Source organism: Notolepis coatsorum (assembly GCF_963971535.1).
Source record: "Notolepis coatsorum genome assembly, chromosome: 9".
Taxonomy (NCBI): Eukaryota; Metazoa; Chordata; class Actinopteri; order Aulopiformes; family Paralepididae; genus Notolepis; species Notolepis coatsorum.
In genome coordinates this window covers 72,911,823-73,200,180 of record NC_140173.1, presented here as the reverse complement: position 1 = coordinate 73,200,180, position 288,358 = coordinate 72,911,823, and the positions used below count along the sequence as shown (strand labels likewise).

Genomic DNA, 288,358 nt, shown 5'->3' with positions numbered 1-288,358 from the left:
CATATACATTTGAATGTTTTAATATAGCGTGTATAGGAAAGAAACGCCAATCGATAATCTATCATATGCGTCAGGGCCTATAACTCGCGTTTTAGGAATTACTGCAGAAAACCTTAAAAACATACTTATATTCTCGACGGTATTAACACAACAATGTATGAATGAAAAAATATAACGTTCCCACATCCGGAACGATAGATACCCGATGTTGAATGGGCCATAGTAATGTCGATATAGCTATAATATTTAAAAAGCTATAGCCCTGCAAAGAAGGTAAACATCTCCATAGGGTTACAGCGCTGGCATACTGGGCATAAGGATGGGCATACTGCGTGTCAATCAAAGTAGTTCATGATGAAAAATGAACATTTCACCACAGTCAGGTGTTCTCAGGTTAGAACCTAACCGTTTTGTTTAGGTCCTAGTCTGGAGTTGTTCAAAATAACATGGCTCGGGCGGTCAGGTGGCGTAGCGGAGATTGTGCTCGTCACCAATGCAAGAGGCTGCGGTCTCGACTCCCGGAAAGTCAGCATTGCCTTGGCTCGGGCTGATCGCTATACTAACTCGTTTGGCTGAGTTAGGGGGAGGGGAGCTGTGGGTGGGTCCTGGGCGTTGTGGACAGCGACCCCTACAGTTAGGTCGGGGCGCCTGCTCAGCGAAGGTAGGATCTGGTGAGAGGTAGTGCGGCCTCCCACACGTTACACTCTCCCAGTGAGAATCTGCGCGGCCAGGCTGGCTGGCTGCACATGCGTCGGAGGAAAGCATGTGACAGTCTCCGGCCTCTCGGACCAACAGTAGGGGAAAGTGCGCAACAACCAGGAAGGGGGTTGGGAATTGGCATAACAACTAACAGTGGGATGGGAGAAAAATCGGAAAAAGAAGGAGGGGGAAAAAGATAATAAAAAAAATAATAATATTAAAATAACATGTCTCACTTTTGCGTTATCTTCATCAGATGGGGTCTAGAAAACGAGGACACTGCCAGAGAGTCGTACCTGATGGCGATGCAAGATCTCCATGCAGACTTCACCGTTGCAGCATCAGGGCTTATCATCAACCCAGAGCTGCCATGGACGCCATGATCGGTGCATCACCAGATGGCGTGGTGACCTGTGCTTGCCATGAGCCTGGCATGCTAAGTGTCCTTTCAGTGCAAAAGACCGCACTCTACATGAGTGTGCCAAAGACTCACGCTTCTGCTTGACTGTCACTGAGGAAGGTTTGATGAGCCTAAAGCTAGATCACAGTTACATGTTTCAAGTGCAGGCCCAAATGCGTGTAGCAGAGGTAACATACTGTGATTTTTTTTTATCCACTTTTTCTCCCATTTTTCTATATTTTTCTCCCATCCCAATTTCATATCATCCAATTCAACCCTCCCCTGTCACGAACGCTGTTTCTTGCCTCCCACAAGCCGGCTGCAATGTGGACTAAGTCATACATAGCACAAGTCCCCTCCGGTACTTGAGGTAACAGCAGTCGCATCTTTTCACCTGCGCAGCTCGATCTCTCAGTGTCGAGGAGTAACGCGTGGGAGGCTCACGCTGCCCCCGACACTTCCTGATTCTACTGCGCAGGCGCACCAACCGACCTGTAGGAGTCGCTGTCCACAACGCCCGATCCCCACCCATCAGTTTCCCACCCCCTAATACGGCCAATGTGTATTAGTATGAACGACCAGCTAAACTGAAAGCAATGTGGAGCGCTGGGCTCGAACAGGCGAGCCCAGCGTCTCCGCATTCGTGGCGAGCGCCTTGCCCACTACGCCACGTAGCCGCCCCTAACATACTGTGATTTTGTGGTGTCAAGAACTTTTTATACAGCGTATCCTGTTTGATGGCAAATTTTTTTATACTGGATATTTGAAGGTGGTTGACTTCATTAGAACAGGGATACTACCAGAGCTGTTTGGTAAATGGTTTACTGTGCCACGCCTCTCAGCCACTGCAACCTCTGAGAAGACAGTAAAGGGATGTTACTGTGGTAAGCCTACTGGTAACGCAGACAACCTCCTCTCTTGCACATCTGAGCAATGTGAGCGAAAACACTTCCACAAGTCTTGTCTGAAGCTGAGCAGGGTACCAAAGACTTGGAAATGTTTAGAGTGCAGGAAGCAAACAAACAAGAAATAAGCTCCACAGATAATAACATAGGCCCTGAGGGTATCTGCAGGTTTCAACAAGTTAATTGAGCCGATACCACAGAGTACCCTAGAATGGCTGATATTCCATACATTATTCCATATACAGCCATAGAAAAATCGATGTAATGTGCTATTTAATTCTAATTCGTCTAGTTTATTGATTGATTGAACATTTTATTAACAGATTGCAGAATGGGTACAATACAGTACGGTTCAATACACACAATTGTTAAGGGGATGCAGACCAGAGAAAGACTTTCGTCTTGTTTACATCAGGGTCCCCCATTTTCAATTCATCATAACATTTATGACATCAGATATACAGATATACAGTAGTTTATTTGTTTGGGGCCAGTTTCGAATTGCAGCCTCCCGTAGGTGCTCTTTGAGAGTGGTTTTGAAGGTGGGTAGTGATTCACATTCCTTTACAGCTTTGGGTAGGGCGTTCCACATTGTTGTGGCATAATTGCGAAACGTGTTTAGTCCCTTGTTTGAGCCGAATCTGGGTTGAACATGATTTGTGGATCTCCCTCTGGTGTTGTGGTCATGGTATTCACTGACCTTTGGGAAGTATTATGTACATGGGTACCTTAGTGGTGTAGTGTATCTTGTAGACCAGGCCCATTGCAAGTTGCTGTACTCTGTCGTACAGGTGGGTTCTAGGAGCAAGGTCAAACAGTAGTCCCACCAGTTTGTTTTGTGGTGATTGTATTGTGAACCGGAGTAACAGTTCATGTTGTGGCTGATCGGTGTACGTGCAAGTTAAAGATGATGTCCAAGTACATTTAAAAAAAATGCCTAGTAGTCTATATTTATTTTTATTGCAAAGTTGAATCTGTTCGTTTTACTGTTTCTATTTTTGATATTAGTAAAATTCTGAAAGAAAACTATTGTGTCTTTTGTCTTATGGTCATGTATTTGTGTACACATTCATCTGACATCACTGAATCATATATATTCAAATACCGATTGTGCAGAATATATATAGTCCAGAGTTTACATGAGTATTTAAACAACAATAAACCCAAAGAACCAAAACTGGAGAGAAAATGGCCTATACTTCAGGGTATTGAAGAGCTTATTATGCTAGATGGCAGAAAAGTTATGATTTCTAACCCGTACGTAGTTACTCTTTTTAATGGTAGGAGACATTACAAAATGGATGACGTACTGCTGGAGATGTTAAGGTCTATGCTTTTGTATTTAAAGTACACTCTATTACTGTTGGTTTATTTAAAGCCAGATACAATAAGTCCACAGGTTACAGTAAAGGTCACGTTTATTACCTTAAGAGGGAAGATTTCACATGGTAAGCAACTACTGCCTGTCTATTCTGTGGGCACCACAGATGGGCAAATATTACAAAGAGCACAGCAAAGGCTCACAGAGTCCCATTAGATGTTCCACTTGAGCACCACAGATTTCACAAATTATTTTATGACAAGGAGACGTCGAGAGGTTTTGTCTCTGACTTTTATCACCACTTACTTACGTCCTCATATAAAAATGTTCGGCTTCCATCAAGCAACCCAGATCACCAACAGATTAATCTTAACTTTGTTCATAGGACTTACCTGACCCCAGACGATTGCACTTAATGGGTCTCAGACCGGACTCTCTATGCTCCTTGTGTTCAAGCGATGCTATTGGCACATATATGCATATGTATTGGGAATGCCCTCCTGTCAAAACTTTCTGGGAAAATGTCACCACTCAATTAGCAGAATTTTTGTCTCTGACCATACCGATACTGCCTTCTGTATTGTTGTTGAATGATGTTTCTCAGTTATCGACCTCTGTACATGTAAAGAGACTCATTTTGGCGGGTCTTACGGCTGCCAAAAAGTTGATAGCGTCACGCTGGATTCAACCGGATAAAATGTGCCGGAAGGTATGGATTCTCACCTATCTCGATGTGATTTATCTAGAGATATCCACTGCACGAATTTTAGGTGTTAACGAAGCCAGCATAGCAATCTGGGTAGCTGTGGTGGATAAGATAAAGGAACGCAGATAAATTAGGAATTTCCTGATGCTGAATGAAGTAGTGGATGTATAGTCCAAGTGGGGGTCCTGAGGGGGGAGAGGGGGGGGGGGGGAAGAGCGAGCAAGAGCCCATGTATTGTATTTATTATTTTTATGTCTTTTAATCTTTTAATCTACTTTCATTCTGATTTAATTACTGGACTGTCATTATTGTTTTTTTATTTTTTTTATCTTTCTTCCCCTCCTTTTTCCCGATTTTTCTCCCATCCCACCCTTCCTGGTTGTTGCGTACTTTCCCCTACTGTTGGTCCGGGAGACCGGAGACTGTCAGATGCTTTCCTGCATGTGCAGCCTGGGGCAGGCCAACCTGGCCGCGGAGGTTCTCACCGGGGAGAGTGTAGCGTGTGGGAGGCCACACTATCTCTCCTTAGTTCCAACCCTTGCTGAGCAGGCGCCCCGACCGAACTGTAGGGGTCGCTGTCCACAACGCCCAGGACCCACCCTTCAGCTTTCCCACCCCCTGATACAGCCAATTGCATCAGTGTGAGAGGCCAGCCAAGCTGATAGCAACGCCGGGAGCTGGATTCGAACAGGCGAATCCAGTGGACTGTCATTATTGTTATTATTATTTCTGTTATTGTCCTGTGATTTATCGTTGATTATTACTGTTATTGTATTGTTTGTCTTGTTTTATGTAAAAAAAGGGAAAATAAAAAACATTTGGTCAAAAAAGAAGAAGAAAATAGCACAGCAAACTGTTACCATCTTGTCAAGGGAGGTAGGTTGTCCAGAGAGACAGCGGGATGGTGGTCTGAAGGATGGTGTATTTGTTCCTGACCAGGCCAATGACTCTTTCCACATGGATCCAACGGCAGCAAGTCCCCTTGTTGCTTCTAGTTCCAGTGGATGCAGTTGCTGCTTGCCTCTGGTGAATGCTGGGATTTTCAACTGTGCACAATACAGGCCTACCGTATCTTTGACATTGAAGCCTCTATCTGCAAGAATGACATCTCCTTGGCCCAGGAGTTCAAAACATTGAATCCCTATTGATTGATTGAAATGTTCAATTAACAGATTGCAGAATGGGTACAGTACAGTACAGCTCAATACACACAATTGTTAAGGGGATGCAGACCAGAGAAAGACTTTCGTCTTGTTTACATCAGAGTCCCCCATTTTCAATTCATCATAACATTTATGACATCAGATATACAGTACTGTTACATCCAGACATTTATGACATACAAGATATACAAATATACAGTAGTTTATTTGTTTGGGGCCAGTTTCGAATTGCAGCCTCCCGTAGGTGCTCTTTGAGAGTGGTTTTGAAGGTGGGTAGGGATTCACATTCCTTTACGGCTTTGGGTAGGGCGTTCCACATTGTTGTGGCATAATTGCGAAACGTGTTTAGTCCCTTGTTTGAGCCGAATCTGGGTTGAACATGATGAGATAATGAGTTGAAATGAATGAATACAAATCTGATCCAATCAGATAGGGATTACAAGTTTTGAACTCCTGGGCCCTGGTGATAATTTCTCAAGATATCCACAGTTTTCTGTGATGTGCTTGTCGCTTGTTTTGTAAGTGTTTCCCTGAGCTAAAAGATTAAAATAATAATTAACGTTAGATAAGTTGAGGACAAACGTAAACTTACCGGAGACAAAGTGTTGACTGCACAATCTAGAATTAGATGTTGGCTGCCAGTGGTCCCTTCTTCTGATTGAAGCCAACCATTTATTCCGCCGATCTAACTCCTTTTGGATAGAATACAATTGTAGTTCGGGGTTTCTCCAACGACTGTTGTTACAGCCAACTGCACAACATATCCGCATATTGTATGAACTTTAGTTTTGTGATTCACGCAATGATCTTCCTCCTTCTCTGGTAGTTGTGGGGCGCAGCAGTACCCGTTTCGGACACAAAAATGGTGGTGCTAAATCACTGTGACGTCACACGGCCCAGATGAATAGATTGTGGATGAATACGCACAGAAAGGTACACCATGCAAATGTTCATGCTTTATTTGTTTTAAACGAGACGATTTAGAAATGGGCAATGGGGAAATACATTGCGATTTCAAGCGAGGTGGACCGGCCGGAAACAACAATGACGTAACCACTACACCTCCCTATTATACCCCCATTAGTCCCTAAATATTCCTTATAAAAATAAAAGAAACACCAGCAACCTAAAAAACACAAAATACTAATATAGCCCCGGTACAACAGCATAATCAAAACATAATTATAACTGTGGCCCACATTAAACGTAGGCCATATACTAAAACAACAACCGCAAACAGGCCTCTTAGCTGAAACATTGTGGAAAAAGAAAGGCTAGCTTGAATGTAGTCCTGTGCACACAAGGTTAGCTTGATGTAACAGAGAGTAATGTAATTCACGCAAATGGCCGTGTTAAGTTATCTCCCATGGATACGTGCAGCACTCCAGCAATTGACCAGCTAGCTTAATTTAACAAAGAAAAAAGAATTAAATAAACATAGGGCCAGCTAAGCCTGTTGAAATAGCAAACAGTGTGTTACACATAACTGTTGTGTCTATTCGCATATGCCCAGTTAGCTTGAATGAGAACGTGAAGCATTTAGCAATTGTCCAGCTATCTTGGTTAAACAAACCAGGGTTAGCCTAGCCTGTTACGTTAGCACAAAGTGTCATTCAAAGTAATTGTTCAGCTAGCTAGTACATTTCAGCTAGTTTAACATAATCCTTCGCCATTGTTAGCGGCCATATCTGATGGTGTTCTTCTTCCTTAATTTTCACGAGAGCCTGGCTGGGTATAGCAAAGTTGGGCAGAGGCCCAACTTACACAACCGGGCCATAAGCCATAACGTATCGATATTCCCCTCTCTGAGCTAGCACTTCTGGCGTGAAGTCATCGAAAATGGCCACTTTACAGTCACCAAAGTGTAGTTGTCCTCTCCTGGAACGGGCTGACCCGATAATCAGCTCCTTTGTGCGTAGACTGTGAAGCCTTGCAACGATGGGTCCTAGTGCCCCCCATGTTACACTATGTTATATGTTAATAAAATTGCATTTATCTATAGTCCTAATTCTGTCACTGTTTGATGTCACAAAGAAGAGTGTATCCGAAAGCTGTCTACAACATTTGTAACAGGTGATGAAAAAGTAAACAAATAATTAATTGTATTAGACATTTGTTAATGATGAATAGGCTTCACTTCAGATGAGGGCACACAATAGCATCTGCAAATGATTTATAGATGTTTTATGAATGTCTTAACAAATCATTTGTTAAACATGAAAAGACAAGTCTGGTAATTGCTTTGTGTGTATTCATAAAAGTCCACAAATAAACAAACGATTAGACATTTGTTAATGATGAATGTCTTAACAAATCATGTGTTGAACATGAACAAATAAATGGAGGTACAATAGTCATTTTTTCCTATCCATTTTCCAAAGCATCTACAAATGTGTTACTACACATTAAACAACATTATTTAATGATGAACAAATCAAGTACAAACATTGTTGATAATGAGTTATAAATAATGTAGAACTAATTTGTAAATGTTATACAAATATAGTTATAAATGATTTAATAATCTGGGTTCGAGCCCAGCTCTCTGCATTGCTACCAGCTTGGCTGGTCGTTCATACTAACACAATTGGCAGTGTTAGGGGTGGGAAAGCTGGTGGGTGGGTCCTGGTCGATGTAAACAGCGACTCCTACAGTTCGGTCGGGGCGCCTGCTCAGCGAGGAAAGGATCTAAGGGGGGTAGTGTGATCCTTCCACACGTTACACCCTCTCAGTGAGAGTCCGCGCTGCCAGGTGAAAAGAAGCGGTTGATTGGCTACACATGTGTCGGAGGAAGCATGTGATAGCCTCCACTCTCCCAGACCGACTGTAGGGGGTATAGGTGCGCAGCGACCAAGAAGGGGATTGGGAATTGGCATAACGACTAACATTGGGATGGGAGAAAAACAGAGGAAAAAGGAGGGGGAAAAAGATCAAAAAACAAAACAAAAAAGATTTTATAATAATTTACATATTAATGGTTTGTTCATGATTAGTTAATTATCTACAAATACCTTATAAAGGTCTTATAACTCAGTGTTATTATAAAGTGTTACCAAAACGGTAATTTCATTTGTAAAAAGTGAAAGTCCAAACTTCTCAATTTCAACATTGTTATTTATTTAGAACATTTATGATCATGTTTTTAAAGGTTTAAATACCAACATTATCTGGCCATCCTCAGTAACTATTATCAAACTCCTCTGACCTCGTCTGGTCTTTCTAAAGACACAAGAGACGGCTCAGTAATATATACTGTATATATACATTTGTGGAAAAGGCTCCCTCTAGTATATTACACTACTTTATACTAAACATGTAAAGGTACTGAAATCTGGTACCAAATCAAATCAAATCAAATTTATTTATAGGGCCCGACAACACACGTTAATGTCCCCATGGGCCGTACAGGTCTTCTTTAAACAAGTCAAGAAGAAAACATAACAATAAGTCAAGAACAGAACAAGAACACCATAAGGTCCAAACATTTTTAGATGAATGCAAATAAATGAAAGAATGCAAGCACTCCCAGACATACCCCACGCGAAGGTAAGGAAAAACTCACTAAAACCTAACAATAGGGAAAAAAGCTCCACAGGCAGTGTGGAGGAGAGAAACCTTAGAAGGGCCATTCAAGGGGGGATCTCCCTTCTTAGATGTTGGTGATAGTAGTGTTGCAGACGGACAGTTGGTAAGCATGCACTCATGTGTGTGGTAAAACACAGATGAGTGCATGCAATAGCAACTGTACATTTTGAAAGATTAAAGATAGAGTTGATAGCGGATCTATTTGAGGCACAGGGGCGGCGCAAAGAGGGTCACGTCCTCCCCGTCTTAGTCACGGGACATTCAACACTCCGGTCGTTGCTCAGGGACAGCCGGAGACAGGGAGATAGGGGGTGGCGCAGAGAGGGTCGCGAACTCCCCGACATCATCGCGGGACATCCGGCACTCCGGTCACCACTACGAGACCTCCGGAGACAGGGGGGCACGCAGAGGGGGTCGCAATCTCCCAGCCTTCGTCACGGGACGTCCAACACTCCGGTCAACACTCCAGTACCGATTGATCTAGCGTGAATCGCTAGATTACCCATGTAATTCCGTCGGTACCCTTAAAAGTACAGAGTTCGGTACCCAACCCTGATACACAGTGAGGGTTGTTTTACACCTAAGGCCTCATGTCACTGAGCTGTTCGTATTGGTCCACGATGAGGCCTACCTGAAATAAACACAATAATAATAATAATAATATTACTGGCTCCCCATTTGAAAAAGAAAGGACTCATCCAAACTATTGTTTGAGACAATAACTGAGCCCCCACTCATCATGGTAGGACGGGTACTGAGGAGCTTAACCCTGCCCCGATGTCACACAAATCACCACACACACACACACACACACACACACACACACACACACACACACACACACACACACACACACACACACACACACACACACACACACACACACACACACACACACACACACACACACACACACACACACACACACACACACACACACACACACACACACACACACACACACACACACACACACACACGCTCTATGAGGTGGTGCTGCTTCACTGAGTTGAACCAGCTCTCTCTACCTGTGTGTGTGTGTGTGTGTGTGTGTGTGTGTGTGTGTGTGTGTGTGTGTGTGTGTGTGTGTGTGTGTGTGTGTATATGTGTGTATATGTGTGTATGCATGACGCAGGAGTGTGTATAAGAGACTTGTGTGTAGGAACACTATCTTTTAAGACAGTGAGGCTGCGCGGCCATACGTATTGCTCCACAGTGTGTAGGAATTAGCGTGTGACCATTGTGGCAAAACCACCTCCACCGTTCCCTTTTAATGTGTGCCAGTGGCCTCCCCTCCCCTCCCACACGTGTACATAAGCTTACCGCCGCGCAGGCGGGCCTATCCCGTCGGCACGGCAACCGCCGCTATCCCGGCTAACATCTGCCGTGCGACCCAGGGCCACTCAGAATGGGCCTTAATCCCCACAGCCATGTTGTGGGGGAAAACATTCTTTCCTTTAGCGCGAGCACACAAACAGAAGCAACAGCGCCGCTGGTAACCTGCAGGCAACAGGCCTCCGAAAAGGAACCGGAGCGCTATCGGCGCGGCCCCTCGGCGGCGCTGCGGCCCATTATGGCTGTGCAAAAGGGTGTGACCGCCAGGGTCGGCAGGAAGTTGCCATCGTCGGTCCAGTTGGATGGATTTGGGCTGTGTAGGTTAATAATGAAAGGTGCTGCCAGTGGTCTGGTGGCTGGGGCTCCTCTATCTGTTAATGTACAACAACAGCCCCTACGATAAAGAGACGCAAAACACCTTTGCCCCCGATGTGAGGCGCCATGCCGCGCGCCACGCCGCTGCCATTTCAACAGCCGTGGCATCATCCTCCAGTGAGTTTCAGAAAAGTACGTTTTTTTGTGTCAAAAGCAGAGATGATAGAATGTGGGCTTTTCATTGGGTATGCAGAAAGATTCTATTTTATTTTTTTTACTTGTGGCAGTTTGCTGCCCCCTAGCGCCGGGAAAAGGCACTCTGCTGAGCTTTTGACTGCCAAACCACAAAGAGAGTTCAAACAACTAATGGGAAATCATTGAAAACCGTCATAAAATGTCAAGTGAAGAAACAATGTCTCACCTCTGTGAACAAGCGATGCCGTGATCCAGCATATTAGTGTTTTCTGATAGAGATCTTCTGAGGCGGAGAGACGCAGAGGAAATGAAGACATTGCCCCCATCAATCAGTCCATCATCAACCAACGGCATGAAATATGTAGCCTATTTGTCTTAAATATGGAGCTTTGATTTCATCAAACCTATTTCACGGACCATTTCCCTGTGCAAACACTGCAGGGGGAGAGAGAGAGAGAGAGAGAGAGAGAGAGAGAGAGAGAGAGAGAGAGAGAGAGAGAGAGAGAGAGAGAGAGAGAGAGAGAAAGTGTGGGGCAGAGAGTGGGTTGAGGTTTGCTTGAAGAAACAAACATATCTGAAGAGGAGTCAATGTGTGCTATAGGAATTAATTGAATATTTCTGTGCGAGTGTGCCAAGGAGGTGTGTTTGTAGGAGCCTGTGTTCTGACTGAAGGCTCAGTTGTCTTGTTTTCCAGAGCAAGCTGACACTTGGCCCGAGTCAAACACCTCTCAGGTTTCCAGCACACAGAGGGATGGAGACAGAGCAGCACATCAAGGCAGATTGGAAACACTCGTACGCCTCTGGGCCTCGTCTTAAATGTGCCATGGTTACACAATCACAACAGCTCAAATGGAACTGCAGGCTATTTCTGGAGGCAACTCATTCATGAGAGCTCAACTCGGCAATGTGCAAAGGGTTATTTGGAGGATGTGTTCTGCTTACGCAAGGAGGCAAAGGGGATTTGGGGGGAAAAAGGCTTTCAATACAAGAACAATAGTCTTTGAAAGTCCATTGTTCGGAGTTTAGCTTGTTTAAATGGAAAGCTATATGAATGGTACAGAATTGAAATCATTTGGAATAAAGCCCGGACACGACTTTGTTGATACTACCAGTAGGACTAATAAAAACCCTACGGTATCGAATTGTAAGCAAAACCTGTTTGTGAAGACTTAAGTGTGTCTACAACAAAACCACCCACAAAAGCATTTACAAGAGCATTTCAGAGCTTACATACAACTGAGGATGGTCCAACTAAATAATCACAACCATACACTGACACCTAGTGTCCTCTTATGGATACTGCAGGTGACCAACAGTCACACAGGATGGGAACATCAGGCCATTCTAAACAATAGCGCCACTGTCTACACCACAATACGTTTGAATAAAAAATTAAAAAGGGACCTTAATCATTCTCCATATCTGATCCACAACCTCATCAGCTGATCTAAGAGCGCAACATGCCAGCAGAGAGCAGAGCGTGTTACATTGCTGAGATACAGATAGACGACACAGATGGCGTGGGATACTGTAGCCGATGATAGATAGCAATGACGATGATGTATGCGTGTGTGTGTCTGTGTGCATTGGCATGTGAACGTATGTGTGTCTGCCTATGACTCTGGGTGCATTGCGAAGGCTATTTGGTCTAGAGAGAGACAGATAAGGGATATAGAGAAGCCTGTATGTGTTGACTATCTCCCTGCTAGGCGCAGACTCACAGGGTCACTCGGCTGCACACTTCGGGGACAAGCGGAAGAAGTGGAGAGGATGGAGAGATAAAGGAGGAGGAGAGGAGGGAAAGGGGTGGAGACGAGGGAGTGGAACAGGGAGGTGAAGTCAGGAGAAGAGAACAGAGGAGGCCGGGTGGACAGAGAGAGAGAGAGAGAGGTCAGCGATGAAGAGATTAAGAAGAGCGGCAGTTAAGACAGACGTGCAACTCTTCATGCTGTCACACACTTATCAAGATTTTCTCATGGCATGCTGCAGGCGTTGCTGAGCTCAGAGACCGTGTACCGTGCATGAGTGCGTGTGTGTGAGAGAGAAAGAAGGAGAGTGTGTGTGTGTGTGTGTACGTGTGTACGCGTGTTCATGCGTGCGTGTGTGCGCAATTGTGTCTTTGTGAGTGTGTGAACAATCCCAGCTCCCATCTTCTCCGGGGGCTCCAGGTTTGCGATGAGTCGGTGGGACAAAACACCCACAATGGTGATTGTTTTCACAGCACATACACACACACACAGGATCAGGCCGGCATGGCAAACTGGCACCAGATATTATCTCGTGCACCGCTGTCGTTTTGGTTTTGTTATGATTTCCTTTTTACAAAGAAAGTATGCCTAATCCTCCCCCCCCCCCCCCCCCATGTCAACCCAGCTGGGGTGACTGCCAGAGACAAAAAAAATAAACACGCCAATCTCACTTGTCAAATAACAGTTATGGCACCGTGAGACTCTTTGAAATGTGCCCTGATGAAAAGTCATAACTGTCTGAGTCATCTTTTTTAATAAACCTTAACTCATTAAGTGCTGCAGGGCTCCGGCCGTCACCAGGCCTCTGAGCCTCTCTGAGCCCCTGGTCCACCCGAGGCGACAGCCTGCCCCTGGGCTTTATCTGTCACAGAAATAATAGTTGTTATAACCAATCAAATACACGTTGTCCTGTTGTTGTTTTTGTTGTTGTTGACCAATATAAATCACACATGACACACCCTATGACGTTTTTCCATATTACGTTAGTTCGTTTTTACTGCATTGTTTTTGCATTTGTATCCAAAAGAAAAACTATGTGTAGACGCATACAAACATAATCCTTCTCAATCATCACGTATGACTCACTAGAAGTGTATGGTGGCGTCTTTATCTGCAGAGACCCCTCCCTCTGCCTGCTCTTTCTTTCTTTCTATCTTTCTTTTTTGCTCTGGACTATTACTGGCTGTCAACCGTTAGGCAGCAAGTGCATGTTATTGTGTGATCCCCATGGGTAAACACACTGCTAGTGGGCAGTCTGTGGTTCTCTGCTCCCGTTTTCAAAAAGAAAATGGCGGGAGGGCGGCTGGGTAGCGCAGTGGACTAAGCCTACCACCGCAGAGACTCTGGGATCGAATCCAGCTGTCAGCGGTACCTCTGGCTTGGTCAGTCGTCCCTACTAACACAATTGGCAGTGTTAGCGGGTGGGAAGCCGGTGGGGTATGTGTCCTGGTCGTTGTAAACAGCGACTCCTACTGGTCGGTCGGAGCGCCTGTTCAGCAGGGAAGGGATCTGGGGGGGGGGGGGGGGGGGGTAGTGTAATCCTCCCACGCGTTACGTTCCCCCAGTGAGAGTCCTCGCTGTCAGGTGAAAAGAAGCAGCTGGCTGACTCCGCATGTATCGGAGGAGACATGTGATAGTCCCTATCAGTCCCTAGGCCGACAGTGGGGGGGAAATGCGCGCAATGACCAGGAAGGGAATTGGCATAACGACTAAATTGGGATGGGAGAAAAATACGGGGACAAAAGTGAGGACAAAAAATAGATAAAAAAAAAGAAAAGAAAATGGCGGCTCATTCGCTAGTCAACTGTCCCTATTTTTTTTATTTACCATATAGGATCTACAATGCCTAGTTTGAAAGTTTGATCAATCAATGTCAGATTCTGACATTTCAGTCTATAATATAATAAACACACATTGTTTGGGTGGCGCTCTGGTGACATATATACAGATATCTTATTTTTTTTCTTTTTTTTGGTCTTTTTCCCCCTCCATTTTTCCTCCGATTTTCTCCCATCCCAATGTTAGTCGTATGCCAATTCCCAGTCCCTTCCTGGTCGCTGCGCACTTACCCCCCACAGTCAGATCATCTGGGAGAGTGGAGGCTACCACGTGCTTCCTCCGACACACGTCCAGCCAATCACCGCTTCTTTTCACCTGGCAGCGCGGATTCTCATTGAGAGGGCGTAGCGTGTGGGAGGACCACACTATCCCCCTCACGTCCAATCCGCGCTTAGCAGGCGCCCCGACCGAACTGTAGGAGTCGCTGTTTACAACGACCCGGACCCACCCCGCCAGCTTCTCCCACCCTCTGATACAGCCAATTGTATCAGTGCAGACGGCCAGCCAAGCTGGTGACAACCCCGGAGCTGTGAGCTGGATTCGAACAGGCAAATCCAGCTCAGCTCCGGGGCTGGTGACGAACGCAATCTCCGCTCGGCCACCTAACCGCCTTATATACAGATATCTTGAGGTCAGAGGTCAAGGGACCCCTTTAAAAATGGTATACCATGGCCACGTGCCAAAGACAAAAGATATGTGCCATTTATTCATATTTTCAACATTAAAATATCAAGAAATATGTTATTTATGCTTTGCTCACTTTAATTACAGTCCCTCTGCGCCACTTTAGCAACTGACAACCACCTGTCACTTGACTGATGCCAGTGACAATGACCCAGAAAGCTAAGTTTATGCTAGTAAGCCTTTCTGTCAATAACTTTGCTTATGATTAAAGGAATGCGCCAACATCCAGAGAGTGAGACAAGAAGATAGATACCAGTTTCCTCTCTGTGCGTTCAGTAGAAAGCTATCTGGCTGCACGTTAGCCTAGCTTAGCACAATGAATGGAAGTGGACATGACCGGTTAGCCTTCGGGAGAGGTGTTAGTTGGACAATGCCTATAGTAGGCTAACCGGTCATGTCCGCTTCCATTCATTGTGCTACGCTAGGCTAACATGCAGCCAGAAATCTTTCTACTGAACGCTCAGAGAGGAAACTGGTATGTGGTATCCATCTTCTATTCTCTCTTTCTGGAGAAGATGGTAAATGTTAGGGTGTTCCTTTAACAAACGGTGAATATGATCAGACAGTGTGTTTGACAAAAAGCCTGGCTTGCTTGCCAGACATCTCATTGTCCACAAATCAATAACTTTTCATTCACATCAAAGTAGGCTGCATTGATTTTTGTGAGTTGAATTGCGAGGACGGGATGCATAACATTAGCTCCATCATCAGTGCTACTGACAGGGTCCACAGACAGCCTCTGTAAAACAGAGGAGTATGAAACGTTAAATGTTCCATGTAAAAAATAATAATAATAAAGACAAATGTGAAAATGATGAATGAAAGTCCCCTATCATTAGGCTCCTCAAATATCGTCATTCATAAACATACATGTATGTAATATTTTACAAAGTTGAATAATAACCAACCCCAACAGGGGATGCTGCTGCATATCTAATGCTCTGTAATTTTTTAGATGGCGAGATCCGCAGTTGGCACTGAGTGAGGCCACGACATGCAAGAGAATGAAAACGATGGTGATGTCGTTTTGAGCTAAACTTGCCTGGGAATAGTTAGGACACAGACGGCGTGTGCCATGATAAGTGAAGGGATTATTCAAAACCCAGAATAAATTGCCCGTCCGTCCACATACCAATCTGCTTTGAATGAATGAATGACCTTTATTTATATAGCACCCTTCACAGCACAAATGCACAGGGTGCTTTACACTACAGCTTAATATAAAAACACAATAAAACAAAATCAGAAATAAATGACAACAAACAAACAGCAGTTAAAAACAGTGAAACCAGATAGAAAAAGTAGAATAAAAGAATTTGGATAAAATCATGAGTCACTAATTAAAACAAAACTATAGAACAGTGAGGACAAGAAAAGGCGCCTATGCATGATCAAAGGCCTGTCTGAACAAATGTGTTTTTAGTTGTTTTTTTAAAAGAGTTTTCAGAGGGGGCAGTTCGCAGGTCCAGGGGGAGAGCGTTCCAGAGCCTTGGTGCTGTCACCTCGAAGGCTCGATCACCCCTTGTTTTTAGCCTGGACCTGGGGACCACCAGGAGGTGCTGATCGGCAGATCTGAGTGAGCGGGTGTTGGTGTAGGGATGGATGAGTTCCGTGATATAGATAGGGGCCTGACCGTGAAGTGCTCTGAAAGTGAAAGTGAGGACTTTGAAGTGAATTCTATAGTGTACCGGGAGCCAGTGCAGGGATACCAAAATGGGAGTGATGTGACATGATTTTTTTGACCTTGAGAGTAGCCTGGCTGCAGCATTTTGGACCATTTGTAGTTTATCTGTGGATGATTTGGTGAGACAGGTGAAATGTGAGTTGCAGTAGTCAAGCCTAGAGGAAATAAAAGCATGCACGGATAGTTCTAGTTCAGAGTGAGATATGATGGTGCGCAGTTTTGCAATGTTTCTGAGGTGAAAGAAGCAGGTGCGTGTGAGTGTTTTGACATGTTTGTCTAGGTTCATGGCCTGGTCAAAGACAACACCCAGGTTTCTCAGGTGGGGACGTATGTTGTCTTTAAGGGACCCCAAGTGAGTGACCACTCTAGCTGCAGTCTTTTTAGCTGCTACGATCAGCACCTCCGTTTTATTTGCATTTAACTGGAGGAAGTTACTCCCCATCCAGCTCTCAATGCCGAGCAGGCACTCCTGGAGAAGGCCGAGTTTCTCCAAGTTGTCGGGTTTAAAAGAGCAGAGTAGTTGTATGTCGTCTGCGTAGCAGTGATATTTAATGCCGGTGAATTTATTGATGAGGAGGCCTAGGGGAAGCATGTAAATGGCAAAGAGGAGTGGTCCTAGCACTGATCCCTGTGGTACCCCACATGAGAGGGGGGTGGGGTCAGATTTAAAAGGACCCACAGCCACAGAGAACGTTCTCTCCCTCAGATAAGAGGCAAACCAGTTTGCTAGCTCTTATCTTGTGAAATCTATTTAAGAATGTATCGCCCAAAAGAATAATACTGCGTGTGTAATTGAAGAATAAATATACATATACGCTCTGGATGATCACTGGCTCAAACAAGGGACTAAACACGTTTCGCAAATTATGCCACATCAATGTGGAACGCCCTACCTAAAGCTGTAAAGGAATGTGAATCACTACCCACTTTCAAAAACACTCTCAAAAAACACCTACGTGAGACTGCAATTCGAAACTGGCCCCTACAAATGTCCTAACCTAGTTGTACAGTAAATGACCAAGTAAGGCTTTGTCAGTATTCCAATGTACAGTGTAAAATGTGTGTGTGTCCCCTACCCAACCCCCCCCCCCCCCCCACCTCCAATGTACAGCCCTCACCCAACCCACCCAACCCCACCCCACCCATCCAACCTCCTCCAATGTACAGTTTCTACGCCAAATGTATATACACTCCTTTTCTGGACACTTTTGTATCACAAACAGTACTGTATTTGCAAATCTGATATGTCATAAATGTATAGATGTAGCAGTACTGTCTATCTGTATGTCATGTATGTCATATATGTTATGATGAATTGAAAATGGGGGACCCTGATGTAAACAAGACGAAAGTCTTTCTCTGGTCTGCATCCCCTTAACAATTGTATGTATTGAGCTGTACTGTACTGTACCCATTCTGCAATCTGTTAATAAACTTTTCAATCAATTCAATCAATCACTGAGTTACTTTGCTGTTGTGTGTCTGAGGTGTCCGTATGTTCTCAGTCTGTCTGTCTGCCTGGTTCTCTGTCTCCATTGTCCTGTCCATCTAAGGTTACATATATTGGTGCAAGGATTGTACATCCCATCCTTGCAATTCAACTCGCAACAATGAATGTACTTGAGGCTACGAGTCGACAGCTACCACACATATTTGATGTGATGATAAAAAGCTATTGATTTGAGGACCATGAGATGTCTGGCTAGGTTGGATAGCGGATGAATTTAGAACAGTGATTAATCTACATGTGCATTAAGCGGTTTTAACGCACACCTGTCGGCCAATCAGAAAAGAGTATTCACCCAGGCCGTGGTATAATACAGAGTCATGAGTTAGAGAATGGGACATTGTACATGGTTAGCTCTTGGGAGCTAAAGAGAATTTCACCAAAATGGTTATAAAAAATAAAAAAATAAAGTGCCAACCCCACCATTTGGTGAATGATGGATGTGAGGCGACAGGTGCATAATGCAGCGCAGAACACATTCAAATCAGTATAGAAAATAATGAACAATCCAGTAATTACAAGGATATATTATTATTATTATTATTATTATTATTATTATGAATAAGTATTATTGACAAACTCACCTCCTGAGATGGAATTACAATCCAACAACTGCTTCAGGCTCTGGCTGGCTTCCACTTTGAGCAACTGGACCAGGAGGAGGTGATCTGAGACCTAAATCCACAGAGCGATGGAGAAAAGGACACTTAATTTTCTCTCACTCACAAGTGGCATCATCCCCACCATCTGTAATAGAACGCAGTTAAATTTGACTTAAAGGGGCAGTTCACCAAAATAAAACAGTTTTCCACACATTCATTTAGTTTGACGGTTGGGAGTAAATTAGGTTGAATATGGCCACCAGTGTTGTGTTATTTACAGCTCAATGAGATGATAAGGTAGCAGTCCCTATAAGACAAGGTATTGCTATTAGGGATGGGTACCGAATTCGGTTCTTTTGAGGTACCGAACCGAAACACGTCGGTACTACCGAGTATCGATTCAAGTGAGATACCAAAAGATTTATTTTAATTTTTTTTAACTTTTTTCTTTTCATGTCAACGTTCACACGCACAATATATGCTTACCTAGGATTTGACTTGATTCAACAACAAAGCAGTTGGAGCAATGGCAAGCCGAAAACGGTCGAAATTGTAGTTATTTGAAGTTTGTATTTTTTTTTCACGACTGAGTAAATTAAAAAGTTTTAGACTAAAGTACCGAAAAAAGGTACCGTTGGGTACCGGTATCGATTCACAGGTACCAGTACCGTATCGGTTCAAATGTGAAAGGTACCCATCCCTAATTGCTATGTGTTCATTCATTACATATAATAGAGCTAAAATTAACACTTTAACGTCATTTAGACATCATTCCTAGCCATGCTCATTCTGCCAAAGACGCCGTAACTCGTCTTTGATGTCAATATTTCAAAAATCTGTGATCGAAATCATAATATATATAATATATAATATATAATATTATTTCTCCTCCGGGGACCTGAGATGTACAGCTGAGCTCCACTAAATTCTCTAGCGGTTCAAGAGCACCATCTGGTGGCCGATCGGCAGATCGCCAACAGGAAGTGACTCGTCAAACAGGAAGTGCTCATCCATATATCGTCCGGGCACTCGCGATCATTAGCAGGACTCTATCTCAACACACTGGATAATCAATCGCTTGCCCTAACTCAATAAACAACGTTATTTGGACGTATATAGTATTATACAACCTGGAAATGGTTAATCAGGATCAACATCCCATAATCGAAAACTGTCTACTCCACGCTGATCGTCCAACGGCGCAAGGAAGATACGGTGAGTTTAAACGCTATTTTCTAACGTATTCTATACTAACTGATCTGATGATCATATGACCCACACTAGATGAATGGTATAACGTTGCCCACGGAATTATAAATGCCCCCTCGCCCATCCGGTCAATATCAGATGATACGTAGTAACTTCTAGAAGTACCTCCAGTTGAAACTTTTCATCTGGCAACGATCGCTACCAAACTGTATTTGATCATCAATATAATGCATTTGGAGCTATAAATCAAGTTCTGGAGAAAGCTGCAGAAAACGATAAAAACATACTTATACTTTAGACCATATTTTAGTATGAATATGTGAATGAAAAAGTATATCGTTGCTACACCCTGAACAATGGATATAGGACATTGAATGGGCCATAATAATGGCAATTTAGCAATAGAATTTAAAAAGTTATAGCCCTGCAAAGAAGGGGAACTTCTCCATAGACAAATAGAGCTGGCTAGGGATGGTAAATTATGAATTTGAACCATGGCGATCAAAGTGTTAACACAACACGAGGCTTCAATGTTGTTGTTTTTGGATGTGTGTGAGATTGTGTGCAAAATAAATCAGTATTGTGTTTTGGTGAAGTGTCCCTTTAAGTTGTAGTAAGAGTAGGTCCTTACTTGTCTTGAAAATTACTTGAAAAATAGTAGAAATAACAAGTGCTCATTTACTTAGTTGCTTTACAACTTAATTCATGTTCCCAAATAGTTTCTCACAAGAATTAACTTGTTAATAGTTTTGGCACAGACTTTAATGTTTTGATGATGGGTCATCATTATTAGTCTATGGTTTGAGAATGGTCCCTTGTTAATCAGATCAATATAGCAGTATCATTTATGAAGGGTTGTGTTCAGAAAAACTAGCCTATGTTTTACTTTGAAATGACTAATCCCATATATTTTACAAATAAATAAAGTAAAAGTAAGAGTTAATTATTAACAAATTTCACCTGCGCTGGTTTCAGTTTACGTGGTGGCCACTGTAGTTTCTGCCTGCGTGAGTGGAATGGACCACAACAAGCGGACTGAAAGGTCCAACACTTATTTTGTACTACTAACATGAGTAAACACTAGAGCACCGTTTTTTCCGTTTTAATATTTCAGAATTCTGTATTTTGCTTTGTACGCTCATTTTACCATCAGAAATAGTGTCTAATAAGTGGGAATGAATAAATGTCCACAATTTAATAAGATATAACAGTCCATTTAATAGGGCTGTCTTAAATACTTCGAAGCTTCGTTCGATGGGCATGGGATTCGAATATGAAAATAAAATTATATATATATATATTTTTGCAAAATCAACTCTGCCTCTCTTTGTTAATTACAACAAGCAATGCTGTTTGTTATTTAAGATGAGGTCGGACTCGGCACTGACATATTTGTGTTCATTGTGCTGCTTTTATAAAGCCTCAAATGACGGCTTACAATATTTCATGAAAGCAAAGTGTTTTGTTTGTCTAAGATTTAAAAAGGTTTAAACTTTACAGCACTAACAAAGTTGAACAAAGTGCTGTACAAGTCCCACAACATAAAAGAAAGAAAAAGTATATTAAAAAAAAAAAAAAAAAAAATTGAATTTGAATTTTATAGTTGATTCCGTGATTCCGTCCGCGATTCCGTGATCGCGGATTCCATATGGCTCTAAACACCTTTGCCTGCCTGGTGTACAAATCAACAAGTGTATGTTACCGTTACTGCACTGGTTAAGTGAAAATTAAATACTGTGTCAAATGCAAATACTGTAATGTATTATTTTGTAGATGAAGGTCCGCAGATTGCAAATATTTTAATGTATTATTTGGTAGATGAATGTCCGCAGATTGCAAATACTGTAATGTATTATTTTGTAGATGAACATCTGCAGATTGCAAATATTGTTGTGTATTATTTCGTAGATGAATGTCCACATTTTGCTAGTAAGTCAGTAGCCAGCCTACTGCTATTCAGTGACCCAATGACGTGACACTTCATTCACCTTAGTGGCAAAGGGAAATATGTCAGCGGAGAAAGTTGAGGAGTATCACAGATTGTGTGGTGAAAAAGCTGCATCCCTTAGATGCACCAACATTTAGGTAAGCAAACATAAGAATAGAGCTAACCTAGCTACCAACCCACCACCATGACTTACACTAACAGTAACTTTATGTTATGTTTGTTGCCATTATAGTAACTTACAGTAAATGAAAATATAATAGTTTTATTGAAACATTAATAACAGAAACCAAATTAATTAATTAAAAAAAATATATATATTTTTTATTCTAATTTTATTTTCCCATTCGAATCCCATGCCCATCGAACGAAGCTTCGAAGCTTCGAAGTATTTAAGACAGCCCTACACAAGTCTGGCCTCTTTTGAAAGGAATCACTCTGAGTGCTATTGTCATAGAGTTACAGTCTACAGATGTTTGAACACACTGAAATAAAAGTTTTCTTTCATTTTCGTCTGAGGTTTGCAAAGAGATGCCTGCAGATCTATCTACTATATAGTTATTAGCTAAAAACACTGCTGGGCCATAGCCTGAGGTCTTACCTAGTACATGTCCAAAATCGATAACAATGTCACAGAAAATTTGTGTTTTACACATCTTTATGTAATGGTATTGAAGGATGTCTGTTTTTCAACGTATATAATGTATATATATCGGTGGGTGACAGCATTTACTCAGACGGATCTATAGATCTTAAAAGTAGCTGGCAGTCAGAGAGTGTGTGTCTCCAGTCGGACTGCAGATGAGGGCCTGTTATCAGCTGAGCTCTCAAGCCCAAAGATAACCAGCCAAGGTCATTATCTACAGCAGCGCTGGCATCACATAGCAGTGTAACAACAGAGGGGGGATAATATCAACATTGCCGTTGCTATAGTGATCTGGGTCAAATAGCTGTGGTCAAAGACAGCGCGTCACATAGTAACGAGGAGAGGGGGCAGGCCTGTTGTTAGGGGGAAGGTATGATGTGAGTTTCTTCCGGGTGTAAGTTAGATCTAGACACAAAACTGACGCGAGCAGATGTGGATCAGAGACTTTCATCCTTCCCCACCCTCGCTGGGTGGGGGAAGGGAATATGACACATCATCATTAGCTTCGGCTAACAGGAAAATGGTGGTTGGCTACGACAAGGCCCAGAACCATCGAACCATTGGAAGATTCAGATTCAGATTCAGACAACTTTATTGATCCCGCGTGGGGCAATTCATATTTGCAGCTTCACCAACAAGCAACAAAGACAAACAAACAACAAAACATCTCAACGACAGCACGGCCAATAAAAAGAGAAACACTCCATGCGATACACAATCCAGCAGTAAAAGTAAAAGTAAAAACAGACAACCAAGTGCAAAAGGCTACTTAAAATGACTACCGTCTGTGTTTAAAAGTCTGATAGCCGAGGGGACAAAAGATTTGGCGTAGCGGTTGGTCCTACTTGGTGGGATATCATAACGGCGGCTAGAAGGCAACAGTGAAAACCGCTGAGACAGAGCATGGAGGGGTTGATTAATGATGCTCGTCCCCTTCTTGACCACCTGGTCCATCCAGAGAGAACATAGGTCTCTCTGTTTTACTCCAATTATTTTGGAGCACACTTTCACTACGTACTGTAGGCTGTTCCTATCTTTAATGGACATGCCACTGAACCAGCAGATAAAAGAAAAAGTTAGGAGGCTTTCAATAAAATAACTATAAAAAGTGCTCAGGATCTTCACACTAACATTAAAAGAGTTCAGCTTTCTCAGCAGGTAGATCCTCTGCTGACCTTTTTTAACAATACTCTGTATTTAGGTTGAACTTCAGTTTACAGTCAAACACAGTTCCCAGGTATTTGTACGATTCAACAATCTGGACATCCTCGTCGTGAATTACACTAGCTACACTGGCTTGATGATCAGGGTTGTGTCTGAAGTCAATTATCATGTCCTTAGTCTTCGAGACATTGAGGTCCAAGTAATTCTCATCACACCAATTCACAAAGTCGTGAAGTACAGGTCCATGATCAGTTTCGGAGCGCTGCAGTAGGGATACCAGGACAGTGTCATCTGAAAACTTAACCAGATGCCTTTGGTCATGAAGCGATCTGCAGCTGTCCGTGTACATAATAAATAAAAAGGGGAGACAAAACGCAACCTTGGGGGGAGCCAGTGTTGGAAATCGACATGTTGGACATCTGCCCATTGACAACGACCTGCTGGACCCTCTCAGTGAGGAAATTTAAAATCAGCATGAGAAGCTGGTGTGGGAGACTAAAATAAGAGTCAAGCCTCTCAATTAAAATGTGGGGCTGCATTTTATTAAAAGCAGAGGAGAAATCTGCAAATAAAAGTCTAGCATGAGCTCCAGGTGTTTCCAGGTGTTTATACACAATGTCCAAGATGAAGAGCATAGCATCCTCCACCCCTTTACCTGGCTGATATGCGAATTGAAGAGGATCTAATTTAAATTTTAAAAACTTCTCAAAAACCTTCATTGCTAATGAGGTAAGCGCCACTGGTCTAAAGTCCTTCAATTCTTTTGAATCTTTTGACTTAGGGATGGGTATGATGGTTGACGTCTTCCATAATGTGGGGATCTGACCTAGATCTACTCACATCTGAAAGAGTCTAGAAAACACCCAACCAAGCTTGTAACTGAGGGGTACAATTCCCTGACTGTATTAATCAAGTATTAGTATCATTAAACTACTACCGTCTATGTACTACTGGCCACACCGTACAAAGGTATATCAGATGACAACACTTCCCACAATAACACGGTTTCCACACGAATACTCGTTTAGAATATTTATTACATAAAGAATATTATATTACATTACTTTGGTGCGCTTATAAGGCAAAGAATGTACGTCAGTAAATCAATATGGAATGTTAGGAATTAGATCTGGTATTCTGGGGAGGGGGGGGTGTACTACCGGTTGTAAGCCAGCAGGGGGAGGCAATGCTCTATGAAAGTCAATGGTCCACGGAGGCGATCTTACTCCCTGGAGCAGCGGGGAAAGGCAGCCTGGTCCCAGGGTGCGCGCCGCGTAGGTGAAAGCCGTGGAGCCTCTGGTACGACAGAGACGGGCTCGAGTGATGGTCTCACGGGCAGGTGTAGATCCCACAGTAGCAGTGGGGTAGGCGGTTCTCTGCTCCAGCAGCTTGGTCAAAGCAATGAAGAATAATAATCCTTGCCGGAAAGTGGCTCTGCTGGTCCGGTGTAGGTATCCTCCGGTGCGCGGTAGTGCACGGTTGAACTTGACGTTACTATCCTATTAGTACGCGGCAATAAATGCTCTATGTAGACGCACAATTACCCACTTCACGTGGTCTTTGACTCGTAATGAAGGTTTGCTAATAAATAGCGAACGATACGTTAAACAAACGTATTAGGATAACACGAGACTCTATCTTGGGGCGATGCGAGCCCTACTCTGCCCACGTTGCGTAGTGGGGAGAGACGTCACTTGGATAACTGGAACTGAACGAGACTGAACGGGACAAGGGACTAAGAGGAGTTCTACATTTCTTGCGCCCTATTTATGTGCACGGTGAACAAATAGTACCATTCGTATTTCGGTAGCCGTATTCCTACGCGGAACCGGGGCTAGTTGGGACATGTTCGTGTCGGTAGCTTTCAAGTCAGCTCTAGGGGTAAGTCACTGGCGCCTAGGGGATCGCTTCCAATAGGAGAACGAATATTATGGTCTGTCCTGTAGACTAAAGGGATATTCAGTGTATATGTACAAAGAATACACAAGGGATATCAAACGATATACAAATATTATACATGGGATCTCAGGCAATAAATATATATATTCGGTTTAATCTGACCCTTTGTAACAAAGCTGATCAGCACAGTGGTGCAGGGTGCGCCCGCATATCGAGTCTGGGCCAGCAGCTTTTCTTGGTTTAACCTTTTTGAATGATACTGTGACCCAATCTTGGGAAATAACCATTTCGTTTTGGGGTTCCAGGGACTCCATGCATGCAGATATATTCTCTAAAAAGTCAGAACTTTCAAAGCGGGAGAAGAAGGAATTAAAAGTGTTTGGCAAGTCAGTGCTATTTACTCCTCTAATAGTAGTGGATTTATTCCTCCCAGTATTAGTATCTGTGTTTATGGAAGCCATGTTCTTTATACCTTGCCATGCGGCTCTGAGGTCTCCACTGCTATATTGAGCTTCTATCTTGTCCTTATACATTTGTTTGGCCTTCTTAATAGCAATACAAACTTCTCTAGAAGCAGCCTTTTTCTCTAGGGCATTACCTGTACAATAGGCCAGTTTCTTTTTTATTGATAACTGCTTTTAACTCCTTGGTTATCCAAGATTTATTATTTGGATAAATAACAACCACTTTACTCTGGATAATGGAATCTACACAAAATGTGATGTACGAAGAGATAGTGTCACAAAGTTCATTAATGTTATCGCCGCATGCGGCAAAGAAACAGTCCCAGTCCGTACATTCGAAGCAGGCCTGAAGGGAGGAGATGCTGTCCTCCGACCAGCATTTCACTGGTTTCTCCACCCGCGGAAGCCACCTGAAAGTGGGTGTGTACATGGGAATCAGATACACACTGTTGTGGTAGGAAGATCCCAGGGAAGGCAGTGGTAGCGATTTGTAAGCACCGCTCACTGAGCCGTAACACAGGTCTATGATAGAGTTCCTCTGTGTGGTGGCACAGGTTACATACTGTTCATATGTCCTCAAAGTCGTGTTCAAGCGACAATGATTAAAATCACCAAGGATGAATTTTGGAGCCTCTGGGCTGATTGCGTCGAGTCGGTGCGTGACGTCAGCAATCAGCTTGGAAGCAGCTGATGCGTTTGCGCGAGGGTGAATGTAAACAATAGTAAAAAATAACTGTGGGAACTCCCGAGGCAAATAGAGGGGACGGAGTGAAACAGTCAAAAGTTCAATGTCAGGTGTGCAAATCTTCTCCCGAATCACGACAGTATTACAGTACCTCTGGTTGATGTAGCAGCACACACCACCTCCCCGTCGTTTGTTTGTGATCTCCGGTGATCGGTCCAAACGAAGCGGAGCGCCGAACCCACTAAGTGACAGGTCCTCGTCCCGATCACGGTCATTTAACCATGTTTCAGTGAAGGCCAGTAAACAGGTGTCCTTCACTTCATGTTTAAATTTGGCCCAGGCCTGCAGTTCATCCATCTTATTGCGGAGAGACTGTGCATTACAGAGCATGATTGAAGGAAGAGCTGGCAGCTTGCGGCGGTCTTGGAGGCTGTGTCTCCGACGAATCCCACCTCTTCTCCCTCTCTTCCGATTAGTGGTTCTGGCTTTGGTGACAGTTATGCGAAGCTCAGGTGGAATATCCTCCGGCCTAACGCTGTCCCTTGTCCGAAGTGACAGGAGAAACTCCTGGGTGAATGTAATCCTGCCGGGCGAGTTGCCATGGCAACCGTATGTGTTTACTCCGTTCTGTGGCTCCGTGCTCGTACAAGGACGGTGGAGCAAAAATAAAATAAGCACAAGCACAAACAGATCCACAAACGCCCTCATATTGTCCACAAACTGGGTGCTAAAACATGGAGAGAAAGAAACACATACACTACGAAACGCAAACAAACAAACTCAGACAACCGGCAGCTACACGCGTCGCACACAGAGGAGCGCCGCACACCGGAAGAGATGATGGAGAAGAGAATTAAGACTGAACAATGACAATACAGAACAGGGTTACATCTGATTACGAGGCTTTGTTTATGGAATAAACAACGTTTTTCCAAGAAAGGTATCACGTTGCCAGTGTCGAATTCTTATGATTACGGATTGCATATAAGGGGGATGACATTGATGTAGCCAGTATGAGAAGGTCGAGAGATAAACACAACGCAGAAACTACACGAACACAGATGAAGAGGTGATACTGGCTGATTATGGTCGAAATCTAACAGTATGCTTATGTGTTTTTCCAAAAAGGAGTGAGAGGAGTCAACACTACCTCAGTCCCCTCTCGCCCACTAATCTCTTGTTACATACACCACCCCCACCCCTTCTCACACATACACAAACCCTCAACCCCCAGAGAAGAGACGTTAATTATCTTACGTACGGTACGCTTTTACCGTTTCTCTGTCTCAGAAAACCAACTCAAGTAAGATGTCATTCTTTTCAGAATTTCATTTGCTACACAAACGTCAGTGGTGATTTGTCCGGTCATTGAGAGGGGAAACTGGAGGTGGTCACTGTTTCGAAACTGGCGCTCTTGGCTGTTTGGTCTTATAACCCAAGATTGAAAGCACGTAATAAGTTAAGCGGTTTGTCAATCAATCAAACTGCAGCCATTTTAGCTTTTTATGTGTTGGTTGAGAGACAATAACAGCATCGGCGCCAATGTTATCGTTAATATCGCCTAATCTATGTTTTAAATTATGGCTATGTGTCTAATCTGCCCATCGCTTATCAAAGAATCATTTTCCAGTCAGTGATGTCAAGGCAGATTGTTTTTTTATCGCTTCATTTCCGTTTGAGAGCATTTTGAAAAGCACCCGTTTGAGGTAAAAAACAGTCCATTCTGGGGCATTCTATGATAATCGTCTTTTACTGGAATATTCCAGAACGTTGATATTTGTCTGCCTATTTATAAATCGTTTTCAAATAAACGCTAGATGATCAATATTATATATACACGCACGCCCATTCGAGCCACGCACGGATAATCGCTGTGTTCATTTCCTCTTGGATTTTTTCAGTAAAACCGATAGAGGACATTTCACGAAACAGCTTATATCTTCATCAAAATGAGTCTGATTATCCTAACACCGATAACATAGATTCCTTACCTGACATCAGATGGTATCCAACTGGTATATTCCAATTCCTGACCACCATTCGAAAAAATCGATAAGTGTATAGATCCAACATGATACAGTAGATCACATGATTCCGCGGGGCTCAGAGCCCCCTGAATGAACTCTGGTACTCCGGCTGCATGGGTGGACTGGAAAATGTGGAGTACAGGATTTTTTTCCCCATCCATTTTCATTGAGTCCATTCCAAAATCCCTTATGTCATCTGGGAGACGATAGGGGGCGCTTTTTTCCACATCTGATCGCCGGCGGCACTCGGGTATACTAGGGTAGGCTCGCGTGATGCAATATGATTTCAGATTGCTAAAAATAAAAAGAAATCAGAGAAATCTCGTGAGTGGCTTTCAACGAGATATTAATAATTCCGAGAAAACTTGTGAGTGGCATAGAAAGTGTTAATATGGAACACAGGGGGGCTGAACTCAACACACAAGCGCACTAGTGTCCTTTGCTTGTTAAAGAGAAGGAAAATGTACATAGCTCTCAATAACGCATATATTGTCAGCTGACGTGGCAAGGTTGGCGAACCGCCAATATCATGTAATTTCCTCATCCTCTGCCAACAACAAAACTAAAGGAGTCGCTATAGTGATGAGACGCAATCTAGATATCAGGGTCTTAGGCATAATGGTCGGACACGGAGGGGAGGATAACAATGGCAAAGGTTGAATATTCTCACAGAAAAATAGCACTAATCGGCGGCTGGGTGGCGCAGTGGACATTGCGCTAGTCACCAACGCACGAGACATCGGTATCGAATACGGCTGTCGGCGTTGCCTCCGGCTTGGGCCGGCCGTCATACTAACTCAATTGGCAGAGTTAGCGGGTGGGAAGTCGATGGGTGGTAATCTGGACGTTGTAAACAGCTACTCCTACAGGTCGGTTGGGGCGCCTGCACAGCAGAGACAGGAAAATGGCGGGGCAGTGTGAGCCTCCTACACGTTACTCCTTGCCAAATGAAAGTCCGCGCTGGCAGGTGAAAAGATGCGACTGGCTGCCTACACATGTATCGGAGGGGACATGCGATGGGCTTCTATCCTCCCTACAACCGGCCAGTGGGGGGCACATGCAAGCAACATTCAAGACGGGAGGGGAGAATTGGCACGGCTAAATTGGGATGGGAGAAAAATAGAAAAAGAGGAGAAAAAGTGGATTAAAAAAAAAGTGAAGTAGTGGGTGGTGACTACAATGTGTGCTGGCACTCCAAGATGAATAAAATAGACATAGAATATACCTTACCTTAGCCAGAAGGTACTCCAAAAAGAATAATCCCAGTGATCCCATCGGCGATCACGATTACTCGTGTATGTGTATACTCGTGTATACGGGAAACTATAGGTTTAAGGCGAGAAAATCTCAGAGCGATTGCTCTGCAAGAACTCCTCCCCCTCAGAGCGAGTCAGGACAGACAGGGATCAGGACAGACACTGTCTAAACTAAACTAGTTCAAAAGGTAGGCGATATTGCCACCCTAGAGTTCTGTGGAATGCAGTGAAAGGCTTTGTTAGAAGCCATGTCACGCTTTTCACATCCTAGAAGGGCTAGAAAAACTATACACGGACCTATACGCCTCACTGCAGATTAACTACAATGAGCAGATAAATACACAACATATGATAGTTAAAAAATTTATAATTTCCATACATAGACAACACTGAGTTTTTATACATAGGACGAGGCAAAATTATTACTTTCATGGCTCCAGACCAAGCCACTTATTGGCAATGAAAATACGCTCAAATGATAAATTTTTGGATATCCACTCAATCAGGACACAAAAAGGAGCAGTCACCACTGACTCAAAAAAGATTAATGACACTTTTAGAGAATTTTATTCACAACTGTATAGCTCAGGTCAACTTTGATCATAAATTTTTTTAAACGTTTATTGATGGTCTCAAAATACCGAAATTATCAGAGGAAGAGGCTGGGGAATTGGGGAGACCAATCACTCTTGTAGAACTCAGAGAGACAATTGCTGAAATGCAGAGAGGTAAGGCACCGGGTTGGGATGGGATCCCGCCTGAGTTTTACTTAGCATTCTGGGACCAGTTGGGCCCATTGCTGTTCGAGATGATTCAACATGCTATTGAACAGGGGGGATTCTCGAAAAACGTTAACATGGCCTTGATCTCCTTGTTACTTAAAAAAAGACAAGGACCCCAATGACTGTGGCAGTTATAGGCCCCTAAGTCTTCTCGGGACGATTTTTGCCAAAATACTATCCCGTCGTCTGCAGAAGTATATGACGGAGCTGGTACACTGTGATCAGACTAATTTATTCAAGGTCGATTAGCCGCATATAATCTTAGGAGACTGTTACATGTAATTGACAACAGTAAGAACAATACAACTCCGACCACGGTTCTGTCTTTAGATACCATGAAGGCATTCGATAGACTAGAATGGTCATATCTTTGGACGGTACTGGAGGCCATAGGACTTGGAAAGGAATTTATACATATGATTAAGGTTCTCTATGCCTCACCGTCAGCAATGATAATGACAGGCAAATTATGCTTCACATTCTTCCTGGTGTCTAGATCTTCCAGACAGGGTTGTCCTCTGAGCCCCGGACTTTTCACGCTTTCCCTCGAACCATTAACCCAATATATTAGACAATCAGAAGAAATCGCCCCTATAATATTCAATGAGACACCACACAAAATTGCTCTGTATTTACTTATTGACTTACTAATTTTCATGGAAGATCCCTCCCAATCAGCCTCAAAGTTACTTAATATAATCGATGACTTCGGTAAATTATCGGGCTTCAAGATTAAGTGGCCCAAATCAGCTTGCCTACCTCTCAATGAGTTGGCCAAAGCGGTGCAACTACCGGCTGACATCCCCATAGTTGAACATTTTAAGTACTTGGGCATAGAGATCTTTCCCACACTGAATCAGACAACTAAATTTAACTTGACAGGCACATATAATAAAAATACATCAGGACCTGCATAGATGGTCAAGCCTTCCTAATTCGTTACAGGCCCGAGCATCCATAATTAAAATGAACATACTACCTAGGATACATTTTGTCACCTCAATGCTTCCCCTGCCTCCTCCAATAGACCACTGGCGTAAGACTCAAACTATGATATCCAAATTTATTTGGAATAATAAACGCCTGAGAATCAAAAGAACTACCACTCAACGTAGGAAACAGGATGGGGGCTTGGCAATCCCAGATTTTAAGTTATATTTCTGGTCCTTCTCACTGAGGCCCCTGATAAACTGGCTGGTCCCTGACATTGCTGTGTCTATTGTCTATTGTCTAATGTCTTTTGTGTTGTTTGTGGTGTTTTACTTTTTTACTTGGCATCTTGTATTTTGTATTTATTAGTTAAAGGGGCTATGTACTGCTATTCCTAGCACTATTTGGGCAACTTTACACAATTCCTGTGAGTCTATGTAACACATCTGTAAGGTTTATTCCAAAAATAATCATTGTTTTATATTTCTAATCAAGTACTCAAAACCAGCATTTTTCTGCCTCAAGATTTTAGGCTGTTATGGCCTGGCTCCGCCCATAAGCACTTTGAGTGACAGTCAGCCCACACAGCGACTGGTAGACAAAGAGAGATAGAGAGAGATAGAGAGAGGGGGGGTGGGAGAGAGAGAGAGAGAGGGGGGGGTGGGAGAGAGAGAGCGAGAGAGCTTCTTCCAGAGCGAAACCCGACACCTCTGCACACACTCCAGAGAGAGAGAGAGAGAGAGAGAGAGAGAGAGAGAGAGAGATTCTTCCAGAGAGAAACCCGACACCTCTGCACACTCGGAGGGAGGGAGAGAGAGAGAGAGAGACAGAGACAGAGAGAGGGAGGGGGGGGGGGGGGGGACCGCGGCAGCTTGTGGGCCTCCCTTCCTCCCCTCTCCCGTGTGCCGCGCTGATTTAGGACCACATACATTATGAAAGTAGCCCGAATCAGAATTGATCCGAGTCGTATATGAGCAAAAATTATCAGATTTGGGCCACTTTTGCCTGCAGTCTGAATGTAGCCTAAGAGTACAGAGTTGGTCTGAACCCAAAGCACCCACATACAACATTCTTAGTCGACTACACTCTATTTGTCCACTGATTAATTTCATCGATAAATCTGGTCCTGGGCAATTCCATGCAAATGTCAACCTCACCATGAAAAAACTTAAATAACATGATCATAACCAAACCAATTTCAAATGTATCATCAAGGTATATATTTTGAAGTACAAAATAGATTTTATCGTAATATTTATGAGAATGCATGTTTTTTCACACTACAGGAGGAGACACAATGATGTAAAAATTTATTTTTCGATTAACCTAATTGTATGACTTTCTGAATGGCCAGAATGGCTAAAAAAATCAACAGATATTTTTCTAACCTCACCTTTGGTCATGAAGGGCTGTTGTATCAATATGTAAATGAATGAATGAATGAATGAATGAATGAATGAATGAATGAAAACTTTATTAACAGATTGCAGAATGGGTACAGTACAGTACAGCTCAATACATACAATTGTTAAGGGGATGCAGACCAGAGAAAGACTTTCGTCTTGTTTACATCAGGGTCCTCCATTTTCAATTCATCGTAACATATATGACATACATGACATACAGATAGACAGTACTGCTACATCTATACATTTATGACATACCAGATTTGCAAATACAGTACTGTTTTTTTATACGAAAAGAGTCCAGAAAAAAAAGTATATACATTTGACTTAGAAACTGTACATTGGAGGAGGTTGGGTAGGTGGGGGGGACTGTACGTTTCGAGGTGGTTGGGTGGGGGGGGGTTGAATAGGAGTGGGGGGAGGTTGGGTAGGAGTGGCGGGGGAGGTTGGGTAGGAGGGGTGGGTGGGGGACACTGTACCACTGTACAAGCAAAACTGTACATTGGAATATTGACAAGACCATACTTGGTCATTTACTGTACATTGGAGGGGGTTGTGTTAGGACATTTACAGGGGCCAGTTTCGAATTGCAGTCTCCTGTAGGTGTTTTTTGAGAGTGTTTTTGAAAGTGGGTAGTGATTCACATTCCTTTACAGCTTTGGGTAGGGCGTTCCACATTGATGTGGCATAATTGCGAAACGTGTTTAGTCCCTTGTTTGAGCCGAATCTGGGTTTAACATGATTTGTGGAGCTCCCTCTGGTGTTGTGATCGTGGTATTCACTGACCTTTGGGAAGTATTTTGACATGTACATGGGTACCTTGGTCGTGTAGTGTATCTTGTAGACCAGGCCCATTGCAAGTTGCTGTACTCTGTCGTCTACTCTAAGCCATCCTAGGTTGTCAAAGTGGGCAGGGGTGAGGTGAGTTCTAGGAGTAAGGTCAAGCAGTAGTCTGACTCTGACCAGTTTGTTTTGAGATGTTTGTCATTTAGTTTTTAGCGCCTTTGAGGTGCTTTGGTACCATGAGGTGCAAGCATAGTCGTAGTACCCTTGAATGAGTGCTCCTGCCAGAGTCTTCAGGGTATTCTTGTTTACCAGTGAGGAGATCCGGTACAAGAATCGAGTTCGAATCAATTATGTACTTTGTGTCTTTCCATTGGCAGGTGAAGCATGCTGTTATAATGCCCCTTTATGGGACAGCGAATGTAACATCCATAATGTTTTCCAGGAAAAGTTGTCATAAAACATGCATCTGGAATGCAATGTCAACCAAACTTCCTAAACAAAGCTAACTTTTATAAAGATGACATATTAGCAACAATTAGTCATTCTGGTCTTATTTTTTGTATTCTTTACAAGTGTTATGGATGTTACCGTTATGGATGTTACATTGCAAGTGACGGATGTTACATTGCGAATGTGTGTTGTTAAGTCCGATTATGACCCCTTTGTTTGAAGTATAATTTACACATTTTAGTTACACTTAGAGATAAAGATGAGCCTGCAATAAGAAATGTTTTGACAAGGACGCGGGAAGGGGGGGTGCGGCAGGGGCTGCAGCACCCCCTGCTGGATGGGAGTGTAACTGCAACTGCAAGGTTGTTTTGGATTTTATTCCAAATTTGTAACCGAGGCTACTCATGTCACAGAGCGAAGCGGCACTGCAGATTTACCCTACTCTTGGAATTCATTCAGATCGTCATAGGGGCGCTGTCTCGATAATGCAGTGTTATTAACAGCGTGTAGCCGACGCATGAACCGGTTGGGATTCGAATCGGCCTGGAAGCGTCAACGCGGAACTGGAAATCCGTTGGTAAAAAAAATAGACACAGCGGCTGCGCCCTGCCTGGGATAGGTTTGGGACGCTGAATTCGCAGTAAAGGAATATATGAACAAGCCAGCAGAACTATCCGAGCCCCCGGGAGGGTGGTCGAAGACCTTTTGCATGTCGGCGATCATCAAGTCAAGTCAAGTCAAGTCAAGTCAAGTCAAGAGTTTTAATTGTCACGGCATACAGGTATACAATGAAATGCGGCTGGTCTTGCCCGCGACGATGTGCAATACAGTGGTACAACATATAATAGAATCCAATAAAATACAGTGGTACAACATATTAATAGAATCCAATAAAACAGTGCAATAAACAGGTACATGGTGTGCCATCTCGGTATCTGTACATTAGTATTTACAGAGCATACAGGACATGCTAGGTAGCTTTAGTAGTGCAATACACTGTTCCTGATGCTATACTACTTTAAGTGGCCTTTCCTCTGGCCATAAGTGTGCGTGTGTGCGGCATGAGTGTTAAAGTGGCTGCTAGTGTGTGAGCGTGCTCAGCGTGCGTGTCGTGTATGTGCTTGTGTGTGGATAGTTCAGTTTCTGTGTCTCTCAATGTTCATTGTTCAAGGCTCTGATGGCCTGGGGGAAGAAGCTTAGCCTAAGCCTCTCCGTCCTAGTAGCTGGAGTTCGCAGGCGTCTGCCTGACCTCAGCAGCTGGAACAGGCTGTTATTGGGGTGGTGGGGGTCTTTCATTATCCTGCAGGCTCTGGATTTGCACCTCTTGTTGTATAGAGCCTGCAGGGGAGCCTGTAGGGCCTTCTTGTCCTGTGCCGTGCTGTTCCCATACCAGGCAGTGATGTTTCCGGTCAAGATGCTCTCTACAGCTCCTGAGTAGAAGGACTGGAGTATCTTCCCCGATACTCTGAACTTCCTTAACTGTCTCAGGTGGTAGAGGCGCTGCTTCGCTTTCTTTACTACTGTGTCTATGTGTGTTGACCATGTCAGGTCCTCATGTATGCGGGGAACAAATTGCAGAGTGAGGGCGCAACAGCCAGGTGGGGTAAGCTGGGCTGTGATGTGTGCATCAGAACGGTTACATTGTTTGTCTCGCACGCTCAGAGCGCGGAGTTGGGCAGCGGTTTTGATTGAAAAGTTTGATTGAAAAGTTTATTAACAGATTGCAGAATGGGTACAGTACAGTACAGCTCAATACATACAATTGTTAAGGGGATGCAGACCAGAGAAAGACTTTCGTCTTGTTTACATCAGGGTCCCCCATTTTCAATTCATCATAGTATCCTCTAGTCAGTGAACGAGAGTGTTGGTTATGACCAGTGATGCCGGTAACGCGTTACTAAGTAACGCGTTATTGTAATCTGATTACTTTTCCCCGAAAATAGTAATCTAACGCGTTAATCTTTAAAAGCCAGTAATCTGATTGCAGTTACTTGTCCAAGTGGCTGTGCGTTACTATTTCGTTACTATCTCATCATAAATTCATAATGCAGGCGGAATGCAGTATTTTATTTCGTTTTCGACAGTCAAAAATACATTTTGAGCTGTTTTTCTTATTTGGGAGTGACGTAGTGTGTTGTGTTGGAAATATGTTGGATTTTAATTAAACCAGGAATCATAAAATACTTCTGATTTAAATCAAACAAAGGGGTCATAATCGGACTTAACAACACACATTTTTGATAGTGTTTTTTGTCTATTTCAGACGTGTGACATCCATAACGCAAAAATGTAACATCCATAACGGCACTTTTTTGTGATTCATTCCTTGAGGAAATGCCAGGTTTTCCTGAATGTGCTTTTTGGATACCTCAAACCCTTCCCTACAAAGTGATAGTAAACATGTTATTCTTTGAAAAAGATATTCACAGAGTTTTCATAATGACAGTGAGTCCAAAAAGCTTGTCAATTTCCGTAACATCCATAACGCTGTGTATTTTGTCACCTATCTCAAAATCCAAAAGGTCAAAACATTTCTTACTGCAGGCTCATCTTTATCTCAATAAGTGTAACTAAAATGTGTAAATTATACTTCCAATTCAAATCGATGCCTTGTCAATGTTAAGTTAAGTTTCCAATGTTCTCTCTGAATGTAACATCCATAACGCTGGAATTGCCAAATCATAGATTTGGAATAGATTTCCAAATCAAATGTATATAATAGGTATTATGTTTCATCATGAATGCATAAAAGGGGGGGGGGGGGATAGTTTTTCGATGCTTTGATCGTCACCAACGGCATACGTTCTGGAGTACGTTACACATGGTTGTTGCGATCGATGTGAAATCATGGTTGGATCAAGCAGGATCAGCAGGATTGATGTCATAATTATAGTCCTTACCTTCACTAGGAGGTACCCCAAAAAGAATATTCCAATTGTCTGATCGCGATTTCAAGTATTGGTGTCCATCTTCTCGCCAACATAATCCACCACAACACATGCATCGGTCACAAATATCTCAGTACAGTTATTCTGCTAGTTTTGTTGTTAGTATGCTAACTGTTACAAGCCTACTCATCAACATTTGGAAATTATTTGTATTATTTTGTTTACATAGCAAGATTCAGCAGAGGGACACTGAATGCAGCAAAGAGCAACTGAAGTATCAGTACAGAACATGAGGATCCATGTTCAAAGCTCTACAGCTTACGAACTAGTGCAGCTTGCCCAGCTAAAAACTGAGTTGGAGCAGGCATGATAGCTACTACCTCAGTGACTTTGTGGAGATAAACAATGTGTTGCAAAAACACAGCCCAGTGGTGTAGTCCAGTTATTTGCAGTGGGTATACAGTGATAATTCCCTCCTAGCCTCGTACTGCACCCATCACGGAGTGACACCCAATAAGCATCACTACACTCACTAACGCATACTACTTACTATTGGGGATGGGCGCAAGTACTCACCGTTTCAACTGAACTTGAGTAGTTTTTGGGAGTCCTCGATTTTTTTTTTTTTTTTTACATTTATTTGGTTACCACCAAATACGTCCCCCAAAAGTGCTTGTTTGTACCAATGAAAAAGAAAACTTGAAATCTCGCTCTGAATTCCCGTGAGGCCTGAGTTGTTGCAGGATGTCGGAAGATGTGGAGCATGGATAGTACATGTTACAGAAAAAAGTTGTTATCTAAAAGCGGTTCAGTGTTTGTAAAAACAGCGGTTCATGTTTGTGCATTTCCAAATTGCAAACAACATGTAGCCCACTTTGCGTGTGTCGGATCCATTGACTTGAAAACTGTTTAATTTCAACAAATACTGGGTAACTTGGGCGACTGCTGGAATGCCAAATAACAGGTTGAAACAACAAAGAGGAAACTGTGAGCTAAATAAGGCCATGGTTAGACTAGTGTTTTTGTGGTCGGTTTTTTTATACGTTTGAATACGTTTGCTGTCCCTATTAGATAGAAATGCCGTTTTGGCAGGAAACGTTTTGGCCCTACTGAAAACGCTAAATTGTGTTTCCGTTTTGGAATAACACTAAAAACTCGCAGACAACGTGTTGTGTAATCTGCGCGGAGCCGTTGTTGCTCAACGCCCATGCGCAGTAGATACCATCTGCGTGCCCTTCCGGTGACAACAGAGCTGTCCCAAATAGCTGCAGCTACCATGTGTTGTCAAGTTATTGGTATAAGGACCCCAGTCCAAGCTACAACAGTCTGCATTCCCTTAACAATTGTTTGTATTGAGCCGTATTGTATTGTACCCATTATGCAATATGTTAAATAAAGTTTACATCCATTCATTCTGCTAGCATTACCGATTGCATGAGCAGCTGGCTAATGTGAGCTAGCATTAGCTATCAGACCCCGTTAGCTCAAGCTCCTCTTTCAATCTTAACAAGCATTAAACAAAATGGCCCAGTCATCTATTCACCTTTGTTTAATACACACAGCGTTGTCTCTAATGTTATCTAGCTACTGATAGCTCCCGATATCATCAGTTTGGTGCTGGCTGGTTAACGTGAGCTAAATGTTAGCTTCTAGCCACAATGCTATACTGTTATAATGGCATATTCCTATCGCGTTAGCATGTAAGCTAACAAAATTAGCGCTGATGAGATTAAACTCCGCTCTTGGTGGTCAATTGTGTTGATGATAGTTTTGTTTCATCAACAAATGAGAGGCAGAAAACACAGTGAATGTATCTGTTTTGTTTATTGCACTTTTATTACACTTTGCTGAAAAATAAGTGCTGCATTGGCTAAATAGCCGAGGCATTTAAAGATGGCGGCGTGTTGACATTTCTTTGCAGGAAGTGTATTGGCACATTCAAGTTCTGATTGGTTGAAAATTGCCTTCATGTTCGCCACCTACTGCCACCTACTGCTTTGGCAGTGTACTACATCACTGTGCTCAGGTGACAAAACGAAAGTGTGACTCGCCTACCGGCTATGTTGCGACCTGGAAAAGCGACTCATCTGAAAACGAAATTCAGTCTAACCGCAGCCTAAGGGTGCGGTTACACCTTTCGTTTCATCTTCGTATTGTTGTCATATGCGTTTCGCCGCGACGTCGTGCGCCTCGAGTCACACTTTCGTTTTTTTTTCGTTTTTGTCACCCGAGCACACTGATGTAGTACACTGCCAAAGCAGTAGGTGGCAGTAGGTGGCAAACATGAAGGCAATTTCAACCAATCAGAACTTGAATGTGCCTGCAAAGCAAATGTCAACAAGGCGGCCACCATCTTTTGCCTAGTTACCCAATGCAGCAATTCTTTTTCAGCAAAGCCTAATAAAAGTGCAATAAACAAAACGGATACATTCACTGTGTGTTCTGCCTGTCATTTGTTGATGAAACAAAACTAACATCAACACAAGTGACCACCAAGAGCGGATGGTTTAGTCTAAAAAAAGATCGGTAGCATTGTTAGCTGCATGCTAACGTCAATGGAGTATGCCATTATAACAATATAGCATTGTGGCTAGAAGCTAACGTTAGCTCACGCTACTTAGCCAGCACCAAACTGATGATATCGCGAGCTATCAGTAGTTAGATAACATTAGAGACAACGCTGTGTGTATTAAACAAAGGTGAATAGATGACTGGGCCATTTTGTTTAATGCTTGTTAAGTTGAAAGAGGAGCTCTGAGCTAACAGGGTCTGAATCCTGATAGCTCACGTTAGCCAGCTGCTCATGCAATCGGTAATGCTAGCAGAATGAATGGATGTAAACTTTATTTAACATATTGCATATGGGTACAATACAATACGGCTCAATACAAACAATTGTTAAGGGAATGCAGACTGTTGTAGCTTGGACTGGGGTCCTTATAACAATAACTTGACAACACATGGTAGCTGAAGCTATTTGGGACACGGAGCTATGTCCCAAACACACACACACTGTTGTCACCGGAAGGGCACGCAGATGGTATCTACTGCGCATGGGCGTTTTCGCAACAACGGCTCATGCAGACTACACGCTGTTGTCGGCGCGTTTTTTAGCGTTTCTCCAAAACGCAAACACAATTTTGCGTTTCAGCCGTATCCACAAAAAAACGCCAAAAAACGCATGTCTGTGTAATAGGGACATGAAACGTATTCAAAAACGTATAAAAAAACGCCACAAATACACTAGTCTAACCATGGCCTAAGACTGTAGATCTCTTTACAGGACGTCGTAAAAACCCCCACCAGGATAACTGTTCTTCTGTGTAAACGGTACCACATTCCGGGGGTGCGAGCGTCGCATCTGAGTGCGTCTCTATAACAAAGAATATACTTGTCAACTTAAGAAAGGGTATATTGGAAGGTCATTAGGTTGGGAGGAGCAGATAACCATAGGTGTTTCTCTCTTCAAAATATATTACATATCTGGTGTAGACAACTGGGCATGGTGTAGAAATGTACAATCTAAGGAGACAACTGAGAAAGATAATCTGTGGTAACCTATATGCTTTAAATAGAGAGCTCAGTACTTTACAAAGGCTATTCTTAAGATATAGACTGAAAATAGGTTATCTACATCAATGCTTAGTATCAAACTGTAGCGTTAAATATAGAATACATGAATGAGTAGTTCCTGACAGGCAGTTTCACTCTTAGTGTGGGCATCTCTTCTGACTGTATACTCAGGGTAACAGACAATGGAGAATGTTAATGTACTCAGCACCAGAACAAAGACCAAAAGTCACACCTCAGTGTGACTAGCTTATAGTAGAGACAGCTGGTCTGACCAAGGCCCCCAACTTGCTCTGAAAATATCTTAAGAATCATAGTATTATTTATCACAACTATATCACATTAATCTAACTTATTAGATAAAAAGGGATATTTGAATGTCATTAGAATTTCAACGGTCTATGAAGATAATAGAACATGTTCTTCTACTTCTCTGTTAAAATGTTTATATATATAAGTATGGAAATCTTAGTATCCATAAGTTCAGTCTGGTAAATACAGGTTTTGTGTTATCTTATATAGAATGTCTGGTATTGAACTATAGGTAACAAATACATTGTTTTAATTCTGGATATATATAATTCATTACACTAAAGATACACCTTAGAAATGTTTTATTATTCAAATGGTACACAAGAAATTACTGACAAATCATCCTCTCGTGGGGGGAGAAGCCAGCAGAAGCCACAGACAGAAGACCCCTCAGGTGCAGACAACACGCCTATATATGGGCAGAGAGGATTTGGAGGAAGAACCCAGAAAAAGCACAACTCTTGTTCTGTTTTGAAGACATCTCATTGGTAGAGACAATGTTTTGGATGTAACTCTGATTGGCTGAAAGTAGTCTAACCCGTGATGTCATGCTTATTATAAAAGAGAAAAACAGTATTAAATCGGGAGGCCAGGTGGGAACCCTGCGCCTCCTCCGTCCCCATTCTTCAGATGACAATATGGCTATGTGTGAGTACTATTCTGCTTTGAATGTTTCTGTGAGGTCATTGTAATAGACCAGCGAATTGGAAACCATGTATTCATATTTGTTAAATGATTAATCCCTGTATGTGTGCAATCCTCTTCTCCGCTTGGGCCTCACAAAATAAAGCAATGGGTTAATTCAATATCTGTTGTGGACTATCAACTAATTTGGGGGGAAAGCCTATTTCACCATTCTTCTCTCCATTCAGCAAACTGTGTATACTGTAACTAACCCTAATATGTTTACATAAGTTACGACATGTGTTCATAGACTATTGATACGGACATGCCGTTCCATGAATGGAGAGACCTGCTGCAGACAAGAGTGGAGGTAATGTAATTATTACAAATGGACTCTTTTGACTTACAATACAATTTCCCTAAACAATTGCTTGAGCACTACTCAAGTAATTCATGAGAGTTCTCAATCTGGGAAAACTTTACTCATGCCCATCCCTAACTACTATACTGTACTAATGTACAATATGTTGTAGGAGACATTTTGTTGACTGCAAAGAGAATGCCTCTCTTTTTATTGCACACTCTACTAGGGCTGCACGATTCTTGCTCAAATGTGAATCACGATTTTTCTTATTTTTTCAATAAAAACATTTATTGCACTCTTTCTTAAACAGACAACATATATATCAAAGTGCTTGACTTAAACATAAGATATATGAAAGTGCTTGACTTAAACGTATAAGTCTCTTGTAACATACAAAATAACGCGAGTCTCTTTTCCTCTCTTGCGCCCGTGCGCGGGACACTCGCGTGCGTCGCAGCACTTTGCTCTCGTCAGTTAGCTCAGGGCGGCATTTGACAAACGCTCTGTCAAATGACCACTTTCGGTTCTGACCTTTGTCCCGACTCTAGCGTCACAATGTTATGAAGTGGATGGCCATTTTGGATAACACACTGTTTTTAGGGGTGGAGGAGATGATTGTGGATGGGCGGAGGCCGAGAGGGAGACCGAAGCAGACGTGGAGGGGATGTGTGGGAAATGATATGAGGGATCTGGAGATACATGAAGACATGGCACAAAATCGTGCCCAGTGGCATGGAGTCATCTCCCCGTCCATCCTCACTGTAGTGGGGTACAGTGCACATTACACAGTACACATTACAAAACATCTACAAAACTAATTTTCCGTGGGATTCTTTTTAAACTTTGGACTGTATGACTATAAGACTTCAGGCTATGGAACCGTTGTGTTGTCCAGCTCCTACCTCTCATCTGGAACCCAAAAACAGGAATCTGGCGACAAGTCAACACAAAAGTAAGAAAATATTGAATTAATAGCGTGTTTTGCTTTACATCGTGTAAGTGTGATTGATATTGCATCTGGGATTGTTCCGAAGCAAATAAGTCAACACGTGAATGCAGCGTGATGAGAATGCATAGGGGAATACGAGCAAGTGTTTTAATGCAACTGATCTCCATTTTGACGCAGATGCAAATACATCAGAATTGTCGTCATTTAGAAATGAGATCGTATACGTCTATGAATCGATTAATCGTGCAGCCCTACACTCTACCATTCACACCTGACAACAGGCACACTTCCTTGTTGCAGAGAAAGTCCAGTCATCACCCCGCTAGGGTGTATGGGTAACATAGTCCAGGAAAACCTACCAATAGACCACTGCAACACTTCCGGTATTTTCAGCTCATGGGAGATTGCGGGGGGAGAAAATGAATGAATGTTGAATGACGTAAGTGGTTGTAGCTACGGCTGTGGGGGTGCTGAAGACATGATCCAATATACTTTTTTATATGCATGCATGAGTCTCCTGAACACAGAGAGACCTACCCCAAGTCGATCGGCACTTTCGCGGCCGAGCTATAGTCGCTTTTCTGCCCCTACTCCCCAAACTCTGCATGCGCAGATTGCCCAGGGAGTCTCTCTGGATTGTCCAGAGACCACCCCTAGGCAATCTGCGCATGTGCTGGATCATGTCTTCAGCAATCAGCACCCCCACAGCCATAGCTACAACCACTTACGTCAAGGCTCTAATCAACATTCATTAATTTGACCCCCCCATGCTTTCCCATGAGCTCCATGTAACGTGGAAGACTGGAAGTGCAGTGGTCTATTAGGAGTAAGACATGGATGTCAACATAGGCTAGGTCAAAAAGAGGATATGGAGAGGGCTTCAGCGTTCTTGGTTTTGTTTTCGGTAGGTGCTCTTTGGATTAAATCCGGGGTAGGATTCGTTATAAAAAAGTTGAGATCCACGGCAGCTCTACAAGTTTTAAAATGCCTTTATTTTATGGCTCACATTATTTAGAGAATTTAAAATAAACCTCTCAGACAAGACCCTCGATGCTCCTTGTGTTTAAACGGTGCTCTTGGTACATTTATGCATATGTATTGGGAATGCCCTCCTGTTAAGATTTTCTGGGAAAAAGTAACCACTCAATTATCAGAATTTTTATCTCTGACCATACCTACACTGCCTTCTGTATTGTTGTTGAATGATGTTTCTCAGTTATCAACCTCTGTACATGTAAAGAGACTAATTTTGTCCGGTCTTATGGCTGCCAAAAAGTTGATAGCGTTATGCTGGATTCAACCGGATAAAATGTGCCGGAAGGTATGGGTTCTTACCTATCTCGATGTGATTTATCTAGAGATATCTACTGCACGAATTTTAGGTGTTAATGAAGCCAGCATAGCAGTCTGGGTAGCTGTGGTGGAGAAGATAAAGGGTAGCATATAAACTTGTAATTTTATGATGTTAAATGAAATAGTGGATGTATAGTCCAAGTGGGGGTCCTGAGGGGGGGTGGAGGGGGAGGGAAGGGGAAGGAAAGAGCGAGGAAGAGCGAGCAAGAGCACATGTATTGTATTTATTATTTTTATGTCTTTTAATCTACATTTATTTTGATTTAATTACTGGACTGTCATTATTGTTATTATTATTTCTGTCATTGTCCTGTGATTTATCATTGGTTATTACTGTTACTGTATTGTTTGTCTAGTTTCATGTTAAAAAAGGGAAAATAAAAAACATTTGTTCAAAAAGAAAGATTTTAAAATAAACCGACATGTTTCGGCCTACACAGGGCCTTCATCAGTAAGTAAGTAAGTAAACTTTATTTGTATAGCACCTTTCTCAGATAAAATCACGAAGTGCTTCACAGAAGTAAAACATAGCAACATAGAGATGAACGCACTACACATAAAACAATTCTGACACATCGTAAGCATAGGCATAGTTACAATTAAATAACTAAATATGAGTGCAACTAAAAACAAAACAACAATTATAAATAAATAAACAACGTATACAACCAGGAATTATTTAAAAGCCTGTCTGAATAAAAACGCTTTCAACTGTTCCTTAAAAGTAGATAGGGAGTCAAGTGAACGCATAGAAAGGGGGAGGGTGTTCCAAAGGGTAGGGGCAGGGAACAAAATTAACTTTTTGACTTACCAGCCATATGGCTGGTAGATTTTAAAAACTACCAGCCAGGCAGATTTTTTACCAGCCAAAAATTAAAAATAGCTTTTTAGTATATCGCCATGTGTTATTATTACTATATAATACTCTCATATGCTATTTTCAATTAATATCATAAACAACATAAGGAATATTAGCATAATTTTGAGTGGACTGGAGGAATGAGTCAGCGTTAATAGTTTTAAATGCAAATAATTTAATGAAACATAGAAGTGGGGTCGGGGACACACACACTGTTTCAACTCACCACCCCCGCATCATATTGTAGTCTAGTCGGTCTTCAAACTTCCACTCCTCTCGAAACCTTTTTATATTTGAATATCAACATTATCTGTGCATCCTCAGTAATCCTCAGTTTACTACAATATACTCCTCTCCTGAGTCCTGACTAGTGACTTCATCGTCTTTCCAAACGCACGCAAACACACAGAGAAAGGGAGAGTGCCCCCCCCCCCATTTCCCTTTCCCCAGTCCACACGGTCTGCTGTTCTCTATGGCTCTGCCGCTGATCAGGATTAGCTTGTTAGCTTACGCTAACATAACGTTCATTTCGGGCGATGTGGGCATAAAGGAATGGCGACGATGCAATGCATGTTAGATGCATTTGACCCGTTGTGAGAAGAAGAAAAAACCACAGACTTATTTCGGCTCGCAAAATAGGCGCACTGCTGTGTAGCTCTGCTCTCAGGGAACAAACTTAACTTTTTGACTTACCAGCCATTTGGCTGGTAGATTTTAAAAACTACCAGCCAGGCAGATTTTTTACCAGCCATTGGCGGTTGGCTGGTACTTATTTTGTTCCCTGGGTAGGGGCCATAAATTGGAAGGACCGGTCACCTTTTGTTATTAACCGGGTCCGTGGGACAACCAGGAGATTTTGGTGGGAGGACCTAAGTGCACGACTGGGGGAGTAGGGGCGCAGTAAATAAAAAAATGTACACAGGGGATCTACCTTGGAGGGCTTTAAAAGTTAAAACAAGAATTTTAAAATGGACACGATAATTAATGGGGAGCCAATGTAGAGTGGATAAAATAGGGGTGATGTGGGCACGCCTACTTGTCCCAGTTAAAAGCCTTGCCGCTGCGTTTTGAATGATTTGCAAGCGGTTTAGCACAGATTTATCCAGACAGGTAAAAATTGAATTGCAATAGTCCAGGCGTGATGAAATAAAAGCATGGATGATCATTTCCATTTCAGCTCTAGAAACAACAAATCTTAATTTGGCAATGTTTCTGAGCTGATAAAAACATGACCGTGTGAGCTGGTTGACATGGCTGTTAAAAGACAGAGAGTCATCAAAAATTACACCTAAGTTCCTCACATGAGGTTTGACACACTGACCCAAGGGTCCAATAGAATTTTTTATAATGGGGATGATGTGGTCGGGAGCAATAATGAGGGCTTCTGTCTTACTTGCATTAAGCTGAAGGAAATTATCAGCCATCCAGCTCTTGATGGCATCAATGCATTCATTAATAATGCAAAAACGATTACACTCACTGGGCTTAAAAGAACAATACAATTGGATGTCATCCGCATAAAATTGATAAAATATTCCATTAAAACGTTTAATAATCTGGCTTAGGGGAAACATATATAGGGAGAACAGCATTGGCCCTAGCACAGAACCCTGCGGAACCCCACAGGACAGTGGGGTAGAGTCCGACATGAACTGACCCACTGACACAGAAAAGCTTCTATCAGCTAGGTAAGATGAGAACCATCTCAGTGCTGACCCAGAGATCCCAAACACATCATTGAGCCTACGCACCATAACCACATGATCAACTGTGTCAAAGGCTGCGCTGAGGTCCAATAAAACTAATAGTGAGTGTTTACCATCATCTGCAGCCATTACAATGTCATTGGTAACCTTAAGAAGGGCTGTTTCGGTGGAATGAAATTTCCGAAAGCCTGATTGGAATGGGTCATGCAGATTATGGGTTTCTAGAACCATGAGAAGCTGCTCAGCCACAATTTTCTCCAGCACCTTGGTCAGCAGAGGTAGTTGGAGATTGGTCTATAATTCTCAGGAAGAGAGGGGTCTAGGTTAGCCTTTTTTAAAAGAGGTTGAACTATGGCATGTTTAAAAAGGCTAGGGACAGAACCTGATGCCAGAGAGCGGTTAATTATTGACAGAATTGTGGGACCAATTGAGTCAAGGACCTCTAAAATCAGGGATGAGGGAACAGCATCAAGGGGATTAAAAGAGGGTTTCGTTTTGTGCAGCACTATAGAAACCTGCTCTAAGGTGACTGGAGAGAACGAGTCTAGCAGCGTGAGAGGAGGAGAGACAGTGGTAGGAAGGCTGTCAGAAAGGGATGAGGGGCAGATGCCTGCTCTAACACCACTGACCTTATCCACAAAATAATTCAAAAAGTTATTACAGTCAGTATAAGAATATACAGGTACACATGGAGGCACAGGAGCAACAATAGTATTGATTGTTTCAAACAAAACCCTTGAGTTTCCCTTGTTGGATGATATTAGATTAGCAAAATATGCAGTTCTTGCATCCCTTATCATGTCATTAAACTGGATCAATAGCTCCTTGAGATGTAACCTGTGGACTTCAAGCTTGGAGGCTTTCCATAAACGCTCTGTCTTTCTACACTGACGTCTAAAACTGCGGATAGACTCATTGAACCAGGGAGTAGAATTGGTACGGGAGGCAGGTCTGGATTTAAAAGGAGCAACTATGTCCAAAATAGTGGAACATTGGTCATGAAAAGACTGCACAAGGGACTCTAACTCATTGCAATTGGACAGAACATCAGAGTCAAATAATGTTGAAAATGTATCTGCAGAGTTTTGCTTAATTATACGTCTGTGCGTCATCTGGTTATGAGGGAGCACATCAGAGTTAAAACAAACATCAAAAAGTATACACTTATGGTCACTCAGATGGAAATCCTGGAGGTTGACATTCTTAATGTTTAACCCATGTGAGAAAACTAAATCTAAAGTATGCCCGGCTACATGAGTAGGACCCGAAATATGCTGAACAAAATTAAAAGAGTCAGTAATCGCGAGAAAATCTGATGCGGCCTTTGATGTGACGTCATCAACATGAAAATTAAAATCACCGGTGACCAGCACGTTGTCCAGCTTAATCACTGATGTAAGTAACTCAGTATCAGGGTGTTGAAGGCTAGGTCACTGTGAATTAGTCTAAAGTTATTCATTGTCCTTTATTATTAATTGCGGGTGAGTGGCATATATATACTATATATATATTACTATTATTATATATAAGATCTATAATATGGATCTTTATTAATCCCTGTGGGAAAATTCTGGAGTCATATCAGCACAGAAGTGATTCAGATTCAGATTCAACAACTTTATTGATCCCCGTGGGGCAATTCATATTTGCAGCTTCACCACAAGCAACAAAGACAAACAAACAACAAAACATCTCAACGACAGCACGGAAAATAAAAAGAGAAACACTCCATGTGATACAATCCAGCAATAAAAGTAAAAACAGACAACCAAGTGCAAAAGGCTAATTAAAATGACTACTGTCTGTGTTTAAAAGTCTGATAGCCGAGGGGACAAAAGATTTGGCGTAGCGGTTGGTCCTACTTGGTGGGACGTCATAACGGCGGCCAGAAGGCAACAGTGAAAACCGCTGAGACAGAGCATTTTTGGGGTTGATTAATGATGCTCATCCCCTTCTTGACCACCTGGTCTGTCCAGAGAGAACATAGGTCTCTCTGTTTTACTCCAATTATTTTGGAGCACACTTTCACAATATACTGTAGGCTGTTCCTATCTTTAATAGACAGGCCACTGAACCAGCAGATAAAAGAAAAAGTTAGGAGGCTTTCAATAAAAGAACTATAAAAAGTGCTCAGGATCTTCGCACTAACATTAAAAGAGTTCCGCTTTCTTAGCAGGTAGATCCTCTGCTGACCTTTTTTAACAATAGACTCTGTATTTAGGTTGAACTTCAGTTTACAATCAAACACAGTTCCCAGGTATTTGTACGATTCAACAGTCTGGACGTCCTCATCGTGAATTACACTAGCTACACTGGCTTGATGATCGGTGTCTGAAGTCAATTATCATGTCCTTAGTCTTAGAGACATTGAGGTCCAAGTAATTCTCATCACACCAATTCACAAAGTCGTGAAGTACAGGTCCATGATCAGTTTTGGAGCGCTGAAGTAGGGATACCAGGATAGTGTCATCTGAAAACTTAACCAGATGCCTTTGGTCATGAAGCGATCTGCAGCTGTCCGTGTACATAATAAATAAAAGGGGAGACAAAACGAAACCTTGGGGGGAGCCAGTGTTGGAAATCGACATGTTGGACATCTGCCCATTGACAAAGACCTGCTGGACCCTCTCAGTGAGGAAATTTAAAATCAGCATGAGAAGCTGGTGTGGGAGACTAAAATGAGAGTCAAGCCTCTCAATTAAAATGTGGGGCTGCATTTTATTAAAAGCAGAGGAGAAATCTGCAAATAAAAGTCTAGCATGAGCTCCAGGTGTTTCCAGGTGTTTATACACAATGTCCAAGATGAAGAGCATAGCATCCTCCACCCCTTTACCTGGCTGATATGCGAAGTGGGAGATCTCCACAAAAACCTGTAGATTGTCCAGTTCAACTCCCACTATGGAGCTAGCCTTCCACACCAGCTTGTTCAGTTTGTTAGTGTCTCTTGAGTTGATGTTGAATGAATGAATGAATGAATGAATGAATGAAAACTTTATTTAACAGATTGCAGAATGGGTACAATACAGTACGAGTACGGCTCAATACACACAATTGTTAAGGGGATGCAGACCAGAGAAAGACGTTTGTCTTGTTTACATCAGGGTCCCCCATTTTCAATTCATAGTGACATTTATGACATACACAACATACATGACATTTATGGCATGTTAACCTCCCCCCATTTCCCCAGCAGACCATTGCAAAGAAATTACGCTGGCTACAGTGTGGTAAAACAACTGCAGCAGTCTATTGCCTACCTGAGGAAGAACAGCCTGCTCTGACCCATCCTGTTCTAGCCTAACATGACACTAGCTCCATCAGAAACAAATTAGGGCTGAACGATTAATCAAATTTAAAAATCGAAATCGCGATTTGAAATGATGCAATTAGCTAATCGCAAAAACAAAATAATTGCGAATCTTTATTTATTTTTTCTTCTTTTTAATTTATTTAACCAGGAAGTCCCATTGAGATACAATATCGGTTTGGGAGAGGGAGGTAAGGGGTTTTAGATTGTGTGTTGTGAAGTTTAGACTTCAGAGAGAGAGTAAAGTACAGATTTTTTTTTACCGTTGGGTACCGGTATCGATTCCCAGGTAAAAAGAAACATTTTCAAGACGCATTTTACAATAAACCTCTGTGGGGCTGGTTAAAAAAAATTATAACCACAAATTTAATTATTTCCCAAAATCGTGCAGCCCTAAAACAAATGAGACCCAGTTCTTTTGAAGCCACTCTTCACTGAAGCCTGCAGTGTCCAAACAGTCCAATAGAGCTTCCTCTAGTAGTCTATACCCTCTGCCCTTTGGCTTTCCAGCTCAACCAGCTCCAGAAACACAGATTCAGGAGTAGCAGTCACAAAGTTGCTATTCGATAGTGACTGGGAACTATTTGACCACTATCATTGATGCTGGGATTGAGTGAGTTTAGTGAAACAAAGTGCAGTCTCTCTTTCTTCATCTTTCTATTCTGTTCTTGAATGTACTGTGGCGATGGAGCCTCTCCCAGCTATTATGCTACCTGGCTACCCAGCATGCCATTCAGCGATGTAACAATTAGCAGGGGTCCACTCTCAATACACTACACAGTGTTGGTAAAAACAAGGGAAGATATAAATGTTCTAAGACAAAACGATAGTCGGATGAACTATTACATTTTTTATAATTGAATGACTATTCGAAAATTCGACTTAAGTCGTAACTTAATCTATAGAGGCTTTTACATTGACAATCATGGCAGATTTGTGGCTGAGAAATTTAGCCTCGTCAATGAGAATGGACAAGTTGCTTGAAGAAGACACAATGCTGTTGAAATTTTTTCTGCATCTCTTTTGCCATGTGTTCCATGATCTTTGTGAAACTGTATCTTGAGTGCACTGCAGACTAGTGCCCATGTTGACAGTGACACCATGTTGTTCCTGAAGCGTGTAGCAGAGTGGCCTAGATAAATGGGCTCTGTCCCTTTAAGACCTGCAGTCTAATAAACACCGCTGAGGGAGAGCAAGAGAGAAGTGGGAAGTGAGAGCATGTCAAATACAGAGAGAAGAAACTCGGATTCAGACAGAACAAAGCAGTATTCAGTGGCATAAGGTTTGGTCGATCTGAAAACCCTGAGTGACATTTGGTTGAAGTCGGGAAAAGAAGACACCTGTGCTGCTGAGGTGATTCTGGAGGGGGGTTGAATTAAGTTAACTTTTTTCACTCAAACTGGTGCACTGAATTGTCTCCTGTCTCTTCAAAACCTCAAACATTATGGAATGGATGTACATTGCTTTTTGCCAACCACCTGAATTACCCACGGTCTCCAGAGTCCCTGTTCTCCTGGCTTCCACTTCTACAAGCATTGTCCAATCTCGCCATAGCCACAAACTTGTTTATTGCCGTCTTTTGGAAGGTTTAATTGTGTTTTGTTTTATTGATTGTATTATGGAATATTTGACTGACTAATTAATAGATTTTTTTGTGATTAACTCATTAACTGAAATGTGATGTAATCTTTTTGGGCGATTAATACAGAATATCATTTGAACTGAACTACTGTTTGCCTGCTTCTTAAGTTAAGTCTCATTGACTAGCTTAATTAAGTTATCATTGGAATTGATTTTTAGTTTTTCTCATTATTTCATTGTGCAATTACATTATAACAAGCTCATTTTGTAGTAGATGTTATTATTAAGCTATCTGGTACATTTCACAGCAAGCTTTAATTTAGCTTATTGACAGGTTTAGGCAGTCTGGCACCTCAAATTACAATTTGTCCATAGTATTTGACTATATTGGGCTGGCCGTGCTACAAGCTCAATAAGATAGTCATAGTCAGTGAAAGGTTGGTTCATCTTAGCAAGATAGTGTGCTGTTCTGAATACAGCATCTGTCTCAGCTAACAGTCTCTGACGCACCTCTCACCATATGCCCAAGTAAATCCTGTCCACCCTTTTCCCTGAGGTCCTGAGCTATATGCTATGTGCCTTGGGGCTTGGACATCTCTTGATTGTTTCCGATTGGCCTATTAATGTTACCCAGAATAGCAAATAAAACACTGAACTTAATTCTAAGACTAGCTGTCAAGAGTAGTCAAGTCAGCAGACCATGGGAAATTATCTAGACCAGGGGGTTCTCAACCTTTCTGCTGCCAAGGCACCCCTGTGTTCAATAAAATATTCCAGGGCACCCCTACATACGATAAAGACTTTTCCGGTCCTGTCTTTTTTGCTACAATGATGACAAACGTGCTTGCTTTCAAAATAATGTTTATTTAAGAAACTGGGAAACACATTTGTGTGTATATGCAGGCTATATAATGCATTATTAAGAGGTGTTTCAGGTCTAAATGGCTTAGTACTGTTGACATTACACTGCTTGTAGTAGTAAATCAAATAGCATATTTCTTTAAATAAAATTACAGAAAATTATCACTAAAGTGCTATCTGTTGCAGCTGCACACTTTTCCATAAAAATAGCATATTTGGATAAGTGTGACCATTACTCAAAAACTGAAAATCATGTTTTTTTTTTTTTTAAATACAGAAAAGGATCACTAAAGTGCTATCTGTTGCAGCTGCACTGTTCTCCATAAAAATAGCATATTTGGATAAGTTTGACAATTTCTCAAAAACAGAAAATCATGTATTTTTTTTAAATACAGAAAAGGATCACCAAGTTACCATTTCTCAAAAAATATAAATAAATACAGAAAATAAGCACTCGTTCACTCAGTGGACATTTCTAGCTCAATGCGATATCTGCTGCTGCTGGCTAATAATACGGTCAATACGTGGGGAGATCTTTGACAAGGCAACACGCATGTCATCCTCAAGGCTCAACTTGGCCCTATATTTTGTTTTCAGAGCTGTCATGGATGAAAAGCCAGCTTCACACAGATATGTGGTGCTGAATGGTATCAACACCTTAACTGCTGCATCATGAGATACTTGGTACTCAGCACCACACTCTGAAACTAGCTCTCTAGGTGGTATCAGATGAGATTTCAATGAGTTCTTCCAAGAGTTTGGATGGAGATGTGTCAGGAAGCTTTGTCTCAATGTCTGTAAAGTTTTTTTTTTATCCAGAGTAACTTGGTGATCCTTTTCTGTGTTTTATTAAATAATGATTTTCAGATTTTGAGAAATGGTCAAACTTATCCAAATATGGTATTTTCATGGAAAACAGTGCAGCTGCAACAGATAGCACTTTAGTGATAATTTTCTGTAATCCAAAAAGATTTTTTTTCTTTTTTTTTAATCTCAAGGCACCCCTGTTGAGAACCGCTGATCTAGACTAAATGGTTACTGCTCATAGGTGTAGAAAATATAAGCCCACCTTAAGTCTAAATTTAAGCTATGTATGTCATTCCTTTGACAGCTTAGATTTGTGCCTCACTCTCTTGGAAAGCTTGATACAAGAAATCCTAAACTTTTGTCTGTGCCACTATCAAGTGACAGCTTCTGGACCTATTTCATTGACAATATAGAGAGTATGACTTTGTACTATGACCCAGGATGATTTTCCAGGGAAAAGGGTACAATCTAGAATCTATTCTCTAGTTCACAACTGTGAGATATTGGTCATGCTATAGATGGTTTCAAAGTGACAATAATAACATTAAAAAAGGACCTGGGTTTATTTCCTGTTGCAATGTTTGCTAATGCGATAGTTGACAGGAAACACATAAGGGTCCACTCCAATCATAGCAAGAGTAGAGTAGAGTTGTTCCAGTGACACTGTCTATAGGGTTACACTTACAGAGCAGGTTGCACACCACATTATACTACTGCACTAGTTTTAAACTGTGAAAAGGAAATAGAAATATAGATTTGAATTAAAACTACAGCTTAAAAATTATATTGCAAGCTATATTGCAATCACAATATATGCTACAATAATTACATTTGTCATTTGTCATTATATTTTGTCAATATTATTCAGACTTAATTTTGGTCATCAAATCCACCACTTGGGCCTAATATATTCTCTTTACAACATGCATTTAATGTGGACCAGTGTTAAACGGTTACATTTAGGCTTGGCCACATAAAGTGAGGCCATAGCTAGGGGACAATCGCCCAAGTAACATCATCTCCTGTGGCTTTGTTCAACTCATGTAATGATGCTGTAATGAGGCAATGCATTATTGACAACCAAGATCGGCTAACAATGGGCCCCTATCCGGGTCCTCTCCTCCCAAATGTAGAGAGAGGAGAGAGAGAACACTTGAGTGGTTTGAATGTAGATCACTGCAATTTTGTAAATTACAGGTCTAATTGATGTACATATTTTTGGAGGCACATTGATATGTCTGGACGTTATCACAATAATAAAAAAAAATCAGACATAATTTAAAGGGGACATGTTATCTTTTCAACAACTCTTTACAACTTCCTTGAATCTGTGGAACATGTTTACGTTTCTTTTTTGCAAAGACACTAGCCTAATTCTTTTTTTTAATTTATTTCCCAGCACCGGTATTGTATTGACCACGCCGTTTTGGTGGGTGTAATACACACCAAATTTGAAATTAATTGTTTCTTCTCAGTCGGTTTGGTTTTAGTCGACTAAGACTATTGGTCGATTAGTGAATTTCTATGATTGTTCCCATGCTGAATTCGTTTTCCTGAAAAATAATAACATCTGTGGTAAGTACTAGATTTATGCATGTGCACTATTAGAACGTATTTAGTTGAGGACAGCAGCACTAGCCAATAGCAACGGGCAATAATTCTGAACCGTTTGTATAAGGCTTGTTAATCTGAAGACTTCAAACCCTGGCCAAATGGCAAATCCATACAAAGACTAGACAAAACTACATTTCCATAATGTCCTCTTTTAGTTTTTGTCCACTGCCCACAATGCCAAAATTCCCCAGTCACTATTTCCACAGGTAAACATATTTAGCTAGCCACTGTCACAATTCACCAGAATTTGACTTGTAGCCCCCCTCCTAATGTACAGTCTCCTCCCCGACCCCACCGTATGTATTCTCTCCCCACCGTATGTATATTTCTCTCCCACCCACCCCCTCCTAATGTACAGTCCCCTCCCCATCTCCCTATCCCCCCCCCCTCACAGTAAGCTGTGGTGTTCCACAAGGAAGCATACTAGGTCCGCTACTGTTCCTAATTTATGCAAATGACATGTCGTCAGCTTGTGACTGCAACTTGTTCCTGTTTGCGGACGACTCAGCCCTGCTGGTCTCTGACAAGAACAAGTTACAGGTTGAAAAAACCCTCAGCTCAGAACTAGGCAAAATCTGCATATGGCTCGCTGATAACAAACTATCATTACACATGGGCAAAACAGAGTCCATTCTCTTCGGTTCAAATAACAAACTCAGCAAGACCGACGGCTTCTCAGTTACAGTGGGTGACAATATTGTCACAAGGAAAGAAGATATTACCTACCTGGGTTCCATCCTAGAGGCTAATCTTTTCTGTGACAAAATGGCATCCAATGTAATAAAAAAAGTCAACCAACGAACTCGATTCTTGTACCGGATCTCCTCACTGGTAAACAAGAATACCCTGAAGACTCTGGCAGGAGCACTCATTCAAGGGTACTACGACTATGCTTGCACCTCATGGTACCAAAGCACCTCAAAGGCGCTAAAAACTAAATTACAAACATCTCAAAACAAACTGGTCAGACTACTGCTTGACCTTACTCCTAGAACCCACCTCACCCCTGCCCACTTTGACAACCTAGGATGGCTTAGAGTAGACGACAGAGTACAGGAACTTGCAATGGGCCTGGTCTACAAGATACACTACACGACCAAGGTACCCATGTACATGTCAAAATACTTCCCAAAGGTCAGTGAATACCACGATCACAACACCAGAGGGAGCTCCACAAATCATGTTAAACCCAGATTCGGCTCAAACAAGGGACTAAACACGTTTCGCAATTATGCCACATCAATGTGGAACGCCCTACCCAAAGCTGTAAAGGAATGTGAATCACTATACCCACTTTCAAAAACACTCTAAAAAAACACCTACAGGAGACTGCAATTCGAAACTGGCCCCTACAAATGTCCTAACCTAGTTGTACAGTAAATGACCAAGTAAGGCTTTGTCAATATTCCAATGTACAGTGTAAAATGTGTGTGTCCCCCCTACCCAACCCCCCCCCCCCCCTCCAATGTACAGCCCTCACCCAACCCACCCAACCACACACATCCAACCTCCTCCAATGTACAGTTTCTACGCCAAATGTATATACACTCCTTTTCTGGACACTTTTGTATCACAAACAGTACTGTATTTGCAAATCTGATATGTCATAAATGTATAGATGTAGCAGTACTGTCTATCTGTATGTCATGTATGTCATATATGTTATGATGAATTGAAAATGGGGGACCCTGATGTAAACAAGACGAAAGTCTTTCTCTGGTCTGCATCCCCGTAACAATTGTATGTATTGAGCTGTACTGTACTGTACCCATTCTGCAATCTGTTAATAAACTTTTCAATCAATCAATCAAACCAATTCTGCAATCTGTTAATACACTTTTCAATCAATCAATCATATGAATGTGGTTCTTATTGTCCATACAACGCACATAATACTGAGAGCGGGTCCTGTGTGTGGGTGGGAAGAGACGGGGAGAAAGAAAAGCGAATTTGTTTACTCTTACCTTGTTTATTCCAGTGACGCTGGTTACAAATGTTGCTTTAGACTTATGCTTTTGTTTTTCTTTGTTGTACGAGTTAATAACACGAGACGAGATTTGCCAAGATGAACTATTGTAACTTCAGATAGCTCTTAGAACAAACAAATACAGTAGCCAAATGTATCTGGATATGGTTAATTACACAAACACCAACTGTTGTTGGTTTGTCGCTGTAAAGCTTCATCTCGGGCTAGCTAACTAGTAGCTACCATCCTTGGGGAAAGTACTGGGGTTGCTAAGCAACGGCAAGCGTCTCGAATATTCATGTCACCTCGTTCCCAGTTGTATCTCCTCAATATTCATGCTCTTCTTCTATATTCATATTGTTGACACTACAGGCCACATACCGAGGCTAGCCTGGCTGTCCAGAAATAACATTACACGTGTTTGTTCACTCGCATGCCCGTTAAACAACTTGTTTAGCTAGCTAACGTCAGTTTACAGAAAAACGTCGGAATAAATCTTTTTTTGCACTTCCGCGTTACATTAAACAGCATTTCCCAGGATCCTCTGACACGCCGTTCCGCGTAGCTAGGCTTGAACTACAAGTGTCGTGAATAGACCACTGTACTTCCGCGTTACATTAAACAGCATTTCCCAGGATCCTCTAGCACGCGTACCCGTGTTCTATATCTATGCGAGTACCGCCGTACCGCTCAGCTAGGCTGTGAACTACAAGTGTCGTGAATAGACCACTGCACTTCCGCGTTACATTAAACAGCATTTCCCAGGATCCTCAGCTAGGCGTGGACTACAAGTGTCGTGAATACACGTGCGATCTGACAAGTAGAGGGGGACATCTGACCCAGTTGCACCGAGAAGTGGGAGAACAGTCCAAGCTTTGAAAATGGTAAGTAACGTTGTCATTTGCCGGGCTATGGGGAACATTGTCAGTTTTTATTTTCTCAGTGCAGTTTGAAATGTTCCAAATGTTTTCGATAACGCCATTGTCAAATCTGATCGTGGGTAAAGTAAAGTTAAAACGAACTAATGGTTAGCTACTAGTAGTAGTAGGTTAGCCTGATGTTAGTTGACGTGTCGATTTCCTCTACCACCACTAACGTTAGACCGACCTATTCAATTTCAAGGCACGGATTAGAACACACTGTATGTTAACTAATCTAACTAACTAATGTATCACAGTCACGAAAGGGGCTACCCTGGCAATATGTGCCACATGTATGTTCCTCATGCAGTTTCATCTTACTTTAACTTTACTGGTCATACCATACTTTGTCTAATTCATTATTATTCATAATACTGAGTGACACTCCTAACACCATTCTTCAATACGTTTTCGGTGTGACATGCAAGGATAAAAACGGCTGAGTGGATTGTAAAGATGGCAAGTAACTTTATAAATATCCCTGCCTGTTATGTAATGTTGGAGATGTTTAGCCTTCAAGGTTCAGATAGTGCTCTATTTTGGAGTGTGTGGCTATTAATACCTTGAGTTAATTAATCCTAGGGGCATATATTCCACATGTGTGGTACTGCAGCTGGACTGTTATGTCATACTTGTTGTAATAATTATATTATTGTTAATAGTATTAACTTAATACCAACATTGGTGTCCTTTTGTCTTGCAGTCTGAACCCATTAGAGTTCTGGTGACTGGCGCTGCTGGGCAGATTGCCTATTCCCTCCTGTTCAGCATTGCCAAGGGAGATGTCTTCGGCAAAGAGCAGGTAAAGAAGAGCTTTGGCTTACTTGTGTAATTCATTCGCCCTGATCTCTAGTCATTGGGGAGTGTATTGGCAGTGTCTTAAAGCCACGACAAGGACAATTTTCAACAGTAATACTGTATATCGTATAAACAAATTGGACCATTGCTGAAACAATTGGTAGCCTAATTCTCATAATAAGACTAAATTTTTTTATTACAAACTCATTGCTTGCTGTTGCAGACGAGATTTAGCAATTTGTTCCCATTCCCCAGAAACGTCCCACATGGGATTTGTTTTGTAGAAGCTAGGAGAGGGTAAACAGCCCCTTCTAACCGTGAATGTGGAGTTATTTTGGTTGATGAAGCTTTGTTGGGAAAGGCTTCCTTTGGCGCTGATAAGCAGAACTCCTGTGGAACCAATCTGGTGGCACACAATATCAATACAAAATGTCTGTCTCATCAATTATTTTTACAATGATATTGATATTGAAATCTTACTAGTGGTGCCTTTTTTAAACACTGGACAACAAATAATTTCAGTTACTTCCAGTTTGTGCTATTTTATCTGTTTTAGTGGATCAAATAGCACATGTGATTTGTTCACAGACTTTTATCAAGCCTAGTTTGGTCCTTGGAACGGATCTATCGCAAACCACCCTCTTTTATTGATCCTCCAATCACAACTGTTGCTTTCCTCGCACAAATTTGTCAGAGGATAGGCTGGTAAAGCTATGCCTCCTAAAGTGTGAAAACGGGAAGTACAGGAAGTACCGGCTACAGGCTTTCCAGTTTCGACAAAACAATTATAGAAACGTGTGAAGTGCACAATATTTCTTCGTTTAAGCCACTGCAACGGCTTTGCCTGAATAATTTACTACATGACCGGGACGTTCTAGCTTGTTTGCAGACAGGATTCGGGAAAAGTTTGGTCCGTTTGGAGGCAGCTTCCAGGGGAAGTACATACACCGGAAATTCACACTTTCGGCCGTAGTGCTTTACTAGTCTTTATCTCACGGAGGAGATACAACTGGGAACAAGGTTAGTCAGAGGAGGAGGATCAAGAAAAGAGGGCAGGGTTTGAGATAGAGGTCAGTTTTAACGCCACCTGACCTCCATTTGGCCTGTGTCACAGTGTGTCGTTGACCCATGTGGCTTAGGCTGTCACGCTCTGCTCTCAGTCCATTGACACATCAACCTCCGCGATCATTCATGATATTATGTTTTCTCTACTTTTTGTACAGTTCAGTCATGTGTTTGTTTGGCCCTCATCCATCTTTTACCATTCACCCCTGTTGCCTCCCTCCCTCCCTCCGAACATCAGCCCCTCATTCTACTCCTCCTGGACATCACGCCCATGATGCCGGTCCTTGAGGGTGTCGTCATGGAGCTGCAGGACTGTGCCCTCCCACTTCTGAGAGGTAACATGATGCTCACCACTCATTAACCATATTCACACGGTGGCCATTTTGCTCTTATGTCATGCTCAGGTCGGATTCCTTTCTACCCTAGGGTGGGAACACGATGGAAAGGAAGCCAACCTCAGCATGACATAAGAGCAAAATGGCCACTGTGTGAATAAGGTCAACAGACCTTACAGAGAACCAAAGGTCATGTTGCCTCCACAACCAGACCTTAAATCATCTCATTGCCATCAGTGTACCAACTTGTACTGGACAGTAGACTACTACTACTCTTGGGCTTACTGTTGTTTCAAAAGCATGATGTTCCCCAGTGGCAGTCGGTCTTCAGGAGATACTTTGAGACGGAAAGCAATTGTACCCCAGGTCTTGTGAATAACATCGTTTGGCTAGGTAGCAGGACCTACCTAACGCTTTTGTCCATGTCATCCGTCACCTAAAATGACTAGAGCAAAACAACAGGTTTAGAGCACACATGCTTTGAGTGGAAGGAGACTGGATCCTGATTTCCAATGGGTTTCAGTCTTTGTCTCATTATTACAGTAACCAGTGTCACAGCTTTAGACATGAGGCGCCATTATGCACCATCTCCATTGTGACCTAGAATTATTCCTTTGAAACGGCGCTTGTCCTTTGCTTTGTTTGGGCTCGGGCTGTGAGAGGCCCCTGTTTTAACTGACTGTGCTGCAAAGACAATGTTCCTATACATGGAGGTGGGCCGAGCACTATGCCCACACTACTGGGGGCTCATGCATGATGTGTTGTTGAAAGATCTATTTTCAGAAGATATATTTGTACAGTTATAAGAAAGATAAACAAGGAGGTATTTACATGGAAAACTCTTGTCAGACCAATGCTAGGCTTGCCGCGGTATTCCAAGTAACGCAGTGTCACTCTGTGTTCAGGCATCATCCACAGAGTACATATACGAAAAATATATATTTTGAAATAATACATATTTAAGAATGCCTATTTAGTAAATTTTTGCATATCTGTGCCCACATTCATCAAATAAAAACACATTTGTAAAATACTAAGCGAGCGTGTTATCAATACTTAGTCGGACAACATTTTAAACGGACAGGGCTCTGTCTGCACACACAGCAGAGTCTCGGCACAGAGTAGCGTAGTAGATTTCACTTCACGTGGTGGAGAGAAAGATGGCTCTACAGACGACAAGGCAGGTTACACAACCATGACGGAGGATTTGGCAATATTTTGGATTTAAACTCGATGCTAATAGGGAACCTGTAAACTTTCTACGATGAAGGAAGCACGCCACAACTGCGGGCCCCACAGTAGCGAAAGCTCTACCGGAGAGGACCGTCCAGACCAGCAACTGCGTGTTTGCGTGATGCACAAAATATAAGAGGGATAGTGTGAGCATTCCTGTTGTTCAAAGTAAGGGAAAGATCCAAGGCTGCAGCTACATTGATCAGTCAATGAACTGATAGAAAATATAGAATATATTACTGTCCAACTCTGTCTGTCCAACAAATGGATAATCCTCATTGAAATAAAATCATCACAGAATTGTTTTCTGACGCTGGGATCATTACAAAGGCATGTTTTATGATGGGGTTCGGTAAAATAGACGTTACCTTTGTCAGCAGGTCCACCAAAACCCTGTCCACTCTTGCTCCGAAGTGTCTTGGGTCAGAACAGGAACAATAAATAACGTTCGTTGGCCCTGGCAGCGCCCAACCGATAACATTAGCGTTACATCCAAACAGCCTGTTTGAAAATACTAGAATCCAATATAGTCTGGTGAAAACACATAATCAAAACATCATCCATAAGTGTGATCGTTTTGTCCTCTTCATAATAATCTCCAATAGTTCGCGATCGCCATTGCCGATACCTGTTGCCTCTGGAGTGCTCTCCCGCCGGCGACTACAGCGGACCGGTGAACAGAATACGTTACCTCCTCAGCCCGTTTGACTATAGTATTTTTATGATTTACCAGAAGTGCAGAGTCCAATGTAGTCTGGTGAAAACGCACCTTATCCTCTTATGTCCTCTTCATAATAATCTTCAATAGTTCGCGATCGCCATTTTCGGTACCAGTTGCCTCTGGAGTGCTCTCAACTCCGGCGGCGATTAATTTGGCCAGCAGTGAGTGAGCAACCCCTCGTTTTTGTCGTCCAATGAGTGTCAGTCACTGGAACAAGTTCCATAGGTTCTAAACATTCCATTCCAATAATGATGTACGTAGTATAAGGAGGTAGCTTGCCAATAAGGGCCTTCAAAATGAACAAATACCAGTGTTTGTTGTGCCTCTCCATCAGCGAGGACCAACCAACCTTTTCATAAAATGTCCTCACCGTGGCATATGCCATAAATGACCATGACACAGAAAGTCTGGACGTATCGTATCTGACGTTGAACCCCTTGATGTATCGCCGAGTCATCTGCAGCTGGAAAAGACCATATATAGTTACGTCATTATAGACTAGGTTCTGACACGTTGGGTACTCGCCCATATCAAACACTATTTTCAAATATTGACTCTTAACTCAATCAGTGCCAGACCCGAGGATAGTCGGGTTAACTCGCCAACCGTTCAGCGCCAGACCCGAGTATAGTCGGGTTTTCGTCGTTATTTCTTTTATTCGATATTTTTATTAATTTCTCTCACACGGACCTCAGGGTTACCATAGGGAATCACTCTGAGATCGCTAGAGTGCAATACCGGCCGCATCCTGGTAGGTGGCAGTATCGCCCACCCTTCTAAACCTTTTTTTCACACCCGGTGTTACATTTAATTCACTCCGGGCGCAGTTTTTTTGGTCCGGTGAGTCTAGCGGTTCACTCGATGACATTGAAACGTGTCCAATGCCCCCGATGCATGTGTTGTGGTGGATTATGTTGGCGACACGATGGACGCCAATACTGGAAATCGCGATCAGACAATTGGAATATTCTTTTTGGGGTACCTCCTTGACTATATGACATCAATCCTGCTTTTGATCCAACTATGATTTCACATCGATCGCAACGACCATGTGTAACGTACTCCAGAACGTATGCCGTTGGTGATTATCAAAGCATCAAAAAACAACCCCCCCCCCCCCCCCCTTTTATGCATTCATGATGAAACATAATACCTATTATATACATTTGATTTGGAAATAGTAGCATATACAGGCGAGTAACGACAACGCTTTTAGTAAAATTCACGTATTGCTCCATAGCGCCGTTTTCTGGAATTAGCCAGGATCACTCTGAAACTATATTTATATTCACCACGGTATAACACGCGAACGTATACATGAACAAATCAATTCTTTTTCACATATTGAATGATGGATAGTTGATGTCAAATGAGCCATAGTATTGTATCCATAGCTATAATATAGATATAGCCCTGCAAACACCGCCACGCATCCCTATCTCTTAGTGGTGGCGCAGTAGGAACAAAGATGGGCTAGGCCTGCGGCGCTGAAAGAGTTCAAATGTATAGGATGTACAACTATGACCTTTGTCCATTGAGACTCACAGTAATGGCACCCGATTAAACACTTCACGTGTTGAAACCAGGACCCCTGACTTTCAGGCTTTCTTTCATCCACAGACGTCATCTCCACAGACAAGGAGGATGTGGCCTTCAAGGACCTGGACGCCGCCATCCTGGTGGGCTCGATGCCCAGGAAGGAGGGCATGGAGAGGAAAGACCTGCTCAAGGCCAACGTGGCCATCTTCAAGAGCCAGGGAGCCGCCCTGGAGAATTATGCCAAGAAGACCGTCAAGGTAAGGACACAGGATCTATTATGCCCCTTTTCTCTTTTTAATTCTTTTTTTGTTATAACTATTATGAAGTTCTTCCCTCAGGGAGACGGTTCAGAGCAAGTAGATATAAGAGCAACCGCTACAAGCTCTCTTTCCTTCCTACATCCATCGCTCTCCTAAATAATACTAGAGGTCGATTCCTTTGAGGTGCCAGCTAACAGTGGGCTGTCACCTCTTTCGTTTTTGCCCAAGTCTTAATCTGTTGTAATTTATTTAGGGCAGGGTGCAATATGAAGCTTTTGAAATGAGTTTACCTACTTATGTATTATGGTTGCTTAACTTGCTTGTCTCTATGTATTGTCATATTTGTCTGAAGTCTTTTTTACTAACTGAATGAATGATTGTATATATATTTGTTTCTTCTTTGTTTACACTGTTATCGCAGAATGATGCAGCACTGATGTTCCAAGTACATTTTCCCCTCTGGGAGAATAACGTTTATTCTTATGATATCTTATCTGCTGTGTGGGTGACGTACATCTTAAACGGAACCGTGGAAGTGTACATAGCCAATAGGTCATTGAAGAAAGGTGTGAGCCGTTTCCCATAGTGCATCATTTGGAACGTTCTATGTCTTTGTAACCGTGTCTGGCCAACCTTTGCATATTCCTCCTCCCTATGCAAATGTTTCAAAGGCTTATTGATATTCATATGTCAGTCTAGACTTATGCTGGTCACTAGTAATACAGGCACCTTATTAGCAGCTGTGTACACATGTGTGTTTCCCTGTCAGTGGAGTAAAAACTGTAGTATACTGTGCTAACTTTGGTCTGGTGACATTTCAAGGACTGAAATGTCACCGCAAGTGTCGATGGAACTATGTCTGGTTTACAGAGTCTTAGCTTTCCACATGTGACCACTCCACAACACATGTGTCAGGAACTGTCACTGTGACAGGCACATGTATAGTATATATCGTGTGCGTGTGTTTGGTGGGCTGTGCTGTGCTGGCAAGTCTTCCTCTTTCCCCCACACTTGTGCACACTTATTCCCACAGAAAGCTACTTTTGCCCCTTACTATTGTTCTATATGCGTTATTATTCTCTTTATGACCTTGTTTGAAATCCATTGGAGGGAACTCTCCCTTGCCTTCGGATTATTACAGAGTCTTGACAGTGATGTGTGATTTTTCCCTTTTTTACAAGGGGAAATTATTTGTAAATGCTAGGGATGCACCGAATGGGAAATTCTTGGCCGAAACCGATACCGAAAATAGGAAACAGTTGGCCGAAAACCGAATGCCGAAAGGCCGAAAATTATGAATATAAATATATATATAATGTATTTCTTTTTTTTTCAGCTACCCAATTATGGCAAAAGACATGATTATGGCAAAACTTTAACTTAAATAATATTAATAATCACTATTATGGGCCCATAAAACATTTATTCAGCACTTTTGAATGCATACATTAATTCCAGACTGACTGCTGAAAGATTGTACAATTTAAACATTTTCTATTTGCTTGCATACAACAATGTGCATTAAAGTCGAGTGCATTTTCTTTTCTCTGTAGGATAACTACAACAAAGTGCATTCAGAACAAAGCCAAGGTGCTTTAAAACTGCATAACGATCTGCATAAAGACACACACACAGGACTGTTGTATTTACTACATCTCCCATGACTCTTAGCGGGGGATGACGTAGCTTACGAGAGACTGGTCAAAGACGAATGGAAGCGTTAGCTAGCTTAACGCTAACGTTTAACCGCGACGGGCATAGTAATGGCGAGGATATAAAGCATGTTAACACTTTCAGTGCCACCAGGTGGCGCCAGAGTTAGCGCTTGAATGCCACCATCCACTTTAATGTTAACGTTAATATCGCCTAATCTATGTTTTAAATTATGGCTATGTGTCTAATCTGCCCGTCGCTTATCAAAGAATCATTTTCCAGTCAGTGCTGTCAAGGCAGATTGGTTTTTTATCGCTTCATTTCCGTTTGAGAGCATTTTGAAAAGCACCCGTTTTGAGGTAAAAAACAGCCCATTCTGGGCCATTCTGTGATAATCGTCTTTTACTGGAATATTCCAGAACGTTGATATTTGTCGGCCTATTTATGAATCGTTTTCAAATAAACGCTAGATGATCAATATTATACGTACACGCATGCCCATTCGAGCCGCGCGCTGATGATAGCCGTGTTCATTTCCTCATGGATTTTACAGTGAAACCGATGGAGGACATTTCACAAAACGGCTTATATCTTCATCAAAATGAGTCTGATTATCCTAGCACTGATAACATAGATTCCTTACCTGACATCAGATGGTATCCAACTGGTATATTCCAATTCCTGATCACCATTCGAAAAAATCGATAGATCTAACGTGATACAGTAGAATTCATGATCCGCGGCGCTCAGAGGATCCATAATGAACTGTGGTAACCCCGGCTGCATCAGTGGACTGGAAAATGTGGAGTACAGGATTTTTTTCCCCATCCATTTTCATTGAGTCCATTCCAAAATCCCTTATGTCATCTGGGAGACGATAGGGGGCGCTTTTTTCCACATCTGATCGCCGGCGGCTCTCGGGTAGACTAGGGTAGGCTCGCGTGATGCAATATGATTTCAGATCGCTAAAAAAATCTTGTGAGTGGCTTTCAACGTAATATTAATAATTCCGAGAAAACTCGTGAGTGGCATAGAAAGTGTTAAAGACGCATTTATTGGATGGATGCGTTGCTCACAGAGTTTATAGAAACAGCGCAACTCACAAGAGGAGTTAGTTATCACAGGCTGCAGAACGCAGGAAGAGCTGCCAAGCTGCTCACGTTGCATGTTTTGATTACGTCATCACAACAACACTTTAGGTTATGAACGTTACATAACCCTGTCCTTTGACATTCAGTGATATATTGTCGGTGCTAAAACCAAAGAGCCTTTTTGACCATTTTCGGCCGATAATTTTCGGCGGCCGAATATTCTGTGCATCCCTAGTAAATACTATACTTTCACTAATTCTGTTTCATTTAGGGAATATGGCTCATGTACAGTAAACTTAATGCATTCATTAACTGTACATCAAATTCTGATATATCATGTGTCAACTCATGATGTACAGTAATGCAACTTGGGGTTCAGGGCTCAATCACAATTGCGTTAGGTGTAGTGTAGTGGGACACCGCTATGGGTCTTTAAATGCCCATAAAATAATGTTGCTCGATAGCCAATATCTTGTGCTGATATTCAATACCTTGTGTTACCATGTTTATTATTATTATATATTTTTTAATAAACATTATTGAATTTATTTCTTTATTTCGCACCATTTCAGCAAAACAGTAAAAAATCTAAACATTGACCATGACAAAAAGTGTATATAAAGGTGCTGAGTAGAGACAAGAGACCCAGATGGGCCTATATGGGGCCTCAACTTATTAAATCGTCGGATAAAGAAAAAGTAAAGTGAAATAAGTTATAAAACAATTTTCATAATATTAACACTTTGATCGCCATGTGTTACAAAGGGTCAGATTAAACCGAATATATATATATTTATTACTTGAGATATATTGTATAATATTTGTATATCGTCTGATATCCCTTGTATATTCTTTGTACATATACACGGAATATCCCTTTACCTGGTACAGGACAGACCATAATATTCGTTCTCCTATTGGAAGCGATCCCCTAGGCGCCACGGCCATACCCCCCAATGTCTAGTTCAAAGCCACCGCCAAGGCTTGTCTCAACATGCCCAGTTTTGCGCATTAATACGAGACAGAACTGAGGCTGGTACTAGATTATTCACCGTACGTATAAATACGTTGCAGGTGGATACAGCAGTTAGTTACCCGAAACGTGTTACCCTCAAACGAGTTAACCCAACAAGTTGAAGCCTTCATCACGAGTCAACGACCAAGTGAAGTGAGCAACCTTGCATCTAAATAGAGCACTTATAACCACGTGCGAATAGGATAGTAAAAGTGTCAGAGCTTAGTGAAATAACGTCAAGTTTGACCTAGTTAATGTGAAATACCGTGCACAGGAGAATCTACACCGGTGAATGCAGAGCCTTTTCCGGCTGGATTATTATATTGCTTTGGTACCGTGGCTGCTGGATCAGAGAACCGTTCTACCCCGCTGCTGTGTGGGATTTACCCGTGAGGAGCATCACTCGAGCCCGTCTCTAGGAGGAGGCTGGCTGGCTTTCATCCATGCTGCACGCATACTTGGATTATAGCTGCTGCTTTCGTCTGCCGATCAAGGGAGTAATGTACCGCCTCCCGTAGCTGGAGCTTATTGATTCCCCGTTGATCCAGACTTTTGCATTCGAACATTCCTCTCCCCTGCTGGCTTACAACCGGAGGGAACCCCTTAGTATCTCCAGCTGACCTACGAGTGTACCATATATAATTCTTATGATACAGGTGGTATTAATTATCCCCTGCGTAATATGCTCATGGACTTACGCTCTTGACCTATTCATGCACATTCTTCGCCTTACAAGCGCAACTCTCAATCTTGATAAATAATGTAAGATAATCTTGGTGCTCTTCTAATAAATATTATTATAAACTGTATTTCTTGTGAAGCCGTGTTATTGTGGGGGTGTTCATCACATATACCTGTGTACTGTATGGCCAGTAGTAATGTACATAACGCAGTAGTGGTTTAATGATACCATACTTATTCAATACAGTCAGGGAATTGTACCCCTCAGTTACACCATGGGTTAAATTCATAATTTACCATCCCTCGCCAGCTCTATTTGTCTATGGAGAAGTTCCCCTTCTTTGCAGGGCTATAACTTTTTAAATTCTATTGCTAAATTGCCATTATTATGGCCCATTCAATGTCCTATATGTATTGTTCAGGGTGTAGCAACGTTAAACTTTTTCATTCACATATTCATACTAAAATATGGTCTAAAGTATAAGTATGTTTTTATCATTTTCTGCAGCTTTCTCCAGAACTTGATTTATAGCTCCAAATGCATTATATTGATGATGAAATACAGTTTGATAGCAATCTGTGCAAGATAAAAAATTTCAACTGGACGTGGTTCTAGAAGTTACTACGTGTCATCTGATGATGACCGGATGGGCGGGGGATCGTTTATAATTCCGTGGGCAGCGTTGGATGATTCATCCAGAGTGGGTCATAGCAGTTTATATGGAACACGTTAGAATATAACGCTGAATCTTACCGTGGCTTCCTCACGCCGCTGGCAGATGAGCGTGGCACAGAATTTCTTCTATTATGGGATGGAGAAATGCCCGATCCATTTCCAGGTTGTATAATAGTATATACGTCCAAATCATGTTTTTTTTTCGAGTTATTTGCACCGATCGATGTTCACTTTGTCAAGACTGAATCTCTCTAACGATAGCGAGTGCCCGGACGGACCACATATGGATGAGCACTACTGGTTCAAAGGCTCATTTCCGGTTGGCGATCTGCCGATCGGCCACCAGATGGCGCTCTTGAACCGCTAGAGAGTAGAGTGGAGCTTTGCAGTGTGTCTCAGGGCTCCGGAGGGGAAATATGATTTCGGTCACAGATTTTTTAAATATTGACATCAAAGACGAGTTACGGCGTCTTCGGCAGAATGAGCATGGCTAGGAATGACGTCTTAACTCGTCCCCGGCGATCATAGTGTTAAGATAATAATAACAATAATAATCAAAGTAATTATAATAACAAAACAACAACATTAATAATTAGTCTAAACAAATTAACATGAAACTGTAAAAGAAAGTGACATTAACCTTTAATCGCCAATGACGTGTTAAGACGTCATTCTCCGCCATGCGTAATCTGCCAATGACGTCGTACAGCGTCTTTGAGATCAATATTTCAAATTTCTGTCATGGCAATCATACTTCACCCACGGAGACTTGACGGGTGCTGTAGATCTCCTCTCAACTCTCCAACGGTTCAAGACCGCCACCTGGTGGCCGATCGGCGAGTTGCCAAAACCGGAAGTGAGCGGCCAGAAGTGGTGCTCACCCATATTTCGTCCGGCCACTCGCTATCGCTCGCGGGACTCCATCTCGACACACTGGACATGGATCCGTTGCCATAACTCGATAAAAACAACATGATTGGACGTATATTAGTATTATACAACCTGGAACTGGACCAACTAGATCGACATCCCATAAAAACGATCTTTTTGCCCCAGTAGCATCCCCCATCGCTACGAGGAAGCTGCGGTGAGTTTCAGCGTGTTTGATTATTATTATCCATACCAACTGCTCTGATCTATACATCACCCATACTGCATAAATGATTTAACGTCGGCCACAGACTTATAAACCCCCCCCCCCCCCCCCACTCCGGGAACCAGCAGATGATGAGTCATGACGTTTAGGACCTTGTACAATTGAAATTTTTAATCTGGCGTCAATCGCTATCAAACTGATCTATCCACACACAAGCACACATGAGCACACACACGACACGCACGCTGTGCACGCTCGCACACTAGCAGCCACCTTAACACTTTAACATGAGCGGACACACACTCATGCCGCACACGCCCACACTTATGGCCAAAAAGGAAAGGTCACTTTAAATTAGTATAACAACAGTAACAGTGTATTGCACTACCTAAGCTACCTAGCATGTCCTATATGCCCTGTAAATAACTATGTACAGATACCGAGATGTCCCACCATGTTACCTGTTACCTGTTTATTGCACAATGTTTTTTTTATTATTGGATTCTATTACATGTTGTACCACTGTATTGCACATCGTTGCGGGCAAGACCACCCGCATTTCATTGTATACTTGTATGCCGTGACAAATAAAACTCTTGACTTGACTCTTGACTTGACTTGACTTTGATGATCTAATATATGCATAAATGGCTATAACTCACGTTCTATGAATTACTGCAGAAAACGATAAAAACATATTTATACTCTGGACGGTATTTTAGTATGAATGTGTGAATGAAAAAGTAAAACGTTCCTACACCCTGAACATTAGCTAATCGATGTTGAATGGGCCATAGTAATGTCAATTTAGCAATACAATTTAAAAAGTTATAGCCCTGCAAAGTAGGTGAACATCTCCATAGACAAATAGAGCTGGCAGTGATCAAACATTGATGGATATAAGCATGGCAGAGAAAGGGTTAATGGTTTTATGAGATTGAAGCTTTTTTTTTTAAGATTTTTTTTTTTAGCGGTTATCGCTTTTCCTGGTCAGACATGACCGACAGATACAGTGAGGGTGAAACGGGAGAGAGAGCAGGTGAAGACATTCGGCAAATAACGGCGGGTCCGGGAATCGAACTCTGGTCGGCCGATCCGTGACGCAGCGCGGTACATGGTGTGCTACTGGAGCGCCCCTGATTGAAGCTATTCATTTAACAATGTATATTTAAGCTTGGATTTGAGTGATGAAATAGATTAGCACATTTTAATTATGAAAAAAAAATGGAAAACAATAGGAAATAAATCTAAATTAAAAGTGCAGTTAAACATACAAAATATATATCAAATACATATCTGAATTAATAGATAATTGCTACAATTTGTTGCAATATTTAGCCCCATTCCTGGTAAGTTGGCATGACCTGGTTGGTGTCTATATTCAGACAGATATGGATATATATATATATATATATGCGGTAAATATAAATGTATATATTTGGGCCAGATATACCTTAGTGTAGTGCTCTATCCCTAATGTAGTGCTACTTACTTGGCAATCTAATCAAGTGAATAGACTCGGACCTAAGCTTTAAATCACCAACAGAAACATAATTTTTTCCACCTTAGAAACATAGCTAAGGTACGGCCGTTTATAAATAAAAAATACGCTGAAAAACTGATCCATGCCTTTATCTCAAGCCGACTTGACTACTAATAATAATAATAATAAATTTATTTTATATAGCGCCTTACATTAGGAATCTCAAAGCGCTTTACATACATGGCATTATAGCATACAGACAAACACAGTACAGGGACAAACGCAGTACATGGACTTTCACAATAACGACATAGGATAATACAGAGAGAGGGAGACAACTTAGAGACAAGACGGAGAACATTTTAAAATAAATAATAATACAAAAATATAGGTGTGTACAGATGTGAAAATGTAAGTGATGCAGGGGTTGGGGGGTCAGGAGTGAGGGTATGCAAGATTGAACAGGTGGGTTTGAGGTGGGACTTAAATGTTTCTACAGATGGGGCTTCTTTGATGTGTCATCATCCAGGGGGTGGAGGTGGAAAGGGTGGAGAATTACAAATTCCTGGGTGTTCTCATGAACAACAAACTGGACTGGACGGACAACACCGAGGCCCTCTACAGGAAGGGACAGAGCAGACTGTTCTTCCTGAGAGGGCTCAGGTCTTTTAATGTCTGCAGCAAACTGCTGCAGATGTTCTACCAGTCTGTGGTGGCGGGTGCCCTCTTTTTCGCTGTGGTATGCAACACCAACACAGACAAAATAAACAAACCGGTAAAAAAAGCAAGCTCTGTGGTGGGAGCGGACCTGGACAGTCTGGAGGTGGTGGCAGAGGGGAGGACGAGGAGGAAGCTGCATGCTATCCTTGAGAACCCCTGCCACCCCCTCTATGATGAGCTGACCGCAATGCGGTCCACGTTTAGCCACAGACTCATCCCCCCCCCCCCGACATACCACAAAGCGCTTTGGGCAGTCCTTTGTGCCGGTGGCAATCAGGCTCCACAACCAAGCAGGGCCAGGACGGGCTAACTGCTGTGAACTGGAGGAGCTGGGTTGTGGACTGTAACAAATTAATTTAATTATTATATATATATATATATTATATAACACATTCATGATTGGACTTGTTTCTTTTTCACCACTATTTTTTAGCTCTTTTTAGTCCTATTTTAGCTATTTTTATCCCTGTGTACTTGTCCATCTTGTTTTAACACATGTATGTTATGTATAAACTTTTTTAATTGCTGTTTTTAAATTGCTGTTACGCTGCTTATGCTGTAAAGGACATCTTAATCTCCCCTCGGGATAAATAAAGGTTTTCAATCAATCAATAATGGGAGTTTATTCCAGAGTCGGGGAGCAGCGGAGGAGAATGATTTGTTTTCTGTGGATTTAAGGCGGTACTGTAATGCACTCCTCACTGGCCTCCCAAAAGAAACCACAGAACGACTCCAACTCATTCAAAACTCTGCAGCTAGGCTACTAACTAGAACCAAGAGGAGAGACCACATCAGTCCAGAATTAGCTAACCTACACTGGCTTCCGGTAACATTTAGAATTGATTTCAAGGTCCTCCTCCTTATATACAAAGCACAATGGAACAGGACCAAGCTACATTGCAAATTCTCTAGTCAACTATGTGCCTCCTAGAACATTGCAATCATCTACTACTGGTCTATTGATGGTTCCAAGCCACAGTCTAAGGAAAATCGGGGATGCAGCCTTTGCAAACTATGCACCAAAGTTATGGAACACACTACCTATGGACATTAGGGAAGCTAGATATCTTAATATAAAAAAAAATGTACCTCTTCACCATAGCCTTCTAATACACTCCGCTGTTGATTGTACTGTAGCACTATTTTACTCTGTCCATTCTATTGCTATCTATTCTATTCTACTATTTTATTGCACTGTATTATTTTACTCTGTATTGCTTTTTATTACAAGTTCAAAACTGTCAGGTATTAAACTGTGTGGGTATCAAACAAGAGACTGTCACTCCCGGAGTCAGCATTGCCTTGGCTTGGGCTGATCGCTATACTAACCCGTTTGGCTGGGTTAGGGGGAGGGAAGTCACGGGTGGGAATCTGGCGTTGTGGACAGCGACGCCTACAGGTCAGGTCTGGGCGCTTGCTCAGCGGAGGCAGGACTTGATGAAGGCAGCGTGACCTCCCACGCGTTACACTTCACCAATGAGAGTCCTCGCTGCCAGGTGAAAAAAGAGTCACTGGCTGTCGCCGTGCGTGTCGGAGGAAGCGTGCGGATGACTTCAGGATTCCCTTGTACCGACCAGTAGGAGAACATGCGCACAACAAACAGGTAGGGGAGGGGGGAAATTGGCTCAACGACTAAATTGGGACGGGGAGAAGAGAGGATAAACAAATAAAAAATTTAAATAAAAAACACGAGACCGTCAGGCTTTAAAACTGTGTAGGACCCAGGCCTAGAACTGCACCCTGAGAGAGGGAACTGCGCCCTGAGAGGCAGGTTTAAAATGGGTATAAAACAGGAGGGAAGACTGTCAAGTTTTAAACTGTGGATACCAAACAGAGAAGGTAAAGACGACTTTGAACTGTTTAACAGTAATCCAGATTTTATTGCACTGTAAAATATATATATATATATTTTTTAATCTATTCTATTCTACAATTTTATTGCACTGCACTATTTTACTCTGTCTGTCTATTTTCTTACTATTTTTATTATTATTGTCTATTTAAAACTGAATCAAACTATAAACAAGGTGGCCTGTTGGGATGTTATTTCCTAATGTGAAAAATGTGATTTTATGTCTGCACTTTATGTGCTCATTTTATGCGTCTTTTTTTCTGTTGTGAAGCACTTTGAGCTGCAGTTTCTGTATGAAAGGTGCTATACAAATAAAGTTTATTATTAGTCTGAGTGTGATGACTTAATAGGGTGTGATTCCTTTTTTTTCTTTTGTGACAAACCCATTAGTGAACTTTTCTCAAACATGTCCATCAGGTTTTACTTGGAAGTGGTGCGTTACTTAACACATTGACCGCCAGCACCAGGGGGTGCTGATACCCCATTCATCGCCAGGTCTTTATTCAATGGATATAGTTTTAGACTGTGACATTTGCGAGTGCTTAAAATATATCTTATATTATATTTATCGGTCTAATAACGCCGTCGGGTCTCAGTGAGTTGCTTCTAGTCAACATGCCCGAGACAGATTGTTTTTTCATCTGTACATTTCCGTTTTATACCGTTTTGAATAGAGTATGGTTTGGGTGTGTTTTTAGTAATTCCAGGAAAAAGGCGAGAAAAAGGCGTATTACTGTAATCCAGTCATCACGTTGTAATTTTTCGGCTGATTATCTAATCATCCTGAAATCAACGCTAGATTATCATTAGTATGTCTCCTCGTCCATACATGAAATTACTGTCGTAGCGCCCCCCCCCCCCCCCCCCCACCGCAGCCAACGGTAAACAGCCATACACGGTCCACACATATAGCTGTGATCGAGGTAGAAATAAATGTCAGATCAACGATCAAATTTATATATAATCTTCTTACCCTGTATCTGATGTAATGCAAAAGAGATGATCCAAATATCTGATCGCAATTCCAAATAATGCTCGTGGAGGTCCTCACCACACTACCGACCGGTTCACAATGACGGGCGGGCAGAGTTACCGCTCGATGCCACCGTTGTATAGAACTGGTTCGCCAGAGTATTTAAACCCTGCCCGCCCTGCTCAGATCGCCTCTTAAAACACACCAACCCATTTGGAATGAGATGCAATAGCCTCGCCTGGCAGTAGAGGACGTTGTTGACCGTCTGCCAGCTCAGACGGGCTCTGAAGGATACCAGAGGCTGCATCTATGAATTATGAATAGATATAGTGAATAAATGAAATAACGATCCCAAAAACGAGTCAACTCTGTTCTGGCGCTCAACGCATGGCGGCCAATAATGAGTTGACTCGTTTATGGCACACATTGTGTTAACACGGAACTAAGTACTAGAAGTGGTGCGTTAGTTACTTAACACGGAACTGAGTACTATAAGTGGTCTGTTACTTAACACAGATCTAAGTACTATAAGTGGTCTGTTACTTAACACTGATCTATGTATTTGGTTGCATGTACCAGGTGCTGGTTGTTGGTAACCCGGCCAACACCAACTGTCTGATTGCAGCCAAGTCGGCTCCTTCCATCCCCAAAGAGAACTTCTCCTGCCTCACCCGCCTGGACCACAACAGGGCCCGCTCTCAGGTGTGTGTGTGTGTGTGTGTGTACTTCTCCTGCCTCACCCGCCTGGACCACAACAGAGCCCACTCTCAGGTGTGTGTGTGTGTACTTCTCCTGCCTCACCCGCCTGGACCACAACAGAGCCCACTCTCAGGTGTGTGTGTGTGTACTTCTCCTGCCTCAACCACCTGGACCACAACAGAGCCCACTCTCAGGTGTGTGTGTGTGTGTGTGTACTTCTCCTGCCTCACCCGCCTGGACCACAACAGAGCCCACTCTCAGGTGTGTGTGTGTGTGTACTTCTCCTGCCTCACCCACCTGGACCACAACAGAGGACCCGCTCTCAGGTCTTGCTTGGTTGCCTCCGCCTTCGGTGAGCGAATGGGTGAATGTGAGGCATAATTTGTAAAGACTTCTTTCTTTTCCGTCCTCTTTTAGGTGGCGATGCGCTGTGGTGTGCCCGCCTCCCACGTGAGGAACGTGATCATCTGGGGCAATCACTCGTCCACCCAGTACCCCGACGTGCACCACTGCAAGGTCAAGATGGCCGGCAGCGACCTGGCCTGCTTCGAAGCCGTCAAGGACGATGCCTGGCTCAAAGGCGACTTCATCTCGGTGAGTTGGAATGTCTTTCATCGGAACATGTTCGACGTCAGAATCTAGTGGGATTGTGCCATGCGTTCCCCCTTGACGTATCTATTGGGATTGTGACATGTGTTCTCTCTTGACGTATCTATTGGGATTGTGACATGTGCTCTCTCTTGACATATCTGTATCTATTGGGATTGTGACATGTGTTCCCCCTTGACATATCTGTATCTATTGGGATTGTGACATGTGTTCCCCCTTGACATAACTGTATCTATTGGGATTGTGACATGCGTTTCCCCTTGACATATCTGTATCTATTGGGATTGTGACATGTGTTTCCCCTTGACATATCTATCTATTGGGATTGTGACATGTGTTCTCTCTTGACGTATCTATTGGGATTGTGACATGTGTTCTCTCTTGACATATATATATTGGGATTTTTGTGACATGCGTTTCCCCTTGACATATCTGTATCTATTGGGATTGTGACATGCGTTTCCCCTTGACGTATCTATTGGGATTGTGACATGTGTTCTCTCTTGACGTATCTATTGGGATTGTGACATGTGTTCTCTCTTGACGTATCTATTGGGATTGTGACATGTGTTCTCTCTTGACGTATCTATTGGGATTGTGACATGTGTTCTCTCTTGACGTATCTATTGGGATTGTGACATGTGTTCTCTCTTGACGTATCTATTGGGATTGTGACATGTGTTCTCTCTTGACATATATATATTGGGATTTTTGTGACATGCGTTTCCCCTTGACATATCTGTATCTATTGGGATTGTGACATGCGTTTCCCCTTGACGTATCTATTGGGATTGTGACATGTGTTCTCTCTTGACGTATCTATTGGGATTGTGACATGTGTTCTCTCTTGACGTATCTATTGGGATTGTGACATGTGTTCTCTCTTGACGTATCTATTGGGATTGTGACATGTGTTCTCTCTTGACGTATCTATTGGGATTGTGACATGTGTTCTCTCTTGACGTATCTATTGGGATTGTGACGTGTTCTCTCTTGACGTATCTATTGGGATTGTGACATGTGTTCTCTCTTGACGTATCTATTGGGATTGTGACATGCGTTTCCCCTTGACATATCTGTATCTATTGGGATTGTGACATGCGTTCCCCCTTGACGTATCTATTGGGATTGTGACATGTGTTCTCTCTTGACGTATCTATTGGGATTGTGACATGTGCTCTCTCTTGACATATCTGTATCTATTGGGATTGTGACATGTGTTCCCCCTTGACATAACTGTATCTATTGGGATTGTGACATGCATTTCCCCTTGACATATCTGTATCTATTGGGATTGTGACATGCGTTTCCCCTTGACGTATCTGTATCTATTGGGATTGTGACATGCGTTTCCCCTTGACGTATCTGTATCTATTGGGATTGTGACATGCGTTCCCCCTTGATGTATCTGTATCTATTGGGATTGTGACATGTGTTCTCTCTTGACGTATCTATTGGGATTGTGACATGTGTTCTCTCTTGACGTATCTATTGGGATTGTGACATGTGTTCTCTCGACGTATCTATTGGGATTGTGACATGTGTTCTCTCTTGACGCATCTATTGGGATTGTGACATGTGTTCTCTCTTGACGTATTGTTACGACCCTGGCTCAAAGGCACGCAACCTATGTGCAAAACTGACACCAAAACCTGTGTTTAACCCAAAAAGACTACTCTTAACCATGAAATACCGATACAAACTAAAGAACAAAGGATAGAAGAACATGACAACTCTCCCTCCAGCCACAGACAGCCTGCATGTGTGACTGCAGGGCTGGTTTTAACCTAACAGCAGGTAACCAATCAGCAGCAATTAGCTAATTAGCAGCCCTCACCTGTATGCCCAGTGACACAGGAGGGATCAGGCTCATTGTACATAACACCTCCCCCACCAAACTGGTTGCCCAAGAGGCAACCACTACATATCAAACCCATAAACAAAACAAAAAAACAACAACTGTGACCCATTTAGTTGTCAGGGCCACTACCACAACAGCGATAACGGGCCGGCCCCTGTCGAACACGACCACCAACCGTGTCGTATGCTCCCCACTGTGGAACATTTGCCAATGCTGTGTAAAACAAAAAACAACCCTGTGCCGACTCTCGGGCAAGCTAGACCTCACAGAAGGTTCCGCCACTGCGGTACATGGCTGCAGTGGGGCAGGCACCTCCTCCCATGAGGCGTAAGACTTAGGACCCCGTCGGCAAACCAAGACCTTATCATATAGAGCTCCCTTTCAACAGGCCCCTCCACCGATACCGACCTGTCAAAAATAGACTGCAAACCAAAATCAATTTGAGAACTAATCTCACTGCGCTCAACAGGACAGAACACAGAAAAACAAAAACCATAGATCTCTGATACCACCACCACGCCCATATCCATCCCACCTGGCACTGGCAGTTCAGGATACTGCAAACCGTGAACATCCAGAGTAGGATGTACCGCCTCAGGTACAGCCCCACCGTCCCTGGAACATGACAATACGTCAGTCACAAAAGCGTCTGGAACACCATCTAAAATGGCGTCACACAAAATAACATTGTCCTGATCAAAATGGCTGCCACTCAACAGACCAGGTCGCGAAGGCGGCTCCTGCTCCACAGGACACAGGTAACTAGGTTGACTACCACACCTAGTGCATGGCAGAGAATCAGTGTGGACACGTGAATCAATGTCAGAATCATCAACTGACATACTGGGACCATCCCTGCCCACAAGTGAAACATCCGGGACAATAGAGCTACTGTGGGAAGGCTGGCAGCCTAAGTCGGGCCTAGTAGCCTCTTCAACTAGAACGGTGTCACATGAATCCACAGCATCTCTCATAGCATCCTTCCCACACTCATCCTCCAAGTCGTTCGTGGCCTCAGCCACCGTACAGGCTGGGAAGACCTTGAGACACTGCGCTGCCAGATCATCTCCTGCCACATGCCTCTCCGGCACGCATGTCAACTCTGGTTTCACCACCGGGCCTAACACAAAGGCACAATCAAGAGAATCATTATGCAGAGGTACATCCACAGTGTGCTTTCTAGGGATGCCCCGATCACGTTTTTTGCCACCGATACCGATCACCGATCGTCGTGAGCCATATCGGCCGATACAGATCCGATACCGATCGTTTTTGATTAAAAAGAAATTAAAAATTATTTTATATATATATATTTTTTTTTAATAAAATATATATATTATATAATTAGACTTGTACTTGTATTATCTGCGAGACATCGCCACCACGCAACAAGCTCCACTGCCTGTGTGTACTCTAGTAGCCTCCAGCTACGGCCAGGATTCTCTGGAGCTGCACCTGGACCTATACTCGAGTAGCCTTGAGCAGAGCTACGGCCAGGATTCTCCGGCGCTGCACCTGGACCCTATTGGCATAACGTTACTTAACTGTGCTCAGCAAGCCCTCAGCTCGAATACGCATCGAATCAGTGTTATAAGACATTGATATCAGGAGCTATCTGTAGCTACTGCTAGCCGGATATATAACGTTAATACAACGCCTCAGTGAATTATTTAGTTCAATGGGACATTTCGTTTTGAACGGTGAACTAACTTGCGCTAACGTGAGCTAACAGGTAGCATACACGTCTCTACTAGACTTTGTGGAGCGTTTGTTGATGTCAGGAGCTATCGGTAGCTGGCCGACTAGATGTTATAAGACATTGATAAGACATTGATATAAGACATTGATATCAGGAGCTATCTGTAGCTACTGCTAGCCGGCTAGATGACGTTAAGACAACTATTTAGTTCAATCGGACATTTCGTTTTGAACGGTGAACTAACGTCAGCTAACGCAAGCTAACGGAGATATCAACATGGACCACTAGACTTCTGGGGCATTTGTTGATATCCGGAGCTATCAGTAGCTAGCCGGCTAAATACCGTTAGACAATGCCTACTAAAAGTGAATAGTTGACTGGGTAATTTTGTTTAAACAGTAACGATAGCTAGGTAGCTAACGTTAGCTCAGGTCGAATGCACTATCTAGACTCAGCAGAGGAGGTCCGCCTCCTGTGTTTACAAACTCTACACGGGTACGGGCGGGGCTAGGGAGGAGGAGCAGTTTGCAGGTCCTGTGTGTCTGAGACAAGCGAGTGAGATATCCACTTGATCAGTTTCCGCGATCGGCGAATATGACTAATTATCGGAATTCCCCGATTGCATATTTATACTGATTATCGGCCGATAACGATCGGTGGCCGATCGATCGGGGCATCCCTAGTGCTTTCCAAAATTCTCAACAGGTACACTTTTCAACTCAACAAAGAATGTGTCACTAAGTGTAATGTCCCAAGTCGAAGTATCAACAACATCACTTTTGTCCTTTGACATTGCCCGTGTCACACCACACACAGGGAACACTCCTGGATGTTTCTGTGCCAGCTCATTAGGGACCTCAGAAACCATAGGAATGGGAGTTACAACTGAAGTAGCCAACACTTTTTCACCAGCCAAATCATTCCCTAGAATGAAGGACACCCCTCTTATGGAAATGTGAGAACATACCCCCACAACAACATTGCCTGATACTAAGGGAGAATTGAGTGTGACCTCATGCAAAGGTGCATCCACAAATCCACCTCCAAAGCCCCGAACAACGACACCGGAATGCAAAGAAGAGTTTTCCAAAAACGGCAAAATCCCCTCCAGAATGAGGGACTGAAAAGCACCGGTATCTCTCCAAATTGTTATAGCCTGTTTGGACTCTAGTGCATTAGTCAGGGAAACAAATCCATCCATCATAAATCTTGAGGAACCCTCGAGCTCTTTGTCCACACGTTTGATACTTTCCCCATCACCCTCGAACGTTGGCATAGGTGTTCTGCATATGGTTTCTACCAGAGCCACCGTTCTGACATTTTTCTGTTCACGCACCGGGCACCCAGCAACGATATGACCAGGCTCTTTACAGTAGAAACATATAATCCCTTCTGGCAATGCACCAGCAGAACCACCCCGCCTAGGAGGTGAAGTTAACTGACCAGCAGACACAGGTTTTGGGAAATGGCCCCCCTGAACAGGACGCCTATCCCTGGACTCAACATGGTAGTCCTCCAAAAAAACGGACTTGTGTGTCAACACAAACTCATCAGCGAAGACAGCAGCGTCGCCTATCTTCGACACCCTACGCTTGTTTAGATGAGTGGAAACGGTATCAGGAACACATCTTTTAAATTCCTCTAGGAGAATCAACTGTCTAAGCTGCTCTCTTGACTCTGCTTTCTGAGAGGTGCACCACCTGTCAAACAGGTTCTCCTTCTCTCTTCCAAATTCAACATAAGACTGTCCCTCCGACCTGCGATAACCTCTAAAACGCTGACGATAGGCCTCGGGGACTAACTCATAAGCCCTCAATATGGAAGCTTTAACAAGCTCATAGTCAGCACTTTATTCAAGGGACAGAGCAGTATAGGCTTCTTGCGCCTTACAAACAAGAACACACTGCAGCAGCAGCGTCCAGGCCGTATCCGGCCACTTCAACGTGGTTGCCACCCGTTCAAAAAGGGGAAAATACTTCTCCACATCCTTTTCAACAAAAGGAGGCACCATCCTAATATTTTTGCCGACATCAAAACCGAAACGCGACTCTGAAGGCAGAGCACCCACCTGCAAGGCAGCATGCTTATATTCAAGCTCCTTCTGCGCACGCTCGTGCTCCAGCAACATTTGTTTCTCCTTAAACTCACGCTCCTTAAGCTCACGCTCATGCTCACGCTCCTCTCTCCTCTCTCTCCCCTTAAGCTCACGCTCCCTAAGCTCACGCTCCTCTCTCCTCTCCTCACGCTCTTGCAGTAGCTGCCTTTCCTTAAAGGTCCCATGCATTATAAATGTCATTTTTCAGTCTCTAGCATTGTATTATAGTAATAGGAGTTCGTATCAATGTGTTTTAGGGTCTAAATACCATATTGGCGGATTGCTCCGATTCAGCCCAGCCCCTCTCGTGCTCTAGTAAATCGGGTCATTTTGATTTGAAGTCCTGAGTCACGTCATTAGGCGCACAGTGATGCGATTGGCTCTGTGGTTGGAGCTAATGCCCGCCCCCATTCTACCTAGACTAGACAGCGAGTGGGGCTGCGGGGCAGAGAGGAAGAGAGAGCCGAGAGGGAGCCGAGAGAAAGGAAGAGAGAGGGGGCACTTGGGGGGGGGGTTACCTGCCGGCCGCGCGCCACACGGGAGATTGAAAGAAAGAAAAGAAAAAAGTTGCCCCGTCTCATCAGCGAGAGCCGAGTGGGAGAGAAAGGAGAGAAATGAAGAGAGGAGGGAGAGAGAGGGGGCACTTGGGGGGGGGTTACCTGCCGGCCGCGCGCCACACGGGAGATTGAAAGAAAGAAAAGAAAAAAGTTGCCCCGTCTCATCAGCGAGAGCCGAGTGGGAGAGAAAGGAGAGAAATGAAGAGAGAAGGAGGGAGAGAGAGGGGGCACTTGGGGGGGGGGGGGAGAGGGTACCTGCCGGCCGCGCGCCACACGGGAGATTGAAAGAAAGAAAAGAAAAAAGTTGCCCCGTCTCATCAGCGAGAGCTGAGTGGGAGAGAAAGGAGAGAAATGAAGAGAGAAGGAGGGAGGGAGAGAGAGGGGGCACTTGGGGGAGGGGGGACCTGCCGCACGGAGGTCCGCGCGACACACACCTCCGAACGGGAGAGTGATAGAAAGAAAAAAAGGAAGAGAGAGGGAGGGGCTTCTCTCTCTCTTTCTCTCTCTCTCTCTCTCTCTCTCTCTCTCTCTCTCTCTCTCTCTCTCTCTATGGGTAACGCATGTATTCCCGGTAACCTGCCCCATTTCTAAGCCATATAACACAGGACGTTATACGAAAAACATTCAAATCTTTTCTCATGTCAAGAATGATTGTTATAGATGCCAAAAAAAAAAAAAAAAAAAAAAAAACATCATGTAATGAGGGATGGCGGACCTCTAAAGTTGACCTAAGTTACCGGGAATACCAATTCACTATCTCCTCCAATTTAAGAGAGAATTAAAATGTTTTTGTTGTTTTGTAGGGATATCATCATCATGTAACATAATACCATAGTTCTCTCCGAGTTATCTCAAGAGAATTCAAATGTAGCTGAATCTGAAGGAAAAATACGGGTAGAGGGATATGAGTCAACATAGTTCATGGCCTTCAATTGATGACAAACAAAAAAGGCTTAATTTTCATGGCAGATGCATGATATGTTTTGGGCATGATCTTGGCACCCCAATGAACAACCAAAATGAGTTTCGTCTTTTGTGGCCAATTATTTTAGGAGATAATTACGTTTCACATATTGATCCCAGGTTACCGCGAATACCTATCCTCACAATTCCAGATAAACACTTAAATCTCCTATTTTACTAAAGATTGGTGAGATTTTATTTTTGGAAATCATAACAGCAATAATAAGGGTTAGGTGTAAACCAGAATTACTAGAATGTGTTGTGTTTTGTCTGTTAAAATGAGCAAAAACAAGGAAAGGGTATTCCCAGTAACTTAACAAACAAGTGCAAAAAATACAGTTCTAGAACAAGTATTTAAATTTTTTCTATATTCAAGAAAGTGGAAAGGAACCCAACATTTTCAATTGTCTGCACACAATCGTTGTTTTGTTATTCCAAGATGGCATTTGAACTGAATTTTGGAAAAAACAGGTATTCCTGGTCACCATGCCCCTAGTCAGTCTACACCACCATGCCCCTAGTCAGTCTACACCACCACCATGCCCCTAGTCAGTCTACACCACCACTATGCCCCTAGTCAGTCTACACCAACCTGCGCCTAGTCAGTCTACACCACCACCATGCCCCTAGTCAGTCTACACCACCACCATGCCCCTAGTCAGTATACACCACCATGCCCCTAGTCAGTCTACACCACCATGCCCCTAGTCAGTCTACACCACCATGCCCCTAGTCAGTCTACACCACGTGCCCCTAGTCAGTCTACACCACCATGCCCCTAGTCCGTCTACACCACCATGCCCCTAGTCAGTCTACACCACCACCATGCCCCTAGTCAGTCTACACCACCACCATGCCCCTAGTCAGTCTACACCACCATGCCCCTAGTCAGTCTACACCACCACCATGCCCCTAGTCAGTCTACACCACAACCATGCCCCTAGTCAGTCTACACCACCACCATGCCCCTAGTCAGTCTACAGCACCACCATGCCCCTAATCAGTCTACACCACCATGCCCCTAGTCAGTCTACACCACCACCATGCCCCTAGTCAGTCTACACCACCACCATGCCCCTAGTCAGTCTACACCACCACCATGCCCCTAGTCAGTCTACACCACCACCATGCCCCTAGTCAGTCTACACCACCATGCCCCTAGTCAGTCTACACCACCATGCCCCTAGTCAGTCTACACCACGTGCCCCTAGTCAGTCTACACCACCATGCCCCTAGTCCGTCTACACCACCATGCCCCTAGTCAGTCTACACCACCACCATGCCCCTAGTCAGTCTACACCACCACCATGCCCCTAGTCAGTCTACACCACCATGCCCCTAGTCAGTCTACACCACCACCATGCCCCTAGTCAGTCTATACCAACCTGCCCCTAGTCAGTCTACACCACCACCATGCCCCTAGTCAGTCTACACCACCACCACCATGCCCCTAGTCAGTCTACACCACCATGCCCCTAGTCAGTCTACACCACCACCATGCCCCTAGTCAGTCTACACCACCACCATGCCCCTAGTCAGTCTACACCACCACCATGCCCCTAGTCAGTCTACACCACCACCATGCCCCTAGTCAGTCTACACCAACCTGCCCCTAGTCAGTCTACACCACCACCATGCCCCTAGTCAGTCTACACCACCACCATGCCCCTAGTCAGTCTACACCACCACCATGCCCCTAGTCAGTCTACACCACCACCATGCCCCTAGTCAGTCTACACCACCACCATGCCCCTAGTCAGTCTACACCACCATGCCCCTAGTCAGTCTACACCAACCTGCCCCTAGTCAGTCTACACCACCATGCCCCTAGTCAGTCTACACCACCATGCCCCTAGTCAGTCTACACCACCACCATGCCCCTAGTCAGTCTACACCACCATGCCCCTAGTCAGTATACACCACTATGCCCCTAGTCAGTCTACACCAACCTACCCCTAGTCAGTCTACACCACCACCATGCCCCTAGTCAGTCTACACCACCACCATGCCCCTAGTCAGTCTACACCACCACCATGCCCCTAGTCAGTCTACACCACCACCATGCCCCTAGTCAGTCTACACCACCACCATGCTCCTAGTCAGTCTACACCACCACCATGCCCCTAGTCAGTCTACACCACCATGCCCCTAGTCAGTCTACACCACCACCATGCCCCTAGTCAGTCTACACCACAACCATGCCCCTAGTCAGTCTACAGTGGTAGTTTGCAAAAAAATAAATAAAAAACAACCACCCTGAAATAAATAGATGTGTCATACACGCAGGAGGTCAGGTGCTAACAGGTAGGCTAACCAAACACCCAAACAAACAAAATAAATGCAACAAACAAATTCAAACAGGTGCCCCTCATAACCTGATACGACTACTTACGCTTCTACATCTAAACTGCAGTCAAAACCGGCCCACCACATGTCTACCCTAAGAAACACTAAATCAGGCCCTACCACACTACCTGTGTTTTCTGGCCCCCTATTCTACCTACCCTTAAGCTAATGCCCTGTAGACCTAACCCTCTTCAACCACACCTGCTACCAGCCAAAGATCATATTTGACCATCCACCCGTCAAGTACATGGTATGGTACAAGACAAGTAGATGGTACTAATCACTTCTCTGACTGCCCCAGGAGTATGTGGTGCACAGGAAGCTAACAAACAACCAGAAACTAATGTCCCTACCTACATACCTATGTGGTGTGCACTAAACTATATATTTTAACAGCATTAAGTAGTCACATCAAATTATAAACAAAATAAGGGCATACTCACCTGTTTGATGAAACGGCTCAAGCCCCCACGTTACACAACATGTAACGAACACCACCCACACCATAGCACCATGACACACCATGCAAAACAAAAAAAACACCAAACAATTTCTAGGGGTAAATATCCCGGACGAGCGCCCAACTGTTACGACCCTGGCTCAAAGGCACGCAACCTATGTGCAAAACTGACACCAAAACCCGTGTTTAACCCAAAAAGACTACTCTTAACCATGAAATACCGATACAAACTAAAGAACAAAGGATAGAAGAACATGACAACTCTCCCTCCAGCCACAGACAGCCTGCATGTGTGACTGCAGGGCTGGTTTTAACCTAACAGCAGGTAACCAATCAGCAGCAATTAGCTAATTAGCAGCCCTCACCTTTATGCCCAGTGACACAGGAGGGATCAGGCTCATGGTACATAACAGTATCTATTGGGATTGTGACATGTGTTCTCTCTTGACGTATCTATTGGGATTGTGACATGTGTTCTCTCTTGACGTATCTATTGGGATTGTGACATGTGTTCTCTCTTGACGTATCTATTGGGATTTTTGTGACATGCATTTCCCCTTGACATATCTGTATCTATTGGGATTGTGACATGCGTTTCCCCTTGACGTATCTATTGGGATTGTGACATGTGTTCTCTCTTGACGTATCTATTGGGATTGTGACATGCGTTCCCCCTTGACGTATCTATTGGGATTGTGACATGTGTTCTCTCTTGACGTATCTATTGGGATTGTGACATGTGTTCTCTCTTGACGTATCTATTGGGATTGTGACATGCGTTCCCCCTTGACGTATCTAGTGGGATTGTTGTGACATGCGTTCCCCCTTGACGTATCTAGTGGGATTGTGACATGCGTTCCCCCTTGACATATCTGTATCTATCTATTGGGATTGTGACATGCGTTCCCCCTTGATGTATCGGAATCTAGTGGGACTCGGAGAGTGCAGGCAGACTTGGACCTTGAACCACTTTCTACTGACTCCCGCTCTCATTCGTGTGCTCCCATTAATTTGTGCAAACCTGTATGTCGTCTCTTCCCTTTTATTCCAGACAGTGCAACAGAGAGGTGCTGCGGTCATCAAGGCCAGGAAGTTGTCCAGCGCCATGTCTGCAGCCAAGGCCATCTGTGACCACATGAGGGACATCTGGTCAGGCACTCCTGTGGTCCGTACCAGGGGAGGGATCCTGTGTGTGTGTGCGGGTGTGAAGCCGGTGGGCTATGAGTCCCGGTCGTTGCAACAGCGACTCCTACTGGTCAGTTGGGGCGCCTGTTCAGCTGGGAGAGATGGTGTGAACACTCTCCCAGTGGAACTCTTAGCCGTCAGGTGAACGGAAGCGGCTAGCGACTCTACATGTATCGGAGAAGGCACGTGGTCGTCTACATCCTTTCCAGACCGACAGTAGGGCAGCGCAACGACCAGGGGGGCATTGGCATAATGACATAATTGGGGGAGAAAAAGCTAAAAAAAAGAAAAGAAATTAAAGCAAATTAAATGTGCACGCTCTTCACAATGTGGAGTGTTATAAATGCTCTGTAGCCTTTAGATATTGAATAGGAAATCGCCTCACTCCGGTTTCTTACGTACGTTCTGTCTGAACGCAGCTAAAGCTTGCGTCTCCAAATCCTCCCACCTTAACCACCACTGGTTCACAAGCAGCGTTTTAACCAGTTGTTCCTCATCTGCCCTTCAGGGTGAGTTCATCTCCATGGGCGTCTACTCTTGTGGCAACTCCTATGGAGTTCCTGAGGACCTCATCTACTCGTTCCCTGTCCAGATCCAGGTGAGACTTACCTGAACAAACTCCTCTTTTTCTTGTCGTGCGTTGGAGTTGATGGGAGTACTTGACTGTTTTTTTCTTTCTTGTGCTAAGTGAAGAGGGCAAGGATAGACTAGAAGATTATTGAATTGACCTACCTCAAACCCTGCCCTCTTGTCTTGATCTTCCAATCGCAACCGTTGCTTCCCTTGGACAAACGGTTGTGATTGTAGGATCAAGACAAAAGGTGCAAGGTTTGAGAGATGTCAATCAAGATCATAGTAGGCCTGAATGATATACAGTGAAATATGAATATTGTCATTGTGACGGTAACAGTGTTTATTTAATTTTTCATTTATTTTCATCTTTGACGGTGAATAACACCATGCTAACATTGACCAAAAGTGAAACATTGCCATTCAGCACCTTCTTGAGATCAAGTGTACAAAATATCTAAGCAAATGAACAAAGGGCAGATGATTTACAGGGGTTTTGTAGATACAGTACTGAAATTTGCCATCCGGACACATACAATATGAAATATAGAATATCAGGCCTATAAATTACCTTATTATGTCCAAGTCATACTATGGATCTCCCCAAATCTCCTCTTTCCAATAGCAGCGTTAAATCTAGATTTAGTACCACCAGGCGCCCGGTACAGGGCAGCAAAGACTGTGAATGAAATCTACTGTAAGTACAGTTATTTTTGTATAATGTCCATAGCTCCACCATTTTCTACCGGATTGAGACACGTTTTTTTCCTAGACATTCACAGAAAGGTAAAGAAACAATATCCGTTGTATTTTATGGCAATAACGTTGAGGTTTGTGTTTATACCCGTGAGATATAAACACTATTTTCTAGGGGTGTAACGGTACGTGTATTCGTCCCGCGACTTCACGGTATGGACGTCACGGTTCGGTACATCCAGCCATACGACGAATACGTCTCATACGACACTATAGGTGAAACTAGGGTTGCACATTTTACAAATGTATGCTCAATATCTTTACTTTACACTGGCTTACTTTGATCTTTAACGTTGAATATTAAAGGTCCCATGTATTATAAATGGCCTTTTCCAGTGTTTAGCATTGTTTCCTAGCAATGCGGGATTATATCGATGTGATCTGTGTCGTTAATTATCATATTGACTCATCAGTCTAGTCTCGAGTTTACGAGATCTTCCCTCGCTCAACTAAGCTGTTCTGATTTGACTCGCAATGCGACGTAGCAAGGAGCTGATTGAGCTGATTGTGATCTGATTGGCTCTGTGGTTGTAGTCACTGCCCACATCGCTCAACAACAGAGCAGTGGATTACTTCCTCAAACGGGTTTGCGCGGGTGCAGAGAGGGAGAGAGGGATACGGAGCAACGGGAGCATTTACACACAAACCCAACTGTGTTTTCGGGATGCATCGCATCTCTCCTCTCTCTCAGTCACTCGTCTCGGAGCCATTTACACACAAACCCAACTGTGTGTGTGTGTTTTCGGGACGCATCTCTCCTCTCTCTCTCTGTCACTCGTCTCGGAGCCATTTACACACAAACCCAACTGTGTTTTCGGGACGCATCTCTCCTCTCTCTCTCTCTCCCCTCTGTCTCTGTCTCTCTCGCTCTCCCTCTCTCTCTCTCGCTCGCTCGTTCTCTCTCTCGCTCTCTCTCATATGTATCACGCTGTGTGGGTGAATGAATGAATGAAAACTTTATTTAACAGATTGCAGAATGGGTACAATACAGTACGACTCAATACACACAATTGTTAAGGGGATGCAGACCTGAGAAAGACGTTTGTCTTGTTTACATCAGGGTCCCCCACTGTGACTGTCACTCAAAGCGCTTATGGGCGGAGCCCAGCCAAATCAGCGTGAAATCTTGAGGTCGAAAAATTATGCTTTTGAGTACTTGATTAAAAATATAAAACAAGGGCGGCCGGGTAGCGCAGTGGACTAAGCGTCTGTCTACCACCACATAGACAGTGGGATCGAATCCAGCTGTGGTGCTTCCGGCTTGGCCGACCGTCCATACTAACACAACTGGCAGTGTTAGCGGGTGGGAAATCTGGCGAGGGTGGGTCCTGGTCGTTGTAAACAGCGACTCCTACAGTTCGGTCGGGGCGCCTGCACAGCAAGGGAAGGATCTGGGAGAGGTAGTGTGACCTTCCACACGTTACACTCTCCCAGTGAGAGTCCGCGCTACCAGGTGAAAAGAAGCGGTGGGCTGGCTACAGATGTGTCGGAGGAAGCATGTGATAGTCTCTGCCCTCCCAGACCGACGGTAGGGGGTAGAGTGCGCAAACGACCAGGAAGGGGATTGGGAATTGGCATAACGACTAACATTGGGATGGGAGAAATATGGAAAAAGAAGGGGGGGAAAAGTATATATATATATATACTTATAAAACAATGAATTAAAAAAAAACTTTACAGATGTGTTCCATAGAATCACAGGAATTGTGTAAAGTTGCCTAAATAGTGAAAGGAATAGCAATGCATGTCCCCTTTAAGTTTGTATTACCACATTTAGATGATGAATAAAACGTTGAAGCTTGTAAAGGCATGAACCGTGGCTTCTGTGTACCGTTACACCCCTACTATTTTCTAGGGATGTCCCCGACTAAGGATTTGGATGGTCGACTATGATTGGCCAAAATGTGCCGTTAGTCGACCAAAAACAAAATAATAAAAATGTGTATATATATATTTTTTTTTTTTTTTTTTTTTTCTCATTCCATTTGGTCTGTGGGGGGTGCTTAATGTCTGAAGGAGTCGACTGAAGGCTTCTTGTCCTCTGCAAAAGCATGCAATTGGTCCACTGATGGATACATCTTGATATTTGTCTAGTCTAGTGTGTTCATTAGATGGGTGAAATCCTCTTTCTGTGCCTGTTTTCGTAGGCAGTTAGCCTCTGGTATGCGTGCCATTAGCGTTGGCCGCGCTTCTAGGCCTCTTTTCTTTTGGAAAGAATGATAAAAATTTATACATTTTTTTTTTTTATGTTTTTATTTGGCTAAGAGGTTGGCAGTCGACTACGGCTCCTTTCGACCGATTAGTCGACTAATCGACAAATAGGGGTCAGCCCTACTATTTTCACATCAAGCAGGTGCAGCTTTGACGGCAGCTGGGTAGTGTAGTTTTATGAAATTTCGACGTCCATCGAAAGCCCTGGGTCTCCTCTTTCTTAGGACTACAATGATTTCATAGCGGCGACATGTCCTCGCGTCCAAATCATCCGGTTTCTGATGCAATGTGCAGAGATTTTTTATAAGCTCGTATTTAGCTAATAACACTTAAAATCATTGCTAAACAAACGTAGTGCTGAAAATATACACTTGCGGAGCAATATTATGGATTTATACCCTTTTTTTTTTTTTTATGATTACTCTGCATACATTTTGTCTATAGCATCTTTAACTCATGTGTTTTGTCCTATTGCAAACAATATCAACAACTGCAATTATATAGTGTGTGTGACTGTGTGGCAGTGTGTGTGTGTCAGAATTACTAGAACTGACTGTATTTTGTCCCTTCCTCAGGACAAGACCTGGAAGATTGTGGATGGCCTGGCGATCAACGACTTCTCCCAAGTCAAGATGGACGCCACGGCTACCGAGCTGGTGGAGGAGCGGGACACGGCGGTGGCGTTCCTGGCCGTGTGACTAGACCGCAGACAGCCGAGCCAACGGCACAGAGACGACCCCCGACCTCCAGACGCACGCCTATAACAAACACTCCTCTCCTGCAGCTCTGTGTATGTGTGTGTATGCTGTGCGTGTGTGTGAGTGCAAGTTAGTCCACTGAAATTTTGTTACAACCTATATCTTCACAAGAATCCTTTCTGAAGAGAAAAATACACATATCAAATATGGAGGATTGTTACGAGTAGTTGACAATGCACTATGTCTACAATCACTGAAACGGTTTACTGTCGGAAGTCAAAACAATAAAAAAAAATTCAAATGAACTTATTTTGGTTTTCAGCTGAACTTTTTTTTTTTCTTCTGGAAGACAAAATGATATCCATCTTTAGTTGGGTTCACCCCAACACTTACCCAGAGTGCTATCTATTCATCCAGAGGTTTCGGTGTGATTTGTTGTTTAGTTTGGGAGATTTGTCACTTCAATACTATGGAGCTGAATAGCACTCGTGTTGTGAGCAGTTTCATGTAGGAACTATTTTCTAAATGCACCCCCCACAATGAGGTGGATTATCTTGAGTAATTGTTTTTCAAATGTTTTAATTTTATTTATTTATTTAGCCAATTTGAGCACCACAAACCCAGTGCCATTCAGCTCCATTGTTTGTATTGAAGTGATGGCAGACATCTCTTATCATGGAAAGTATCTCTAAAACTAGGCAGATCACACGGATCACTATCTGCATGGATTGATGGCATTCTGGGTAAGAAGAACCATATATATTTTTTTAATGCATGGTGAATGGCCCCTTTAACGCGAGGCTTTGAATGTGATTCACTTGCAACCCATGTGAGGCAAGCTGCATTATGAAAAACACAAGGTCATTAATTGCAATAACCCACTTCTACCACATAGGGGCACTGCGTTCAAATATTTTTGTTGCACTGCAACAAGATGGTCAGTTTGTGAAAACCTCTGGAATAGCTGAATATCCAATAAATATGGCGATAAAAACTGATTTTCCCTTAATTTCATAAATGGTTTGAAGTAGAAACATGGGAGTGGCTTGGCAGGTGAAACTGCCCTGTATCTATAGGCTATAAATGAAAGCCACGAGAGGAATTTAATACATGTTAAATAAACTGGGTTGAAAGCTTTTTATTCTGAATCACACTTTTTTTTATCTAATGAAAGAACCATGTAGTTTAACCTAAAGTGTATGGGGATTAATGTTATGTAATTGTAGTTGTCTATGGCTAGGCAACTAACTTGTTGGCTCTGTAATAACATTTATAATTTAGACTAAGGGTAGTGGAGAAGTCTAACCCACAGAATATCACAGGCCCTAACTAATTATTGATCACTATTAATAATCTATAAAATAATTAATAGTCTATTATACATCTAGATCTAACCAGGAAGTAGGCCTGGTTATCCCCATATATGGCCCTGGCCTCTACCCAAGGCGCCCCACGTGGGACGTGGCAGAAATGCGTTGGTTCAGGCTCTGCAAAACCCCGGAAAAGCAGCGTTCTCATTGGCTAATGCATTCGTGTGGTCTTCCTATGTGTTCTGATCTAGAGAAAAGCATTTAAATGTATCTAGTCTTAAATTGCACCTTTTGTTAGACTATTGGACTTAACGAATAGCATAATATGACCACAGTGCTCGATTTGAATGGAAATAGAAACGCCGAACGTTGAATATCTGAACATAGTGGTCACTAGACCTGGACCAGGCCAAACCCCCGACCTTCCTCCGCCAGCAGCATCCTACAATAACCACACTACAGTAAGACATTTGTGATTGTTCTGCACAACATATGTTCTGATTATTATTGTGTTGTATGTCAAGCCTTCTGCTTCCGCAGTCTCCCTCGTTCTAATATGAAACGGGTATTGCATAATCGGCGAATCCCACAGTTTGCAAGGCTATGAGACTGATATTGCATATTATTATTATTTATTGTTCTAATCATCACGCGTTGATGACCATTGTAGAATTGTCTTTACAGTCGAGCACAGTGTGTCCGTCACGACGTGCACGCAGCAGCAGGCGACATCATGCATGTTATTACTACGTCGGAACACAATGTAATAACAATAAATCATTCTGTTCCGCAGCCACTCGTCCTCAGTCACTTCTGAAAGTTATGATTATGAGGGGACCCGTGCAGAATGCAGATAGGGGGCATTCCTTGTGACTGGGATGGTAGGGTGATTGGTTGTTTGTTTGTGGGGAAATAGGTGGAACCGTAGATCGAATATCGTTGTGATCAATGAGTATAGAGGGGCGAGGCGAGAGATGGAATATAGAAGTTATGGGAGTCAGGACCTGTGACGTGGTCCGCTCTGTGGGAAAGAGGCAGAGCCCTCGAAAGCAATAAAAACGACTTGCACTCATGATGCAGCAGCTCTGTGTATGAAGGAGCAATAGACTTTGTCCCAATTCCAAAGCCAGATCTATATGTGATCGGATGCATGTTGTGTTTTCCTTTATTGGCGAAGTGAAGGTTGTGCAGCGATCATGGTTCCGTTGAAGCGCTAGTTGTTGTGGCTTCATCACGTCCTGCATCAACCACCGGCGTTGAATGAATACTATTTGGAATTTACTTCAAGAAACGTTTCATTTTTTTTAATGTGTAGTTGACGAGACCTATTAGGAAGAATATTTTACTTGGAAGTGTTTCTGATTATTGGATTTACATATACGTTTTTATTTTTTATTATATAATCTATATTATTGCCCAGTTGGGAAACTTGGCAATTGAAACATGGCACTTTACGTTAAAGGTAAGCGATGTTGCTCTACATTTGCTCTTGACCACATCCTACGCCCTTAACCATGTACATTTCAAACATGAGTGCTTGTGTCTAAATGTCCCTGTAAATGTCCCCCCACCCAACACCCCCTCCCCAATGTACAGTTTCTTCCCCCTCGAATGTATATATTTTCTTTTATAATCTGTCTCTTAAACAGTACTGTACATTTGTATATCTGTTGTATGTCATAAATGTTTGGATGTAACAGTACTGTATGTCTGTATGTTGTGTATGTCATATATGTTATGATGAATTGAAAATGGGGGACCCTGATGTAAACAAGACGAAAGTCTTTCTCTGGTCTGCATCCCCTTAACAATTGTGTGTATTGAACCGTACTGTACTGTACCCATTCTGCAATCTGTTAATAAAGTTTTCAATCAATCAATCAATCAATCAATAAAGCTGGCCACTTTCCCCAGTAATTCATACTACTGGATTATTTTTTAGCAATTGTTGGATGTGGTAGGCTAGTTGAGGTTAATAAAGTCTGACAGTTTATGTTTATTTTTTTTTTTTTTGGGGTTATTCCTTTGTTACGTCACCCAACTCTCTTGTCTGATCCAATGCCACTGTGCCAGGATACAGAAAGCCTAATGAACAGGGCAGTCACCCTCGGCTATACAGTGTGAATGTGCTCGATCAGTACCATGTGCACCTGGGAGCTTTCCACCTAGAAGTTCTATCCAGAGTGACACATTAAATTAGAGCTATCCATCTGCTATGACCAAAGTCCTTCCACGGCTGTCTTATTCCCCAGTGCCCCGGATATAACGAAACAGCGTTCAAGTGGCAATCATATATTGGTCACTATCAATTTTCAAGTGTCTTGTGATTGGACCTCAACACATCATAGCAGTGTTGGTGTATGAGGCTTTTGGTTGGGTTATGATCTCGCTGTGACATTGGCCACCTACCATGACAAGCCCTTTTTAACGAAGATGGACTGCCTGGCAAAATGAAAGGTTTCAAATACCAGCACTCGTACTCAGTCGTGTGTCTCTGCCCCCCCCCCCCCTCCCTCTCTCTCACACACACAAACACACACTCTGCCTGTCAGCCCCTCTTATCTCTCTCTCTCTCTATTGGTCTGTTTCCCTTCACGTATATATATTTCTCTTTTTCTCCCTTTCCCACACACTCCTATGTTGGAACTGATTGGTTTAATTTGATTTCTGACCTCACCTCTCCAACTAACCTAGCTGGGCTCACCATTCTTTAGGTTCCCTGGCAGCCTTCAAGTCAGCCCTTTCAGTCCGCCTTTCGTCATTTACGCACTCATCCAGTGACATTATGTTCTCCTTGGCGTTGTTCTTTCTCGCACTCCTGGCTTTTCTCCAGCACACACACGTGCGCATATGCACAAGCACATACACACACGCACGCACACACGCACGCACGCACACACACACACACACACACACACACACACACACACAAGACAGACTCCAAGACAGTGTCGGCATGGTGGTACGGTGGTGTAGTGGTTAACACTGTCACCTCACAGCAAGAAGGTCCAGGGTTCGATTCCCGCTTGGGGACCAGGTTTCCGCATTGCCAGGTACCCAGGTGGGGTATCCCCCAGGCCTTTCTGTGTGGAGTTTGCATGTTCTCCCCGTGCTCGCAAGCCCCCCCCCCCCCGATAAGAGAAACCCAATGGAAAAACATGCTGTCGCGTCCTTGACGAAGACAGGCAGGAGCACTTGGATTGGTCCCCGGGCGCAGCACCTCGCCGACGCCCTGTCTGCTCCCGGCTGCCCTTGGGGGGAAGAACGACGGGATGGGTCAAGCGCAGAGCTCAATCGTATCGGCGACCCTAAAAAAAACAGTGCATGTGTGTGTGTTCCTGTGTGTGTGTGACTGCCGCCCATCACTGAATGTCGTTGCATGCCGAATAAAGACTTCTGAGTTAAGTCCTGCATTATAAGACCTACGGGCCATAAGGCTTCTCAACTCATTAACCTGCAATGTTTACATAAAAATGCACCATAAAACCATGACTGCTGCTATTGAACCTGGACTGCTACACGCCAATGTGCAATACTGTCACAATAACATGTTTTGACCCTGGTTTGTGCCGATTCTGGGTTGAACATGATTTGTGGAACTCCCTCTGGTGTTGTGGTCGTGGTATTCACTGACCTTTGGGAAGTATTTCGACATGTACATGGGTACCTTAGTGGTGTAGTGTATCTTGTAGACCAGGCCCATTGCAAGTTGCTGTACTCTGTCGTCTACTCTAAGCCATCCTAGGTTGTCAAAGTGGGCAGGGGTGAGGTGGGTTCTAGGAGTAAGGTCAAGCAGTAGTCTGACCAGTTTGTTTTGTGATGTTTCTAATCTTGTTTTTAGTGCCTTTGAGGTGCTTTGGTACCATGAGGTGCAAGCATAGTCGTAGTACCCTTGAATGAGTGCTCCTGCCAGAGTCTTCAGGGTATTCTTGTTCACCAGAGAGGAGATCCGGTACAAAAATCTTTTTCGTTGGTTGACTTTTTTTATTACATTGGATGCCATTTTGTCACAGCTTGACTGTGTATATGTGTAACTAGGAGCGATATGAGGACTGTGTGTGTCACAAGGATTTATATATGCAAAAAGATTACCATTGTTTGGGCTCTGAAGCTTCAGTAATTATCAGTGCATAATCAAAGCTTCATTCTTTCTGAATGTGAAGTGTCAATACAGTGAGTAGATGAGTGTTATGGGATAGATGGGCTTTGTGACAGATCTCATGACTAAATGTCATTGTTTGAGAATAACTGATTCTTGAAGTGCTTAGAGTATTACATCTGCCCACAGGTAGACAGGTAGAGGAACTGTGTGTATGTGTAACTACTGTAGGAGGGATATGAGGAACCATGTGCATGTGTGTGTGTATCTAGGATGGATGTGAGGACTGTATGTGTAACTAGGAGCGATATGCAAAATATTGTACATTGGCACAGTAATCGTCATCTTCTTCAACTAATTATCCTCAATTAGAAAGCATAGTTAATGGTGATGGTATGAGGTATGAGAATCTAAATTACCTATGAATGCGTACCTTGGAAAACGGGTTTGTTTCTCCCTGAGGCTGAAGAGGGTGCCTCAGCTCTGGAAGACCTCCTGCATCGTCCCGGTGCCAACGAAAGGACCCCCAAGGGGCCTGGTTTACTACATGCCAGTCGCACTGACGTCACACATCATGAAGAGCTTTGAGAGGCTGGTCCTGCAACCCCGGGTGAGTGAGTGCATACCAGGCAAACATCGGGGTGGAGGACGCCATTATCTACATGCCTCCTCCACAGAGCCTACAGTATACACGCACCTGGAGAGGCCGCGCTGCACATTGAGAATCATGTTCTTTGATTTCTCCAGCGCCTTTAATGCCACCTGGCCTCTGCGGCTAGCGGAGAATCTCAGACTGCAGGGCAGCCAGTCAGATGTGCTGGTGAGCAACACCGGTGCCCCCCAATGAACTGTGCTGTCCTGTCACCCTCTACACCTTTGACCTCTTCCAACTCAACATCAGCAAGACCAAGGAGTTGACTGGACTGCCGGCGAGGCAAGAAGTGGCCCCCTACTCCCATCACTATCCGAGGGGAGATGGTGGAGACGTCTACAAGTTCCTGGGAGCACACTTGAACAGTAAACTGGACTGGTCAGACAACACAGAGGCCTTCTACAGGAAGGGACAGAGTAATAATTCCAGAGTTCCAGAGTCGGGGTGTAGTGTGCGAGAGAAGGCCCGATCACCAAAGTTTTTGAGTTTGGATGTCGGGACAGTGAGGGAGGCAGTGGAGGAGGACCGGAGGGAACGGGTGGGGCGGTAGGGAAGAAGGAGATCAGTCAGGCAGGGGGGGGGGGGGGGGGCAGGCTATGGAGGGCTTTGAAGGTGAGGAGTAGTGTTTTGAAGTTTATGCGTTGTTTGATCGGGAGCCAGTGGAGAGAGTGGAGGACAGGAGTGATGTGTTCACGGGACCGGGTGTTAGTGAGGAGGCTGAGTTTTGGACCATCTGCAGTTTATGGAGGGAGCGGGAGGTGATGCCAGTGAGGAGGGAGTTGCAATAGTCCAGGCGGGAGGAGATGAAGGCGTGTATGAGGGATTCAGCAGCAGGGGGGAGAGGCAGTGACGAATTTTAGCAATGTTGCGGAGGTGAAAGTATGACGTTTTTACAATGGAGTGGACATGGGGGTCAAATGAGAGCGTGGGGTCAAGGAGGACACCGGTTTCGGACTAGGGGGTAAGGGGTGATGGTGGAGTCATTGATGGTGAGTGTGATGGGCCCGGATCTGGTGAGGGTGAGTAGAATGTTCTTCCTGAGGAGACTCAGGTCTTTCAACATGTGTTGTGTGCTGCTACAGTCATTTTACCAGTCTGTGGTTGCCAGCATCCTCTTATTCGCTGTGGTATGCTGGGGGGGGGGTGACATCAACTCAAGAGACACTAACAAACTGAACTAGCTGGTGAGGAAGGCTTAGCTCCGTAGTGGGAGTCAAACTGGTCACAAGGAAACTGTAAAAGAAGGAAGGGACATCACGTCACCATGCAGCGCGTGAACGCACATTGGTGCCAAGTGTGGACAATTTCAGTTCGGCTGACATTGATGCCAGGGTTACACGACAGGAAAACAGGAACGTTGCTTCTTCTTCTTCTTCTTCTGGCGTGTGTCTTTAGACCTGCAGCTCCGTTGAGGCAAGCCAGGCCACGTTTCATCGTCCAGTTCCATCAGACCGCGTTCTCCATACGGTGGCCGGTGTTTGGGGCAACTGGTGATGACTGATGATATGTTCCACAGTCTGTGCAGGGGCTCCACACTCGCATGAGGCACTGTCCTTGAGGCCCCACCTCTTCATTGAGGCGCCGTAGCGTCCGACGCCGGTCCTTAGGCGGTTGAGGGTTGTCCACTGCTTCCGGGGCAAGTCCTGACCAGGGACGTCCAGAGGGTCATTGATGTAGAGGTGCAGCCTGGATGCGTCCTGCGGACAGTCTCTGGTTGCCTACAAGCCACACCGGTAAACCAACTGCCCATACTCGCTGGTATTGCCCCGGCTACCATCAGACTAGAAGCAGCCACACTGGTCCTTTCCCGCAAGGCACAGATCAGTGCATCCCACCTCCTTCACAATACCACCACAGAGACACCACGACGTGTGCGCCTAAAGTCACGGCACCCCTTTTCCATGCAAGCCTACAGGCTACTCCACACAACACCATCTGACACTTCCAAGGCCTCCTGGGTCAGGACGAGATGGAGGGACCAGTGGAGGTCAGCAGAACCATCCAGGAACGTTGCATTTTCGAATGAATGATTTCGTTTGTTGAATTCACTGATGACATCGTTGCCGTCTGACCCTGCCTAGGCTTCTGGCAACGAGGAGAGCTCAGGAGACAACGCGCCGTCTAACCTGACTGTGTATTTCACTAGAAGTGTTTATTAAACACCGGGAGGCTACTGTGATGAAATACACGACTAGAGTGAACGGGTGGGGCTAGTAGAAAGGACTGGACACAGGGACAAGTTAAACATCAATCAATTAATTTAATACAACAGGTAGTTCGAGCTGCGCTGTCATGCCTACGACCGCACCATATTATATACGGCTTTGACGCGCTCTCTCTCTCCTGCCGATTAAAATCAGCAGCTCTTCCTCCTCCTCATCGATTGCCTGTAGCTGCATTTGCGCATGTGATCCTCTCCTTTGGAAGTTGTTCCGCTAGCGAAAACAACGATAACACTTCCGGTCGGGGGGTTTCAAAATAAAAGAGCGACGTCTAAAACACCGGAAATACTTATATTTTGTACATTTGTGGCAGCGATACAGCGTTTTCGGTGGTTTCGTTTGGACTCACATGTTTTTTGGGACAATTTTGTGTTTTTACGGAAAACTTTTTTAAAATGAAAACGAAAAAGATCGGATCCGTCTTCGTCTGGACAAGGCCTGAGATGAATGGGATCAGCCATCTCCTCGTTTATGACCATGTCATTTAAACCGGTTATTATTACCTCTGATGTCGGAATCATCTGCAATTTGTTGCATTGTTAACTAGTTAACATTTTATATGTTGGTTGATTTATTTGATTTATTTGTTTATCTATGCATCTCCCATAGGCTTCAATAGAACTGACACCAAAGTCTGGCACCAAGCAGAGCATAGAACACTGGTATAATACTAAACACTGCACAGACTAGTTCCTGCCTGTACCTCCCCTCCCCCTCCCCATGTTATGACACCTGATTTTCCCCAAGGCGATCAATAAAAGGACACACAACACTTGACTTGAAATGCAGTAGGTAGTAGGTAGCGAATTACCATACGGCCATATAAAGTGTTGTCTCTGTGTATTTGCTGTCCAGGTCTGAGTAAAGGTGTAGTCAGTGGAGGGATGGCTCAGTTCCAGGAGGTGATACGCCAGGAGCTGGAGAGCTGCATGAACACTGAGCTGGAGAAGCTGCTGGACACGGCCTCGGGGGCTGAGAAGGAGGTACACGCACACTCAGACTCAGACACACACACACACACACACACACACTCAGACACACACGCACACTCTCACTCAGACACACACACACACACACTCAGACACACACGCACACTCTCACTCAGACACACACACACACACACACACACTAGGGCTGCACGATTTTGGGAAATAATCTAATTGCGATTATTCTGGCAGATATTGCGATTGCGATTTGCGATGCGATTATAACGTATTTAAAAAAAAATTACAAGAAGAATGTTGCTGCTTTCTGTAGTCGGGTCCCAACTGCAAAATTACTGTATTACCCTGTATTATACACTTTTACTATCATGTAGACTATTCTGCTTTGTGTTTACATGTGATGTATTGTATACATGCACATTTATTATGTTCTTGTGTGATGTATTGCAAATGTTATTGCTGTCATCTTGGCCAGGTCTACCTTGCAAAGGAGATCTTGTATCTCAATGGGACTTCCTGGTTAAAAAATAAATAAATAAAAAATTAATTGCAGGCATGGCGATTTGATAATTGCATCATTCCAAATCGCGATTTCGATTAAAAAACGATTAATCGTGCAGCCCTAACACACACACACACTCACTCAGACACACACACACACACACACACACACTCAGACACACACGCACACTCTCACTCAGACACACACACACACACACACACACACTCACTCAGACACACACACACACACACACACACACACACACACACACACACACTCACTCACTCACTCACTCACTCAGACACACACACACACACACACACACACACACTCACTCACTCACTCACTCACTCACTCGCTCACTCAGACACACACACACTCTCACTCAGACACACACACCCACACACTCAGACACACACACACACACACACACACTCACTCAGACACACACACACACTCTCACTCAGACACACACACCCACACACTCAGACACACACACACACTCACTCAGACACACACACACACACACACACACACACACACACACACACACACACTCACTCGGACACACACACTCACACACTCACTCACTCACTCACTCACTCACTCACTCACTCACTCACTCACTCACTCACTCACTCACTCACTCACTCTCACACACACACACACACACACACACACACACACACACACACACACACACACACACACACACACACACACACACACACTCAATTTATTTACGCAAATATCTACTCTCTTGCTCATGTCCCCCATGACACTCACTTGACATGACACACTTATACACCCACTAAAACACGCACGCACACACACTCTCTCTCTCTCTCTCTCTCTCTCTCTCTCTCTCTCTCTCTCTCTCTCTCTCTCTCTCTCTCTCTCTCTCTCTCTCTCTCTCTCTCTCTCTCTCTCTCTCTCTCTCCCTCTCTCTCTCTCTCTCTCTCTCTCTCTCTCTCTCTCTCTCCTCTCTGAGACCATCTGGTAGTGATTTGGTGGGTGGGGGACCCAGACGACTGGAGGGGGAAACATGTGACACATACTGTAGTGTAGTGTCAATGAGGGATCCACCTACACACTAACTACACACTATCCCAGCAAGTGTGGTGTCTAACCACTGCTTCACACACACACCTTAGTATTTGCCAATGCAGACATGAATAATCAATCATGCACTGCCAACAATTACAAGAAGAGTAATCACACACACAAGAAGTGTGATGTCTAACCACTGCTTCACACACGCACGCACGCACTCACTCACTCACTCACTCACTCACTCACTCACTCACTCACTCACTCACTCACTCACTCACTCACTCACTCACTCACTCACTCACTCACTCACTCACTCAGACACACACACACACAGACACACACTCACTCACTCACTCAGACAAACACAAGGCATTCAAAAGGTAATAAGTAAACTAGGTTGTGGTGATGTCCTCACACATTTATTTTATGCAAATATCTACTCTCTTGCTCATGTCCTCTCTCTCTCTCTCTCTCTCTCTCTCTCTCTCTCTCTCTCTCTCTCTCTCTCTCTCTCTCTCTCTCTCTCTCTCTCTCTCTCTCTCTCTGAGACCATCTGGTAGTGATTTGGTTGGTGGGAAGTAAGTATCCCAACAAGATATGCACTGATATTCAGGCTAAAACTGATACCAGGCTAAAACAAGGCTGATACCAGGCTAAAACTGATATCAGGTTAAAAAGATACCAGGCTAAAAAAGATACCAGGCTAAAACAGATACCAGCCTAAAACAGATACCAGGCTAAAACTAGATCAGGCTAAAAATTATATTCTGGACTAAAACAGATACCAGGCAAAAAATATACCAGGCTAAAACAGACACAAGGCTAAAAAGATACCAGGCTAAATACCAGTTGATTGATACCAATAACCATGTGGACCATGTCAGAAATCAAAGCAAAGGGACATATTTTACACATTACACGTTACATATATCTAAATAGAATAGAATAGAATAGATTTATTTTTCTCTTGTCCATTTATTTTGTTTGCTTTCTAATTTAAAATACAGTTTGAAACCGTCTGTACTCTGTACACAGTAGCCTATGTGTGCTAGCAGAGCTAGTCTCCAGTCACGAGTCACGGTGCACATGTGCTGTGGTTTGTCCACCAAAAAAGCACCAAAAGATAGAAAAGAAACTAGCAGAGCCAGACCTATTCAACTCCCCTGGAGCCACAGCCAGCAGAGAAGCTTGTTTACTTTCGCTTTCAAACCAGCTGCAGCCTGAGAACTGGAGTGTGATTGATTGATTGATTGAAAAGTTTATTAACAGATTGCAGAATGGGTACAGTACAGTACATCTCAATACATACAATTGTTAAGGGGATGCAGACCAGAGAAAGACTTTCGTCTTGTTTCCACCAGGGTCCCCCATTTTCAATTCATCATAACATATATGACATACATGACATACAGATAGACAGTACTGCTACATCTATACATTTATGACATATCAGATTTGCAAATACAGTACTGTTTGTGATACAAAAGTGTGGGGGGCTGTAACACTAAATATGGCGGCAACAACAAAGAATTGCTGCAAAATTGCCAGGAGAATGGGTCAAGCTATCTGGGTGAAAAGGTGGCGGGGGAGGAATGACCAGGTGAGTGGAGAGTACAAAGGGGGGATGGGGAGCTGTTAACAAAAAGGCCTTGTAAGGTAATTCCACATGAGAAATGCGATTAGCGTCAGACAAGAAGATAGATACCAATTTCCTGTGTGTTCAGTAGAAAGCTGTCTGGCTGCAAGCTAGCCTAGCTCAGCACAAAATAATGATACGGACCACTAGCCTAGCTTAATGTGGTCCGTATTTGCTTCTATTAACTTGTGCTAAGCTGTTTGTTTGAGCTAGATTTCTGTTTCAGTGGCAAAAAAAACAAGCACTATTAGTGGGCGTACGTTAATTAGTAACCAAATAAAATAAAAATAAGAGGGAATTATTTTCACAGGACATTATGAGGGATTTAAATATGTCGGATTTCAACAGATTTTCCTGGTAAAAAACAGTAATTACTGGATAACGTAAACCCTGACCCCCCCCCCCCCCCCCCCCCACACACACACACACACGCACACACACAGTCAGTAAGTGTTCCTGCCATGGATGAAATAAGGTAGTCGTTTAGCTTTTTATCTTATCTCCAAATCAAATCTATATAATAGGTATTATGTTTCATCATGAATGCATGAAAGGGCAGCTAAGGGTAAGTAACATATATTTGTAAGAATGAATCTTACATGATATAGAATCATATAAGAATGACGAGCAGGTTAATGGTGTGTGAAGTGACACATCACTTCTCTGTGTTGCAGGTGTCCAGGAAAGACTTTAAAGGCTTCAAGAAGCTCTTCCACAGATTCCTGCAGGTGAAGGGACCATCGGTGGAGTGGGCCAAGATACAAAGACCCCCTGAGGATTCGGTAAGAGTACAACCTGTGTGTGTGTGTGTGTGTGTGTGTGTGTGTGTGTGTGTGTGTGTGCGCGCGCGCGCGGTGCGTGCGTGCGTGTGTATATGCAGGACTCCCTGGAAGAAGAGATCTTGTATCTCAATGGGACATTCCTGGATAAATAAAGGATAAATAAATGCACCAGTGTCGAGTCCCGAGTCCCCATTACCCTAGTCCAGGGGTCAGCAACCTTTACTATCAAAAGAGCCATTTTTCCCCCCTCCCACAAAATAAAATTCCTCGGGAGCCGCAAAACCAATTTACCCTTAAAATGAAGATAACAGTGTATAACATTTTATATATAGTTATCCCCAAGCATACCCCACATTTAGCATAAAACACCTGACAATTGCATACCCAAAGTAATTTGCAATTTATTATACGTTTTACTTATAGCACACAGTTTGTTGCATTAATGGAATTATAAAGCAACAAAACGAAAAATGTTGTTATTGCTGTTTTTACCTCTTATAACAAAGGAAAACCTCAAACTCTTATGAAGAGGAGAAAAAATATTGGCTGTGTAGACCTATTTTTAAATAAAACACAGAAGAGGAGAAAAAACACTGGCATCTGTAGACCTACTTTGAAATAAAACCCTGAACTATGCAGGTATATTTGAGTCTTTCCCTTATTTGTGGAACATTTATAAAATAAAAAGTAGTCCACTTTGAAAAAAGACTACCATGTGTAGACCTACTTTGAAATAAAACACAGAAGAGGAGAAAAAACACTGGCACCTGTAGACCTACTTTGAAATAAAACCCTGAACTATGCAGCTCTATTTGAGTCCTTCCCTTATTTGTGGAAAATCTATAAAATAAAAAGTACATTTTTTGTTGTTCGCAAATTTCTCACCACATATCAGGCATACAGGTAAACCTGCATCGTTAGTCGTGAAAGCAAATTAATCTGTCCACTAAACCCTCTATTTTCCTCAGACTTTCCTTTTTCTGGATTTATCCATGGTTAGCTTACTGGGGTCGGAAACTCAACATTAGCCACTTGCAGACGGCAGGGAGAGGCCCGCGTGTGACGTACTGTATATTTTAGTTGATGACATATTTTAGTTGACTAAATATTTTAGTTGATGACATATTTTTTCATTTCAGTGTCACAGTATGACATCGATCTAAAAAAAAATATATATATATATATATAAATAAATAACATTTTTATTTTATTAAATTTTTGGCCAGGGAGCCACAGCTGATTGGCTAAAGAGCCGCATGTGGCTCCGGAGCCGCAGGTTGCCGACCCCTGCCCTAGTCCGAGTCCAAGTCATCAAGGTTGAGTCCACTCCACTCTGGCAGTCAAAAAGCTGACATACAAATAAAAAAAAAGGTCTACATTAAACATAAATGACACAGCGGTCACCATTTCAAAGGGAATTTATTTACTTTTAGCCCTTTCACACCGGCAGGGCTCCGTGCCGGTTCCCGAACCTAATCTTGAACCGGCCGGCGCATTCAGACCGTAAATAATTGGTTCGGAACCTGAAAAGTCGGTTCTCAGCTGGAACCGAAAATGTTTAGTTTTTTCGTGTCATATTCTAGGCTGTGAGACTGCGCTCTTGGCTCTTGACAAGTTTTGTAAGAATTTCATTAATTTATGCATTTATTTATTTCTGGAGCATTTATTTATCCACTCTGGTTGGATGGTGTATTGCACTTGTGCTGTATAATGACATACATTAGTCGCAAATTGCTTCCGCGCTACCTGTTGTATGGATCAGCAGCATGGTGCAGATGCAATGCCGAACCTTTGAAGCTGTTTTGCACACGGCACATTTAGCCACTGTTGTGTTTACTTCCGCCTGAATAACGCCCCCGTTGATGACTGAGGACGGTGGAACGTTGGTTCTGCTTAAATACGTGTAAACGTGGGCTGGTTAGCCAGAAAGCACCAAGGTTCAGAGGCTCCAGAACGGAGCCGGAGCTTGAACCGGAGCCCTACCGGTGTGAAAGGGTTTTTTTGTGACACAAAAAATAACTGTATTTATCAATTAACAATCAAACAATCAATGCTCGAGTCCAAGTCTGAGTCCGAGTCATCAGTGCTCAAGTCCAAGTCGAGTCACGAGTCCTGAAAATCAGTCCAGGACTCGAGTACTACAAAACTGGTATGCACTGTCACTGAAAATTAGAAACATTAGGATCTGGTGTTTTAGGGCAAAAGAGAAGACAGAAAGATGTCTCTGGATTTACGTCCATGTCGACTGAACATGAGAATTGCAACCTTTTTCCCCCGATATAGCCATGTAGCCTTGTGTGTGTGATGGTGTCATCAATGTGAATGATGCATCCTTGTGCATGTACCAGAATTTCACTCTATTGTGCATGGTGCATACTTAATGTGATGACGTTGGGGCGCAATGCATTTTATTTTGTACGACAGTGGTCTGCATGGAATGGGCACACGTGTCAAATAAGAATAGAGGAGTGTGGTTTACAGGATGTAGTGATCAACACAATTCACAAAACTCAATAGGCCTGTTCAGTACAATGGATAACTTTTGAGGAGGAGAATTCTCTTATATTCTCGATATTTACAAATTCCCTCTAGACAAATTCTTCACAATAGCTTCAAAACATATTTGCTAGAATATCGATATTGTAGAATATCGAAGCAATATTTCACTTTAATACATTAATACATTTTCTGGCTCACCTTGACTTCATGGACAGTCAGCCTCAAACATTTGGAAGAAAAATGGAGGGTAAAATAAATCTACTGAATGACATCATCACTATGGGACATATGAACAGCCAATATTGTGGTCTGACTGTTCATGAATCAACACAGGGAAGCATGAGCCAAGAAATTGTTTACCAAAGTTAGATATGACTTTGATAGTAATAAGGAGAGTGAGTACTAGGCTTGCGGAGTACATTACTTCTTTTTATTTATTTTTTATATATAAATAAAACCCTTTTAGTAAATCTTTGCACATCAGTGCCCATATTCAAATAAGAAACGCTCATTTGTAAAATACTGTGACGGAGTGGCTACGTATTTAGGATTCGGTAGTAGAATATGTGTGTGTGTGTGTGTGTGTGCGCACATTATAAAACTGAACGTGCTCAATTAAACCTCAAATTAAACCCCACAGCAGTGAAAGCTTGACTGGAGAGGAGCTCAGAGGACCAGTCCAGACCAGCAAAAGTTTATGCGATGTGCTAAATAAGGCTGCAGCTACATTGGTCCGTTCGTCAATGAACAAATAGAAACGTTTTGTAAAAAGTGCCGTGTCACTGGTAATACCGGTGTTGTCATGATTAGTCATGGGTAATTCCACATCACTGTAGCAACCCCTAGTGAGTACTGTCAACTCAGATATTTTTTACCTGAATAGTTAGCTCACTGATAAGGTCGTCTGACAGTGTGTGAAGGTGCCCTATGATACCCCATGTGCCAGTTTATACTGCTAGTTACAATTGTCTGCAGAATGCCCTGCTTATGTGATTAAAGGTTGAGTATAAACACACACACCTGGCAACATTTATAGGTCTGTATATGATTGATAGATGTTTTATTTTCGTGTCTTGCACTGAGTGTGCCACATGGGCTTATAAGCAGGGTTGAAAGTGGGCAGGAACGGTCCATAACTGTGTTCTGGCAACTTAGATTGGCCATTGGCTGCCCTGCTCTCTAAATATCGGCATCAGCATTGGCCATTGAAAAACCCATATCAGTCGACACAAAAATATCTTCTTATAGATATCAAGGCTTAGTTGTCAATTAATTGTTGGAAGTCACGCTTATATGAACAGGAAATTCTAAAAGTTGCATGCAATTAACAGAAGAACAAAGCGTTTACATGCCCATTAAGTGGACCAGTTGATTTGAAAGGCTGACGTGCAGATAAACAATGTTTTACCATAAATAATTTATCCATTTAATGAATATATGAACTGGTTACAGTAACTATATCCTGTGTTCATAATGAATTTGAATTTGAGCACCATTATCCTGCATAAACATCATGACTGTGCATTCCTGTTCAACTCTTCAATGTGTCAAACCACGATCAAGTGATGGATTACACTGAGGTAATATACACCAAAAACCACATTCACCATGGCAGTTGTATTCCGTCCCTCCGTTACTATGTAGTCCTTTATGCAACTAGGGTGTGACAGGTTTATCTTTAACAAAACTACAATGAAGTGATAGATTACCTGAGATCAAATGAAAAAGAGAATAGGTGTAAGTGTTTGGCCGGCTGAGTGCTAGAGTGCTGGGTCTGTGTGTCGTTGAGTTTAGAAGTGAATCATTATTGTTCGTTATCGGTGGTGGGGCGAGGTTAGGGTTAGGGGAGGCAATAGGCTAAAGGACATGGGGATTAAATGACATAGGAATGAAACATGATTCAGAAAACTGCTGCACCGCAGGGTCAGATAGAACTACGGTTCTGTGATCAACACAATTCACAAAACTCAATAGGCCTGTTCGGCAGTGTTGCGTTGCTGATTTTAAAGCTGGTTGCACTGTGTTTTAATGACGCCACGTGCACGCTCGCTCCCGCGCATGCGCATAAATGTACCTTACATAAGCACAGACTAAAGACAGTGCCTAATTGCCTCTACGAATGGAATGTAACACATTTTCATTCACAAGTTTTGTGTGAATGTTTCAAGTTTCTCAAGTTTCAAGTTTCTTTAATAGTTGTCATACAGAAGTACAGAATACTTTCATACAAAATGCTTCTTACTGTTACGCTCCAGAGACTGTGCTAGACAAGATAGTATCAAATAACATAGTATAGCATGTAATTTAGAAGAAGAAAATGAGGTCACAGTGTTCGGTATAGACATATGTACAATGTTCTGAGTTACCATATAATATACAATACTATGCAGTGTACTAATGTACAGTACTATATAGTGCAAAGCAGAAATGGGATGAGGTACAATTTAGGTACAATTTACAGTAAGGTGTACGAGTTGTAGTGCAATCCTTCATCAATAAATATAAAGTGTGGGGAGTGGGTGCTACAGTGTGTTTGTTTAAAGTGGGTGTGTGCTATAAAGTGTGTGGAGTGGGTGCTACAGTGTGTTTGTTTAAAGTGAGTGTGTGCGTGTGGATGTGTGTGCTATGTGCGTTTGGTGGTTGTTGTTGTGTAGTGTTCATTGTTCGTTTAGCAGCCTGATGGCCTGGGGATAGAAGCTTCTTCTGAGTCTTTCTGTGCTCGCCTTGAGACTCCGGTATCGCTTGCCTGACCGCAGCAGTTCAAAGAGGCAGTTGTTCGGGTGACTGGAGTCTTTAATGATTCTCTTAGCCTTGCCCTTGCAACGCTTGTTGTAAATGTTCTGGAGGGTGGGGAGCCCCCCTCCAATTGTGCGTTCGGCTGAACGTGTCACTCTTTGTAGTCTGCTTCGGTCTTGTGCAGAATGTCAGAATGTATCTGAGAATGTATTTGAACACACCTGACGACCGGTGCTATTGTTATGCAAAGTAGCCATGTGTGTACTTAGCGAGTTGGCGCATCAGTCGAGTGCAGCGCATTCCTGTGTGCACACGTGTGCACATCCATGCATGTGCGTGCGCGTGCTTCTGCTCACAGAGCCGGTTGCACGGCGTGCAACCCCGTCCCATGAGCAACGCACCCCTGTTGTTCAGTACAATGGATAACTTTTGAGGAGGAGAATTCTCTTATATTCTCGATATTTACAAATTCCCTCTAGACCAGGGATCAGCAACCTTTACTATCAAAAGAGCCACTTTTCCCCCCTCCCACAAAATAAAATGCTCAGGGAGCCGCACAACCTATTTACCCTTAAAATTAAGATAACACAGTGTATAACGTTTTATATATCCCCAAGCATACCCCACATTTAGCATAAAACGCCTGACAATTAGAGGGGCGGTCAGGTGGCGTAGCGGAGATTGCGTTCGTCACCAACGCCGGAGACGCTGGATTCACCTTTTCGAATCCAGCTCCCAGCGTTGTCACCAGCTTGGCTGGCCGTTCACACTAATACAATTGGCAGTATTAAAGGAGCTCCCGTCTTATACGGAGCTACTGAGAATTCTTGATCCCGTAGTTAGATTGGCTGACGCGCCGTTATATTCCTGGTCTCATACCAAACAGTCGGAGGGACGCGGGAAGGGGGGGTGCGGGGGGTGCTGCAGCACCCCCTCTCAATTATTGCAAAAAAAAAAAAAAAAAAAAAAAAAAATATATATATATATATATATATATATATATATATATATATATATATATATATTTTTTTATGGCAGTATTTATATATTTGTATATACTGTAACTGTATAACTGTAACACTGTATATTATACGTTTATCCTGCTCAAAGCACGTCACCATTTTAATATTGTGTGTATTGAGCCGTACTGTATTGTAGCCATTCTCCAATCTGTTAAATAAAGTTTTCATTCATTCATTACACTACTGTATGTACACAATCATACGTGTAAAACCGAGTAGATTTTCGAGTGATGACAGACTGTCACAGACTGATTGAATGACAGGTGAAACAACTAATTGTATTCACCTCCTGTCTCCCGCCTTTCCCACGCGCCACGAACCACTGAGCTACTGTGATACAGTGCTTGCGCAGTCAGTCGATTTGAGCTAGTAGTCAGACTTTGCTAGCACAGAATGTCTCACTCGCAGAAAAGAAAAATATCAGATTTATTTTCTAAACGTCCCGCCGGTCCCAGTGACAGTCCCACTAAATCTGATAAACGTCAGAGAGAGACAGAGACGACAGGTTCAGCCTCAGCATTAGGTATTGAAGAGTTAACGTTAGGTTATGACTATAACCAAGTTCTGTTAGTTAGGGGCGATGCTTGGCATCGCCTTCTGCCTTCTGCACTATCTCGCGTACGTGCACGCGTACTGAATAAACCACAAATGTACCTCTAATACCAGTATTAGTCTGACCACACCCCTCATCAGCTTACCTTCATAAGCAGGTGTGTGGTCACCTGCTCTCCTCCTTCCCAAGCTTTCACCACAAGGTGAGGACAAGGGCTGCAGCGGCGTCCGATGCCAAGCATCGCCCCTAACTAACAGAACTTGGTTATAGTCATAACCTAACGTTCTGTATCGTTAGTGGCTTAGCTTGGCATCGCCTTCTGCACAAGGGAGGCCAAGCGGAGCCACTTGGCTGACAAATACACCCCGCTGACAGCCCCCCAAAACCATCAGAACAGGGAGGGCCGAGCCCCCCCGACCCCCCCTAATGGAGGGTAGCCCCCCTATTAGGGACGTCACGGGAGGGCGACGGACCCGACCGTGCGAAGAGGCACTCAAGCAACTCAACGCACAGGGTGAGCAGACCGTGGCTTGACCCACGACTACACACACGCACAACCCGCATGCCACCCGGGAACGAACGGAGGAACAACCTCGTTACTGCCCCCAGAATCACGGGGTCAAGGGCAAACCCAACCCCGTGGCAAGGCCGTAGCAGCGGAGCACGAAGGAAGACCCAGACCCACCAAAAGGACTGGACTCCCTGGAATGGGGGCCCGGAGAAGTCCATGATGCCAGCATCAAGACCCCACCAGGTGGGCACGTAGTGCCCCGCCCCCCACATCGCCAGCGTATTCGGACAAAGGCCCCTCAGTTACTGCACCTGGTATTCCCAGGCGGAACCAACCAGGCCAGTAAGCCGAGCGGGCCCCGTCCCCCCAATAGTACACCGCCTGGCACACTGACCCTGCAGAATAGGCAGTCAGCATGGCCGTAAGCACACAAAAAAGGTTAACCAACGGAAGCAGGCAGCGCACCGGGGAAAAACCAGGCAACAGGCTGTTAACCCTAGCCTGGAGACTGCGGACGAGACAGGCGCCAGAGGGGACAGCTGAACACAGCCGCCCCGGCGGAAGGAGCGTAAGCTGGCGGTGTTGCATGACCAAGCCTCCATTTAACAACCCCCACCCAGAGGGGTCGAGGCAGAGAAGGCTGACACGATTGGCAGACGTCATGAACGTGCAGGGGCACCCTCAACCGGTGAACCCGGGAGTTGACACTGCTCCAACACACCAGGGAATCAACCACCTCGGTGTTACCCAATGCGGTGGTTGTTCCTATAACCCCTCAAGAAAAAACTCCAAAACACACCTGCGGGTATACACCGGCTATACCGCAGTACAAGTGTTTCAGTTTCCAAAAAGGGTTAACCCAGGCCTACGGGTCGCAAACATCACTTCGGACCGGGCCTGGCGGTACGGGAAGCACAGGGTCACCAGAGGAGGTCAAAAAACCACCCCCACAGGCCCCTCTTCGCCATGCGTGAGAGAGGAGCGAAAAACAATGGAGAACCAGCCCCTAAGCACACCGTACCTGGTATTCCCCGGCGGTCTCCCAACCAAGTACTAACCAGGACCAACCTGTGTAGCGGCCGAGATCCGACGAGATCGAGCGCGTACAGAATGGCATGGCTGTAAGCCATGACGACAGTGCTGAGTAAAAACATACCCAACCAGGGTCTCCATAGCGCTTAACCCTGTGACACCCAGACCGACCTGGCATTTTTCCCCCTGAAAAAAGCCCAAGTCCCTCAGGGTACCAGAACAGCAGATCTGCATCCCCGGCGGACAACGGGTTCAACTGATCTGGACCAGCGTGACCAGAACCAGTCCCGTGCCCTAACCACGCCGACATGCCTACTCCAGGAGAAGGGCAGATATGCGTGTTGATCTTAACATGAAAAGAAGGCGCCACCCAGACGTCGGGACGAACCGCGCCTGGTGGCCCACCCCAAGGGCGTGAGACCCCACTACATATGTTCAGATCCATCCCGTCATCATCCCCCAGACATGAACGAGGATCCGTCGACAACCCACCCAGGTCATGGGATGTGGTCGCCGGAAGAGGAAAAACCCCCATCTCAGTTGCTTTATAAAAACGCTGTTTCAACCACAAGCAACTAAGGCGTGCCAGTCAATCGCCTGTTTACAGCGAGCTAGCACTATACGTGCGTCGGGACACACCCCCATCAACGAACAGGCTATTTAGACCTGTCATTGAATCCCCAAGGCGCCCAGGGGAACGACAAGAGGGGTGTGACACTCCCTAACTCCAACACTTCTGGAATAGAAAGAAGGAAGTATCAACAGTATGTATCCCAGTCTACACAGCCGGGGTAAAAAATGTTCACATTTTTACATCCCACCACCCTCCCATAGGAAAGAGACGGGGATCCCCAGAGAGACTTCCCACGCGAGCTGTACAGATTGAAAAGAATATATTGCACCTTGAGCCATGTAAAAAACTGGTTTTAGGGCCTCCGGGGAAGAGGCACCGAACCCATACACACTCAATAAACGAATTGAATCGAATATACATACAATAGAAAAGGACCCTTCTAGAGGGTCCACTCACTTTGACAATCTGAGGAGGAAGGCTCTGTACTCTGATGGAGGCTTCCTCACATGGATCACATGGAAGAAGGAGTCCGAACTCACAGAAGGCCTGAGTAGGCGCTTGGTGAGGAGGAGCCCTGACCACCCCCCCTGAAAACAGATCCATCACATGGACCTGAACAGCACACGGAAGTCCTACCAACAGAGACGCGCACGGTGACGTACTCTATGGCGGGGGAATTCCTGCGGTGCACACGCCCAATATACCAGGCCGTGGGACCAGGAACTCCCTCCCCCCCCCCCCCCCCCCCCCCCGTAACGTGCCGAACCGCCACGTGACGGGAACCTTGAAGGACAGGGGGTGTACCCCTGACCGACAGAACAATGGGGAGAGGAAAGGTTACCAGTTCACCCCTTTACGACCCCACACCCATGATACGACGTAACGACAAAAAGAGAATATGACACAGTCATAGTCAGCTCTATGAAGCGTTTCACAGCTCCACACAGCGCACGAGCTAACCTGCTATCTGATTTTTACTAAGGAAAAACACAGAATAGAGAGGGCTCTAAGAACCCCGGTCCAACATACACATGTGCTTCTGTGGCCAGTACAACCCAGTTGTAGGTCACATGACACACACAACCCATCATCATCACAATGAGAGAATACATCATTCTTGATTAGTATCGACCACAGGCCTTGCTAAGCACACATGACAGCAACCAAACCAACTTCCCTTTAGGAAATAAGTTTCTCCAGCAGATTTAGCACAACCTCAGCAATCAAGCTGAGAGTTACATCGTATCCCTACCACACAAAAGACACAATTAATGCACAACATGTCTGATAGGAGGTGATAAAGTCCCCAGGGAACCGGGGGGGGAAAAACACAATCCTCCTATTTTACCCTCAATACGGCCAGTTAAAACAGGAAAACCTGTTAATGTGTGAACTCACTGTCCATTGTCATTACAGTCTGAGAAAGAACATTCTTTTACTCACTCGTCACCAAGCATAGCTTCATAGGTTAGTTGCCTTAGTAGTGAGTACACGGTACACATAAACACCATGATGTTTCTCACACAACAACCAGATCAATACATCACGACCTGCACGGAGAAGCTACTGCCAGTGACAAAAACAGCTCACACACAACCCGCAACGTATCTCAAATGCATTGCAACAACACACGTTTTGGGAAAAAACACCGTCATTCACAATACATTTAGCAAGGTAAAACCAGAAGACGTGTTATGAGGGTCTGGCCAACCCCGTACCTGCCCGGAACGCAGATCAGCGAAGTGCAGTCACAAGCCACCGTAGAACACAGCCCTCTTTGTCGACGCAATCCCCGTCTAGGCTCAGGCAGGGTTGACGAACATCCCCTGTCAAGGATGACGTCGTGGTCAAGAGTGTAAAACATGTTAAAAATCAAAGCACGTTCAACAGAATAGCATCAAGCTAACGGCTGCTCCAACCGTTCGGGTGCTATCGCTTCCGCTCGCGAGACGCCGATCTACGACGCACGCGATCAGGAGCGAGCTCCCGGCGGCGCGCGAGAAGCCAAGCTACCCCGCGCCAGGCCACCGACCGGCTAACCGTAAGCTATGAACATGTAAACAATGACATAACACTCACCCAGACAGGCCGCCGTTCTGAACCCTCCTCACTTTTTAAGAGAAAAGAGAAAACAAGACGTCAACACCGCTTCACAACGGTGACATTAACACGTCCGGCGGAATCAGCACAGTACCAACTGGCCTGTATAGCTGACTTTGAACATGAATCTGCCGCTATCGCACATTACATGCACATATCCCCTCGTGAAGGAATACTCTCATTTGGATATGAAAGATGGGGTCTTAACACGGTGACAGAGAGAATCCACTCGTCCAGAACACACAGGGATCACCAGTGTCAATGGTCGCGGCCCACTAGTTAAAACTATAATGGTCGCCAGACCAAGGCCTTCTGTCGCCTAGACGGCTAAACAAAGGACCCTAGCCTGGGGCCGGTTTCCATAAACTTTGTCTAGTAGCCCCCATAGCACTAACAGACAAGTGGAGCCCGCCAGCAAACACTACTCACCCAACCTGGAACGCACCGCTCCTCACAACAGCGGCATGTCCGACAGTTCAGCTGTGGCCTGACAGGTTTCACCCCAACAAACACAGCAAGGAACTGCAGTTGAGAAGCATGCAGCGGCGTGCTCCCAATACGAAAACCGGTGGAGGGTTTGTAGAATGATCATCATCTTCTAGACACTCCAGTACGAAGACAATATCGCCGTATTTTCTCGAAAATAGTGAGAGAGAAAATAAAGATATGATGTCAACGTATCCTTGTTTCCCAAGCTGTTCCTAATCCAATTTCTTCCATCATGGTGTCAAGTGTGGGGATCTACCGAGGCACCTCTTCCTTGTGGTGAAAGCGAGAAGGAGGAGAGCAGGTGACCACACACCTGCTTATGAAGGTAAGCTGATGAGGGGTGTGGTCAGACTAATACTGGTATTAGAGGTACATTTGTGGTTTATTCAGTACGCGTGCACGTACGCGAGATAGTGCAGAAGGCAGAAGGCGATGCCAAGCTAAGCCACTAACGATACAGAACTGAGTCTGTTCCCCTATACCCCCCCTCGGGCGCCAGGGGCTTCCACTGAGGGGTGATGCAAATAGGGATGGGGTGTTATGGCAGCTCATGATGGAAAGAGTGCGCACCGAGTCTGATCCCGAGTTGAAGAATTGGCTCCAAAAGAGAGACAACTGGATGTCCAACAACATCCAAAACGAAATCTTACAGCTGCTTGCCCATGATATTCAGCGACAAATTAGAGGCAAAGCATCCAAAAGCCCAATCTTTGGCTTGAGCGCTGACGGAACCACTGATGTCACTCACTGGAAAAGAACAATTCTCGTGTAATATACAGTTAGCCGATGACAACTTGGAAGCTCAGAACTTCTTTTGGGGTTTTTACAATGCCCGGCCCAGACACAACAGCCGAGACGCTGTTTTTGTGTATAAAATACTTTTACGCCTCGACCTGCCCATGGAGAGGCTGATAGGATACTGTTTTGACGGGGCCAGCAACATGTCTGGGGGGTACAGGCTAGACCAGGGGTTCCCAAACTTTTCAGGCCACGACCCAAAAAAAACTGTGTCAGAGAGCCGCGACCCCCACTATTTTAGGAGGTAAAAAAATTTATTTTAAATGGAAATGTATGGTTGAAACATGCAAACGTTCAAACGCACACACACTAATAAGCATTGGAGGCTTTTAACCAGGGCCGGACTGGGGAAATCATTCAGGCCAGGAAATATAGTCCCAGTCAGGCCAATTTTTAAGCAGGGGGTCTGGGGGTCCCCCACCAGGAATTTCTTTGTTACAAAGACTTAATTTCCTGCATTCTGGTGCAGGCATTTTTTTTATTTGTACCCTTTAAATGCCAGTGTTTGTGATGGCATCACAACTTATTGTTAAAAAACAGGCTAGCATATGTATGATTAGCAACAACACAGATTTTTATGGATTTTCAGTTTTTTGTAATTGATAAATACAATATTTTATTCAACTTCAGCCCTGATCATAACACCACATATTCATTTTATAATTCTAACCCTTTAAATGCCAGTGTGTGTGATGGCATATATTTGCAATATATCAAATGCAAAGTACATTTTTCTGGGGGGGATTATTACAGGCTAGCATGTGTCAATGATTAGCAGTTTTTCGTAAGGATCCCGCCTCCACCAATCACATGCGGCTCCCTTTGTGTGTGTGTGAGAGCAAGAGAGAGAGAGAGATAGTTCTCCAACTTGTGTGAGTTGCAGTGATCTCCTGGTTGTTCCCCACCTAGGTTATCTAACTATTGCGCTGGTGCAAATAGAAACACAGGCCTGGCCTGCTTCTAAGTTCAGTGGCCTGACCAAAAAAAAAAGATTTTTTTTTTCATCTGGCGACCCCCCAGCACCCCCTGCCGTTTTATAGTTCCCGCGTGCCTGAACAGTCCTTGTCCCAATGACACAATGCAGGCAGCTTACTTGGAAAATGATATTTATTTGCTTCACCGTGCAAACAGAATATCCTTGCTTTTGTTCCTTAAACTGATTAAATAATAATGAATACAATAACTAATTGCCTACAAACATTTCGACCTGAGACATGCGTCGTGCTTGCGGTCAAAAACCATTGCCCTTTTCCGGGTCAAAACTCCTCCTCCTACAGGTTTACCTGACGCTTAAATAAAAGAAGCGCCACCTTCTGGTCACATAAATCCACTGCACATTAACTCCATTTTGGCCGTTACAGGCAGTATTAGAGGGTGGGAAAGCTGGCGGGGTGGGTCCGGGTCGTTGTAAACAGCGACTCCTACAGTTCGGTCGGGGCGCCTGCTCAGCACGGATAGGATCTAAGGGGGGTAGTGTGATCCTTCCACACGTTACACCCTCTCAGTGAGAGTCCGCGCTGCCAGGTGAAAAGAAGCGGTTGATTGGCTAGACGTGTGTCGGAGGAAGCACGTGATAGCCTCCACTCTCCCAGACCGACTGTGGGGGGTAGGTGCGCAGCGACCAGGAAGGGGATTGGGAATTGGCATAACGACTAACATTGGGATGGGAGAAAATCGGAGGAAAAAGGAGAAAAAAAAAAAAAAAACAAAAAAAAAAAAACGCCTGACAATTGCATACCCAAAGTAATTTGCGATTTATTATACTTTATACTTATAGCACACAGTTTGTTGCATTAATAGAATTATAAAGCAATAAAAAGAAAAATGTTGACCTGGCATAACAAAGGAAAACCTCAAACTCTTATGAAGAGGAGAAAAAATACTGGCTGTGTAGACCTACTTTGAAATAAAACACAGAAAAGGAGAAAAAACACTGGCATCTGTAGACTGATTGATTGATTGATTGATTGATTGAAAACTTTATTAACAGATTGCAGAATGGGTACAATACAGTACAGCTCAATACACACAATTGTTAAGGGGATGCAGACCAGAGAAAGACTTTCGTCTTGTTTACATCAGGGTCCCCCATTTTCAATTCATCAGGACATATATGACATACATGACATACAGATAGTCAGTACTGCTACATCTATACATTTATGACATACCAGATTTGCAAATACAGTACTGTTTGTGATACAGAAGGAGTCAAGAAAAGGGAGTATATACATTTGACGTAGAAACTGTACATTGGAGGAGGTTGGGTGGGGGGGGTTGGGTACACTGGGATATTGACAACCATACTGGGTAATTTACATTGGAGGTGGTTGGGGGGGGGGGGCACACTGTATAAACAAGCAAAACTGTACATTGAGGGGGGGGAGACTCTGTACAAACAAACAAAATTGTACATTGGACTATTGACAAAACCATACTAGGTAAATGACTGTACATTGGAGGGGGTTGGGTTAGGATATTTACAGGGGCCAGTGTTGAATTGCAGTCTCCCGTAGGTGTCTCTTGAGAGAGGTTTTGAAAGTGGGTAGTGATCCACATTCCTTTACAGCTTTGGGTAGGGCGTTCCACATTGATGTGGCATAATTGCGAAACGTGTTTAGTCCCTTATTTGAGCCGAATCTGGGTTTAACATGATTTGTGGAGCTCCCTCTGGTGTTGTGATCGTGGTATTCACTGACCTTTGGGAAGTATTTTGCCATGTACATGGGTACCTTGGTCGTGTAGTGTATCTTGTAGACCAGGCCCATTGCAAGTTGCTGTACTCTGTCATCTACTCTAAGCCATCCTAGGTTGTCAAAGTGGGCAGGGGTGAGGTGGGTTCTAGGAGTAAGGTCAAGCAGTAGTCTGACCAGTTTGTTTTGAGATGTTTGTAATTTTGTTTTTAGCGCCTTTGAGGTGCTTTGGTACCATGAGGTGCAAGCATAGTCGTAGTACCCCTGAATGAGTGCTCCTGCCAGAGTCTTCAGGGTATTCTTGTTTACCAGAGAGGAGATCCGGTACAAGAATCGAGTTCGTTGGTTGACTTTTTTTATTACATTGGATGCCATTTTGTCACAGGAGAGATTAGCCTCTAGGATGGAACCCAGGTAGGTAATTTCATCTTTCCTTGTGACAATATTGTCACCCACTGTAACTGAGAAGCCGTCGGTCTTGCTGAGTTTGTTATTTGAACCGAAGAGAATGGACTCTGTTTTGCCCATGTGTAATGATAGTTTGTTATCAGCGAGCCATATGCAGATTCTGCCTAGTTCCGAGCTGAGGGTTTTTTCAACCTGTAACTTGTTCTTGTCAGAGACCAGCAGGGCTGAGTCGTCCGCAAACAGGAACAAGTTGCAGTCACAAGCTGACGACATGTCATTTGCATAAATTAGGAACAGTAGCGGTCCTAGTATGCTTCCTTGTGGAACACCACAGCTCACTGTGAGAGGGGGGGATAGGGTACCGTTTACCTCCACCATCTGTTCCCTCCCCTCAAGGTAGGATTGCATCCAGCTCACTGATAGACTATCAAAACCAATTGCTTTTAGCTTGTCAATCAGAATGGAGTGATTGACCGTGTCAAAGGCCTTTTGTAGGTCCAGCATGACCATGCCGCAGTATTTGCCTGCGTCCACCTCTTGTTTGATGTGGTCATTCAAATAGAGAAGGCATGTGTCAGTGGAGTGGGATGTTCTGAAGCCAGATTGGAATTCGTAGATTAGATTTTTTTCCGCTAGGTACTTTTCGACCTGTTCGTAGACTATTTTTTCCATGACTTTCGAGATGGAGGTGAGAATAGAAACAGGGCGGTAGTTGCCTGGGTCTAATTTGCTGCCCTTTTTGTGCAGAGGGGTCACCCTCGCAATTTTGAAGTCCTTGGGGACGTGTCCCTGTTTTATGGAGAGGTTTATTATGTGTGTGATGATTGGGGTGATGGCGGCTGCTGAGTCTCTGAGGAATTTGGAGGGGATGTTGTCATGGCCAGTGGCCTTGTTAGGTTGGAGGGCGCTCAGTTTATTGAGTACCTCATCTGTTGTTACCATTTCCAGCTTGAAGTCGTCCTTGCGGACCCCTAGGTTTTTGTAGTAAGCTACTATGTGTTCTACCCCATAAAGCCCTGAGTGGGAGGGTAGTTTGTTTACCAGTGTTGTGGCTATGTTTGTGAAGAAAATGTTTAAGTAATTGGCTACATCCAGCTTGTCTGTGATGAGCGTGTTGTCCGTTTTTATGTTTATGTTTGAGAATCTGGTTTTAAGTTTTTTACTGCATCCTAGTTGATTATTGAGTAATTTCCAAAGTTCACGTGGTTTGTTTTTGTTTTCCTCAGTTTTGACATTGATGAAATTCTTTTTTGCAGTTTTGATCATGGAGTTTACGTCGTTTCTTAGTCTGTTTCTTTCTAGTTTGAGTTCAGTCACGTGGGCTTGGAGTTCACTGCTCGTGCTTTTAGTAAGCTTTGACTGACTTTTACGAAACTCAGAGCATTTTTTGTCTCTGGTTTTCATAGCGGCCAGTATTTCGGAGTGCATCCACGGCTCAGCGCGATTTTTTACCCTGGTGGTTCTTAGGGGGGCCATGTCGTTTAGTATTGTTGAGAATTTCGTTTTGAAACCAAGCCATGTTTCTTCAACCAGTGTACCATTGAGTTCATCTGACCAGTCCAGGCTCTCCAGTTCAAGGTTAAAGGCCTCGCTAGAGTAGGTTTTGAGGTCTCTAGATGTGACTGTTTTGTGGCAGCCAGCCTTTTGTTTTAGTTTTTTGCGGGTACAGAATATCATATAATGATCACTTAACCCGCATGCTATAACCCCTTTCTTGGAGATCTTGGACTTGTCGGAGGTCAGAATGAGGTCAATGGTAGTCTGAGTTGATTCACATACACGTGTGGGTTGGGTGATTAGCTGGCTGAGGCCGTGCAGATCACAAAACCTACTGAATGACTTGAAGACGGGTGCATCTTTTCGTTGCATATCCGTGTTCCAGTCTCCAATAAGAATTTTGTCTACATCCTCAACTCCAGCTAAACACCCATCCAGTGTATCATAAAAGTCACTATGATCTGGCGGCCTGTAGACTGTGCCAACCAGTAGGGATTTCGCCCTTTCGAATAGGATTTCCACCCATACAGTTTCAATTGATTTATGATTCAGGTCATTTCTGTTGATGAATTTGGTGTCCTTGTGTATGTACATACAGACACCACCTCCATGTTTGTTCCTATCATTCCTAATTATTGAGTAGTTCTCAATCTCTATCTCTGGATCTTTTACAGAATCGTCAAGCTTAGTTTCTGAGAAGCACAGTATGTTTGCCTTACCATTTATGAATAATTGTTTGATTTCATCCAATTTAGACCTACTCTGAAATAAAACCCTGAACTATGCAGCTCTATTTGAGTCCTTCCCTTATTTGTGGAAAATCTATAAAATAAAAAGTAAATTTTTCGTTGTTCGCAAATTTCGCTCCGGAGCCGCAGGTTTCCGACCCCTGCTCTAGACGAATGCTTCACAATATCGATATTGTAGAACATCGAAGCAATATTTCATCAACTAACACATCACATCATCACTATGGGACATATGAACAGCCAATATTGTGGTCTGACTGTTCATACATCACCACAGGGAAGCATGAGCCAAGAAATTGTTTACCAAAGTTAGATATTACTTTGATGGTAATAAGGAGAGTGAGTTCTAGGCTTGCCGAGTACATAACAACTTTTTAAATAATAATAATATATATATAAATAAAACCCATTTAGTAAATTTTTGGAATTCGAAGCTTCAGGGCCGAGATTCGATTTTAATTCGAAGCTTAGAGATAAAAAAATAATAATAATAATAGTTTAAATTTAATTTTTTTTTATGTTGTGGGACTTGTACAGCACTTTGTTCAACTTTGTCAGTGCTGTAAAGTTTAAACCTTTTTAAATCTTAGACAAACAAAACACTTTGCTTTCATGAAATATTGTAAGCTGTCATTTGAGGCTTTATAAGAGCAGCACAATGAACACAAATCTGTCAGTGCCGAGTCCGACCTCATCTTAAATAACAAACAGCATTGCTTGTTGTAGTTAACAAAGAGAGGCAGATTTAGCAAAAAAAAAAAAATATCATATTATTATTATTATTATTATTATTTTTAATAATCAAAATTTATTTTCATATTCGAATCCCATTCCCATCGAACGAAGCTTCGGAGCGTCGACGTATTTAAGACAGCCCTAGTGCCCATATTCAAATAAGAAACGGTTCTGACTGTTCATTTGCGGAATCCGTTCCAAAACGTCTTTCTTTGCCAATAATTAATAATAACAATAATTAACAATAATTATGACTTCACCCACAGCCATATATTATATATCTTTGAGTCACCAAGGATTTGTGGAACCTTGTTACTAGGGTGACTGTCAAATGTGAGACTGTACATTACATTATGTTCAACAGTGACCAAATCCATATGATCCTAATTCAGCACAGCATACCGATTTTGTGGGACAGTAATACTAAATATAACCATTTAGATTAGCTCATTTATTTTAGCATAGTAGGCGACCGACGGGGCTCAGTAGCCTTGTAGTTTCAGTGCACACTGGAAGTGTCTGACAGGAGAGATCCAACCATTCTTCTCTGCTCCGTCAACATGGCTGTAAATAGCTTTTAGCCTATTTATGATTTTGGCCAATAGTGATGAAAAAAAATTATTTGTATGTCTTGGGTTTGATATCTTTTTTAATGTTTGGGTTTGTCAGATATATCTCATGAGATTTAATTAACTATGATCAAAGGCAATGTTCCCTCAAATTTTTTTCCGGTCTGAGCAAACATTAGCAACTACTGAGCAACATACGTCACCTGCCAATTAACCGGTTAGTTGATAAGCGGCGGTTTGTAAAAAATCTGAGAATCTTAATTTCCCTCAATGTCTAACATAAAAATATATAAATTTTGCTGATACACAGAAATAATACAAAAAGGCATATTATATTCCTTAATCAAATATTTATTTGACCATTGATTGACGATAGAGAGCAAAGTCCTTACTTTGGCGGCGGTGTGAGTCGTGTCACTAACTTTTGTCTTTTTAGGAGGCTGACTCGTCATTATTTTATTAAGTGAATTATAATGCGACTTCAAGGGTGACCATATTGTGATTCTTTTTTAAAAGAGGACACTGCCTTCAGCCTCAAGATACTTAATGATACTCAAAGTTTACTCAAAGATGCCTTATCATTATAATATATTTAAAGTATGCCTCCTCTGTATGGATATACAATTATTGTTTATATTATTTTATATAACAAAATAATATCTCTCTATAACCAAAGTTACTCAACATGCTGTATTATGCCTAAAGTAATCTATCTGACAAATCTCAAGAAAATAACTAAATCAACCTATGACAAAATAATATATATTTTCAAGTCTTACTGGACAAAATAAATAACAAGAAAAATATGAAGTAATGTTCTAAATAATACCTCTTCTGTATTAGAAAATCCAGCTTAAAAAATATATCTTTGTATCTTTTCAATGTAATGTAAACTATAAAACAGTAACCTCACAAAGATACTAATTTAAAAGTGCACTATGCAGTTTCAGATTTGTTGCAATTAGTGTAGTAAACTAATTTATTACACACATAATCCTTAGAATGATTGTATCATAACAAGCATCTTATCAAACCAAAACATCATTTTGAGGCATCAAAATAGTTTTCAATTATTTTCTTTCTCTCTCTGTATAGCTGCATACTTCAATCAATTCGGTCAACTTTGCCATCAAACTCTCGCCTCGCACTGCTTTGTTTGTAATGTTTTTCTGTGTCCATGTGAGCTTTGAGATCGCCACCACTTTTATTAGACACAGAAACATATGGTCAAGCTTTGCATGCGTTGCACTCTGCTTCCAATTAGTCTCAACCGGGACGATAAATTGGGAATTTTCTCTGCAGTTCATCTGTAATGTACATTTTCGCGTTGGCATTGTGAGGAGCCAGCGATGCTGGTCGGATCTGTGCTTCCTGCTCTGTTGTGTGTGTCTGTGTGTCTGTAGATTTGACGTGAAGCAGAGAAAGAAGACTAGAGAAGAGGTGACATGTTACATAACAAAGGATTTATCAATATTTTTTTTATTTAAACACTGCAGCAGCTCGACTGGAGAGGAGCTCAGATGATCAGTCCGTGTAGTGGTTTATTTTTTAAATTTTTTTACTCGGATCAGCTGTGAGGGAAAGTCCACAGGAGAAAGTTGGTGTGTGTGCGTGTAGAGTCCAGCCCAGTGCGCGGTTGTTCATTTGTTCTGTCCGCTTGTCATGATGCATTTACAAGCTTCAACGTTTTATTTTTCATCTAAATTTGGCAATACAAGCTTAATATTCAACGTTAAAGATCAAAGTAAGCCAGTGTAAAGTAAAGTAAATATATTGAGCATACATTTGTAAAATGTGCAACCCTAGTTTCACCTATAGTGTCGTATGAGACGTATTCGTCGTATGGCTGGATGTACCGAACCGTGACGTCCGTACCGTGAAGTCGCGGGACAAATACACGTACCGTTACATCCCTACTTCATAGTTGTTACTGGGCACCTTAACGTTAGCCATAATTTGGTAAATCTGAGACAAAAATATCAGCACCATGGATAGTGCAGTTCATGGTGCCATGTAGGCCATGAAGAGCATGTTTAGTAAACTCAGAGAGAAATTTACTAGGGATGCACCGATCTGATATTGATATCGGATATCGGCCCCGATATGACTTAAAATAGCTGGATCGGGTATCAAAAAAAGAAAGAAGGCGGCTAGGTGGTGTAGTGGGCAAGGCGCTCGCCATCAATGCTGGAGACGCTGGGTTCGAATCCAGCTCTCGGCGTTGCTATCAGCTTGGCTGGTCGTTCATACTAACACAATTGGCAGTGTTAGGGGTGGGAAAGCTGATGGGTGGGTCCTGGGCGTTGTGGACAGCGACCCCTACAGTTCGGTCGGGGCGCCTGCACAGCGAGGGTAGGATCTGGAGGGAGGTAGTGTGACCTTCCACACGTTACACTCTCCCGGTGAGAATCTGCGCTGCCAGGCTGGCTGCCGGCTGGCTGCACATGCGTCGGAGGAAAGCATGTGACAGTCTCCGGCCTCCCGGACCAACAGTAGGGGGGAGTGCGCAACAACCAGGAAGGGGGTTGGGAATTGGCATAACGACCAACAGTGGGATGGGAGAAAAATGGGAAAAAAGGAGGGGGAAAAAAAGAGAATAAAAAAATAAAAAATACAGAAAAGAATATATCTGAATTATTTTAAATTTTTATATAATAATATACGTAATATAATAATAAATAACAATTCAGTACATTTATATCTATGTGTTAATTTGTTACATTTAGTTTCACTGAGTTAGGAAAGTAATGTTTTAAGTCAAGCCTGGTGTTGCCTTGCACAAAAGAATGATCCCAGTCTCTTCCACACAGTGCGGCATACAGTTTATTAATTGAACAATGGGTATCGGATCGGTACTCTGTATCCCAAGCCCAGGTATCGGTATCGGGACTGAAAAAGTCGGATCGGTGCATCCCTAAAATTTACTCCATGCACTAACACAGGGCTGCAGTCTACTCCATGCACTGGAACACATTTAGCAAATTATTTCTACCCCCCACTCTCTTCCTCTATCTCTCGATCTGTCTATTGCTATCTCTCTCACTCTGAGCTCGTATAAATAATTGAGTAGGCTCAGTAGTGGAGAGTGATGCAGCCCCCCGCTCTCGTGCGTGTGTGTGTGTACATGTGCATGTGTGTGTATGTGTGAGTGAGTGAGTGTGAGGTAACAGCTTGGTATCCAGTACCAGCCCAGTGACAGAGGAGTTCAGTGAGGAAGAACCAAAGAGTCCTAACCCAGGGCTGTACAGTGCGACATAATGTTGCAAGTGCAATGAATGAATTTACTGAAGTAGCACCCGTGCGATAGCCTGTGTGTGAGGGAAAAAATTTATTAGAGCTGCTCTACATATTTATTGACGGGTACTACCCAGTTGCTTTAGTTTCCAGTTATAAGGTTCATTGTCTAGCTTCAACGTAGTCAATGAAGGGTTGCCAAGTCTTATGGAATTGCAGGTGGGGGTGGGGGGGGGGGGGGGGGGGGGGGGGGGGTGCCTGTTTCCAGAACAGCAAAAATCTGCATGCTAGAAGGGTTATGAACCTTGGCACTGCAGAAGTGGGTCCTCTAAGTCGAGGGCAGTCCTCCCAGTACTCCAAACACACCCCGCCTGTTCCTTATAAGGAGAATGAGGCATGTGCAAAACATGGGTCTGCATGAGCTGATCCCCGTATTCAACAGGTAGCGCTGTAGTGCTTTGCAACGGATAATTTCTTTTGATCAGATTCAAATGTATTGTCATCATATAGCACCTATAGCTATATAGTGGAATAGACTGTATTAATATTCCATATTTATACCGTCTAGTTGCGTGCTCCTGGCCACCTGCCACAGCGCGTACGCTCGCACACACACACACACGCACGCACGCACGCACGCACACACACACACACACCTGCGGGACCTGTCAAAATGCGGACCTGTGTAAAAGCCTCACAGAAAATACGACAACAGTTGTCACTTGCAAGAAGATGCAAGGAAAATGAAAATACTGAAGCAGAAGATGAAATGCCTTCACAAAGTGCATCGATGCGTAAGCTGTCACTTGGAAAGCAGGAGTGTTTGGACAGTGGGGCAGTGGCTGATAGTTCATGTAACGTGTTTTGAATGAACTGATCGGTGGGTTGATATGTCCTAATTGTGCAGGGACAGGGCTTCAAATGATAATTGATCTGCAGAATCAGGGGTTTTGGATAAATATGCCTTGTTTTATAAATGGTGGGTTGATATGTCCTAATTGTGCAGGGACAGGGCTTCAAATGATAATTGATCTGCAGAATCAGGGGTTTTGGATAAATATGCCTTGTTTTATAAATGGTGGGTTGATATGTCCTAATTGTGCAGGGACAGGGCTTCAAATGATAATTGATCTGCAGAATCAGGGGTTTTGGATAAATATGTATTGTTTTATAAATGTGTATACAGACACAATTCTGTTGCTTTTGTTGATAATATTAATTCATTTCATTGATAACATAGTGCTGTAATACATATGCATGATCAAATTCAACAATGTGTGCTTTTATTTTGATATTCCTTATTTCCACGTTGAAATTACGCAATACATTAACTCATTAACCCAAAAACGAAATATCTCGTGTTTCGCCCCCAAGCGCTGAGTGCCAAAAACGTAATAACTCGTTTTTAGATCCTTTGATATTTTTGCTTTGATCCCCGTTCTAAACACTCAGCCGGAGCTCCCTAGGTATTTCTGGCTCATGGAATTGCAATGACGATCGAATCTCACCAAGTGGCAGTATCGCCTACCTTTTGAACTGGGGATATCACTTGTCCCCAGTATTGAGTTTACCTCCGGCTCTTTCCACCTAGGAGTGGATCACAACATAGCAATCGGTGGAAGATTTGGTGCCTCAGAGCTATTCTTTCCCGTATGGTAGACATGCCCAATATACAAGAGTAATTGCGATCGCCATGGGATCGACTGGGATTTATTAATTTTGGAGTACTTTCTGACTGAGGTAAGGTCTATCTTAGGTAACCTGCTGGTATTTTTTTTTAACGTAAAACATGCTTCTGTACCGATCACAGTGTCGTGTTTTACCGAACGTAAAACATGCTCGACAAACACGATCGCAGTTTCTAGTTCAAACGACCCCCCCCCCCCCCTTGATGATTTTGTGAAGACACATAGGTACATGGTATATACCTTTGATTTGGTAGTATTTGGGGTTTCAGGCGATCAACCAGAACGATTTGGGCATATTGCATATAACGCATCATATTGAGCGATCTATGAAAAAAGACTGGATTATTTTGGAAAGGGGCGATGTTTAACGTGTAATAGCGCACAAACTACAGTATGTAGAAATCAATTGATTAGTCAGTGATGGACTATGAACAATGCCTGTCAAATGAGCCATACTATTGTCTCCATAGCTATAATACAGAACACACGATGGGTCTGCAAACATCGCTAAAATGGTCAATAACGCTGGCGCCATTGAGTACAGATGGGGAAAGAGGGTGGCGCTCAATGAGTTAAGTGTGGGGTTGCCAAAAAATATCCTACATAAAATGGGGTTGTGGTATAAAAAAGTTTGAGAACCCCTGATAGACAATCTCTAAATATGCGTTCTATGTGTATGGCCTGGACGGCCAGAGCATCTAACTGTTCTAACAGCAATATATAATCCATTTCAGAAGCAGAACGCACAAAATAAGTTATAATAATAATAATAATAATATGGGCGGTATTAGAAAGGATGGGGTTAGGAAAAGGATTCATTGATATGATTAAAGTATTATACAAAGACCCATCGGCCATGATTACAACAGGTATAATCACCTCCGGAATATTTCCGGTATCACGCTCTTCTAGACAGGGTTGCCCTCTTAGTCCCGGACTATTCGATTTATCACTAGAACCTTTAGCACAATATATAAGACAATCCCAACTCATAGAACCAATCGTAATCAAGGGCACACAACACAAAATTAGTCTATGCGGACAACGTAATACTGTTCATGCAAAACCCTAACACCGCAATGCCTTATCTTCTCAAGTTGATTAATGACTTTGGCGACCTATCGGGATTTAAAATAAACTGGCCAAAGTCGGCTTTCCTTCCACTGAACGACCCTGCAAAGAATACAAGTCTTCCAGAAGAAATACCAATGGTTAAACACTTTAGATGCTTGGGAGTTGAAGTATTCCCTACCATAAGCCAAACGGTGAAACACAATTACATAGAAATCCAAAATAAAATAAAATGCGACCTTGACAGGTGGTCAAAACTTAAAAACTCAGTACAGGCACGGGTTTCAATAGTTTTGATTGATTGATTGAAAACTTTATTAACAGATTGCAGAATGGGTACAATACAGTACAGCTCAATACACACAATTGTTAAGGGGATGCAGACCAGAGAAAGACTTTCGTCTTGTTTACACCAGGGTCCCCCATTTTCAATTCATCAGGAATTGGAGTTAAGATGGATGTCTTACCTAGAATCAACTTCATCAGCTCAATGCTTCCGTTACCCCCTCCAGATGGTTACTGGAAAAAATTACACTCTTCCGCATATAAATGTATTTGGAATAACAAACCACCACGTATAAAAAGATCCACTGCACAGATAAACAAAGCCGACGGAGGGATGGCAATCCCAAATTTTTTCCACTATTTTAAGGCGTACACTTTAAGACCACTGACAACCTGGTTTGAACCCCAAGCATCAGTATCCTGGAGAAATTTAGAAGTAAATATAGTAGCACCACAGAGACTGCAGGACATAGTATACACCAAAATATCAATTAAGCAATGCAAACTGAAATTTGGCCCCATAATTACACATGCGATCCGGATATGGCGTGAAACACAAAAAAAATATTCTAATCCACATAAATGGCATAATCATACTCCCTTATTCAATAACAATGCACTCCTGATTAGAAAACGACCTATAAGATTCCCTAGATGGGAAAAGCAAGGCATACATACATTAGGAGATGTTTTCAACAAACAGGGTATTTGTAGCTATGATGAAATAGAAAAAAAGTTTAATCTCACCGGTTCCACATATCTTTTTTACGCACAATTATTGTTATGTTTGAAGACTCACGGTGTTCCATTAAGGATACCAATTGCACACCACAGATACCACACATTTTTCTATGAAAGAGAGACATCGAGAGGTTTTGTATCAGATTTTTATCATCAATTACTAACGGCTTCGTATGAAACCCTCCACCTAGACTCTGTTTGGAGGAGGGATATACCAGACCTAGAAAAAGATTTTGATTGGCAAGAAGCCTGGGCAAATGTTCGACTTGCATCAAGGAACCCGGACCATCAACAAATCAATCTTAACTATATTCATAGGACATACTTGACTCCTATAAGACTGAACAGAATGGGTCTTAAACAAGACTCCAAATGCTCCTTATGTACAAATGGGGACGAGGGGACATTTATGCACATGTATTGGGACTGCCCACCAGTTAAGATATTCTGGGAAGAAGTGACCCAGCAATTATCAAATCTCTTAATTCTGAATATACCTGTACACCCCTCTATATTACTGCTGAATGATGTTTTTGAATATGCAGTACCTATACAACAAAATCTTATCTGGTATTACAGTGGCTAAAAAACTGATAGCATCACGATGGTTTCAACCGGAAAAAATTTGCCGAAAGGTCTGGATTCTTACATATCTCGATGTGATTTATCTAGAAATATCTACAGCAAGAATTTTGGGTCTCAATGAATCCAAATTGACAATGTGGTTAGAAGTGGTGGAGAGAATAAAAGCTAGCATTTAATGGTAGTGTTTGGTTAGGAGCGAAGGATAATGGATGGATTATCCATGGGGGGGTCCAGGGCGGGGGGTGCGAGCAAGAGCATATGTGTGTAGGGGAATAGATAGCAGGTATTAGGGGTATATCTTGTATAAGACATTTATCCAAACGATGAGTTAACTGATGTACACTGTTTTACAATGCTTGTATATCTAATCGTGTGTTGTCATGTTTGTTTATGTGTTTGTTTAAAAAATAATAAAAAAAAAAAATACAAAAAAAAAATAATAATAATAATAATAATTGAAAAGTTCTGGGTTTTTTAAATCGTATTTGAGGGCAATTCACCAATGGTAGGTTTCTTAAAAAAAATTGTCATCTGGGTAAGAGTTTCTTATCTGGGTAAGAGTGCTCTCGACCACTCTTAGAATTTGGTCTTGCCTAAGAGAAAAGCAAAAATAAGAAATCATTGCTGAATCCCAGGTAAGAACAAAATAAATCTGTTCTTATATCGCTTCGTGAATGAGGCCCAATATTTCTCACGATATTTTTCATTTTCTATGGTCATTTTGTTACTGAACAGTGCAAACCAACCGGTAACAATATACTACTCCAACTTTGCAGCCTTTAAAGTATCGACAAAAGGGGGAATAAAGGGTTAAAAACTGTTCAAAATCTTTAACCCTTTCTGTTAACAATGATTAACCTTCCCTAGTGTAGTAGTGAAATGTTAACCTTCTTTAGTGTGGTAGTGAAAGGTTAACCTTCTGTAGTGTGGTAGTTGAAGGTTAACCTTTTGTAGTGTGGTAGTGAAAGGTTAACCTTCTGTAGTGTGGGAGTGAAAGGTTAACCTTCTGTAGTGTGGTAGTGAAAGGGTTAACCGTCTGTAGGGTGGTAGTGAAAGGGTTAACCCTTTGTAGTGTGCCAGTGAAAGTGTTAACCTGCTGTAGTGTGGTAGTGAAAGGGTTAACCCTTTGTAGTGTGCTAGTGAAAGGGTTAACCTTCTGTAGTGTGGTAGTGAAAGGGTTAACCCTTTGTAGTGTGCTAGTGAAAGGGTTAACCTTCTGTAGTGTGGTAGTGAAAGGGTTAACCTTCTGTAGTGTGCTAGTGAAAGGGTTAACCTGTAATGTGGTAGTGAACGGGTTAATCTTTTGTAGTGTGCTAGTGAAAGGGTTAACCTGTAATGTGGTAGTGAAAAGGTTAATCTTTTGTAGTGTGCTAGTGAAAGCGTTAATGAAGCGTGGATTATTGTGGAAGAACACGTCACGAGAAGAACGCATGTGACCATCTGAGATAATTAAAGGGATGGATGGAGGGCAGAGGAGAGAGAGTGTTGTCTTGTGTATCTGAGCTGAGGATGGCTGTAATAACCAGTGACCTATATATATATATATAGGTATTAACTTATAGGTATTTACCATATACATGGTAATGGAATTAATGTACTGGGCGCTCTGGAATGCCAGACACTGTGTGTGTGTGTGTGTGTGTGTGTGTGTGTGTGTGTGTGTGTGTGGGTGTGTGTGTGTGTGTGTGTGTGTATGTGTGTGTGTGTGTGTGTGTGTGTGCGTGTGTGTGTGTGTGTGTGTGTGTGTGTGTGTGTGTGTGTGAGAGAGTGTGAGAGTGTGAGAGAGTGTGTGTGTGTGTGTGTGTGTGTGTGGATATGTGTGTGTGTGTGTGTGTGTGTGTGTGTGGATATGTGTGTGTGTGTGTGTGTGTGTGTGTGTGTGTGTGTGTGTGTGTTTATAGGAGAACTGGGTGAGGTGACATCTTTTGTTTTTCCCGGCTATGGAATTTTAATAGTTGTATGTAGAGGTTTGAGATGCCTCTCCAGAGCCACACACTCACACACCCTCAATCCATACATGCCTAACCTTAAACCTCAACCCTAACCTTATCCGTAACCTTCAAGGGTAAGTACAGACCTTTGGACCCCTAGTCCTATCACCTACATACAGTATGTTAAGTAATAAATAAATAGATACACGCTGAAACCTACGTTGGATGCGCTGTGGAGTAGCATTCAGCGTTTACCAAACACTATTCTCAATAAACTCCAATATGTCCAAAACTCTGCTGCCCGCATGCTCACCTCCACCCGTCACTCTGATCACATCACCCCTGTCCTCCACGACCTCCACTGGCTTCCAATCAAATACAGGATACATTTTAAAATACCACTCATCACATTTAAAGCCCTCAACAACCTTGCCCCTCCCTACCTGTCCGACCTCCTCCACCGTCACACGCCCACCCCTCGCCTTAGGTCTGCAGATGCCAACCTCCTAACACCTCCCACGACCAAGCTCCGGACCTGGGGCGACAGGGCCTTTGCTGCTGCTGCCCCCTCCCTCTGGAATGCCCTCCCCAGCCATATCCGTGATGCAAACACCCTGACATCTTTTAAATCAGCCCTCAAAACCCACCTTTTCAATCTTGCTTTTGACCTCTAATTCTGTCGGTTTTATTTTATTTTGTCATGTATTATTTTTGTTCTGTTTTGTTCTGTTTTTTTGTTTTGCCATAGTTTGTCTCTCCTGCCCATGTGAAGCATCTTTGAGCACCTGGAAAAGCGCTATATAAAATAGATGTATTATTATGTATTATTATTATTATCTCAGGGCTACAGGCTGGAGCATGGCCCCCATTGACTAGCGTGTTAGCTATGTTACAAAGATGAAAACAGGAATGTCCAGTCGTTGCTTTTCTTTTGAATCAAATCTTAAGGTCCTTTATTTTCTATTAGTTACAATTTCTAGTTCAGTTCAGTTCGTTTTCTTTCAGTTCAGTTCAGTTCAGTTCAGTTCAGTTCAAAGTCTTTTTACATTCTGTGTGCTCGACGAGCCACACCACATATATCGCAGCTGGTTCCAATACAGTAATCAAAGCAATTCAGCACGGCTGCAGTGTTTAGACACTGCGTTGGCAGGAGCTGTCCACTCTTGCGTGGTGCTGAAAGACAAATGTATTAATTTTGTTGGCGAACAAGCATTGCACTTTCATTGTCATTAAAGTAAATAAAACAAATAAAACAAAACGTTATCACCAATTAACTATGTGTGTGTATTATATTTTATTTTATGAGTCTGAAATGAAAATGTATTTTATCTATATAATAGTTGCAACAAACTCCGGCCCGATGAACACTGTTCATCAATTAATCTCAAGGTTATACAATAACTGTATTGGCCGTCTGATTATTTTTCTTCCTGGTAACTGTATTGAGCAACTTCATGTATCCTACCCATTTTCCAGAGTTGTCTTGGCAACATGTGTTCGTTCACTAGTACCACATCACCTTGGTGTTGTTTTCTTTGTGGAGGATGCGTGAGCAGATCTCAATTCCATCAGGTATTCACTTCTCCACCGATTCCAGTATCCATTGACGAGACGTTCTCTGTACCGCCATCTCTTGTTCATGTCCTTTTCGAGTTCCTTGTTGTATGTTTGACTCTTTTACCGTCTGTGGTGGTAGTGTCGTCAGTCGGTTTCCTACCAGGAAGTGAGCTGGGGTTAGAGGTGCCACCTCGCTTTCGTGGTCCACATAAGTGAGCGGTCTTGAATTTATCACAGCCTCCACTTCAGTCAGAAAGGTCTGCAGTTCCTCGAAGCTCAGAAATGCCTTTCCCACAATTCTTTTGAGGCTGGTCTTGACTGAACGCACCATACGCTCCCATATACCGCCCCACCATGCAGCTCTTTCCACAATAAACCTCCAGTTTATCCGTTTTTCTGCAAAGAAGTCCTTCACTTGGTTGGATTTCATTGATTTCTGAGTGAGTGTGTCCCACAAAATGTCCTGCCAGATCGTCTGTGACTGAGTGTGTCCCACAAAACATCCCTGACACGAAAAGACGTCCCTGCCAGATCATCTGTGACTGAGTGAGTGTGTCTGACAAAATGCCCCTGCCAGATCGTCTGAGGTTGTTGGTGAATGAAATATGAAAATGTTTTCATCCCAGACTACATGTAACACGTACTCATAACTCTGTCATAACTCTGCTGAACAGATAGCATACAGTCAACACATGAAGCTGGCAGCAATAGAGCAATGCAAATACACACAGATCTACATGTGGCTCTGTATTAGGGATGCACCGAATATTCGGCCACCGAAAGGGTTTTAGCACCGAAAAAATATCACTGAATGTCAAAGAACAGAGTTATGTTCGTAACCTAACGTGTTGTTGTGATGACATAATCAAAACGCGGCTTCAGTCATTACATGTGCAATGTGTAACGTGAGCTCTTCAGTCCTGCGTTCTACAGCCTGTGATAACTCCTCTTGCAAGTCGCGCTTTTTCTATGTAAACTCCACGAGCAACACGTCCAATAAATGCGTCTTTAACATGCTTTATATCCTCGCCATTACTATATGCCTGTCGCGGTTAAAAACCTTTTTAACTAACGTTAGCGTTATGCTAACTAACAACGCTTCCATTCCTCACTTTCACTAATCTCTCTTAAGCTACGTCATCCCCCGCTAAGAGTCACGGGAGATGTAGTAAATACAACAGTCCTTCCATGTAGGCTAGAACGTCGTGAATTATGACAGTAGCCACTACAGTAACATCATTAAGTCTGCTATAAGCTATTCTCCCTCTCGTGTGTGTGTGTCTGTATGCAGATCTTTATGCAGTTTTAAAGCACCTTGGCTTTGTTCTGAATGCACTTTGTTGTAGTTATCCTACAGAGAAAAGAAAATGCACTTGACTTTAATGCACATTTAGTTGTATGCAAAGAGAACATGTTTAAATTGTACAATCTTTCAGCAGTCAGTCTGGAATTAATGTATGCATTCAAAAGTGCTGAATAAATGTTTTATGGACCCATAATAGTGATTATTAATATTATTTAAGTTAAGTTTTGCCATAATCATGTCTTTTGCCATAATCAGGTAGCTGAACAAAAAAAAATACATTATATATATATATATATATATATTTATTAGGGCTGTCAAAATTAATGCTTTAACTCTGGAGATTAATTTAAATTATTTAAAGCGTTTAAAAAAATTAATCTAGATTAATCTATGGAGTGAAACATTTTCAATATAAGAAAGCGGTCTAGCTGAGTCAATGTTGATGGTTTTGTTGAACATTTGTATTTCACAGGAGTGAAACTGTATTCAAAGAAAGCTATTAAAATAGTCTTTGAATCTAAATATACTTTTTTTGTGTTGATTTTACATTAATTCCATGATTTTACTCAAGTAAATATCTGTTACAAGCTTCGATCTTAAGTAGAAAAATGCAATTTTTAATCTAGATTAATCTAGATTAATTACAGAAAATTGTGAGATTAATTAGTTGAATTTTTTTAATCTATTGACAGCACTAATTATTAGACATGCCAATCCAACGAAAGACGTTCTGGTTGCGCTGGAGAAAAGCCAAATCGGATGTTGCGTCTTTTACTTGTTATTTGTTATTCTACGATGCTAATTCATCTGTATCTGGATAACCAATGAACAGATTTTGTCGAGGCAGGTAGCGTTATTTCGGGGAAATTGATATCCATAGTCTGGTGTAGTTTTCGTCCATGAAAAATGGAGGCTCTAATTATTATTATTCATAGAGAGTCTCTATGAATAATAATAATTAGAGCCTCCATTTTTCGTGGACGAAAACTACACCAGACTATATAATAGATATCAATTTTCCCGAAATAACACTACCTGCCTCGACAAAATCCGTGCATTGGTTATCCAGATACATGAATTATCATCTCGGAATAAGTGGCTTTGTATGCTTTTTAGCTTATCTTTTACAGCTTACGTTTTGGGCAATTATTAGAGGCTCCATTTTTCGTGGCAGAAAAATACATCAGTCTATAGAAATAAATGCATTCGAACAAGAAACCAATGTATAGACATAGCAATGGCAAACAAATTGCCAGGCCTAATGCGAGCCAGGGAAGTCTTGGGCTTGTAACATGGCTTCATCTCGAAGTTTTCATCCACTGAGCCGTGAGGCTCAACATGCTTGTTTGGTTGAGGTCTGAACTCGCCAAATTGCCCATAAATATAGTTTTTGTGGGTATTGTCCAGTTGTTGCTGTATGTTTTTATCTGCCCAAAATTCAAGCAAGCATGAAAGCATTATAATTTATGCTTGCACACCACAACCCGCTCCGTCGTCGGGGACACTGGCGCGCACCCGAGACCACCTATTGGAGCGAATCAGCGTCCCCGGTGACGGGGGGGAGCGTTCTCATCACACTCTATTTTGGTGCGATCGTGCTCTGATTCGACCCCGAATGGCTAGTGTGAAAGCCCCCTGAGTCACAGACGATCTGGCAGGGAGGTCTTCTCGTGTCAGGGGCGTTTTGTGGGACTCCCTCGCTCACTCACAGGGGCGTTTTGTGGGACTCACTCGCTCACTCACAGGGGCGTTTTGTGGGACTCACTCAGTCACAGGGACGTTTTGTGGGACTCACTCACTCACTCACTCACAGGGGCGTTTTGTGGGACTCACTCGCTCACTCACAGGGGCGTTTTGTGGGACTCACTCAGTCACAGGGGTGTTTTGTGGGACTCACTCGCTCAGTCACAGGGGCATTTTGTGGGACTCACTCGCTCAGTCACAGGGATGTTTTGTGGGACTCACTCAGTCACAGGGGTGTTTTGTGGGACTCACTCAGTCACAGGGGCGTTTTGTGGGACTCACTCGCTCAGTCACAGGGATGTTTTGTGGGACTCACTCAGTCACAGGGGCGTTTTGTGGGACTCACTCGCTCAGTCACAGGGATGTTTTGTGGGACTCACTCAGTCACAGGGGTGTTTTGTGGGACTCACTCAGTCACAGGGGTGTTTTGTGGGACTCACTCAGTCACAGGGACGTTTTGTGGCACTCACTCACTCAGTCACAGGGACGTTTTATGGGACACATGTTCAGGTAACACTGTTTTCTCTCCATATAGTAAAACAGGAGGCCCATCTGGTCCACACTGGTTGTTTTGTAAGAAGGAAGGGTGGAACTGGGGAGCTGGTTAAGTGTGAAAGTTGAAGGCCAGTACTGCTTAGTTCTCTGCTTATCTCTCGTCCAGTCCTCTGCCACTTCAAACCTCATTATCTAACCTGTAGATTGTTGTTCAATACATACAATATAGCATGTTGTGCATTTAATTTGATTCAAGGTTAGTCATCTTCTACTGCACACGGAATTCCATTCAATTTGAAACGCCATCAGGAGCAGATATACTTTATATCTAGTCAAGCCCGGAGCCATAATGACACATCCATTAAAGATCCGTGTTGTGACTTTTGTGTAGAGAAAATGGCTCTGTGTTGTTTACAGGAAGTTACTTTGATAATGCAAGAACAAAATGTTTGCGTTGGAACTGATAGTCCGCTACAGTGTTAACGTTATTTATAAAATGTGTCCTTGTTGCTGCTGACCTATATTGTTCCCAGGAAGATGACCTTTCTTTTTTCTTTTCTTTTTGGCCTTTCAGTTAAACGGCCAGTACCCCAAAGCATGACTGCAAAACCATGTTCTCTTACTCACACACACACGCACGCACGCACGCACGCACGCACGTCATCATCTGCAGTGTCCAAGTCGAGGGTTGGTTAACATCTGGGAGTCGAAGCAGCTTCTCCCTCTCTGGGTGTACATGTTAGATGGGGAGCCTGGCTGGAGCACGCACACACACACACACAGACACACACACACAGACACACACACACACACACACACACACACACACACACACACACACACACACACACACACACACACACACACACACACACACACACACACACACACACACACACACACACACACACACACACACACACACAGACAGACACACACAGACACACACTTCCTGGTCCGTTTTGACAACAGATGCAGGGCCGTTTGAAGCTAGTAACCCCATCCTGCTGCTCATGTGCTGGTGAATAGGTGCCAGCACCTATAACTTTAACTAATGAACACAAGGAATCACATATCATTCACTCATTTATAGGGATGCCCAGATCCCGTCTCAAAGATCGGTATCGGGGCCGATCATGGTATTTCTTTAACTGATCGGTATCAGCTACATTAAGCCCAATGCATTTTTTTCAAACGTTTTTATTGGTGAAGCAAGTTTGTACAATTACAAAGTCAGAATTATTCATTCACCCTTTTTCCCTTTTTTTTGTATAATCTACCCCACCCATCCCACCCCCAAACCCACCCACCCCACGGATCAACAGGTAGGGCTACATACATAACATGCAACAAGAGAAAAGGTTAAAATACAGACAATAATAATAATTGCTACTGACAATAATACAATTAAATTAAATAATACAAAATACAAATATAACAAAGAAAATTTAAATAATATAATAAAAAATAATAAACAAAAGGAAAATAGTCTGAGTCAGATATGGTACATTAATCAGTTATAGAGTATACATAGTTATCTGGTGGTATTACATAGTACTGTTGGGCCTGGTTAGATGGGAGGATCACTCAAAGAAGGAAGACACTCAGTCAGGAGGGAGAACAGATAGGCTGTTAAAGTAAGAAATGGACGGCTGCCACTTTTTAAAGAATCTTTCGTTAACTCCTCTAAGTGCATACTTAATCTTCTCTAGTTTTAGAAACGAGACCATATCTTTTAGCCAGGCGGAGAAGGGGGGAGGTGTAGACAATTTCCAGGCTAGGAGTATTCTCCGTCTGGCCAAGAGCGTGGCAAAAACCAACATGTCAGTATCGTTTGGCTTAATAGGGAGAGGCTCAGCCGGTACCCCGAAAATGGCCAACAGTGGACAGGGCTGTATTGTGGTATCTAGTACTATCGAGAGCACATTGAATATCGAGGACTGTTGTGAAGGGCCAGATTAAACCGAATATATATATTTATTATATATATATATTTAATTGTATTTGTATATTCTCTAATATTCCTTGATATCCCTTGTATATTCCTTGTACAATATGCATTGAATATCCATTCTAGCCTACTGAACATCCCATAATAGTCTCCATTCTACTATTGGTCGAGACCTTGGTGCCAGGCTGCCATACCCCCCAGACCCAGTTCAAACGTACCGCTCAACATGTACGAACAAGTCCTAGTTCCGCGTAGGAATCTGGCTACCGCACCACTAACGGTACTATTTGTTCATAGTGCGTATATATACTGCGCTACTAAAGTAGGACTTCCTTTTCAGTCCAGTTTCTTACCCTCCAATAGAGTGACAGACGTAAAGCCTCCCCGCGACGCCACGTGTGGGAGTAAGGCCAAGTTCGGCCTACCATCGGTATTGAGACATCGTGTATATTAATATTTGAATAGTCATATTTGGCACTATATCGTCGAGTTGGACGTAGTCTATTAAGCTAATAATAGTCTATTCATATGTAGTGCTTCGTGCGGTGAGAATACTATCGTAGTCAGTACCCCATCGTTTCGGGCAGAGAACTGGCTGCTTATCCAGGGTGGCTGACCCCATGTGAGGCTGCACCCGAGGAGCCCCAGAGCCGGCGAGCGAGTGGACCTGTATACCGGATTATTCTACCGACGACAGCCCGCCTTCCCAGGCACGGATTATGCTTTGTGTACAGTGATTATTCTATGGATAAAGACCAACACTGCCGTGTGTTGGAACCCCCCCCCCTGGAGAGGACGCAAGGTGAGGAGGCGCTCTGCAAGACGAGGTCGCTTCACGTCTCTCCTCCGTGGACCGGAGAGAGCCGGCCCACAGAGAGTCCAGCTGCTTTCATCTGTGGTCCAAGGATCGCTGGCGCATTGAACTGCACTACTGTGGGTTCACCCAGGATACCCTTAGCCGGACGAGGCAGCCAGACTCTACCCCCCCCCCCCCCCCCTCCTACTCCTGTTGTCTTACAAGCGACCGGATTAACCCCCCTAGTGTATCCAGTCTTATAATCATTAAAGTATCATTGCTGTTATTCCTTAACTATTCCAGGTCGTATATTTACCACCTGCGCCATCAGAGATTGGACATTCTCTATTGATATACCGACGAATACTCTTTGCCATAAAAGTGCATACTATTTCAATTCATAAATGTAATTAAGTGATTAAGTGCTTGCTCTACACACCATTGCTGTGTAGGAATAAATACATACTTCGACTTCGTACATTTGTGTTGGATCCGTTTCATCTACGTGAGAGTGTTTATCATAATATATTTATGCCGAGTACTGGGTGGCCGAATATAAAGTACAAAGGTAGTGGTAGTAAGTATCATATCTAGTAATACAGTCAGGGAATTGTACCCCTCAGTTACAATTGGTCCTTCGAGCCGGATGGTAATTAGTGTAATATTAATATAGTGTTATTAATATTGAAATGGCCTATGATGAACACTCCACGAAACGATCCTCCTAACCAACGCCCGCAGCGCGAACGACGGCTCCCTCAGTACTTAGAGGCTTACGCTGTCAGTCAACAACCTAGTCTTCTACTAACAGTAAACGCGGTAAAACTAGAAAGTAAAAGTATGTCTAACCCCAACGCCCAGACTACCCCGACCATAGAGGCCCCTACGGGTTCTAATGTAACTGACCAAGTTCACGGTGGGGACCAGTGGGAACCAGACATGACTTCACACCCCGCCAGTACTGAAGAAGTAGTCCCCGATGAGTCCCGGGAGGAATACAACGCTACCGAGAGAGAACTCGGCACGGAAGAAGACGGGGAGAGCACCGTGGAGATAGAGCTCCAAGGCTCCGCAAGGAGTACCCCGAGGGAAGGCTCCCCTATACAACCGCCTTCTCCCAGCGAGGCAGAGAGGATCCTACAGCAGGCCTTCCTCATCAGCCTGAACGCCGCTGCTGAACGCGACCGACTGCAGATCCAGCAGCGGAGCGAAGAAGAGCATATACGTCTAGAAATAAGACGCATTCAGAGGGAAGAGAATGTGGCCCGAGACCGAGCAGACAGCCAGCGAGCAGCTGCTGGTGCTCTACGGGACGCAGAGCGCGACAGACAGCAAGCGCAACTAATAGAACAGCTGATCAGACGGACAACACCCTCTCCCTCCGCCAGAGGCTCCAGGAACTCGTCTAGACACACCTCCAGGGCGGCATCCCCTAGCCGAGTAAACAACCCTGAACTTGACCAACAGACGAGGTCTATACCCCCCACAGACCACCTCCCCCCACCGGTCCAAGCGAGACCTAGCAACCGGGAAGGAGCAGCATATCCTGTGGAGAGGCTAAACCAGAGACTACAAGCACTGGATGACCTAACTGAAGACGAAGAGGAAGAGGAGGAGAACCACGCCCGACGACAGCACAGTACTCTACCGGACCAGGAGGTCCGGTACAGCCCAGGCTATACTCCCACGGAGCTGCGCTACAGACCCCCGACTCTATACACGGGTGAGCACGACGCACGACCCGCACCGAGGAACAGCACCTGGACAAGCGGGCCATGGTACACTGCCGGTACCAGCCCATACCAAGGAGCGGGAGGAGACTTGCCTAGGAGGCCTCTCCCCCAACGCTCGCCGATGTATCCACAGTCAGCGTCATACATTGGCACGCCTATGGTACCCGACTTCACCCAAGAGAACCGGGCCCAGTATACAGAACTCCGCATGTGTCTGGAGACCATGTTGGTGGATGTATTGGATGAACGCCATAAATACGCCATCCTACTGAAGCACTTAAAGGTACCCCGCGCACATAATATAGCGCTCGCCTACGCGACTTCCACCACCCCATACACAGCAGCGCTGGTAGCATTGGACCAGAGGTATGGGCGCATATGGGATTACGTGATCCAGGAGATCCGACACATCGACCGCTTACCCCCAGCAATAGACAATCGAGCACTGGACGACCTGTCCATCAGAGTGCAGTCCCTGGTAGGGATGTTGGGAGCGCAGAGAGAGAAGGGGAGGCATGAACTTTACGCCAGCTCAAATGTGGAAAGGATCTTGGAGAAGCTGCCGCCCGCTCGACAGGAGCGTTTTAGGCGGCAGAGAGACCACCGAGACCCGAATGGCCCCGAACCGAACCTCCTCGATCTAGCAGACTTCCTGGCGAGAGAAGTCAGCAGCCTACGGCTAGATACATTCGGACGGAGCACCCCTGGCTCCAGAGAAGGAACCAGACGACTAAATGATGGAAGAAGATTGGTGACTGTGATGCACCAATCGGAGTCAGTACCGAGCAGCAGGAGCCACAGTACCCCCTCCAGAACGGAGAAGTGGAAGATAGTGTGCCCCTACTGTGAGAAAGAACACTGGCTAGCGCAATGTGACTCCTTCCCCAAGCTGAACGCGGAGGAAGCAAGTCAATGGATAAAGTCCAACAAGCGCTGTTTTCGCTGTGCGCGCTCACACATGGCAGCCGAATGCCGCTTAAAGAAAAGGTGCACCAAGTGCGATGGAGCCCATCTGGACATACTTCACGACAGTAACAGACGGCGCCCTTCACCCGCACCATCCAGCAGCAAAGCGAGCGTCATGTACATCGATCCCGCCAGCAGCAGTGGAGCCCGAGTACTCCTAAAAGTAGTGCGTGTGACACTAAGCTACCAGAATAAAGTCCTGGACACTTACGCCGTCCTCGATGACGGGTCAGAGAAGACCCTTCTGCTCGCCTCCGCTGCGGCCCAGCTAGGGCTGCGGGGAAGCGAAACCCAAATGACAATTCGGACAATAAGACGAGATTTGAAGACGATAAAGGGCGAGAATGTCTCATTCTCTATCGCAGCAAGCGGCCAGCCTGAGCGACGGTACCAGATTACAGACGCTTTCACCAGCCAAGAAATAGGACTGTCGCGGTACACATACCCCGTCGCCAAGCTGATGGAGAAATATGCACATCTGCGCAAGTTACCGATCCCGCTCATAGACAATGCTATGCCGACCCTGTTGATAGGCTCCGACCATGCAGACCTCATTGTCCCGATAGACCGGGTTCATACCGGACCCCGAGGCTGTCCTGCAGCAGTCGAGACCCGTTTGGGATGGACTCTCCAAGGCCCGCTCGCCAAATCTCTCAACCGAAGTACAGCCACTAGATGTCTCCACTCCCGAGTCACAGAGGGAGAAACCGCACTCCTGCAACACGTAGAGCGGTTATGGACCTTGGAACAAATGCCCTTTAAGAGCGGAAAGAAAGACATTCGCTCTAAAGATGACATTTACGCCATTCACCTCCTCGAGACAGGGACCAAGAGAGTCCCGGTCAACGGCGTGTTGAGATACGCCACGCCACTCCTGCGGCGAGAAGGAATGCCTACTTTCCACGCCAAGACAGACGCCACAGAACGGTACCTGCTGAACACGGAGCGGCGCTTAGCCAAGAACCCCGCCCAAGAGAGTGTATACCGCGCTGAGATTGAGAGGCTCATCACAGCGGGACACGTCACAAAGATGGACATTAAAGAGGCTGACCAGACCACTGAATCGTGGTACGTGCCTCACCACAAGGTCCATCACAACGGTAAAGACCGCATAGTATTTAACTGCAGCTACCAGATCGGATCCCAAAATCTGAATAAAGAGTTACTGCCCGGTCCCACACTCGGCCCCTCCCTACTCGGCGTTCTACTCCGCTTCCGCCAGGAAAAGGTGGCCATCAGCGGGGACATTAAAGGAATGTTCCTGCAGGTGAGATTAGTAGAGGAGGACAAGCCCCTGTTACGGTTCCTATGGAGAGAGAAGCCAGGAGATGAGCACCCAGCCATCTACCAATGGGAAGTCCTCCCCTTCGGAACGACGTGCAGCCCCTGCTGTGCTACATTTGCACTACAGAAACATGTAGCAGAGGACCCAGCAGCGGACGAAGAGGTCCGACACAGCGTAAAGAACAGCTTCTACGTAGACAACTGTCTACAAAGCCTTTCAACCCAGGAAGAAGCCGAGGCTCTCCTGATTAAACTCCGCGCCTCATTGATCAAAGGCGGCTTTGATCTCAGGCAGTGGGCCAGCAGCGATCCGCAAGTACTGCGCAGCCTCTCCTCCGAGGACAAGGCAGCCAGCAGCGAGACCTGGATGGCTACAATCCCGGGAGAAGCCCAGGAGATGACCCTGGGATTGGTGTGGCGATTCAAAACAGATTCGCTTCACTACAGACACAAGCCCCTGACTACGGAGCAGGGAAGGCCGGCGGCGGCGCCGACCACCAGACGGAGTGTGTACACAACACTCGCCCGACAATATGACCCGCTAGGATGTATTCTACCGTACACCACCAGGGCAAAAATGATTGTACGAGCATTGTGGGACAAGGACCAGGGCTGGGACGACCCCATTCCCGCACACCTTGCATCCACCTGGAGAGAGTGGGAGATGGAGCTCCACTCACTCCCCGGCGTTAATATGCGCCGAAGCTACTTCCCACCCACGGTGAGGCCAGAGACATGTAAAATGGACTTACACGTCTTCAGTGACGCCTCAGAGGTCGCATACGGATCAGTAGCCTACTTGCGGGCCCAAGAAGAGGGGGGAGAGATCTACACAGCATTTGTCCTCGCCCGCTCGAGAATAGCCCCACGCAAGCAACAATCTATCCCACGCCTAGAGCTCTGCGCAGCCCTAGCCGGAGCGCACCTAGCCACGCTCATCCAACGTGAGCTCACCATACCGGTGTCTAGAACAATCCTGTGGTCAGATTCCACGACAGTACTCGCCTGGATCAAATCGGACTCATGCAAGTACAAAGTCTTCGTGGGAGTCAGAGTCACCGAGATTCAAGACTTAACCGAAGAGTTAACCGGAGAAACAGAGTGGCGCTACGTTGATACAAAACAGAACCCAGCTGACGTCATCACCCGGGGAATGCCCCTAGATGACCTCACCCGTCGCAATGTCTACAGTGACGGCCCAGCATTCCTAAAGCTCCCGGAAGGAGAGTGGCCCACGCCTATCCCGAGGGAAGCCAGTCAGGAGGAGGCTGAGAATAAGAAGCCTGTGTTCTGTGGATTGAGCACTGTTATCTCCGCAGACCCCAACATAGATGATTGCACTACCATAGAGAGTGCACAACAAAGGACATTCCTACTGCACTACCTACCGTCTCTACAGACCCGCCAGAAGTGGGTAAAGGAGAGAGACAATTTGACAGAAGGAACAGTCGTCATGATTATTGATCAATCACTGCCCAGAGCTATGTGGCCGGCCGGCCGCGTAAGCAAAGTGATCACCGGTGCCGACGGCAAGGTCCGAGCAGCTGAAGTGCTTGTCCAGGGTCGCACTTACACCCGTCCCGTGGCGAGGCTCATAGAACTGCCCCGACTCCCAGACACAATCGATGATGACCATGACCCTATAACCCTATGACTTTGTGAAGTTGACTGACCCCTACAGCAAACCCTTATGTGTAAATAGACAACGCGATTAATCTGTCTCTGCTTAACTGATTAGGTCTGGGACCAATCAGGGGGTGGCTGTTGTGAAGGGCCAGATTAAACCGAATATATATATTTATTATATATATATATTTAATTGTATTTGTATATTCTCTAATATTCCTTGATATCCCTTGTATATTCCTTGTACAATATGCATTGAATATCCATTCTAGCCTACTGAACATCCCATAATAGTCTCCATTCTACTATTGGTCGAGACCTTGGTGCCAGGCTGCCATACCCCCCAGACCCAGTTCAAACGTACCGCTCAACATGTACGAACAAGTCCTAGTTCCGCGTAGGAATCTGGCTACCGCACCACTAACGGTACTATTTGTTCATAGTGCGTATATATACTGCGCTACTAAAGTAGGACTTCCTTTTCAGTCCAGTTTCTTACCCTCCAATAGAGTGACAGACGTAAAGCCTCCCCGCGACGCCACGTGTGGGAGTAAGGCCAAGTTCGGCCTACCATCGGTATTGAGACATCGTGTATATTAATATTTGAATAGTCATATTTGGCACTATATCGTCGAGTTGGACGTAGTCTATTAAGCTAATAATAGTCTATTCATATGTAGTGCTTCGTGCGGTGAGAATACTATCGTAGTCAGTACCCCATCGTTTCGGGCAGAGAACTGGCTGCTTATCCAGGGTGGCTGACCCCATGTGAGGCTGCACCCGAGGAGCCCCAGAGCCGGCGAGCGAGTGGACCTGTATACCGGATTATTCTACCGACGACAGCCCGCCTTCCCAGGCACGGATTATGCTTTGTGTACAGTGATTATTCTATGGATAAAGACCAACACTGCCGTGTGTTGGAACCCCCCCCCCTGGAGAGGACGCAAGGTGAGGAGGCGCTCTGCAAGACGAGGTCGCTTCACGTCTCTCCTCCGTGGACCGGAGAGAGCCGGCCCACAGAGAGTCCAGCTGCTTTCATCTGTGGTCCAAGGATCGCTGGCGCATTGAACTGCACTACTGTGGGTTCACCCAGGATACCCTTAGCCGGACGAGGCAGCCAGACTCTACCCCCCCCCCCCCCCCCCTCCTACTCCTGTTGTCTTACAAGCGACCGGATTAACCCCCCTAGTGTATCCAGTCTTATAATCATTAAAGTATCATTGCTGTTATTCCTTAACTATTCCAGGTCGTATATTTACCACCTGCGCCATCAGAGATTGGACATTCTCTATTGATATACCGACGAATACTCTTTGCCATAAAAGTGCATACTATTTCAATTCATAAATGTAATTAAGTGATTAAGTGCTTGCTCTACACACCATTGCTGTGTAGGAATAAATACATACTTCGACTTCGTACATTTGTGTTGGATCCGTTTCATCTACGTGAGAGTGTTTATCATAATATATTTATGCCGAGTACTGGGTGGCCGAATATAAAGTACAAAGGTAGTGGTAGTAAGTATCATATCTAGTAATACAGTCAGGGAATTGTACCCCTCAGTTACAAGGACCATAATGGTCTAAGCCCTGGGCAGGACCAAAACATGTGAGAGAGATCAGCTTGTGGACTATTACAGCGGTCACAATTGGGATTGGAGTCTGGGTAGATTTCAGCTAGTCTTGCTTTGCTGTAGTGTACTCTGTGTACCACCTTTAGTTGTATTATACTGAGTCTGGCACAAGTGGAGGAGGAATTCACCCTATCCAGTGCTCCCCCCACCACTCCTCTGTCAGTTCCACCCCCAGCTCCTCCTCCCACCCGGACCTCGTCTTAGCGCTTTTGTCTTTGGTCAAGCACAAAGTATTTTGATAAATTTCAGATATAAGCCCTTTTTGGTTTGGTGATAGACCCAAGAGTCTCTCCCAAATTTGATCGTTGAGGGGGGCTAGGAAATTAGTCAAATTGTGCACGTACAAAATGACGTATCTGAAGATAACGAAATAGATCGGAGCGTGGAAGACCAAATTGGAGACACAAGGAGCTAAAACTGGAGAAAGTGTCACTGTCATATAGATCCTTGAAACTATTTATTCCGAGTCTGTTCCAGCGTGTAAAAGACGGGTCCAGAGTGGAGGGAACAAACAGGTGGTTATTACTAATAGGCCCCAAGACTGATGCTGAACAGAGTTTAAAGTGGCGACGGAACTGTATCCAAATCTTTAAAGTGGACAGAACAACAGGGTTTGAGGAGTGCCGGGAAGGAGAGAGAGGGAAAGAAGAGTAGACCAGAGCTGCCAGGGAGGATGAACGGCACGATTGCGCTTCTAAGCTACACCAGTCAGTTTCTGGGGTTTTTAACCAAAGAATAATTTTATGGATGAGTAATAGTGCATGAAATTGGGGAGCGCAAGTCCACCTGACCCCCTAGGTCCTTGTAGGATGGCTTTGCCTATTCTAGGGATCTTTCCCCCCCAGACAAAGGCAGATATTGCTCTGTCTATTGTGAGAAAAAGGGATTTGGGTAGAAATAGAGGGAGACATTGAAAGACATACAGGAATTTGGGCAGGATATTCATTTTAACACATTGTACTTTACCGGAGAGTGAGAGGGGCAGGCTGCTCCAACGTTGAAAGTCAGCTTTCATGTTAGTGATTAATGGGGGGAAGTTAGCTTCAAAAATTTAGTTTAAGGTGTGGGTGATCTTTATGCCCAGATATTTAAAGCCTGATTGTGACAGACGAAAGGGAATTGAAGATTGTGTCATTTGTAAGGCTGAGTTGTTAATGGGGAAACATTCACTTTTTTTTTTTTTTTGATCTTTTCCCCCCTCCATTTTCCTCCGATTTTCTCCCATCCCAATGTTAGTCGTATGCCAATTCCCAATCCCTTCCTGGTCGCTGCGCACTTACCCCCCACAGTCAGATCATCTGGGAGAGTGGAGGCTACCACGTGCTTCCTCCGACACACGTCCAGCCAATCACGCTTCTTTTCACCTGGCAGCGCGGATTCTCATTGAGAGGGCGTAGCGTGTGGGAGGATCACACTATCCCCCTCAGGTCCTATCCGCGCTTAGCAGGCGCCCCGACCGAACTGTAGGAGTCGCTGTTTACAACGACCCGGACCCACCCCGCCAGCTTCTCCCACCCTCTAATACAGCCAATTGTATTAGTGTGAACGGCCAGCCAAGCTGGTGACAACCCCGGAGCTGTGAGCTGGATTCGAACAGGCGAATCCAGCTCACAGCTCCGGGGTTGGTGACGAACGCAATCTCCGCTCGGCCACCTAACCGCCCGGAAACATTCACTTTTATGAAAATTCAGCTTATAGCCTGAGAAAGAGCCAAACTGTCTCAACATAGATTTTATGTGAGGGATGGAGGTAATAGGATGCGTCAAATAGAGAAGAAGGTCGTCAGCGTAACGGGAAACCCTGTGTTCGATTCCGTGACGGGTGATACCACGGAAGTGGGGCGAGGACTTGAGTGCAATGGATAGAGGTTCAGCGGCGACGGCAAACAATAACGGAGACAAAGGACAACCCTGGCGTGTCCCTCTGGAGAGTGGGAAATAAGGGGAATTTATAGAGTTGGTAGTAACACAGGCCAAGGGGGCGGAGTAGAGTAGCCGGACCCATGAAATAAATGTGTCCCCGAACCCAAATTTCTGCAGAGTCGTGGACAAGTACTCCCACTCCACACGGTCAAAGGCCTTCTCCGCGTCCAGAGATATAATTACCTCAGGAGGGAGAGAAGGACCTGAAGTGTGTATAATATTCAAGAGTCTGCAAATGTTAGAAAAGGAGTGGCGACCCTTAATGAAGCCAGTCTGGTCTTCAGAAATAATCAGAGGTAAGATGTTCTCCAGACGCCTAGCCATCACCTTGGCAATGACCTTTCCATCGTTGTTAATCAGCGAAATTGGGCGATACGATCCACAATCTGTGGGGTCTTTGTCCTTTTTAAGTAGGAGGGAAATGGTTGCTTGGGTGAGTGTATGTGGCAGTGTCCCATTTTTCAGGGACTCGTTAAACATTTCCATCAGAAGCGGGGCGAGTTTGTCACAAAACTTTTTATAAAAACCTGCCTCATAGCCATCTGGACCCGGTGCCTTGCCACTCTGCATAGCATTGATAGCCTCCTTGATCTCATCAATGTTCAATGGTCTGTCTAAATCCTTAGCCAGCTCCGGTTCTATAGATGGGAATTCTAGGTAATTTAAAAAAGTATCCATAGATATTCTGTCGGGAGGGGGTTCGGATGTGTAGAGTGGAGTAAAACACTTCAAAGGCCTTGTTAATGTCTTGGGGTTTGGAGACCATGTCATTAGAGCGATCCCTTATCTGTGGGATCAGCCTGGAGGCTGCTCTGTGCTTGAGCTGATGTGCAAGCAGCCGACTGTTCTTGTCTCCATATTCATACGACAGGCCGCAGGAGTGGAGCAGCAGACCTTCAGCTTTCTTTGTGGATAATAGATCGAATTCAGACTGCAAATCAAGCTTCTTTTTATACAATTCAGGTGAAGGGTCTGCGGCGTACTCACCATCAAGCTGGAGAATAGAATCTGTAAGGTCTTGCAACCGCTTTCTCTGAGTTTTGTTCGCATGGGCTACATGGGAAATAATTTCACCACGCAAAACCACTTTTAAAGTCTCCCACAACAGTGAGTGAGATATTGAATCCGATCTATTGATGAGTAAGAAGTCATCAATTGACTTTGAAATTTTGTCGCAGAACCCCTTGTCGGAAAGTAGCAAGGTATCGAATCTCCAGGGAGGGCGATCTTTTCTATTCAGAGTAAAGGAGATGTCCATTTGTATAGGCGCATGGTCCGAAATTACAATGGCTAAATAGTCAACTGAGCGGACAGAGTCTAACAGGGTTTTATCATGAGCTCCCAATTTACTAAGAGTGTAGAGAAAAAAAAGTATATATCAAAGAGCATTTCGCTGTGACAAGCGACACATTATAGAAATAGAAATAACTGCAAGATACAGAACTTGAATAACAACTCGAGATTTGAAAGAAAAGAGTGGGGGGAACAACAAGTAGGCTGGCATGATAACGTCATACAGTCCAAGCCAGCTGTTAGCCAGCCTACGTTAAAGCTGGTGTGTAAACAAACCCCCACCGTTGTGTAATTACCTCAGTCATGCCAATGAGCGTTGTAGAATGCCTGAGCAGATGCGGGAGAGTCAAAGTACAACGTTTGGTTGTCAAAGTCCATGCGGAGGCGAGCTGGGTACAGAATTCCAAAACGAATGTTTTTCTTGTACAGTCAGGCTTTCACGTCGTTGTAAGCCGCGCGCTTTCGGGACAATTCAACGCTGAAGTCAGGGTAGAGTGAGATCTTGTGGCCATGGTACCGCAGATCCTCCCTTCTCTTCCCAAAAACACGCTCCTTGTCCTGATAGTTGTGGAATAGTACGATGAAAGCTCTGGGTCTGGGGTTGCTTCCTCTGGCTTTATTTTCTTTCCCCAGCCTGTGGGCGCGAGACAGTATGAGCGGTGTGGGGAAAAAGTTAGCACCACAAATATCCGAAAACAATTCGGTCATGAATTGGATTGGATCCGCGCCTTCCATTTTTTCAGGGATGCCGACCACTCTCAAGTTGGCTCTGCGTGAGCGGTTTTCAAGATCATCCAACTTGTCGGCTAGCAGAGTGTTCTCCGTTTTGTGTAGTAGTCAGACAAGCCCGATTCGACGGAGGTGATCCTCCGTTGTCCATGCATATCCAGCGTGGATTTTATTGCCTCCAGGGTTCCATTCACCGGTGCGAGAGCTGATTCTAGCAGCGAGGTGACCACTGCCGTCGTGTCGGTGAGTATGGCAGTACGGAGGTTCTCCAAGTCGCTGGGCAAGGCTGACGCTGTGTTAGCTTTGGCTGGGGAAGCAGGCATGTCATTTTCACCGTCAGAGGTGACTGGTCCGCTCAGGGTCATGCCAAACCGGACGTGGTCACTTGTCCGAATAGCTTGTCAAATGATGGTCATCGGTTGTTTGGTGTTGTAACCCGAGACTGGAAGCACGCAATAGGTCGAGCAGGGTTGCAATCGAACGGCGACCACCTTAGCTTTCCAACAATGGGTTGGTTGATAGGGAAAAACACAGCCCGAAGCCGGCAGACGAGGGCAAAGTGCTGCAACGTTTAAGAGGTTAACCAGCTAACATTCGATATATTGGTTGATGTTTATTTCCTCAAATAGCTGGTATATTTTGCTTCTCCATGCATCTCCCATAGGCTTCAATACTAGAACTGGCACCAAAGTCTGGCACCAAGCAGAGCATAGAACGCTCACACACGCACACACATACGTCAAAAGTCGAAAGAGAGAGAGAAAGAAGCCCTGAATCAGCTGTCTTTGTGTGTGTCTGCATTCTTTCTCATCAGTTATACGAGGGGATTGTCTGCCAGTAATCCATGTGGTTTCTTATGAGATGATGTAGCCAAACAGGGGGAAACATTTAAAATCTCTAAAGGTTACAACAGACGAACATGTAGGCTTTAACTAGAAGCAGAGCAGTCCCAGTTAATGTTAAGACGAATAGTGCGAGAAACACAGCCTCACTTGGAGGGAGGGAACATGACTAGGCACATTCACGTAGTTGTAGCTGCTATCCTTATGATCAGGAATGCAAATAACATGACCGGACTGCAGAGATTCAGGCTATGCCTACCTGCAGTGATCACGTTAAGCCAAAATGGGTTTTAAAATGGGTTTACATTTTTTTTATTTGAGAATAACAAAATTTAGAATTTTAGAATAAAACGGAATTTGAGGAAAACATTTAACTGATTTTACGAGGCCCTACCTACATTGGATTGGCTTTACTATCTTAAATTATCTTGAAGTGTGCAGCTGTATTATCTAGAAAAATACAAATTGGGACTCGGTATCGGCAGATAGGCCTACTCAATATTAAATTACTCGGATTGGGATCTGGGACGAAAAAGCTAGATCAGGACATCCCTCATTTCTCATTTATTCACATCTTTAGTCATATTTGTATATTACGCACATTTATATTTATTGATATTCTGTTTAATCTGTTTATTTATACCAGGGTAGATTAAGGCTAGCTATATATTTGTATCCGGAGTTGACTTGGAGGATAAAGTCTGTATATTATACCAGGGTGGGCTGTACATATTTTACATAGTGATTTGACGAAGTAAACATTATTGTCCAGAGATCCAGCACATCAGACCTTTATCCTTATTTATAATCTTTCTTACTATATTTTTATTCTTATATTTTATTCATATGATCCTGCCTGTAGCCCTCCTCTCCCTCTCCCGTGGCTGCTTTGACACTCAAATAAATAAAGATCCATCTCATCTCAGGGGAGAAGCCATGCTGTTTCCATCAGAGGGACAATCTGTCTTTGGGCTGTGTCTTACTGTGCTGCTGCTGGTGAGTCAACGCATTGAGCAGGAAAAGGCACAGGATGAGCAATGACCCATTTGCTATGGGACTGGTAACCGACTCTCGGTGCACTTTGTGCTCTCAAAGGGCCGCTGGCACTTATATGCATATGTATTGGGATTGCCCACCAGTGGCCCGCTTCTGGAGGTCAATAACGGACAAACGTTCAGATTTGTGTGGCTTAACTATCCCATTCACAGCTGTTACGCTACTCCTGAACGATATAACGACACTGCCCGCGTCCGTGCAACTAAAAAGGGTTGTCCTAGCGGCCGTCACAGCTGCGAAGAAGCTAATAGCATTGAGATGGAAGGAGCCTGAGAAGCTCACAGTGATTAACTGGTCCCTAACACTGTTGGATGTGATTTATCTTGAGATATCCACGGCGCGGGTGATTGGGGTGGGGCAGGCCGGTATTGACCTGTGGTTTGCAACAGCTGAGAAGGTCAGGACAGCCGTGTGCGGCTGAGCGGGGTTGGGGTGCTTGTTCGGGGGAGTCCGGCGGTCTCGTGGGAGGGGGAGGAGGAAATGTCTTGTCTGTCTTGTCTTTTGTCTTGTCCTTCTTAACTTTAACTGGGGGATTTTATTGGGGGGGAGCTATTTTGCTATTTCTTCACTGTTTGGGCACTTTTGCACGGTTCCTGTAGGTTTTTGTCTTTCGAAAAGGTTAATTGTTTTGTATTTCTGGTCGGGTACTCAGGGGCAGCGTTTTTCTACCTCAGGATCTTAAGCCGTTTTGAGGCTGGGCTCCAACCACTGTGTGGCCTGGTGACAATTGCCACATTGTTATGCAGCTGGAAATCTCTGACATCACTGATATGCACGTTTTGAGATGACTCAGTTGGTGAGGGTGAGGGATGTGAGGGGAATTGGAAGAGTGCGCCAATATGAGAATTAGAGACATAAGTCTTATTGATATAGAACCACACGGCCGGGAAACGGTACTGAATACTGGGAAAGGCCAATTGTAAGATAGTACCCCTTTAAATTAGAGCGAATATTCATGTATGTTGATGGTTATGGTGTTTTTGTATTTGTATTTTTGTTTTGTTTATTATTTTTCATTCAATATTGGTCCTATGTATATTTTCTGACCCCCTTCTGATCTGGGTCTGGTGATCGTGGGCTCTGGCTGGGGTGGGCCGCGGTTCGAGGTCTCTGCGGGTCGAGGCGCTAAAGAGGCGCGGTGCTTTGGCTCGCGGGGGGGCCGGGCTGCGGGTCCTCCGGGACTGTGGCTTGCGGTTGCTGGACCTGGAGGTGAAGGGGGCTCGGTAAGCACTTTTTATAGTAAAGATTTTATTTTGTTATCCTTTTTCTTTGTGACAACTTGTATTGACTGGTTGTGTATCCGATATATAATAGGTCTAATTTATTGTCTAGTCATTGTTGTGTTAGTTTGTGTTCTTGGATGTCTGTTATGTAATATTGTCATTATTGTGCTGTGTTGTTTCTTGTTTGAAAATATGAAAATAAAAAGATTTGGTAAAAAAAAAAAGGATGAGCAATGACCCGGTCCCACCTCTGTTCCCAAAACACACACACACACACACACAGATACAGATACACACAGAAATTGTAGAGATGTTTACATTATGGGTGCTGCATACACTGTCACACTTCCAGTTATGAATACTCTTTGTATAATCTGATTGACATCTACAATGATGCAATACACACGCACGCACGCACGCACACACACACACACACACACACACACACACACACACACACACACACACACACACACACACACACACACACACACACACACACACACACACACACACACACACACACACACGCGCACACACACACACACACACACACACACACACACACACACACACACACACAACCTAATCGGGCAACATCTGGTTAAGATTTGGTGTCCCTGGATGGCTCATGACGAAATGAGCCCTATTGATTCAAGCTGGTTTTAGCATGGGAACGAACGCTGGAACAAGGCGTATGAGTAAAATCAAATCAAATTTATTTGTAAGGCCCGACAACACATGTTAATGTCCCCATGGGCCGGACACGTCTTCTTTAAACAAATCAAGAAGAAACATCACAATAAATCAAGAACAAAACAAAAACACCATAAAGTCCAAAAAAATTTAAATAAATGAATGCAACACTCCCAGACATACCCCACGCGAAGGTAAGGAAAAACTCACTAAAACCTAGCAATAGGAAAAAGTGCACCACAGGCAATGTGGAGGAGAGAAACCTTAGAAGGGCAGTTCAAGGGGGGATCTCCCTTCTTATTGATTGATTGATTGATTGATTGATTGATTGAAAATGTTATTAACAGATTGCAGAATGGGTACAATACAGTACAGCTCAATACACACAATTGTTAAGGGGATGCAGACCAGAGAAATACTTTCGTCTTGTTTACATCAGGGTCCCCCATTTTCAATTCATCATAACATATGACATACAGATAGACAGTACTGCTACATCTATACATTTATGACATACCAGATTTACAAATACAGTACTGTTTGTGATACAAAAAGAGTAAAAACAAAACAAAAAAGAGAGTATATACATTTGACGAAGAAACTACATTGGAGGAGGTGGGGGGGGGGGGGGTGGGTAGGTGGGGTGGGGTGGGGGGGGGACTGTACATTGGAGGTGGGTGGGGTGGGGGGGGGGATGGGTAGGCGGGGTGGGGGTAACTGTACATTGGATTATCGACGAAACCTTACTTGGTCCAAGAAGAGGGTCTTGTGTATTACTGGGTTAGGACATTTACTGTACATTGGAGGGGGTTGGGTTAGGACATTTACAGGGGCCAGTTTCGAATTGCCGTCTCCCGTAGGTGCTCCTTGAGAGCGGTTTTAAAAGTGGGTAGTGATTCACATTTCTTTACAGCTGTGGGTAGGGCGTTCCACATTGATGTGGCATAATTGCGAAACGTGTTTAGTCCCTTGTTTGAGCCGAATCTGGGTTTAACATGATTTGTGGAGCTCCCTCTGGTGTTGTGATCGTGGTATTCACTGACCTTTGGGAAGTATTTTGACATGTACATGGGTACCTTAGTCGTGTATTGTGTCTTTTGTATTTTATTTTTTTTATTATTTTTTAAACAAACATATAAACAAACATGACAACACACGATAAGATATACAAGCATTAATTGTCAGGGCACATCCAATGAGATCACCTTTTAGTTAGTTGTCTTATATAAGATATACCCATAATACCTGTTATCTAAAAAAAAACCTACACACATATGCTCAGCTCGAACCCCCCCCTCCCGGACCCCACCTTGAGAAGTACCTCCACTATCCCTCGCACCTAACCAGACACTACCATTATAAGCTAGCTTTTATTCTCTCCACCACTTCTAACCACATTGACATTTTGGATTCATTGAGACCCAGAATTCTTGCTGTAGATATTTCATGGTAAATTACATCGAGATATGTAAGAAACCAAACTTTACGGCACATTTTTTCCGGTTGAAACCAGCGTGATGCGATCAGCTTTTTGGCTACTGTGATACCCGATAAAACCAATCTCTTTAGCTGTGGATTCACTGCAAACTCAAAAACATCATTCAACAGCAATACCGAGGGGTGTACAGGTATATTCCAAGATACGAGTTTTGATATTTGTTGGGTCACATCTTTCCAGAATGCCTTAACTGGTGAGCAGTCCCAATACATGTGCATAAATGTCCCTTCGTCCCCATTTGTACATTGGGTGCATTTGGAATCTTGTTTGAGCCCCATTCGGCACAGTCTTATAGGAGTCAAGTATGTCCTGTGAATATAGTTAAGATTGATTTGTTGATGATCCGGGTTCCTTGATGTAAGTCGGACATTTGCCCAGGCTCCTTGCCAATCAAAGTCATTTTCCAGGTCGTCTGGTATATCCCTCCTCCAGACAGAGTCAAGTTGGAGGGTTTCATACGAGGACGTTAGTAATTGATGATAAAATTCTGAAACAAAACCTCTCGATGTCTCTCTTGCGTAGAAGAATTTGTGGTATCTGTGGTGTTCAATTGGTCTGTCTAATGGAATACCGTGAGACTTCAAACATAGCTCTAACTGTTTGTGAAAAAGCCATGTGGACTTGGTGAGATTAAATTTTTTGCGTATTTCTTTATCACTACAAAAACCCTGTTTGTTAAAAACATCCCCTAATGAGTGTATGCCTTGCTCTTCCCATATAGGGAATCTTATAGGTCGTTTTCCAATTAAGAGAGCATTGTTATTGAATAAGGGAGTATGATTGTGCCATTTTTGTGGGTTAGGATTTTTTTTTTATGATTCACGCCATATCCGGATCGCATGAGTAATTATGGGGCCAAATTTTCGTTCACAGTGCTTGATTGGTAGTTTAGTGTATGCTATGTCCTTCAGTCTATGTGGGGCTACTATGTTTTCTTCTATTTTTCTCCAAGATGCTAATGCTTGGGAGTCAAACCATGTTGTCAATGGACTTAATGAGTACGCCTTAAAATATAGGAAAAAATCTGGAAATGCCATGCCACCATCCATTTGTTATTCCAAATAAATTTGTATGTGGAGGAGTGTAATCTTTTCCAGTAACCCTCTGGAGGGGGTAACGGTAGCATTGAACAGAATAAGTTGATTTTAGGTAGTACATCCATCTTAACTATTGATATCCGTGCTTGTACTGTGTTTTTAAGTTTTGCCCATCTATCAAGGTCGTCTTTGATTTTGTTTTGGATTTTTGTGTAGTTGTGCTTCACCGTTTGTCTTATGGTAGGGAATATTTCCACTCCCAAGCATCTGAAATGTTTTACCATCGGTATCTGTCCTGGGAGGGTTGTATCTTTTTTTGCAGGGGTGTTAAGTGGAAGGAAAGCCGACTTCGGCCAATTTATCTTAAATCCCGATAAATCACCAAAGTCCTCAATCAACTTGAGCAGATGAGGCAATGTGGTGTTGGGGTTTTTCATGAACAATATTACATCGTCCGCATATAAACAAATTTTTTGTTGTGTGCCCTTGATTACGATAGGTTCTATGGATTGGGATTGTCTTATATATTGTGCTAAAGGCTCTAATGATAGATTGAACAGTCCGGGACTAAGAGGACAACCCTGTCTGGCAGAGCGTGATACCGGAAATATTTCAGAGATGATTGTGCCTGTTGTAATCATGGCCGATGGGTCTTTGTATAATACTTTAATCATATCGATGAATCCTTTTCCTAACCCCATCCTTTCTAGCACTGCCCACAGATACGACCATTCCAGCCTGTCAAAGGCCTTCATAGCATCCAGGGACAGCATCGCCTTAGGTATGGTGTCCTCCTTGTCGGCATCAAGTACGTGCAGTATACGTCTTATGTTCTCAGTGATCAGGCGGCCTCCTATGAAGCCAGTTTGGTCCGGGTGAACTAAAGACATCATATGCTTTTGTAATCTGATGGCTAATACCTTAGAGTACAGTTTGATATCTGTTCCGAGGAGGCTTAAAGGTCTATAACTACCGCACTCGTTGGGGTCTTTGTCTTTTTTAAGGAGGACTGTTATGAGTGCAATATTGTCATTTTTATGGAAGTTCCCCTCCTTGACTGAGTATAAGATCATATTTAGTAATAAGGGGCCAATTATGTCCCAACAAGAAAGGTACATTTCTGATGGGAAACCGTCTCTTCCAGGAGCCTTACCGCTTTTCATTGCGGTTATGGCCTTCTTGAGTTCCTCTAGTGTGATCGGTATTTCTAACTGTTTAGCGTCATCCTCTGAAAGTTTAGGGAGAATAATTTGATTAAGAAATGTGTCCATTTTGTTTTGATCGAAGGTCATTTCTGATTTATATAAGTCGGAGTAGAATACTTTGAATGTATCGTTTATTTTTACAGGATCTGTTACAAGTACTTGTTGTGCTCTAATGGTAGTTATATCTGCAAATGTTGCATTAATTCTTAATCGCATGGCTAATAGGTGGCTGGGTTTGGAACCATGGGAGTACTGCTGTTGTCTTGTGCTGCGTATTTGTATTTCCGATTGTTGTCTGTATATGGCATTGATCTCTATTTTTAGTACGTTAACTTGATTTTCTAGTCGAGTTGAGTTGTTGTATTTCAGAGAATTAAATAACGTTGAGTAAAGCGTTTCCAGCTCATCCAGTTTTGTGCTTTGATTCTTGCGCATTTTGGAGGAAAAGCTATCCGTGAAGTCTTTGATCATTCCCTTTACCGACATCCATATTATTCTGGGGTCTTGCACCGAGTTTGCATTCTCCCATTGGAATACTATAAGAGCTTCTTTGAGTTGTGTAATGAATTCCTTGTTGTTAAGCAGCAACGAGTTAAATCGCCATCTTGGGGCTCGGGAGGATAGTATACCAAATGTACCTTTAAGGAGTAAATAACAGTGATCTGATAGTGCGTTGGGTATCATTTCCACTTCATAATTATCAAATAGTCTCTGTGATGCAAAGACATAATCTATTCTGGATAGTGTATTATGTCTCGCAGATCGACAAGAGTAATTTCGGGTCGTGGGATTAAGTAACCGCCATAAGTCATTTACACCTGTAATCTTTGACCAATCCTTTAATGCCTTCGATGAATTCTTTTGTTCGCTGGAAAAGGCGAGGTAAGATTTGTCCATCCTTGGGTTCCAGATGGCATTAAAATCCGCTCCTATTATAAATGAGTAATCGGGAATGTCTGCGAGGCGAGTGCGAGGCAATAATAGATATACATCCCACTAGTGAGGTCCCGTTGAGAGCCGAGCTTAAAAACATACATATATACAAATAAAAATCCCCTACCCTTCCCTCCCACCGAGAGTCGTACAGGATTGTGTTCCATGAACACAACCTTTGCGTATGACTCCCTCCCTTGCACCACCGGATATCCCAGAATGATCCAATTATCCTTAACATTCCTATGTATACCATAGGATCTAACACTCTAAATTCTACCATAAGTAGAATGTCGACTGTGGCTTGGCCACTTACCCGTAAAAAATAAATAAATAAACATTTAAATGAGATAAACTAAAAATAAAGACCAAAAATAAGCTTCAATTGTCATGCCCTAATCACTTACATTTTATATGAACTTGTGTAATTTATAGTAACCCATGAATAATATGAAGGTATTGAACTGAAGAGAGAGCCTCAATAAATCAGAGAGAGCGGATGAAAAAGAAAAAAAAACAAGTAAAAGGAAGAGAACATTAACTTAGATCTTAAAAGAGCATTGCTATGCTTAAACATCTAAAGTATAAATTGGAGAAGTAGTGAAATTATTTCCCATTAATAAAAAACAGTTTTTAAATACGTATATGCAGCATTTCCCCTGACCGGGGTGGGCGATGATCGTTGTGTAGAGTGATCTTTCAGCCGGCCGGCTATGATGGCTCTGTGGTTCTGCATCTAGATAGCTGTTGATTATTCCCCCGAGGGGCTTCTGGTAGAGTGAATGACCACGTATTGCTGATATTCCAGAATGCTCCATATATCAAAGAATGCTTTGATGTTCTAGATTATTCCAATATGTCATTTTTACATTGTCTGAATGTTCCAGTATGTTCTGGAGTGTTCCAATCTTCCAGTCGTGTATTGTGTCTTGTAGACGAGGCCCATTGCAAGTTGCTGTACTCTGTCGTCTACTCTAAGCCATCCTAGGTTGTCAAAGTGGGCAGGGGTGAGGTGGGTTCTAGGGGTAAGGTCAAGCAGTAGTCTGACCAGTTTGTTTTGTGATGTTTGTAATTTAGTTTTTAGCGCCTTTGAGGTGCTTTGGTACCATGAGGTGCAAGCATAGTCGTAGTACCCTTGAATGAGTGCTCCTGCCAGAGTCTTCAGGGTATTCTTGTTTACCAGAGAGGAGATCCGGTACAATAATCTAGTTCGTTGGTTGACTTTTTTTATTACATTGGATGCCATTTTGTCACAGGAAAGATTTGCCTCTAGGATAGAACCCACTGGGCCCTCATTTATCAACGTGGCGTATGCACAGATATGTGCGTAACCCGTGCGTACGATCATTTCTAAGCAAAGTGTGGGATTTATCAATTTGAACTTGTGCTTGACTTTGTGCGTATATTTAAGCACAGGTCGGACCATGCGTAGCTGGCGCCGGTGGTAGAATATTTTTACAACGCGGAAATAAGCACTGACTGCGCTCCGCGTAACTCAACTCGTTATTATTTTGCGCATATATTGCAGAAATACGGGAACGTTTTGATTATATTTAAAAGGCTTTGCCATTGTTAAACGTAATAAGTGGAACCCCGAAGCTGTAAGCAGAATACAAGTCATATGAACACCCACGATATAGTGTTCTTCCCCCTTCCTATAAGAAAGAATAAAAAACGCATTGCAACGAGAACAGACTGAGGTTATTTGTTGAGTGTATGTGTATACAAAACCCTTGCAATAAATGTGTCTTAAATGAATGAAAAGCATACATGCTCTGGACACAGAGCATATATCGTGTGGGTGATATCATGACTTGTATTCTGCTTACAGAATTTCACTTATTTAGTTTTACAATGTCAAAGCCTAAATCAAAACGTTCCTGTATTTCTGCAATCTATGCGCAAAATAATAAAGAGTTGAGTTCTAACAAAGAACGTATTACATGCTGGTAGGCTGATAGAGTAAACTATGATATGAATATGATATGATATAAAGGTATACTGGTCCGTCCGCGAGGATATCGAGGACTCGGATAGCCATTAAATGCAATTTGAGAATATAGGCTAAAGCGACGGCCTATAGCCTATACATATTATTTAATGTTTTCATAAGCGTAAAGATACAACAGCTAGATTAATGATCAAGTTAGTTTACTGTATGCAGGCTTCGCAGGGCTGTGTGTTATTATATATGTGCAAGTTACTGTTGCATAATGTAGGCTGGCTGCTATTATATGTAATTCATATAGGCTACCTAATACCAACAACAAAATAGATTGTATCATATGCCTCTACACACATTATATTATACACATCATATTATATCTTGGTTCGGCAGCGCCTCTGTGAACAATCTCTCAGAGTTTGCTCCATCAATAAACAAATCCAGTAATGTGAACAGGATTCCACTCGGTCAATGTACAGATAATCTGCTATGCGCATTTTGGCTGATAATGTGCCGGTGGCCGGAGTCTCATTCAGGCCTAATTGTATTTAATTCAATTGTAATGTTATTACTGGGGTATCTAAAACATCACTTAAATGCAGATCAGGGTTATCCACTGAAGCCATAATGACTCTGACCAGAACCACGGGCTCATGACGAGCGCACATAATAGGCATTGTAGAGCGCAGAGTTGGCGTGCTGAAATTGATTTAATTTCAGTCATTACAGTGCTTAATGTCGGGTCAGCTTGTCATTTATTTCTGTCAATGTGCTGGTTCTGTAGCAGGACTGGGTCAGTCAACATCCTTGGCTCCCGGCGCACAGAAGATAGTCTACACACTCCCTCCTCCTCAGCGGAGTTGTCTGTGAACTTGGCAACTTCATTGGATTTATTTATTCTCTAAAAATATCTATAATCATACGATTAAATATTGTTTAAAATAAAACTCTAAATACTATTATTCTGTGTGTCATGTTTCCAAATAAGATTGTTCACAACGGGAAATGCTGTATACGTTCAATTTGTTGGTTGGACCTCGGTGATCAATCTCGCTCTCAGTGAAGTCTCTCAGAGTTCGCTCGGGTCAGTCCACTTTTCCACATTTCATGGGGGTGTACCATTACCGTATATGGTTAATCGGGGCGGTTCTGGTATGCAAATACTTAAAACAGTGCACAAGCTCCAGCTTAGGAGCAAGGTGATATTTATCAAGACAACTGTGCGTAGGACCTGTGTACGCACGTGTGATAAATCCCGTTTTTTTTGTGCGTGCACACATTCTAAATTCTGTGCTTACGAACGGTTACGCTACAACATGTAGCACACGCATTTTGCAATTGCTCCGCTCCCACTAACGCTAATTTCGTTTAAAAACATTATTTGGACAGTAAAGAAAGAGAATAGACCACATCGTATGTATTGTTAAGACCCTCTACTAACCATATCAAAAGACAATATGGTTAAAGGTGGAAAGAAGGCAGAGAAAATAACTACGGCAACTTCAACGGCGCAGGACGTAAAAAAACGAGATAGACGCGTCCGAACCGTCGCTGGTTCTGAGCCGACGGCGACAAGCTCCGAGGAGGAGAAGGAAGAGGACAACGTACCGGGATCATCGATTACGGTCCCCGAAAGAGAGTCAATAGAGACCAACATAAAAGAAGGTACAGATTCAAGCTCCGTGAGAGGGAGAGCAGCCAGATTTATGGATTCCAACGTCACTGCATCTATCTACCATTTGCCGTCAACTGAAGTAAGCAGAAATCCACCCGATTTCAACACATTGTCTAACCTGATGGTAGAACAGTCTAACATGATGAAAGAACAGTTAGAACAGTCTAACCAGATGAAAGAACAGATGGTAGAACAGTCTAACCTGATGAAAGAACAGATGGTAGAACAGTCTAACCTGATGAAAGAACAGATGGTAGAACAGTCTAACCTGCAGATTACACACATCAAGGCGCTCGAGGCAAACGTCGAGGCTAAATTCGATCGCATCGAGGCTAAATTCGATCACATCGATGAGAAATTAGAAGAAGTCAAGAAAGCGTTCGATGCACAGTCAGAGCGAATCACGACAGTGGAGATTTCGGTGACAGAAAACACAAAAGCAGTCAAGGCGAACGAAGGTATCATGACAGTGATGGGAGAAGAGATGGAAAAAGTTAAAGATGAATACCGGAGGGAAATAAAATTGCTTAAAAACGAAGTGATGGAGAGGCAACTAGAAACCCATCGTTACCACAGGCGGAATAACATCCGCATTGTGGGGCTTGATGAATCAGTGAACTGCGATGACATCAACTTTCCAAACGAGTTATCAACGATTTTGAATAACTCCGATCCAAACAAAGTGCCAGAAGTGGAACAAGTTTACAGAATTGGTTCCCAGGGGCAAAATATCAACGGGCCGAGAGTCATCATTGTCACTCTGCGGAAAACTACAACAAGGGATGAAATCATCAAATATGCTCGCAACCAACGTGGGAAGCTGAAGTATGGTGATAAACCAATATTTATCTACGAAGATTTGAGCAGAGAGGCCATCATCCGACGTCAACCATACAAAGTTGTGATGCAAAAGCTGTACACAGCCGGCCACAAGCCAAGGCTAGCATATCCGGCGCTGTTATCATTCTTGGACAATAACGGCCGCAGGTCAGGTCCATTTACACCCTTTGATGCTGAGGATTTCCTGATTCAAAATGCAGCAAATAACCCAAAGCATGACGGAAATGCCGGAATCAGTTAAGCCTCTCTCTAAATATATACCAGTGTAGGAATGACTTTATTGTGTTCATCAATGAGGTCATTCCACCAGTGTTGGAATAACATTGCTGTGTTCATCAAAGTAGCAAACGATATGCAAGTCGTCTATAACAATGTTTACTGTGTATAATACGATTCATAATACATTATAATTTCAGTCTCTGGTCTCTGAGGGGACAAATAAATATCAATGCAAAAAGATCTATCTGGAATATTCTGGGTTTATCGCTCAAATGCCCTGGGTCTCTTAGATCATTCTGGAATGTAAAATAGTCTAGGCACTAGTATATTCTACAACCTTCTAGAATATAAGGCACCATGACAACGAAGTAAAATAGTCTAGGCACTAGTATATTCTACAACCTTCTAGAATATAAGGCACCATGACAACGAAGCATACAACTCTAACAATAACATTCGGTGTGCATACACATAGCATATATAAATTAAATGAAGTGCAATCAGCCCTTAATAATACTTTAAAATTATCCACACATAAACGTATGGGCACAGCAAGGTTATTCTAACAATTTAAGTAATCACTCCATTAAAGGCACATTGAAGCGCTAAAAGGCGCTGCTTTTCTATCTTATCTAATCAGTTAAATCGGTTCTAGTGGCTTCTCCACGTTGATAATTATTTATCTCTTATTCCTTATCTATATCTTTCCATTGATTTTTATTTTATTAAATTTTTTCTTCTCATCACCCTATATTTTTTAAATATAATTTAACTTACATTGTTCTTTTCCAATGTTCTTCACATTAAGGTGTCAATATTACTATATATTTTTTAAATATATTGTAACTTACATTATTCTTTTCCAATGTTCTTCACATTAAGTGTCAATACTGATCTACAATCTTTTCCTTTTTTTTTTCCCTCACACGTTGGTGGAGGGTTCAAAGGAATATGTCGATAAAGGTTTATTCTCTTTTTATTTTATTTTTTATTTTTATCTTTAGGTTATTTATCACAATACTTCATTACAGTAAGGGAAGGTGCAAGACCAAAAGCGACATTCTATTGCAATAGAATGGAAATGTTAGATCCTATGGCAATGAGCATAGGAAAATTAGGATTACAATGCTCAGGTTGGGCAATCCGGTGGACCATGGGAGAAAGTCAATCGCGGAGGATGTGTTCTTGGAACACAGGCATGTTCGACTTTCTGGGAGAGGGGAAAATAGGGGATTTTTATTTGTATATATATATGTTTTTAAGCTCAGCTCTCAACGGGACCTCATTAATTGGATGTGCATCTATTGTAGCTTCATACTCCAGAAACATTACCAAAAACTACACGAAAACATGCATAGACTATGGCTAGTTTGAATATAATGGTATGGAACACCGGTGGGATAAACAAACAACACAAGCGCAAAAGCGTGCTTACACTGATGAAAAAAGAACATGTGGACGTGGCACTATTAAGCGAAACGCACATTTTAGAGGGAGACATAAATACGTTAGCGGATAACATATACCATAATATTGGTCACTCTTCTTTTGCTACGAGAACTAGAGGGGTAGCCATAGTCGTCAGACGCAAATTAAATATCGAATTGAAAGGGGTATGGTCGGATGCTGAGGGGCGCATAACTATAGCTAGGATTATACACAATAACAGGAAAATTGCATTGGCAGCGGTATATGCCCCGAATTTGTACGAAGTGGGTTTCTTCACTTCACTAACAGGAGAAATGTTAAACCATCCCGAGTACTCATACATAATAGGTGCGGATTTTAATGCCATTTGGAACCCAAGGATGGACAAAACTTACCTTTCCTTCTCCAGCGAACAAAAGAATTCATCTAAAGCATTAAAAGATTGGTCGAAATCAACAGGAGTAACTGATTTATGGCGTTCACTTAACCCCATGACCCGCAAGTACTCCTGTCGTTCGGCGAGACACAACACACTATCCAGAATTGATTACGTCTTTGCATCCCCGAGAATATTTGATAAATACGAAGTGGAAATGACACCCAATGCGCTATCAGATCACTGCTACTTAATCCTGAAAGCAACATTTGGTACATTATCTACCCGGGCCCCAAGATGGCGTTTTAATTCGATGCTGCTTAACAACAAGGAATTCATTACACAAATTAAAGAAGCTCTCACAGTATTCCTACAAGTTAATGCTAACTCGGTGCAAGATCCCAGAATATTATGGATGTCGGTAAAGAGTATGATCAAGGATTTCTCGGATAGATTTACCTCCATATTGCGCAAAAATCAAAACACAAAACTGTCTGAAATGGAAACGCTTTACTCAACGCTTTTTAATTCTTTAAAATACAACAACTCTACTAGACTAGATAACCAAGTTAACATTCTAAAGACCGAGATCAAAGCAATGTACAGACAAAAATCGGAATTGCAAATACGCAGCACTAGACAACAGCAGTACTTCCAAGGTTCTAAACCTAGTCACCTATTAGCCATGCGACTAAGAATTAATGCAAAATTTGCAGATATAACTGCCATTAGGAAACAACAAGCTCTAGTAACAGAACCCAAAATAATAAACGATACATTCAAAGAATTCTACTCCGATTTATATAACTCAGAAACGACCTTTGATCAAGACAAATTAGACACATATCTTAATCAAATTACTCTCCCTAAACTTACAGATGAAGACGCTAAACAGTTAGAAGTACCGATCACATTAGAAGAACTCAAGAAGGCCATATCCGGAATGAAAAACGGCAAAGCTCCGGGAATTGACGGTATCCCATCAGAAATGTACATTTCTTGCTGGGACATATTTGGACCCTTATTACTAAATATGATCTTATACTCAGTCAAAGAGGGAAGCTTCATCGAACACCAAAATACCGCACTCATTTCAGTTCTTCACAAAAAAGACAAAGACCCCACTGAATGCGGTAGTTACCGTCCTTTAAGCCTCCTCGGAACCGATGTCAAACTGTACTCTAAGATATTAGCCATCAGATTGCAAAAGCATATGACGTCTTTAGTTCATACGGACCAAACAGGCTTCATAAAAGGCCGCCTGATCAATGATAACATAAGGCGAATACTGCACGTACTAGATACAGACAAAGAGGACATCACACCTAAGGCGATACTATCCCTGGATGCTATGAAAGCATTTGACAGGTTGGAATGGTCGTTTCTATGGGCAGTATTGGAAAGGATGGGGTTAGGAAAAGGTTTCATTGATATGATTAAAGTACTATACAAGGACCCATCGGCCATGATTACAACAGGCACAATCATCTCCAAAATCTTTCCGGTATCACGCTCTGCCAGACAGGGTTGCCCTCTTAGTCCCGGACTATTCAATTTATCATTAGAGCCTTTAGCACAATATATAAGACAATCCCAATCCATAGAACCAATCGTAATCAAGGGCACACAACAAAAAATTCGTTTATATGCGGACGACGTAATATTGTTCATGCAAAACCCCAACACCACATTGCCTCATCTGCTCAAGTTGATTGAGAACTTTGGTGATTTATCGGGATTTAAGATAAATTGGCCGAAGTCGGCTTTCCTTCCACTTAACACCCCTGCAAAAAAAGATATAACCCTCCCAGGTGCGATACCGATGGTAAAACATTTCAGATGCTTGGGAGTGGAAATATTCCCCACCATAAGACAAACGGTGAAGCACAATTACACAAAAATACAGAACAAAATCAAGGACGACCTGGACAGGTGGGCAAAACTTAAAAACTCAGTACAGGCAAGGGTATCAATAGTTAAGATGGATGTATTACCAAGAATCAATTTCTTCAGCTCAATGCTTCCGTTACCTCCTCCAGAGGGCTACTGGAAAAGATTACAAACCTCCACATACAAATTTATTTGGAATAACAAACCACCTCGCATAAAAAGATCCACCGCACAGAGAAGTAAAGCAGACGGTGGCATGGCAGTCCCAGATTTTTTACAATATTTTAATGCCTTCACATTAAGACCATTGAAGAAGATATGGTTTGACCCCGAGGCTTTGGTATCTTGGAGAAAATTAGAAGAAAACATAGTAGCCCCACAGAGATTGAAAGACATAGCATACACTAAACTTTCAATCAAGCATTGTGAGCGAGAATTTGGCCCAATAATAACCCATGCAATCAGGACATGGCGGGAAACTCAAAGGAAATTTCCTAACAATCAAGTATGGCATAATCACACTCCCATATTCAATAACAATGCTCTCTTAATGGGAAAACGACCTATAAGATTCCCTGTATGGGAAGAAAGAGGCATACACTCATTAGGGGATATTTTTAATAACAAGGGCCTCTGTAGTTATGTCGAAATATGCATAAAGTTTAACCTCACCGAGTCCACATGGCTTTTTTACATACAGTTAAAACTTTGTATGAGATCTCACGGTGTTCCATTACACATACCAATTGAACACCACAGATACCACAAATTTTTCTATGACAGAAATACATTGGGAGGTTTTGTATCAGGTTTTTATTCACAATTACTAACGTCCTCGTACGAAACCCTTCAACTAGACAATGTCTGGAGGAGGGATATACCAGACCTGGAAAATGACTTTGATTGGCAAGGAGCCTGGGCAAATGTCCGACTTACATCAAGGAACCCGGATCATCAACAAATCAATCTGAACTATATTCACAGGACATACTTGACTCCTATAAGGCTGTGCAAAATGGGGCTTATACAAAACTCCAAATGCTCCCAATGTACAAATGGGGACGAAGGAACATTTATGCACATGTATTGGGACTGCCCACCAGTTAAGGCATTCTGGGAAGATGTGTCCCAACAATTATCAATACTCGTATTTTGGAATATACCTGTACACCCCGCGGTATTGCTATTGAATGATGTTTTTGAGTTTGCAGTGAACCCACAACTAAAAAGATTGGTTTTATCGGGTATCACAGTAGCTAAAAAACTGATTGCATCACGTTGGTTTCAACCGGAAAAAATGTGCCGGAAAGTGTGGTTTCTTACATATCTTGATGTGATATATCAAGAAATATCAACAGCAAGAATTCTAGGGCTCAATGAATCCAAAATGTTAATGTGGTTAGAAGTGGTGGAGAGAATAAAAGCTAGCCTATAATGGTGATGTCTGGTTAGGAGTGAGGGATAATGGAGGTACTATCCAAGAGGGGGTCCGGGAGGGGGGGATTTGAGCTGGAGCATATGTGTGTAGGGTTTTAGAAAATAGGTATTCGGGGTATATTATATACTAACATTTATATAATTGTAACTTCGCTGGATATACACGGTATACGGTTAAAATGTTATTATTGACTATTTTTGTTTTATCCTGTTTCTGTACTTGCATATATTTTAACCACCTTTACTGAAAGTTTCATTATACATTGTGTGTTGAGTACTGACTTTTAATAAGTTTTGTTTTGCAATAATAAAAAAAATTAAAAAAAAAAAAGAATACTTTCTAAGAAAATTTGATAAATGAGGGCCCTGGTATGTAATTTCATCTTTCCTTGTGACAATATTGTCACCCACTGTAACTGAGAAGCCGTCGGCCTTACTGAGTTTGTTATTTGAACCGAAGAGAATGGACTCTGTTTTACCCAGGTGTGATGATAGTTTGTTGTCAGCGAGCCAGGTGCAGATTCTGCCTAGTTCCGAGCTGAGGGTTTTTTCAACCTGTAACTTGTTCTTGTCAGAGACCACCATCTCTGCTATTTAAAAAAAAAAAATTTAAAAAAATATTAATTTTATGTTAGATTAGGACGTTAGCTGACGACCATCTCACTGGTTCCTCATGCTTTTTTTCCTTTTCTCTCTTTTATTAATTTATTCTTCCTCACCTGCTTAATAGCGTTGTGTTATCTGGAGAGACTGGATGATTGAATGAGTGGTGAATGATATTAACATAGATAGAGTGTGCTCTCTCTCTCTCTTTCTCTCTCTCTTGTTCTTCCTGCGTTCTGCCCTCAGCGTGGAGGCAGTCAATATACTGTCTGAATGTGCTGATGTGAGTGCTGTAATATTGACCCATTAAAGTGGCCTCGGCCACTCAGCTCCTCCATCTTCTCTCTCTCCCTCTCTCTCTCTCTCTCTCTCTCTCTCTCTCTCTCTCTCTCTCTCTCTCTCTCTCTCTCTCTCTCTCTCTCTCTCTCTCTCGGACATCAGCAACGTTTTGCCGCTCAGCCAAGATTTGCAGAGGGCTACAGTTTAAACCAACTGTGTTGTGTGTGTGTGTTTAGTCAACATAATTAATGTATTTTCTCTGTCCTCTCTCTCTCTCTCTCTCTCTCTCTCTCTCTCTCTCTCTCTCTCTCTCTCTCTCTCTCTCTCTCTCTCTCTCTCTCTCTCTCTCTCTCTCTCTCACTCTCTCTCTCCCTCTCTCCCTTTGTCCTCTGTAGATCCAACCCTATGATAAGATTGAAGCGCGGGGCATGCCGGACGGTGTGGCCGACTGTCTGAACAAACTGGTGGTGGTGAAGCTGAATGGAGGCCTGGGCACCAGCATGGGCTGCAAGGGCCCCAAGAGCCTGATCAGCGTCCGCAATGAGAACACTTTCCTGGACCTCACCGTGCAGCAGATAGAGGTAGCTGACATACCGTATGACATACAGTACAGGCTATGGACCAGACTTAGTAGTGACATTAAAGGTCAATAGTGACATCTCCCCCTGCACTCACTGTGCAGTATGTAAGAGGAACTGATATAACTATATAAGTATATTCTATATTATAGCTATGGATACAATACTATGGCCCATTTGACATTGAGTATCTATCGTTCAATATGTGAAAAAGAAATCATTTTTTCATCCATACATTCCCGTTTTATACCGTGGTGAATATGAGTATGGTTTTAGATTGGTCTGGGGTAATTCCCGAAATGCTGAGCAATAGCCTTATGCGTGTATTACACAAACAAATTTGCAGTTTCTTGCCTGGACCCGCTATTATTAATTTTTTTATTAAATGTTTTGTATTTATTGCTTTATTCCTGGTCAGACATGACCGACAGATGAGAGGATGAACGGGAGAATAGGCGAGGAAGACATGTGACAAATGTCACCGGGAGCGGGAAGACATGCTTGGATCAACGCAAGATTGATATCATATAGCCCTTACCTTGACTAGGATGTACCCCAAAAAGAATATTCCAATTATCTGATTGCCATTCCATGTATTGATGTCCATCGTGTTGCCAACATAATCCACCACACATCATGCATCGGGAGTAGTTGATTCTTCTCAATCTGACCGTTATAACGCTGAGCTTGAGCAAAAGAAAAAAAACTACCCGGACCCATTAGATCGACCCACAGGCCAAGATACAATGTTTAAAAGGGTGCTCGATAACACCGCCTGGGAGGATCTGGCCAGTGTCGCAGTATGCCTTCTACCGGCAACATACGGGTCCCTGACATTGAATAGGATATTAAAATCGGAAAAAAAGGAAAAACGATCTAATAACGTATATAAACGTGGTTGGCGTCCATTGAGTTAATGTTGTCTTAGGAACACTGTTGATGTTGTCTTAGGAACACTGTTGATTTTGTTTTAGTTGTCTTAGGAACACTGTTGATGTTGTCTTAGGAACAATGTTGATGTTGTTTTAAGAACACTGTTGGTGTTGTCTTAGGAACACTGTTGATGTTGTTTTAGGAACACTGTTGATGTTGTCTTAGGAACACTGTTGATGTTGTTTTAAGAACACTGTTGATGTTGTCTTAGGAACACTGTTGATGTTGTTTTAGGAACACTGTTGGTCTTGTCTTAGGAACACTGTTGGTGTTGTCTTAGGAACACTGTTGATGTTGTCTTAGGAACACTGTTGGTGTTGTCTTAGGAACACTGTTGATGTTGTCTTAGGAACACTGTTGGTGTTGTCTTAGGAACACTGTTGATGTTGTCTTAGGAACACTGTTGATGTTGTTTTAGGAACACTGTTGATGTTGTCTTAGGAACACTGTTGGTGTTGTCTTAACACTTTGATTGCCTAAGGTTAAATTCATGATATACCATCCGTTGCCAGCTCTATTTGTCTATGGAGAAGTTCCCCTTCTTTGCAGGGCTATAACTTTTTAAATTCTATTGCTAGATTGCCATTATTAGGGCCCATTCAATGTCCTATATGTATTGTTCAGGGTGTATGAACGTTAAACTTTTTCATTCACATATTCATACTAAAATATGATCTAAAGTATAAGTCTGTTTTCATCTCTTTCTGCAGCTTTCTCCAGAACGTGATTTATAGCCCCAAATGCATTATATTGATGATCAAATACAGTTTGGTAGCGATCGGTGCCAGATGAAAAATTTCAAATGGACGTGCTTCTAGAAGTTTCTACGTATCATCTGATGATGACCGGATGGGCGGGGGGTCGTTTATAATTCCGTGGGCAACGTTATACCATTCATCTAATGTGGGTCAAATGTTCATCATAGCAGTTAGTGTCGAACACGGTAATACTACACGCTAAAACTCACCCCAGTCTCCGCGGGCCGTTGGGCGATCAGCGTGGGGTAGACAGTTTTCCATTATGGGATGTCGAAATACCCGGTCCATTTCCAGGTTGTATAATAGTATATACGTCCAAATCATGTTGTTTATCGAGTTATTGGCAACGGATCGCTATGTATTGTGTTGAGCTCGAGTCCCGGGAACTATAGCGAGTGCCCGGAAGTAATATGGGTGATCACCACTTCATCCACATGACTTCCTGTTTGGCGCTTCTGCCGATCGGCCACCAGATGGCGCTCTTGAACCGCTAGAGGATTGAGAGGAGCTCAGAACTGTGTGTGAAGGCTGCAGAGGGGAAATATGATTCCGATCACAGATTTTTGAAATATTGATATTAAAGACGAGTTAGGGCGTCCTCGGCAACTTTAGCATGGCTAGGAAAGACGCCTAAACACGTTTTCGGCACTTAAAGTGTTAAGAACACTGTTGATGTTGTTTTAAGAACACTGTTGGTGTTGTTTTAAGAACACTGTTGATGTTGTCTTAGGAACACTGTTGATGTTGTCTTAGGAACACTGTTGATGTTGTTTTAGGAACACTGTTGATGTTGTCTTAGGAACACTGTTGATGTTGTCTTAGGAACACTGTTGATGTTGTTTTAGGAACACTGTTGATGTTGTCTTAGGAACACTGTTGATGTTGTTTTAGGAACACTGTTGGTGTTGTCTTATGAACACTGTTGGTGTTGTCTTAAGAACACTGTTGGTGTTGTTTTAGGAACACTGTTGATGTTGTCTTAAGAACACTGTTGGTGTTGTTTTAGGAACACTGTTGATGTTGTCTTAGGAACACTGTTGATGTTGTCTTAGGAACACTGTTGATGTTGTCTTAGGAACACTGTTGGTGTTGTTTTAGGAACACTGTTGATGTTGTCTTAGGAACACTGTTGGTGTTGTTTTAGGAACACTGTTGGTGTTGTTTTAAGAACACTGTTGATGTTGTCTTAGGAACACTGTTGGTGTTGTCTTAGGAACACTGTTGATGTTGTCTTAGGAACACTGTTTATGTTGTCTTAGGAACACTGTTGATGTTGTTTTAGGAACACTGTTGGTGTTGTCTTAGGAACACTGTTGATTTTGTCTTAGGAACACTGTTGGTGTTGTCTTAGGAACACTGTTGGTGTTGTCTTAGGAACACTGTTGATGTTGTGTTAAGAACACTGTTGATGTTGTCTTAGGAACACTGTTGGTGTTGTCTTAGGAACACTGTTGATGTTGTCTTAGGAACACTGTTGATGTTGTTTTAAGAACACTGTTGATGTTGTCTTAAGAACACTGTTGATGTTGTTTTAAGAACACTGTTGATGTTGTCTTAGGAACACTGTTGGTGTTGTCTTAGGAACACTGTTGATGTTGTCTTAGGAACACTGTTGATGTTGTCTTAGGAACACTGTTGGTGTTGTCTTAGGAACACTGTTGGTGTTGTCTTAGGAACACTGTTGGTGTTGTTTTAGGAACACTGTTGATGTTGTTTTAGTTGTCTTAGGAACACTGTTGATGTTGTTTTAGTTGTCTTAGGAATACTGTTGATGTTGTTTTAGGAACACTGTTGATGTTGTCCTAGGAACACTGTTGATGTTGTTTTAGGAACACTGTTGATGTTGTTTTAGGAACACTGTTGGTGTTGTCTTAGGAACACTGTTGATGTTGTTTTAGGAACACTGTTGGTGTTGTCTTAGGAACACTGTTGATGTTGTTTTAAGAACACTGTTGGTGTTGTTTTAGGAACACTGTTGGTGTTGTTTTAAGAACACTGTTGATGTTGTCTTAGGAACACTGTTGGTGTTGTCTTAGGAACACTGTTGATGTTGTTTTAGTTGTCTTAGGAACACTGTTGATGTTGTCTTAGGAACACTGTTGATGTTGTCTTAGGAACACTGTTGGTGTTGTCTTAGGAACACTGTTGATGTTGTCTTAGGAACACTGTTGGTGTTGTCTTAGGAACACTGTTGATGTTGTTTTAGTTGTCTTAGGAACACTGTTGATGGTTGTCTTAGGAACACTGTTGGTGTTGTCTTAGGACACTGTTGATGTTGTCTTAGGAACACTGTTGATGTTGTCTTAGGAACACTGTTGATGTTGTCTTAGGAACACTGTTGATGCTGTCTTAGGAACACTGTTGGTGTTGTCTTAGGAACACTGTTGATGTTGTCTTAGGAACACTGTTGGTGTTGTCTTAGTTGTCTTAGGAACACTGTTGGTGTTGTCTTAGGAACACTGTTGATGTTGTCTTAGGAACACTGTTGATGTTGTCTTAGGAACACTGTTGATGTTGTCTTAGGAAACACTGTTGATGCTGTCTTAGGAACACTGTTGGTGTTGTCTTAGGAACACTGTTGATGCTGTCTTAGGAACACTGTTGGTGTTGTCTTAGGAACACTGTTGATGTTGTCTTAGGAACCACTGTTGATGTTGTCTTAGGAACACTGTTTATGTTGAAGGAACACTGTTGATGTTGTCTTAGGAACAGCTCATACTCTCTCACACAGCATCTCCCTGGTATTTAAGTTGGCCATTGGAGTAACGTTTACGGTAAAATATAATTGCCTAAGTGCACGAGGGAGGGAGGGGGGGGTTTATGAAGCAACCCAACTGACCAGTTGCTGTGATGTCATCATGGGCGGGATGGCCAGTGGATAGGTGGGGTCGTGTGGAGGTCTGACCGATGGAATAAACAAACTGATCTGCTTGGAAGTGACATGGTGTCTCAAGGCAATGAGGTAGAAAGTACCAGAAATGTTTCCCCCTCTGTAACATTTGCTCTGGGCTAGTGGTGTTTAATAACTGGGGCGTTGCCTCATCCTTCTCTCATTTTACGAGCTTCGCGGAGTTGCATGATCTCATACAAAAGTGTGAAGGGAAGCGCAGAGACACTGACACACCCCCGGATTTTAGTCGTGGCGTGCTGCAAGCAGTGCTTCCCAGGTTACACTGTACACACGGTGGCGGCCGGCCCACCCGGGATATCCTGCTCGGGACACATTGGAGTCAGCAGTGGAAATGACCACGGTTACATTATACCCCACAAGGAGCACCGTTGTTAACACATTATTTTGTCCCGTTTGGGGAAATCTATTTGCAGGTGGTCCCTATCTGATATTGTGGCGGGCCACCGGAGATACATCCATGTAGGGGAAACACTGGTATGGAAAAATGGGTTATTGGGGAGGTTTTAAAGAGGACAAACAGGAGGGGGGGGGGGGGGGGGGGGGGGGGGATCATGTCACCTCTCATGTTCCTGAACTGAAATTAGAAGCACATGTCTTTCACTGCTGCTATACTGACCCACTGACTGCATACATTACTCCACTTTCATATCTGAAGAAAGAGGGAGAGGGAGAGGGAGAGAGAGAGAGAGAGAGTGAGAGAGAGAGAGAGAGAGAGAGAGAGAGAGAGGAGAGAGAGAGAGAGAGAGAGAGAGAGAGAGAGAGATGTGTGTGTGTTTGAGTATGAGTCTTTTCAAAGGGCCTGTGTGGTATCTGGAGGCAATGGGAGAGAAAGGGGATCTGTTGGTGTATATGGGCAGGTCTCTGGGTCCTGGCACGGAAACAGAGGGAGCAGTGTGTTGGGGGCTGGAGCTGAGGTTGTGTGCACAGCGCGTGCATGCATAGAGAAGGAGTTTGCCTACGGTTGTTTGGCTAATGTTTGTGGAATGTGTGTTGGTGTGTGTGTGTGTGGGGGGGGGGGGGGGGGGGGGGGGTGCATCATTGCAATTGTATCTGTCTGTTTCATAACGGCCTCACGGGATGCCCCCCCCCCCCCCCCCCCACACACACACACACACAAACACAGTGTCCTCTGTCCAGAGGCTGCAGGGCGTCCATTTTCCACACAGGTCTGGTCGGATTACCTCCAGACTGAATCAGCCTATTTTACCTCCAGACTGAATCAGCCTATTTAGAGTCGGGGAAAGTGGATTGAGTACACTGAAGACACCCCCCCCCTCACACCATCAACCACATCTTCTCTATGTGAGAGGAGCCCCTCAGTCCCCCAGCCCTCTACTCTGGACCCCGTTCCATAGACCCTGTGTATACTCTCTTGGCGTTCCTAGGACACTCGTGAGGGTTGGATGAGGGGTGGTTTAACTGTGATGGCGCCACCTGGCTGCGGAGGGTTTACTGCTTTCCCCGGCTGCAGCATTGTGTGAGGTCTGTGTGCAAAGCGGAATAGGGTGAATTTAAGGGTCTGTGCCGAGTACTAAGATATCTCTTGAACCAATTAAACAAGTATTTTTCCCGTATATTCTAAACCTTGTGGGGAGACAAGGTCATAGTCATTTTGAGTCAGGAAATTGTGAGTAACTGAGAGTAACTGCGACATGTATCAAGCCACAAAAGTGCAGTAAAACGAGGCCTGGTAAACTCACAAAACCAATGGATACTGGAAAACAAACTCATATATATATATGTATATATGAGATATACAGTACCTGCCCTAGGTTACACGCTTTTCATCCTCCAGAAAATGGTACTCTGTTATTGAATATGTATTTTTTTTTTTTTTTTTTTTTTGCTTTTTGTATTTTTTGAATATGCATTTTAAGTTTTAATTTCACCATGAATATGCAGGCATGAGTACAGTGTGACCTTTTTTCAAACATGTTGTAGTACCTCCTAAACAAAATACATTTTCAGAAAATGGCCGTGTTCCCCTTTAAGTTAAGCCTGTAGGTCCCCCTATTGCTTTTCTTTATCATAAATCGATCAATAGAGACCGTATTAGATCCCCAATTATCATATCATGGGGTATCATTGGAAAGCCACACTCATTACAACCCTGTCCAAATTTTTTCGAGATCGCCAAATGATTGACGGAGCTAGAGCCCCCGGGGGTGGTAATGTGTACTTTGGCGCACGCCTCACATATCGGCATGTAACTCGAGAACCGCTGAACGGATTTTGTCGATCTATATATTGTATTAAAAGAAATGCACACCCGAGCCGCTAGAGGTCAGCAAAGTGGCGCGTCGCGAATCGTCCTCATGAGGGCCCACATGTGGGCCCTTGGATGTTAAGAGGTAATGATTTTATTTAAAAAAAAAATTGGCCAAGAGTAAAGACCATAACCCTATCAAAACAGCAGTCAAAGTGTATATTTTCATTTTACCGATGTTTTGTAAGATTGACCGAAAATAAGAATTTATCGGAAAAATGCTAATTATATCTCTTTTATCGTAAAACCGTGAGGAAATGACTAAATGCATATTTAACCCTGCCATTGGAAAGAGGAGCATTTCCCCTATCCATAGATGTATGATTTGGCCATAATAAGGCCAAGGTCAAGTTCAAGGTCAAATATGAATTTATAATTAAAATCGATTATCATTTATTACTGTATCTACAAATCCTTCTGTTTAATCATCTTCCCTTTATTTATTTGCTTAGATTTTTTGTACACTTGATCTCAATAAGGTGGTGAATGAGCTCAGTGAGCAAGCTCGGTTTGCTCACAATTGTAACATAGTGTTATTCACCGGCACAGATGCAAAATAATATCATCATTTATATTCTCCTTTTTTTCATTACAATTTACTCAAGCCTAGTAACAGACACAATTCTGACACTGGGAATACATACCCCCAGGTCCCTAGATGTTCCTAGATACCAAGAACATGCAAATTGACCTTGTAGAAGTGGAGCAATCTTCCATTTACTTAGGCATGTACCTTTAGGCGAAGTTTCTGAAAATAGGGCTACAGGTTAATTTGCAAACCTTGGACCTAAGATTCGTCATTTCGCAAATAATACTGTTATTTACCAATTAGGAAGTCAAAAGTTGCCAATGTCATCTTTCACAAGAGCAGATTGAGGTGTACAGCTTGATACGAAATAGATCCCCACCATTGGAGAAGTCCTCGATGGCGCAATGAATGCCATATTACACAACTTAACTGCTATGGCAGTTTGTTTACTTACTTTACGTGTGTGTCATAATGTCCTTGAACTCCATCTTTACTCTTGGTGGTGAGTAAACCCTCTCCACACACCCTCTGTCAACATGCTGTAAACCATGACCTGTGATGGTTTTGTAAATAGCCTCATGCTATACGTTAATTCAGATGTATGGGAAACCCACCCAAGAGGTGTGTTAGTTGTTGCAATTATTTTAATGGTTATGGCTTATATTCTTCGTCAAATGTACAGTTTCTTCGTCAAATGTATATACTCTCTTTTTTAGACTCTTCTTGTATCAAAAACAGTACTGTATTTGTAAATCTGGTATGTCATAAATGTATATAAGATGTAGCAGTACTATCTATCTGTATGTCATGTATGTCATATATGTTATGATGAATTGAAAATGGGGGACCCTGATGTAAACAAGACGAAAGTCTTTCTCTGGTCTACATCCCCTTAACAATTGTGTGTATTGAGCTGTACTGTATTGTACCCATTCTGCAATCTGTTAATACAATTTTCAATCAATCAATCAATCAATCAATCAATCAATCAATCAATCAATCAATCAATCAATCAATCAATCAATCAATCAATCAATGGCATACTAAAAAGGGCTTAGTGGAGCCTAGTCTTCTGTTTACCTGCTTCTTACATGCTTTAAAGTGAGAGGGCATTATTTATCTACTGTTACGACACCCTAGGGGCCGTCTTAAAACCATAGTTTGTTTGCATGTTCTAGGGCCGTCCTACTTTAGTCACATACAGTGGAACTGTAGTTGTATTTGATTTAAATGTGCACTTTTTTTATCAGTTGGAATGAAGACAAGTGTATAGACTCAACCACGTACAGTTGTGTGTAATAAGTGTGTGACTTTTAATAATCGAGTCTACAAGATCGTCGTCGCTGGCAATAACATGATTATTCCACGCAATTGACCTATGGCCAACTCTGCCAAACGTAGTAGGCTGGTAAAGCTATGCCTCCTAAAGTGTTAATCGGAAATACAGAAATACCAGCTACAGGCTTTCCGGTTTCCGGGCACCCCCTGATCTGTTTATAGTCCCCAGGGAAACAAACAACAAGCAGACGCTCGCGTACATCTCGAGGGAGGCGATAACGAGGTTGTTTCTGGGGGGAGTGCATTTTCACGAGCACCTGTTGTGATTTCAGGGGCGGGACTCTACCTACCCGATTCCCACTTTCGGCCGTAGTGCTTTACCAGGTTTTATCTCTCGAGATAAAGCTGGGAACGAGGTTACAAACTTAGTTTATCCGAGGAAAGCGACAGTTGTGACTGGAGGATCGAGAAGAGAGGGCAGAGTTTGAGATAGGTCAATTGAGCACCTCAGATGAAGAACCGTTTTAGGTCTTCAGAAGAACAATGTTTTCAAACTTTATTATCTAAAGATAGTACGTTAGAATGTTGTGTACATTCATAGTTAAAGCAGAGGTTGAGTGCTTTCTTGTGACATATCACGCTCACACTCCCAAGTGATTTGGATCGACCTCACAACGGCAAAGTTATATGGTTCTTCAGGGGTCCAATTTGGGTTTAGTTGTGTTAGTATTAAGCCGTCTCTCTCTCTCTCTCTCTCTCTCTCTCTCTCTCTCTCTCTCTCTCTCTCTCTCTCTCTCTCTCTCTCTCTCTCTCTCTCTCTCTCACCCCCCCCCCCCCCATAGCACCTGAACAAAACGTACAACACAGACGTTCCCCTGGTCCTCATGAACTCCTTCAACACGGACGAGGACACCAAGAAGATCCTGCAGAAATACACGCACCACCGCGTCAAGATACACACCTTCAACCAGAGCAGGTAACAACACCACACAGTGACACAGTACTGCACACACACACACACGCACGCACGCACGCACGCACACACACACACACACACACACACACACACACACACACACACACACACACACACACACACACACACACACACACACACACACACACACCTACACACACACACACACACACACACACACACACACACACACACACCGCAAGTGTGATTCATAGAAACCTTGGGACAGTCCTTCTTTGAGCCTTTTCAGTAGAATTCTGTACATGCCACAGCGAAACGAGACCAAAGGTACGTAGCCTAAATGTAGAGGTTAAACACAGACCCTGAACGCTTCTGTTTTGAAGAACGCTGAAATTCCTCTGTCCTTCTCATATCTTTATTTAGACTCTATGCATGGGGGGGGCAGATACAAAGCCACCACTGCATATTTGACCCCCCCCCCCCCCCCCCCCCCACTGACTGTACCCAACGTACTCTCATAGTGTTCTGTATCGTTCAAATATCAGTGGACCATCCCCCGCTGTCTGTAGTGTAGCTCACAGGAACAGAGGCTGCGCTACAGGAAACGTAACTTATGGAGCAGGCCATGAATATTTAAAACTATGGTCTCTTCGTTTTGTCAGATGAATGGCCCTTGTTTTTTTTCTGTTTTGAATTATTCAGAACAGACGTATGTGTGGTGGAGGGAATGGCACACAGAGGGGTTTGGAGTCGGACTGTGGGGAGTTGGAATTGTTTGGCATGAGCTGTCAGAAAGCAGGAAGCTGACACTCGAGAGTGCGGTTGGTTATTGTTTTAACAATGTGGATGGCGGCGTTCCTATAATGATCATGGAAGACCTGGAAAAATCATGGAATTTGAAAATTGTCTTTTTAAGGCCTGGAAATGCCACGTTTGGCTGTTGGTGGATATAGTTATCTTCTTTTTTTTAAAGATTTATTTTTTAGCGTTTATCGCTTTTCCTGGTCAGACATGACCGACAGATGCAGTGAGGGTGAAACGGGAGAGAGAGCAGGCGAAGACATTCGGCAAATAACGGCGGGTCCGGGAATCGAACTCGGGTCGGCCGATCCGCGACGCAGCGCGGTACATGGTGTGCTACTGGAGCGCCCAATATAGTTATCTTCTAATAACAACCCACATACATATTTACAAATAACATATCTCCTGACTAATGTGGCAGATATCACATGGCTATGTGAAGGATGGGAGATACTACTGCCACGGGAGGAGTGGAAGCAATTAGTCAGCTGATTAGGACTGAGAGAACACACCATTAGATCACCCACATCCCACACGCACACACACCAGACACACATAACATAAAACACTAGGACAGATAGAGTATTGTTGAGAGGAGGTGAGGCAGGAGAGAAGTACGGAGCGAGAGAGATTGTTGTTGACAGAGATTTGTGAGGTGAGAGGTAGTGAGAGGAGAGGTGAAGGCGAGAAGGTGTTCATTGTGAACTGGACCCTAGACTGGCTGAGAAACCCCTTTGTGTACTGACCCTGGACCGGAAGAACAATCCCTTTTTTTGTGTTTTTGACCGTGGACTGTATTACGACCATTCTAATTGCCCATCGGACTATATTTTGCCCTATTCAATACATTTGTCCATGGAATGGTCACCGGAACTTTGTAGTGTAGGAACCCTGGGATGGTTTGGGGAAAAAGTTAGATTCAAGTTTATTTCACATGGTCTGCCAATGGGCGGTGGCCTGATGAGTCACTTTAGTATCTTCTATCATGAATCATGACAAACAGTTTCTACCCACTGGCTTGTGAACAGCTTCCTCAACAAGCCCCTCCCCCCACATCCACTGTCTCCTCCACCACCCTTATTTGCAATATTTACAATATATGGATATACACTTTATATCCTTTCTACCACTACACTGTGAACTGAACGTGCAACACAGACTCTTGTCACTCGTGCCTTATTCTTCTACTTTAACCCTTGCACTACCACACTACCAAAGGGTTAACCTTTCAGTGCGACAATACAGAAGGTTAACACTTTCACTGCCACACAACACTACCACTACAGAAGGTTAACCCTTTCACTACCACACTAGTTCAAGTTCAAGTTCTTTAATAGTTGTCATACAGAAGTACAGAATACTTTCATACAAAATGCTTCTTACTGTTACGCTCCAGAGACTGTGCTAGACAAGATAGTATCAAATAACATAATATAGCATGTAATTTAGAAGAATAAAAATGAGGTCACAGTGTTCGGTATAGACATATGTACAATGTTCTGAGTTACCATATAATATACAATACTATGCAGTGTACTAATGTACAGTACTATCTAGTGCAAAGCAGAAATGGGATGAGGTACAATTTTAGGTACAATTTACAGTAAGGTGTACGAGTTGTAGTGCAATCCTTCATCAATAAATATAAAGTGTGGGGAGTGGGTGCTACAGTGTGTTTGTTTAAAGTGGGTGTGTGCTATAAAGTGTGTGGAGTGGGTGCTACAGTGTGTTTGTTTAAAGTGAGTGTGTGCGTGTGGATGTGTGTGCTATGTGCGTTTGGTGGTTGTTGTTGTGTAGTGTTCATTCATTGTTCGTTTAGCAGCCTGATGGCCTGGGGATAGAAGCTTCTTCTGAGTCTTTCTGTGCTCGCCTTGAGACTCCGGTATCGCTTGCCTGACCGCAGCAGTTCAAAGAGGCAGTTGTTCGGGTGACTGGAGTCTTTAATGATTCTCTTAGCCTTGCCCGTGCAACGCTTGTTGTAAATGTTCTGGAGGGTGGGGAGCCCCCCTCCAATTGTGCGTTCGGCTGAACGTGTCACTCTTTGTAGTCTGCTTCGGTCTTGTGCAGTGCTATTCCCAAACCAGGAGGTGATGTTGCCGGTCAAGATGCTCTCTATTGTACATGAGTAGAAGTTCTTAAGGATCTTCTGACTGACTTGGAACTTCCTTAGGCGCCTGAGGAAGTAGAGGCGTTGTCGTGCCTTCTTCACAACACTGTCAATGTGTGTGGTCCATGTCAAGTCCTCGGATATGTAGGCTCCGAGGTACTTAAAGCTGTTGACTCTCTCAACCGGTGCCCCGTCGATGCTGAGGGGGCTGTAGTCCTTGACCCCCGACCTCCTGAAGTCCACAATCATCTCCTTTGTTTTGCTGACGTTCAGGGAGAGGCTGTTTTCCTGGCACCATCCCGCCAGGACCTTGACCTCTTCCAGGTAGGCCCTCTCGTCGTTGGCAGAGATCAGGCCCACCACCACTGTGTCGTCAGCAAATTACTACAGACACTACAGACGGTTAACCTGTACTATGACAAATAAAAACCTTGAATCTTGAATGTATTTGCCTGAAGCAATGAAGAAAATAATGCACCTGAGTTGGTTTACTTCAAACGCAATTCTAGCTAAATATACCGGTAGCCTATATCCTGCATCTCATGGTCAGGGCAAACAAGAGGAAACATATCCTTGTCAGACAAGGCAGTGTGTTGAGTTCTTGGTTTCCAGAGGCTCAGGATGACTCAAAGCTCCCTGTGAAGCATTCTGCTGAAGCGGCTGTTCGTTCTCAGTCTTCTGACATGTATTACACGTAAAAAGAAGAGAAAAAAAGCGATGGAGCAGAGGAAGAACAGCAGAGAAGGGAAGGACGAGAGGAGAACAGAGAAAATTAGATGAAATGCGGATAAAGAGATTATACGAGCGCTCAAAGAGAGAGGTGAAGGAGAATGAGAAACAGTAAATCATGTCACTCACTGTATGTGATGATTAACAAGATTGAATTAGCAGGAAATCCCTTCTAAGTGCTCTCTCTATTCATTGTGGTGGAATTAGATCTCACGTCTCATGGTATCCACAGCATTGTCATCTGCATATCAGGGAAATACTAAGGCGTAATACAGTTGTTAAATTATCAATGAGAACACTATTGTTAATGTTCGATTGCTTCACTGGCACTGCACACAGAGTTTGCCTTACTATGCAAAAAGATGGATCCATTGTTAGAAGCTTTGGTGTGTGTTGGTGTGTATTACTGATCATGACTTGATAGCCAGGTTGACCCTTATATAGCACAGAAACAGCCATTGATCCATACCTAACTCTGCTCTCCACCTTATGTGGAAAGCAACAGTTGTGATTGGAGGATCAAGTAAAGAGGGCAGAGTTTGAGATAGGTCAATTGTTCGATGACAGGTCTCAACGTATAATAAAAATGTATCTCAGTAGGCAATTTTCGTTAGCCGTTTTTTTCTTCTTCTCCTTTGGCCGTGAGACGACGTCAACCTGCGTTAAGTCCTTTGATGTCTGTGAGCTCCGATCAGAACCATTCAGCTTCTGGAGCATCTCTCTGAGAACAGTCGCTTTGAGTTAATCCTCTGATCACAAGGAACTCCACAGCACCTCACTCTCACCTGACCCCTCTCTCATACTCTGCCAAGGTCTCCCTTCAGCCGCCGGCTCTCACTCGGTCTCTCTCTCCGTCTCTCTCGTCCCCAAAGACCAAGAGTGTTGTTAACTTCAGCCGACTCAGGACCTCTTTGATCAGGCTCACGCACGCAGAGTGAAAAGCCTTTTATAATTTTTATTTATTTTTATTTTTTCAACAACAAACAACATTGACGACAACAATAACTACAATAATCACAAGACAACAAAAATAACAAACAGACCCAAAACCTGACAAAAAAACAAATACAAAATATACCCAGACCCCCCCCCCCCCCCCCCATCACTAATCTATCACCCCCCCCCCCCCCCCATTAGCTCTTATCAACCCTGCCCCCCCCCCCCTTCTAATCCATATCGTTAGCCTCATACGACAGCCGCCCAAGTCACCCTCCAAGACTGTTGTAAATGAGCCTCGGAAGTCAGTCACAAGTCATACGAGTGAGTCAGGCAAATGGGGATTTTTTAACGTAACAAGTGTTCTGACTGGCCGAGGACATGGGCACTAAGCCAGGAAGATGAAGGAGAGTACAGTCAGGCAGAAATCTCAAATTGACAAAAAAGGGAATGACCTAGGCAACTATCGTATGAGGCCAACGATATATTGATCTGTCATCCATAAGGGTTGGCTTCACATACTTACCACGTACTATTTTTTCTTTTTTATATACTTGTGTCAATAAAGTCACTCTACATTTAGGCCTTGTCCAGACGAAAACTATTTTGATCTTTTTCGTTTTCATTTAGTTTTCATTTAAAAAAAGGATTCCGTAAAAAGTGCGTGCCACAAATGTACAAAATAAATGTCTTTCCTGTTTTAGACGTCGCTCTTTTATTTTGAAAACCCCTGACCGGAAGTGTTATCGTTGTCTGTTATCGTCCGGTTCTGTGATTTTGAGCTAACATAACGTTCGTTTCCAAAGGAGTGGAGAGAGAGAGACCGCGGCTCAAACTACCTGTGTTGTATTAAAGTAATTGATTGATGTTTAACTTGTCCCTATGTCCAGTCATTTCGACTAGCAAACGTATTTAACGTTACCTCAGGATACCACTGTCTATTGTATTTAGTTGGTTAGCTAATGTTGATAGCATTTTGAATAGCATCAACACTAGCTGGCTGGCTACAGCTCAACACCAGCCATGGGAATACTATTTACTAAATGATGGAGGTTTTTTAATCGTCAAGGTAAGAGAGGATTTGTCATGATCAACTGAAGGCGTATGCTATGGAACAATATGTGCTTGGCTACTACTTGGGTTTTCAGAAAAAGGCCAGCTATGTGACGCTAATCTCTAGCTAGTATCGTGTATTGTATCCTCCCCTCTCTCCAGTGTGTGTGTTTGTGTCTGACTCAGAACAGGAGATGTACTCAGCCGTTTTTCAGTCTAGTATTGGTGTTGCAGCACGCTGCCACTCAACTTATGCACTCTGTTTTTGTGATGTGGGAGTTTGCACACGCGGGGTAAGGGAGAGGTGGGCTATCGTGTCAACAGTTCAGGAAAAGACTTGTATCGCTTGTAAAGACGGCGACGCAAGGGGAGCGTCTTCAGAATTGCGCGCTCTGGGAGTTGGTTTCAGAAAATAGCGTCTTCAGGCTGCCAGAACGCATTTCCGTGTGGATGAAAGGTGCATACGATCAAATACTTTGACTGATACGACCGAAATCGGTTTCGTCTGGACATGGCCTTAGAGTACACACACATATACATAGTCACACATACATGTATGCATACATACACGTACATACATACGTACATACACACACAAATGTACATACGTATATTGTCAATCTTGACACTTTTTTTTTTTTACCCATCACCCATACAAAAACAAAAACACATAAACAAAAGAGTGAGTACCAGTATAGATGTTACTGATCCTGAACTGGTAAATCTATCCATCCATCCATAGTATACATCCAATATCCATCCCTACTGGTCCCCACATACATATAAAAATAAAAATAAAATAAAAAAAGGGAAAACTTGCCACGTAATCTAATATTATCTCCCGTTGGGGACATAGGTTCATAAGGCTGTCCCATCTTTGATCCCCCCTCTATTATCCCCCCATTAGTCCTTAAATAGATAAGTCGAGCATCTCACCGTACCTCTATCTAGGCAAATTGGTTGGAGATACCCGTAATTCCTTATAAAAATAAAAGCAACACCAGCAACCTAAACAAAAACCACAAAATACTGATATAACCTCGGTACAACAGCATAAGCAAAACATAATTATAACTGTGGCCCACATTAACTCATTCCCCACCAACGACGAGTATACTCGTTGTTGGCTGCCAATCATTGGATGCCAACAACGAGTATACTCGTTATTTCTTTTATTCGCTATTTCCATTCATAATCGATCCAGGAAGGCTGTGTTACCATAGGGAATGAGTCTGAGATTGCAAAAGTCCAATACCACCGCCTGGTGGTATGCGGCCGATGTTGCACTCCCTTTGAGACTCTGTGTATGGGGCTGTGCGTCGAGTAGCCTGGACCGAGGGCTTCACCCGATCGCATTGAATAGTTTTCGGGACCCCCGATTCATTATGCTGTGGTGGGTTATGTCGTGGCCCAAATGGACATATACGATCTACCATATGGCAATCAAATAATTGGAATACTCTTTCTGGAATCCCACCAGCCACAGGTAAGAGCAATTTAATGTCAATTTCAGCTTGATTGTGCCTTGTTTTCATAGCCACAATAACAAATATACAAACATATAGAACAAATCAAATATCAATAAAACAACAAATATCAATAAAACAACAAACTGAGACATCTCAGAGAAAACGAAAACGTACTCAAAAACAGCATGACATTCCATACACTAATACTCTAATACTCCTCATAACCACTAGACAAAGACATTCCAAATCAACACATAACCCAATAGCTAGCTAGCTAGCTTGAATGAGCACATAACATGTAGTCCTGCGCACACGAGGTTAGCTTGATGTGACGGAGCATAATGTAATTCACGCACATGGCCGTGTTCAGTTATCTCCCATGGACACGTGCAGCACTCCAGCAATTGACCAGCTAGCTTAGTTTAACAAAGAAAAAAAGAATTAAATAAACATGGGGCCAGCTTAACCTGTTGAAATAGCAAACGTGTCATTCCACATACCTGTTGTGTCTATTCACTCATATGCCCAGTTAGCTTGAATGCGCACGTGTAGCATTTAGCAATTGTCCAGCTAGCTTGGTTAAACAAACCTAGGTTAGCCTAGCCTGTTACGATAGCACAGTGTCATTCAACATAATTGTTCAGCTAGTTTCCATTATTAGCGGCCATATCTGACGGTGTTCTTCTTTCTTAATTTTCACAGAGAGTCTGGCTGAGAGAGTCTGAATAATCAGCTCCTTCGTGCTTAGACTGTGAAGCCTCGCAACAATGTGTCTAGGCGCCCGGTTCCCGTCGGACCTCGCCGGGCCAGTTCTGTAGGCCGTCTCAAACAATGGAGGGGTAGCCAGAACGCCAAGGCCCACAATCTGCTGCAACACGCCGGGCATAGAGTCCACGAGACGGCTCCCTTCGGACCCCTCCGGGACTCCCACAATACGGATGTTGAAACTAGGTGGGCGTGAGTAATCGATTGATCGATTACTCACGGCTATGAGAAAACTCGATCTTTCAACCAACAACAGCCAGCTAGCCAGCTACTGCATTACGAACTGCCAGCCAGCTAGCTGGCTACCCGAATCCACAGCAGCCAGCCAGCCAACCGTACAAAATACAGTCTCAGCCAATCACATCGATTTGTACAGTTAGCTCCACTCCATTGCGAATTAAAAGGTAGCCAGCCAGCACAGCCCGTATTAGCTAGCTACAGTTGCTAGGTAGCTAACGTTAGCCAACGGCAGAATGATAGCTAGCTAGCCAACAGCTGCAAAAACGAATGCCAATGATGTTATCAGCCGTTGATATTATGAACTATCAGTAGCTAGCCAGGTAGATAACGTTAGACAACGCCTTGTGTATTAATCTAAAGTTAATCATTTACTGGGCCATTTTGTTTAATGCTTCAGTCACGTTGAAAGAGGAGCTGCACTCTTGCTATCTTCTGAGAGAATGAGAGGATGTTGACAAGACGGGTCTGTGAGGGGGAGGGGCAATGAGAGCACTGAGAGCAGCGTGTGTGTGCGTCAACAACTTTCTGTAGGAGGAGAGAAGACAGTGAGTAATCGATCACTACTCGATAGGGGTGGGAATCGCCAGAGACCTCACGATACGATACTATCGCGATACTTGCGTCACGATACGATAGTATAATATATAATACGCTGAGTATTGCGGGCATTTTTCTTTTTTTTTTCTTTTATCAAATTTTATTTATTACCTTTTTTCAACTGCAAAGTACAACTTTGTCAACATGTTTGATCTAATAAAATAAAGTTCAGTCTGTTCATCTCACTTTAATAATTTTTATTGCAGAACATGGTATTTTCTCAAGCAGACAGATGTAAACACTGTAATCTGTGTTGCATGTACCTGACAAACTGAACTGTTTGTATTACATTCATATTCCAATTTAACTGAATGCACATGTGTGTGTGGACTACTGTACTATTACAGGTATTGAAATAATAATAATAATAATAAATAAAATTTATATAGCGCCTTTCATAGAACCCAAGGTCGCTTTACAATCAGGACAAAAAATAGGGCAAGGAAAGTAGGGGGGAGGGGGAAGAGGGGATGAGGGAAAGTAGGGGATAATGGACCTAATTTAATCTAAAACTAACTGATGGGGAAAGCCTTGGTGAAGAGGTGTGTTTTTAGAGCGGATTTGAAGGTGTCCAGGGTTGGGGCGTTGCGGATTTCGGGGGGGAGAGAGTTCCAGAGGGTAGGGGACGCCACGCTGAAGGCTCTGTCCCCAAAAGTCCGTAACCTGGTGCGAGGGATGGAGAGGAGACCTAGATCAGAGGATCGTAGGTTCCGGGATGGAGTGTACTGGTGGAGGAGATCAGACAGGTACCGGGGGGCGAGGGCATGGAGGGATTTGTAGGTGAGGAGCAGGAGTTTGAAGGTGATGCGGAACCTGACTGGAAGCCAGTGGAGATGGATGAGGGTGGGGGTGATGTGCTGCCAGGGCTTGGTGTGAGTGAGAACCCTGGCAGCTGAGTTCTGGACATACTGGAGCCTGTCCAGGGCTTTGCTGGGTACCCCGAACAGGACTCCATTACAATAGTCCAACTGGGAGGTGACAAATGAGTGGATCAGGGTCTCCGCCACAGAGTCTGAGAGTGAGGGTCGGAGACGGGAGATGTTCCTGAGGTGGTAGAAGGCAGACTTGGTGACAGATTTGATGTGGGAGTGAAATGAAAGTGTGGAGTCAAGGGTGACGCCCAGGTTACGGACTTCGAGAGACGGGGAGATGGAACAGCCGTCAACGTGGAGGAGGAGATCTCCAACCTTCCCGAGCAGTGCCTTGGGGGCCACAACCATGAGCTCTGTCTTTTTGCTGTTGAGTTTAAGTAATTTGGTTGCCATCCAGGTTTTTATAGCGTGGAGGCAGTTGACTACAGACTGTGGGGGGAGCTGGGAGGATGGTGAGGTGCTGATGTAGAGCTGAGTATCATCAGCATAACAGTGGAAGTTGAGTCCGTGGTGACGTATAATCTGACCGAGGGGGAGCATGTAAATGGTGAATAGTAGGGGACCCAGCACAGAGCCCTGGGGGACACCGTGGTTGACTGGGGCCGGGGGGGAGGATGAGCCGCTGACGCTGACAAACTGAGATCTATTAGTGAGATATGAATGAAACCATGACAGAGCTGTACCGGTACTAGGTTGTCGGAGAGGCATTTGAGGAGGACTGAGTGGGATATTGTGTCGAACGCCGCGGAGAGGTCGAGAAGGATGAGGAGGCTGATGTGTCCGGAGTCTGCAGCAAGGAGGAGGTCATTAGTGATCTTGATGAGGGCGGTCTCTGTGCTGTGATGTGCTCGGTAGGCTGACTGAAGGGGTTCGTAGAGCTCATGGTTGGACAGATGTTGATGAAGGTTTTGCTTAGGAAAGGAAGGTTGGAGATCGGCCGGTAGTTGTCCAGCACCTCAGGGTCCAAACCAGGCTTTTTTAGGATGGGAGTGATGGAGGCGGTTTTGAAACAGGAGGGAACTATTCCAGATGACAGAGAGGAGTTGATGATGTCCGTTATGATGGGGCAGAGGGTAGGAAGGCAGGCCTTGACCAGTACCGTAGGCATGGGGTCGAGGGAGCAGGTGGAAGCTTTGGCTCTGGTAACCAGCTTCATGACCAGCGGAACATCCACTGGGGAGAAGGAGGAGAGAGAGCACTGGGGATGGAGGGATGCAGCTGGGAGCATGTAGTCCGGCGTCAGGGGTAAGTGAGGAGGGGAGGGGGCGGGCACCATGAGTTGTTGGTGGATGGAAGTCACTTTAGCCTGGAAAAAGTCCAGGAACTTAGAGCAGAGGTCAGGAGCATCAGTGTGGGAGGCAGTGAGAGGGCGGAGGAGACGATTTATGGTTGAGAAAAGCGATCTGGGGTTATTTTGCTGTGAGGTGATGAGGGTGGAGTAGTACGCGGTCCTAGTCTAGTCCTAGTCAGAGAGCCTCTCTGTAGGACCTCACGTGGTCGACGAAGGCCAGACGGTGGACGGTGAGGCCAGATCGCCTGGAGAGTCGCTCCAGTCGTCGACTCACTCTTTTCATAGAGCGGAGGTCAGAGGTAAACCATGGGGCAGGGCGAGGAAAGGACACATTCCGGCTTCTGAGGGGCGCCAGAGAGTCCAGGCTGAGGGAGAGGGCGGCATTGTAACAGGCCGCTAAGGTGTCCGGGGAGGTATCGGAGGGAACCGGGGCCATGTGGGTAGTGATGAGGTCAGATAGGGCTGATGCACACACTGACTTGGTGTCCCTGAATGTGAGGGTGCGCGTTGGGCGCTGCCTGGGCGGGGGGATAGGGACAGTGAAAAGAATGGCATGGTGGTCAGATACCGCAAGGTCTAGACACTGCAGGTGGGAGGGGACAATGAACAATGAACAATGCAACTTCCTTATACAATTTTTTTTTCTCTTTTTTAATGAATAATTAAATATCAATACTTGCCGTCCCTGTATCGATACAGTATCGCGATACTACTACTTATCGATTTTTTCCCCCACCCCTACTACTCGAGTACATCATGTGATCAATCTATCTGGATTTTTTTTTTAAATGCCCATCCCTAGTTGAAACGTCTCGAGAGAGACTGCATCTCACAGATTGTAGCTTGCATCCTGGCCATTTCCGACTGCTTATCGAGCAAGGCCCCCTCCAGGCTAAGTAGTCTCTCTGCCTGTCTGGACGTTTCCTCAGTTAGGGATATTATTTCAGATGAATTAGCCGTGGCCATTGAATTCAGCGATTCCACCCTCTCCATGACCAAATCAATTGCTGTCCTGATTTCCAACGTAACCTTTTGTCCAAAGCTCTCAAATTGCTCCTTTACCTTCCTGGCCGATTCAACGGCAGCTTCAGCTATTAGCCTGTGAATGGTATCAAGGCTCGTCTTGTTCAGTTAGACAGAGGGAGACACGCTAGCCGACTGCTTCGTTCCCCCCCCGAGTCATCGAACGTTTAGCTGCCATCTCCAATGCTAAAAAACGTGTATACTCGACGTATCTAACAAAATACTGTGAAAAAAACTAAAATAAAATAAAGACTAATGGGTAAGTGTGATAAAATAACGTACTTTGGGGAGCTTAAGTGAAACACGTCCTATGCCGCCTGGCCACGCCCTCCTTTTTTGTGGAAAGACTTAAAAGGTTTGCCCAGACGAGCTTGATCGTTTGAAGTCCTTTGGTGATATTAAAAAAGATGTATGTTTGCGTGGTATTTGCCTTGGCATTCCGTAGTGTTAGATGAGCTTGTGATGTGCGCGAATATTACGAGTGTATTACTGTATGTTTACAATCCGTTTAAAAAACGCCTCTGCATTTTTGGCGAAGCTTAATGATTTCATCTGTCTATTCTCAGCTGTGGCGGAAGAAGTACACTGTTCCTTTACTTAAGTAAAGGTATAAATAGCCTGATCAATGAGTACTCTAATAAAAGTCCTCTATTAAAAAAAGTAAAAGTAGAGATGTATTTTCTATTGAATGTACTAAAGTACTAAAGTATGTTGTGTATGCCACTGGGGCGCCACAGTGGTGTAGTGGTTAACACTGTTGCCTCACAGCTAGAAGGTCCAGGGTTCGATTCCGACTTGGGGACCAGGTTGCCACGTTGCCAGGTACCCAGGTGGGGTATCTCCCAGGCTTGCTCGCAAGGGTTTCCCCTCCCAATAAGATAAACCCAATGGAAAAACATGCAGAACAGATCACTAACGCTGTCGCGTCCCTGACGAAGACGGACAGGAGCACTTGGATCGTTCCCCAGGCGCGGCCCACGCCGCAGCCCATGTCCGCTCCCGGCTGCCCTTGGGGGGAAGAATGACAGGATGGGAGAAGTGCAGAGAGACATTTCATCTCAGTGTGTGTTCCTGTGGGTCGCCCATCTCGCATGCGTGTGTGTTAATCTGCATGACAATTAAAGACTTCTTCTTCTTCACAGCTTGGGACCATTCAATCCTCGATCCATTAATCCATTACTTTCCACTACCGATTTTCAGTCACATCTTTCTTGAATAGTTACTGATCTCTCTTTTTTCCGTGTCCCTCTCTTTTCCACCCGCTCTCCCCTCTCCTGCCATCATTTCCTCCTCCCAGGTATCCGCGTATCAGCAAAGAGTCACTCCTACCGGTGGCCACCGACATGGGCATGACCGGGGAGAATGCCGACGTCTGGTACCCTCCCGGCCACGGGGACATCTACGCCAGCTTCTACAACTCTGGCCTGCTGGACCAGCTCATAGCGCAGGGCAAGGAGTACATCTTTGTGTCCAACATCGATAACCTGGGAGCCACGGTGGATCTCCACATACTGCACCATCTGGTCAGCCAGCCCAACGGCACGCGCTGCGAGTTTGTCATGGAGGTGACGGACAAGACTCGCGCCGACGTTAAGGTGTGTGTGTGTGTATGTGTGTGTGTGTGTGTGACCCCCGAGCTCCGGGGGGGGGTCATCAAAGCGAAACCGGCTATTCTCTGTCCTTGCTCCACAATGGTGGAATGAACTTCCCTCCACAGTCAGGACAGCCGAAACCCGACCAATTTTCCTAAATTGACCTAAAAACACACTTCTTCTATCAATATCTGAAATGAATTATTATTAGAATTCTTTTTTTTACCTTTGTACTGTCTTTTACTATTATACACTCTGCTACTAAGGAATCTACCTTGCCTATATTACTACCTACTATGCTAATATGTCTTTACCATTATGCACTCAAGACTGTAGCACTCAAGTTCGACACAGTATCACTTACCCTTAGCTGCCAGAGTTGTGCCCTTCCTGCTGACTTGTAGTACCGAACTTGTAAGTCGCTTTGGATAAAAGTGTCAGCTAGACGACTAAATGTAGGCGTTACTAGGTTATTGGGCATCAGAGGTTAATATTCGAGCTACGGTTGCGACCCGTTAAGTCTCATAGTGGTCAATAGATGACAACTGTTAGCCTATGCAATGTGAGTTCATGAAGGCTTTGCTGGCATTTCCACCGAGGTCATGTCAGTTTGGAATGTAGCACGATAATGACGAACTGCCTGTGATAACCAGGGTGGCACGCTAATAATATCATAGTATCCACAGCGCTGTCCTCTCTGTGTCAAGGAAATACTAAGCCATAATACAGTTGTTGTAAATTAGCAATGAGATCCCAGCACTGTATTGTTCATATTTGATTGGTTCACTCTAAAGAATGTTGCCTCATTATGCACCACTGTGTTAGAGGCTTTGGTGTGTGTGCTGGAGCGCGCCGTTCTTAACACCCGTCGCAACTGCCGCCGTTAATGTAGTAATGTGCAATATGTTCTTAGTTAGCAAGATATTGCTCAGTGTCAGCTATTATTGGCAGCCGCGTAATTTGGAGAAGACGCTGCTATCTGTACCCATGAGCTGTGTGTTGATTGTCAGGTTCATCATCCTATGTGTGTGTGTGTAACTTTGGTTGCCATTGCCAATTTGGGCACGAATGTAACAGAGTAACTCACAATGTCCAATTGCACTGATAATATTTGTGTCCTTTAAACATTGTATCTAGTGGACATAAATAAAGATTCTATATGTGTGTGTGTGTGTGTATAAGATAAGATATTCCTTTATTGATCACCTTGGGGAAATGTGGGCATCATAGCAGCATGGGGGAGGGGGGAGGGGGGTACCGGTATGTGCATAGTAGAAAGACATAAATATAGGCAATAACATTTGTAAACAGTGTAAACAATATAATTAACTACAATTAACAATATAATTAATAAACAGTGTGATCAAAGGTGCAGATGAGGGTCTGTATGCACTTGGTTATATTATAGGTTACAATAAATATGGGCAATATTGAATTAGAATCTGAATATATACTATGAGTAAAGTAAACAGTATACACAAGGTACCCTAACTGGCATGATATACGTCATACATTGTAGGCTAGTCCATGCCGGTTTGGTGGTAAGAGTCGGACACACTTTTAGTGGTCAGATATCCTAGTAGTTCTAGTCCAGTTCTGCCGCCATTAGTCTTGCTGTGAATAAGTGTGATTCAAACTGTCCATCATACCCAGGGTGGCACGCTGATCCAGTACGAGGGCAAACTGCGTCTGATGGAGATCGCCCAGGTGCCCAAGGCCCACGTAGACGAGTTCAAGTCAGTCACCAAGTTCAAGATCTTCAACACCAACAACTTGTGGATCTCTCTGGCCGCCATCAAGAGGCTGCAGGAGCAGAACGCCATGGACATGGAGATCATAGTCAACCCGAAGGTGAGCACTCACATTCACTCACATTCATTCCTTTACTCCTAACCTTGATGTGCCCCTGGCATTGGACCAGAAAGGCCCTACTGAACGAGTTTATGAAAGTAAACAAGGAAGTGCGACCACCGTATACGACCTCACTACTGTGTACGACCTCACTGCCTCAACGTCCGTGTGCACGTGTGTCACGCTTGCCTCGACGAGTTAAGGGGAAGGTTACAACAATTCACACATCGGCAGCACGAGCCTCTGAGCCACACTGTGACCCTTGACCCCTAACCTTTACACTTCACACAACCCCTCACCTTTGCTGACGCTGACGTCACACTTTCATTTTCAAGCCATCTTTGTCGTGATAAAAAAACGGTAGCCAGGTTTGGCAGAACAGACAAATCGTTTCACCACTGCGCCTCTACATGAATAAATCATACATTTATGAAAACTACACAGGCTGGTGACGAAAAACATAAAGAAAAAACCCCACATTCTACAGACTTCTTTTTATGTCTGCGTCCACGCAGCAACACTGGGTCTCTGAGGCTTTTGTTTTGATGTGTCGATAGGATTTGCATACAAAGAGGAGAGAACAGCGGTGTTTAAAGCTGATCCAGTTTTCTGGCCACCTCTCTAGTGGCTTCTCTGCCCCACTTGGACTCATGTTGTAGTTTTGTGTGTGTGTGTGTGTGTGTGTGTGTGTGTGTGTGTGGGGGGGGGGGGGGGGGTAATAGAGACAGAGAGATAAAGTCCTCCCAAACATTTGCCTTCAAAGGCCACAAATTCTAGGGTAAACATGTGGTCTTTGTTCCCTCAGGGTATGGATGTGTGCAGCATCTGCAGTCCTGTGTAACCGGTTGACCGAGAAGCCAAAGCCCCTCTAGCTAATTCCTGATTCCCAGCTCCTTCTACAGATTTAATTTGCCTGTAGGTCACATGCTGTACCTACAATATGATGTAGTTGGTTCTACATAAATGGTTCTTAAATTGTTTTAGCCAGGGACCCACACCTAGTCAATTGAGTCTAGTCTCTAGTGTTCTGGTCGTGTAGGGCAGTGGTTCTCCACCAGGGGCACATGGCAGGCTTCTAACAGGTCCGCAGGCACATGATGAAGGTAGGAAGTTCGTTCCACAATTGTGGGGCAAGGACAGAGAATAGGCGACTTCTCTTTGATGACCCTCCCGGAGCTCGGATAGGAGTAGGTCTGAGAAGATGCAGAGCGTAGGGGTCTTGAGGGTGTGTAGTTAGAGACCATTGACCGGAGGTAGGCGGGAGCCATTCCCTTCGCCGCTCGGTATGCCAGGTCGAGGGCCTTGAAGTGGATTTGTGACATGGGCTGACTTCGGTAGGTTTGAGATCAGGCGGGCCGCTGCGTTCTGAATGAGTTGAAGAGGCTTGGTGGCAGTGGTCGGAAGGCCAGCAAGCAGTGCGTTGCAGTAGTCGAGGCGGGAGATGACTGTTGATTGGACGAGGAGTTGGGTGGCTTCTTTTGTCAGGAAGGGGCGGATCATATGGTCATTCATATGGTTTAAGCTGCTGATTATGTTCACAATCACCATGTGGACTAAATCACATCTAACAAAGATCTGCTCAAATGAGGGTCCAGAGACAACATCTTATCAAAAGGGAGTCCACCGCCTGAAGCTCCGCCCTCTTTTCTTGATCCTCCTGTCTCAACTGTTGCTTTGTTTGTCCGACAAAAGCAGTTGTGATTGGAGGATCAAGAGAAGAGGGCAGGGTTTGATATTTGGAGGTCCTTGACACGAGGACCACTGATGTAGGGGACCCAAAAGAAACGAGCCCAATGAACCGTTTTGGGTACAGACCCACGGTTCAAGAACCCCTGATCTACATCACTGTGTGGAACGCCTGTGTTCTCTCTGTGAGAAGATCTTTCCACAGGATGTTATTGGATTATCCCGTTTTAGATGCGCTTTCGCACCTGCCTCGTTTAGTCCGGTTGAATCGACTAACTCAAACCCTGAACCGTTTACCCCCTCGGTGGGGTTTGTTTGGGTTGGTGTGAACACCGGAATCAAACTTAGGTCAGCACCAAACAACCACACTCTGGTCCTCGTGCTTGAGGTGGTCTCGGCCCGCTTCCAAGTGAACCCTGGAGCGGTTCATCTGAGGTGTGAAAGCAATCAGACCAGAAAACGACACGATTTGCATTTAATGAAGCTGATTCAACAGGTTTTCTTGACATTTTCCTAGTGCATTTCTTTCCTCATCATCATCATCATCATCATCATCATCATCATCATCATCATCAGGTGGCTTCTTCGTTCCGAAGGTTGCCTATCACTCTCCAACCCATTCTGTCCACACTTCTTCTCTCCAACTCCATGACTCTCACTCTGCTCCAATCACAGACGTCGTCTACCCAGCCTCTTCTTGGTCTTCCACTTCCTCTCTTTCCATCCACCTTCCCCATCACCACCTTCTTGAACATCTCCCCGCTGGATCCTCTCAGAACATGCCCGCACAACTCCATCATTCTCTTTTTCAACCTCTCCAGCAGCTGTCCTCCTTGCATACCCGCTCTTCTCAGTACCTCCTCATTCTTGATCTTATCCTTCCATGTTATCTTCAGCATCTTCCTCAGCATCCACATTTCAAAAGAGTATCATCCTTTTTGCCTCTTCATTCACAAGGTTATTAATTTAGCTGCTGCTAAAATAGCCAAATAATGTCATGATACTAAACATTGCTTTCAAACAAAATTGCACTTGTCCTAATAAACTAACCTACACTGTAACACGCAACACTTTGATAAACATTGTTACTCAGCTGATAGAGTTGTATCCTTCCTGATGACCTGTCGTACAGAACTTGTAAGTCGCTTTGGATAAAAGCGTCAGCTAAATGACTAAATGTAAATGTAAATGTACCTGACCTGCATAATTCAGGTGACAGAAGCCTACGCTAGCGCATTAATCACCAGTAAATTGGAAAATGTACAATAGGCTATTTGTGCAAGCCAATATGTAACACCGTCAAAGTAGATTGACAATTGACAATTACATGGCTTTGTTTTACAAAGTTTGATTTGTTTGTCAACTGGCAATGTGAACCGTAACCTTACCAATAAAAAAGTAACAATTTCACTTTGGATTCTAACCGTTTCAAATGAACTTTGACCCCTGTGGATCACAGATAATGTTGGATAAAGTAGCCACTGTATTTCACTGGAGCATCAATGTAAAATGAATTAACTCTCTTAATCTGTATGTCAGGAGGTCAAGTTTATAATCTTGTGACTGCCAACTTGTGAGGTAGTTCTAAATTCACATGAGCCCATTCCTGGAAATTCTGGTGGCTCAAACATAATCTCCTAATGACTTGTTAGTTCATTCAAAGCAGCACATTCGTTATCATCTCTGACCTACATCGCCACCTAGTGCTTAAGACTTGCTCTGCGTATGCAGGGCTTGACATTAACTTTTTGGCTCACCAGCCACTGTGGCTAGGGGTTTTCCAAAGTCACTAGCCACTCAGCATTTTCACCAACCAAAAATCACACACATTCTATCCAAATATCCAGTTTGTTTTTATAGTGTAAAGTTTGGCTACTTGAGACAGAGAGAGAGAGAAAGTAAGCAAGTGGCGTGCACTGCGTTCCGAGAGAGCGACTCTTCACTACGACTCCAAAATTGTGACACTGCACGGTCTACCCGCCAAAGTGGCTGGTAAGAGTGGCAGAGTTACACGCCACTGCCGAATTCTACCCGCACAGACGGATAAGAAGAGCAATTGAAAAGCTTTTGTTTAACAAACCACGCGTGTTCTTCCTCCTATCTCGGTTGGCATCTTGGCACCAGACGCTGGACGGTGGACAGAATGTGATCCAGCTGGAGACAGCGGTTGGTGCCGCCATCAAGTGTTTCGACAGCGCCCTGGGCATCAACGTTCCGCGCAGCCGCTTCCTGCCCGTCAAGACCACTTCAGACCTGCTATTGGTCATGTCCAACCTGTACAGCCTGGAGGCGGGTTCGCTCACCATGAGCAGCAAGAGGGAGTTCCCCACCACACCGCACGTCAAACTGGGCAGCTCCTTCACCAAGGTATCACATTCTGTTACTAATCAAGAAATAAACATTAATGTTGAGGAAACAAATGTTTCGATGTTTAAGATAAGAAATAATTTTCCTTTTTTTTTTGTTTTTACATTTATTGTAGCAAAATTACATTAAAAAAATAAAGTTTACTTTTATGAAAAGGAAAACAAACAAAAACGTGCGTGTGTGTGTGTGTGTAGGTGCAGGAGTACCTGACACGCTTTGAGAGCATCCCTGACATGCTTGAGCTAGATCATCTGACAGTGTCTGGAGATGTTACCTTTGGGAAACATGTTTCTCTCAAGGCAAGTTTTTTTTTAAGCAGTATTGCATGCAGGGATTTTTGACACTAGCTCAGTGGGGCTATTTGGCTGCAAGCGCTATATTGTCTTGAGTTTCCACCCTCAGTTATATAATTTACTGGGGTAACTGTACTGATTATTGGGGATTGGAACATGGATATGCAACAAAAAGATGCACCCGTCTTCAAATCCTTCAATAGGTTTTGTGATCTGCACGGCCTCAGCCAGCTGATCACCCAACCCACACGTATATGTGAATCAACTCAGACTACCATTGACCTCATCCTGACCTCTGACAAGTCCAAGATCTCCAACAAAGGGGTGATAGCATGCGGGTTAAGTGATCATTATATGATATTCTGTACCCGCAAAAAGCTAAAACAAAAGGCCGGCAGTCACAAAACAGTCACATCTAGAGACCTCAAAACCTACTCTAGCGAGGCCTTTAACCTTGAACTGGAGAGCCTGGACTGGTCAGATGAGCTCAATGGTACACTGGTTGAAGAAACATGGCTTGGTTTCAAAACCAAATTTTCAACAATACTAAACGACATGGCCCCCCTAAGAACCACCAGGGAAGGGGAGCTCCAGTAGCTCACCGCGTATCTCGGCGCCATTTCGGCGTCGGGGACAACCGTGCGCGTCACGGATCTGGGGTACACGAGTTCGACTCCCGGACTCGCCGTATTTTCTCAGAGTGTCTTTCCCCAATCTATATCCCATTCAACCTGTTTCTGTCGGTCATGCTTGACCAGAAAAAAAAAAGCGATAAACGCTAAAAAGAACCAGCTGACTGGTCAAAGAACCACCAGGGTAAAAAATCGCGCTGAGCCGTGGATGCACTCCGAAATATTGGCCGCTATGAAAACCAGAGACAAAAAATGCTCTGAGTTTCGTAAAAGTCAGTCAAAGCTTACCAAAAGCACAAGCAGTGAACTCCAAGTGACTGAACTCAAACTGGAAAGAAACAGACTAAGAAATGACGTAAACTCCATGATCAAAACTGCTAAAAAGAATTTCATCAATGACAAAACTGAGGAAAACAAAAACAAACCATGTGAACTTTGGAAAAAACTCAATAATAAACTAGGCTGCAGTAACAAACTTAAAACCAGATTCTCAAACATAAAGACTGACAACACGCTCATCACAGACACGCTGGATGTAGCCAATTACTTCAACATTTTCTTCACAAACATAGCCACAACACTGGTAAACAAACTACCCTCCCACTCAGGGCATTATGGGGTAGAACACATAGTAGCATACTACAAAAACCTAGGGGTCCGCAAAGACGACTTCAGACTGGAAATGGTAACAACAGATGAGGTACTCAAAAAACTGAGCGCCCTCCAACCTAACAAGGCCACTGGCTATGACAACATCTCCTCCAAATTCCTCAGAGACTCAGCAGCCGCCATCACCCCAGTCATCACACACATAATAAACCTCTCCATAAAACAGGGACACGTCCCCAAGGACTTCAAAATTGCGAGAGTGACCCCTCTGCACAAAAAGGGCAGCAAATTAGACCCAGGCAACTACCGCTCTGTTTCTATTCTTATCTCCATCTCGAAAGTCATGGACAAAATTTTCTACGAACAGGTCGAAAAGTACCTAGCCGGAAAAAATCTAATCTACGAATTCCAATCTGGCTTCAGAACATCCCACTCCACTGACACATGCCTTCTCTATTTGAACGACCACATCAAACAAGAGGCGGACGCGGGCAAATACTGCGGCATGGTCATGCTGGACCTACAAAAGGCCTTCGACACTGTCAATCACTCCATTCTGATTGACAAGCTAAAAGCAATTGGTTTTGATAGTCTATCAGTGAGCTGGATGCAATCCTACCTTGAGGGGAGAGAACAGATGGTGGAGGTAAACGGTACCCTACCCCCCCCCCCCCCCCCCCCCCTCACAGTGAGCTGTGGTGTTCCACAAGGAAGCATACTAGGACCGCTACTGTTCCTAATTTATGCAAATGACATGTTGTCAGCTTGTGACTGCAACTTGTTCTTGTTCGCGGACGACTCAGCCCTGCTGGTCTCTGATAAGAACAAGTTACAGGTTGAAAAAACCCTCAGCTCAGAACTCGGCAGAATCTGCACCTGGCTCGCTGATAACAAACTATCAAAACAGAGTCCATTCTCTTCTGATCAAATAACAAACTCAGCAAGACCGACGGCTTCTCAGTTACAGTGGGTGACAATATTGTCACAAGGAAAGACGAAATTACATACCTAGGTTCCATCCTAGAGGCAAATCTTTCCTGTGACAAAATGGCATGCAATGTAATCAAAAAGTCAACCAACGAACTAGATTCTTGTACCGGATCTCCTCTCTGGTAAACAAGAATACCCTGAAGACTCTGGCAGGAGCACTCATTCAAGGGTACTACGACTATGCTTGCACCTCATGGTACCAAAGTACCTCAAAGGCGCTAAAAGCAAGATTACAAACATCACAAAACAAACTGGTCAGACTACTACTTGACCTTACTCCTAGAACCCACCTCACCCCTGCCCACTTTGACTACCTAGGATGGCTTAGAGTAGAAGACAGAGTACAGCAACTTGCAATGGGCGTGGTCTACAAGATACACTACACAACTAACATACCCATGTACATGTCAAAATACTTCCCAAAGGTCAGTGAATACCACGACCACAACACCAGAGGGAGCTCCACAAATCATGTTAAACCCAGATTCGGCCCAAACAAGGGACTAAACACGTTTCGCAATTATGCCATATCAATGTGGAACTCCCTCCCCAAAGCTGTAAAGGAATGTAAATCACTACCCACTTTTAAAACCACTCTCAAAGAACACCTACGGGAGACTGCAATTCGAAACTGGCCCCTGTAAATGTCTTAACCCAACCCCCTCCAATGTACAGTAAATGACCTAATCCAAGAATACACGAGACCCTCCTCTTGGAACCAAGTATGGTTTCGTAGATATTCCAATGTAGTTTTGCTTGTACAGTTGTACAGTTTCCCCCACCCCGCCTACCCAACCCCACCACCTCCAATGTACAATTCCCCCCACCCAACCCCCCCCTAGTCTGACTCGGGAGAAGACAGTAAGAGCATTTCCCATAATGTTGGCGTTGGCGTGTTCCTTTAACTTCATAATTCACTGGAGCATCAATGTGAAATGAATAAATTGTCTACTCGGTATGTTAGGAGGTCAAGCTTATAATCTTGTGACTGCTGGCTTGTGCGGTGGTTCTAGATTCACATAAGCCCATTCCTGGTCATTCTGTTGGCTCAGATTCAGATAATGTCCTTAAGACCCATTAGTTAATTCAAAGCAGCACACATTATCTCTACAGAATTTCTTTGGTTGACTTATCCTTGGTTTCTCTTCCAGGGAACGGTAATCATCATAGCCAACCATGGAGACAGAATTGACATTCCAGCCGGCTCCATGCTTGAGAATAAAATTGTATCCGGCAACCTCCGCATCCTGGATCACTGAGCCCTTTCTCCAATCATCACCCTCTCACCCCAGACACCCACATCATGTGACTTAAGACGGTTACATCCCTATCATGTGACGTAGACATACAATAATTTCATCCTTACCTCACCTTTATCAGAGAACCATCAGATACATTGCTATATAACTGTCCCTAAAGTGTGTGATTGCATGTGCAGGGCTGTGTAGTGGAGAAAGTACGTCTTTCAACTGGTTTGAAACCTGGCTGCAGGAAGCAGTCTGTAGTGTGGATGTCGCCCTCTACAGGCCATTCTCTGGAATAACACCAGGACAGCAGATGGTGGTAAATTTGAAAGAACAAACATTATGATTATTTATCCACCATATTTGCCCTCATGGATACTTCTACTAGGCTGTTGCTGATGCAATCACAGTACTATACAGAGGACTTTTTTTTTAAGCATACTTCACCCTATGATGTCTAGACTCAAGAGATTGTGCCATGTAAGAGATAATATATATATATATATTATACTGATTATACTGATGCATACCTTGCGAGACCTGAACAAATTGTCTCCAACTGTTTATGACCTTAGGATTTCTAAGGCTATGTGCCCATATGATCTATATCTGAGGTCAGTGATGATACACAATGTTGTAAAATGAAATAATTGATCTCAAACCCTGCCCTTTTTCCTTGATCCTCCAATCACAACTGTTGCTTTCAGAGGGAAGCAACGGTTGTGATTGAAGCAACAGTTATGATTGGGGGATCAAGAAAAGAGGGCAGGGCTTGAGATAGGACAATTGAGAGTGAAATGCCTTTTTTGTATAGTCCCAACATGACATTCATATGGTTTAAGCTGCCGATTATATTCACAATCACCATGTTATACATTACCTTTTTTTTCTTTTTTTAACTGGATAGCTTTTGAATACAGTTTGTTGATATTTTCAAATTCACGTTTGTGATTGAACCTCTCGTACCTCCATCGGAACATTACTGCATCAAATCAATCCATCCTTCTCTCTACTCATCACTCTGTCAATCCCTCCATCACTCTGAACACCAGCTCTTTTCATAGAGAGAGAGATTAGGTGCAGTATCTCCTCCTCAAGTGTTAGTTAGACACACGTTCAGATATTGATGACCTGTCTGGAGAGAGTAATCATGAAGATGTATGTTTTCGGTGTGAGAGAGCACCTGTACAGGGTTCATTATGTGCTGAGCAGGAGCGTGAAAGCAATAAGTGTTGTTCTGTGACAGTGCCGTGATCTCAGCCCAGCCCAGCTCTGCCCTCCAGAGCAGAATAAAGTGCAATATGGAAGACTAAAGTTATGCGTCTTGTCTTGTGTGCAGATGATGATGATGGCAATGATGAAGCTCATGATGTTGTTAATGATGATGGTGGTGGTGGTGGGGGTTGTGCCAATGTTGGAACACCTTAACATACGGAATTGAGTATAAGAGTAATATGGATAAAGTGAAGCCAACACAACAACCTGTTTATGCAGTTGAGTTGTCAAGCTCAGAATCCCTCCTGGAGTCCCACTACTAGACAGCACAGGGGATTTGACCTGCTTCGTTTCCGACCTGGGCAGATTCTCCCCTCCTTAGACGACTTGGTGGTCCCAGGCTCCGCCAGGAGCACCATATCGATACCGAACTTAGCACGGACACCTGTTCGACACAGGCCGCTACAATGCAGAACCCCCTAGCTCACTCGAAACGCCAACCTCTGCCTCCCAGTGACTTGGATAACAGGCACGCGCCACCACGCCCGGCAAGTTCTTCAATAGCTGGTGACGGTAATAAGCAGTCTGTGATGTCATATCTACAGGTGATCTTTTACAATTGTGTAGAAAAAAAACTTGATTTGACTGGCCACTGCTACTCATGGCAACAGGATTTATTTTTCCTGAAAAACGTGGCCTACCTATTTAACAAATTGAACCTGAACAAATTGTCTCCAACTGTTTATGACCTTAGGATTTTTAAGGCTATGTGCCCATATGATCTATTTCTGAGGTCAGTGATGATACACAATGTTGTAAAATGATATAATTGATCTCAAACCCTGCCCTTTTTCCTTGATCCTCCAATCACAACTGTTGCTTTTAAAGGGAAGCAACGGTTGTGATTGAAGCAACAGTTATGATTGGGGGATCATATTGAAACAAATGTGTAGTCATTAAAGGTCAAATGGAATGGCCTACAATGGACATCTTGCCATCCCCCTACCCCCTAAAAATGGACAAACCTGAAGATAATCAAGACTACAACTTCCATAATTCATTCAGAATCAAGAGGGTTTGAACCAGCAGTAATAAGACTGCACCATCACCACAATTAGACATCCAGCCCATTGAACTAGGTTACCAGTGACTTCAACAGCATATTGGTTCATTTACCTAGATTTGAAAGATACTGTTGTAGGTAGGGTGACCAGGGTTGTACTGTCCCACCATTTGACCAAACGTCCCACATATTGAGAGGCTGTCCCTCTTTTTGAAGCAAAAAAAAAACATTGGTCTTGGTGAAGACCATGTTATTCTAATAAAAAAAATTACATTATCTTATTTGTCCCACCAAAATCGTACTGTTGTCCTGCTTTTGGACTTTTTGCATCTGGTCACCGTAGTTGTAGGCTATATGGTAGCAGACTTGGTTGGAGTCAGAAGGAGAAAAATGTAAAAAAAAAATCCTCAAATTTCTGTCACAACTGTTTCACTTGTTTCTCCAGTAGGAGTAAGTCCATCAAGTGTTTTCTCAACAATTACACAGCATTGACTTGAAAAGGATACTAAAAAAAACAAAAAAAAACAGGTATTTAATATGATATGAGTTCTGGAAAAGATTGGGTACCGCTGTATTGCCAAGGCTGCACTGCACCGTCTGTTCACAGGCGCAATCCCCCTTTGACCTGCTTCGTTTCCGACCTGGGTCGATTCTCCCCTCCTTAGACGACCTCCTTAGATTACTTGGCAAAAGAGAGTTGCTAAAGCTGAAGTGTAACTCTCACTGAAATCAGACGTTGAATTGATCAGTGTGTTTCCAGCTAACCTGGTGTTCTCCAAAGTAGCATGTGTGAAACAGAACTACCCCAACAAGTAGCACTTACTGAAATCATGTCAAGTCAATGCTAAAGTTAGGGTAATGATAATGACTTAAACAAAAGATATAAGTTGCTCCCCTTCCGATAGGGCCCTCTTACTCACTCTGACGATGGGTTTAGCAGGACTCCTCTGTCCTCCCACAAGCAGGTGGTGTGTCTAGTCAGAATTTGTTCAGATTAAATGGTAGATCCACGGAGTCCAGTCCCACCCCCAACTGTGACATCATAATGTTCTGGAATCTTCACAGTGGCCAGCAAACGATTCTGGAATTGGTGTTGTTACTGCACGAATGGCCCAGCACTCCTCCTTATGCAAAACACTGCCACCTAAAGGCAATAAATAAATGATTGAAATAGAAAACAGCTGGATTATTTTGTCACAGCCAACATTACCCCAAAGAGAAGAACTTGTGAAAAGTGGAGTCAAATGATGCTTCATTCAAGGTGATCCTGATATTTTCACCAACAGCCATTATTAATCCTGGAGTCTTCCGATGTGCTAAAGTCAGCAAAACTACCCCAACAAGAAGCACTTACTGCATTCAGAGGTCAAGTCAATGCTCATATTAGGGTAATTCTAGTGACACGTCACACCTTTAGAAGGTGTATAAAGAAAGTTGTGTTGAAAATAAATCTTCTTTACAAAGGCTGAGGTCAATTCGTTGAGAAATATTCCCCAACTTAATAGCACTTTCTATTACTTGGCAAAAGAGAGTTGCTAAAGCTAACGTGTAACTATCACTGAAATCAGACGTTGAAGTGATCAGTGTGTGTTTCTAGCAAACCTGGGCCCTCATGCATCAACGTGTTCTACGCACAGATCTGTGCTTACCCTGTGCGTACGATCATTTCTAAGCAAAGAGTGGGATTCATCAACTTCAACTTGAACTTGACTTTGTGCGTACATCTACGCACATTTCAGACCTGGCGTACCTAGCGCCCAGTGGTAGAATATATTATTACAACAAGGAAATGAGCTTCTGTGCATAATAACACTGGCACGTTCTGTACGAACCGTAGTTCATTATAGTTCATTGTAAAATAGCAACAGTAGTGTAATTATGGTCAAAACCCTATAAATAGCATTTGGAATAATAGATCTTTCTCTCAGAATGAATGCAGCATGGTTTATATAGCGTTATCGGAATATACGGGGTGTAGGCTACTGACTGACTGCGCTCCGCGTAGCTTGATTGATTGATTGATTGAAAAGTTTATTAACAGATTGCAGAATGGGTACAGTACAGTACAGCTCAGTACATACAATTGTTAATTGGGGATGCAGACCAACTTTCGTCTTGTTTACATCAGGGTCCCCCATTTTCAATTCATCATAAATCATAAAGCTCAACTCGTTATTATTCTGCGCAGACCGCAGAAACACGGGAACGTTTTGATTATATTTAAAAGGCTTTACGTTAAACGAAACAAGTGGAACTTCGAAGCTGTAAGCAGAATACAAGTCATATTAATATAGTGTTCTTCCCCCTTTTTACTGTATAAGAAAGAATAGAAAACGCATTGCAATGACACTATAGTGGACAGACTATGTATATGATGGGATTCAAGTTCATGTATTGAAAGGCAGGCTATCATACATGCAGTGAGAATCATTGTTCTTGTATATGCTCTCGTATTATATTGTTTATATAGGCTACCCAATACTGACGTCAAAATAGATTGTAGTATGCCTCTAGAAATCATATGCAGCAGGTAGAAAATTGACGGGAGATCCATCGCGATTTGGAATAAAATTGAGGAGAACTTTAATCCATGGGGTATTAATCAAACAACACAGGAAAAGGCAGTCATATTCCAGCGCTGTCTTTATTAGCCGACAACAAAATAGATGCATCTAAAAATCATATAGCCAATCGAACACAACTAATAAAGGCATTCATATTACAAGCACGGTTATAATGACACACAACCAACGCCAAACAGTGGTCAACGAACGGTCTTTATTTTTTTTTTGATTTGATATTTTTATTTTCGTGTCTTACATACAGATGTATGCCCAGCCCATATGGGCTTACAAGACACATAACAATAAGTATATAACAATATACTTTACCCATTACTTAACAAATGTCAGACCAAGATGGCCATAAAAAAAGAAAATACAAGAAAATACAATAAAACGTAATATAACACAAGCTGTACTCAATGTAAATAAACAGAAAAACAAGGTGAATTCAAATACAATTATATATTATTAGTATTTTGAGCTGTCCAGGCAGAATTGCAGCAATGGTCTTAGGGAGCCGTTGATATCTGACATCACCGTTTACAAGTCCGCCTTTTATTTATCCCATAAATCATAATACGCGATAGTGTCTTCTTGGTTCGACAGCAGTGAATTCTCCGTGGAGTTTCTCGGAGTCCCGCTCGGGTCGGTCCATTATTTCACATCCCATGGGGGGTGTTTCCTCATTTTCATGACCATATATGGATAATCATGCACGAGCATTGACGGTAGAACAAAGTGGTATTCATCAACACGGAGGACCATAGAGCCTGCGTACGCACGTGTGATGAATGCCGACTTCCCTGTGCGTACGCTAGTTCTACATTCCGTGCTTACGTGTGGAAGTAGGTCAAGTTCAAAGTCCACGTTGATGCATGAGGGCCCTGGTGTTCTCCAAAGTAGCATGTGTCAAACAGAACTACACCAACAAGTAGCACTTACTGAAATAATGGCAAGTCAATGCTAAAGTTAGGGTAATGATAATGACTTAACCAAAAGATATAAGTTGCTCCCCTTCCGATAGGGCCCTCTTACTCACTCGATGCGTTTAGCAGGACTCCTCTGTCCTCCCACAAGCAGGTGGTGTGTTTGTTCAGCTTAAATGGTAGATCCACAGAGTCCAGTCCCACCCCCAACTGTGACATCATAATGTTTTGGAATCTTCACAATGGCCAGCAAACGATTCTGGAATTGGTGTCGTTACTGCCTGAATGGCCCATCACTCCTCCTTATGCAAAACACTGCCACCTAAAGGCTTAGAGAGCACTTGACTGTCTAGCCAAAGATGTTTCAACATTAGGATGAGACATTTCCATTCAATAGCTACCACAACAAAATGCACTTTCTAAAATGGAACTGGGAAATGCTTTGGTTAGGGTTGCCATCTGGGTAATCTTTATACTAGTTTGTGTTCATTCAATACAGATTCATACCACAACTTGATAGCACTTTCTATGACATGGTAAAAGACAGTTGCTAAAGTTGAAGTGTGACTCGTATAGCTTACTGACAGACTGGAAAATAAATGATTGAAATAGAAAACAGCTGGATTACTTTGTCACAGCCAACATTACCCCAAAGAGAAGAACTTGTGAAAAGTGGAGTCAAATGATGCTTCATTCAAGGTGATCCTGATATTTTCACCAACAGCCATTATTAATCCTGGAGTCTTCCGATGTGCTAAAGTCAGCAAAACTACCCCAACAAGAAGCACTTACTGCATTCAGAGGTCAAGTCAATGCTCATATTAGGGTAATTCTAGTGACACGTCACACCTTTAGAAGGTGTATAAAGAAAGTTGTGTTGAAAATAAATCTTCTTTACAAAGGCTGAGGTCAATTCGTTGAGAAATATTCCCCAACTTAATAGCACTTTCTATTACTTGGCAAAAGTTGCTAAAGCTAAAGTGTAACTATCACTGAAATCAGACATTGAAGTGATCAGAGTGTGTTTCCAGCAAACCTGGTGTTCTCCAAAGTAGCATGTGTCAAACAGAACTACCCCAACAAGTAGCACTTACTGAAATAATGTCAAGTCAATGCTAAAGTTAGGGTAATGATAATGACTTAACCAAAAGATATAAGTTGCTCCCCTTCCGATAGGGCCCTCTTACTCACTCGATGCGTTTAGCTGCAGGACTCCTCTGTCCTCCCACAAGCAGGTGGTGTGTTTGTTCAGCTTAAATGGTAGATCCACAGAGTCCAGTCCCACCCCCAACTGTGACATCATAATGTTTTGGAATCTTCACAATGGCCAGCAAACGATTCTGGAATTGGTGTCGTTACTGCCTGAATGGCCCATCACTCCTCCTTATGCAAAACACTGCCACCTAAAGGCTTAGAGAGCACTTGACTTTCTAGACAAAGAGGTTTCAACATTAGGATGAGACGTTTCCATTCAATAGCTACCACAACAAAATGCACTTTCTAAAATGGAACTGGGAAATGCTTTGGTTAGGGTTGCCATCTGGGTAATCTTTATACTAGTTTGTGTTCATTCAATACAGATTCATACCACAACTTGATAGCACTTTCTATGACATGGTAAAAGACAATTGCTAAAGTTGAAGTGTGACTCGTATAGCTTACTGACAGACTGGAAAATAAATGATTGAAATAGAAAACAGCTGGATTACTTTGTCACAGCCAACATTACCCCAAAGAGAAGAACTTGTGAAAAGTGGAGTCAAATGATGCTTCATTCAAGGTGATCCTGATATTTTCACCAACAGCCATTATTAATCCTGGAGTCTTCCGATGTGCTAAAGTCAGCAAAACTACCCCAACAAGAAGCACTTACTGCATTCAGAGGTCAAGTCAATGCTCATATTAGGGTAATTCTAGTGACACGTCACACCTTTAGAAGGTGTATAAAGAAAGTTGTGTTGAAAATAAATCTTCTTTACAAAGGCTGAGGTCAATTCGTTGAGAAATATTCCCCAACTTAATAGCACTTTCTTATTACTTGGCAAAAGAGAGTTGCTAAAGCTAACGTGTAACTATCACTGAAATCAGACGTTGAAGTGATCAGAGTGTGTTTCTAGCAAACCTGGTGTTCTCCAAAGTAGCATGTGTCAAACAGAACTACACCAACAAGTAGCACTTACTGAAATAATGTCAAGTCAATGCTAAAGTTAGGGTAATGATAATGACTTAACCAAAAGATATAAGTTGCGCCCCTTCCGATAGGGCCCTCTTACTCACTCTGACGATGCGTTTAGCTGCAGGACTCCTCTGTCCTCCCACAAGCAGGTGGTGTGTTTGTTCAGCTTAAATGGTAGATCCACGGAGTCCAGTCCCACCCCCAACTGTGACATCATAATGTTCTGGAATCTTCACAGTGGCCAGCAAACGATTCTGGAATTGGTGTCGTTACTGCACGAATGGCCCAGCACTCCTCCTTATGCAAAACACTGCCACCTAAAGGCTTAGAGAGCACTTGACTTTCTAGACAAAGAGGTTTCAACATTAGGATGAGACGTTTCCATTCAATAGCTACCACAACAAAATGCACTTTCTAAAATGGAACTGGGAAATGCTTTGGTTAGGGTTGCCATCTGGGTAATCTTTATACTAGTTTGTGTTCATTCAATACAGATTCATACCACAACTTGATAGCACTTTCTATGACATGGTAAAAGACAATTGCTAAAGTTGAAGTGTGACTCGTATAGCTTACTGACAGACTGGAAAATAAATGATTGAAATAGAAAACAGCTGGATTACTTTGTCACAGCCAACATTACCCCAAAGAGAAGAACTTGTGAAAAGTGGAGTCAAATGATGCTTCATTCAAGGTGATCCTGATATTTTCACCAACAGCCATTATTAATCCTGGAGTCTTCCGATGTGCTAAAGTCAGCAAAACTACCCCAACAAGAAGCACTTACTGCATTCAGAGGTCAAGTCAATGCTCATATTAGGGTAATTCTAGTGACACGTCACACCTTTAGAAGGTGTATAAAGAAAGTTGTGTTGAAAATAAATCTTCTTTACAAAGGCTGAGGTCAATTCGTTGAGAAATATTCCCCAACTTAATAGCACTTTCTTATTACTTGGCAAAAGAGAGTTGCTAAAGCTAACGTGTAACTATCACTGAAATCAGACGTTGAAGTGATCAGAGTGTGTTTCTAGCAAACCTGGTGTTCTCCAAAGTAGCATGTGTCAAACAGAACTACACCAACAAGTAGCACTTACTGAAATAATGTCAAGTCAATGCTAAAGTTAGGGTAATGATAATGACTTAACCAAAAGATATAAGTTGCGCCCCTTCCGATAGGGCCCTCTTACTCACTCTGACGATGCGTTTAGCTGCAGGACTCCTCTGTCCTCCCACAAGCAGGTGGTGTGTTTGTTCAGCTTAAATGGTAGATCCACGGAGTCCAGTCCCACCCCCAACTGTGACATCATAATGTTCTGGAATCTTCACAGTGGCCAGCAAACGATTCTGGAATTGGTGTCGTTACTGCACGAATGGCCCAGCACTCCTCCTTATGCAAAACACTGCCACCTAAAGGCTTAGAGAGCACTTGACTTTCTAGACAAAGAGGTTTCAACATTAGGATGAGACGTTTCCATTCAATAGCTACCACAACAAAATTCACTTTCTAAAATGGAACTGGGAAATGCTTTGGTTAGGGTTGCCATCTGGGTAATCTTTATACTAGTTTGTGTTCATTCAATACAGATTCATACCACAACTTGATAGCACTTTCTATGACATGGTAAAAGACAGTTGCTAAAGTTGAAGTGTGACTCGTATAGCTTACTGACAGACTGGAAAATAAATGATTGAAATAGAAAACAGCTGGATTACTTTGTCACAGCCAACATTACCCCAAAGAGAAGAACTTGTGAAAAGTGGAGTCAAATGATGCTTCATTCAAGGTGATCCTGATATTTTCACCAACAGCCATTATTAATCCTGGAGTCTTCCGATGTGCTAAAGTCAGCAAAACTACCCCAACAAGAAGCACTTACTGCATTCAGGTCAAGTCAATGCTCATATTAGGGTAATTCTAGTGACACGTCACACCTTTAGAAGGTGTATAAAGAAAGTTGTGTTGAAAATAAATCTTCTTTACAAAGGCTGAGGTCAATTCGTTGAGAAATATTCCCCAACTTAATAGCACTTTCTATTACTTGGCAAAAGAGAGTTGCTAAAGCTAACGTGTAACTATCACTGAAATCAGACGTTGAAGTGATCAGAGTGTGTTTCTAGCAAACCTGGTGTTCTCCAAAGTAGCATGTGTCAAACAGAACTACACCAACAAGTAGCACTTACTGAAATAATGTCAAGTCAATGCTAAAGTTAGGGTAATGATAATGACATAACCAAAAGATATAAGTTGCGCCCCTTCCGATAGGGCCCTCTTACTCACTCTGATGATGCGTTTAGCTGCAGGACTCCTCTGTCCTCCCACAAGCAGGTGGTGTGTTTGTTCAGCTTAAATGGTAGATCCACGGAGTCCAGTCCCACCCCCAACTGTGACATCATAATGTTTTGGAATCTTCACAATGGCCAGCAAACGATTCTGGAATTGGTGTCGTTACTGCACGAATGGCCCAGCACTCCTCCTTATGCAAAACACTGCCACCTAAAGGCTTAGAGAGCACTTGACTTTCTAGACAAAGAGGTTTCAACATTAGGATGAGACGTTTCCATTCAATAGCTACCACAACAAAATGCACTTTCTAAAATGGAACTGGGAAATGCTTTGGTTAGGGTTGCCATCTGGGTAATCTTTATACTAGTTTGTGTTAATTCAATACAGATTCATACCACAACTTGATAGCACTTTCTATGACATGGTAAAAGACAGTTGCTAAAGTTGAAGTGTGACTCGTATAGCTTACTGACAGACTGGAAAATAAATGATTGAAATAGAAAACAGCTGGATTACTTTGTCACAGCCAACATTACCCCAAAGAGAAGAACTTGTGAAAAGTGGAGTCAAATGATGCTTCATTCAAGGTGATCCTGATATTTTCACCAACAGCCATTATTAATCCTGGAGTCTTCCGATGTGCTAAAGTCAGCAAAACTACCCCAACAAGAAGCACTTACTGCATTCAGAGGTCAAGTCAATGCTCATATTAGGGTAATTCTAGTGACACGTCACACCTTTAGAAGGTGTATAAAGAAAGTTGTGTTGAAAATAAATCTTCTTTACAAAGGCTGAGGTCAATTCGTTGAGAAATATTCCCCAACTTAATAGCACTTTCTATTACTTGGCAAAAGTTGCTAAAGCTAAAGTGTAACTATCACTGAAATCAGACATTGAAGTGATCAGAGTGTGTTTCCAGCAAACCTGGTGTTCTCCAAAGTAGCATGTGTCAAACAGAACTACCCCAACAAGTAGCACTTACTGAAATAATGTCAAGTCAATGCTAAAGTTAGGGTAATGATAATGACTTAACCAAAAGATATAAGTTGCTCCCCTTCCGATAGGGCCCTCTTACTCACTCGATGCGTTTAGCTGCAGGACTCCTCTGTCCTCCCACAAGCAGGTGGTGTGTTTGTTCAGCTTAAATGGTAGATCCACAGAGTCCAGTCCCACCCCCAACTGTGACATCATAATGTTTTGGAATCTTCACAATGGCCAGCAAACGATTCTGGAATTGGTGTCGTTACTGCCTGAATGGCCCATCACTCCTCCTTATGCAAAACACTGCCACCTAAAGGCTTAGAGAGCACTTGACTTTCTAGACAAAGAGGTTTCAACATTAGGATGAGACGTTTCCATTCAATAGCTACCACAACAAAATGCACTTTCTAAAATGGAACTGGGAAATGCTTTGGTTAGGGTTGCCATCTGGGTAATCTTTATACTAGTTTGTGTTCATTCAATACAGATTCATACCACAACTTGATAGCACTTTCTATGACATGGTAAAAGACAATTGCTAAAGTTGAAGTGTGACTCGTATAGCTTACTGACAGACTGGAAAATAAATGATTGAAATAGAAAACAGCTGGATTACTTTGTCACAGCCAACATTACCCCAAAGAGAAGAACTTGTGAAAAGTGGAGTCAAATGATGCTTCATTCAAGGTGATCCTGATATTTTCACCAACAGCCATTATTAATCCTGGAGTCTTCCGATGTGCTAAAGTCAGCAAAACTACCCCAACAAGAAGCACTTACTGCATTCAGAGGTCAAGTCAATGCTCATATTAGGGTAATTCTAGTGACACGTCACACCTTTAGAAGGTGTATAAAGAAAGTTGTGTTGAAAATAAATCTTCTTTACAAAGGCTGAGGTCAATTCGTTGAGAAATATTCCCCAACTTAATAGCACTTTCTTATTACTTGGCAAAAGAGAGTTGCTAAAGCTAACGTGTAACTATCACTGAAATCAGACGTTGAAGTGATCAGAGTGTGTTTCTAGCAAACCTGGTGTTCTCCAAAGTAGCATGTGTCAAACAGAACTACACCAACAAGTAGCACTTACTGAAATAATGTCAAGTCAATGCTAAAGTTAGGGTAATGATAATGACTTAACCAAAAGATATAAGTTGCGCCCCTTCCGATAGGGCCCTCTTACTCACTCTGACGATGCGTTTAGCTGCAGGACTCCTCTGTCCTCCCACAAGCAGGTGGTGTGTTTGTTCAGCTTAAATGGTAGATCCACGGAGTCCAGTCCCACCCCCAACTGTGACATCATAATGTTCTGGAATCTTCACAGTGGCCAGCAAACGATTCTGGAATTGGTGTCGTTACTGCACGAATGGCCCAGCACTCCTCCTTATGCAAAACACTGCCACCTAAAGGCTTAGAGAGCACTTGACTTTCTAGACAAAGAGGTTTCAACATTAGGATGAGACGTTTCCATTCAATAGCTACCACAACAAAATGCACTTTCTAAAATGGAACTGGGAAATGCTTTGGTTAGGGTTGCCATCTGGGTAATCTTTATACTAGTTTGTGTTCATTCAATACAGATTCATACCACAACTTGATAGCACTTTCTATGACATGGTAAAAGACAGTTGCTAAAGTTGAAGTGTGACTCGTATAGCTTACTGACAGACTGGAAAATAAATGATTGAAATAGAAAACAGCTGGATTACTTTGTCACAGCCAACATTACCCCAAAGAGAAGAACTTGTGAAAAGTGGAGTCAAATGATGCTTCATTCAAGGTGATCCTGATATTTTCACCAACAGCCATTATTAATCCTGGAGTCTTCCGATGTGCTAAAGTCAGCAAAACTACCCCAACAAGAAGCACTTACTGCATTCAGGTCAAGTCAATGCTCATATTAGGGTAATTCTAGTGACACGTCACACCTTTAGAAGGTGTATAAAGAAAGTTGTGTTGAAAATAAATCTTCTTTACAAAGGCTGAGGTCAATTCGTTGAGAAATATTCCCCAACTTAATAGCACTTTCTATTACTTGGCAAAAGAGAGTTGCTAAAGCTAACGTGTAACTATCACTGAAATCAGACGTTGAAGTGATCAGAGTGTGTTTCTAGCAAACCTGGTGTTCTCCAAAGTAGCATGTGTCAAACAGAACTACACCAACAAGTAGCACTTACTGAAATAATGTCAAGTCAATGCTAAAGTTAGGGTAATGATAATGACATAACCAAAAGATATAAGTTGCGCCCCTTCCGATAGGGCCCTCTTACTCACTCTGATGATGCGTTTAGCTGCAGGACTCCTCTGTCCTCCCACAAGCAGGTGGTGTGTTTGTTCAGCTTAAATGGTAGATCCACGGAGTCCAGTCCCACCCCCAACTGTGACATCATAATGTTTTGGAATCTTCACAATGGCCAGCAAACGATTCTGGAATTGGTGTCGTTACTGCACGAATGGCCCAGCACTCCTCCTTATGCAAAACACTGCCACCTAAAGGCTTAGAGAGCACTTGACTTTCTAGACAAAGAGGTTTCAACATTAGGATGAGACGTTTCCATTCAATAGCTACCACAACAAAATGCACTTTCTAAAATGGAACTGGGAAATGCTTTGGTTAGGGTTGCCATCTGGGTAATCTTTATACTAGTTTGTGTTAATTCAATACAGATTCATACCACAACTTGATAGCACTTTCTATGACATGGTAAAAGACAGTTGCTAAAGTTGAAGTGTGACTCGTATAGCTTACTGACAGACTGGAAAATAAATGATTGAAATAGAAAACAGCTGGATTACTTTGTCACAGCCAACATTACCCCAAAGAGAAGAACTTGTGAAAAGTGGAGTCAAATGATGCTTCATTCAAGGTGATCCTGATATTTTCACCAACAGCCATTATTAATCCTGGAGTCTTCCGATGTGCTAAAGTCAGCAAAACTACCCCAACAAGAAGCACTTACTGCATTCAGAGGTCAAGTCAATGCTCATATTAGGGTAATTCTAGTGACACGTCACACCTTTAGAAGGTGTATAAAGAAAGTTGTGTTGAAAATAAATCTTCTTTACAAAGGCTGAGGTCAATTCGTTGAGAAATATTCCCCAACTTAATAGCACTTTCTATTACTTGGCAAAAGAGAGTTGCTAAAGCTAACGTGTAACTATCACTGAAATCAGACGTTGAAGTGATCAGTGTGTGTTTCTAGCAAACCTGGTGTTCTCCAAAGTAGCATGTGTCAAACAGAACTACACCAACAAGTAGCACTTACTGAAATAATGTCAAGTCAATGCTAAAGTTAGGGTAATGATAATGACATAACCAAAAGATATAAGTTGCTCCCCTTCCGATAGGGCCCTCTTACTCACTCGATGCGTTTAGCTGCAGGTCTCCTCTGTCCTCCCACAAGCAGGTGGTGTGTTTGTTCAGCTTAAATGGTAGATCCACAGAGTCCAGTCCCACCCCCAACTGTGACATCATAATGTTCTGGAATCTTCACAGTGGCCAGCAAACGATTCTGGAATTGGTGTCGTTACTGCACGAATGGCCCAGCACTCCTCCTTATGCAAAACACTGCCACCTAAAGGCTTAGAGAGCACTTGACTTTCTAGACAAAGAGGTTTCAACATTAGGATGAGACGTTTCCATTCAATAGCTACCACAACAAAATGCACTTTCTAAAATGGAACTGGGAAATGCTTTGGTTAGGGTTGCCATCTGGGTAATCTTTATACTAGTTTGTGTTAATTCAATACAGATTCATACCACAACTTGATAGCACTTTCTATGACATGGTAAAAGACAGTTGCTAAAGTTGAAGTGTGACTCGTATAGCTTACTGACAGACTGGAAAATAAATGATTGAAATAGAAAACAGCTGGATTACTTTGTCACAGCCAACATTACCCCAAAGAGAAGAACTTGTGAAAAGTGGAGTCAAATGATGCTTCATTCAAGGTGATCCTGATATTTTCACCAACAGCCATTATTAATCCTGGAGTCTTCCGATGTGCTAAAGTCAGCAAAACTACCCCAACAAGAAGCACTTACTGCATTCAGGTCAAGTCAATGCTCATATTAGGGTAATTCTAGTGACACGTCACACCTTTAGAAGGTGTATAAAGAAAGTTGTGTTGAAAATAAATCTTCTTTACAAAGGCTGAGGTCAATTCGTTGAGAAATATTCCCCAACTTAATAGCACTTTCTATTACTTGGCAAAAGAGAGTTGCTAAAGCTAACGTGTAACTATCACTGAAATCAGACGTTGAAGTGATCAGAGTGTGTTTCTAGCAAACCTGGTGTTCTCCAAAGTAGCATGTGTCAAACAGAACTACACCAACAAGTAGCACTTACTGAAATAATGTCAAGTCAATGCTAAAGTTAGGGTAATGATAATGACATAACCAAAAGATATAAGTTGCGCCCCTTCCGATAGGGCCCTCTTACTCACTCTGATGATGCGTTTAGCTGCAGGACTCCTCTGTCCTCCCACAAGCAGGTGGTGTGTTTGTTCAGCTTAAATGGTAGATCCACGGAGTCCAGTCCCACCCCCAACTGTGACATCATAATGTTTTGGAATCTTCACAATGGCCAGCAAACGATTCTGGAATTGGTGTCGTTACTGCACGAATGGCCCAGCACTCCTCCTTATGCAAAACACTGCCACCTAAAGGCTTAGAGAGCACTTGACTTTCTAGACAAAGAGGTTTCAACATTAGGATGAGACGTTTCCATTCAATAGCTACCACAACAAAATGCACTTTCTAAAATGGAACTGGGAAATGCTTTGGTTAGGGTTGCCATCTGGGTAATCTTTATACTAGTTTGTGTTAATTCAATACAGATTCATACCACAACTTGATAGCACTTTCTATGACATGGTAAAAGACAGTTGCTAAAGTTGAAGTGTGACTCGTATAGCTTACTGACAGACTGGAAAATAAATGATTGAAATAGAAAACAGCTGGATTACTTTGTCACAGCCAACATTACCCCAAAGAGAAGAACTTGTGAAAAGTGGAGTCAAATGATGCTTCATTCAAGGTGATCCTGATATTTTCACCAACAGCCATTATTAATCCTGGAGTCTTCCGATGTGCTAAAGTCAGCAAAACTACCCCAACAAGAAGCACTTACTGCATTCAGAGGTCAAGTCAATGCTCATATTAGGGTAATTCTAGTGACACGTCACACCTTTAGAAGGTGTATAAAGAAAGTTGTGTTGAAAATAAATCTTCTTTACAAAGGCTGAGGTCAATTCGTTGAGAAATATTCCCCAACTTAATAGCACTTTCTATTACTTGGCAAAAGAGAGTTGCTAAAGCTAACGTGTAACTATCACTGAAATCAGACGTTGAAGTGATCAGTGTGTGTTTCTAGCAAACCTGGTGTTCTCCAAAGTAGCATGTGTCAAACAGAACTACACCAACAAGTAGCACTTACTGAAATAATGTCAAGTCAATGCTAAAGTTAGGGTAATGATAATGACATAACCAAAAGATATAAGTTGCTCCCCTTCCGATAGGGCCCTCTTACTCACTCGATGCGTTTAGCTGCAGGTCTCCTCTGTCCTCCCACAAGCAGGTGGTGTGTTTGTTCAGCTTAAATGGTAGATCCACAGAGTCCAGTCCCACCCCCAACTGTGACATCATAATGTTCTGGAATCTTCACAGTGGCCAGCAAACGATTCTGGAATTGGTGTCGTTACTGCACGAATGGCCCAGCACTCCTCCTTATGCAAAACACTGCCACCTAAAGGCTTAGAGAGCACTTGACTTTCTAGACAAAGAGGTTTCAACATTAGGATGAGACGTTTCCATTCAATAGCTACCACAACAAAATGCACTTTCTAAAATGGAACTGGGAAATGCTTTGGTTAGGGTTGCCATCTGGGTAATCTTTATACTAGTTTGTGTTAATTCAATACAGATTCATACCACAACTTGATAGCACTTTCTATGACATGGTAAAAGACAGTTGCTAAAGTTGAAGTGTGACTCGTATAGCTTACTGACAGACTGGAAAATAAATGATTGAAATAGAAAACAGCTGGATTACTTTGTCACAGCCAACATTACCCCAAAGAGAAGAACTTGTGAAAAGTGGAGTCAAATGATGCTTCATTCAAGGTGATCCTGATATTTTCACCAACAGCCATTATTAATCCTGGAGTCTTCCGATGTGCTAAAGTCAGCAAAACTACCCCAACAAGAAGCACTTACTGCATTCAGAGGTCAAGTCAATGCTCATATTAGGGTAATTCTAGTGACACGTCACACCTTTAGAAGGTGTATAAAGAAAGTTGTGTTGAAAATAAATCTTCTTTACAAAGGCTGAGGTCAATTCGTTGAGAAATATTCCCCAACTTAATAGCACTTTCTATTACTTGGCAAAAGAGAGTTGCTAAAGCTAACGTGTAACTATCACTGAAATCAGACGTTGAAGTGATCAGTGTGTGTTTCTAGCAAACCTGGTGTTCTCCAAAGTAGCATGTGTCAAACAGAACTACACCAACAAGTAGCACTTACTGAAATAATGTCAAGTCAATGCTAAAGTTAGGGTAATGATAATGACATAACCAAAAGATATAAGTTGCGCCCCTTCCGATAGGGCCCTCTTACTCACTCTGATGATGCGTTTAGCTGCAGGACTCCTCTGTCCTCCCACAAGCAGGTGGTGTGTTTGTTCAGCTTAAATGGTAGATCCACGGAGTCCAGTCCCACCCCCAACTGTGACATCATAATGTTTTGGAATCTTCACAATGGCCAGCAAACGATTCTGGAATTGGTGTCGTTACTGCACGAATGGCCCAGCACTCCTCCTTATGCAAAACACTGCCACCTAAAGGCTTAGAGAGCACTTGACTTTCTAGACAAAGAGGTTTCAACATTAGGATGAGACGTTTCCATTCAATAGCTACCACAACAAAATGCACTTTCTAAAATGGAACTGGGAAATGCTTTGGTTAGGGTTGCCATCTGGGTAATCTTTATACTAGTTTGTGTTAATTCAATACAGATTCATACCACAACTTGATAGCACTTTCTATGACATGGTAAAAGACAGTTGCTAAAGTTGAAGTGTGACTCGTATAGCTTACTGACAGACTGGAAAATAAATGATTGAAATAGAAAACAGCTGGATTACTTTGTCACAGCCAACATTACCCCAAAGAGAAGAACTTGTGAAAAGTGGAGTCAAATGATGCTTCATTCAAGGTGATCCTGATATTTTCACCAACAGCCATTATTAATCCTGGAGTCTTCCGATGTGCTAAAGTCAGCAAAACTACCCCAACAAGAAGCACTTACTGCATTCAGAGGTCAAGTCAATGCTCATATTAGGGTAATTCTAGTGACACGTCACACCTTTAGAAGGTGTATAAAGAAAGTTGTGTTGAAAATAAATCTTCTTTACAAAGGCTGAGGTCAATTCGTTGAGAAATATTCCCCAACTTAATAGCACTTTCTATTACTTGGCAAAAGAGAGTTGCTAAAGCTAACGTGTAACTATCACTGAAATCAGACGTTGAAGTGATCAGAGTGTGTTTCTAGCAAACCTGGTGTTCTCCAAAGTAGCATGTGTCAAACAGAACTACACCAACAAGTAGCACTTACTGAAATAATGTCAAGTCAATGCTAAAGTTAGGGTAATGATAATGACATAACCAAAAGATATAAGTTGCGCCCCTTCCGATAGGGCCCTCTTACTCACTCTGATGATGCGTTTAGCTGCAGGACTCCTCTGTCCTCCCACAAGCAGGTGGTGTGTTTGTTCAGCTTAAATGGTAGATCCACGGAGTCCAGTCCCACCCCCAACTGTGACATCATAATGTTTTGGAATCTTCACAATGGCCAGCAAACGATTCTGGAATTGGTGTCGTTACTGCACGAATGGCCCAGCACTCCTCCTTATGCAAAACACTGCCACCTAAAGGCTTAGAGAGCACTTGACTTTCTAGACAAAGAGGTTTCAACATTAGGATGAGACGTTTCCATTCAATAGCTACCACAACAAAATGCACTTTCTAAAATGGAACTGGGAAATGCTTTGGTTAGGGTTGCCATCTGGGTAATCTTTATACTAGTTTGTGTTCATTCAATACAGATTCATACCACAACTTGATAGCACTTTCTATGACATGGTAAAAGACAGTTGCTAAAGTTGAAGTGTGACTCGTATAGCTTACTGACAGACTGGAAAATAAATGATTGAAATAGAAAACAGCTGGATTACTTTGTCACAGCCAACATTACCCCAAAGAGAAGAACTTGTGAAAAGTGGAGTCAAATGATGCTTCATTCAAGGTGATCCTGATATTTTCACCAACAGCCATTATTAATCCTGGAGTCTTCCGATGTGCTAAAGTCAGCAAAACTACCCCAACAAGAAGCACTTACTGCATTCAGAGGTCAAGTCAATGCTCATATTAGGGTAATTCTAGTGACACGTCACACCTTTAGAAGGTGTATAAAGAAAGTTGTGTTGAAAATAAATCTTCTTTACAAAGGCTGAGGTCAATTCGTTGAGAAATATTCCCCAACTTAATAGCACTTTCTATTACTTGGCAAAAGTTGCTAAAGCTAAAGTGTAACTATCACTGAAATCAGACATTGAAGTGATCAGAGTGTGTTTCCAGCAAACCTGGTGTTCTCCAAAGTAGCATGTGTCAAACAGAACTACCCCAACAAGTAGCACTTACTGAAATACTGTCAAGTCAATGCTAAAGTTAGGGTAATGATAATGACTTAACCAAAAGATATAAGTTGCTCCCCTTCCGATAGGGCCCTCTTACTCACTCGATGCGTTTAGCTGCAGGACTCCTCTGTCCTCCCACAAGCAGGTGGTGTGTTTGTTCAGCTTAAATGGTAGATCCACAGAGTCCAGTCCCACCCCCAACTGTGACATCATAATGTTTTGGAATCTTCACAATGGCCAGCAAACGATTCTGGAATTGGTGTCGTTACTGCCTGAATGGCCCATCACTCCTCCTTATGCAAAACACTGCCACCTAAAGGCTTAGAGAGCACTTGACTGTCTAGCCAAAGATGTTTCAACATTAGGATGAGACATTTCCATTCAATAGCTACCACAACATGCACTTTCTAAAATGGAACTGGGAAATGCTTTGGTTAGGGTTGCCATCTGGGTAATCTTTATACTAGTTTGTGTTAATTCAATACAGATTCATACCACAACTTGATAGCACTTTCTATGACATGGTAAAAGACAGTTGCTAAAGTTGAAGTGTGACTCGTATAGCTTACTGACAGACTGGAAAATAAATGATTGAAATAGAAAACAGCTGGATTACTTTGTCACAGCCAACATTACCCCAAAGAGAAGAACTTGTGAAAAGTGGAGTCAAATGATGCTTCATTCAAGGTGATCCTGATATTTTCACCAACAGCCATTATTAATCCTGGAGTCTTCCGATGTGCTAAAGTCAGCAAAACTACCCCAACAAGAAGCACTTACTGCATTCAGAGGTCAAGTCAATGCTCATATTAGGGTAATTCTAGTGACATGTCACACCTTTAGAAGGTGTATAAAGAAAGTTGTGTTGAAAATAAATCTTCTTTACAAAGGCTGAGGTCAATTCGTTGAGAAATATTCCCCAACTTAATAGCACTTTCTATTACTTGGCAAAAGTTGCTAAAGCTAAAGTGTAACTATCACTGAAATCAGACATTGAAGTGATCAGAGTGTGTTTCCAGCAAACCTGGTGTTCTCCAAAGTAGCATGTGTCAAACAGAACTACCCCAACAAGTAGCACTTACTGAAATAATGTCAAGTCAATGCTAAAGTTAGGGTAATGATAATGACTTAACCAAAAGATATAAGTTGCTCCCCTTCCGATAGGGCCCTCTTACTCACTCGATGCGTTTAGCTGCAGGACTCCTCTGTCCTCCCACAAGCAGGTGGTGTGTTTGTTCAGCTTAAATGGTAGATCCACAGAGTCCAGTCCCACCCCCAACTGTGACATCATAATGTTTTGGAATCTTCACAATGGCCAGCAAACGATTCTGGAATTGGTGTCGTTACTGCCTGAATGGCCCATCACTCCTCCTTATGCAAAACACTGCCACCTAAAGGCTTAGAGAGCACTTGACTGTCTAGCCAAAGATGTTTCAACATTAGGATGAGACATTTCCATTCAATAGCTACCACAACAAAATGCACTTTCTAAAATGGAACTGGGAAATGCTTTGGTTAGGGTTGCCATCTGGGTAATCTTTATACTAGTTTGTGTTAATTCAATACAGATTCATACCACAACTTGATAGCACTTTCTATGACATGGTAAAAGACAGTTGCTAAAGTTGAAGTGTGACTCGTATAGCTTACTGACAGACTGGAAAATAAATGATTGAAATAGAAAACAGCTGGATTACTTTGTCACAGCCAACATTACCCCAAAGAGAAGAACTTGTGAAAAGTGGAGTCAAATGATGCTTCATTCAAGGTGATCCTGATATTTTCACCAACAGCCATTATTAATCCTGGAGTCTTCCGATGTGCTAAAGTCAGCAAAACTACCCCAACAAGAAGCACTTACTGCATTCAGAGGTCAAGTCAATGCTCATATTAGGGTAATTCTAGTGACACGTCACACCTTTAGAAGGTGTATAAAGAAAGTTGTGTTGAAAATAAATCTTCTTTACAAAGGCTGAGGTCAATTCGTTGAGAAATATTCCCCAACTTAATAGCACTTTCTATTACTTGGCAAAAGAGAGTTGCTAAAGCTAACGTGTAACTATCACTGAAATCAGACGTTGAAGTGATCAGTGTGTGTTTCTAGCAAACCTGGTGTTCTCCAAAGTAGCATGTGTCAAACAGAACTACACCAACAAGTAGCACTTACTGAAATAATGTCAAGTCAATGCTAAAGTTAGGGTAATGATAATGACATAACCAAAAGATATAAGTTGCTCCCCTTCCGATAGGGCCCTCTTACTCACTCGATGCGTTTAGCTGCAGGTCTCCTCTGTCCTCCCACAAGCAGGTGGTGTGTTTGTTCAGCTTAAATGGTAGATCCACAGAGTCCAGTCCCACCCCCAACTGTGACATCATAATGTTCTGGAATCTTCACAGTGGCCAGCAAACGATTCTGGAATTGGTGTCGTTACTGCACGAATGGCCCAGCACTCCTCCTTATGCAAAACACTGCCACCTAAAGGCTTAGAGAGCACTTGACTTTCTAGATGTAGCCGGTGTGATCTTGTCTGCGTTGTGTTTAGTCGATTCGACCCCTGTTAAGGGATCGCCCTGAGTGGGAGTTGAACCCCGGACGCCGGCGTCGCGGGCGGCATCACAGACCACTAAGCAAGAAGTGAATTCACTTCTTGCTTCCGGGTCTGGATGCCTCTGGGGAGTGAGTTTACTTGCAGTACCGCTTACCATCCACAGCCACGTCACTACTTGTACCCGTGACTGTGGATATACTGCGGTACCTCCGTTACACTCACCCCACTAAACTCACACCACCCAGGGCATCCGGGTCTAACGGCACCACGTGTAGCCGGTGTGATCTTGTCTGCGTTGTGTTTAGTCGATTCGACCCCTGTTAAGGGATCGCCCTGAGTGGGAGTTGAACCCCGGACGCCGGCGTCGCGGGCGGCATCACAGACCACTAAGCAAGAAGTGAATTCACTTCTTGCTTCCGGGTCTGGATGCCTCTGGGGAGTGAGTTTACTTGCAGTACCGCTTACCATCCACAGCCACGTCACTACTTGTACCCGTGACTGTGGATATACTGCGGTACCTCCGTTACATAGACAAAGAGGTTTCAACATTAGGATGAGACGTTTCCATTCAATAGCTACCACAACAAAATGCACTTTCTAAAATGGAACTGGGAAATGCTTTGGTTAGGGTTGCCATCTGGGTAATCTTTATACTAGTTTGTGTTCATTCAATACAGATTCATACCACAACTTGATAGCACTTTCTATGACATGGTAAAAGACAGTTGCTAAAGTTGAAGTGTGACTCGTATAGCTTACTGACAGACTGGAAAATAAATGATTGAAATAGAAAACAGCTGGATTACTTTGTCACAGCCAACATTACCCCAAAGAGAAGAACTTGTGAAAAGTGGAGTCAAATGATGCTTCATTCAAGGTGATCCTGATATTTTCACCAACAGCCATTATTAATCCTGGAGTCTTCCGATGTGCTAAAGTCAGCAAAACTACCCCAACAAGAAGCACTTACTGCATTCAGAGGTCAAGTCAATGCTCATATTAGGGTAATTCTAGTGACACGTCACACCTTTAGAAGGTGTATAAAGAAAGTTGTGTTGAAAATAAATCTTCTTTACAAAGGCTGAGGTCAATTCGTTGAGAAATATTCCCCAACTTAATAGCACTTTCTATTACTTGGCAAAAGAGAGTTGCTAAAGCTAACGTGTAACTATCACTGAAATCAGACGTTGAAGTGATCAGAGTGTGTTTCTAGCAAACCTGGTGTTCTCCAAAGTAGCATGTGTCAAACAGAACTACACCAACAAGTAGCACTTACTGAAATAATGTCAAGTCAATGCTAAAGTTAGGGTAATGATAATGACATAACCAAAAGATATAAGTTGCGCCCCTTCCGATAGGGCCCTCTTACTCACTCGATGCGTTTAGCTGCAGGACTCCTCTGTCCTCCCACAAGCAGGTGGTGTGTTTGTTCAGCTTAAATGGTAGATCCACGGAGTCCAGTCCCACCCCCAACTGTGACATCATAATGTTTTGGAATCTTCACAATGGCCAGCAAACGATTCTGGAATTGGTGTCGTTACTGCACGAATGGCCCAGCACTCCTCCTTATGCAAAACACTGCCACCTAAAGGCTTAGAGAGCACTTGACTTTCTAGACAAAGAGGTTTCAACATTAGGATGAGACGTTTCCATTCAATAGCTACCACAACAAAATGCACTTTCTAAAATGGAACTGGGAAATGCTTTGGTTAGGGTTGCCATCTGGGTAATCTTTATACTAGTTTGTGTTCATTCAATACAGATTCATACCACAACTTGATAGCACTTTCTATGACATGGTAAAAGACAGTTGCTAAAGTTGAAGTGTGACTCGTATAGCTTACTGACAGACTGGAAAATAAATGATTGAAATAGAAAACAGCTGGATTACTTTGTCACAGCCAACATTACCCCAAAGAGAAGAACTTGTGAAAAGTGGAGTCAAATGATGCTTCATTCAAGGTGATCCTGATATTTTCACCAACAGCCATTATTAATCCTGGAGTCTTCCGATGTGCTAAAGTCAGCAAAACTACCCCAACAAGAAGCACTTACTGCATTCAGGTCAAGTCAATGCTCATATTAGGGTAATTCTAGTGACACGTCACACCTTTAGAAGGTGTATAAAGAAAGTTGTGTTGAAAATAAATCTTCTTTACAAAGGCTGAGGTCAATTCGTTGAGAAATATTCCCCAACTTAATAGCACTTTCTATTACTTGGCAAAAGAGAGTTGCTAAAGCTAACGTGTAACTATCACTGAAATCAGACGTTGAAGTGATCAGAGTGTGTTTCTAGCAAACCTGGTGTTCTCCAAAGTAGCATGTGTCAAACAGAACTACACCAACAAGTAGCACTTACTGAAATAATGTCAAGTCAATGCTAAAGTTAGGGTAATGATAATGACATAACCAAAAGATATAAGTTGCGCCCCTTCCGATAGGGCCCTCTTACTCACTCTGATGATGCGTTTAGCTGCAGGACTCCTCTGTCCTCCCACAAGCAGGTGGTGTGTTTGTTCAGCTTAAATGGTAGATCCACGGAGTCCAGTCCCACCCCCAACTGTGACATCATAATGTTTTGGAATCTTCACAATGGCCAGCAAACGATTCTGGAATTGGTGTCGTTACTGCACGAATGGCCCAGCACTCCTCCTTATGCAAAACACTGCCACCTAAAGGCTTAGAGAGCACTTGACTTTCTAGACAAAGAGGTTTCAACATTAGGATGAGACGTTTCCATTCAATAGCTACCACAACAAAATGCACTTTCTAAAATGGAACTGGGAAATGCTTTGGTTAGGGTTGCCATCTGGGTAATCTTTATACTAGTTTGTGTTCATTCAATACAGATTCATACCACAACTTGATAGCACTTTCTATGACATGGTAAAAGACAGTTGCTAAAGTTGAAGTGTGACTCGTATAGCTTACTGACAGACTGGAAAATAAATGATTGAAATAGAAAACAGCTGGATTACTTTGTCACAGCCAACATTACCCCAAAGAGAAGAACTTGTGAAAAGTGGAGTCAAATGATGCTTCATTCAAGGTGATCCTGATATTTTCACCAACAGCCATTATTAATCCTGGAGTCTTCCGATGTGCTAAAGTCAGCAAAACTACCCCAACAAGAAGCACTTACTGCATTCAGAGGTCAAGTCAATGCTCATATTAGGGTAATTCTAGTGACACGTCACACCTTTAGAAGGTGTATAAAGAAAGTTGTGTTGAAAATAAATCTTCTTTACAAAGGCTGAGGTCAATTCGTTGAGAAATATTCCCCAACTTAATAGCACTTTCTATTACTTGGCAAAAGTTGCTAAAGCTAAAGTGTAACTATCACTGAAATCAGACATTGAAGTGATCAGAGTGTGTTTCCAGCAAACCTGGTGTTCTCCAAAGTAGCATGTGTCAAACAGAACTACACCAACAAGTAGCACTTACTGAAATAATGTCAAGTCAATGCTAAAGTTAGGGTAATGATAATGACATAACCAAAAGATATAAGTTGCGCCCCTTCCGATAGGGCCCTCTTACTCACTCGATGCGTTTAGCTGCAGGACTCCTCTGTCCTCCCACAAGCAGGTGGTGTGTTTGTTCAGCTTAAATGGTAGATCCACGGAGTCCAGTCCCACCCCCAACTGTGACATCATAATGTTTTGGAATCTTCACAATGGCCAGCAAACGATTCTGGAATTGGTGTCGTTACTGCACGAATGGCCCAGCACTCCTCCTTATGCAAAACACTGCCACCTAAAGGCTTAGAGAGCACTTGACTTTCTAGACAAAGAGGTTTCAACATTAGGATGAGACGTTTCCATTCAATAGCTACCACAACAAAATGCACTTTCTAAAATGGAACTGGGAAATGCTTTGGTTAGGGTTGCCATCTGGGTAATCTTTATACTAGTTTGTGTTCATTCAATACAGATTCATACCACAACTTGATAGCACTTTCTATGACATGGTAAAAGACAGTTGCTAAAGTTGAAGTGTGACTCGTATAGCTTACTGACAGACTGGAAAATAAATGATTGAAATAGAAAACAGCTGGATTACTTTGTCACAGCCAACATTACCCCAAAGAGAAGAACTTGTGAAAAGTGGAGTCAAATGATGCTTCATTCAAGGTGATCCTGATATTTTCACCAACAGCCATTATTAATCCTGGAGTCTTCCGATGTGCTAAAGTCAGCAAAACTACCCCAACAAGAAGCACTTACTGCATTCAGAGGTCAAGTCAATGCTCATATTAGGGTAATTCTAGTGACACGTCACACCTTTAGAAGGTGTATAAAGAAAGTTGTGTTGAAAATAAATCTTCTTTACAAAGGCTGAGGTCAATTCGTTGAGAAATATTCCCCAACTTAATAGCACTTTCTATTACTTGGCAAAAGAGAGTTGCTAAAGCTAACGTGTAACTATCACTGAAATCAGACGTTGAAGTGATCAGTGTGTGTTTCTAGCAAACCTGGTGTTCTCCAAAGTAGCATGTGTCAAACAGAACTACACCAACAAGTAGCACTTACTGAAATAATGTCAAGTCAATGCTAAAGTTAGGGTAATGATAATGACATAACCAAAAGATATAAGTTGCGCCCCTTCCGATAGGGCCCTCTTACTCACTCTGATGATGCGTTTAGCTGCAGGACTCCTCTGTCCTCCCACAAGCAGGTGGTGTGTTTGTTCAGCTTAAATGGTAGATCCACGGAGTCCAGTCCCACCCCCAACTGTGACATCATAATGTTTTGGAATCTTCACAATGGCCAGCAAACGATTCTGGAATTGGTGTCGTTACTGCACGAATGGCCCAGCACTCCTCCTTATGCAAAACACTGCCACCTAAAGGCTTAGAGAGCACTTGACTGTCTAGCCAAAGATGTTTCAACATTAGGATGAGACATTTCCATTCAATAGCTACCACAACATGCACTTTCTAAAATGGAACTGGGAAATGCTTTGGTTAGGGTTGCCATCTGGGTAATCTTTATACTAGTTTGTGTTAATTCAATACAGATTCATACCACAACTTGATAGCACTTTCTATGACATGGTAAAAGACAGTTGCTAAAGTTGAAGTGTGACTCGTATAGCTTACTGACAGACTGGAAAATAAATGATTGAAATAGAAAACAGCTGGATTACTTTGTCACAGCCAACATTACCCCAAAGAGAAGAACTTGTGAAAAGTGGAGTCAAATGATGCTTCATTCAAGGTGATCCTGATATTTTCACCAACAGCCATTATTAATCCTGGAGTCTTCCGATGTGCTAAAGTCAGCAAAACTACCCCAACAAGAAGCACTTACTGCATTCAGAGGTCAAGTCAATGCTCATATTAGGGTAATTCTAGTGACACGTCACACCTTTAGAAGGTGTATAAAGAAAGTTGTGTTGAAAATAAATCTTCTTTACAAAGGCTGAGGTCAATTCGTTGAGAAATATTCCCCAACTTAATAGCACTTTCTATTACTTGGCAAAAGAGAGTTGCTAAAGCTAACGTGTAACTATCACTGAAATCAGACGTTGAAGTGATCAGAGTGTGTTTCTAGCAAACCTGGTGTTCTCCAAAGTAGCATGTGTCAAACAGAACTACACCAACAAGTAGCACTTACTGAAATAATGTCAAGTCAATGCTAAAGTTAGGGTAATGATAATGACATAACCAAAAGATATAAGTTGCGCCCCTTCCGATAGGGCCCTCTTACTCACTCGATGCGTTTAGCTGCAGGACTCCTCTGTCCTCCCACAAGCAGGTGGTGTGTTTGTTCAGCTTAAATGGTAGATCCACGGAGTCCAGTCCCACCCCCAACTGTGACATCATAATGTTTTGGAATCTTCACAATGGCCAGCAAACGATTCTGGAATTGGTGTCGTTACTGCACGAATGGCCCAGCACTCCTCCTTATGCAAAACACTGCCACCTAAAGGCTTAGAGAGCACTTGACTTTCTAGACAAAGAGGTTTCAACATTAGGATGAGACGTTTCCATTCAATAGCTACCACAACAAAATGCACTTTCTAAAATGGAACTGGGAAATGCTTTGGTTAGGGTTGCCATCTGGGTAATCTTTATACTAGTTTGTGTTCATTCAATACAGATTCATACCACAACTTGATAGCACTTTCTATGACATGGTAAAAGACAGTTGCTAAAGTTGAAGTGTGACTCGTATAGCTTACTGACAGACTGGAAAATAAATGATTGAAATAGAAAACAGCTGGATTACTTTGTCACAGCCAACATTACCCCAAAGAGAAGAACTTGTGAAAAGTGGAGTCAAATGATGCTTCATTCAAGGTGATCCTGATATTTTCACCAACAGCCATTATTAATCCTGGAGTCTTCCGATGTGCTAAAGTCAGCAAAACTACCCCAACAAGAAGCACTTACTGCATTCAGGTCAAGTCAATGCTCATATTAGGGTAATTCTAGTGACACGTCACACCTTTAGAAGGTGTATAAAGAAAGTTGTGTTGAAAATAAATCTTCTTTACAAAGGCTGAGGTCAATTCGTTGAGAAATATTCCCCAACTTAATAGCACTTTCTATTACTTGGCAAAAGAGAGTTGCTAAAGCTAACGTGTAACTATCACTGAAATCAGACGTTGAAGTGATCAGAGTGTGTTTCTAGCAAACCTGGTGTTCTCCAAAGTAGCATGTGTCAAACAGAACTACACCAACAAGTAGCACTTACTGAAATAATGTCAAGTCAATGCTAAAGTTAGGGTAATGATAATGACATAACCAAAAGATATAAGTTGCGCCCCTTCCGATAGGGCCCTCTTACTCACTCTGATGATGCGTTTAGCTGCAGGACTCCTCTGTCCTCCCACAAGCAGGTGGTGTGTTTGTTCAGCTTAAATGGTAGATCCACGGAGTCCAGTCCCACCCCCAACTGTGACATCATAATGTTTTGGAATCTTCACAATGGCCAGCAAACGATTCTGGAATTGGTGTCGTTACTGCACGAATGGCCCAGCACTCCTCCTTATGCAAAACACTGCCACCTAAAGGCTTAGAGAGCACTTGACTTTCTAGACAAAGAGGTTTCAACATTAGGATGAGACGTTTCCATTCAATAGCTACCACAACAAAATGCACTTTCTAAAATGGAACTGGGAAATGCTTTGGTTAGGGTTGCCATCTGGGTAATCTTTATACTAGTTTGTGTTCATTCAATACAGATTCATACCACAACTTGATAGCACTTTCTATGACATGGTAAAAGACAGTTGCTAAAGTTGAAGTGTGACTCGTATAGCTTACTGACAGACTGGAAAATAAATGATTGAAATAGAAAACAGCTGGATTACTTTGTCACAGCCAACATTACCCCAAAGAGAAGAACTTGTGAAAAGTGGAGTCAAATGATGCTTCATTCAAGGTGATCCTGATATTTTCACCAACAGCCATTATTAATCCTGGAGTCTTCCGATGTGCTAAAGTCAGCAAAACTACCCCAACAAGAAGCACTTACCGCATTCAGAGGTCAAGTCAATGCTCATATTAGGGTAATTCTAGTGACACGTCACACCTTTAGAAGGTGTATAAAGAAAGTTGTGTTGAAAATAAATCTTCTTTACAAAGGCTGAGGTCAATTCGTTGAGAAATATTCCCCAACTTAATAGCACTTTCTATTACTTGGCAAAAGTTGCTAAAGCTAAAGTGTAACTATCACTGAAATCAGACATTGAAGTGATCAGAGTGTGTTTCCAGCAAACCTGGTGTTCTCCAAAGTAGCATGTGTCAAACAGAACTACCCCAACAAGTAGCACTTACTGAAATACTGTCAAGTCAATGCTAAAGTTAGGGTAATGATAATGACTTAACCAAAAGATATAAGTTGCTCCCCTTCCGATAGGGCCCTCTTACTCACTCGATGCGTTTAGCTGCAGGACTCCTCTGTCCTCCCACAAGCAGGTGGTGTGTTTGTTCAGCTTAAATGGTAGATCCACAGAGTCCAGTCCCACCCCCAACTGTGACATCATAATGTTTTGGAATCTTCACAATGGCCAGCAAACGATTCTGGAATTGGTGTCGTTACTGCCTGAATGGCCCATCACTCCTCCTTATGCAAAACACTGCCACCTAAAGGCTTAGAGAGCACTTGACTGTCTAGCCAAAGATGTTTCAACATTAGGATGAGACATTTCCATTCAATAGCTACCACAACATGCACTTTCTAAAATGGAACTGGGAAATGCTTTGGTTAGGGTTGCCATCTGGGTAATCTTTATACTAGTTTGTGTTAATTCAATACAGATTCATACCACAACTTGATAGCACTTTCTATGACATGGTAAAAGACAGTTGCTAAAGTTGAAGTGTGACTCGTATAGCTTACTGACAGACTGGAAAATAAATGATTGAAATAGAAAACAGCTGGATTACTTTGTCACAGCCAACATTACCCCAAAGAGAAGAACTTGTGAAAAGTGGAGTCAAATGATGCTTCATTCAAGGTGATCCTGATATTTTCACCAACAGCCATTATTAATCCTGGAGTCTTCCGATGTGCTAAAGTCAGCAAAACTACCCCAACAAGAAGCACTTACTGCATTCAGAGGTCAAGTCAATGCTCATATTAGGGTAATTCTAGTGACATGTCACACCTTTAGAAGGTGTATAAAGAAAGTTGTGTTGAAAATAAATCTTCTTTACAAAGGCTGAGGTCAATTCGTTGAGAAATATTCCCCAACTTAATAGCACTTTCTATTACTTGGCAAAAGTTGCTAAAGCTAAAGTGTAACTATCACTGAAATCAGACATTGAAGTGATCAGAGTGTGTTTCCAGCAAACCTGGTGTTCTCCAAAGTAGCATGTGTCAAACAGAACTACCCCAACAAGTAGCACTTACTGAAATAATGTCAAGTCAATGCTAAAGTTAGGGTAATGATAATGACTTAACCAAAAGATATAAGTTGCTCCCCTTCCGATAGGGCCCTCTTACTCACTCGATGCGTTTAGCTGCAGGACTCCTCTGTCCTCCCACAAGCAGGTGGTGTGTTTGTTCAGCTTAAATGGTAGATCCACAGAGTCCAGTCCCACCCCCAACTGTGACATCATAATGTTTTGGAATCTTCACAATGGCCAGCAAACGATTCTGGAATTGGTGTCGTTACTGCCTGAATGGCCCATCACTCCTCCTTATGCAAAACACTGCCACCTAAAGGCTTAGAGAGCACTTGACTGTCTAGCCAAAGATGTTTCAACATTAGGATGAGACATTTCCATTCAATAGCTACCACAACAAAATGCACTTTCTAAAATGGAACTGGGAAATGCTTTGGTTAGGGTTGCCATCTGGGTAATCTTTATACTAGTTTGTGTTAATTCAATACAGATTCATACCACAACTTGATAGCACTTTCTATGACATGGTAAAAGACAGTTGCTAAAGTTGAAGTGTGACTCGTATAGCTTACTGACAGACTGGAAAATAAATGATTGAAATAGAAAACAGCTGGATTACTTTGTCACAGCCAACATTACCCCAAAGAGAAGAACTTGTGAAAAGTGGAGTCAAATGATGCTTCATTCAAGGTGATCCTGATATTTTCACCAACAGCCATTATTAATCCTGGAGTCTTCCGATGTGCTAAAGTCAGCAAAACTACCCCAACAAGAAGCACTTACTGCATTCAGAGGTCAAGTCAATGCTCATATTAGGGTAATTCTAGTGACACGTCACACCTTTAGAAGGTGTATAAAGAAAGTTGTGTTGAAAATAAATCTTCTTTACAAAGGCTGAGGTCAATTCGTTGAGAAATATTCCCCAACTTAATAGCACTTTCTATTACTTGGCAAAAGAGAGTTGCTAAAGCTAACGTGTAACTATCACTGAAATCAGACGTTGAAGTGATCAGTGTGTGTTTCTAGCAAACCTGGTGTTCTCCAAAGTAGCATGTGTCAAACAGAACTACACCAACAAGTAGCACTTACTGAAATAATGTCAAGTCAATGCTAAAGTTAGGGTAATGATAATGACATAACCAAAAGATATAAGTTGCTCCCCTTCCGATAGGGCCCTCTTACTCACTCGATGCGTTTAGCTGCAGGTCTCCTCTGTCCTCCCACAAGCAGGTGGTGTGTTTGTTCAGCTTAAATGGTAGATCCACAGAGTCCAGTCCCACCCCCAACTGTGACATCATAATGTTCTGGAATCTTCACAGTGGCCAGCAAACGATTCTGGAATTGGTGTCGTTACTGCACGAATGGCCCAGCACTCCTCCTTATGCAAAACACTGCCACCTAAAGGCTTAGAGAGCACTTGACTTTCTAGATGTAGCCGGTGTGATCTTGTCTGCGTTGTGTTTAGTCGATTCGACCCCTGTTAAGGGATCGCCCTGAGTGGGAGTTGAACCCCGGACGCCGGCGTCGCGGGCGGCATCACAGACCACTAAGCAAGAAGTGAATTCACTTCTTGCTTCCGGGTCTGGATGCCTCTGGGGAGTGAGTTTACTTGCAGTACCGCTTACCATCCACAGCCACGTCACTACTTGTACCCGTGACTGTGGATATACTGCGGTACCTCCGTTACACTCACCCCACTAAACTCACACCACCCAGGGCATCCGGGTCTAACGGCACCACGTGTAGCCGGTGTGATCTTGTCTGCGTTGTGTTTAGTCGATTCGACCCCTGTTAAGGGATCGCCCTGAGTGGGAGTTGAACCCCGGACGCCGGCGTCGCGGGCGGCATCACAGACCACTAAGCAAGAAGTGAATTCACTTCTTGCTTCCGGGTCTGGATGCCTCTGGGGAGTGAGTTTACTTGCAGTACCGCTTACCATCCACAGCCACGTCACTACTTGTACCCGTGACTGTGGATATACTGCGGTACCTCCGTTACATAGACAAAGAGGTTTCAACATTAGGATGAGACGTTTCCATTCAATAGCTACCACAACAAAATGCACTTTCTAAAATGGAACTGGGAAATGCTTTGGTTAGGGTTGCCATCTGGGTAATCTTTATACTAGTTTGTGTTCATTCAATACAGATTCATACCACAACTTGATAGCACTTTCTATGACATGGTAAAAGACAGTTGCTAAAGTTGAAGTGTGACTCGTATAGCTTACTGACAGACTGGAAAATAAATGATTGAAATAGAAAACAGCTGGATTACTTTGTCACAGCCAACATTACCCCAAAGAGAAGAACTTGTGAAAAGTGGAGTCAAATGATGCTTCATTCAAGGTGATCCTGATATTTTCACCAACAGCCATTATTAATCCTGGAGTCTTCCGATGTGCTAAAGTCAGCAAAACTACCCCAACAAGAAGCACTTACTGCATTCAGAGGTCAAGTCAATGCTCATATTAGGGTAATTCTAGTGACACGTCACACCTTTAGAAGGTGTATAAAGAAAGTTGTGTTGAAAATAAATCTTCTTTACAAAGGCTGAGGTCAATTCGTTGAGAAATATTCCCCAACTTAATAGCACTTTCTATTACTTGGCAAAAGAGAGTTGCTAAAGCTAACGTGTAACTATCACTGAAATCAGACGTTGAAGTGATCAGAGTGTGTTTCTAGCAAACCTGGTGTTCTCCAAAGTAGCATGTGTCAAACAGAACTACACCAACAAGTAGCACTTACTGAAATAATGTCAAGTCAATGCTAAAGTTAGGGTAATGATAATGACATAACCAAAAGATATAAGTTGCGCCCCTTCCGATAGGGCCCTCTTACTCACTCGATGCGTTTAGCTGCAGGACTCCTCTGTCCTCCCACAAGCAGGTGGTGTGTTTGTTCAGCTTAAATGGTAGATCCACGGAGTCCAGTCCCACCCCCAACTGTGACATCATAATGTTTTGGAATCTTCACAATGGCCAGCAAACGATTCTGGAATTGGTGTCGTTACTGCACGAATGGCCCAGCACTCCTCCTTATGCAAAACACTGCCACCTAAAGGCTTAGAGAGCACTTGACTTTCTAGACAAAGAGGTTTCAACATTAGGATGAGACGTTTCCATTCAATAGCTACCACAACAAAATGCACTTTCTAAAATGGAACTGGGAAATGCTTTGGTTAGGGTTGCCATCTGGGTAATCTTTATACTAGTTTGTGTTCATTCAATACAGATTCATACCACAACTTGATAGCACTTTCTATGACATGGTAAAAGACAGTTGCTAAAGTTGAAGTGTGACTCGTATAGCTTACTGACAGACTGGAAAATAAATGATTGAAATAGAAAACAGCTGGATTACTTTGTCACAGCCAACATTACCCCAAAGAGAAGAACTTGTGAAAAGTGGAGTCAAATGATGCTTCATTCAAGGTGATCCTGATATTTTCACCAACAGCCATTATTAATCCTGGAGTCTTCCGATGTGCTAAAGTCAGCAAAACTACCCCAACAAGAAGCACTTACTGCATTCAGGTCAAGTCAATGCTCATATTAGGGTAATTCTAGTGACACGTCACACCTTTAGAAGGTGTATAAAGAAAGTTGTGTTGAAAATAAATCTTCTTTACAAAGGCTGAGGTCAATTCGTTGAGAAATATTCCCCAACTTAATAGCACTTTCTATTACTTGGCAAAAGAGAGTTGCTAAAGCTAACGTGTAACTATCACTGAAATCAGACGTTGAAGTGATCAGAGTGTGTTTCTAGCAAACCTGGTGTTCTCCAAAGTAGCATGTGTCAAACAGAACTACACCAACAAGTAGCACTTACTGAAATAATGTCAAGTCAATGCTAAAGTTAGGGTAATGATAATGACATAACCAAAAGATATAAGTTGCGCCCCTTCCGATAGGGCCCTCTTACTCACTCTGATGATGCGTTTAGCTGCAGGACTCCTCTGTCCTCCCACAAGCAGGTGGTGTGTTTGTTCAGCTTAAATGGTAGATCCACGGAGTCCAGTCCCACCCCCAACTGTGACATCATAATGTTTTGGAATCTTCACAATGGCCAGCAAACGATTCTGGAATTGGTGTCGTTACTGCACGAATGGCCCAGCACTCCTCCTTATGCAAAACACTGCCACCTAAAGGCTTAGAGAGCACTTGACTTTCTAGACAAAGAGGTTTCAACATTAGGATGAGACGTTTCCATTCAATAGCTACCACAACAAAATGCACTTTCTAAAATGGAACTGGGAAATGCTTTGGTTAGGGTTGCCATCTGGGTAATCTTTATACTAGTTTGTGTTCATTCAATACAGATTCATACCACAACTTGATAGCACTTTCTATGACATGGTAAAAGACAGTTGCTAAAGTTGAAGTGTGACTCGTATAGCTTACTGACAGACTGGAAAATAAATGATTGAAATAGAAAACAGCTGGATTACTTTGTCACAGCCAACATTACCCCAAAGAGAAGAACTTGTGAAAAGTGGAGTCAAATGATGCTTCATTCAAGGTGATCCTGATATTTTCACCAACAGCCATTATTAATCCTGGAGTCTTCCGATGTGCTAAAGTCAGCAAAACTACCCCAACAAGAAGCACTTACTGCATTCAGAGGTCAAGTCAATGCTCATATTAGGGTAATTCTAGTGACACGTCACACCTTTAGAAGGTGTATAAAGAAAGTTGTGTTGAAAATAAATCTTCTTTACAAAGGCTGAGGTCAATTCGTTGAGAAATATTCCCCAACTTAATAGCACTTTCTATTACTTGGCAAAAGTTGCTAAAGCTAAAGTGTAACTATCACTGAAATCAGACATTGAAGTGATCAGAGTGTGTTTCCAGCAAACCTGGTGTTCTCCAAAGTAGCATGTGTCAAACAGAACTACACCAACAAGTAGCACTTACTGAAATAATGTCAAGTCAATGCTAAAGTTAGGGTAATGATAATGACATAACCAAAAGATATAAGTTGCGCCCCTTCCGATAGGGCCCTCTTACTCACTCGATGCGTTTAGCTGCAGGACTCCTCTGTCCTCCCACAAGCAGGTGGTGTGTTTGTTCAGCTTAAATGGTAGATCCACGGAGTCCAGTCCCACCCCCAACTGTGACATCATAATGTTTTGGAATCTTCACAATGGCCAGCAAACGATTCTGGAATTGGTGTCGTTACTGCACGAATGGCCCAGCACTCCTCCTTATGCAAAACACTGCCACCTAAAGGCTTAGAGAGCACTTGACTTTCTAGACAAAGAGGTTTCAACATTAGGATGAGACGTTTCCATTCAATAGCTACCACAACAAAATGCACTTTCTAAAATGGAACTGGGAAATGCTTTGGTTAGGGTTGCCATCTGGGTAATCTTTATACTAGTTTGTGTTCATTCAATACAGATTCATACCACAACTTGATAGCACTTTCTATGACATGGTAAAAGACAGTTGCTAAAGTTGAAGTGTGACTCGTATAGCTTACTGACAGACTGGAAAATAAATGATTGAAATAGAAAACAGCTGGATTACTTTGTCACAGCCAACATTACCCCAAAGAGAAGAACTTGTGAAAAGTGGAGTCAAATGATGCTTCATTCAAGGTGATCCTGATATTTTCACCAACAGCCATTATTAATCCTGGAGTCTTCCGATGTGCTAAAGTCAGCAAAACTACCCCAACAAGAAGCACTTACTGCATTCAGGTCAAGTCAATGCTCATATTAGGGTAATTCTAGTGACACGTCACACCTTTAGAAGGTGTATAAAGAAAGTTGTGTTGAAAATAAATCTTCTTTACAAAGGCTGAGGTCAATTCGTTGAGAAATATTCCCCAACTTAATAGCACTTTCTATTACTTGGCAAAAGAGAGTTGCTAAAGCTAACGTGTAACTATCACTGAAATCAGACGTTGAAGTGATCAGAGTGTGTTTCTAGCAAACCTGGTGTTCTCAGCTTAAATGGTAGATCCACAGAGTCCAGTCCCACCCCCAACTGTGACATCATAATGTTCTGGAATCTTCACAGTGGCCAGCAAACGATTCTGGAATTGGTGTCGTTACTGCACGAATGGCCCAGCACTCCTCCTTATGCAAAACACTGCCACCTAAAGGCTTAGAGAGCACTTGACTTTCTAGATGTAGCCGGTGTGATCTTGTCTGCGTTGTGTTTAGTCGATTCGACCCCTGTTAAGGGATCGCCCTGAGTGGGAGTTGAACCCCGGACGCCGGCGTCGCGGGCGGCATCACAGACCACTAAGCAAGAAGTGAATTCACTTCTTGCTTCCGGGTCTGGATGCCTCTGGGGAGTGAGTTTACTTGCAGTACCGCTTACCATCCACAGCCACGTCACTACTTGTACCCGTGACTGTGGATATACTGCGGTACCTCCGTTACACTCACCCCACTAAACTCACACCACCCAGGGCATCCGGGTCTAACGGCACCACGTGTAGCCGGTGTGATCTTGTCTGCGTTGTGTTTAGTCGATTCGACCCCTGTTAAGGGATCGCCCTGAGTGGGAGTTGAACCCCGGACGCCGGCGTCGCGGGCGGCATCACAGACCACTAAGCAAGAAGTGAATTCACTTCTTGCTTCCGGGTCTGGATGCCTCTGGGGAGTGAGTTTACTTGCAGTACCGCTTACCATCCACAGCCACGTCACTACTTGTACCCGTGACTGTGGATATACTGCGGTACCTCCGTTACATAGACAAAGAGGTTTCAACATTAGGATGAGACGTTTCCATTCAATAGCTACCACAACAAAATGCACTTTCTAAAATGGAACTGGGAAATGCTTTGGTTAGGGTTGCCATCTGGGTAATCTTTATACTAGTTTGTGTTCATTCAATACAGATTCATACCACAACTTGATAGCACTTTCTATGACATGGTAAAAGACAGTTGCTAAAGTTGAAGTGTGACTCGTATAGCTTACTGACAGACTGGAAAATAAATGATTGAAATAGAAAACAGCTGGATTACTTTGTCACAGCCAACATTACCCCAAAGAGAAGAACTTGTGAAAAGTGGAGTCAAATGATGCTTCATTCAAGGTGATCCTGATATTTTCACCAACAGCCATTATTAATCCTGGAGTCTTCCGATGTGCTAAAGTCAGCAAAACTACCCCAACAAGAAGCACTTACTGCATTCAGAGGTCAAGTCAATGCTCATATTAGGGTAATTCTAGTGACACGTCACACCTTTAGAAGGTGTATAAAGAAAGTTGTGTTGAAAATAAATCTTCTTTACAAAGGCTGAGGTCAATTCGTTGAGAAATATTCCCCAACTTAATAGCACTTTCTATTACTTGGCAAAAGAGAGTTGCTAAAGCTAACGTGTAACTATCACTGAAATCAGACGTTGAAGTGATCAGAGTGTGTTTCTAGCAAACCTGGTGTTCTCCAAAGTAGCATGTGTCAAACAGAACTACACCAACAAGTAGCACTTACTGAAATAATGTCAAGTCAATGCTAAAGTTAGGGTAATGATAATGACATAACCAAAAGATATAAGTTGCGCCCCTTCCGATAGGGCCCTCTTACTCACTCGATGCGTTTAGCTGCAGGACTCCTCTGTCCTCCCACAAGCAGGTGGTGTGTTTGTTCAGCTTAAATGGTAGATCCACGGAGTCCAGTCCCACCCCCAACTGTGACATCATAATGTTTTGGAATCTTCACAATGGCCAGCAAACGATTCTGGAATTGGTGTCGTTACTGCACGAATGGCCCAGCACTCCTCCTTATGCAAAACACTGCCACCTAAAGGCTTAGAGAGCACTTGACTTTCTAGACAAAGAGGTTTCAACATTAGGATGAGACGTTTCCATTCAATAGCTACCACAACAAAATGCACTTTCTAAAATGGAACTGGGAAATGCTTTGGTTAGGGTTGCCATCTGGGTAATCTTTATACTAGTTTGTGTTCATTCAATACAGATTCATACCACAACTTGATAGCACTTTCTATGACATGGTAAAAGACAGTTGCTAAAGTTGAAGTGTGACTCGTATAGCTTACTGACAGACTGGAAAATAAATGATTGAAATAGAAAACAGCTGGATTACTTTGTCACAGCCAACATTACCCCAAAGAGAAGAACTTGTGAAAAGTGGAGTCAAATGATGCTTCATTCAAGGTGATCCTGATATTTTCACCAACAGCCATTATTAATCCTGGAGTCTTCCGATGTGCTAAAGTCAGCAAAACTACCCCAACAAGAAGCACTTACTGCATTCAGGTCAAGTCAATGCTCATATTAGGGTAATTCTAGTGACACGTCACACCTTTAGAAGGTGTATAAAGAAAGTTGTGTTGAAAATAAATCTTCTTTACAAAGGCTGAGGTCAATTCGTTGAGAAATATTCCCCAACTTAATAGCACTTTCTATTACTTGGCAAAAGAGAGTTGCTAAAGCTAACGTGTAACTATCACTGAAATCAGACGTTGAAGTGATCAGAGTGTGTTTCTAGCAAACCTGGTGTTCTCCAAAGTAGCATGTGTCAAACAGAACTACACCAACAAGTAGCACTTACTGAAATAATGTCAAGTCAATGCTAAAGTTAGGGTAATGATAATGACATAACCAAAAGATATAAGTTGCGCCCCTTCCGATAGGGCCCTCTTACTCACTCTGATGATGCGTTTAGCTGCAGGACTCCTCTGTCCTCCCACAAGCAGGTGGTGTGTTTGTTCAGCTTAAATGGTAGATCCACGGAGTCCAGTCCCACCCCCAACTGTGACATCATAATGTTTTGGAATCTTCACAATGGCCAGCAAACGATTCTGGAATTGGTGTCGTTACTGCACGAATGGCCCAGCACTCCTCCTTATGCAAAACACTGCCACCTAAAGGCTTAGAGAGCACTTGACTTTCTAGACAAAGAGGTTTCAACATTAGGATGAGACGTTTCCATTCAATAGCTACCACAACAAAATGCACTTTCTAAAATGGAACTGGGAAATGCTTTGGTTAGGGTTGCCATCTGGGTAATCTTTATACTAGTTTGTGTTCATTCAATACAGATTCATACCACAACTTGATAGCACTTTCTATGACATGGTAAAAGACAGTTGCTAAAGTTGAAGTGTGACTCGTATAGCTTACTGACAGACTGGAAAATAAATGATTGAAATAGAAAACAGCTGGATTACTTTGTCACAGCCAACATTACCCCAAAGAGAAGAACTTGTGAAAAGTGGAGTCAAATGATGCTTCATTCAAGGTGATCCTGATATTTTCACCAACAGCCATTATTAATCCTGGAGTCTTCCGATGTGCTAAAGTCAGCAAAACTACCCCAACAAGAAGCACTTACTGCATTCAGAGGTCAAGTCAATGCTCATATTAGGGTAATTCTAGTGACACGTCACACCTTTAGAAGGTGTATAAAGAAAGTTGTGTTGAAAATAAATCTTCTTTACAAAGGCTGAGGTCAATTCGTTGAGAAATATTCCCCAACTTAATAGCACTTTCTATTACTTGGCAAAAGTTGCTAAAGCTAAAGTGTAACTATCACTGAAATCAGACATTGAAGTGATCAGAGTGTGTTTCCAGCAAACCTGGTGTTCTCCAAAGTAGCATGTGTCAAACAGAACTACACCAACAAGTAGCACTTACTGAAATAATGTCAAGTCAATGCTAAAGTTAGGGTAATGATAATGACATAACCAAAAGATATAAGTTGCGCCCCTTCCGATAGGGCCCTCTTACTCACTCGATGCGTTTAGCTGCAGGACTCCTCTGTCCTCCCACAAGCAGGTGGTGTGTTTGTTCAGCTTAAATGGTAGATCCACGGAGTCCAGTCCCACCCCCAACTGTGACATCATAATGTTTTGGAATCTTCACAATGGCCAGCAAACGATTCTGGAATTGGTGTCGTTACTGCACGAATGGCCCAGCACTCCTCCTTATGCAAAACACTGCCACCTAAAGGCTTAGAGAGCACTTGACTTTCTAGACAAAGAGGTTTCAACATTAGGATGAGACGTTTCCATTCAATAGCTACCACAACAAAATGCACTTTCTAAAATGGAACTGGGAAATGCTTTGGTTAGGGTTGCCATCTGGGTAATCTTTATACTAGTTTGTGTTCATTCAATACAGATTCATACCACAACTTGATAGCACTTTCTATGACATGGTAAAAGACAGTTGCTAAAGTTGAAGTGTGACTCGTATAGCTTACTGACAGACTGGAAAATAAATGATTGAAATAGAAAACAGCTGGATTACTTTGTCACAGCCAACATTACCCCAAAGAGAAGAACTTGTGAAAAGTGGAGTCAAATGATGCTTCATTCAAGGTGATCCTGATATTTTCACCAACAGCCATTATTAATCCTGGAGTCTTCCGATGTGCTAAAGTCAGCAAAACTACCCCAACAAGAAGCACTTACTGCATTCAGGTCAAGTCAATGCTCATATTAGGGTAATTCTAGTGACACGTCACACCTTTAGAAGGTGTATAAAGAAAGTTGTGTTGAAAATAAATCTTCTTTACAAAGGCTGAGGTCAATTCGTTGAGAAATATTCCCCAACTTAATAGCACTTTCTATTACTTGGCAAAAGAGAGTTGCTAAAGCTAACGTGTAACTATCACTGAAATCAGACGTTGAAGTGATCAGAGTGTGTTTCTAGCAAACCTGGTGTTCTCCAAAGTAGCATGTGTCAAACAGAACTACACCAACAAGTAGCACTTACTGAAATAATGTCAAGTCAATGCTAAAGTTAGGGTAATGATAATGACATAACCAAAAGATATAAGTTGCGCCCCTTCCGATAGGGCCCTCTTACTCACTCGATGCGTTTAGCTGCAGGACTCCTCTGTCCTCCCACAAGCAGGTGGTGTGTTTGTTCAGCTTAAATGGTAGATCCACGGAGTCCAGTCCCACCCCCAACTGTGACATCATAATGTTTTGGAATCTTCACAATGGCCAGCAAACGATTCTGGAATTGGTGTCGTTACTGCCTGAATGGCCCATCACTCCTCCTTATGCAAAACACTGCCACCTAAAGGCTTAGAGAGCACTTGACTTTCTAGCCAAAGATGTTTCAACATTAGGATGAGACATTTCCATTCAATAGCTACCACAACAAAATGCACTTTCTAAAATGGAACTGGGAAATGCTTTGGTTAGGGTTGCCATCTGGGTAATCTTTATACTAGTTTGTGTTAATTCAATACAGATTCATACCACAACTTGATAGCACTTTCTATGACATGGTAAAAGACAGTTGCTAAAGTTGAAGTGTGACTCGTATAGCTTACTGACAGACTGGAAAATAAATGATTGAAATAGAAAACAGCTGGATTACTTTGTCACAGCCAACATTACCCCAAAGAGAAGAACTTGTGAAAAGTGGAGTCAAATGATGCTTCATTCAAGGTGATCCTGATATTTTCACCAACAGCCATTATTAATCCTGGAGTCTTCCGATGTGCTAAAGTCAGCAAAACTACCCCAACAAGAAGCACTTACTGCATTCAGAGGTCAAGTCAATGCTCATATTAGGGTAATTCTAGTGACACGTCACACCTTTAGAAGGTGTATAAAGAAAGTTGTGTTGAAAATAAATCTTCTTTACAAAGGCTGAGGTCAATTCGTTGAGAAATATTCCCCAACTTAATAGCACTTTCTATTACTTGGCAAAAGAGAGTTGCTAAAGCTAACGTGTAACTATCACTGAAATCAGACGTTGAAGTGATCAGTGTGTGTTTCTAGCAAACCTGGTGTTCTCCAAAGTAGCATGTGTCAAACAGAACTACACCAACAAGTAGCACTTACTGAAATAATGTCAAGTCAATGCTAAAGTTAGGGTAATGATAATGACATAACCAAAAGATATAAGTTGCTCCCCTTCCGATAGGGCCCTCTTACTCACTCGATGCGTTTAGCTGCAGGTCTCCTCTGTCCTCCCACAAGCAGGTGGTGTGTTTGTTCAGCTTAAATGGTAGATCCACAGAGTCCAGTCCCACCCCCAACTGTGACATCATAATGTTCTGGAATCTTCACAGTGGCCAGCAAACGATTCTGGAATTGGTGTCGTTACTGCACGAATGGCCCAGCACTCCTCCTTATGCAAAACACTGCCACCTAAAGGCTTAGAGAGCACTTGACTTTCTAGACAAAGAGGTTTCAACATTAGGATGAGACGTTTCCATTCAATAGCTACCACAACAAAATGCACTTTCTAAAATGGAACTGGGAAATGCTTTGGTTAGGGTTGCCATCTGGGTAATCTTTATACTAGTTTGTGTTCATTCAATACAGATTCATACCACAACTTGATAGCACTTTCTATGACATGGTAAAAGACAATTGCTAAAGTTGAAGTGTGACTCGTATAGCTTACTGACAGACTGGAAAATAAATGATTGAAATAGAAAACAGCTGGATTACTTTGTCACAGCCAACATTACCCCAAAGAGAAGAACTTGTGAAAAGTGGAGTCAAATGATGCTTCATTCAAGGTGATCCTGATATTTTCACCAACAGCCATTATTAATCCTGGAGTCTTCCGATGTGCTAAAGTCAGCAAAACTACCCCAACAAGAAGCACTTACTGCATTCAGAGGTCAAGTCAATGCTCATATTAGGGTAATTCTAGTGACACGTCACACCTTTAGAAGGTGTATAAAGAAAGTTGTGTTGAAAATAAATCTTCTTTACAAAGGCTGAGGTCAATTCGTTGAGAAATATTCCCCAACTTAATAGCACTTTCTATTACTTGGCAAAAGTTGCTAAAGCTAAAGTGTAACTATCACTGAAATCAGACATTGAAGTGATCAGAGTGTGTTTCCAGCAAACCTGGTGTTCTCCAAAGTAGCATGTGTCAAACAGAACTACCCCAACAAGTAGCACTTACTGAAATAATGTCAAGTCAATGCTAAAGTTAGGGTAATGATAATGACTTAACCAAAAGATATAAGTTGCTCCCCTTCCGATAGGGCCCTCTTACTCACTCGATGCGTTTAGCTGCAGGACTCCTCTGTCCTCCCACAAGCAGGTGGTGTGTTTGTTCAGCTTAAATGGTAGATCCACAGAGTCCAGTCCCACCCCCAACTGTGACATCATAATGTTTTGGAATCTTCACAATGGCCAGCAAACGATTCTGGAATTGGTGTCGTTACTGCCTGAATGGCCCATCACTCCTCCTTATGCAAAACACTGCCACCTAAAGGCTTAGAGAGCACTTGACTGTCTAGCCAAAGATGTTTCAACATTAGGATGAGACATTTCCATTCAATAGCTACCACAACAAAATGCACTTTCTAAAATGGAACTGGGAAATGCTTTGGTTAGGGTTGCCATCTGGGTAATCTTTATACTAGTTTGTGTTAATTCAATACAGATTCATACCACAACTTGATAGCACTTTCTATGACATGGTAAAAGACAGTTGCTAAAGTTGAAGTGTGACTCGTATAGCTTACTGACAGACTGGAAAATAAATGATTGAAATAGAAAACAGCTGGATTACTTTGTCACAGCCAACATTACCCCAAAGAGAAGAACTTGTGAAAAGTGGAGTCAAATGATGCTTCATTCAAGGTGATCCTGATATTTTCACCAACAGCCATTATTAATCCTGGAGTCTTCCGATGTGCTAAAGTCAGCAAAACTACCCCAACAAGAAGCACTTACTGCATTCAGGTCAAGTCAATGCTCATATTAGGGTAATTCTAGTGACACGTCACACCTTTAGAAGGTGTATAAAGAAAGTTGTGTTGAAAATAAATCTTCTTTACAAAGGCTGAGGTCAATTCGTTGAGAAATATTCCCCAACTTAATAGCACTTTCTATTACTTGGCAAAAGAGAGTTGCTAAAGCTAACGTGTAACTATCACTGAAATCAGACGTTGAAGTGATCAGAGTGTGTTTCTAGCAAACCTGGTGTTCTCCAAAGTAGCATGTGTCAAACAGAACTACACCAACAAGTAGCACTTACTGAAATAATGTCAAGTCAATGCTAAAGTTAGGGTAATGATAATGACATAACCAAAAGATATAAGTTGCGCCCCTTCCGATAGGGCCCTCTTACTCACTCTGATGATGCGTTTAGCTGCAGGACTCCTCTGTCCTCCCACAAGCAGGTGGTGTGTTTGTTCAGCTTAAATGGTAGATCCACGGAGTCCAGTCCCACCACCAACTGTGACATCATAATGTTTTGGAATCTTCACAATGGCCAGCAAACGATTCTGGAATTGGTGTCGTTACTGCACGAATGGCCCAGCACTCCTCCTTATGCAAAACACTGCCACCTAAAGGCTTAGAGAGCACTTGACTTTCTAGACAAAGAGGTTTCAACATTAGGATGAGACGTTTCCATTCAATAGCTACCACAACAAAATGCACTTTCTAAAATGGAACTGGGAAATGCTTTGGTTAGGGTTGCCATCTGGGTAATCTTTATACTAGTTTGTGTTCATTCAATACAGATTCATACCACAACTTGATAGCACTTTCTATGACATGGTAAAAGACAGTTGCTAAAGTTGAAGTGTGACTCGTATAGCTTACTGACAGACTGGAAAATAAATGATTGAAATAGAAAACAGCTGGATTACTTTGTCACAGCCAACATTACCCCAAAGAGAAGAACTTGTGAAAAGTGGAGTCAAATGATGCTTCATTCAAGGTGATCCTGATATTTTCACCAACAGCCATTATTAATCCTGGAGTCTTCCGATGTGCTAAAGTCAGCAAAACTACCCCAACAAGAAGCACTTACTGCATTCAGAGGTCAAGTCAATGCTCATATTAGGGTAATTCTAGTGACACGTCACACCTTTAGAAGGTGTATAAAGAAAGTTGTGTTGAAAATAAATCTTCTTTACAAAGGCTGAGGTCAATTCGTTGAGAAATATTCCCCAACTTAATAGCACTTTCTATTACTTGGCAAAAGTTGCTAAAGCTAAAGTGTAACTATCACTGAAATCAGACATTGAAGTGATCAGAGTGTGTTTCCAGCAAACCTGGTGTTCTCCAAAGTAGCATGTGTCAAACAGAACTACACCAACAAGTAGCACTTACTGAAATAATGTCAAGTCAATGCTAAAGTTAGGGTAATGATAATGACATAACCAAAAGATATAAGTTGCGCCCCTTCCGATAGGGCCCTCTTACTCACTCGATGCGTTTAGCTGCAGGACTCCTCTGTCCTCCCACAAGCAGGTGGTGTGTTTGTTCAGCTTAAATGGTAGATCCACGGAGTCCAGTCCCACCCCCAACTGTGACATCATAATGTTTTGGAATCTTCACAATGGCCAGCAAACGATTCTGGAATTGGTGTCGTTACTGCCTGAATGGCCCATCACTCCTCCTTATGCAAAACACTGCCACCTAAAGGCTTAGAGAGCACTTGACTTTCTAGCCAAAGATGTTTCAACATTAGGATGAGACATTTCCATTCAATAGCTACCACAACAAAATGCACTTTCTAAAATGGAACTGGGAAATGCTTTGGTTAGGGTTGCCATCTGGGTAATCTTTATACTAGTTTGTGTTAATTCAATACAGATTCATACCACAACTTGATAGCACTTTCTATGACATGGTAAAAGACAGTTGCTAAAGTTGAAGTGTGACTCGTATAGCTTACTGACAGACTGGAAAATAAATGATTGAAATAGAAAACAGCTGGATTACTTTGTCACAGCCAACATTACCCCAAAGAGAAGAACTTGTGAAAAGTGGAGTCAAATGATGCTTCATTCAAGGTGATCCTGATATTTTCACCAACAGCCATTATTAATCCTGGAGTCTTCCGATGTGCTAAAGTCAGCAAAACTACCCCAACAAGAAGCACTTACTGCATTCAGAGGTCAAGTCAATGCTCATATTAGGGTAATTCTAGTGACACGTCACACCTTTAGAAGGTGTATAAAGAAAGTTGTGTTGAAAATAAATCTTCTTTACAAAGGCTGAGGTCAATTCGTTGAGAAATATTCCCCAACTTAATAGCACTTTCTATTACTTGGCAAAAGAGAGTTGCTAAAGCTAACGTGTAACTATCACTGAAATCAGACGTTGAAGTGATCAGTGTGTGTTTCTAGCAAACCTGGTGTTCTCCAAAGTAGCATGTGTCAAACAGAACTACACCAACAAGTAGCACTTACTGAAATAATGTCAAGTCAATGCTAAAGTTAGGGTAATGATAATGACATAACCAAAAGATATAAGTTGCTCCCCTTCCGATAGGGCCCTCTTACTCACTCGATGCGTTTAGCTGCAGGTCTCCTCTGTCCTCCCACAAGCAGGTGGTGTGTTTGTTCAGCTTAAATGGTAGATCCACAGAGTCCAGTCCCACCCCCAACTGTGACATCATAATGTTCTGGAATCTTCACAGTGGCCAGCAAACGATTCTGGAATTGGTGTCGTTACTGCACGAATGGCCCAGCACTCCTCCTTATGCAAAACACTGCCACCTAAAGGCTTAGAGAGCACTTGACTTTCTAGACAAAGAGGTTTCAACATTAGGATGAGACGTTTCCATTCAATAGCTACCACAACAAAATGCACTTTCTAAAATGGAACTGGGAAATGCTTTGGTTAGGGTTGCCATCTGGGTAATCTTTATACTAGTTTGTGTTCATTCAATACAGATTCATACCACAACTTGATAGCACTTTCTATGACATGGTAAAAGACAATTGCTAAAGTTGAAGTGTGACTCGTATAGCTTACTGACAGACTGGAAAATAAATGATTGAAATAGAAAACAGCTGGATTACTTTGTCACAGCCAACATTACCCCAAAGAGAAGAACTTGTGAAAAGTGGAGTCAAATGATGCTTCATTCAAGGTGATCCTGATATTTTCACCAACAGCCATTATTAATCCTGGAGTCTTCCGATGTGCTAAAGTCAGCAAAACTACCCCAACAAGAAGCACTTACTGCATTCAGAGGTCAAGTCAATGCTCATATTAGGGTAATTCTAGTGACACGTCACACCTTTAGAAGGTGTATAAAGAAAGTTGTGTTGAAAATAAATCTTCTTTACAAAGGCTGAGGTCAATTCGTTGAGAAATATTCCCCAACTTAATAGCACTTTCTTATTACTTGGCAAAAGAGAGTTGCTAAAGCTAACGTGTAACTATCACTGAAATCAGACGTTGAAGTGATCAGAGTGTGTTTCTAGCAAACCTGGTGTTCTCCAAAGTAGCATGTGTCAAACAGAACTACACCAACAAGTAGCACTTACTGAAATAATGTCAAGTCAATGCTAAAGTTAGGGTAATGATAATGACTTAACCAAAAGATATAAGTTGCGCCCCTTCCGATAGGGCCCTCTTACTCACTCTGACGATGCGTTTAGCTGCAGGACTCCTCTGTCCTCCCACAAGCAGGTGGTGTGTTTGTTCAGCTTAAATGGTAGATCCACGGAGTCCAGTCCCACCCCCAACTGTGACATCATAATGTTCTGGAATCTTCACAGTGGCCAGCAAACGATTCTGGAATTGGTGTCGTTACTGCACGAATGGCCCAGCACTCCTCCTTATGCAAAACACTGCCACCTAAAGGCTTAGAGAGCACTTGACTTTCTAGACAAAGAGGTTTCAACATTAGGATGAGACGTTTCCATTCAATAGCTACCACAACAAAATTCACTTTCTAAAATGGAACTGGGAAATGCTTTGGTTAGGGTTGCCATCTGGGTAATCTTTATACTAGTTTGTGTTAATTCAATACAGATTCATACCACAACTTGATAGCACTTTCTATGACATGGTAAAAGACAGTTGCTAAAGTTGAAGTGTGACTCGTATAGCTTACTGACAGACTGGAAAATAAATGATTGAAATAGAAAACAGCTGGATTACTTTGTCACAGCCAACATTACCCCAAAGAGAAGAACTTGTGAAAAGTGGAGTCAAATGATGCTTCATTCAAGGTGATCCTGATATTTTCACCAACAGCCATTATTAATCCTGGAGTCTTCCGATGTGCTAAAGTCAGCAAAACTACCCCAACAAGAAGCACTTACTGCATTCAGAGGTCAAGTCAATGCTCATATTAGGGTAATTCTAGTGACACGTCACACCTTTAGAAGGTGTATAAAGAAAGTTGTGTTGAAAATAAATCTTCTTTACAAAGGCTGAGGTCAATTCGTTGAGAAATATTCCCCAACTTAATAGCACTTTCTATTACTTGGCAAAAGAGAGTTGCTAAAGCTAACGTGTAACTATCACTGAAATCAGACGTTGAAGTGATCAGTGTGTGTTTCTAGCAAACCTGGTGTTCTCCAAAGTAGCATGTGTCAAACAGAACTACACCAACAAGTAGCACTTACTGAAATAATGTCAAGTCAATGCTAAAGTTAGGGTAATGATAATGACTTAACCAAAAGATATAAGTTGCGCCCCTTCCGATAGGGCCCTCTTACTCACTCTGATGATGCGTTTAGCTGCAGGACTCCTCTGTCCTCCCACAAGCAGGTGGTGTGTTTGTTCAGCTTAAATGGTAGATCCACGGAGTCCAGTCCCACCCCCAACTGTGACATCATAATGTTCTGGAATCTTCACAGTGGCCAGCAAACGATTCTGGAATTGGTGTCGTTACTGCACGAATGGCCCAGCACTCCTCCTTATGCAAAACACTGCCACCTAAAGGCTTAGAGAGCACTTGACTTTCTAGACAAAGCGGTTTCAACATTAGGATGAGACGTTTCCATTCAATAGCTACCACAACAAAATGCACTTTCTAAAATGGAACTGGGAAATGCTTTGGTTAGGGTTGCCATCTGGGTAATCTTTATACTAGTTTGTGTTCATTCAATACAGATTCATACCACAACTTGATAGCACTTTCTATGACATGGTAAAAGACAATTGCTAAAGTTGAAGTGTGACTCGTATAGCTTACTGACAGACTGGAAAATAAATGATTGAAATAGAAAACAGCTGGATTACTTTGTCACAGCCAACATTACCCCAAAGAGAAGAACTTGTGAAAAGTGGAGTCAAATGATGCTTCATTCAAGGTGATCCTGATATTTTCACCAACAGCCATTATTAATCCTGGAGTCTTCCGATGTGCTAAAGTCAGCAAAACTACGCCAACAAGAAGCAATTACTGCATTCAGAGGTCAAGTCATTGCTCATATTAGGGTAATTCTAGTGACACGTCACACCTTTAGAAGGTGTATAAAGAAAGTTGTGTTGAAAATAAATCTTCTTTACAAAGGCTGAGGTCAATTCGTTGAGAAATATTCCCCAACTTAATAGCACTTTCTTATTACTTGGCAAAAGAGAGTTGCTAAAGCTAACGTGTAACTATCACTGAAATCAGACGTTGAAGTGATCAGAGTGTGTTTCTAGCAAACCTGGTAGCATGTGTCAAACAGAACTACCCCAACAAGTAGCACTTACTGAAATAATGTCAAGTCAATGCTAAAGTTAGGGTAATGATAATGACTTAACCAAAAGATATAAGTTGCTCCCCTTCCGATAGGGCCCTCTTACTCACTCGATGCGTTTAGCAGGACTCCTCTGTCCTCCCACAAGCAGGTGGTGTGTTTGTTCAGCTTAAATGGTAGATCCACAGAGTCCAGTCCCACCCCCAACTGTGACATCATAATGTTCTGGAATCTTCACAGTGGCCAGCAAACGATTCTGGAATTGGTGTCTTTACTGCACGAATGGCCCAGCACTCCTCCTTATGCAAAACACTGCCACCTAAAGGCTTAGAGAGCACTTGACTTTCTAGACAAAGAGGTTTCAACATTAGGATGAGACGTTTCCATTCAATAGCTACCACAACAAAATGCACTTTCTAAAATGGAACTGGGAAATGCTTTGGTTAGGGTTGCCATCTGGGTAATCTTCATACTAGTTTGTGTTCATTCAATACAGATTCATACCACAACTTGATAGCACTTTCTATGACATGGTAAAAGACAGTTGCTAAAGTTGAAGTGTGACTCGTATAGCTTACTGACAGACTGGAAAATAAATGATTGAAATAGAAAACAGCTGGATTACTTTGTCACAGCCAACATTACCCCAAAGAGAAGAACTTGTGAAAAGTGGAGTCAAATGATGCTTCATTCAAGGTGATCCTGATATTTTCACCAACAGCCATTATTAATCCTGGAGTCTTCCGATGTGCTAAAGTCAGCAAAACTACCCCAACAAGAAGCACTTACTGCATTCAGAGGTCAAGTCAATGCTCATATTAGGGTAATTCTAGTGACACGTCACACCTTTAGAAGGTGTATAAAGAAAGTTGTGTTGAAAATAAATCTTCTTTACAAAGGCTGAGGTCAATTCGTTGAGAAATATTTCCCAACTTAATAGCACTTTCTTATTACTTGGCAAAAGAGAGTTGCTAAAGCTAACGTGTAACTATCACTGAAATCAGACGTTGAAGTGATCAGAGTGTGTTTCTAGCAAACCTGGTGTTCTCCAAAGTAGCATGTGTCAAACAGAACTACACCAACAAGTAGCACTTACTGAAATAATGTCAAGTCAATGCTAAAGTTAGGATAATGATAATGACTTAACCAAAAGATATAAGTTGCGCCCCTTCCGATAGGGCCCTCTTACTCACTCTGATGATGCGTTTAGCTGCAGGACTCCTCTGTCCTCCCACAAGCAGGTGGTGTGTTTGTTCAGCTTAAATGGTAGATCCACGGAGTCCAGTCCCACCCCCAACTGTGACATCATAATGTTTTGGAATCTTCACAATGGCCAGCAAACGATTCTGGAATTGGTGTCATTACTGCACGAATGGCCCAGCACTCCTCCTTATGCAAAACACTGCCACCTAAAGGCTTAGAGAGCACTTGACTTTCTAGACAAAGAGGTTTCAACATTAGGATGAGACGTTTTCATTCAATAGCTACCACAACAAAATGCACTTTCTAAAATGGAACTGGGAAATGCTTTGGTTAGGGTTGCCATCTGGGTAATCTTCATACTAGTTTGTGTTCATTCAATACAGATTCATACCACAACTTGATAGCACTTTCTATGACATGGTAAAAGACAGTTGCTAAAGTTGAAGTGTGACTCGTATAGCTTACTGACAGACTGGAAAATAAATGATTGAAATAGAAAACAGCTGGATTACTTTGTCACAGCCAACATTACCCCAAAGAGAAGAACTTGTGAAAAGTGGAGTCAAATGATGCTTCATTCAAGGTGATCCTGATATTTTCACCAACAGCCATTATTAATCCTGGAGTCTTCCGATGTGCTAAAGTCAGCAAAACTACCCCAACAAGAAGCACTTACTGCATTCAGAGGTCAAGTCAATGCTCATATTAGGGTAATTCTAGTGACACGTCACACCTTTAGAAGGTGTATAAAGAAAGTTGTGTTGAAAATAAATCTTCTTTACAAAGGCTGAGGTCAATTCGTTGAGAAATATTCCCCAACTTAATAGCACTTTCTTATTACTTGGCAAAAGAGAGTTGCTAAAGCTAACGTGTAACTATCACTGAAATCAGACGTTGAAGTGATCAGAGTGTGTTTCTAGCAAACCTGGTGTTCTCCAAAGTAGCATGTGTCAAACAGAACTACACCAACAAGTAGCACTTACTGAAATAATGTCAAGTCAATGCTAAAGTTAGGGTAATGATAATGACTTAACCAAAAGATATAAGTTGCGCCCCTTCCGATAGGGCCCTCTTACTCACTCTGATGATGCGTTTAGCTGCAGGACTCCTCTGTCCTCCCACAAGCAGGTGGTGTGTTTGTTCAGCTTAAATGGTAGATCCACGGAGTCCAGTCCCACCCCCAACTGTGACATCATAATGTTTTGGAATCTTCACAATGGCCAGCAAACGATTCTGGAATTGGTGTCATTACTGCACGAATGGCCCAGCACTCCTCCTTATGCAAAACACTGCCACCTAAAGGCTTAGAGAGCACTTGACTTTCTAGACAAAGAGGTTTCAACATTAGGATGAGACGTTTTCATTCAATAGCTACCACAACAAAATGCACTTTCTAAAATGGAACTGGGAAATGCTTTGGTTAGGGTTGCCATCTGGGTAATCTTCATACTAGTTTGTGTTCATTCAATACAGATTCATACCACAACTTGATAGCACTTTCTATGACATGGTAAAAGACAGTTGCTAAAGTTGAAGTGTGACTCGTATAGCTTACTGACAGACTGGAAAATAAATGATTGAAATAGAAAACAGCTGGATTACTTTGTCACAGCCAACATTACCCCAAAGAGAAGAACTTGTGAAAAGTGGAGTCAAATGATGCTTCATTCAAGGTAATCCTGATATTTTCACCAACAGCCATTATTAATCCTGGAGTCTTCCGATGTGCTAAAGTCAGCAAAACTACCCCAACAAGAAGCACTTACTGCATTCAGAGGTCAAGTCAATGCTCATATTAGGGTAATTATAGTGACACGTCACACCTTTAGAAGGTGTATAAAGAAAGTTGTGTTGAAAATAAATCTTCTTTACAAAGGCTGAGGTCAATTCGTTGAGAAATATTCCCCAACTTAATAGCACTTTCTATTACTTGGCAAAAGAGAGTTGCTAAAGCTAACGTGTAACTATCACTGAAATCAGACGTTGAAGTGATCAGAGTGTGTTTCTAGCAAACCTGGTGTTCTCCAAAGTAGCATGTGTCAAACAGAACTACCCCAACAAGTAGCACTTACTGAAATAATGTCAAGTCAATGCTAAAGTTAGGGTAATGATAATGACTTAACCAAAAGATATAAGTTGCTCCCCTTCCGATAGGGCCCTCTTACTCACTCGATGCGTTTAGCAGGACTCCTCTGTCCTCCCACAAGCAGGTGGTGTGTTTGTTCAGCTTAAATGGTAGATCCACGGAGTCCAGTCCCACCCCCAACTGTGACATCATAATGTTCTGGAATCTTCACAGTGGCCAGCAAACGATTCTGGAATTGGTGTCGTTACTGCACGAATGGCCCAGCACTCCTCCTTATGCAAAACACTGCCACCTAAAGGCTTAGAGAGCACTTGACTTTCTAGACAAAGCGGTTTCAACATTAGGATGAGACGTTTCCATTCAATAGCTACCACAACAAAATGCACTTTCTAAAATGGAACTGGGAAATGCTTTGGTTAGGGTTGCCATCTGGGTAATCTTTATACTAGTTTGTGTTCATTCAATACAGATTCATACCACAACTTGATAGCACTTTCTATGACATGGTAAAAGACAATTGCTAAAGTTGAAGTGTGACTCGTATAGCTTACTGACAGACTGGAAAATAAATGATTGAAATAGAAAACAGCTGGATTACTTTGTCACAGCCAACATTACCCCAAAGAGAAGAACTTGTGAAAAGTGGAGTCAAATGATGCTTCATTCAAGGTGATCCTGATATTTTCACCAACAGCCATTATTAATCCTGGAGTCTTCCGATGTGCTAAAGTCAGCAAAACTACCCCAACAAGAAGCACTTACTGCATTCAGAGGTCAAGTCAATGCTCATATTAGGGTAATTCTAGTGACACGTCACACCTTTAGAAGGTGTATAAAGAAAGTTGTGTTGAAAATAAATCTTCTTTACAAAGGCTGAGGTCAATTCGTTGAGAAATATTCCCCAACTTAATAGCACTTTCTATTACTTGGCAAAAGAGAGTTGCTAAAGCTAACGTGTAACTATCACTGAAATCAGACGTTGAAGTGATCAGAGTGTGTTTCTAGCAAACCTGGTGTTCTCCAAAATAGCATGTGTCAAACAGAACTACCCCAACAAGTAGCACTTACTGAAATAATGTCAAGTCAATGCTAAAGTTAGGGTAATGATAATGACTTAACCAAAAGATATAAGTCGCGCCCCTTCCGATAGGGCCCTCTTACTCACTCACTTGATGCGTTTAGCTGCAGGACTCCTCTGTCCTCCCACAAGCAGGTGGTGTGTTTGTTCAGCTTAAATGGTAGATCCACGGAGTCCAGTCCCACCCCCAACTGTGACATCATAATGTTCTGGAATCTTCACAGTGGCCAGCAAACGATTCTGGAATTGGTGTCGTTACTGCACGAATGGCCCAGCACTCCTCCTTATGCAAAACACTGCCACCTAAAGGCTTAGAGAGCACTTGACTTTCTAGACAAAGCGGTTTCAACATTAGGATGAGACGTTTCCATTCAATAGCTACCACAACAAAATGCACGTTCTAAAATGGAACTGGGAAATGCTTTGGTTAGGGTTGCCATCTGGGTAATCTTTATACTAGTTTGTGTTCATTCAATACAGATTCATACCACAACTTGATAGCACTTTCTATGACATGGTAAAAGACAATTGCTAAAGTTGAAGTGTGACTCGTATAGCTTACTGACAGACTGGAAAATAAATGATTGAAATAGAAAACAGCTGGATTACTTTGTCACAGCCAACATTACCCCAAAGAGAAGAACTTGTGAAAAGTGGAGTCAAATGATGCTTCATTCAAGGTGATCCTGATATTTTCACCAACAGCCATTATTAATCCTGGAGTCTTCCGATGTGCTAAAGTCAGCAAAACTACCCCAACAAGAAGCACTTACTGCATTCAGAGGTCAAGTCAATGCTCATATTAGGGTAATTCTAGTGACACGTAACACCTTTAGAAGGTGTATAAAGAAAGTTGTGTTGAAAATAAATCTTCTTTACAAAGGCTGAGGTCAATTCGTTGAGAAATATTCCCCAACTTAATAGCACTTTCTTATTACTTGGCAAAAGAGAGTTGCTAAAGCTAACGTGTAACTATCACTGAAATCAGACGTTGAAGTGACCAGAGTGTGTTTCTAGCAAACCTGGTGTTCTCCAAAGTAGCATGTGTCAAACAGAACTACCCCAACAAGTAGCACTTACTGAAATAATGTCAAGTCAATGCTAAAGTTAGGGTAATGATAATGACTTAACCAAAAGATATAAGTTGCGCCCCTTCCGATAGGGCCCTCTTACTCACTCTGATGATGCGTTTAGCTGCAGGACTCCTCTGTCCTCCCACAAGCAGGTGGTGTGTTTGTTCAGCTTAAATGGTAGATCCACGGAGTCCAGTCCCACCCCCAACTGTGACATCATAATGTTTTGGAATCTTCACAATGGCCAGCAAACGATTCTGGAATTGGTGTCATTACTGCACGAATGGCCCAGCACTCCTCCTTATGCAAAACACTGCCACCTAAAGGCTTAGAGAGCACTTGACTTTCTAGACAAAGAGGTTTCAACATTAGGATGAGACGTTTTCATTCAATAGCTACCACAACAAAATGCACTTTCTAAAATGGAACTGGGAAATGCTTTGGTTAGGGTTGCCATCTGGGTAATCTTCATACTAGTTTGTGTTCATTCAATACAGATTCATACCACAACTTGATAGCACTTTCTATGACATGGTAAAAGACAGTTGCTAAAGTTGAAGTGTGACTCGTATAGCTTACTGACAGACTGGAAAATAAATGATTGAAATAGAAAACAGCTGGATTACTTTGTCACAGCCAACATTACCCCAAAGAGAAGAACTTGTGAAAAGTGGAGTCAAATGATGCTTCATTCAAGGTAATCCTGATATTTTCACCAACAGCCATTATTAATCCTGGAGTCTTCCGATGTGCTAAAGTCAGCAAAACTACCCCAACAAGAAGCACTTACTGCATTCAGAGGTCAAGTCAATGCTCATATTAGGGTAATTCTAGTGACACGTCACACCTTTAGAAGGTGTATAAAGAAAGTTGTGTTGAAAATAAATCTTCTTTACAAAGGCTGAGGTCAATTCGTTGAGAAATATTCCCCAACTTAATAGCACTTTCTATTACTTGGCAAAAGATAGTTGCTAAAGCTAACGTGTAACTATCACTGAAATCAGACGTTGAAGTGATCAGAGTGTGTTTCTAGCAAACCTGGTGTTCTCCAAAGTAGCATGTGTCAAACAGAACTACCCCAACAAGTAGCACTTACTGAAATAATGTCAAGTCAATGCTAAAGTTAGGGTAATGATAATGACTTAACCAAAAGATATAAGTCGCGCCCCTTCCGATAGGGCCCTCTTACTCACTCACTTGATGCGTTTAGCTGCAGGACTCCTCTGTCCTCCCACAAGCAGGTGGTGTGTTTGTTCAGCTTAAATGGTAGATCCACGGAGTCCAGTCCCACCCCCAACTGTGACATCATAATGTTCTGGAATCTTCACAGTGGCCAGCAAACGATTCTGGAATTGGTGTCGTTACTGCACGAATGGCCCAGCACTCCTCCTTATGCAAAACACTGCCACCTAAAGGCTTAGAGAGCACTTGACTTTCTAGACAAAGCGGTTTCAACATTAGGATGAGACGTTTCCATTCAATAGCTACCACAACAAAATGCACGTTCTAAAATGGAACTGGGAAATGCTTTGGTTAGGGTTGCCATCTGGGTAATCTTTATACTAGTTTGTGTTCATTCAATACAGATTCATACCACAACTTGATAGCACTTTCTATGACATGGTAAAAGACAATTGCTAAAGTTGAAGTGTGACTCGTATAGCTTACTGACAGACTGGAAAATAAATGATTGAAATAGAAAACAGCTGGATTACTTTGTCACAGCCAACATTACCCCAAAGAGAAGAACTTGTGAAAAGTGGAGTCAAATGATGCTTCATTCAAGGTGATCCTGATATTTTCACCAACAGCCATTATTAATCCTGGAGTCTTCCGATGTGCTAAAGTCAGCAAAACTACCCCAACAAGAAGCACTTACTGCATTCAGAGGTCAAGTCAATGCTCATATTAGGGTAATTCTAGTGACACGTAACACCTTTAGAAGGTGTATAAAGAAAGTTGTGTTGAAAATAAATCTTCTTTACAAAGGCTGAGGTCAATTCGTTGAGAAATATTCCCCAACTTAATAGCACTTTCTATTACTTGGCAAAAGAGAGTTGCTAAAGCTAACGTGTAACTATCACTGAAATCAGACGTTGAAGTGACCAGAGTGTGTTTCTAGCAAACCTGGTGTTCTCCAAAGTAGCATGTGTCAAACAGAACTACCCCAACAAGTAGCACTTACTGAAATAATGTCAAGTCAATGCTAAAGTTAGGGTAATGATAATGACTTAACCAAAAGATATAAGTTGCGCCCCTTCCGATAGGGCCCTCTTACTCACTCTGACGATGCGTTTAGCTGCAGGACTCCTCTGTCCTCCCACAAGCAGGTGGTGTGTTTGTTCAGCTTAAATGGTACATCCACTGAGTCCAGTCCCACCCCCAACTGTGAAATCATAATGTTTTGGAATCTTCACAATGGCCAGCAAACGATTCTGGAATTGGTGTCGTTACTGCCTGAATGGCCCATCACTCCTCCTTATGCAAAACACTGCCACCTAAAGGCTTAGAGAGCACTTGACTGTCTAGCCAAAGATGTTTCAACATTAGGATGAGACGTTTCCATTCAAATAGCTACCACAACCAAATGCACTTTCTAAAATGGAACTGGGAAATGCTTTGGTTAGGGTTGCCATCTGGGTAATCTTTATACTAGTTTGTGTTAATTCAATACAGATTCATACCACAACTTGATAGCACTTTCTATGACATGGTAAAAGACAGTTGCTAAAGTTGAAGTGTGACTCGTATAGCTTACTGACAGACTGGAAAATAAATGATTGAAATAGAAAACAGCTGGATTACTTTGTCACAGCCAACATTACCCCAAAGAGAAGAACTTGTGAAAAGTGGAGTCAAATGATGCTTCATTCAAGGTGATCCTGATATTTTCACCAACAGCCATTATTAATCCTGGAGTCTTCCGATGTGCTAAAGTCAGCAAAACTACCCCAACAAGAAGCATGTTGTGGCTGAAGGTTGTTTAACACAGCAGGAGACGATATTTCCAATTGTAACAAGTAGGTAATTTATTTAAGAAAAGAAGTTCTTAACAGCAAGAGCTATGGGTCGAGCAGAGGATCACCACAGCTTGAACAAAAAACACTCTACCCTCAATCCCTCTGCCTGTCCCCTAAATCCCCTCTCAGTCCTGCCCCCCCATGACAGATATGATGACGTATCATATCATGTCAGATCTGACATGACGTACATTAAGATGATACGTAGATTTAACATCGGAGAGAGATAAGAACATTAAGAACATGAAGAGAGATAAACAAGATATGATGTCCACACACGATATGATGTAAAACATTTAAGAACATTGAAGAGAGAGTGAGATGTGTGTGTGTGTGTGTGTGTGTGTGTGTGTGTATGTGTGTGTGTGTCTGTGTGTGTGTGCGTCTGCGTACAGACGTATGTGTATTGTATGTGTGTATTGTGTCACAGGGAATGTGTGTGTGTGTGTGTGTGTCGGTGTGTATGTCTGTGCGACTGTGTGTGTCTGTGTGTGTGTGTGTGTGTGTCTGTGTGACTGTGTGTGTCTGTGTGTCTGTGTGTGTGTGCTGTGTCTGTGCGACTGTGTGTGTCTGTGTGTGTGTGTGTGTGTGTCTGTGTGACTGTGTGTGTCTGTGTGTCTGTGTGTGTGTGCTGTGTCTGTGTGTGTGTGCTGTGTATGTGTGTGTCCGTGTGTCTGTGTGTGTATGAAAGAGAGAAAAGAACAAGATATGAAAGCGATACGATGTCCGAGATTACCAGCACACAATGTGCCGTACTGAAATGTCCCTCTGTCCAAGTTGTTTTAAGAACGTCAGCCAGACCGTCTTTCAGCACTGCTAGTTGACCTATATTAAACTAGTCCACCCCATACACATTTTCCCCAACATTCCCCCATTTGGGGCTATCCCTAGTCCCACCCAAATCATATAACCAAGAAAATGTGAACGTCTAACTAAACGAGAAACCATATTTATATAATAAAAGTTTAAATGGCTGATCTAAACAAGAAACCTTACTTCATTCACTGGACCCCTAACGGACCAACAAAGGCTGACTACCGTTCTCACAATAAACACAAAACCGCTCAAAACAAGAGTAATAATAAAACATCAAAAAAAAAAAAAAAAAAAAAAATACCCCAATTTATAATCCTAACCTGACAGACAAATCCCCCCAACCTCCACCGCTTACCAAATGAGCCACAGTTCCGGCCGGAAACCGCGACTCTCATCAGGGAAAGGAGAAGTTGACCGTCAGAACTAAACATAGAACATCCCTCCCAAAAAAAATGACATAGTCTCTTCCATAACATTGAGTCCCAGTGTCCATCGCTCAGCCCCCCTTCCATGCCCACGCCATAGTCTCCTCACCGTATTGCCAAAAGTCACATTTTGCCAATACAGCAACCACCACGCCACACCTCCAGTCCTCGTAGAAGCATGTCCCCATGCCTGGACGGGAGGCGCTGGTACCGACCTCACCACGTGTCCCCCCATCTTCGACGGGAGGTGCCCATCTTGCCCACTGCGTTAGCCCCCCCCTTTGTCCCTCCAGTCCCCAGAACCGATCCCCAGACCACTTCTTCTCAATGCTTCCTCAGGCTCAGAACCGACACTCTGCCGATGCCCCTTCCCATTCCGGTTTGACCAGGACCACAAGTAAAATAAACAAAAAATAATAAAAAAATAAAAAACAATGCAATGATTTTCAATGGTTGCAATCTCTATGCCGAAGGATCATTAGAAAATCAGACTAAAATTCCTAGTTAAAGGAATAAACCAACAAAACTGCACTCAGACCATCCCCCGTCACTCTTAAAGGAAAGAACCAACAAAAAGAAAATGTCCCTACCTCACCATACCCCTAATCCTCTATCCCCTCGTCTCCCTCTAAGGCAGCATAAAGCTGAGGATATGGCCCGATTTGTGGCTCAATCTCTTTCTGTCCCACCATCAGCATTTGGCTCGTTACGTGTGAAGTTACCAGCCTACCCAAGAGAGGCATACCACAACAGAAAAGGAGAACCAATATCAACCCTGCCACCCCAATGGATATCCCCGTCTGCATCACTATGCTTCCCCACTGTCCCAATCTTTCCAACACCCCACTCCCCCACCATTCTTCATTCCGGCCAGAATTCCCCCTCAACTCCTCCCTCAAATCCTTCAGCTTAGCCATGGCCTCGGAGAACTTTCCCCCTGGCCCCACATTCGTCGGAATGAATGTGCAGCAGTACTGTCCAAACATGGAACAGACTCCACCCTTCTCCGCCATTAACCAGTTCAGAGCCTGTCTATTCTGCCACGCCACCGTACTGGTCGCGTGCATCTGGTCCCCCATTGCATCCAACGCCTCCTCGGTGTAGTTGAGATACCGCTGCTGATTGTAAAACAAATAGTTGATCCACCCGGTGTTCTTATTGACCGATATCCATGGCAGAATAGACTCAAACCCTGCCGCAATCTCATTCTTAGCCATGAACTCGGCTGGAATGCCCCTTGGCTGTCCTATGCTGTCCAGATACACCCTTGGGTCTGCCTTGTAGCTACGCTTCGTTCGAGAGATAGGAGACTCAGAAGGTCCTTCCGTCACTGATAATGGTAGGACCACCATTGGCATGATCGCCTGAACCCGGGCACATCTACCTGACCAATCTAAAGGAAGTGTATTCCTCAACCTCCTACCGCCGCAGAGCCAGTATTGGTCCGCCAGTGCCATATCCTGGACATGAAAAGGGCAAGCTACAGGCCGTGGGTTGGTATCCACTCCCTTTAACACGACCCCGTGTCCACACTTTCCTTCTTTCGTGCAGTTAGTCGTGATGCTCCAAATAGTAGTGCACCGCCCCTCTGCCACCTCCCCTACATCCCGGGTCCCCTCCTTTTGCAAGCACTTGAAATCCTTGGTCAGCCATAGTTTGACACCTCTGGGTATTGGCAACCCCGTCGCTACCCCCTGCACACGTACATCCAATTTCCTACAACGTTCCCGCATAGTGACATCCTTGAAATCCGTGACGTTTCCTGCCGCCTTAAAACGAGAAACCCCAAACACTCTGCCTCGCACCAAGGGCGACTATTATGGGGCCCCTCCCATGCCTCTGCGTCCCTGTCACACTGAGCCCAACTGAACTTCGTGCCCTTCACCAGCAGCCTATCCGGACGTGCCTTGGAGCAGACATAACAATCCTCTATCTGATTCTGCGCGCTCGTGTACTGGACCCACTTAAACCACTCATTCCCTAAAGCCGCCCTATACATCGGGTCAGCCTCCGGGTCTTCCTCGTCATAGTCATAGTCGCCCCCATCTTGTTCCCCGGAAGGAAGCAAACCCCTCAACCTGGCCCAGAGTGAGCCCACTGAGTCCCTCAACGTTCCGGCTGTCCTCTGGAACATATCCTGTCCCCCCACCTCTTCCGACTCAGTGTCCTTGACCTCCCTTTTTCCCCTCACCCCTGTCCCCTGTGATTGGTTCGGGACAGGCTCAACTCTCCTATCTACCCCCACAACCCGATCCTCGTTAGTATAATGGTAAGTACCCCAACTCAAACAGTCTCACTCAGACGCAACCTGCCCTCCCTATCCCCCTCCACCCTCTCCTCTGACATACTATCCGCTCTACCTTTGAGTGACACCTTCTCTGCTCTCTCCACAGAGATGGCAACCTCCACCCTCCTTTCAGCCCTGGCAACCTCCTTCGACAAGCTCTGTCCCCTCGTTGAGAAACCTGCCCGCCGTTCCCCACCCAGTCCATGGCTGACAGATCCAGTGAGAGAACAAAGACAGGTCCTGAGAGCAGCTGAAAGGAAGTATAGAAAGTCACGCCTCACTGCTGACATCGACACATATCACAACCTCTTGTTAACATTCTCCAAAACCATCACTAATGCCAAAGCTTCTTTCTTCCACCATAGGATCGAGGCCTCTGCCAAGAATCTTCGCAAACTGCATGCTACCATGTCCTCCCTCCTCACTCCCCCCCCACCCCCCCCTCCCTCATCTTTCTCTGCCGAAGACTTTGCGATCTTCTTTGAGGAAAAAGTGGAGAACATCCGCAGCTCCTTCTCCCAACCCCCACCCATTCCAAATGCTGAATCGAGAACCTCATCCTTCACTCTGTCATCTTTCTCTCCCATTACAGAAGCAGAGACCCTGACACTGGTAACGTCAAACCGTCCGACTACTTGCCAGCTGGACCAGCTACCCTCCCCACTCCTCCAGACCATAGCACCAGACATCCTCCCATTCCTAACTGCAACCATCAACTCCTCACTCAACTCGGGGGTGGTCCCCACCTCCCTAAAACAAGCCAGAGTCACGCCGCTCATAAAAAAACCAACCCTGAACCCTACTGTCATAGGCAACTACCGTCCTGTCTCTCTTCTCTCCTTCCTTTCTAAAACACTTGAACGTGCTGTATCCAACCAACTTACTACTTATCTCTTACAGAATGACCTCCTAGACCCTAATCAGTCAGGCTTCAGGACTGGTCACTCCACAGAGACAGCCCTCATTGCGGTCACAGAGGCACTTCACTTAGCAAAAGCGAAAGGCCTCTCCTCTGTCCTGATTCTCCTAGATCTATCTGCAGCCTTCGACACAGTCAACCACCAGATCCTCCTTGCGGCCCTCGCAGGAATGGGAGTGGCTGGCTCTGCGCTGACATGGCTGTCATCATACCTCAATGACCGCTCCTACCAAGTGTCATGGAGAGGGACCCTGTCGGCCACCCGCCCCCTGCGGACGGGTGTCCCCCAGGGCTCGGTTTTAGGACCCCTTCTCTTCTCCCTCTACACTAAATCACTGGGTAACATTATCACGTCTCATGGCTTCTCCTACCATTGTTATGCCGACGATACTCAACTCTTCCTCTCCTTCCCTCCCTCAGATATCCACGTCTCTGTGCGGATCTCGGCCTGTCTGTCCGACATCTCAGCCTGGATGACGTCCAACCACCTCAAACTGAACCTAAGCAAAACAGAATTGCTCCACCTGCCGGCCAAATCCTCCCCCCTAACCGACCTTTCAATCACAGTCGAGAATGCAGCTGTGACTGCGTCCCCGACCGCCAAGAACCTTGGTGTTGTCCTCGACGACCAGTTGAACTTCTCTGCTCACATCGCAGCGACGACCAGAACCTGCCGATTCCTCCTGAGCAACGTCAGAAGGATACGCCCCTTCCTGACAAAAGAAGCCACCCAACTCCTCGTCCAATCAACAGTCATCTCCCGCCTCGACTACTGCAATGCACTGCTCGCTGGCCTCCCGGCCACTGCCACTAAGCCTCTTCAACTCATTCAGAACGCAGCGGCCCGCCTGATCTCAAACCTACCGAAGTCGGCCCATGTCACCCCACTTCTTAGGGACCTGCACTGGCTCCCCATTGCTGCACGAATCCGCTTCAAGGCCCTCGACCTAGCATACCGTGCGGCAAAGGGAACCGCTCCCGCCTACCTCCGGTCAATGGTCTCTAACTACACACCCTCAAGACCCCTACGCTCTGCATCTTCTGGCCGCCTCAGACCTACTCCTATCCAAGCTCCGGGAGGGTCATCAAAGAGAAGTCGCCTATTCTCAGTCCTTGCCCCACAATGGTGGAATGAACTACCCACCCCAGTTAGGACAGCCGAATCACGTCCAATCTTTCGCCGTCGACTAAAGACGCACTTCTTCAACCATTATCTGAATTAAAAAAAAAAAAAAAAAAAAAAAAAAAAAAATCTAACCCTAACTAACCGTACTGTCATGCACTTGTCCTAATAAACTAACCTACACTGTAGCACTCAACACTTTGATGAACATTGTTGCTCAGCTGATAGAGTTGTGCCCTTCCTGATGGCTTGTCGTACAGAACTTGTAAGTCGCTTTGGATAAAAGCGTCAGCTAAATGACTAAATGTAAATGTAAATGTAAATGTAAGTATCCCCGCCTGTAACGGGGGAATGGTCAAAATCAAAAACATGCCCTTGCGGTCCTACGGGAAACACCCCTTTTGGTTGTAGTCTTATCTTCTCCCCCCCTTCCTCGATGGAGGGAAGAGGGGGCGCCTGATTCTGAGCCTGGTCATGAAAGCCTGCTGGTACTTGAGCCTGAGCGGGACCCCGTGGGACTCCTACCCACTCAAACCCGTCATCCTCAAGGACGGGTCGACCGTGACGGTTCTTAATGACGTCGTTGTGCCCGGCCGACCGTCTGCACACTGCTGCCAACATCTGCGGGAGCATCAGCAGGCACTGCACCTTCCAGTTGCCGTCTCGGACCCTCCATGTCGGGTTCTGCATAACTGCGATCGATTGTATCCCCCAAGAGATCGCCGCTGGCCTTTATGCAGTGATTGAAGTGGAACCAGGTTGCTGATCCTTTGACTTGGACTGCCGTTCCAGTCGATCGGATCACCTCGTACGGGCCCTCTCTCCGGGGTGATGACCACTTTCTCTTGTGGACCTTTACGAAGACCAAGTCCCCAGGGATCAGTCTCGGTTTGGTGGCTTCCTTCTCCGCCTCCTTCACCCCCTTTCTCTCCTTTCTCTGCTCCTGTCGAAACACAGCTTCATGTATTTTAGTCACTTGCTGAAGATATTTTTCAGATCTTGCTCAAAAATATCTAATGCCGGGCCCCTAGCCAGGTGTCTAAATGGCGGTGCTGGCATGCTGCGGCCTGTAAGCATTTCATGCGGTGTTAGCTGTGTTTGGCGGTTTACGCTGCTTCTAATAGCCATCAGAGCAAGTGGCAAAGCATCAATCCAGTTAAGCTTAGTTTGCATACAGATTTTCAACAGTTTGTTTTTAATGACCAGATTGGCCCTTTCCACCTTCCCCTGCGACCCGGGACTATAGACACAGGAAAGGCGCTGTTAATTTGCCCTCCACTAGGACCTGCAGAATAGGTTCTTGCTCAGCTCCCTTGGAAACCACAATCATTTGATTTCCCCCCGTCGCATTCTCTGGGCACCCCTAGTGATTACCCCCCTGGTTTCGGGGCCCTCCTGTCTCCCCCTGGTCGTGGGGCCCTTGTGACTCCCCCTGGCGCACGGGTCTTCCATACTCCGAGCCGGGACGGTATGGTTGCCTACATCTCATTTCCCTGTGTCCCTGCATGCCGCAGATCCAACAGTGGAAACGGGGAAACTGTTGTTCGTTCCCCGGTCCCTGTGTAAACCGTGGGCCTGATTGCCCATTCCCTGCCTCCCGCCTGGACGCCTGGTTCTGTGAACTATAGCCATAACTTCTCACTACCTGAGGTGCAGGCGGGGGTCCCTGGTCCTGCATGGGTGGAGAGGTAGCAGATGACACCATTACTGCCTGCAACCTCCTTTGGGGCTGCAGTTGTTGCTGAGTTAACTTCCTTGCGTCATTTCTATCCTGATCCCTGACTTTCTGCTCCTGAGCCCTTTGCTTCTCCACACTATGTGTTACATGTGCACAGAACAAAGGATAAGTCATGTCCACTAACCCCACCACGTCTTCCAGTCTATTCTTAACCACCTCTGGAAGCCCTCTCATCACACTTTCTCTAAACATCGCTCTCTGCAACGGGTCAATTTCTGGGTTGTGTCCTAGCTCACCTCTCCACTCCTTCAGTACTTTGTTCACATAGGCGCCAGGCCCTTCCGTCTCCATTATGGGGTTGCCTGCCAGTTTTGCCGGATTAATACGTGATGGATATTGATTCCTGAGTTTGTACCACAACGCCGCTCTATGCGCGTTGAATATGTCTCCATCATGGGCCTGCGTGTCGCATGCCACTCGCATCGATGTATCACCCATGATGTCCCGGCAGGCACCAACTCCTAGCAAACGCGTCAACAGGGATTTGACGTCACCCACTGCTAGCAGAAAAGATGACGTATTTTCCTCAAACTGCGTGATCCACCTGGAGGCTCCTTCTGAAAGGTCCGGTAGTCTTACTATTAAACCATCGATGTCTAGAGGTGACCATGGCATGTGAAAGATATCGTTCCCCTTTATTAGCAGGGGAAACTGGCCTGTGCTTGTCACACTTCCCACGAATGTAGGGGCGAAAGTCAGGGTTCCTGTAATGTTTCCTTTCTCCTGTCCTGGTTTTTTGTCATTCTCATCTTCCTCCTCATTCAACAGTTTAGTGTGGCCACACGCTCCGTGTTTCCCTGATGTCTGCTGTGCCATATTTTGACGGGCCTCTTCCTCTATCTTCCCCCCGACTCCCTCCCTCTGCCTGCCCAGGTTCTCTACCTCCTCTTCCTCTGCATCATACAACTTCCGACGTACTGTCTCGCCATATGCCGCCAGGACTTTCGGATAGAGATCCTGCGGGGTCAGTTTGGGGGGGGTATCTCGCCTAAGGGAGGTCTCTGATCTAGCGGAGGTTTCTGACCTAGCGGGGGTTTCTGACCTAGCGGGGGTCCCTAATTCCGTCTCCTCATATTCTCCTCTTATTGTCACAGTGCCCACCGGCAATTGCGTGACATAAGGTGGGGATGTTGGTTTCCCTATATCCGTCTCTCTCTGATTTAGCGCTAAAGCTTCCTGCCTGTATGCTCTCCCCTTCTGGGCGTAGAGCTTCATTACCCCCAACTCTTCTGTCCTCTTTTTCAACCTCTTTTTGCTGTTGTCGCCTGGCTTGTGGTTACGAATCATTACATTCATCTCTTCGCATACGTCGAGATCAAAAGTACCTCCGGAAGGCCATTTTGTGTCCCCGGCCTTTGTACGCCTCTGCCACCGGACACCAACCTTGAGAATTAGGTTCTTTATCAGCGGGTTCCGGTCTAACAGTATGTCCTCTGCTGTATGCATCGTTGTCTAGTGTGTATATGTGTTTATTGTGTTGTGTGTGTGTGTGTGTGGTTGTACTTCAGCTACTACTACTCTACAACTACCACTCCAGGACACAGTTAACCTAGATCTACTACTCTACAACTACCACTCCAGGACACAGTTAACCTAGATCTACTACTCTACAACTACCCCAGGACACAGTTAACCTAGATCTACTACTCTACAACGCTACTACAACTCGGTGTGTGTGTGTCTGTGTGTGACTGTGTGTGTGTGTGTGTGTGTGTGTATGTCGGTGTGTGTGTCTGTGTGTGTGTGTGTATGTGTGTATGTCGGTGTGTGTGTGTGTTTGTGTGTGATTGTGTGTGTGTGTGTGACTGTGTGTGTGTGACTGTGTGTGTGTGCGTCACAACCCGCTGTCTACCGGGACACAGGAATGTGTGTGTGTGTGTGTGTGTCTGTGTGTGTGTCGGTGTGTGTGTGTGTTTGTGTGTGATTGTGTGTGTGTGTTTGTGTGTGATTGTGTGTGTGTGACTGTGTGTGTGTGCGTCACAACCCGCTGTCTACCGGGCCAGAGGAATGTGTGTGTGTGTGTGTGTGTCTGTGTGTGTGTGTCTGTGTGTGTGTGTTTGTGTGTGATTGTGTGTGTGTGTGTGTGTCCGTGTGTGTGTGACTGTGTGTGTGTGCGTCACAACCCGCTGTCTACCAGGACACAGGAATGTGTGTGTGTGTGTGTGTGTCGGTGTGTGTGTGTGTCACAACCCGCTGTCTACCGGGACACAGGAATGTGTGTGTGTGTGTGTGTGTCTATGTGTGTGTGTGTCTGTGTGTGTGTCGGTGTGTGTGTGTGTTTGTGTGTGATTGTGTGTGTGTGTGTGTGTGTGACCGTGTGTGTGTGACTGTGTGTGTGTGCGTACACCAACCTGCTGTCTACCGGGACACAGGAATGTGTGTGTGTGTGTGTGTCTGTGTGTGTGTGTGTCTGTGTGTGTCGGTGTGTGTGTGTGTTTGTGTGTGATTGTGTGTGTGTGTGTGTGAGCGTGTGTGTGTGACTGTGTGTGTGTGCGTCACAACCCGCTGTCTACCGGGACACAGGAATGTGTGTGTGTGTGTGTGTCTATGTGTGTGTGTGTGTGTGTGTGTGTGTGTGTGTCTGTGTCTGTGTGTGTGTGTGTGTGACTGTGTGTGTGTGTGTGTGTGTATTGTATGTGTGATTGTGTGTGTGTGTGTGTGACTGTGTATGTGTGTGTGACACAACCCGCTGTCTACCGGGACACAGGAATGTGTGTGTGTTTGTGTGTGTGTCTATGTGTGTGTGTGTGTGTGTGTGTGTCTGTGTGTGTGTGTGTGTGACTGTGTATGTGTGTGTGTGGTTGTGTGTGTGTGTTTTCTACCACCAGGGGTCAGCAAACCCAAGAGAGCAAACCCAGGAGAGAGAGAGAGAGAGAGATAAAGATTTAGTGAGATGTGTGTGTGTATGTGTGTTTGTGTGTGTGTGTGTGTGTGTATGTGTGTGTGTGTCTGTGTGTGTGTGCGTCTGTGTACAGACGTGTGTGTCTGTGTATGTGTGCTTATATGTGTGACTGTGTGTGTGTGCGTGTGTGTGACTGTGTGTGTGTACGTGTGTGTGACTGTGTGTGTGTGTGCGTGTGTGTGTGTGTGTATTGTATGTGTGACTTTGTGTGTGTGTGTGTGTGTAGGACAGCTAGCCTCTCTGTAGCAACAACCTCACAAGCCAATAAGAAAACGAACAATAGTGTTTGACACAGAGAATGCCAGCTGTGATAGTGTGTTTTGAATAACAGCAGAGGTACCGGTTTTTGTTTTTGAAAATTGAGAGTCTTATCTACGGAGGACAGAAGGCACAGTTATGTGTGTATGTGGAGAGTGTCGTTAAGAAATCAGGGAAAAGGGTCGGGGAGAGGTTTGAAGAGATGGAGAAAAATTTGACCAGAGGTCGAAAACATGCAATTAAAATTGATTAGTGGCGTACTTATAGCCTGTTAAAAGAGGAATCGCCCCAGTGTCAGTCGTCACCTCATCAGTCGTATTCTTTTTAGCCGTCCATCCAGAAAACCAGTTCACACAACCAGCTCACTTTCTCCTCCCGCAGAAACTCTGACGGATATTTATATAACAAGCCCAACGCTTACCTTTTTTTGTCGACAACCGGCAGAATGTTTACGGGAGATTCCAGGAACTGGCCGTATGAAAAGGCCCGGTGGAGCGATCTACAGGTCAAGGGTCACCAAATGTTGTGGCTGAAGGTTGTTTAACACAGCAGGAGACGATATTTCCAATTGTAACAAGTAGGTAATTTATTTAAGAAAAGAAGTTCTTAACAGCAAGAGCTATGGGTCGAGCAGAGGATCACCACAGCTTGAACAAAAAACACTCTACCCTCAATCCCTCTGCCTGTCCCCTAAATCCCCTCTCAGTCCTGCCCCCCCATGACAGATATGATGACGTATCATATCATGTCAGATCTGACATGACGTACATTAAGATGATACGTAGATTTAACATCGGAGAGAGATAAGAACATTAAGAACATGAAGAGAGATAAACAAGATATGATGTCCACACACGATATGATGTAAAACATTTAAGAACATTGAAGAGAGAGTGAGATGTGTGTGTGTGTGTGTGTATGTGTGTGTGTGTCTGTGTGTGTGTGCGTCTGCGTACAGACGTATGTGTATTGTATGTGTGTATTGTGTCACAGGGAATGTGTGTGTGTGTGTGTGTCGGTGTGTATGTCTGTGCGACTGTGTGTGTCTGTGTGTGTGTGTGTCTGTGTGACTGTGTGTGTCTGTGTGTCTGTGTGTGTGTGCTGTGTCTGTGCGACTGTGTGTGTCTGTGTGTGTGTGTGTGTGTGTCTGTGTGACTGTGTGTCTGTGTGTCTGTGTGTGTGCTGTGTCTGTGTGTGTGTGCTGTGTATGTGTGTGTCCGTGTGTCTGTGTGTGTATGAAAGAGAGAAAAGAACAAGATATGAAAGCGATACGATGTCCGAGATTACCAGCACACAATGTGCCGTACTGAAATGTCCCTCTGTCCAAGTTGTTTTAAGAACGTCAGCCAGACCGTCTTTCAGCACTGCTAGTTGACCTATATTAAACTAGTCCACCCCATACACATTTTCCCCAACAAGCACTTACTGCATTCAGAGGTCAAGTCAATGCTCATATTAGGGTAATTCTAGTGACACGTCACACCTTTAGAAGGTGTATAAAGAAAGTTGTGTTGAAAATAAATCTTCTTTACAAAGGCTGAGGTCAATTCGTTGAGAAATATTCCCCAACTTAATAGCACTTTCTATTACTTGGCAAAAGAGAGTTGCTAAAGCTAACGTGTAACTATCACTGAAATCAGACGTTGAAGTGATCAGAGTGTGTTTCTAGCAAACCTGGTGTTCTCCAAAGTAGCATGTGTCAAACAGAACTACCCCAACAAGTAGCACTTACTGAAATAATGTCAAGTCAATGCTAAAGTTAGGGTAATGATAATGACTTAACCAAAAGATATAAGTTGCTCCCCTTCCGATAGGGCCCTCTTACTCACTCGATGCGTTTAGCAGGACTCCTCTGTCCTCCCACAAGCAGGTGGTGTGTTTGTTCAGCTTAAATGGTAGATCCACAGAGTCCAGTCCCACCCCCAACTGTGACATCATAATGTTCTGGAATCTTCACAGTGGCCAGCAAACGATTCTGGAATTGGTGTCGTTACTGCACGAATGGCCCAGCACTCCTCCTTATGCAAAACACTGCCACCTAAAGGCTTAGAGAGCACTTGACTTTCTAGACAAAGAGGTTTCAACATTAGGATGAGACGTTTCCATTCAATAGCTACCACAACTAAATGCACTTTCTAAAATGGAACTGGGAAATGCTTTGGTTAGGGCTGCCATCTGGGTAATCTTCATACTAGTTTGTGTTCATTCAATACAGATTCATACCACAACTTGATAGCACTTTCTATGACATGGTAAAAGACAGTTGCTAAAGTTGAAGTGTGACTCGTATAGCTTACTGACAGACTGGAAAATAAATGATTGAAATAGAAAACAGCTGGATTACTTTGTCACAGCCAACATTACCCCAAAGAGAAGAACTTGTGAAAAGTGGAGTCAAATGATGCTTCATTCAAGGTGATCCTGATATTTTCACCAACAGCCATTATTAATCCTGGAGTCTTCCGATGTGCTAAAGTCAGCAAAACTACCCCAACAAGAAGCACTTACTGCATTCAGAGGTCAAGTCAATGCTCATATTAGGGTAATTCTAGTGACACGTCACACCTTTAGAAGGTGTATAAAGAAAGTTGTGTTGAAAATAAATCTTCTTTACAAAGGCTGAGGTCAATTCGTTGAGAAATATTCCCCAACTTAATAGCACTTTCTATTACTTGGCAAAAGAGAGTTGCTAAAGCTAACGTGTAACTATCACTGAAATCAGACGTTGAAGTGATCAGAGTGTGTTTCTAGCAAACCTGGTGTTCTCCAAAGTAGCATGTGTCAAACAGAACTACCCCAACAAGTAGCACTTACTGAAATAATGTCAAGTCAATGCTAAAGTTAGGGTAATGATAATGACTTAACCAAAAGATATAAGTCGCGCCCCTTCCGATAGGGCCCTCTTACTCACTCTGACGATGCGTTTAGCTGCAGGACTCCTCTGTCCTCCCACAAGCAGGTGGTGTGTTTGTTCAGCTTAAATGGTAGATCCACAGAGTCCAGTCCCACCCCCAACTGTGACATCATAATGTTCTGGAATCTTCACAGTGGCCAGCAAACGATTCTGGAATTGGTGTCGTTACTGCACGAATGGCCCAGCACTCCTCCTTATGCAAAACACTGCCACCTAAAGGCTTAGAGAGCACTTGACTTTCTAGACAAAGCGGTTTCAACATTAGGATGAGACGTTTCCATTCAATAGCTACCACAACAAAATGCACTTTCTAAAATGGAACTGGGAAATGCTTTGGTTAGGGTTGCCATCTGGGTAATCTTTATACTAGTTTGTGTTCATTCAATACAGATTCATACCACAACTTGATAGCACTTTCTATGACATGGTAAAAGACAATTGCTAAAGTTGAAGTGTGACTCGTATAGCTTACTGACAGACTGGAAAATAAATGATTGAAATAGAAAACAGCTGGATTACTTTGTCACAGCCAACATTACCCCAAAGAGAAGAACTTGTGAAAAGTGGAGTCAAATGATGCTTCATTCAAGGTGATCCTGATATTTTCACCAACAGCCATTATTAATCCTGGAGTCTTCCGATGTGCTAAAGTCAGCAAAACTACCCCAACAAGAAGCACTTACTGCATTCAGAGGTCAAGTCAATGCTCATATTAGGGTAATTCTAGTGACACGTAACACCTTTAGAAGGTGTATAAAGAAAGTTGTGTTGAAAATAAATCTTCTTTACAAAGGCTGAGGTCAATTCGTTGAGAAATATTCCCCAACTTAATAGCACTTTCTATTACTTGGCAAAAGAGAGTTGCTAAAGCTAACGTGTAACTATCACTGAAATCAGACGTTGAAGTGACCAGAGTGTGTTTCTAGCAAACCTGGTGTTCTCCAAAGTAGCATGTGTCAAACAGAACTACCCCAACAAGTAGCACTTACTGAAATAATGTCAAGTCAATGCTAAAGTTAGGGTAATGATAATGACTTAACCAAAAGATATAAGTTGCTCCCCTTCCGATAGGGCCCTCTTACTCACTCGATGCGTTTAGAAGGACTCCTCTGTCCTCCCACAAGCAGGTGGTGTGTTTGTTCAGCTTAAATGGTAGATCCACAGAGTCCAGTCCCACCCCCAACTGTGACATCATAATGTTCTGGAATCTTCACAGTGGCCAGCAAACGATTCTGGAATTGGTGTCGTTACTGCATGAATGGCCCAGCACTCCTCCTTATGCAAAACACTGCCACCTAAAGGCTTAGAGAGCACTTGACTTTCTAGACAAAGAGGTTTCAACATTAGGATGAGACGTTTCCATTCAATAGCTACCACAACCAAATGCACTTTCTAAAATGGAACTGGGAAATGCTTTGGTTAGGGTTGCCATCTGGGTAATCTTTATACTAGTTTGTGTTCATTCAATACAGATTCATACCACAACTTGATATCACTTTATATGACATGGTAAAAGACAGTTGCTAAAGTTGAAGTGTGACTCGTATAGCTTACCGATAGGGCCCTCTTACTCATTCGATGCGTTTAGAAGGACTCCTCTGTCCTCCCACAAGCAGGTGGTGTGTTTGTTCAGCTTAAATGGTAGATCCACAGAGTCCAGTCCCACCCCCAACTGTGACATCATAATGTTCTGGAATCTTCACAGTGGCCAGCAAACGATTCTGGAATTGGTGTCGTTACTGCACGAATGGCCCAGCACTCCTCCTTATGCAAAACACTGCCACCTAAAGGCTTAGAGAGCACGTGACTTTCTAGACAAAGAGGTTTCAACATTAGGATGAGACGTTTCCATTCAATAGCTACCACAACCAAATGCACTTTCTAAAATGGAACTGGGAAATGCTTTGGTTAGGGTTGCCATCTGGGTAATCTTTATACTAGTTTGTGTTCATTCAATACAGATTCATACCACAACTTGATATCACTTTATATGACATGGTAAAAGACAGTTGCTAAAGTTGAAGTGTGACTCGTATAGCTTACTGACAGACTGGAAAATAAATGATTGAAATAGAAAACAGCTGGATTACTTTGTCACAGCCAACATTACCCCAAAGAGAAGAACTTGTGAAAAGTGGAGTCAAATGATGCTTCATTCAAGGTGATCCTGATATTTTCACCAACAGCCATTATTAATCCTGGAGTCTTCCGATGTGCTAAAGTCAGCAAAACTACCCCAACAAGAAGCACTTACTGCATTCAGAGGTCAAGTCAATGCTCATATTAGGGTCATTCTAGTGACACGTCACACCTTTAGAAGGTGTATAAAGAAAGTTGTGTTGAAAATAAATCTTCTTTACAAAGGCTGAGGTCAATTCGTTGAGAAATATTCCCCAACTTAATAGCACTTTCTATTACTTGGCAAAAGAGAGTTGCTAAAGCTAACGTGTAACTATCACTGAAATCAGACGTTGAAGTGATCAGAGTGTGTTTCTAGCAAACCTGGTGTTCTCCAAAGTAGCATGTGTCAAACAGAACTACCCCAACAAGTAGCACTTACTGAAATAATGTCAAGTCAATGCTAAAGTTAGGGTAATGATAATGACTTAACCAAAAGATATAAGTCGCGCCCCTTCCGATAGGGCCCTCTTACTCACTCTGACGATGCGTTTAGCTGCAGGACTCCTCTGTCCTCCCACAAGCAGGTGGTGTGTTTGTTCAGCTTAAATGGTAGATCCACAGAGTCCAGTCCCACCCCCAACTGTGACATCATAATGTTCTGGAATCTTCACAGTGGCCAGCAAACGATTCTGGAATTGGTGTCGTTACTGCACGAATGGCCCAGCACTCCTCCTTATGCAAAACACTGCCACCTAAAGGCTTAGAGAGCACGTGACTTTCTAGACAAAGAGGTTTCAACATTAGGATGAGACGTTTCCATTCAATAGCTACCACAACCAAATGCACTTTCTAAAATGGAACTGGGAAATGCTTTGGTTAGGGTTGCCATCTGGGTAATCTTTATACTAGTTTGTGTTCATTCAATACAGATTCATACCACAACTTGATATCACTTTATATGACATGGTAAAAGACAGTTGCTAAAGTTGAAGTGTGACTCGTATAGCTTACTGACAGACTGGAAAATAAATGATTGAAATAGAAAACAGCTGGATTACTTTGTCACAGCCAACATTACCCCAAAGAGAAGAACTTGTGAAAAGTGGAGTCAAATGATGCTTCATTCAAGGTGATCCTGATATTTTCACCAACAGCCATTATTAATCCTGGAGTCTTCCGATGTGCTAAAGTCAGCAAAATTACCCCAACAAGAAGCACTTACTGCATTCAGAGGTCAAGTCAATGCTCATATTAGGGTCATTCTAGTGACACGTCACACCTTTAGAAGGTGTATAAAGAAAGTTGTGTTGAAAATAAATCTTCTTTACAAAGGCTGAGGTCAATTCGTTGAGAAATATTCCCCAACTTAATAGCACTTTCTATTACTTGGCAAAAGAGAGTTGCTAAAGCTAACGTGTAACTATCACTGAAATCAGACGTTGAAGTGATCAGAGTGTGTTTCTAGCAAACCTGGTGTTCTCCAAAGTAGCATGTGTCAAACAGAACTACCCCAACAAGTAGCACTTACTGAAATAATGTCAAGTCAATGCTAAAGTTAGGGTAATGATAATGACTTAACCAAAAGATATAAGTTGCGCCCCTTCCGATAGGGCCCTCTTACTCACTCTGATGATGCGTTTAGCTGCAGGACTCCTCTGTCCTCCCACAAGCAGGTGGTGTGTTTGTTCAGCTTAAATGGTAGATCCACGGAGTCCAGTCCCACCCCCAACTGTGACATCATAATGTTTTGGAATCTTCACAATGGCCAGCAAACGATTCTGGAATTGGTGTCGTTACTGCACGAATGGCCCAGCACTCCTCCTTATGCAAAACACTGCCACCTAAAGGCTTAGAGAGCACTTGACTTTCTAGACAAAGAGGTTTCAACATTAGGATGAGACGTTTCCATTCAATAGCTACCACAACAAAATGCACTTTCTAAAATGGAACTGGGAAATGCTTTGGTTAGGGTTGCCATCTGGGTAATCTTTATACTAGTTTGTGTTCATTCAATACAGATTCATACCACAACTTGATAGCACTTTCTATGACATGGTAAAAGACAGTTGCTAAAGTTGAAGTGTGACTCGTATAGCTTACTGACAGACTGGAAAATAAATGATTGAAATAGAAAACAGCTGGATTACTTTGTCACAGCCAACATTACCCCAAAGAGAAGAACTTGTGAAAAGTGGAGTCAAATGATGCTTCATTCAAGGTGATCCTGATATTTTCACCAACAGCCATTATTAATCCTGGAGTCTTCCGAAGTGCTAAAGTCAGCAAAACTACCCCAACAAGAAGCACTTACTGCATTCAGAGGTCAAGTCAATGCTCATATTAGGGTAATTCTAGTGACACGTCACACCTTTAGAAGGTGTATAAAGAAAGTTGTGTTGAAAATAAATCTTCTTTACAAAGGCTGAGGTCAATTCGTTGAGAAATATTCCCCAACTTAATAGCACTTTCTATTACTTGGCAAAAGAGAGTTGCTAAAGCTAATGTGTAACTATCACTGAAATCAGACGTTGAAGTGATCAGAGTGTGTTTCTAGCAAACCTGGTGTTCTCCAAAGTAGCATGTGTCAAACAGAACTACCCCAACAAGTAGCACTTACTGAAATAATGTCAAGTCAATGCTAAAGTTAGGGTAATGATAATGACTTAACCAAAATATATAAGTCGCGCCCCTTCCGATAGGGCCCTCTTACTCACTCTGACGATGCGTTTAGCTGCAGGACTCCTCTGTCCTCCCACAAGCAGGTGGTGTGTTTGTTCAGCTTAAATGGTAGATCCACAGAGTCCAGTCCCACCCCCAACTGTGACATCATAATGTTCTGGAATCTTCACAGTGGCCAGCAAACGATTCTGGAATTGGTGTTGTTACTGCACGAATGGCCCAGCACTCCTCCTTATGCAAAACACTGCCACCTAAAGGCTTAGAGAGCACTTGACTTTCTAGACAAAGCGGTTTCAACATTAGGATGAGACGTTTCCATTCAATAGCTACCACAACAAAATGCACTTTCTAAAATGGAACTGGGAAATGCTTTGGTTAGGGTTGCCATCTGGGTAATCTTTATACTAGTTTGTGTTCATTCAATACAGATTCATACCACAACTTGATAGCACTTTCTATGACATGGTAAAAGACAATTGCTAAAGTTGAAGTGTGACTCGTATAGCTTACTGACAGACTGGAAAATAAATGATTGAAATAGAAAACAGCTGGATTACTTTGTCACAGCCAACATTACCCCAAAGAGAAGAACTTGTGAAAAGTGGAGTCAAATGATGCTTCATTCAAGGTGATCCTGATATTTTCACCAACAGCCATTATTAATCCTGGAGTCTTCCGATGTGCTAAAGTCAGCAAAACTACCCCAACAAGAAGCACTTACTGCATTCAGAGGTCAAGTCAATGCTCATATTAGGGTAATTCTAGTGACACGTAACACCTTTAGAAGGTGTATAAAGAAAGTTGTGTTGAAAATAAATCTTCTTTACAAAGGCTGAGGTCAATTCGTTGAGAAATATTCCCCAACTTAATAGCACTTTCTATTACTTGGCAAAAGAGAGTTGCTAAAGCTAACGTGTAACTATCACTGAAATCAGACGTTGAAGTGATCAGAGTGTGTTTCTAGCAAACCTGGTGTTCTCCAAAGTAGCATGTGTCAAACAGAACTACCCCAACAAGTAGCACTTACTGAAATAATGTCAAGTCAATGCTAAAGTTAGGGTAATGATAATGACTTAACCAAAAGATATAAGTCGCGCCCCTTCCGATAGGGCCCTCTTACTCACTCTGACGATGCGTTTAGCTGCAGGACTCCTCTGTCCTCCCACAAGCAGGTGGTGTGTTTGTTCAGCTTAAATGGTAGATCCACAGAGTCCAGTCCCACCCCCAACTGTGACATCATAATGTTCTGGAATCTTCACAGTGGCCAGCAAACGATTCTGGAATTGGTGTCGTTACTGCACGAATGGCCCAGCACTCCTCCTTATGCAAAACACTGCCACCTAAAGGCTTAGAGAGCACTTGACTTTCTAGACAAAGCGGTTTCAACATTAGGATGAGACGTTTCCATTCAATAGCTACCACAACAAAATGCACTTTCTAAAATGGAACTGGGAAATGCTTTGGTTAGGGTTGCCATCTGGGTAATCTTTATACTAGTTTGTGTTCATTCAATACAGATTCATACCACAACTTGATAGCACTTTCTATGACATGGTAAAAGACAATTGCTAAAGTTGAAGTGTGACTCGTATAGCTTACTGACAGACTGGAAAATAAATGATTGAAATAGAAAACAGCTGGATTACTTTGTCACAGCCAACATTACCCCAAAGAGAAGAACTTGTGAAAAGTGGAGTCAAATGATGCTTCATTCAAGGTGATCCTGATATTTTCACCAACAGCCATTATTAATCCTGGAGTCTTCCGATGTGCTAAAGTCAGCAAAACTACCCCAACAAGAAGCACTTACTGCATTCAGAGGTCAAGTCAATGCTCATATTAGGGTAATTCTAGTGACACGTAACACCTTTAGAAGGTGTATAAAGAAAGTTGTGTTGAAAATAAATCTTCTTTACAAAGGCTGAGGTCAATTCGTTGAGAAATATTCCCCAACTTAATAGCACTTTCTATTACTTGGCAAAAGAGAGTTGCTAAAGCTAACGTGTAACTATCACTGAAATCAGACGTTGAAGTGACCAGAGTGTGTTTCTAGCAAACCTGGTGTTCTCCAAAGTAGCATGTGTCAAACAGAACTACCCCAACAAGTAGCACTTACTGAAATAATGTCAAGTCAATGCTAAAGTTAGGGTAATGATAATGACTTAACCAAAAGATATAAGTTGCTCCCCTTCCGATAGGGCCCTCTTACTCACTCGATGCGTTTAGAAGGACTCCTCTGTCCTCCCACAAGCAGGTGGTGTGTTTGTTCAGCTTAAATGGTAGATCCACAGAGTCCAGTCCCACCCCCAACTGTGACATCATAATGTTCTGGAATCTTCACAGTGGCCAGCAAACGATTCTGGAATTGGTGTCGTTACTGCATGAATGGCCCAGCACTCCTCCTTATGCAAAACACTGCCACCTAAAGGCTTAGAGAGCACTTGACTTTCTAGACAAAGAGGTTTCAACATTAGGATGAGACGTTTTCATTCAATAGCTACCACAACCAAATGCACTTTCTAAAATGGAACTGGGAAATGCTTTGGTTAGGGTTGCCATCTGGGTAATCTTTATACTAGTTTGTGTTCATTCAATACAGATTCATACCACAACTTGATATCACTTTATATGACATGGTAAAAGACAGTTGCTAAAGTTGAAGTGTGACTCGTATAGCTTACTGACAGACTGGAAAATAAATGATTGAAATAGAAAACAGCTGGATTACTTTGTCACAGCCAACATTACCCCAAAGAGAAGAACTTGTGAAAAGTGGAGTCAAATGATGCTTCATTCAAGGTGATCCTGATATTTTCACCAACAGCCATTATTAATCCTGGAGTCTTCCGATGTGCTAAAGTCAGCAAAACTACCCCAACAAGAAGCACTTACTGCATTCAGAGGTCAAGTCAATGCTCATATTAGGGTCATTCTAGTGACACGTCACACCTTTAGAAGGTGTATAAAGAAAGTTGTGTTGAAAATAAATCTTCTTTACAAAGGCTGAGGTCAATTCGTTGAGAAATATTCCCCAACTTAATAGCACTTTCTATTACTTGGCAAAAGAGAGTTGCTAAAGCTAACGTGTAACTATCACTGAAATCAGACGTTGAAGTGATCAGAGTGTGTTTCTAGCAAACCTGGTGTTCTCCAAAGTAGCATGTGTCAAACAGAACTACCCCAACAAGTAGCACTTACTGAAATAATGTCAAGTCAATGCTAAAGTTAGGGTAATGATAATGACTTAACCAAAAGATATAAGTTGCGCCCCTTCCGATAGGGCCCTCTTACTCACTCTGACGATGCGTTTAGCTGCAGGACTCCTCTGTCCTCCCACAAGCAGGTGGTGTGTTTGTTCAGCTTAAATGGTACATCCACTGAGTCCAGTCCCACCCCCAACTGTGAAATCATAATGTTTTGGAATCTTCACAATGGCCAGCAAACGATTCTGGAATTGGTGTCGTTACTGCCTGAATGGCCCATCACTCCTCCTTATGCAAAACACTGCCACCTAAAGGCTTAGAGAGCACTTGACTGTCTAGCCAAAGATGTTTCAACATTAGGATGAGACGTTTCCATTCAAATAGCTACCACAACCAAATGCACTTTCTAAAATGGAACTGGGAAATGCTTTGGTTAGGGTTGCCATCTGGGTAATCTTTATACTAGTTTGTGTTAATTCAATACAGATTCATACCACAACTTGATAGCACTTTCTATGACATGGTAAAAGACAGTTGCTAAAGTTGAAGTGTGACTCGTATAGCTTACTGACAGACTGGAAAATAAATGATTGAAATAGAAAACAGCTGGATTACTTTGTCACAGCCAACATTACCCCAAAGAGAAGAACTTGTGAAAAGTGGAGTCAAATGATGCTTCATTCAAGGTGATCCTGATATTTTCACCAACAGCCATTATTAATCCTGGAGTCTTCCGATGTGCTAAAGTCAGCAAAACTACCCCAACAAGAAGCACTTACTGCATTCAGAGGTCAAGTCAATGCTCATATTAGGGTAATTCTAGTGACACGTCACACCTTTAGAAGGTGTATAAAGAAAGTTGTGTTGAAAATAAATCTTCTTTACAAAGGCTGAGGTCAATTCGTTGAGAAATATTCCACAACTTAATAGCACTTTCTATTACTTGGCAAAAGAGAGTTGCTAAAGCTAAAGTGTAACTATCACTGAAATCAGACATTGAAGTGATCAGAGTGTGTTTCCAGCAAACCTGGTGTTCTCCAAAGTAGCATGTGTCAAACAGAACTACCCCAACAAGTAGCACTTACTGAAATAATGTCAAGTCAATGCTAAAGTTAGGGTAATGATAATGACTTAACCAAAAGATATAAGTTGCTCCCCTTCCGATAGGGCCCTCTTACTCACTCGATGCGTTTAGCAGGACTCCTCTGTCCTCCCACAAGCAGGTGGTGTGTTTGTTCAGCTTAAATGGTAGAGTCCAGTCCCACCCCCAACTGTGACATCATAATGTTTTGGAATCTTCACAATGGCCAGCAAACGATTCTGGAATTGGTGTCGTTACTGCACGAATGGCCCAGCACTCCTCCTTATGCAAAACACTGCCACCTAAAGGCTTAGAGAGCACTTGACTGTCTAGCCAAAGATGTTTCAACATTAGGATGAGACGTTTCCATTCAATAGCTACCACAACAAAATGCACTTTCTAAAATGGAACTGGGAAATGCTTTGGTTAGGGTTGCCATCTGGGTAATCTTTATACTAGTTTGTGTTCATTCAATACAGATTCATACCACAACTTGATAGCACTTTCTATGACATGGTAAAAGACAATTGCTAAAGTTGAAGTGTGACTCGTATAGCTTACTGACAGACTGGAAAATAAATGATTGAAATAGAAAACAGCTGGATTACTTTGTCACAGCCAACATTACCCCAAAGAGAAGAACTTGTGAAAAGTGGAGTCAAATGATGCTTCATTCAAGGTGATCCTGATATTTTCACCAACAGCCATTATTAATCCTGGAGTCTTCCGATGTGCTAAAGTCAGCAAAACTACCCCAACAAGAAGCACTTACTGCATTCAGAGGTCAAGTCAATGCTCATATTAGGGTAATTCTAGTGACACGTCACACCTTTAGAAGGTGTATAAAGAAAGTTGTGTTGAAAATAAATCTTCTTTACAAAGGCTGAGGTCAATTCGTTGAGAAATATTCCCCAACTTAATAGCACTTTCTTATTACTTGGCAAAAGAGAGTTGCTAAAGCTAACGTGTAACTATCACTGAAATCAGACGTTGAAGTGATCAGAGTGTGTTTCTAGCAAACCTGGTGTTCTCCAAAGTAGCATGTGTCAAACAGAACTACACCAACAAGTAGCACTTACTGAAATAATGTCAAGTCAATGCTAAAGTTAGGGTAATGATAATGACTTAACCAAAAGATATAAGTTGCGCCCCTTCCGATAGGGCCCTCTTACTCACTCTGATGATGCGTTTAGCTGCAGGACTCCTCTGTCCTCCCACAAGCAGGTGGTGTGTTTGTTCAGCTTAAATGGTAGATCCACGGAGTCCAGTCCCACCCCCAACTGTGACATCATAATGTTTTGGAATCTTCACAATGGCCAGCAAACGATTCTGGAATTGGTGTCATTACTGCACGAATGGCCCAGCACTCCTCCTTATGCAAAACACTGCCACCTAAAGGCTTAGAGAGCACTTGACTTTCTAGACAAAGAGGTTTCAACATTAGGATGAGACGTTTTCATTCAATAGCTACCACAACAAAATGCACTTTCTAAAATGGAACTGGGAAATGCTTTGGTTAGGGTTGCCATCTGGGTAATCTTCATACTAGTTTGTGTTCATTCAATACAGATTCATACCACAACTTGATAG

At 43.2% G+C, this 288,358-nt stretch overlaps 2 protein-coding genes across 3 annotated transcripts; both read left to right on the top strand.

Moving 5' to 3' along the window:
- Window positions 1-57,913: 57,913 nt before the first annotated feature.
- mdh1ab (malate dehydrogenase 1Ab, NAD (soluble)) lies at window positions 57,914-92,893 on the top strand. The gene is made up of 9 exons (XM_084322251.1): window positions 57,914-57,982; window positions 58,722-58,820; window positions 60,120-60,216; window positions 63,791-63,966; window positions 75,789-75,911; window positions 76,326-76,502; window positions 87,550-87,663; window positions 88,192-88,281; window positions 91,796-92,893. Exons 1-9 carry the CDS (start codon window positions 57,980-57,982, stop codon window positions 91,916-91,918), a joined length of 1,002 nt encoding a protein of 333 aa, XP_084178377.1. The 5' UTR covers window positions 57,914-57,979; the 3' UTR covers window positions 91,919-92,893.
- Window positions 92,894-93,393: 500 nt separating this feature from the next.
- On the top strand, window positions 93,394-206,488 carry ugp2b (UDP-glucose pyrophosphorylase 2b). 2 transcript variants are annotated; one of them, XM_084322249.1, is made up of 10 exons: window positions 93,394-93,689; window positions 101,057-101,184; window positions 105,011-105,118; window positions 172,233-172,418; window positions 181,933-182,066; window positions 195,208-195,505; window positions 197,156-197,353; window positions 201,164-201,406; window positions 201,601-201,705; window positions 205,082-206,488. In XM_084322249.1, exons 2-10 carry the CDS (start codon window positions 101,086-101,088, stop codon window positions 205,187-205,189), a joined length of 1,479 nt encoding a protein of 492 aa, XP_084178375.1. In that variant the 5' UTR covers window positions 93,394-93,689; window positions 101,057-101,085; the 3' UTR covers window positions 205,190-206,488. The 2 variants fall into 2 exon arrangements, with proteins under 2 accessions (XP_084178375.1, XP_084178374.1); XM_084322248.1 differs by lacking the exon at window positions 93,394-93,689 and adding an exon at window positions 94,328-94,690.
- The last annotated feature ends 81,870 nt before the right edge of the window (window positions 206,489-288,358 follow it).

Coding starts and splice junctions, on each gene's coding strand:
- mdh1ab (XM_084322251.1), top strand. Junction 60,217..63,790: donor TGCCCTCCCACTTCTGAGAG/GTAACATGATGC, acceptor TTTCATCCACAG/ACGTCATCTCCACAGACAAG. Junction 63,967..75,788: donor ATGCCAAGAAGACCGTCAAG/GTAAGGACACAG, acceptor TGCATGTACCAG/GTGCTGGTTGTTGGTAACCC.
- ugp2b (XM_084322248.1), top strand. Junction 182,067..195,207: donor CACACCTTCAACCAGAGCAG/GTAACAACACCA, acceptor TCCTCCTCCCAG/GTATCCGCGTATCAGCAAAG. Junction 201,706..205,081: donor GGAAACATGTTTCTCTCAAG/GCAAGTTTTTTT, acceptor TTTCTCTTCCAG/GGAACGGTAATCATCATAGC.